Source organism: Stegostoma tigrinum, chromosome 2 (assembly GCF_030684315.1).
Source record: "Stegostoma tigrinum isolate sSteTig4 chromosome 2, sSteTig4.hap1, whole genome shotgun sequence".
NCBI classification, from domain to species: Eukaryota; Metazoa; Chordata; class Chondrichthyes; order Orectolobiformes; family Stegostomatidae; genus Stegostoma; species Stegostoma tigrinum.
The window spans coordinates 56,180,789-56,469,146 of record NC_081355.1 but is presented as its reverse complement, the minus strand read 5'-3'; the positions used below and the strand labels follow the sequence as shown (position 1 = coordinate 56,469,146).

General features: G+C 44.5%; 2 long non-coding RNA genes across 2 annotated transcripts; one reads left to right on the top strand and one right to left on the bottom strand.

Moving 5' to 3' along the window:
- Nucleotides 1-95,965: 95,965 nt before the first annotated feature.
- Nucleotides 95,966-102,379, bottom strand: LOC132210907 (uncharacterized). Its single transcript, XR_009447142.1, has 2 exons — nt 102,080-102,379; nt 95,966-97,445 (listed from the first exon to the last, which is right to left on the bottom strand). It is a non-coding gene; the product is annotated as an uncharacterized LOC132210907 (long non-coding RNA).
- Nucleotides 102,380-138,857: 36,478 nt separating this feature from the next.
- Nucleotides 138,858-281,444, top strand: LOC125460729 (uncharacterized). Its single transcript, XR_007249328.1, has 4 exons — nt 138,858-138,972; nt 139,652-139,823; nt 273,559-273,743; nt 278,966-281,444. It is a non-coding gene; the product is annotated as an uncharacterized LOC125460729 (long non-coding RNA).
- Nucleotides 281,445-288,358: the final 6,914 nt, after the last annotated feature.

Below are 288,358 nucleotides of genomic sequence, written 5' to 3'. Positions count from 1 at the left end.
GAGACAGAGTGAGGGGGGAGAGACAGAGTGAGGGGGGAGAGACAGAGTGAGGGGGGAGAGACAGAGTGAGGGGGGAGAGACAGAGTGAGGGGGGAGAGACAGAGTGAGGGGGGAGAGACAGAGTGAGGGGGGAGAGACAGAGTGAGGGGGGAGAGACAGAGTGAGGGGGGAGAGACAGAGTGAGGGGGGAGAGACAGAGTGAGGGGGGAGAGACAGAGTGAGGGGGGAGAGACAGAGTGAGGGGGGAGAGACAGAGTGAGGGGGGAGAGACAGAGTGAGGGGGGAGAGACAGAGTGAGGGGGGAGAGACAGAGTGAGGGGGGAGAGACAGAGTGAGGGGGGAGAGACAGAGTGAGGGGGGAGAGACAGAGTGAGGGGGGAGAGACAGAGTGAGGGGGGAGAGACAGAGTGAGGGGGGAGAGACAGAGTGAGGGGGGAGAGACAGAGTGAGGGGGGAGAGACAGAGTGAGGGGGGAGAGACAGAGTGAGGGGGGAGAGACAGAGTGAGGGGGGAGAGACAGAGTGAGGGGGGAGAGACAGAGTGAGGGGGGAGAGACAGAGTGAGGGGGGAGAGACAGAGTGAGGGGGGAGAGACAGAGTGAGGGGGGAGAGACAGAGTGAGGGGGGAGAGACAGAGTGAGGGGGGAGAGACAGAGTGAGGGGGGAGAGACAGAGTGAGGGGGGAGAGACAGAGTGAGGGGGGAGAGACAGAGTGAGGGGGGAGAGACAGAGTGAGGGGGGAGAGACAGAGTGAGGGGGGAGAGACAGAGTGAGGGGGGAGAGACAGAGTGAGGGGGGAGAGACAGAGTGAGGGGGGAGAGACAGAGTGAGGGGGGAGAGACAGAGTGAGGGGGGAGAGACAGAGTGAGGGGGGAGAGACAGAGTGAGGGGGGAGAGACAGAGTGAGGGGGGAGAGACAGAGTGAGGGGGGAGAGACAGAGTGAGGGGGGAGAGACAGAGTGAGGGGGGAGAGACAGAGTGAGGGGGGAGAGACAGAGTGAGGGGGGAGAGACAGAGTGAGGGGGGAGAGACAGAGTGAGGGGGGAGAGACAGAGTGAGGGGGGAGAGACAGAGTGAGGGGGGAGAGACAGAGTGAGGGGGGAGAGACAGAGTGAGGGGGGAGAGACAGAGTGAGGGGGGAGAGACAGAGTGAGGGGGGAGAGACAGAGTGAGGGGGGAGAGACAGAGTGAGGGGGGAGAGACAGAGTGAGGGGGGAGAGACAGAGTGAGGGGGGAGAGACAGAGTGAGGGGGGAGAGACAGAGTGAGGGGGGAGAGACAGAGTGAGGGGGGAGAGACAGAGTGAGGGGGGAGAGACAGAGTGAGGGGGGAGAGACAGAGTGAGGGGGGAGAGACAGAGTGAGGGGGGAGAGACAGAGTGAGGGGGGAGAGACAGAGTGAGGGGGGAGAGACAGAGTGAGGGGGGAGAGACAGAGTGAGGGGGGAGAGACAGAGTGAGGGGGGAGAGACAGAGTGAGGGGGGAGAGACAGAGTGAGGGGGGAGAGACAGAGTGAGGGGGGAGAGACAGAGTGAGGGGGGAGAGACAGAGTGAGGGGGGAGAGACAGAGTGAGGGGGGAGAGACAGAGTGAGGGGGGAGAGACAGAGTGAGGGGGGAGAGACAGAGTGAGGGGGGAGAGACAGAGTGAGGGGGGAGAGACAGAGTGAGGGGGGAGAGACAGAGTGAGGGGGGAGAGACAGAGTGAGGGGGGAGAGACAGAGTGAGGGGGGAGAGACAGAGTGAGGGGGGAGAGACAGAGTGAGGGGGGAGAGACAGAGTGAGGGGGGAGAGACAGAGTGAGGGGGGAGAGACAGAGTGAGGGGGGAGAGACAGAGTGAGGGGGGAGAGACAGAGTGAGGGGGGAGAGACAGAGTGAGGGGGGAGAGACAGAGTGAGGGGGGAGAGACAGAGTGAGGGGGGAGAGACAGAGTGAGGGGGGAGAGACAGAGTGAGGGGGGAGAGACAGAGTGAGGGGGGAGAGACAGAGTGAGGGGGGAGAGACAGAGTGAGGGGGGAGAGACAGAGTGAGGGGGGAGAGACAGAGTGAGGGGGGAGAGACAGAGTGAGGGGGGAGAGACAGAGTGAGGGGGGAGAGACAGAGTGAGGGGGAGAGACAGAGTGAGGGGGGAGAGACAGAGTGAGGGGGGAGAGACAGAGTGAGGGGGGAGAGACAGAGTGAGGGGGGAGAGACAGAGTGAGGGGGGAGAGACAGAGTGAGGGGGGAGAGACAGAGTGAGGGGGGAGAGACAGAGTGAGGGGGGAGAGACAGAGTGAGGGGGGAGAGACAGAGTGAGGGGGGAGAGACAGAGTGAGGGGGGAGAGACAGAGTGAGGGGGGAGAGACAGAGTGAGGGGGGAGAGACAGAGTGAGGGGGGAGAGACAGAGTGAGGGGGGAGAGACAGAGTGAGGGGGGAGAGACAGAGTGAGGGGGGAGAGACAGAGTGAGGGGGGAGAGACAGAGTGAGGGGGGAGAGACAGAGTGAGGGGGGAGAGACAGAGTGAGGGGGGAGAGACAGAGTGAGGGGGGAGAGACAGAGTGAGGGGGGAGAGACAGAGTGAGGGGGGAGAGACAGAGTGAGGGGGGAGAGACAGAGTGAGGGGGGAGAGACAGAGTGAGGGGGGAGAGACAGAGTGAGGGGGGAGAGACAGAGTGAGGGGGGAGAGACAGAGTGAGGGGGGAGAGACAGAGTGAGGGGGGAGAGACAGAGTGAGGGGGGAGAGACAGAGTGAGGGGGGAGAGACAGAGTGAGGGGGGAGAGACAGAGTGAGGGGGGAGAGACAGAGTGAGGGGGGAGAGACAGAGTGAGGGGGGAGAGACAGAGTGAGGGGGGAGAGACAGAGTGAGGGGGGAGAGACAGAGTGAGGGGGGAGAGACAGAGTGAGGGGGGAGAGACAGAGTGAGGGGGGAGAGACAGAGTGAGGGGGGAGAGACAGAGTGAGGGGGGAGAGACAGAGTGAGGGGGGAGAGACAGAGTGAGGGGGGAGAGACAGAGTGAGGGGGGAGAGACAGAGTGAGGGGGGAGAGACAGAGTGAGGGGGGAGAGACAGAGTGAGGGGGGAGAGACAGAGTGAGGGGGGAGAGACAGAGTGAGGGGGGAGAGACAGAGTGAGGGGGGAGAGACAGAGTGAGGGGGGAGAGACAGAGTGAGGGGGGAGAGACAGAGTGAGGGGGGAGAGACAGAGTGAGGGGGGAGAGACAGAGTGAGGGGGGAGAGACAGAGTGAGGGGGGAGAGACAGAGTGAGGGGGGAGAGACAGAGTGAGGGGGGAGAGACAGAGTGAGGGGGGAGAGACAGAGTGAGGGGGGAGAGACAGAGTGAGGGGGGAGAGACAGAGTGAGGGGGGAGAGACAGAGTGAGGGGGGAGAGACAGAGTGAGGGGGGAGAGACAGAGTGAGGGGGGAGAGACAGAGTGAGGGGGGAGAGACAGAGTGAGGGGGGAGAGACAGAGTGAGGGGGGAGAGACAGAGTGAGGGGGGAGAGACAGAGTGAGGGGGGAGAGACAGAGTGAGGGGGGAGAGACAGAGTGAGGGGGGAGAGACAGAGTGAGGGGGGAGAGACAGAGTGAGGGGGGAGAGACAGAGTGAGGGGGGAGAGACAGAGTGAGGGGGGAGAGACAGAGTGAGGGGGGAGAGACAGAGTGAGGGGGGAGAGACAGAGTGAGGGGGGAGAGACAGAGTGAGGGGGGAGAGACAGAGTGAGGGGGGAGAGACAGAGTGAGGGGGGAGAGACAGAGTGAGGGGGGAGAGACAGAGTGAGGGGGGAGAGACAGAGTGAGGGGGGAGAGACAGAGTGAGGGGGGAGAGACAGAGTGAGGGGGGAGAGACAGAGTGAGGGGGGAGAGACAGAGTGAGGGGGGAGAGACAGAGTGAGGGGGGAGAGACAGAGTGAGGGGGGAGAGACAGAGTGAGGGGGGAGAGACAGAGTGAGGGGGGAGAGACAGAGTGAGGGGGGAGAGACAGAGTGAGGGGGGAGAGACAGAGTGAGGGGGGAGAGACAGAGTGAGGGGGGAGAGACAGAGTGAGGGGGGAGAGACAGAGTGAGGGGGGAGAGACAGAGTGAGGGGGGAGAGACAGAGTGAGGGGGGAGAGACAGAGTGAGGGGGGAGAGACAGAGTGAGGGGGGAGAGACAGAGTGAGGGGGGAGAGACAGAGTGAGGGGGGAGAGACAGAGTGAGGGGGGAGAGACAGAGTGAGGGGGGAGAGACAGAGTGAGGGGGGAGAGACAGAGTGAGGGGGGAGAGACAGAGTGAGGGGGGAGAGACAGAGTGAGGGGGGAGAGACAGAGTGAGGGGGGAGAGACAGAGTGAGGGGGGAGAGACAGAGTGAGGGGGGAGAGACAGAGTGAGGGGGGAGAGACAGAGTGAGGGGGGAGAGACAGAGTGAGGGGGGAGAGACAGAGTGAGGGGGGAGAGACAGAGTGAGGGGGGAGAGACAGAGTGAGGGGGGAGAGACAGAGTGAGGGGGGAGAGACAGAGTGAGGGGGGAGAGACAGAGTGAGGGGGGGAGACAGAGTGAGGGGGGAGAGACAGAGTGAGGGGGGAGAGACAGAGTGAGGGGGGAGAGACAGAGTGAGGGGGGAGAGACAGAGTGAGGGGGGAGAGACAGAGTGAGGGGGGAGAGACAGAGTGAGGGGGGAGAGACAGAGTGAGGGGGGAGAGACAGAGTGAGGGGGGAGAGACAGAGTGAGGGGGGAGAGACAGAGTGAGGGGGGAGAGACAGAGTGAGGGGGGAGAGACAGAGTGAGGGGGGAGAGACAGAGTGAGGGGGGAGAGACAGAGTGAGGGGGGAGAGACAGAGTGAGGGGGGAGAGACAGAGTGAGGGGGGAGAGACAGAGTGAGGGGGGAGAGACAGAGTGAGGGGGGAGAGACAGAGTGAGGGGGGAGAGACAGAGTGAGGGGGGAGAGACAGAGTGAGGGGGGAGAGACAGAGTGAGGGGGGAGAGACAGAGTGAGGGGGGAGAGACAGAGTGAGGGGGGAGAGACAGAGTGAGGGGGGAGAGACAGAGTGAGGGGGGAGAGACAGAGTGAGGGGGGAGAGACAGAGTGAGGGGGGAGAGACAGAGTGAGGGGGGAGAGACAGAGTGAGGGGGGAGAGACAGAGTGAGGGGGGAGAGACAGAGTGAGGGGGGAGAGACAGAGTGAGGGGGGAGAGACAGAGTGAGGGGGGAGAGACAGAGTGAGGGGGGAGAGACAGAGTGAGGGGGGAGAGACAGAGTGAGGGGGGAGAGACAGAGTGAGGGGGGAGAGACAGAGTGAGGGGGGAGAGACAGAGTGAGGGGGGAGAGACAGAGTGAGGGGGGAGAGACAGAGTGAGGGGGGAGAGACAGAGTGAGGGGGGAGAGACAGAGTGAGGGGGGAGAGACAGAGTGAGGGGGGAGAGACAGAGTGAGGGGGGAGAGACAGAGTGAGGGGGGAGAGACAGAGTGAGGGGGGAGAGACAGAGTGAGGGGGGAGAGACAGAGTGAGGGGGGAGAGACAGAGTGAGGGGGGAGAGACAGAGTGAGGGGGGAGAGACAGAGTGAGGGGGGAGAGACAGAGTGAGGGGGGAGAGACAGAGTGAGGGGGGAGAGACAGAGTGAGGGGGGAGAGACAGAGTGAGGGGGGAGAGACAGAGTGAGGGGGGAGAGACAGAGTGAGGGGGGAGAGACAGAGTGAGGGGGGAGAGACAGAGTGAGGGGGGAGAGACAGAGTGAGGGGGGAGAGACAGAGTGAGGGGGGAGAGACAGAGTGAGGGGGGAGAGACAGAGTGAGGGGGGAGAGACAGAGTGAGGGGGGAGAGACAGAGTGAGGGGGGAGAGACAGAGTGAGGGGGGAGAGACAGAGTGAGGGGGGAGAGACAGAGTGAGGGGGGAGAGACAGAGTGAGGGGGGAGAGACAGAGTGAGGGGGGAGAGACAGAGTGAGGGGGGAGAGACAGAGTGAGGGGGGAGAGACAGAGTGAGGGGGGAGAGACAGAGTGAGGGGGGAGAGACAGAGTGAGGGGGGAGAGACAGAGTGAGGGGGGAGAGACAGAGTGAGGGGGGAGAGACAGAGTGAGGGGGGAGAGACAGAGTGAGGGGGGAGAGACAGAGTGAGGGGGGAGAGACAGAGTGAGGGGGGAGAGACAGAGTGAGGGGGGAGAGACAGAGTGAGGGGGGAGAGACAGAGTGAGGGGGGAGAGACAGAGTGAGGGGGGAGAGACAGAGTGAGGGGGGAGAGACAGAGTGAGGGGGGAGAGACAGAGTGAGGGGGGAGAGACAGAGTGAGGGGGGAGAGACAGAGTGAGGGGGGAGAGACAGAGTGAGGGGGGAGAGACAGAGTGAGGGGGGAGAGACAGAGTGAGGGGGGAGAGACAGAGTGAGGGGGGAGAGACAGAGTGAGGGGGGAGAGACAGAGTGAGGGGGGAGAGACAGAGTGAGGGGGGAGAGACAGAGTGAGGGGGGAGAGACAGAGTGAGGGGGGAGAGACAGAGTGAGGGGGGAGAGACAGAGTGAGGGGGGAGAGACAGAGTGAGGGGGGAGAGACAGAGTGAGGGGGGAGAGACAGAGTGAGGGGGGAGAGACAGAGTGAGGGGGGAGAGACAGAGTGAGGGGGGAGAGACAGAGTGAGGGGGGAGAGACAGAGTGAGGGGGGAGAGACAGAGTGAGGGGGGAGAGACAGAGTGAGGGGGGAGAGACAGAGTGAGGGGGGAGAGACAGAGTGAGGGGGGAGAGACAGAGTGAGGGGGGAGAGACAGAGTGAGGGGGGAGAGACAGAGTGAGGGGGGAGAGACAGAGTGAGGGGGGAGAGACAGAGTGAGGGGGGAGAGACAGAGTGAGGGGGGAGAGACAGAGTGAGGGGGGAGAGACAGAGTGAGGGGGGAGAGACAGAGTGAGGGGGGAGAGACAGAGTGAGGGGGGAGAGACAGAGTGAGGGGGGAGAGACAGAGTGAGGGGGGAGAGACAGAGTGAGGGGGGAGAGACAGAGTGAGGGGGGAGAGACAGAGTGAGGGGGGAGAGACAGAGTGAGGGGGGAGAGACAGAGTGAGGGGGGAGAGACAGAGTGAGGGGGGAGAGACAGAGTGAGGGGGGAGAGACAGAGTGAGGGGGGAGAGACAGAGTGAGGGGGGAGAGACAGAGTGAGGGGGGAGAGACAGAGTGAGGGGGGAGAGACAGAGTGAGGGGGGAGAGACAGAGTGAGGGGGGAGAGACAGAGTGAGGGGGGAGAGACAGAGTGAGGGGGGAGAGACAGAGTGAGGGGGGAGAGACAGAGTGAGGGGGGAGAGACAGAGTGAGGGGGGAGAGACAGAGTGAGGGGGGAGAGACAGAGTGAGGGGGGAGAGACAGAGTGAGGGGGGAGAGACAGAGTGAGGGGGGAGAGACAGAGTGAGGGGGGAGAGACAGAGTGAGGGGGGAGAGACAGAGTGAGGGGGGAGAGACAGAGTGAGGGGGGAGAGACAGAGTGAGGGGGGAGAGACAGAGTGAGGGGGGAGAGACAGAGTGAGGGGGGAGAGACAGAGTGAGGGGGGAGAGACAGAGTGAGGGGGGAGAGACAGAGTGAGGGGGGAGAGACAGAGTGAGGGGGGAGAGACAGAGTGAGGGGGGAGAGACAGAGTGAGGGGGGAGAGACAGAGTGAGGGGGGAGAGACAGAGTGAGGGGGGAGAGACAGAGTGAGGGGGGAGAGACAGAGTGAGGGGGGAGAGACAGAGTGAGGGGGGAGAGACAGAGTGAGGGGGGAGAGACAGAGTGAGGGGGGAGAGACAGAGTGAGGGGGGAGAGACAGAGTGAGGGGGGAGAGACAGAGTGAGGGGGGAGAGACAGAGTGAGGGGGGAGAGACAGAGTGAGGGGGGAGAGACAGAGTGAGGGGGGAGAGACAGAGTGAGGGGGGAGAGACAGAGTGAGGGGGGAGAGACAGAGTGAGGGGGGAGAGACAGAGTGAGGGGGGAGAGACAGAGTGAGGGGGGAGAGACAGAGTGAGGGGGGAGAGACAGAGTGAGGGGGGAGAGACAGAGTGAGGGGGGAGAGACAGAGTGAGGGGGGAGAGACAGAGTGAGGGGGGAGAGACAGAGTGAGGGGGGAGAGACAGAGTGAGGGGGGAGAGACAGAGTGAGGGGGGAGAGACAGAGTGAGGGGGGAGAGACAGAGTGAGGGGGGAGAGACAGAGTGAGGGGGGAGAGACAGAGTGAGGGGGGAGAGACAGAGTGAGGGGGGAGAGACAGAGTGAGGGGGGAGAGACAGAGTGAGGGGGGAGAGACAGAGTGAGGGGGGAGAGACAGAGTGAGGGGGGAGAGACAGAGTGAGGGGGGAGAGACAGAGTGAGGGGGGAGAGACAGAGTGAGGGGGGAGAGACAGAGTGAGGGGGGAGAGACAGAGTGAGGGGGGAGAGACAGAGTGAGGGGGGAGAGACAGAGTGAGGGGGGAGAGACAGAGTGAGGGGGGAGAGACAGAGTGAGGGGGGAGAGACAGAGTGAGGGGGGAGAGACAGAGTGAGGGGGGAGAGACAGAGTGAGGGGGGAGAGACAGAGTGAGGGGGGAGAGACAGAGTGAGGGGGGAGAGACAGAGTGAGGGGGGAGAGACAGAGTGAGGGGGGAGAGACAGAGTGAGGGGGGAGAGACAGAGTGAGGGGGGAGAGACAGAGTGAGGGGGGAGAGACAGAGTGAGGGGGGAGAGACAGAGTGAGGGGGGAGAGACAGAGTGAGGGGGGAGAGACAGAGTGAGGGGGGAGAGACAGAGTGAGGGGGGAGAGACAGAGTGAGGGGGGAGAGACAGAGTGAGGGGGGAGAGACAGAGTGAGGGGGGAGAGACAGAGTGAGGGGGGAGAGACAGAGTGAGGGGGGAGAGACAGAGTGAGGGGGGAGAGACAGAGTGAGGGGGGAGAGACAGAGTGAGGGGGGAGAGACAGAGTGAGGGGGGAGAGACAGAGTGAGGGGGGAGAGACAGAGTGAGGGGGGAGAGACAGAGTGAGGGGGGAGAGACAGAGTGAGGGGGGAGAGACAGAGTGAGGGGGGAGAGACAGAGTGAGGGGGGAGAGACAGAGTGAGGGGGGAGAGACAGAGTGAGGGGGGAGAGACAGAGTGAGGGGGGAGAGACAGAGTGAGGGGGGAGAGACAGAGTGAGGGGGGAGAGACAGAGTGAGGGGGGAGAGACAGAGTGAGGGGGGAGAGACAGAGTGAGGGGGGAGAGACAGAGTGAGGGGGGAGAGACAGAGTGAGGGGGGAGAGACAGAGTGAGGGGGGAGAGACAGAGTGAGGGGGGAGAGACAGAGTGAGGGGGGAGAGACAGAGTGAGGGGGGAGAGACAGAGTGAGGGGGGAGAGACAGAGTGAGGGGGGAGAGACAGAGTGAGGGGGGAGAGACAGAGTGAGGGGGGAGAGACAGAGTGAGGGGGGAGAGACAGAGTGAGGGGGGAGAGACAGAGTGAGGGGGGAGAGACAGAGTGAGGGGGGAGAGACAGAGTGAGGGGGGAGAGACAGAGTGAGGGGGGAGAGACAGAGTGAGGGGGGAGAGACAGAGTGAGGGGGGAGAGACAGAGTGAGGGGGGAGAGACAGAGTGAGGGGGGAGAGACAGAGTGAGGGGGGAGAGACAGAGTGAGGGGGGAGAGACAGAGTGAGGGGGGAGAGACAGAGTGAGGGGGGAGAGACAGAGTGAGGGGGGAGAGACAGAGTGAGGGGGGAGAGACAGAGTGAGGGGGGAGAGACAGAGTGAGGGGGGAGAGACAGAGTGAGGGGGGAGAGACAGAGTGAGGGGGGAGAGACAGAGTGAGGGGGGAGAGACAGAGTGAGGGGGGAGAGACAGAGTGAGGGGGGAGAGACAGAGTGAGGGGGGAGAGACAGAGTGAGGGGGGAGAGACAGAGTGAGGGGGGAGAGACAGAGTGAGGGGGGAGAGACAGAGTGAGGGGGGAGAGACAGAGTGAGGGGGGAGAGACAGAGTGAGGGGGGAGAGACAGAGTGAGGGGGGAGAGACAGAGTGAGGGGGGAGAGACAGAGTGAGGGGGGAGAGACAGAGTGAGGGGGGAGAGACAGAGTGAGGGGGGAGAGACAGAGTGAGGGGGGAGAGACAGAGTGAGGGGGGAGAGACAGAGTGAGGGGGGAGAGACAGAGTGAGGGGGGAGAGACAGAGTGAGGGGGGAGAGACAGAGTGAGGGGGGAGAGACAGAGTGAGGGGGGAGAGACAGAGTGAGGGGGGAGAGACAGAGTGAGGGGGGAGAGACAGAGTGAGGGGGGAGAGACAGAGTGAGGGGGGAGAGACAGAGTGAGGGGGGAGAGACAGAGTGAGGGGGGAGAGACAGAGTGAGGGGGGAGAGACAGAGTGAGGGGGGAGAGACAGAGTGAGGGGGGAGAGACAGAGTGAGGGGGGAGAGACAGAGTGAGGGGGGAGAGACAGAGTGAGGGGGGAGAGACAGAGTGAGGGGGGAGAGACAGAGTGAGGGGGGAGAGACAGAGTGAGGGGGGAGAGACAGAGTGAGGGGGGAGAGACAGAGTGAGGGGGGAGAGACAGAGTGAGGGGGGAGAGACAGAGTGAGGGGGGAGAGACAGAGTGAGGGGGGAGAGACAGAGTGAGGGGGGAGAGACAGAGTGAGGGGGGAGAGACAGAGTGAGGGGGGAGAGACAGAGTGAGGGGGGAGAGACAGAGTGAGGGGGGAGAGACAGAGTGAGGGGGGAGAGACAGAGTGAGGGGGGAGAGACAGAGTGAGGGGGGAGAGACAGAGTGAGGGGGGAGAGACAGAGTGAGGGGGGAGAGACAGAGTGAGGGGGGAGAGACAGAGTGAGGGGGGAGAGACAGAGTGAGGGGGGAGAGACAGAGTGAGGGGGGAGAGACAGAGTGAGGGGGGAGAGACAGAGTGAGGGGGGAGAGACAGAGTGAGGGGGGAGAGACAGAGTGAGGGGGGAGAGACAGAGTGAGGGGGGAGAGACAGAGTGAGGGGGGAGAGACAGAGTGAGGGGGGAGAGACAGAGTGAGGGGGGAGAGACAGAGTGAGGGGGGAGAGACAGAGTGAGGGGGGAGAGACAGAGTGAGGGGGGAGAGACAGAGTGAGGGGGGAGAGACAGAGTGAGGGGGGAGAGACAGAGTGAGGGGGGAGAGACAGAGTGAGGGGGGAGAGACAGAGTGAGGGGGGAGAGACAGAGTGAGGGGGGAGAGACAGAGTGAGGGGGGAGAGACAGAGTGAGGGGGGAGAGACAGAGTGAGGGGGGAGAGACAGAGTGAGGGGGGAGAGACAGAGTGAGGGGGGAGAGACAGAGTGAGGGGGGAGAGACAGAGTGAGGGGGGAGAGACAGAGTGAGGGGGGAGAGACAGAGTGAGGGGGGAGAGACAGAGTGAGGGGGGAGAGACAGAGTGAGGGGGGAGAGACAGAGTGAGGGGGGAGAGACAGAGTGAGGGGGGAGAGACAGAGTGAGGGGGGAGAGACAGAGTGAGGGGGGAGAGACAGAGTGAGGGGGGAGAGACAGAGTGAGGGGGGAGAGACAGAGTGAGGGGGGAGAGACAGAGTGAGGGGGGAGAGACAGAGTGAGGGGGGAGAGACAGAGTGAGGGGGGAGAGACAGAGTGAGGGGGGAGAGACAGAGTGAGGGGGGAGAGACAGAGTGAGGGGGGAGAGACAGAGTGAGGGGGGAGAGACAGAGTGAGGGGGGAGAGACAGAGTGAGGGGGGAGAGACAGAGTGAGGGGGGAGAGACAGAGTGAGGGGGGAGAGACAGAGTGAGGGGGGAGAGACAGAGTGAGGGGGGAGAGACAGAGTGAGGGGGGAGAGACAGAGTGAGGGGGGAGAGACAGAGTGAGGGGGGAGAGACAGAGTGAGGGGGGAGAGACAGAGTGAGGGGGGAGAGACAGAGTGAGGGGGGAGAGACAGAGTGAGGGGGGAGAGACAGAGTGAGGGGGGAGAGACAGAGTGAGGGGGGAGAGACAGAGTGAGGGGGGAGAGACAGAGTGAGGGGGGAGAGACAGAGTGAGGGGGGAGAGACAGAGTGAGGGGGGAGAGACAGAGTGAGGGGGGAGAGACAGAGTGAGGGGGGAGAGACAGAGTGAGGGGGGAGAGACAGAGTGAGGGGGGAGAGACAGAGTGAGGGGGGAGAGACAGAGTGAGGGGGGAGAGACAGAGTGAGGGGGGAGAGACAGAGTGAGGGGGGAGAGACAGAGTGAGGGGGGAGAGACAGAGTGAGGGGGGAGAGACAGAGTGAGGGGGGAGAGACAGAGTGAGGGGGGAGAGACAGAGTGAGGGGGGAGAGACAGAGTGAGGGGGGAGAGACAGAGTGAGGGGGGAGAGACAGAGTGAGGGGGGAGAGACAGAGTGAGGGGGGAGAGACAGAGTGAGGGGGGAGAGACAGAGTGAGGGGGGAGAGACAGAGTGAGGGGGGAGAGACAGAGTGAGGGGGGAGAGACAGAGTGAGGGGGGAGAGACAGAGTGAGGGGGGAGAGACAGAGTGAGGGGGGAGAGACAGAGTGAGGGGGGAGAGACAGAGTGAGGGGGGAGAGACAGAGTGAGGGGGGAGAGACAGAGTGAGGGGGGAGAGACAGAGTGAGGGGGGAGAGACAGAGTGAGGGGGGAGAGACAGAGTGAGGGGGGAGAGACAGAGTGAGGGGGGAGAGACAGAGTGAGGGGGGAGAGACAGAGTGAGGGGGGAGAGACAGAGTGAGGGGGGAGAGACAGAGTGAGGGGGGAGAGACAGAGTGAGGGGGGAGAGACAGAGTGAGGGGGGAGAGACAGAGTGAGGGGGGAGAGACAGAGTGAGGGGGGAGAGACAGAGTGAGGGGGGAGAGACAGAGTGAGGGGGGAGAGACAGAGTGAGGGGGGAGAGACAGAGTGAGGGGGGAGAGACAGAGTGAGGGGGGAGAGACAGAGTGAGGGGGGAGAGACAGAGTGAGGGGGGAGAGACAGAGTGAGGGGGGAGAGACAGAGTGAGGGGGGAGAGACAGAGTGAGGGGGGAGAGACAGAGTGAGGGGGGAGAGACAGAGTGAGGGGGGAGAGACAGAGTGAGGGGGGAGAGACAGAGTGAGGGGGGAGAGACAGAGTGAGGGGGGAGAGACAGAGTGAGGGGGGAGAGACAGAGTGAGGGGGGAGAGACAGAGTGAGGGGGGAGAGACAGAGTGAGGGGGGAGAGACAGAGTGAGGGGGGAGAGACAGAGTGAGGGGGGAGAGACAGAGTGAGGGGGGAGAGACAGAGTGAGGGGGGAGAGACAGAGTGAGGGGGGAGAGACAGAGTGAGGGGGGAGAGACAGAGTGAGGGGGGAGAGACAGAGTGAGGGGGGAGAGACAGAGTGAGGGGGGAGAGACAGAGTGAGGGGGGAGAGACAGAGTGAGGGGGGAGAGACAGAGTGAGGGGGGAGAGACAGAGTGAGGGGGGAGAGACAGAGTGAGGGGGGAGAGACAGAGTGAGGGGGGAGAGACAGAGTGAGGGGGGAGAGACAGAGTGAGGGGGGAGAGACAGAGTGAGGGGGGAGAGACAGAGTGAGGGGGGAGAGACAGAGTGAGGGGGGAGAGACAGAGTGAGGGGGGAGAGACAGAGTGAGGGGGGAGAGACAGAGTGAGGGGGGAGAGACAGAGTGAGGGGGGAGAGACAGAGTGAGGGGGGAGAGACAGAGTGAGGGGGGAGAGACAGAGTGAGGGGGGAGAGACAGAGTGAGGGGGGAGAGACAGAGTGAGGGGGGAGAGACAGAGTGAGGGGGGAGAGACAGAGTGAGGGGGGAGAGACAGAGTGAGGGGGGAGAGACAGAGTGAGGGGGGAGAGACAGAGTGAGGGGGGAGAGACAGAGTGAGGGGGGAGAGACAGAGTGAGGGGGGAGAGACAGAGTGAGGGGGGAGAGACAGAGTGAGGGGGGAGAGACAGAGTGAGGGGGGAGAGACAGAGTGAGGGGGGAGAGACAGAGTGAGGGGGGAGAGACAGAGTGAGGGGGGAGAGACAGAGTGAGGGGGGAGAGACAGAGTGAGGGGGGAGAGACAGAGTGAGGGGGGAGAGACAGAGTGAGGGGGGAGAGACAGAGTGAGGGGGGAGAGACAGAGTGAGGGGGGAGAGACAGAGTGAGGGGGGAGAGACAGAGTGAGGGGGGAGAGACAGAGTGAGGGGGGAGAGACAGAGTGAGGGGGGAGAGACAGAGTGAGGGGGGAGAGACAGAGTGAGGGGGGAGAGACAGAGTGAGGGGGGAGAGACAGAGTGAGGGGGGAGAGACAGAGTGAGGGGGGAGAGACAGAGTGAGGGGGGAGAGACAGAGTGAGGGGGGAGAGACAGAGTGAGGGGGGAGAGACAGAGTGAGGGGGGAGAGACAGAGTGAGGGGGGAGAGACAGAGTGAGGGGGGAGAGACAGAGTGAGGGGGGAGAGACAGAGTGAGGGGGGAGAGACAGAGTGAGGGGGGAGAGACAGAGTGAGGGGGGAGAGACAGAGTGAGGGGGGAGAGACAGAGTGAGGGGGGAGAGACAGAGTGAGGGGGGAGAGACAGAGTGAGGGGGGAGAGACAGAGTGAGGGGGGAGAGACAGAGTGAGGGGGGAGAGACAGAGTGAGGGGGGAGAGACAGAGTGAGGGGGGAGAGACAGAGTGAGGGGGGAGAGACAGAGTGAGGGGGGAGAGACAGAGTGAGGGGGGAGAGACAGAGTGAGGGGGGAGAGACAGAGTGAGGGGGGAGAGACAGAGTGAGGGGGGAGAGACAGAGTGAGGGGGGAGAGACAGAGTGAGGGGGGAGAGACAGAGTGAGGGGGGAGAGACAGAGTGAGGGGGGAGAGACAGAGTGAGGGGGGAGAGACAGAGTGAGGGGGGAGAGACAGAGTGAGGGGGGAGAGACAGAGTGAGGGGGGAGAGACAGAGTGAGGGGGGAGAGACAGAGTGAGGGGGGAGAGACAGAGTGAGGGGGGAGAGACAGAGTGAGGGGGGAGAGACAGAGTGAGGGGGGAGAGACAGAGTGAGGGGGGAGAGACAGAGTGAGGGGGGAGAGACAGAGTGAGGGGGGAGAGACAGAGTGAGGGGGGAGAGACAGAGTGAGGGGGGAGAGACAGAGTGAGGGGGGAGAGACAGAGTGAGGGGGGAGAGACAGAGTGAGGGGGGAGAGACAGAGTGAGGGGGGAGAGACAGAGTGAGGGGGGAGAGACAGAGTGAGGGGGGAGAGACAGAGTGAGGGGGGAGAGACAGAGTGAGGGGGGAGAGACAGAGTGAGGGGGGAGAGACAGAGTGAGGGGGGAGAGACAGAGTGAGGGGGGAGAGACAGAGTGAGGGGGGAGAGACAGAGTGAGGGGGGAGAGACAGAGTGAGGGGGGAGAGACAGAGTGAGGGGGGAGAGACAGAGTGAGGGGGGAGAGACAGAGTGAGGGGGGAGAGACAGAGTGAGGGGGGAGAGACAGAGTGAGGGGGGAGAGACAGAGTGAGGGGGGAGAGACAGAGTGAGGGGGGAGAGACAGAGTGAGGGGGGAGAGACAGAGTGAGGGGGGAGAGACAGAGTGAGGGGGGAGAGACAGAGTGAGGGGGGAGAGACAGAGTGAGGGGGGAGAGACAGAGTGAGGGGGGAGAGACAGAGTGAGGGGGGAGAGACAGAGTGAGGGGGGAGAGACAGAGTGAGGGGGGAGAGACAGAGTGAGGGGGGAGAGACAGAGTGAGGGGGGAGAGACAGAGTGAGGGGGGAGAGACAGAGTGAGGGGGGAGAGACAGAGTGAGGGGGGAGAGACAGAGTGAGGGGGGAGAGACAGAGTGAGGGGGGAGAGACAGAGTGAGGGGGGAGAGACAGAGTGAGGGGGGAGAGACAGAGTGAGGGGGGAGAGACAGAGTGAGGGGGGAGAGACAGAGTGAGGGGGGAGAGACAGAGTGAGGGGGGAGAGACAGAGTGAGGGGGGAGAGACAGAGTGAGGGGGGAGAGACAGAGTGAGGGGGGAGAGACAGAGTGAGGGGGGAGAGACAGAGTGAGGGGGGAGAGACAGAGTGAGGGGGGAGAGACAGAGTGAGGGGGGAGAGACAGAGTGAGGGGGGAGAGACAGAGTGAGGGGGGAGAGACAGAGTGAGGGGGGAGAGACAGAGTGAGGGGGGAGAGACAGAGTGAGGGGGGAGAGACAGAGTGAGGGGGGAGAGACAGAGTGAGGGGGGAGAGACAGAGTGAGGGGGGAGAGACAGAGTGAGGGGGGAGAGACAGAGTGAGGGGGGAGAGACAGAGTGAGGGGGGAGAGACAGAGTGAGGGGGGAGAGACAGAGTGAGGGGGGAGAGACAGAGTGAGGGGGGAGAGACAGAGTGAGGGGGGAGAGACAGAGTGAGGGGGGAGAGACAGAGTGAGGGGGGAGAGACAGAGTGAGGGGGGAGAGACAGAGTGAGGGGGGAGAGACAGAGTGAGGGGGGAGAGACAGAGTGAGGGGGGAGAGACAGAGTGAGGGGGGAGAGACAGAGTGAGGGGGGAGAGACAGAGTGAGGGGGGAGAGACAGAGTGAGGGGGGAGAGACAGAGTGAGGGGGGAGAGACAGAGTGAGGGGGGAGAGACAGAGTGAGGGGGGAGAGACAGAGTGAGGGGGGAGAGACAGAGTGAGGGGGGAGAGACAGAGTGAGGGGGGAGAGACAGAGTGAGGGGGGAGAGACAGAGTGAGGGGGGAGAGACAGAGTGAGGGGGGAGAGACAGAGTGAGGGGGGAGAGACAGAGTGAGGGGGGAGAGACAGAGTGAGGGGGGAGAGACAGAGTGAGGGGGGAGAGACAGAGTGAGGGGGGAGAGACAGAGTGAGGGGGGAGAGACAGAGTGAGGGGGGAGAGACAGAGTGAGGGGGGAGAGACAGAGTGAGGGGGGAGAGACAGAGTGAGGGGGGAGAGACAGAGTGAGGGGGGAGAGACAGAGTGAGGGGGGAGAGACAGAGTGAGGGGGGAGAGACAGAGTGAGGGGGGAGAGACAGAGTGAGGGGGGAGAGACAGAGTGAGGGGGGAGAGACAGAGTGAGGGGGGAGAGACAGAGTGAGGGGGGAGAGACAGAGTGAGGGGGGAGAGACAGAGTGAGGGGGGAGAGACAGAGTGAGGGGGGAGAGACAGAGTGAGGGGGGAGAGACAGAGTGAGGGGGGAGAGACAGAGTGAGGGGGGAGAGACAGAGTGAGGGGGGAGAGACAGAGTGAGGGGGGAGAGACAGAGTGAGGGGGGAGAGACAGAGTGAGGGGGGAGAGACAGAGTGAGGGGGGAGAGACAGAGTGAGGGGGGAGAGACAGAGTGAGGGGGGAGAGACAGAGTGAGGGGGGAGAGACAGAGTGAGGGGGGAGAGACAGAGTGAGGGGGGAGAGACAGAGTGAGGGGGGAGAGACAGAGTGAGGGGGGAGAGACAGAGTGAGGGGGGAGAGACAGAGTGAGGGGGGAGAGACAGAGTGAGGGGGGAGAGACAGAGTGAGGGGGGAGAGACAGAGTGAGGGGGGAGAGACAGAGTGAGGGGGGAGAGACAGAGTGAGGGGGGAGAGACAGAGTGAGGGGGGAGAGACAGAGTGAGGGGGGAGAGACAGAGTGAGGGGGGAGAGACAGAGTGAGGGGGGAGAGACAGAGTGAGGGGGGAGAGACAGAGTGAGGGGGGAGAGACAGAGTGAGGGGGGAGAGACAGAGTGAGGGGGGAGAGACAGAGTGAGGGGGGAGAGACAGAGTGAGGGGGGAGAGACAGAGTGAGGGGGGAGAGACAGAGTGAGGGGGGAGAGACAGAGTGAGGGGGGAGAGACAGAGTGAGGGGGGAGAGACAGAGTGAGGGGGGAGAGACAGAGTGAGGGGGGAGAGACAGAGTGAGGGGGGAGAGACAGAGTGAGGGGGGAGAGACAGAGTGAGGGGGGAGAGACAGAGTGAGGGGGGAGAGACAGAGTGAGGGGGGAGAGACAGAGTGAGGGGGGAGAGACAGAGTGAGGGGGGAGAGACAGAGTGAGGGGGGAGAGACAGAGTGAGGGGGGAGAGACAGAGTGAGGGGGGAGAGACAGAGTGAGGGGGGAGAGACAGAGTGAGGGGGGAGAGACAGAGTGAGGGGGGAGAGACAGAGTGAGGGGGGAGAGACAGAGTGAGGGGGGAGAGACAGAGTGAGGGGGGAGAGACAGAGTGAGGGGGGAGAGACAGAGTGAGGGGGGAGAGACAGAGTGAGGGGGGAGAGACAGAGTGAGGGGGGAGAGACAGAGTGAGGGGGGAGAGACAGAGTGAGGGGGGAGAGACAGAGTGAGGGGGGAGAGACAGAGTGAGGGGGGAGAGACAGAGTGAGGGGGGAGAGACAGAGTGAGGGGGGAGAGACAGAGTGAGGGGGGAGAGACAGAGTGAGGGGGGAGAGACAGAGTGAGGGGGGAGAGACAGAGTGAGGGGGGAGAGACAGAGTGAGGGGGGAGAGACAGAGTGAGGGGGGAGAGACAGAGTGAGGGGGGAGAGACAGAGTGAGGGGGGAGAGACAGAGTGAGGGGGGAGAGACAGAGTGAGGGGGGAGAGACAGAGTGAGGGGGGAGAGACAGAGTGAGGGGGGAGAGACAGAGTGAGGGGGGAGAGACAGAGTGAGGGGGGAGAGACAGAGTGAGGGGGGAGAGACAGAGTGAGGGGGGAGAGACAGAGTGAGGGGGGAGAGACAGAGTGAGGGGGGAGAGACAGAGTGAGGGGGGAGAGACAGAGTGAGGGGGGAGAGACAGAGTGAGGGGGGAGAGACAGAGTGAGGGGGGAGAGACAGAGTGAGGGGGGAGAGACAGAGTGAGGGGGGAGAGACAGAGTGAGGGGGGAGAGACAGAGTGAGGGGGGAGAGACAGAGTGAGGGGGGAGAGACAGAGTGAGGGGGGAGAGACAGAGTGAGGGGGGAGAGACAGAGTGAGGGGGGAGAGACAGAGTGAGGGGGGAGAGACAGAGTGAGGGGGGAGAGACAGAGTGAGGGGGGAGAGACAGAGTGAGGGGGGAGAGACAGAGTGAGGGGGGAGAGACAGAGTGAGGGGGGAGAGACAGAGTGAGGGGGGAGAGACAGAGTGAGGGGGGAGAGACAGAGTGAGGGGGGAGAGACAGAGTGAGGGGGGAGAGACAGAGTGAGGGGGGAGAGACAGAGTGAGGGGGGAGAGACAGAGTGAGGGGGGAGAGACAGAGTGAGGGGGGAGAGACAGAGTGAGGGGGGAGAGACAGAGTGAGGGGGGAGAGACAGAGTGAGGGGGGAGAGACAGAGTGAGGGGGGAGAGACAGAGTGAGGGGGGAGAGACAGAGTGAGGGGGGAGAGACAGAGTGAGGGGGGAGAGACAGAGTGAGGGGGGAGAGACAGAGTGAGGGGGGAGAGACAGAGTGAGGGGGGAGAGACAGAGTGAGGGGGGAGAGACAGAGTGAGGGGGGAGAGACAGAGTGAGGGGGGAGAGACAGAGTGAGGGGGGAGAGACAGAGTGAGGGGGGAGAGACAGAGTGAGGGGGGAGAGACAGAGTGAGGGGGGAGAGACAGAGTGAGGGGGGAGAGACAGAGTGAGGGGGGAGAGACAGAGTGAGGGGGGAGAGACAGAGTGAGGGGGGAGAGACAGAGTGAGGGGGGAGAGACAGAGTGAGGGGGGAGAGACAGAGTGAGGGGGGAGAGACAGAGTGAGGGGGGAGAGACAGAGTGAGGGGGGAGAGACAGAGTGAGGGGGGAGAGACAGAGTGAGGGGGGAGAGACAGAGTGAGGGGGGAGAGACAGAGTGAGGGGGGAGAGACAGAGTGAGGGGGGAGAGACAGAGTGAGGGGGGAGAGACAGAGTGAGGGGGGAGAGACAGAGTGAGGGGGGAGAGACAGAGTGAGGGGGGAGAGACAGAGTGAGGGGGGAGAGACAGAGTGAGGGGGGAGAGACAGAGTGAGGGGGGAGAGACAGAGTGAGGGGGGAGAGACAGAGTGAGGGGGGAGAGACAGAGTGAGGGGGGAGAGACAGAGTGAGGGGGGAGAGACAGAGTGAGGGGGAGAGACAGAGTGAGGGGGGAGAGACAGAGTGAGGGGGGAGAGACAGAGTGAGGGGGGAGAGACAGAGTGAGGGGGGAGAGACAGAGTGAGGGGGGAGAGACAGAGTGAGGGGGGAGAGACAGAGTGAGGGGGGAGAGACAGAGTGAGGGGGGAGAGACAGAGTGAGGGGGGAGAGACAGAGTGAGGGGGGAGAGACAGAGTGAGGGGGGAGAGACAGAGTGAGGGGGGAGAGACAGAGTGAGGGGGGAGAGACAGAGTGAGGGGGGAGAGACAGAGTGAGGGGGGAGAGACAGAGTGAGGGGGGAGAGACAGAGTGAGGGGGGAGAGACAGAGTGAGGGGGGAGAGACAGAGTGAGGGGGGAGAGACAGAGTGAGGGGGGAGAGACAGAGTGAGGGGGGAGAGACAGAGTGAGGGGGGAGAGACAGAGTGAGGGGGGAGAGACAGAGTGAGGGGGGAGAGACAGAGTGAGGGGGGAGAGACAGAGTGAGGGGGGAGAGACAGAGTGAGGGGGGAGAGACAGAGTGAGGGGGGAGAGACAGAGTGAGGGGGGAGAGACAGAGTGAGGGGGGAGAGACAGAGTGAGGGGGGAGAGACAGAGTGAGGGGGGAGAGACAGAGTGAGGGGGGAGAGACAGAGTGAGGGGGGAGAGACAGAGTGAGGGGGGAGAGACAGAGTGAGGGGGGAGAGACAGAGTGAGGGGGGAGAGACAGAGTGAGGGGGGAGAGACAGAGTGAGGGGGGAGAGACAGAGTGAGGGGGGAGAGACAGAGTGAGGGGGGAGAGACAGAGTGAGGGGGGAGAGACAGAGTGAGGGGGGAGAGACAGAGTGAGGGGGGAGAGACAGAGTGAGGGGGGAGAGACAGAGTGAGGGGGGAGAGACAGAGTGAGGGGGGAGAGACAGAGTGAGGGGGGAGAGACAGAGTGAGGGGGGAGAGACAGAGTGAGGGGGGAGAGACAGAGTGAGGGGGGAGAGACAGAGTGAGGGGGGAGAGACAGAGTGAGGGGGGAGAGACAGAGTGAGGGGGGAGAGACAGAGTGAGGGGGGAGAGACAGAGTGAGGGGGGAGAGACAGAGTGAGGGGGGAGAGACAGAGTGAGGGGGGAGAGACAGAGTGAGGGGGGAGAGACAGAGTGAGGGGGGAGAGACAGAGTGAGGGGGGAGAGACAGAGTGAGGGGGGAGAGACAGAGTGAGGGGGGAGAGACAGAGTGAGGGGGGAGAGACAGAGTGAGGGGGGAGAGACAGAGTGAGGGGGGAGAGACAGAGTGAGGGGGGAGAGACAGAGTGAGGGGGGAGAGACAGAGTGAGGGGGGAGAGACAGAGTGAGGGGGGAGAGACAGAGTGAGGGGGGAGAGACAGAGTGAGGGGGGAGAGACAGAGTGAGGGGGGAGAGACAGAGTGAGGGGGGAGAGACAGAGTGAGGGGGGAGAGACAGAGTGGGGGGGAGAGACAGAGTGAGGGGGGAGAGACAGAGTGAGGGGGGAGAGACAGAGTGAGGGGGGAGAGACAGAGTGAGGGGGGAGAGACAGAGTGAGGGGGGAGAGACAGAGTGAGGGGGGAGAGACAGAGTGAGGGGGGAGAGACAGAGTGAGGGGGGAGAGACAGAGTGAGGGGGGAGAGACAGAGTGAGGGGGGAGAGACAGAGTGAGGGGGGAGAGACAGAGTGAGGGGGGAGAGACAGAGTGAGGGGGGAGAGACAGAGTGAGGGGGGAGAGACAGAGTGAGGGGGGAGAGACAGAGTGAGGGGGGAGAGACAGAGTGAGGGGGGAGAGACAGAGTGAGGGGGGAGAGACAGAGTGAGGGGGGAGAGACAGAGTGAGGGGGGAGAGACAGAGTGAGGGGGGAGAGACAGAGTGAGGGGGGAGAGACAGAGTGAGGGGGGAGAGACAGAGTGAGGGGGGAGAGACAGAGTGAGGGGGGAGAGACAGAGTGAGGGGGGAGAGACAGAGTGAGGGGGGAGAGACAGAGTGAGGGGGGAGAGACAGAGTGAGGGGGGAGAGACAGAGTGAGGGGGGAGAGACAGAGTGAGGGGGGAGAGACAGAGTGAGGGGGGAGAGACAGAGTGAGGGGGGAGAGACAGAGTGAGGGGGGAGAGACAGAGTGAGGGGGGAGAGACAGAGTGAGGGGGGAGAGACAGAGTGAGGGGGGAGAGACAGAGTGAGGGGGGAGAGACAGAGTGAGGGGGGAGAGACAGAGTGAGGGGGGAGAGACAGAGTGAGGGGGGAGAGACAGAGTGAGGGGGGAGAGACAGAGTGAGGGGGGAGAGACAGAGTGAGGGGGGAGAGACAGAGTGAGGGGGGAGAGACAGAGTGAGGGGGGAGAGACAGAGTGAGGGGGGAGAGACAGAGTGAGGGGGGAGAGACAGAGTGAGGGGGGAGAGACAGAGTGAGGGGGGAGAGACAGAGTGAGGGGGGAGAGACAGAGTGAGGGGGGAGAGACAGAGTGAGGGGGGAGAGACAGAGTGAGGGGGGAGAGACAGAGTGAGGGGGGAGAGACAGAGTGAGGGGGGAGAGACAGAGTGAGGGGGGAGAGACAGAGTGAGGGGGGAGAGACAGAGTGAGGGGGGAGAGACAGAGTGAGGGGGGAGAGACAGAGTGAGGGGGGAGAGACAGAGTGAGGGGGGAGAGACAGAGTGAGGGGGGAGAGACAGAGTGAGGGGGGAGAGACAGAGTGAGGGGGGAGAGACAGAGTGAGGGGGGAGAGACAGAGTGAGGGGGGAGAGACAGAGTGAGGGGGGAGAGACAGAGTGAGGGGGGAGAGACAGAGTGAGGGGGGAGAGACAGAGTGAGGGGGGAGAGACAGAGTGAGGGGGGAGAGACAGAGTGAGGGGGGAGAGACAGAGTGAGGGGGGAGAGACAGAGTGAGGGGGGAGAGACAGAGTGAGGGGGGAGAGACAGAGTGAGGGGGGAGAGACAGAGTGAGGGGGGAGAGACAGAGTGAGGGGGGAGAGACAGAGTGAGGGGGGAGAGACAGAGTGAGGGGGGAGAGACAGAGTGAGGGGGGAGAGACAGAGTGAGGGGGGAGAGACAGAGTGAGGGGGAGAGAGACAGAGTGAGGGGGGAGAGACAGAGTGAGGGGGGAGAGACAGAGTGAGGGGGGAGAGACAGAGTGAGGGGGGAGAGACAGAGTGAGGGGGGAGAGACAGAGTGAGGGGGGAGAGACAGAGTGAGGGGGGAGAGACAGAGTGAGGGGGGAGAGACAGAGTGAGGGGGGAGAGACAGAGTGAGGGGGGAGAGACAGAGTGAGGGGGGAGAGACAGAGTGAGGGGGGAGAGACAGAGTGAGGGGGGAGAGACAGAGTGAGGGGGGAGAGACAGAGTGAGGGGGGAGAGACAGAGTGAGGGGGGAGAGACAGAGTGAGGGGGGAGAGACAGAGTGAGGGGGGAGAGACAGAGTGAGGGGGGAGAGACAGAGTGAGGGGGGAGAGACAGAGTGAGGGGGGAGAGACAGAGTGAGGGGGGAGAGACAGAGTGAGGGGGGAGAGACAGAGTGAGGGGGGAGAGACAGAGTGAGGGGGGAGAGACAGAGTGAGGGGGGAGAGACAGAGTGAGGGGGGAGAGACAGAGTGAGGGGGGAGAGACAGAGTGAGGGGGGAGAGACAGAGTGAGGGGGGAGAGACAGAGTGAGGGGGGAGAGACAGAGTGAGGGGGGAGAGACAGAGTGAGGGGGGAGAGACAGAGTGAGGGGGGAGAGACAGAGTGAGGGGGGAGAGACAGAGTGAGGGGGGAGAGACAGAGTGAGGGGGGAGAGACAGAGTGAGGGGGGAGAGACAGAGTGAGGGGGGAGAGACAGAGTGAGGGGGGAGAGACAGAGTGAGGGGGGAGAGACAGAGTGAGGGGGGAGAGACAGAGTGAGGGGGGAGAGACAGAGTGAGGGGGGAGAGACAGAGTGAGGGGGGAGAGACAGAGTGAGGGGGGAGAGACAGAGTGAGGGGGGAGAGACAGAGTGAGGGGGGAGAGACAGAGTGAGGGGGGAGAGACAGAGTGAGGGGGGAGAGACAGAGTGAGGGGGGAGAGACAGAGTGAGGGGGGAGAGACAGAGTGAGGGGGGAGAGACAGAGTGAGGGGGGAGAGACAGAGTGAGGGGGGAGAGACAGAGTGAGGGGGGAGAGACAGAGTGAGGGGGGAGAGACAGAGTGAGGGGGGAGAGACAGAGTGAGGGGGGAGAGACAGAGTGAGGGGGGAGAGACAGAGTGAGGGGGGAGAGACAGAGTGAGGGGGGAGAGACAGAGTGAGGGGGGAGAGACAGAGTGAGGGGGGAGAGACAGAGTGAGGGGGGAGAGACAGAGTGAGGGGGGAGAGACAGAGTGAGGGGGGAGAGACAGAGTGAGGGGGGAGAGACAGAGTGAGGGGGGAGAGACAGAGTGAGGGGGGAGAGACAGAGTGAGGGGGGAGAGACAGAGTGAGGGGGGAGAGACAGAGTGAGGGGGGAGAGACAGAGTGAGGGGGGAGAGACAGAGTGAGGGGGGAGAGACAGAGTGAGGGGGGAGAGACAGAGTGAGGGGGGAGAGACAGAGTGAGGGGGGAGAGACAGAGTGAGGGGGGAGAGACAGAGTGAGGGGGGAGAGACAGAGTGAGGGGGGAGAGACAGAGTGAGGGGGGAGAGACAGAGTGAGGGGGGAGAGACAGAGTGAGGGGGGAGAGACAGAGTGAGGGGGGAGAGACAGAGTGAGGGGGGAGAGACAGAGTGAGGGGGGAGAGACAGAGTGAGGGGGGAGAGACAGAGTGAGGGGGGAGAGACAGAGTGAGGGGGGAGAGACAGAGTGAGGGGGGAGAGACAGAGTGAGGGGGGAGAGACAGAGTGAGGGGGGAGAGACAGAGTGAGGGGGGAGAGACAGAGTGAGGGGGGAGAGACAGAGTGAGGGGGGAGAGACAGAGTGAGGGGGGAGAGACAGAGTGAGGGGGGAGAGACAGAGTGAGGGGGGAGAGACAGAGTGAGGGGGGAGAGACAGAGTGAGGGGGGAGAGACAGAGTGAGGGGGGAGAGACAGAGTGAGGGGGGAGAGACAGAGTGAGGGGGGAGAGACAGAGTGAGGGGGGAGAGACAGAGTGAGGGGGGAGAGACAGAGTGAGGGGGGAGAGACAGAGTGAGGGGGGAGAGACAGAGTGAGGGGGGAGAGACAGAGTGAGGGGGGAGAGACAGAGTGAGGGGGGAGAGACAGAGTGAGGGGGGAGAGACAGAGTGAGGGGGGAGAGACAGAGTGAGGGGGGAGAGACAGAGTGAGGGGGGAGAGACAGAGTGAGGGGGGAGAGACAGAGTGAGGGGGGAGAGACAGAGTGAGGGGGGAGAGACAGAGTGAGGGGGGAGAGACAGAGTGAGGGGGGAGAGACAGAGTGAGGGGGGAGAGACAGAGTGAGGGGGGGAGAGACAGAGTGAGGGGGGAGAGACAGAGTGAGGGGGGAGAGACAGAGTGAGGGGGGGAGAGACAGAGTGAGGGGGGAGAGACTAGAGTGAGGGGGGAGAGACAGAGTGAGGGGGAGAGATAGAGTGAGGGGGAGAGATAGAGTGAGGGGGGAGAGATAGAGTGAGGGGGGAGAGATAGAGTGAGGGGGGAGAGATAGAGTGAGGGGGGAGAGATAGAGTGAGGGGGGAGAGATAGAGTGAGGGGGGAGAGATAGAGTGAGGGGGGAGAGATAGAGTGAGGGGGGAGAGATAGAGTGAGGGGGGAGAGATAGAGTGAGGGGGGAGAGATAGAGTGAGGGGGGAGAGATAGAGTGAGGGGGGAGAGATAGAGTGAGGGGGGAGAGATAGAGTGAGGGGGGGAGAGATAGAGTGAGGGGGAGAGATAGAGTGAGGGGGGAGAGATAGAGTGAGGGGGGAGAGATAGAGTGAGGGGGGAGAGATAGAGTGAGGGGGGAGAGATAGAGTGAGGGGGAGAGATAGAGTGAGGGGGGAGAGATAGAGTGAGGGGGAGAGATAGAGTGAGGGGGGAGAGATAGAGTGAGGGGGGAGAGATAGAGTGAGGGGGGAGAGATAGAGTGAGGGGGGAGAGATAGAGTGAGGGGGGAGAGATAGAGTGAGGGGGGAGAGATAGAGTGAGGGGGGAGAGATAGAGTGAGGGGGGAGAGATAGAGTGAGGGGGGAGAGATAGAGTGAGGGGGGAGAGATAGAGTGAGGGGGGAGAGATAGAGTGAGGGGGGAGAGATAGAGTGAGGGGGAGAGATAGAGTGAGGGGGGAGAGATAGAGTGAGGGGGGAGAGATAGAGTGAGGGAGGGGGAGAGATAGAGTGAGGGGGGAGAGATAGAGTGAGGGGGGGAGAGATAGAGTGAGGGGGGAGAGATAGAGTGAGGGGGGAGAGATAGAGTGAGGGGGGAGAGATAGAGTGAGGGGGGAGAGATAGAGTGAGGGGGGAGAGATAGAGTGAGGGGGGAGAGATAGAGTGAGGGGGGAGAGATAGAGTGAGGGGGAGAGATAGAGTGAGGGGGGAGAGATAGAGTGAGGGGGGAGAGATAGAGTGAGGGGGGAGAGATAGAGTGAGGGGGGAGAGATAGAGTGAGGGGGGAGAGATAGAGTGAGGGGGGGAGAGATAGAGTGAGGGGGGAGAGAGTGAGAGATAGAGTGAGGGGGGAGAGAGAAGAGGAGAGATAGAGTGAGGGGGGAGAGATAGAGTGAGGGGGGAGAGATAGAGTGAGGGGGGAGAGATAGAGTGAGGGGAGAGATAGAGTGGGGGGAGAGATAGAGTGAGGGGGGGAGAGATAGAGTGAGGGGGGAGAGATAGAGTGAGGGGGGAGAGATAGAGTGAGGGGGAGAGATAGAGTGAGGGGGGAGAGATAGAGTGAGGGGGAGAGATAGAGTGAGGGGGGAGAGATAGAGTGAGGGGGGAGAGATAGAGTGAGGGGGGAGAGATAGAGTGAGGGGGGAGAGATAGAGTGAGGGGGGAGAGATAGAGTGAGGGGGGAGAGATAGAGTGAGGGGGAGAGATAGAGTGAGGGGGGAGAGATAGAGTGAGGGGGGAGAGATAGAGTGAGGGGGGAGAGATAGAGTGAGGGGGGAGAGATAGAGTGAGGGGGGAGAGATAGAGTGAGGGGGGAGAGATAGAGTGAGGGGGGAGAGATAGAGTGAGGGGGGAGAGATAGAGTGAGGGGGGAGAGATAGAGTGAGGGGGGAGAGATAGAGTGAGGGGGGAGAGATAGAGTGAGGGGGGAGAGATAGAGTGAGGGGGGAGAGATAGAGTGAGGGGGGAGAGATAGAGTGAGGGGGGAGAGATAGAGTGAGGGGGGAGAGATAGAGTGAGGGGGGAGAGATAGAGTGAGGGGGGAGAGATAGAGTGAGGGGGGAGAGATAGAGTGAGGGGGGAGAGATAGAGTGAGGGGGGAGAGATAGAGTGAGGGGGGAGAGATAGAGTGAGGGGGGAGAGATAGAGTGAGGGGGGAGAGATAGAGTGAGGGGGGAGAGATAGAGTGAGGGGGGAGAGATAGAGTGAGGGGGGAGAGATAGAGTGAGGGGGGAGAGATAGAGTGAGGGGGGAGAGATAGAGTGAGGGGGGAGAGATAGAGTGAGGGGGGAGAGATAGAGTGAGGGGGGAGAGATAGAGTGAGGGGGGAGAGATAGAGTGAGGGGGAGAGATAGAGTGAGGGGGAGAGATAGAGTGAGGGGGAGAGATAGAGTGAGGGGGAGAGATAGAGTGAGGGGGAGAGATAGAGTGAGGGGGAGAGATAGAGTGAGGGGGAGAGATAGAGTGAGGGGGAGAGATAGAGTGAGGGGGAGAGATAGAGTGAGGGGGAGAGATAGAGTGAGGGGGAGAGATAGAGTGAGGGGGAGAGATAGAGTGAGGGGGAGAGATAGAGTGAGGGGGAGAGATAGAGTGAGGGGGAGAGATAGAGTGAGGGGGAGAGATAGAAGTGGGGATAGAGAGATAGAGAGATAGAGAGACAGAAAGTATGGCAGAGAGAAAGAGAATTAGAGGGAGGGAGAAAGAGGGATAGTGAGTTAGGGAGAGGGTTAGAAAGACAGGAATAGAGAGAGCGACACAGAATTAGAGATTGAATGATAGAAGGCGAGACAAAAAGATAGAGGGAGGGATAGAGAGAGAGAGGAATAGAGAAAAGAGAGGGAGGGGAGGACAAAAAGTGATATGGAGGGAGCGATAGAGGCAGGAAAAGAGGGATTGAGGGAGAATAGAATGAGGGAGGAATAGAGATGGAATAGAGGAAGAGAGAGAAGAATAGAGGGAGAGGTATATATAGAGAGATAGAGGTAAAGAGAGATAGGAGAGAGAGTTAGGAACAGATGGAGGGAGAAAGGGGTGGATGGTGTAGAGGGAGAGGAATAGAAGGAAAGGGGAGATGCAGAGTGTGAGGAGTGGTAGAGGGAAAGAAAGGGAAAGGAATAATTACGAGATGGGGGATAAAGAGAGGCAGGGATAGATGTAAAGAAAGGAAGAGATGATAAAGGGAAAGAGAAGAGGAGAGAGAGTGTGTGATAGAGGGGAAAAGAGGGAGTGAGAGAAATGGGGGAGAAAGAAGGATAGAGAACGATAAAAGGAGGAACATAGAACAGTACAGCACAGAACAGGCCCTTCAGCCCACAATGTTGTGCCGACCATTGATCCTCATGGATGCACCCTCAAATTTCTGTGACCATATGCATGTCCAGCAGTCTCTTAAATGACCCCAATGACCTTGCTTCCACAACTGCTGCTGGCAACACATTCCATGCTCTCACAACTCTCTGCGTAAAGAACCTGCCTCTGACATCCCCTCTATACTTTCCACCAACCAGCTTAAAACTATGACCCCTCGTGCTAGCCATTTCTGCCCTGGGAAATAGTCTCTGGCTATCGACTCTATCTATGCCTCTCATTATCTTGTATACCTCAATTAGGTCCCCTCTCCTCCTCCTTTTCTCCAATGAAAAGAGACCGAGCTCAGTCAACCTCTCTTCATAAGATAAGCCCTCCAGTCCAGGCAGCATCCTGGTAAACCTCCTCTGAACCCTCTCCAAAGCATCCACATCTTTCCTATAATAGGGCGCCCAGAACTGGACGCAGTATTCCAAGTGCGGTCTAACCAAAGTTTTATAGAGCTGCAACAAGATCTCACGACTCTTAAACTCAATCCCCCTGTTAATGAAAGCCAAAACACCATATGCTTTCTTAACAACCCTGTCCACTTGGGTGGCCATTTTAAGGGATCTATGTATCTGCACACCAAGATCCCTCTGTTCCTCCACGCTGCCAAGAATCCTATCCTTAATCCTGTACTCAGCTTTCAAATTCGACCTTCCAAAATGCATCACCTCGCATTTATCCAGGTTGAACTCCATCTGCCACCTCTCAGCCCATCTCTGCATCCTGTCAATGTCCCGCTGCAGCCTACAACAGCCCTCTACACTGTCAACGACACCTCCGACCTTTGTGTCGTCTGCAAACTTGCTGACCCATCCTTCAATTCCCTCGTCCAAGTCATTAATAAAAATTACAAACAGTAGAGGCCCAAGGACAGAGCCCTGTGGAACCCCACTCACCACTGACTTCCAGGCAGAATATTTTCCTTCTACTACCACTCGCTGTCTTCTGTTGGCCAGCCAATTCTGTATCCAAGCAGCTAAGTTCCCCTGTATCCCATTCCTCCTGACCTTCTGAATGAGCCTTCCATGGGGAACCTTATCAAATGCCTTACTGAAGTCCATATACACCACATCCACAGCTTGACCCTCATCAACCTTACTAGTCACATCCTCAAAAAACTCGATAAGGTTTGTAAGGCATGACCTACCCCTCACAAAGCCGTGTTGACTGTATTTGATCAAGCCATGCTCTTCCAGATGGTCATAAATCTTAGCCCTCAGAATCCTTTCTAACACCTTGCAGACGACAGACGTGAGACTTACCGGTCTATAATTGCCGGGGATTTCCCTATTTCCTTTCTTGAAGAGAGGAATTACATTTGCCTCTCTCCAGTCCTCAGGTACGACTCCAGTGGAGAGCGAGGATGCAAAGATCTTCGCAAGTGGCGAAGCAATTGCATTTCTCGCTTCCCAAAGCAGCCGAGGACAAATCTGATCCGGGCCTGGCGACTTGTCAATCTTAATGTTTGACAAAATTTTCAGCACATCAGCTTCCTCTATCTCTATCCATTCCAGCATGCACACCTGCTCTTCAAAGGTTTCATTCACTACACAGGTCGTTTCTTTCGTAAAGACAGAAGCAAAAAACTCATTTAGGGCTTCCCCTACCTCCTCAGGCTCCACACACAAGTTCCCTATGCTATCCCTGATCGGCCCTACTCTTTCTTTGACCATTCTCTTATTCCTCACGTAAGTGTAAAATGCCTTTGTGTTTTCCCGGATTCCTTCTGCCAAGCCTTTCTCGTGCCCCCTCCTGGCTCTCCTCAGACCATTTTTGAGCTCCTTCCTTGCCTGCATGTAATCCTCTCTAGCTGAACTTGACCCTAGCTTCCTCCACCTTATGTAAGCTACCTTCTTCCTTTTCACTAGAAGCTCCACCGCTCTCGTCATCCAAGGTTCCTTTATCTTACCCCGTCTTGCCTGTCTCAGGGGGACATATTTACTCATCACTCCCAACAACTGTTCCTTAAACCATCTCCACATGTCTATAGTTCCCTTACCATGGAACAACTGCTCCCAGTCCATGCTTCCTAACTCGTGTCTAATCGCATCATAGTTTCCTCTTCCCCAATTAAATATCCTCCCATTCTGCCTAATCCTCTCCTTCTCCATAGCTATGTAGAATGAGAGAGTGTTATGGTCACTATCACCAAAATGCTCTCCCACCACAAGATCTGATACCTGCCCCGGCTCGTTTCCGAGCACCAAGTCTAGAATGGCCTCTCCCCTCGTCGGCCTGTCAACGTACTGCGTTAGGAAACCCTCCTGAACACACCTTACAAAAACAGCTCCATTCAAATCTTCTGCTCGAAGGAGGTTCCAATCAATATTAGGAAAGTTAAAGTCACCCATTACAACAACCCTACTGCGTCCACACTTTTCCAAAATCTGTCGACCTATGCTTTCTACAATCTCCCTGCTGCTATTGGGGGGCCTGTAGTAAACCCCTAACGAGGTGACTACTCCCTTGCTGTTCCTAATTTCCACCCATACTGACTCAGTAGGCAGATCTTCCTCGACAATGGAAGCTTCTGTAGCTGTGATACCCTCTGATTAGTAGTGCTACACCCCCTCCTCTTTTTGCCCCCTCCCTATTCTTTTTAAATGTTCTAAACCCTGGAACATCCAGCAACCATTCCAGCCCATGAGAAACCCATGTCTCTGTTATGGCCACAACATCATAGCACCAGGTACTGATCCATGCTCTAAGTTCATCACTTTTATTCCTGATACTCCTTGCATTAAAGCAAACACACTTTAACCGATCCCTTGGTTCCTTCCCAGGAAAATCCTTCCCACTAGCTGGTCTACCTCTTGCTACTGCCTCACCTGCATCAACGCTCACCTCTGGTATACAGCTCAGGTTCCCACCCCCCTGCCATACTAGTTTAAACCCTCTCGAACTACTCGAGCAAACCTTCCACCCAGGACATTGGTCCCCTTCCAGTTCAGATGCAACCCGTCCTTCTTGTACAGGTCCCACCTTCCCCAGAAGGCATCCCAATTATCAACATATCTGAAACCCTCCCTCCTACACCAGCTGCGTAGCCACGTGTTCAGCTGCGCCCGCTCCCTGTTCCTCACCTCGCTATCTCGTGGCACCGGTAGTAAACCAGAGAACACTACTCTGTTCGTCCTGCTCTGCAGCTTCCATCCTAACTCCCTGAAATCACTTTTTATATCCCCAAACCTATTTCTGGCTATATCATTTGTGCCAATATGTAACACGATTTCTGGCTGTTCACCCTCCCCTTTCAGAACTTTATACACCCGATCGGAGACGTCCCGGACCCTGGCACCAGGGAGGCAACATACCTTCCGGGAATCCCGATCTTGCCCACAAAATCTCCTGTCGATTCCCCTAACTATCGAGTCCCCTACCACGAGTACTTTTCTATTCTGCCCCCTTCCCTTCTTTGCCACAGTGTCAGGCTCAGTGCCAGAGAACTGACTACTATGGCTTTCCTCTGGTAGGTCAACCCCCCCAGCAGTATCCAAAACGGTATACTTATTGCTGAGGGGAATGCCCACAGGGGATCTCTGCACTGTCTGTCTGTCCCCTTTCCTCCCCCTAACTGTAACCCATCTATCCTCGTCCTGAGCCTTAGGAGTGACCAACTCCCGATAACTCCTCTCAATTACCCCCTCTGCCTCCCGAATGATCCGTAGTTCATCCAGCTCCAGCTCCATTTCCCTAACACGGTTTTCAAGGAGCTGTAGCTGGGTGCACTTCCCGCAGATGTAGCCAGCGGAGACGTGTGCCACATCTCCCAACTGCCACATTCTGCAGGAGGAGCAAGCAACTGCCCTAGCATCCATACCCCACTTATCTGAACACCCACTCAATACTAAAGCAGAAAGCTCACTTCAAGTAATAATAACAAATTAATAACAAACTTATGTTCAATAGAGAAAGTTTAGAATGAACCTTACCTTATTAACTAGGTTAGAGGAGGAGGGCGGGTGGGAGACACTACAGTTGTAGAGTCTCGGGTTAAGCCGCCTTGCTGATATATATGGTCACTGCTTTCCTTCCCGGCTGCCCCTCTGGTCCTCGTCACTTCCTCTGATGCTCCCGCTCCTTCTCTGAAAGAGGAAAAAAAAACACCGCTGCCCACTACCGGTAAGTAATTTTAAAAATAAACTGCTTTACCTTAGCTGCAGTCTTCCGGGTCCGTCTTGCCTCCGCTGCTGCTCGCACTCAAAAAGGCCGTTGGCGTCGAAGGGTGAGTATTTATACTCACTGCTTTCCTTCCCGGCTGCCCCTCTGGTCCTCGTCACTTCCTCTGATGCTCCCGCTCCTTCTCTGAAAGAGGAAAAAAAAACACCGCTGCCCACTACCGGTAAGTAATTTTAAAAATAAACTGCTTTACCTTAGCTGCAGTCTTCCGGGTCCGTCTTGCCTCCGCTGCTGCTCGCACTCAAAAAGGCCGTTGGCGTCGAAGGGTGAGTATTTATACTCACTGCTTTCCTTCCCGGCTGCCCCTCTGGTCCTCGTCACTTCCTCTGATGCTCCCGCTCCTTCTCTTAGCTGCAGTCTTCCGGGTCCGTCTTGCCTCCGCTGCTGCTCGCACTCAAAAAAGGAAGAGAGGGATAGAGGCAGATAGAAAAATAGAGACAGAAAATGACAGAGGGAGAGGCAGAGAGGGATAGAGGGAGAGTGAGATATATAAAAATGGAGACAGATAGAGGGAGAAAAGGAGAGATTAACAGAAAGATGGGATAGAGAAAGGTAGGGGGGAGAGGAATACAGAGAGAAGGTGAGAAGAAGGAGAGGAATAGAAAGAGGTAAGGAGTGCAGAATAGAAGGAGAGGGACAGAGAGAGAGATATATAAGGATAGAGAGGAGACGGATAGAGACAGGGGTGTGGAGAGAGGGATAGAGGGGGTTAGATAAAGGGAGAGATGGGAGTTTGCTCGCTGAGCTGGAAGGTTAGTTTTCAGACGTTTCGTCACCTTTTTTAAATTTGAAAAAATATACTTTATTCATAGAATGTACAAAAAATAAAACATTTATACACCTACCCAGTCATGCAAGCCACTCTGGGTTACCCAGGGGGTATGTACACCAACTAAAGAAGAAAAAAAACAAAGCAAAGAAACCGCCCCGGCAGTCGTCTCCCAGCACAGTCCCCTTTGGCCCCCTGACCAGTTGGGGAAGGCGCCAGCTGGGCCCAGTTACCAGATAGGGCCCGTTTTTCTATTCTGGACGAGGGGTTTCATACGGTGGTCTTTCCCCACCGCGCCTTGGCGGCGGCTGCCCCAAGCTTTAGCGCGTCCCTCAGCATGTAGTCCTGGACATTGGAGTGCGCCAGTCTGCAACACTCGGTCGGGGTCACTTCTTTCAGCTGGCAGACCAGCAAATTGTGGGCAGACCAAAGAGCGTCTTTCACCATATTGATGATCCTCCAGGCGCAGTTGATGTTGGTCTCGGTGTGCGTCCCGGGAAACAGCCCGTAGAGCATGGAGTCCCGCGTCACGGAGCTGCTCGGGACGAACCTCGACAAATACCACTGCATCCCCCTCCAGACCTCCTGCGCATAGGCACACTCCAGAAGGAGGTGATAGACAGTCTCGTCCCCCCCGCACACGCCTCGAGGGCAGCGTGTGGTGGCACAGACTTTCCGGGCGTGCAGAAAGGATTTCACTGGCAGAGCCCCTCTCACCGCCAGTCAAACAATGTCCTTGTGCTTGTTTGAAAGTTCTGACGATGAGGCATTCTGCGAAACGACTATGGCAGTCTGCGTGGGGAACCACATGACGGGATCCACCCTGTCCTTTTCCCGAAGTGTCTCGAGGATACTATGTGCTGACCACTGCCTGACGGCCTTGTGGTCAAAGGTGTTTCCTTTCAAAAATTTCTCCACGAAGGACAGGTGGTATGGAACGGTCCAACTACTCGGAGCGTTCTGCGGCAACGAGGCCAGGCCCATCCTTCGCAACACCGGGGACAGTTAGAACCTCAGTATGTAGTGACACTTGTGTTTGCGTACTGAGGATCTACGCACAGCTTGATGCAGCTGCACACAAAGTTGTCATCAGGGCGAGCGTGGCGTTCGGTACGCCCTTTCCCCTATTTTCCAGGTCTTTGTACATGGTGTCCCTGCGGACCCGGTCCATCCTCGACCCCCAAATGAAGTGGAAGATGGCCCGGGTGACCGCAGCGGCGCAGGTCCAGGGAATAGGCCAGGCCTGCGCCACATACAACAGTACCGAAAGCCCCTCGCACCTGACAACCAGGTTCTTACCCGCAATGGAGAGGGACCGGAGCGCCCACCTGCACAGCTTCTGCTTCAGTTTGGTGATATGGTCCTCCCAAGTCTTAGTGCATGCCCCAGCTCCACCGAACCAAACACCCAGCACCTTCAGGTAGTCTGTCCTGATGGTGAAGGGGATGAAGGAGCGGTCGTCCCAGTTCCCGAAGAACATGGCCTCGCTCTTACCCCTGTTGACTTTGGCACCCAAAGCCAGTTCAAACTGGCCACAGATGTCCAACAGCCTACTCACCGACCAACGATCGGTGCAGAAGACAGCGACGTCGTCCATGTACAGGGAGGTCTTGACCTGAAGGCCTCCGCTGCCTGGGATAGTCATGCCCTTCAGGCTCACGTCCTTCCTGATGGATGCAGCGAAGGGCTCCACACAGCACATGAACAATGCAGGAGAGAGCGGGCAGCCCTGCCTGACTCCAGATCTGACGGGAAAACTGTCCGATTCCCACTTGTTGATCGAGACTGCTCTAACGACGTTGGTGTAGAGCAGCCGGATCCAATTGCGGATGCCCTCCCCGAACCCCAATTTGGAGAGGACGCCCTCATGTAAGCATGAGAGACCCTGTCGAGGCCTTCTCCTGGTCCAAGCTGACGATGCAGGTGTCCACCCTCCTGTCCTGCACGTAGGCGATCGTATCCCTGATGAGCGCGAGGCTCTCAGCGATCTTCCTGCCCGGCACAGCACAGGTTTGGTCAGGGTGAATCACCGACTCCAGGACAGACCTGACCCGGTTGGCTATGACCTTGGCCAAGATTTTGTAGTCCACGTTCAATAATGAAATGGGACACCAATTCTTAATTTCTTCCCTCTCCCACTTCCTCTTGTAAATGAGGGTGATGATGCCCTTCCTCATGGACTTGCACATTTCCCCTGCCCAAAGTGCACTATCGTACACCTCCAGCAGGTCCTGGCCGACCAGGTCCCACGGAGCGGAATATAGCTCGACCGGTAAGCCGTCACTATCCCGAGAGTCTTATTCCCCTCAAAGGACTTGAGGGCTCTGGTCAGCTCGTCCAGGCATATCGGCCAGTACAGCCACTCCCATATGCCATCGTCTAAGACCTCCGTGATAGACGACAGGAACGACTCGGAGGCCGTGCCGTCCGTGGGCTTCGTGTCGTACAGTCCGGCATAGAAGGATCTGCTGATCCTCAAAACGTCAGGCCGAGACGACATCACCGAGCCATTGTCCTCCTTCAGCCGGCTAAGCACAAAGCTCTCTTTATGCACCTTCTGAAAGATCAAATGCGAGCACGTCTCGTCCTGTTCCACAGAGCGGACCCTGGACCGGATGATTATCCTGGAGGCCTCCGCGGCAAAGAGCGTGGCTTGCTGGCCCCTCACCGCGCGGAGGTCCTCCGTGACATCGACCCCCATCAACTGCAGAAGGAGCAGGTTCTGCATCCTTTTCTGGAGTCGCGACAGCTTTGTCCGCCTTGCTCTCGCTTTCCGAACACTCTTGAGGACAAAGAACCTCTTGATGTTCTCCTTCACTGTCTCCCACCTGTCGCCCGGAGACTCAAAGAGGGGTTTCACAGTTCTCCAACCGGCATACTCCCTCTTAAGCTCCTCGACGTTCTCTGGAGTCAACAGAGTCGTGTTGAGCTTCCACGTGGCCTTGCCGGCCGGCTGGTCGTCCTGTAAGTGACAGTCAGCCAGCAGGAGGCAGTGGTCAGAGAAGAACACCGGCTCGATGACGATGGATCTGACCGTGAGCACCTGTGACACAAACAGGAAGTCTATCCTTGAGCGGATAGACCTGTCTGGCCGCGACCAGGTGCATCTCCGCTGCGCTCAGTCTGCAGGGGTGCTGAAGACTTCGAGCAGTTTGGCATCCTTCACCGTGCCCATCAGGAATCTAGACGTGACGTCCAGTTGACTCCCCCCACCTGCTGTCCCCACGCCGGATCTTCCGTCTGCATCGATGATGCAGTTGAAGTCTCCACCTGGGATGACCGGCCTGGATGTAACCAGCAGGGGTGGAAGCAGCTGCAGGACGGCCAACTGCTCACTCTGTACCACTGGGGCGTACACGTTGATTAGCTTCAGGGCAGCGTTCCTGTAGGCAACATCAGCCACTAGGAGGCGCCCCCCCCACCACCTCCTGAACTTGAGAGATGGTGAAGTTGCGCCCCCAAGGAGCGACAGTCGTTACCCCCCGACCAGTTCGAAGGCCCACAGGTCCAGGCGCCCAACCATTTCCCATACCTGCTGAGGTGCGGTATCCCGCACTCCTGCGGAAACAGGAGGTCTGCCTTGACGGTGGTCAGGTAGGCCAACGTGGACACACATCTTGTGGTGGACTTGACACTGCGCACATTAACGCTCGCAACTCCTACCCCCATTGTGGGCAGTGACCGCAACACCCTCCCCAAGTCCAAGGTCCAGCGCCTCCATCTGTCCCTTCATGCCCAATGCCCGGGCGAACTGCTGGACGCTCTCCGGGCTCAGGAAACCATCCGTGCTGCCTTCCAGGTGGCATCCCCCCATCGGGGATACGGAGGCAGGACAGTCCAGCTCTGGGTCAGGCTGGGGACACGCTGTTTCCTGCTTCCCGCCTGAAGGTTCAGGGGAGCCCTTCAGGGCCCCAGTCGCGCATGGCTGGGTGTCGGAGGGAGCCTCAGGACTCCTCCCGTCACCTGGAATCGGGGTGCTGCTTTCCTTCTCCCTTGAGATCTTTAGCTTCTGCTTTGGGCAGACCTCATCCAAATCCCCCTCGTCAGACAGCTCTTATAGCTCCCCTGTAGCTGCCTCTTCCCGCCTGATGGTTGCGGTGCTGGGGCCCGCGGGAGCGCCTTCCTCCTCGCCTTCGGGACCATTGTCCACTCCCCTGGGTCACCTGTTGCCTCCTCCATCGACTCCGGGTTGTCGGGAGGGAGCGGAGCCTGCAGGGGCACTTTGCTGGCCTTGGGTCTATCCTGCAGGGCTGGGCCCTCCTGCACAGCTGGGCCCTCCTGCACGATCTAGCCCTCCTGCACACTAGGGGGGTCCTCGCAGGGGCCTGGTGCCTTCCTCTCCTCCAGGGGCGGGGGGAGAGGGGGGCTTGCCCCGCATTGCCCCTGCAGGTGACCTGGGCGTAGGTGGTCCCCCGCCACAGGCATGCCCTGCAGAGTTGGCCCGCTTCCACGCAAAGGTTGCAGCTTTTTTTTTGGGCAAGTGATAGTGGGTCATGTCGTTTTGTGGCTAGTTGATGTTCATGTATCCTGGTGGCTAGCTTTCTGCCTGTTTGTCTAATGTAGTGTTTGTCACAGTTCTTGCAAGGTATTTTGTAAATGACGTTCGTTTTGCTTGTTGTCTGGTCTTTATTGTACTATCACTAACACTAGTATTCTTACACACAGATGAGGAAGGACACCACTTTGATTGGGACAACACATCCATCCTAGGACAAGCCAAACAGAGACATGCACGAGAATTCCTGGAAGCATGGCATTCCAACCAGAACTCCATCAACAAACACATTGATTTGGAGCCCATCTACCACCCTCTGAGAAAAAGAACAGGAAATAAAATCACCAACACAGGAAATGACATCACCAACCCAAGGAAACCAAACCAGATAAATAGAAAGCGGGACAGAACACCAGCGCTTCACCACAGGCTCACTGATGATTTACCTAGAATGGTGACGAAACCTCTGAAAACTAACCTTCCAGCTGAGTGAACCAGCTTACATCCAGAACAAAATAAAGACCCACTCTTTTCTAGACCGAGAGGAGGAGAGTGCTGTGTTGGAGGTGGAAGGAAGACGTCGGGTTGGCTGTGCACCCTTGCAACCGGTGGATCTTAATGCTAGCTTCAGCCTAACGCTGGTTCAGGGGAGCAGCCAACCTGCAACGATGGCTGCAGTGAGTGCTCGTGTCCCGGGTCAGGGGGTCCGGAACACCATCCGCGTTTCCGTGAAGAAGGTGGGTGAAGGTGCACCTGTGGACCACACCTTCTTCGTGAAGACGGTCCTGTTGGACTATTGTGGGTTCGCTGCTGCGGATATCTCCTGCCTACAGGATTTCCCTGGTGGAAGTTTTTACGATGTAACCTTCAGGAGTGCCAAGCTTTGTGAGCGCTTCCTGGAGGTTTTCACGGAGAAAGGAGATGAGTGTCCCCTCTCCGTACTGACCACTGTCCCGCTGTTTGTGATGCCAGCGCAGAGGAGCCGTACGGTGACTGTACGCATGTACAACCCGCATGTGCCAGCAGCTGATGTCCTGACCTTCCTCGGAAGGTACGTGAAGGTGGAAGGGGACCTAACCAACATCATGGACCCCTTTGGCATCTGGACCAGTAAGAGGCAGGTCAGGGTGACGCTGAGGACGAGCACGGTCGAGAACATCGTACACCCACCATCCAGCTTCGCGATCAGTGGGAGCAAGGGCTACCTGACCTATGCAGGGCAACCCAAAGTCTGCCATGCCTGTGGTAGGTCAGGTCACGTGGCGGCCGACTGCAAAGCCACCATCTGCAGGAACTGCAGGGAGGAGGGACACCTTGCAAAGGATTGCCCACAAGAAAAAAGCTGCAACCTTTGCGGGGAAGCGGGCCACCTCTACAGGGCATGCCTGTGGCGGGGGACCACCTACGCCCAGGTCGCCGGCAGGGGCAATGCGGGGCAAGCCCCCCCGGAGGAGATGAAGGCACCTGGCTCCTGCGAGGACCCCCCCTAGTGTGCAGGAGGCCAGGTCATGCAGGAGGGCCCAGCCCTGCTGGATGGACCCGAGGCCAGCAAAGCGCCCCTGCAGGCTCCGCTCCCTCCCGACAACCCGGAGTCGATGGAGGAGGCAACAGGTGACCCAGGGGAGTGGACGACTGTCCGGAAGGCGAGGAGGAAGGTGCACTGGCAGGCCCAGGCACCACAACCATCAGGCAGGAAGAGGCAGCTACAGGGGAGCTATAAGAGCTCCTCTGACGAGGGAGATTCGGAGGAGGCCCGCCCAAAGCAGAAGCTAAAGATCTCAAGGGAGAAGGAAAGCAGCACCCCGATTCCAGGTGACGGGAGGCGTCCTGAGGCTCCCTCCAACACCCAGATATGCGCCACTGGGACCGGAGGGCCCTCTGGAACCTTCAGGTGGGAAGCAGGAAACAGCATGTCCCCAGCCTGACCCAGAGCTGGGCTCTCCTGCCTCCGTACCCCCGACGGGGGGATGCCACCTGGAAGGCAGCACGGAGGGTTTCCTGAGCCCGGAGAGCGTCCAGCAGTTCGCCCAGGCAAGGGGCATGAAGGGACAGATGGAGGGGCTGGACCTTGGACTCGGGGAGGGTACTGCGGTCACTGCCCACAATGGGTTGCGAGCGTTAATGTGCGCAGCGTCAAGTCCACCGCAAGATGTGTGTCCACGTTGGCCTACCTGACCACCGTCAATGCAGACCTCCTGTTTCTGCAGGAGTGCGGGATACCGCACCTCAGCAGGTACGGGAAACGGTCGGGCGCCTGGACATGCGGGCCTTTGATCTGGTCGTGGGGTAATGACTGTCGGTCCTTGGGCCTGGCTATTCTGCTGCGGGGGCTCAACTTCACCATCTGTCAAGTTCAGGAGGTGGTGGGGGGGGACGCCTCCTAGTGGCTGATGTCACCTACAGGAACGCTCCCCTGAGGCTGATCAACATGTATGCCCCAGCGGTATGGAGCGAACGGTTTGCCATCCTGCACCTGATTCTAACCCTGCTGGCTACGTCCAGGCCGGTCATCCCAGGTGGAGACTTCAACTGCAGCAACGATGCAGATGGAAGATCCGACTTGGGGACAGCGGGTGGGGGGAGTCAACTGGACGTCACGTCCAGATTCCTGATGGGCATGGTGTAGGATGCCAAGCTGCTCGATGTCGTCAGCACCTGTGCACACGGAGCGCAGCGGAGATACACCTATTCGAGGCCAGACGGGTCTATCTGCTCAAGGATAGACTTCCTGTTTGTGTCACGGGAGTTCTCGGTCAGGTCCACCGGCGTCGAGCCGGTGTTCTTCTCTGACCACTGCCTCCTGCTGGCCGACTGTCACTTACAGGACGACCAGCAGGCTGACAAGGGGACGTGGAAGCTCAACACGACTCTGTTGACTCCAGAGAACGTCGAGGAGTGTAAGAGGGAGTATGCCGGTTGGAGAACTGTGAAACCCCTCTTTGAGTCTCCGGGCGACTGGTGGGAGACGGTGAAGGAGAACATCAAGATGTTCTTTGTCCTCAAGGGTGTTCAGAAGGCGAGAGAGAGGCGGGGAAAGCTGTCGCGCCTCCAGAAAAGGATGCAGAACCTGCTCCTTCTGCTGTTGATGGGGGTCGATGTCACGGATGATCTCAGTGAGGTGAGGGCCAGCAAGCCTCGCTCTTCGCCGCGGACGCCTCCAGGATAATCTTCCGGTCCAGGGTCCGCTCAGTGTAACAGGACGAGACATGCTCGCATTTGTTCTTTCAGAAGCTGCACAAAGACAACTCTGTATTTAGCCGGCTGAAGGACGACGATGGCTCAGTGACGGCGTCTCGTCCCGACATTTTGAGGATCAGCAGATCCTTCTATGCCGGACTGTACGATGTGAAGCGCACGGACAGCACGGCCTCCGAGTCATTCCTCTCGTCTATCACGGAGGTCTTCGACGACGGCATGAGGAAATGGTTGGACCGGCCGATATGCCTGGACGAGCTGACCAGAGCCCTCAAGTCCTTGGAGAGGAATAAGACTCCCGGGATAGCGACGGCTTACCGGTCGAGCTATATTCCGCTCTGTGGGACCTGGTCGGCCAGGACCTGCTGGAGGTGTACGATAGTGCGCTTCGGGCAGGGGAAATGTGCAAGTCCATGAGGAAGGGCATCATCACCCTCATTTACAAGAGGAAGTGGGAGAGGGAAGAAATTAAGAATTGGTGTCCCATTTCATTATTGAACGTGGACTACAAAATCTTGGCCAAGGTCATAGCCAATCGGGTCAGGTCTGTCCTGGAGTCGGTGATTCACCCTGACCAAACCTGTGCTGTGCCGGGCAGGAAGATCGCTGAGAGCCTCACGCTCATCAGGGATACGATCGCCTACGTGCAGGACAGGAGGGTGGACACCTGCCTCGTCAGCTTGGACCAGGAGACGGCCTCGACAGGGTCTCTCATGCTTACATGAGGGATGTCCTCTCCAAATTGGGGTTCGGGGAGGGCATCTGCAATTGGATCCGGCTGCACTACACCAACGTCATTAGAGCAGTCTCGATCAATAAGTGGGAATCGGACAGTTTTCCCGTCAGATCTGGAGTCAGGCAGGGCTGCCCGCTCTCTCCTGCCTTGTTCGTGTGCTGTTTGGAGCCCTTCGCCGCATCCATCAGGAAGGACGTGAGCCTGAAGGGCGTGACTATCCCAGGCAGCAAAGGCCTTCAGGTCAAGACCGCCCTGTACATGGATGACATCACTGTCTTCTGCACCGATCGTCGGTCGGTGAGTAGGCTGTTGGACATCTGCGGCCAGTTTGAACAGGCCTCGGGTGCCAAAGTCAATATGGGTAAGAGCGAGGCAATGTTCTTCGGGAACTGGGACGACCGCTCCTTCGTCCCCTTCACTATCAGGACAGACTACCTGAAGGTGCTGGGTGTTTGGTTCGGTGGAGCTGGGGCGTGCACTAAGACTTGGGAGGAGCGTATCACCAAACTGAAGCAGAAGCTGTGCAGGTGGACGCTCCGGTCCCTCTCCATCACGGGTAAGAACCTGGTTGTCAGGTGCGAGGGGCTTTCGGTACTGTTGTATGTGGCGCAGGCCTGGCCTATTCCCTGGACCTGTGCCGCTGCGGTCACCTGGGCCATCTTCCACTTCATTTGGGCCTCAAGGATAGACCGGGTCCGCAGGGACACCATGTACAAAGACCTTGAAAATGCAGGAAAGGACGTACCGAACGCCACCCTCGCCCTGATGGCTACCTTTGTGTGTGGCTGCATCAAGCTGTGCGTAGATCCTCAGTACGCAAACACCAAGTGTCACTACTTACTGAGGTTCTAACTGTCCCCGGTGTTGCGAAGGATGGGCCTGGCCTCATTGCCGCGGAACGCTCCGAGTAGTTGGACCGTCCAGTACCACCTGTCCTTCGTGGAGAAATGAAAGGAAACACCTTTGACCACAAGGCCGTCAGGCAGGGGTCAGCACGTAGTATCCTCGAGACCCTTCGGGAAAAGGACAGGGTGGATCCCATCATGTGATTCCCCACGCAGACTGCCATAGTTGTTTGGCAGAATGCCTCATCGCCAGAACTTTCAAACAAGCACAAGGACATTGTTTGGCTGCGGTGAGAGGGGCTCTGCCAGTGAGATCCTTTCTGCACGCCGGAATCTCTGCGCCACCGCACGCTGCCCTCAAGGCGGCTGCCGGGGGGGACGAGACTGTTGATCACCTCCTTCTGGACTGTGCCTATGCGCAGGAGGTCTGGAGGGGGATGCAGTGGTATTTGTCGAGGTTCGTCCCGAGCAGCTCCATGACACGGGACTCCGTGCTCTATGGGCTGTTTCGCGGGACGCACACCGAGACCAACATCAACTGCGCCTGGAGGACCATCAATGCGGTGAAAGACACTCTTTGGTCTGCCTGCAACTTGCTGGTCTGCCAGCTGAAAGAACTGACCCTGACCGAGTGTTGCAGACTGGCGCACTCCAAGGTCCAGGCCTACGTGCTGAGGGACGCACTAAAGCTTGGGGCAGCCGCCACCAAGGCGCGGTGGGGAAAGACCACCGTATGAAACCCCTCGTCCAGAATTGAAAAAAGGGCCCTCCCTGGTAACTGGGCCCAGCTGGCGCCTTCCCCAACTGGTCAGGGGGCCAACGGGACTGTGCTGGGAGACGACTGCCGGGGTATTTTCTTTGGTTTGCTTTTTTTCTCGTTGTTTTGTTTTTTTCCTTTAGTTGGTGTATGTACCCCCTGGGTAACCTGGAGCAGCTTGCATGACTGGGCAGGTGTATAAATGTTTTACTTTTTGTACATTCTATGAATAAAGTATATTTTTTTCAAATAAAAAAAGGTGACAAAACGTCTGAAAACTAACCTTCCAGCTCAGCGAGCAAACTCACATCCAGAAACTCAACCTGAGCTACAAATCTTCTCAAAACCCACTATAAAGGGAGAGAGGTAGAGAGGGATAGAAAGTGGGGAATAAATAGAGGGAGAGGGATTGTGGGGCATAGAGAGTGGTGTAGAGAGATAGAGAGGGATAGATAGATGGGGATATAGAGATATATAGAGTGTAGAGGGGGACAGAACGAGAGGAATAGAGACAACATTGCAGACAGAGAAAATTGGAGGGAGCATCAATGGTAGAAGATGAGACGGAAGAATAGTGGGAGAGACAGAACAGGAGAGAGGGAAGAGGGAAATAGAGATGGATAAAGCAGGCGATATACAGTCGGAGAGTGAGAAGGAGAGAGAGAGATAGAGACAGGAAGAGAGGAATAACAGGGAGTTTTGAGGGGATAGACATCGGAATAAAGGGAGAGAGGAATAGAGGGAAAAAGAGATGGGGAGAGAACTGGAAATAGAGACAGAGATGGGGGGTAGGGAGAGAGGGTGGTAGAGGGAATGGGATAGGTGGAGAGAGAGGGGGAGAGAGAGATAAATAGTGTGAGGCAAAGATAGAGAGAGGGAAAGAAAGGCAGAGAGATAGGCATAGATAGAAAGAGATGAAGAGACAGGGATTGACAGAGAGCAAGGGAGATGGTGTGATAGACGGAAGGAGAGGGCATGAGAAAGATGGGAAGAAAGAGCGATAGAGAGAGGAAGGGATGAAGGGAGCAAAAGAGAGAGTGATAGAGACAGAGAATGACTGAGGAGACACAGAGAGGGATAGAGGGATGGAGGAAGAGGGACAGCAGGAGAATAGATCGAGAGAGAAACAGAGGTAGAGATGGATAGAAAGATGGGATAGAGAAAGGGAGAGAGAGGAGAAGAGGAATAGAGAAAATGGGTAAGAGTAGAGAGAGAGAGATGGGGAAGAATAGTGGGAGTGGCGAGAGGAATAGAGAGAGGGGATGGGTGAGGGAAAGAGGGAGAGGGGTAGAGAGAGAGATCATAGTAGAAATAATGTGAGGTTGTTGGAATAGAACAGCAATTTGTCATGTATATTTTAACAAAAACAGACACTGTGAAAAGTTTATAAGTTGCATTACCACAGTGCCTGTGTTAATGACATAAGTCATAGATAAAAAGAAAAAAAAATTCAGGCAAATCTCATCTCAGATCAATTTCAGTTCGGGGAAATTCAATTGAAATGGCAAAACCTGGAAGCCACTGCTGAAGAAAACCTCAAACGCCAGGACAAGATCGCACCTCCTGGACAAGGCGACTGCCAAACCAGGTCAAGTGCATCTGCCAGGCTGCTTGAATACTTGGAATTGAGAGGGAGATATGGATAGAAAGAGAGAGGGAGAGTTAGGGATAGAGAAAGAGAGATAGGGATTGAGAGAGATAGAGGTAGAGAGTGGGAGAGACAATGTGTGAGAGAGATAGATACAGAGAAAGATAGAGAGGGAGAGAGAGATATAGGGATAAGGAGAGACGTAGGGACGGAAGGAGAAAAATAGGGGTAGAGAGGGAGTTAGAGAGAGGGGTAGAGGAAGGAAGAAAGCGAGAGAGAATTTGACGGAATGAGAGAAAGAGTTAGAAGGATAGAAGGAGAAAAGATGGAGGGAAAGAGAGGGAGAGGTGGATATGAGTATCAGAGAGAGATAGGGAGGGGATGGGGGGAAATAGAGAGGAAGAGAGTGAGATAAGATGTGGGGGAGCGAGAGGTTTGAATAAAGAGAGATAAAGGGGGGAGAGAGAGAGAGAGACAGAGATAGATAGGGAGGAAATGAAAGAGAGAGATAGAGTGGAGGGAGAGGAGGAAACATCGGGAGAGAGAGTGATAGAGAAGAGAGTGAGACAGGGATGTAGAGAGATATATGTGGATACAGAGATTGGAATATACAGAGAGAGAGATGGATATACAGAAAGGCAGACAGGCAGGGAGAGAAACCGATAATGAGAGAGGAATAGATGTACAAAAAGACAGATAGGGAGAGGGAGAAAGAGATTAGGATAAAGAGGCATATGGGGATAGAAAGAGATAGGGATAGAGAAATATAGATAGATGGATAGAGAGAGAAATATAGGTAGATAGAAAGAAGGATATCCACCTTTCTCTCCCTCTATCCATCCCCCTATCTTTCTTTCTCTCCCTGTCTGTCTCCCTCTGTCACATATTCCCTGTATCTCTCGCTTCTTCCTCTATCATTCTCACTCTGTATCTATCCCTCTCTTCCTCCCTTTAGCCCTTTCTCTCTATCCCTATATCTCTGTATTCCGATGGAGAGGGATGGAAAGGGATTACCTTCTTTCTCTATCCCTACCTCTCTCTCTTCCTCTAGCCATATCCCTCTCTCTTTCCCTATCCCTCTCTATTTCTCTATTCCCAATCTCTCTATTGGAATATAGAGAGACAGGGATATAGCTAGAGAATTATAAGGGTAGGAAGAGAGAGATAGGGATATAGAGAAAGAAAGGGATAGAGACAAAGATACCTAGGGATTGAGAGAGAGGTAGTGAGGTGCTGATTGAGGGAAAGATAGTGAGAGAGACAGGAATACAGAATGAGAGAGATAGGAATACAGAATGAGAGAGATAGGGATAGAGTGAGAGATGGGGACAGAGAGACAGGAGAAGAGAAAAAGTGAGAGAGATAAAGAGGAATGAGATGAAAAGAGAAACGGTTAGGGAGAGACATAGAGGAAGGGGGAAGAGAGGGACAAATAGATGGAGGGCGGGGGACAGCAGGACAGAAAATGCCAGTATGAAGAGCTGATGGATTTAGAATATCGTTTAAAATGTGCAAAGGTCTAAATTGATCACACTGTAAATTTGTACTGCCTCATTTCTTTTTGCACCTCACTTTGTACAGTGCCAGAATGACATTTTGCACTCATAGTCTTCCTTCTCATTTGCGCATATGTGAGAATTTGGTCTTTCAAGACTAAGTTCTCTAACACTTTGATTCTGAGTAAATTGAAGTCAGTGCACTACAGAACTATGTTTTGGGAGCCTGCTGTAGACTTCACGTTTCATTAAACATGCCAAATGAGTGTGAAACAGTGTCGTCTGGGGTAATATATATTGTCAGCAATGCTGAGTAAAATTTTAAAATTTAAACATATCATGTGATCAGCCATTGCATCAATTGAGGCTGTCCTTCATCATTTTTAGTGTAATATTATAGCATTTAAAGTCAGTCATAGAACATAGAACACAGAAAAATACAGTACAGTACAGGGCCTTCGGCCCACGATGTTGTGCCATGGAATAACCCTAATCCAAAAATAAAATAAACTAACCTACATTCCCCTCAATTCACTGCTGTCCATGTGCACGTCCAGCAGTCGCTTAAATGTCACTAATGACTCTGCTTCCACGACTTCCACTGGCAAAGTATTCCATGTGCTCACAACTCTCTGGGTGAAGAACCTCCCTCTGACATCTCCTCTATACCTTCCTCCTGACACCTGAAAACTATGGCCCCTCATGGCAGTCAATCCTGCCCTGGAGAAAAGTCTCTGGCTATCGACTCTATCCATGCCTCTCATTACCTTGTACACCTTGATCAGGTCACCTCTCTTCCTCCTTCTCTCCAGAGAGAAAAGTCCAAGCTCAGTCAACCTCTCCTCATAAGACAAGCCCTCCAGTCCAGGCAGCATCCCGGTAAACCTCCTTTGCACCCTCTCCAAAGCCTCCACATCTTTCCTATAATAGGGTGACCAGAACCGAACACAATATTCCAAGTGTGGTCTCACCCGTGTTTTGTAGAGCTGCAGCATAACCTCGCGGCTCTTAAACTCGATCCCCCTGTTAATGAATGCCAAAACACCATATGCTTTCTTAACAACCTTATCCACTTGGGTGGCAACTTTGAGGGAGCTATGCACTTGAACACCAAGATCCCGGTGTTCCTCCACACTGCCAAGAATCCTGCCTTTAATCTTATATTCAGCCTTTAAGTTCAACCTTCCAAAATGCATCACTTCGCATTTATCTGGGTTGATCTCCATCTGCCATTTCTCAGCCCAGATCTGCATACTGTCAATGTCTCGCTGAAGCCTGCAATAACCCTTGATACTATCAACGGCACCTCCAACCTTTGTGTCATCAGCAAACATACTAACCCACCCCTCAACCTCCTCATCCAAGTCATTTATAAAAACTACAAAGAGCAGAGGCCCAAGAACAGAGCCCTGCGGGGCGCCAATCAGCACTGACCTCCAGGCAGAATACTTACCATCTACAACCACTCTCTGCCTCCTGTCAGCCAACCAATTCTGAATCCAGACAGCCAAATCACCCTGTATCCCATACCTCCTGACTTTATGAATGAGCCTGCCGTGGGGAACCTTATCAAATGCCTTCTGAAGTCCATGTACAGCACATCCACTGCTTGACCCTCGTCAACCTGTCTCGTGACTTCCTCAAAGAACTCAATAAGATTTGTAAGGCATAACCTGCTCCTCACAAAGCCACGCTGACTCCCTTTAATGATGCTATGCTTTTCCAAATAGTCATAAATCCTATCCCTCAGAATTCTTTCCAAAACCTTGCTGACCACAAACGTAAGACTGACTGGTCTGTAATTTCCAGGGATTTCCCTATTACCTTTCTTGAAAAGAGGAACAACACTTGCCTCCCTCCAATCTTCTGGTATGACTCCCGTGGAGGGTGAGGAGGCAAAGATCTTCACCAGCGGCTTAGCAACCTTCTTTCTCGCTTCCCGGAGCAACCTAGGATAAATTTGGTCTGGCCCTGGGGACTTGTCAATCTTAATGTTTGCCAAAATTTCCAGCACATCAACTTCCTCAATCTTGATCTGTTCAAGCCTGTTTTCCTGCTCCTCAAAGTTCTCATTCACAACAAGGTCCCTTTCCTTAGTGAAAACCGAAGCAAAAAACTCATTTAGGGCTTCCCCTACCTGTTCAGACTCCACGCAGAAGTTCCCTATGCTATCCCTGATCGGCCCTACCTTCTCCCTGATCATTCTCTTATTCCTCACATATGAGTAAAATGCCTTCGGGTTCTCCCTAATCCTTCCTGCCAAGCCTTTTTCATGCCCCCTCCTGGACCTCTTCAGTCCACTTCTGAGCTCCTTCCGAGCAAGGCTGTAATCCTCTAAAGCTGTGCGAGACCGTTGCTTCCCCCACCTTACGTAAGCTGCAGTTTTCTTTTTGATGAGAAGCACCTCTGTTCCTGTCATCCAAGGCTCCTTAATCTTACCCTTTCTTACCTTTCTCAGAGGAACAAATTTATGCATCACTCGCAACAACTGCTCCTTAAACAGTCTCCACATGTCTGTCGTGCCCTTTCTGTGGAACAATTGCTCGCAATCTGCACTTCCCAACTCCTGCCTGATAGCGTCAGAGTTTCCTTTTCCCCAGTTAAATATCTTCCCTTGGTAACTGCTCCTTTCCCTCTCCATGGCTATGGTAAATGTGAGGCTGTTGTGGTCACTGTCGCCAAAGTGTTCTCCCACCGCGACATTTGACACCTGTCCTGGCTCATTGCCGAGCACCAAATCCATACTGAGTAAGGAAATCCTCCTGAACACACCTGACAAAAATGTCTCCATCCAAACCATCTGCGCTAAGGAGGTTCCAATCAATATTGGGAAAGTTGAAGTCACCCATAAAAACAACCCTGCTACGTTTGCACTTTTCAACAATCTGCCGGCCTATGATTTCTTCGTTCTCCCTACTGCTATTCGGGGGTCTGTAGAAAACCCCCAATGAGGTGACTGCTCCCTTGCTGTTCCTAACTTCCACCCATACTGACTCAGTCAACAAACCTTCCTCGGCAACCTCAGCCCATACCACCTCAGTAGACGAGTCCTCATCAAAAGTTCTTTCAGCCACCGTTATACTGTCCTTGACTAACAAAGCCACACCTCCCCCTCTTTTACCAAATTCCCTGACCTTAATGAAAGATCTAAACCCTGGAACCTGCAACATCCATTCCTGACCCTGCTCTATCCATGCCTCCGAAATGGCCACAACATCCAAGTCCCAGGTACCTATCCAAGCTGCAAGCTCACCTACCTTATTCCGGATACTCCTGGCGTTAAAGTAGACACACTTCAATCCAGCTTGCTGTCTGCCAGCACACTCCTGTGACAGTGATGTACTGTCCATGTCCTCCCTACGCTCATCCTCCTGTGAACTGGAACTACACCTCAGTTTCCCATCCCCCTTCTGAGCTAGTTTAAATCCACCCAAATAGCACTAGCAAATTTCCCATCCAGGATATTAGTGCCCCTCTGGTTCAAGTGGAGACCGTCCGGTTTGTAGAGGTCCCACCTTCCCCAGAATGAGCCCCAATTGTCCATGTACCTGAAGCCCTCCCTCCTGCACCATCCCTGCAGCCACGTGTTCAGCTGAAATCTCTCCCTGTTCTTTGCCTTGCTATCACGTGGCATGGGTAACAAACCAGAGATAACCACTCTGTTTGTTCTAGCTCTCAGCTTCCAACCTAGCTCCCTGAAATCCTGCCTGACATCCCTATGCCTCTTTCTACCTATGTCGTTGGTACCTATGTGGACCACGACTTGGGGCTGGTCACCATCTCCCTTCAGGACCCCAAAGACACGACCCGAGACATCACGGGACCTGGCTCCTGGGAGGCAACACACCAACCGAGAGTTTCTTTCGTTCCTGGCAAACCTACTATCAGTCCCTCTAACTATTGAGTCCCCAATGACTAACACTCTCTTCCTATCCCCCCTTCCCTTCTGTGCAAGAGGGACAGACTCTGTGCCAGAGACCTGCACACTACTGCATGTCCCTGGTATGTCGTTGCCCCCCAACAGTATCCAAAACAGTATACCTGTTGTTCAGGGTAATGACCACAGGGAATCCCTGCACTGACTGCTTTTTCCCCCTTCTAACAGTTACCCAGCTTTCTTCACGCTTAGGAGTAACTACTTACCTGTAACTCTTGTCTATCACTGACTCTGCCTCCCGAATGATCCGAAGTTCATCCAGCTCCCACTCCAGTTCCCTAACGCGGTCTGGGAGGAGCAAGAGTTGGGTGCACTTCCTGCAGACGTATTTGGATGGGATACTAATGGCGTCCCTCACCTCATACATCATGCAGGAGGAACATTCCTCTACCTGCACTGCTATCCCTGCTAATCCCCTAAACAGAAAGTAAACAAAAAGAAGCTTACCTTGATTTGTCCCTGGTGTATAAGGTTAGAGGAGGTGGATGGGTGGTCATAATATGTCAATGATTTGTTCAAAAACAAATGTGTACAATCTTCTCAGCATTCTTGCTTAGTTTGTACTGAAAAATTATTTGAATCTATATATCCTCATCAAAATGCTTTATCCATGCATTAATGTACTTAAATGTTTCTTTACTGAGTGTCACTGCTTCTAAATATTTGATTAGTAAAACTAGTTTAGTGGTGACCCAAAATTAAATAAAAAAGTCTAATGAATCTAATTTTACTTACAGAGTGCAAGTCTTATTTGATTGCAATAAAAGAAATGTTGGGGATGTCAGGATTGGCATCAAATTCTCCAGGGAGCCTTGAAGGTACTCATTCTAGATTGAGTACTTTAAAAAAAAATTCTTCCCTGATCTTTCCGTGATTCCAGTCACATTCACAGCCTCAACTGACTTGGAGTCAGGCCACTGCCACCAGTACTCTGAAAGTAGCCATGGATGAAATGTTTGTGATGCCGTCATTAGACTTGAACTTCTTTCACTGAACTGCCTTATCTTTGTTCATGAAAGCTCCAGTGAATAGTTTGGAATGGAAACCTGGCATATGAGAATGAGAGGCTAATATCTTGCATATTGACAGCGAATAGCATTGCAAGAAACTCTCAGTGTGTTATGATACCACGTACTTACACTCACAAAATGCAATTTGACACAAACTACATGTATCTTATCAATTTATCATTAGAGTAAGGTCATCCTAAACCTCTAAATATGTATCTTAATACTGTTAGTAAAATGTGCATTATTGAAGTTTTGAAAAAGACTTTGGATTTTGGATAAATTGTCTTCCAGACTTGCTTGCAGACTAAGATAACAAAGTGTGGAGCTGGATGAACACAGCAGGCCAAGCAGCATCTTAGGAGCACAGCTTCTTTTTGTTTAGCTGTGATGCCTACTTTGACCAAGTTGTTTTCTTAAATAGCAGTCCAAGCTGACACTTCTGCAAGAACTAATTGTTTTCAGTTTCTGTGGATCTGAATGCCTTGAGAGCAAATTAACAAAATTGAAGAACTGGCAGAGAAGAATTTCTCAACACAACAACTGACTAAAAGCATGAGGTTTTGCACTCTGATTTATGACCTCGGATTTGACCTAACTTTTATTATTTTGTAACCGAGTTAGATTTGCTTGATTGTGTATTTTTTAAAGAACAGATTGAATGCAGAAAAGGACAGATTTGAAAGTGGTTCTTAGGTTCTTACAACAATGACTTGCATATATAAAGAACATTTAATAAAATGTTCTCAAGTACTTTACTAGTTTCCAAAGAAAATAGTATTGAGTCACAAGTGGGATAGAGGTAAGTTTTACTGTGTAAATATACCTAAGTGTTTTCATCCAGTAAAGGAGAAGGAAGAAGAAATGTTTCTTGGACAACTAACTTCGTGACCTGTATTCCAATACATTTTGTTTTATAATCCTTTCTCCCCCCACAAAGAATCAACAAAATTGTTATTTCTTAATGCGGTCAGTTTGTAAAGTAGTCAGCCAAAGGCCAGCTTGTGAGCAGAGGGTAATATATATCATTAGTTTATATTTTGATACTTTTGTTTCTGACTGGAGACATCCCAATTAGTTACAACCCATTCGCAATTAGGAACGTGCTAATGTAATCTTGAATCTTTCAGGTTAGCATAGTAAATCATTCTCAATACTGATTCTGAAATATGTTGCAATAAGGCAGTGTTATTTTTAAGGAATTGACTTGGAGAGGGTTTTGTTGTCATTTAATTGCTTCTTGAAATCTCTTGAGGATTAAAGAAGAATCTGCACATTGCAGCACAAGGTACATCTTCAATGATCTGACTGTGTTCAGTCACATGGAATATTTCATGCTGTCTGGCAACCTTTGACATTAATAAGAAAATGCATTGTCTATACTATAAGAGCAAAATACAGCTGATGGTATTGTATGCATCCAGTTAGCAGAATCTAGAAGCATATTGACAGGATGTCTGAACTAAATGGCATCCCTTCATTGGGTGAATGGTCAATAGTTTTAACAGTTTTCTTCTCCCAGCTTTTATTAGTCCTTCTTGAAGTTCTACTTCTCTAACTGAAAAGAATGGGCAAGCTGCTCCTACACAGCCACCGGTGACATTTCTGTCAACCACAAAGTGTGAATGACATGGTTGAAGACTTTTTTTTCAATCTTTCCCAACTGCAGCCAATAATTGCGAAAAGATTTTGTTTTTCTCCTGATATCCTGCTTAAATCAAGAGTAATGGAGTGGGCATCTTCACGAAAGGACTCATGCAGGTTTCTTTTTAAACTGCATCTAGTCAGACTGGCTCTTTTTTGGCCTTGGGCTGCATCACAGAGAATTTCTGTTTGAATGAAAAACCAGCCGTAATCCTTCAAGGACAAGCCAAAACCGAACTATTTGGCTACAGTGACTAACATCTAACATATTTTGCGAGTTAATTGATGGGATGATTTATTACCCATCGGTAATGGCCTTTCTGAAGGTGGTGGTGACCCACCTTCTCAAGCCTCTGGAGTTCATGGGGATACTGTGCTGTTAGGAAGGGACTTCCAGTGATGATGAACGAATGATGACAATGTTCCAAGTCAGGATGGTGTGTGGATTGGAGGAGAATTTGCAGGTTCTCATACTCCCACATGTCTGCTGCCCTTTTCCCTCTAGATTGTAGAACTTGCAGGCTTGGAAGGTACTGTTGAGGAAGCCTCAGTGAGTTGTGCTAAGCTTCTGGTAGATAGTGTACACTGTTGCTGTTGTGTGTTAGTGGTGAAGGGAATGAATGTTGATATCTGACAAGTCAGGTTGCTTTGGCCTGGATGGTGTCAGACATCTTGAATGTTGTTTCTTTCTGGCAAGTGGAGAATATTCTATCACACTCCTGACTAGATGGTGGACAGTCTGTGGGGAGCCAGGAGGTGAGTTTTTCACTGCAAAATTGCTAGCCTCTGACCTGCTCTTGGTGCCTGAATGTTTATATGGTGTTTTAGTCTGGTTCAGTTATTTCAATTTGTGATTGAAAGTTTGAATTATAGTGGGCAAAAAGGAGTGATTAAGGGCAAAGTGTAGGGGTGCCGGCAGTTAGCTGATGGTGCAGCACTTCAACCTGTCAATGTCCTGGCACTAGACAGTCTGGAACAGGCATTGTTTCTGATCTGTTTGATGGGCCGAATGGCCTTACTTTCACTCCAATGTCTTATGGTCTTTTATAATCCTAGTGTAAAAGATGAGTTCATTCATATACCTTAATTGTCCAAGGATTCAAGCCAAGATAGTTTTGGACAAGGTACTAATGGAAGTGTGAGAAGTGTCTTCCAATTCGGTGTTCTGCATCACACATTTTGGCCTCTGTGGCAATTTTTTTTAAGTCACCCTGTACATTTTAAAGGTAAGCTGTGGAAACAAGAAATTATGATGTCGAAGAGTAACTGAAGTTTCTTTAAAAAAACTTGGTTGGAAATAACAATTTTGGCTAAATTGAAAATTTATAAAGGTGATATCAATGTCATGATTCTATTTATTTCCCTTCAGAATTTTAATTTCTAAAGTTACAAATTGTCAAATGTCACGTGGTACAAATCGTTAGAAAATGTTCTTATGTGGCTGGCATAATAAATTCAACACTGAATAGAATCACAAAAAAACAGAAAATATTCTGTGGTTTTGTCATCAGTGTAGCAGAAAGGCAAATAGGGAACCGCAAACCACAGCTTCTCTGGATTAAACTTTATTGCTAGTGCTGGAACAGCATCAGTGTGCAAAACAGAACGTAGGATGTTTGAAGAAGCTCAACCATTAAAGTCCTGAATACTGAATTCCTGCAGATCTTAGTCATATTCCTTTGTAAGTAGACTAATAAAATGCAGATGAAGCATGTGAGTTGCTGTTAATTGACTAATTTTGAACTATACCATTAGATAGACCAAGAGAAACTATGTTGTTTTGTTTTAAAATTCTCTTGTAGGGTGAACAATGAATCATTCTGTTGAATGTAATGAAAAACGCTTTTAAAAGATGATTTAGGAAGATTTGAAAACCACAAAATGGAAACTTTTGCAAAGTGCTTTATAAATTCTGAATAATCTGATCCAGATAGCTACTACTAAAACTCAATAATTGTTCTTAAAAAGGAAGGAAAACTTGCACTTAATTTATGTAAGACTTGCATTAATATAACACTTTAAAGGACCACAGGTGTTCAAAGCAATTTTCAGCCAATGAAATACTTCTGAAGTGTAAACATTGTTATCATATAGGAAACAGGTACTTTTAAAATATTGATGGGGAATGGAATAGTTCATGGTTTTTTTTTTAGTTTTGCTGTTCCAACTATGTCATGAATGTGACTGCTTTTCCCCTCTGCTGGTAAAGCATCAACTTTCGTTGCAAACATAGTACCTGGAAAAGAAGCTTTTCATATAGCTTAACAGACATGGGGAGTTGTGATTGCTTGCATGAACTTGATTATGGTAGTCATAGTGTCATACGGAAACAGACCCTTCAGTCCAACCAGTACATACTGACAACAATCCCAAACTAAATTAGTCCTGCGCGCCTTCTCGTGGCTCATAGTCCTCCAAACCTTTCCTATTCATGTACTTAACCAATCATCTTTTAAACATTGTAATTGTGCCTGCATCCATCACTTCCTGAGGAATTCATTCCACAGGTGAACCCACCCTCCGTGTAAAAGATTTGCCACTTATGTCTTTTTCAAACGTCTCTCCTGTCACTTTAAAAATGAGCCCCCTAGTCTTGAAATCCCCCATTTTAAGGAAAAGACAACGTCCATTAACTATATCTGTACCTCTCATTATTTTATGAACTTCTATCTGGATGAAAGTCCCAGCCTATCCAGCCTTTCTTTATAATTCAAACCTTCCATGCCCAGCGACATCCTGGTAAAGCTCTTCTGAACCCTCTCCAGCTTGATGATATCCTTCCCATAAGTGAGCGACCAGAACTGGATGCAGTATTCCAGAAGAAGCCTCACCAATATCCTATACAACCTGTACATGACTCCCGACTCCAATACTGAAAGGACTGAGCAATGAAGGCAAGTGTGCTAAACACCTTTTTAACCATCCTGTCGACATGTGACATAAACTTCAAAGAATTATGTATCTGCACCCCTAGCTCCCTCTGTTCTACAACACTACTCAAGGCCCCACCATTAATTGTATAAGCCCTAAGCTTGTTTGTTCTACCAAAATGCAATACCTCACATTTATCCAGACTGAACTCCATCTGCCATTTTTCAGCCCATTGACCTATTTGATCAAGATCCCTCTGTAATCTAAGAAAACCTTCTTCACTGCCTACTATGGCACTAATTTTGATGTCATTTGCAAACCATGCCCTCTATGTTTTTATCCAAATCATTCATATAAATGACAAGCAAAAGAGGACCCAGAACAGACCCCTATGGAACACCACTGATCACAGGTCTCCAGTCCAAAAAGCAATCTTCCACCAATACTCTCTATCTCCTGCCATCAAGCCAATTTCAATCCAATTGGCAAGCTCACCATGAATTCCATGTGACCTAAATCTTCTAATTCGTCTACCATGCCAACCTTATCAAAGTCTTTACTAAAATCCAAATATACATCATCTACAGCTCTGCCATCATCAATTTGTTTGGTAACTTCCACAAAAAACTCAATCCGGTTTGTGAGACACAGTTTTCCCTGCACAAAACCATGCTAGCTCTCATCAATTTTTGTCACTTGAAATGTCCATAAATCCTATCTTTCATAACAACCTCCAACAATTTACCCATAACCCAAGTCAGACTCACAGGTCTATAGTTTCCCGGCTTCTCCTTACAACTTTCTTAAACAAAGATACAACATTAGCCATCTTCCAGTCATCAGGCAGTTCATCTATAGTTACAGATGATGAAAATATTTCTCCAAGGGGTCTCATAATGTTCTACCTTACTTCCCACAACATTCTGGGATACATTAGATCTGCTTCCTGAGATATATCCATCTTTGTATTCTCTACAAACTTCTGAACTTCCTCTTCTGTAACGTGAATTGTTTTTAAAACATCAAAGTTAATTTTTCTGCATTCTCTAGACTCCATTTCTTTTTCCACAGTAAAATCTGATGTGAAATATTCATTTAGTATTTCTCCCATCTCCTGGAGTTCAATACAAAGATAACCTCCTTGATCTTCAAGAGGCCCTATCCTCTCTCTAGTTACCCTTTGCTTTTAATATATTTGTAGAATTATTAATATATTATTAAAATTATTATTATATTAAAATATTATTACATTACATTATTATTTATTTGGATTTTAGTAATTATTATTATTAAATTCTTATTATTAATGTATTTGGATTATCCTGAACCTTATTTGCCAATGCTGTCTCATATACCCTCTTTGCCTTCCTGATTTCCCTCTTAAGAATGCCCCTACACTCTTAATGTTGATTAAGAGATTCAATTGAACCACGTTGTCTATATCTAAAATAAGATTCTCTTTTTTCTTGACTAGAACCTCATTATCTTTATTCCTGCATTGTTTCTTAATCTTACCAGCCTTATCCATCACTCTAATAGGAACAAGATGCCTCTAAACTCTCACCATCACACTCTCAAATTCCTCCCACTTGTCAGACATCCTTTAACTGCGAACAGTCTACTCCAGTCAACTTTTGAAAGTTTTGTGCTAGACTCAAAGTGTTCCCGCACTTTTACTTCAGTAACCTGCCCTGCCTTATTCCCCAAAAGAAGGTTTAGTTTTGCTCCTTCTCTAGTAGGAGCATCCAAATATTGATAAAGAAAATTTTCTTGAACACATTTGACAAATTCTTCACCATCCAAACCTTAAACACTATGATAGCCCCAGTCAATGTTTGGAAAATTAAAATCCCCCATTATTACAACCTTATTATGCTCACATACATCTGAACTTTTCCTACATATTTGTCAATTTTTCTCTTACTACTAGGGTGCCTATGGTACACTCTCAAAAAGTGATATTTCCTTTCTAATTTGTACCCATATATTTTCACCGGACAATTTTTCAGAAATATCTTCCCTAGTTACAGCAGTAATGTATTCCTTAATCAAAAACCCCCATTCCCCGCCCTTTCTTGCCACCTTTTCTATTCTTCCTATAGCATCTAAAACTGGAACACTGAGCTGCCAGTCTTGTCCACCTCTCAGCCAAGTAATAGCTATGACCTCCCAATCCCATGTTCTTAAACATGCCCGAGTCCATCAGCCTTACCTATAAGACCCTTTGCATTGAAATAAAAGCAATTCAGAGATCTTCAGTTACTACCGACTGACTCGCTCCTGTCTTTCTTTTCCAATTGACGTGCTCTCCTCACAGTCAGAACCTTCCGCTTCAATCCTTTGGTTTACACTACTACTTAGAATTCCTGCATCCCTCCTCTCTATCAGTATAAAATCTCTCTTAATGGAATAAGCAAATCTCCTTGACAAGATATTGGTCGCTTTCCAGTTTAGCTTTGACCCATTGTTTTTGAACAGGTCTTTTCTATTCCAAAAGACATCCCAATTGTCTAAAAACCTGAATCCCTGAACAATACACCAGCTTTTCAGTCATTAATTTATCTCCTAACCTTTTGTTTCTTCCCTTGTTTGAGCTGGCATTGGGAGTAAACCAGAAATAACTACTTTTAAGATTCTATTTTTGAATCTTCTACCTAACCTCTTAAATTCACTCTGTACTACTTTAATCTTTTCCCTATAAGTGTCATTCCTGCCAATGTGTACAATAATTTCTGGCTTCTCAATCTCATCTTTAACAATATGCTTGAAACGTTTAGAGATGTCCTTATGCCGAGCATCAGAAAAGCAAATCCTAAATTTATGCTCACTGCCACAGAATCTCCTGTCTGTGCCCCTGACAGTAGAGTCCCCTATAACAATAATTCTATTAAATCTTATCAAACGTTGCCAAACATAAGAATAATTCCAAATGTCCAATAACTGACTGGACCTTTCATTTTTCTTGGAGAAACTATCCCCTGCTACAGTTTCAAAAACTGAACATCTGTTTGATAGCCGAATAGCCACCAGAGACTTTTGAACTACCTTCTTACCTTTCCCGACAGTCATCCAACTATCTGACTGATCCCGCTGGGTAATAATTTTTCTTAATCTGCTAGCCATCTCACTCTGTACCTCATATATGCTCTTAATAACATTAAGCCTAAAAAAAGTTTCAATAACACCTTATATATAAAATAAACTACCTTTCATTACCTACAGAAAATAAAGTAAAATGGAAGAAAATTAAAAAGATATGCATATCAAACATATCTTTAAGTTGTTTTTTAATACTTCTGATTCTGAAATGCTGGATAAGCTGCACTTAATGAGGTTGACACAATTAAATTTTACAAATAAAATTTAGTGATTAAAATAAATCTTTGATTATGTTATGAATTACAGACACTTGACACCAATCAGTCAAATTCAATCTTAAAAGCCCCTTGGTTTTATATACCCAAGGCAATGAGGACCTAACTGGAATTAATGTCTAGTACAAATTAGGTCAAAGTCCTGGAATATTCTTTTCTGTAGTGTGAAGAGAAACAAAGACACTTTTGCACCTAGCACAGCTGTTATGAGAAGTTGTAAAATTTTTGCATTGGTTTCCACACATTATGTATACAGGTTACCAACCACTTTCACTCCTGATTTATTCCTATCTTTGGCTCATCACCCAGGACTTGATGCCAGAAGCTTTGTGTGTCGTGCTATTCTGTTGTAAGAATTTGAAGAATTTGTTCTGAACATTGAAAATAATGTGAAATTAATCCTTGGTTGAAAAAATAGAGACTAAACATTGTGCAGCTCACTACTTCTGTTTATTTACTAAAATACTGTTGAGCTTTGAGTTAAGACTAGTTCCTTCAAAGTTCAGATGTTTCCTTCCCACATTTTAGAAATGCACATTTTTCAAAAATTGAAGAGAATCAGTAATTTATTCACCATGGCTTGAAATAATTCTCTCAAGGATTGATCATAGCCATTCTGCATTGTTTTGTTAATTCACTTATCATCGAAAATGGCTTTTGAAGTGTTTAGCTGTATCCATCTGTTCATGCTCCATCAAGCTCCTTAATTGTAGTTTGAATGGTGGAAAGCCTTGGAGAAGTTAGGAGGAGAATTATAGATTGCAGAATTCTCAGACTGACATGTTCTTAGTACCTTTTCCTAATCCAAACACTGGTTTTGAAAGGAGCCAAATTAACGAGGCTTACTTAAGTTAAAGAAAGAATGAGTTTATGAGCTACTAAATGTGAAGAAAGATAAAGTGCAACATGTACAGACAGTAGAAACGTGAAATAAATACAAAGGTAACCATAAAAATGATAAATGAATCTGTCTCTAGATTCCCTGAAAAATTGGCATTGGAAGGCTGAAGTTGTTAAATTGGAGGATACCTCTAATTCTGGTGTTCGTAGTGAAACATTTGATTTCAAGATTCTTGGCAATGCACTTGGAACCAGGATAAAAGCTAGTCAGCTCTCTTAGTGGTGACTTCACAGGTTTGCTTGGCTTCCAGCAATCAGAGTGAGAGTATCTCTAATTGCAGTGCAGTGTTATCTAATGACTGTCTGGATGTCAGTTTGCTTGCTGAGCTGGAAGGTTAGTTTTCAGACGTTTCGTCACCTTTCTTTTATTTGAAAAAATATACTTTATTCATAGAATGTACAAAAAATAAAACATTTATACACCTACCCAGTCATGCAAGCCGCTCTGGGTTACCCAGGGGGTACGTATACCAAAAGGAAAAAACAAAACAACGAAAAAAAAAGAAAATACCCCGGCAGTCGTCTCCCCGCACAGTCCCCGTTGGCCCCCTGACCAGTTGGGGAAGGTGACAGCTGGGCCCAGTTACCAGATAGGGCCCTTGTTTCTATTCTGGACGAGGGGTTTCATACGGTGGTCTTTCCCCACCGCGCCTTGGCGGCGGCTGCCCCAAGCTTTAGCGCATCCCTCAGCACGTAGTCCTGGACCTTGGAGTGTGCCAGTCTGCAACACTCGGTCGGGGTCAGTTCTTTCAGCTGGCAGACCAGCAAGTTGCAGGCAGACCAAAGAGCGTCTTTCACTGCATTGATGGTCCTCCAGGCACAGTTGATGTTGGTCTCGGTGTGCGTCCCGGGAAACAGCCCGTAGAGCATGGAGTCCCGCGTCACGGAGCTGCTTGGGACGAACCTCGACAAATACCACTGCAACCCCCTCCAGACCTCCTGCGCATAGGCACACTCCAGAAGGAGGTGATAGACAGTCTCGTCCCCCCAGCAGCCGCCTCGGGGGCAGGGTGCGGTGGCGCAGAGATTCCGGCGTGCAGAAAGGATCTCACTGGCAGAGCCCCTCTCACCGCCAGCTAAACAATGTCCTTGTGCTTGTTTGAAAGTTCTGGCGATGAGGCATTCTGCCAAACGACTATGGCAGTCTGCGTGGGGAACCACATGATGGGATCCACCCTGTCCTTTTCCCGAAGGGTCTCGAGGATACTACGTGCTGACCGCTGCCTGACGGCCTTGTGGTCAAAGGTGTTTCCTTTCAAAAATTTCTCCACGAAGGACAGGTGGTACGGGACGGTCCAACTACTCGGAGCGTTCTGCGGCAACGAGGCCAGACCCATCCTTCGCAACACCGGGGACAGGTAGAACCTCAGTAAGTAGTGACACTTGGTGTTTGCATACTGAGGATCTACGCACAGCTTGATGCAGCCACACACAAAGGTAGTCATCAGGGTGAGGGTGGCGTTCGATACGTCCTTTCCTGCGTTTTCAAGGTCTTTGTACATGGTGTCCCTGCGGACCAGGTCTATCCTTGACGCCCAAATGAAGTGGAAGATGGCCCAGGTGACCGCAGCGGCACAGGTCCAGGGAATAGGCCAGGCCTGCGCCACATACAACAGTACCGAAAGCCCCTCGCACCTGACAACCAGGTTCTTACCCGCGATGGAGAGGGACCGGAGCGTCCACCTGCACAGCTTCTGCTTCAGTTTGGTGATACGCTCCTCCCAAGTCTTAGTGCATGCCCCAGCTCCACCGAACCAAACACCCAGCACCTTCAGGTAGTCTGTCCTGATAGTGAAGGGGACGAAGGAGCGGTCGTCCCAGTTCCCGAAGAACATGGCCTCGCTCTTACCCATATTGACTTTGGCACCCGAGGCCTGTTCAAACTGGCCGCAGATGTCCAACAGCCTACTCACTGACTGACGATCGGTGCAGAAGACAGCGACGTTGTCCATGTACAGGGAGGTCTTGACCTGAAGGCCTCCGCTGCCTGGGATAGTCATGCCCTTCAGGCTCACGTCCTTCCTGATGGATGCGGCGAAGGGCTCCACACAGCACACGAACAAGGCAGGAGAGAGTGGGCAGTCCTGCCTGATTCCAGATCTAACAGGACAACTGTCCGATGGCCACCCGTTGATCGAGACTGCGCTAACGAGGTTGGTGTAGAGCAGCCGGATCCAACTGCAGATGCCCTCCCCGAACCCCAATTTGGAGAGGACATCCCTCATGTAAGCATGAGAGACCCTGTCAAAGGCCTTCTCCTGGTCCAAGCTGACGATGCAGGTGTCCACCCTCCTGTCCTGCACGTAGACGATCGTATCCCTGATGAGCGCGAGGCTCTCAGCGATCTTCCTGCCCGGCACAGCACAGGTTTAGTCAGGGTGAATCACCGACTCCAGGACAGACCTGACCCGGTTGGCTATGACCCTGGCCAGGATTTTGTAGTCCACATTCAATAGTGAAATGCGACACCAATTGTTAATTTCTTCCCTCTCCCACTTCCTCTTGTAAATGAGGGTGATGATGCCCTTCCTCATGGACTTGCACATTTCCTCTGCCTGAAGCGCACTATCGTACATCTCCAGCAGGTACCGGCCAACCAGGTCCCACGGAGCGGAATACAGCTCGACCGGTAAGCTATCGCTCCCGGCAGTCTTATTCCTCTCCAAGGACTTGAGGGCTCTGCTCAGCTCATCCAGGGATATCGGCCGGTCCAGCCACTCCCTTGTACCATCGTCTAAGACCTCCGTGATAGACGACAGGTACGACTCGGAGGCCTTGATGTCCATTGGCTTCACGTTGTACAGTCCGGCATAGAAGGATCTGCTGATCCTGAAAATGTCGGGCCGAGACGACGTCACCGAGCCATCATCCTCCTTCAGCCGGCTAAGCACAGAGCTCTCTTGGTGCACCTTCTGAAAGAAGAAATGCGAGCACATCTCGTCCTGCTCCACTGAGATTATCCTGGAGGCCTCTGCGGCAAAGAGCGAGCCTTGCTGGCCCCTCACCTCACGGAGGTCCTCCGTGACATCGACCCCCATCGACAGCAAAAGGAGCAGGTTCTGCACCCTTTTCTGGAGTTGCGACAGCTTTCCCCTCCTCTCTCTCGCCTTCCGAACACCCTTGAGGACAAAGAACCTCTTGATGTTCTCCTTCACCGTCTCCCACCAGTCGCACGGAGACTCAAAGAGGGGTTTCACGGTTCTCCAACCGGCGTACTCCCTCTTACACCCCTCGACGTTCTCTGGAGTCAACAGAGTCGTGTTGAGCTTCCACGTCCCCTTGCAGGCCAGCTGGTCGTCCTGTAAGTGACAGTCGGCCAGCAGGAGGCAGTGGTCAGAGAAGAACACCGGCTCGATGCCGGTGGACCTGACCGAGAACGCCCATGACACAAACAGGAAGTCTATCCTTGAGCGGATAAACCAATCTGGCCGCGACCAGGTGTATCTCCGCTGCGGTCCATCTGCACGGGTGCTGAAGACGTCGAGCAGCTTGGCATCCTTCACCGTGCCCATCAGGAATCTGGACGTGACGTCAGGTAGACTCCCCCCACCCGCTGTCCCCACGCCGGATCTTCCATCTGCATCGATGATGCAGTTGAAGTCTCCGTCTAGGATGCCCGGCCTGGACGTAGCCAGCAGGGGTGGAAGCCACTGCAGGACGGCCAACCGCTCACTCCGTACCGCTGGGGCGTACACGTTGATCAGCCTCAGGGGAGCGTTCGTGTAGGTGACATCAGCCACTAGGAGGCGACCCCCCACCACCTCCTGAACTTGAGAGATGTGAAGTTGCGCCCGCCCGAGGAGCGACAGTCGTTACCCCCCGACCAGATTGAAGGCCCACAGGTCCAGGCGCCCGACCATTTCCCGTACCTGCTGAGGTGCGGTATCCCACACTCCTGCGGAAACGGGAGGACTGCCTTGATGGTGGTCAGGTAGGCCAACGTGGACACACATCTTGCGGTGGACTTGACGCTGCGCACATTAACGCTCGCAACTCGTACCCCCATTGTGGGCAGTGACCGCAGTACCCTCCCCAAGTCCAAGATCCAGCCCCTCCATCTGTCCCTTCATGCCCATTGCCCGGGCGAACTGCTGGACGCTCTCCGGGCTCAGGAAACCGTCCATGCTGCCTTCTGGGTGGCATCCCCCGTCGGGGGTACGGAGGCAGGAGAGTCCGGCTCTGGGTCAGGTTGGGGGCATGTTTTTCCTGCTTCCCACCTGCAGGTTCCAGGGGGCCCTCCAGGGCCCCAGTGGCGCGTGGCTGGGTGTCGGAGGGAGCCTCAGGACACCTCCAGTCACCTGGAGTTGGGGTGCTGCTTTCCTTCTCCCTTGAGATCTTTAGCTTCTGCTTGGGGCGGGCCTCCTCTGAATCTCCCTCGTCAGAGGAGCTCTTATAGCTCCCCTGTAGCTGCCTCTTCCTGCCTGATGGTTGTGGTGCCTGGCCCCACCAGTGCGCCTTCCTCCTCGCTTTCTGGACAGTCGTCCACTCCCCTGGGTCACCTGTCACTTCCTCCATCGACTCCGGGTTTTCGGGGGGGGGAGTGGAGCCTGCAGAGGCGCTTTGTTGGCCTCGGGTCCGTCCTGCAGGGCTGGGCCCTCCTGCACAGCCTGGCCGTCCTGCCCATTAGGGGAGTCCTTGCAGGACCCTGGTGCCTTCCTCTCCTCCGGGGGGGCTTGCCCCGCATTGCCCCTGCGGGCGACCCGGGCGTAGGTGGTCCCCCGCCACAGGCATGCCCTATAGAGGTGACCCGCTTCTCCGTAAAGGTTGCAGCTTTTTTCTTGTGGGCAATCCTTTGCAAGGTGTCCGTCCGCCCTGCAGTTCCTGCAGATGGTGACTTTGCAGTCGGCCGCCACGCGACCTGACCAACCACAGGCATGGCAGACTTTAGGTTGCCCTGCGTAGGTCAGATAGCCCTTGCTCCCATCGATCGCGAAGCTGGACGGTGGGTGTACAATGTTCCTGTCCACGCCCATCCTCAGTGTCACCTTGACCTGCCTCTTACTGGTCCAGATGCCAAAGGGGTCCATGATGTCAGTTAGGTCCCCTTCCACCTTCACGTACCTTCCAAGGAAGGTCAGGACATCAACTGCTGGCAAATGCGGATTGTACATGTGTACAGTCACCATATGGCTCCTCTGCACCAGCATCATGAACAGCGGGACAGCGGTCAATACAGAGAGGCGGCCCTCACCTCCTTTCTCCTTGAAAACCTCCAGGAAGCGCTCGCAAAGCTTGGCACTCCTGGAGGTTACATCGTAAAAACTTCCTCCGGGGAAATCCTGCAGGCAGTAAATGTCCGCAGCAGCGAACCCACAACAGTCCAACAGGACCCTTTTCACGAAGAAGGTGCGGTCCACAGGTGCACCTTCATCCACCTTCTTCACGGAAACACGGATGGTGTTCCGGACCCCCTGACCCGGGGCATGAGCACTCGCCACAGCCATCGTTGCAGGTTGGCTGCTCCCCTGAACCAGCGTTAGGCCGAAGCCAGCATTAAAATCCACCGGTTGCAAGGGTGCACAGCCAACCCGACGTCTTCCTTCAACCTCCAACACAGTCACGCTCGCCTCCTCTCGGTCCAGAAAAGAGTGGGTCTTTATTTTGTTCCGGATGTAAGCTGGTTCACTGAGCTGGAAGGTTTGTTCCCAAATAATCAGTCACCATTCTAGGTAACATCATCAGTGAGCCTCCGATGAAGCGCTGGTATTTTGTCCCGCTTTCTCTTTATCTGTTTAGGTTTCCTTGGGTTGGTGATGTCATATCCTGTATTGGTGATGTCATTTCCTGTTCATTTTCTCAGAGGATGGTAGATCGGCTCCAAATCAATGTGTTTGTTGATGGAGTTCCAGTTGGAATGCCATGCTTCCAGGAATTCTCATGCGTGTCTTTGTTTGGCTTGTCCTAGGATGGATGTGTTGTCCCAATCAAAGTGGTGTCCTTCCTCATCTGTATGTAAGGATACGAGTGATAGTGGGTCATGTCGTTTTGTGGCTAGTTGATGTTCGTGTATCCTGGTGGCTAGCTTTCTGCCTGTTTGTCCAATGTAGTGTTTGTCAGAGTTCTTGCAAGGTATTTTGTAGATGACGTTCGTTTTGCTTGTTGTCTGTATAGGGTCTACCATCCTCTGAGAAAAAGAACAGGAAATGACATCACCAACGCACGAAACGACCTTTATGCATGCCCGGAATCTCTGCGCCACCGCACGCTGCCCTCGAGGCGGCTGCGGGGGGTGGGGGGGGGGGGGCGGTGGGGAAGCGAGACTGTCAATCACCTCCTTCTGGAGTGTGCCTATGCGCAGGAGGTCTGGAGGGGGATGCAGTGGTATTTGTCGAGGTTCATCCCAAGCAGCTCCATGACACGGGAGTCCGTGCTCTACGGGCTTTTTCCCAGGACGCACACCGAGACCAACATCAACTGCGCCTGGAGGACTATCAATGCAGTGAAAGACGCTCTTTGGTCTGCCCGCAACTTGCTGGTCTGTCAGCTGAAAGAACTGACCCCGACTGAATGTTGCAGAATGGCGCACTCCAAGGTCCAGGACTACGTGCTGAGGGACGCGCTAAAGCTTGGGGCAGCCACCACCAAGGCGTGGTGGGAAAAGACCACCGTATGAAACCCCTCATCCAGAATAGAAAAAAAGGACCCATCTGGTAACTGGGCCCAGCTGTCACCTTCCCCAACTGGTCAGGGGGCCAACTGGGACTGTGCGGGGTGACGACTGCCGGGGTATTTTCTTTGCTTTGTTTTTTTTTCTTCTTTGTTTTGTTTTTTTCCTTTAGTTGGTGTACATACCCTCTGGGTAACCCGGAGCGGCTTGCATGACTGGGTAGGTGTATTAATATGTTTTATTTTTTGTACGTCTTATGAATAAAGTATATTTTTTCAAATAAAAAAAAACTGATGAAACGTCTGAAAACTAATCTTCCAGCTCAGCGAGCAAACTCACATCCAGAGCCTCAACCTGAGCTACAAATCTTCTCAAAGCTCTAATGACTGTTCTTAAACTGTGACCTTCAGAGCACACTAGTTGACATTTGCACATCAGCCCAATGATGTACACAACCTACAGCATGCAGTTGGTTTTTTTAACTCCATTTGTCTATTCCTGGAAGGGAAAAGCATAACCATGTCCACAGTTTTGATTATAATTCATAGGACATGCCTTTCTGCTGAGAGTGGTAGTCAGTCACTTATTATCTTTTCCCTTTTTAATATCGCTGTAGCCTTTAACATTCGACAGGTCTGACATTTTGCACATGGTTTTGCCAAATAGCCAGTAAAATAACATGGACACATATTTTGGCTGCATATCCTTTCTGAAAAAACAAATTCGTAACCAAATGTTTCAAACAATCCATAAATAATTCCAGGTTCTGATCTGTTGTTATGGCAATATCCTTACCTTCGTACTGACTGAGTAGGTAGTGCTGGAAATAGAACATGGAACATTTCAGCACAGTACAGGCCCTTCAGCCCACGATGTTGTGCCGTGGAATAACCCTAATCCAAAAATAAAATAAACTAACCTACATTCCCCTCAATTCACTGCTGTCCACGTGCATGTCCAGCGGTCGCTTAAATGTCACTAATGACTCAGCTTCCACGACTACCACTGGCAAACTATTCCATGCGCTCACAACTCTCTGGGTGAAGAACCTCCCTCTGACGTCTCCTCTATACCTTCCTCCTGACACCTTAAAACTATGACCCCTCGTGGCAGTCAATCCTGCCCTGGGGAAAAGTCTCTGGCTATCGACTCTATCCATGATTCATATTGGCATGCCTGGCCAACAGAGATGGAATTCTCTTAGCTAACTGATAATAGGGCTAAATATCAGTCACTGGTATACATAATTAATAATCAGAGAAAGATGATCATGATAGCTAACACCCTCTTGCCTGGACACTAAATTGTGTCTTCCATTATCCATTGCCCATCTCATTATCCTGAAGGCGGTACAGCAGGAGGAAGACGGTGATGATCTCTAGGGTGAAGTTACTCCTCTGAGTATGTACCCTCATATGATATGTGCACCATCCAACAGTTCTCTAAGTGTAATTGGTCTCAATTTTAAAAACGAAGGCTTGACTGCGAGATAAGCTGTAATTTTTTATTATTCTGTAGATATGGAAATACTAAAATACTTTATCCTGCCTCTTTCAAAATTGGCTCTCCTTTTAAGGATTGACTCCCTGCTGAAACAAAGTTGTGATTTTAAAATTAATATCAATTTATTTGTGTTTGTTTTCATTTTTTAATTTAATGAGAAGCAAGCATTGTTGGAAGGCAAATATTTTATTGCCCGATCCTAATTGTTCTTGAGAAGGGCATGGTGAGCCACCTTGAAGCGCTGCAGTCCATCTGCTAGAAACACACTCACAGCTCTATTTGGTAGGGAGTTCCAGGAATTTGACTTAACAACAGTGAAGGAATGGCAATATAGTCCCAAGTCCAGATGGTACATGACTTGGAGGGGAACTTGCAAATGGTGTTCCAATACATTTAGTGCCACCTCCTTTTATGTGACTGGGGTCTTCCATTTGGAAGATGGTTTCAAAGAAGGGTTGATAAAGTGATATCATCTATCTTGTGAGACTTTGAATGTTTGACTATTTTCATGTCAGCCTCTTGTCAGTAACAGTACTTTGATTTGAAATCATGTTTCTGGAATACTAGTCCAACATAACCATTGACACACCATTTTCTCCTTTAATTATTGTCCCTAATCATCCATATGGAGAGAACCTCAACTATTCTTGCTGATTTAATGTAACCTTGTGATTCTAGCTCCATAGTAATGAACACCTGGTTGGTTCTCATATGTCACAATTGAAGAAAACATCCAATTTGCCTCAATGCTATATATAGCATTTTGAACATTTTTGCCTGATATGAAATATATTGGCATATACACTACATATTTTGCTGATTAGGGCATGAGATCTTCAGATAATAAAACCAAACAAGTGAACTGAAAATGATGAAACTTCAACTTAGCTTTAATGTCCCCTTTTAAAGTAGTAAAGCATATCAAAGCTTCATATAGGCATAATCAGAGAAAATTGTTCCCCAATCTAAACGATATATCGGAGGCATTATCAATGTTGGCTATAAGTGAATTTTAAGGAGTAAGTGAGAGGATAGAGGAGAATGTTTCAGAATGTGGGAGTCAGATGCTGGAAAGCACAGTTTATGATGAGGCAAGATTGGAGGAGTGTTCTTGTTGGTGTAGGACTGGAGGAAGTTACAAAAATGAGAGGGTACAATGTGTTAAAAACCAAGTGGATTAAAAGTTGAAGATATTGGGAAACCAAATGTCTGCATACATTAGCAAGAACCAGGATGATTGGTGAGTGTGCTTAATACTATGTTAATTAATGCGTTTGGTCACCACACAGCTTCTGGGTCCACCTTACTTAAAATTAACAGATGGTTTAAAATGTTTATACTGCAGTAACTTATGTTAGTTCAATCACCAAGCCGTTGAGAGTTCCTGAGACAAGGGTGAAGTTGCAATGATTTTATCAGTCTCCTAGAGGAAAATGAAACTAAATACAGTTCATTTCAAAAATCCCTGAATTATTTGTAGAAAAATGAGAAATTACTGCTCTGACCAGTCAGTGACATTTCTGTAATGTTTCAGTTAACATTAATAAACTTCTCCTCAAAAGCATAGCTAAGATTGTTTTTTTTTTATTGTTTTAATCTCTGTCTGTCTCACAGAGAATTGGATTTGTGGTTAGACTTTAAAATCATAGCATTATAAGGAAGAGAAAGAACGAAGAAGCAAGTCATTGGTATTGAGCACAACTGAAAGGAGACTGTTATTTGTTGAAGCAGAGTTTTCTTTCTCTTATGCATGGCTATTAATTTTGAAATTAAATATGATTTAAATTTTTTGGATAATTACCTCACGGGCAAGGGTGACCTGGCTAGCAGACATTATTCATTACAAACATAATGGAGCTGCATAACTTTGCCACTGTCTCTGTTAATTTCATTTGGAAAAACTGTTGCATAGGTGAATTAATTCCCTCACTCTACCTCTGTTCTGATGGAACCTGGTCAGTTTATACAGTGTGCTGTTCTGGTCCTCTTAGTGTAGACTTGCTATAAACAGATTGCAGTGAAAATTCACCAGATGGATTCCTGGGCTTGTGGGACTGTCTGAGAAAGAAAGATTGAGGAAACCTTTCTATTCTCCAGAGTTTGGAGGTACGAGAAGTGATCTCACAAAAATATAAAACTTTTAAATAAGTGCCAGAAAAGGTAGATTAGAAAGGATATTTTGCCTGGCTATCACCTCTAAAAGCAGGGACACAGTCTCAAAATAGCTGGCAACCAGTTAAGAACTGAGCTAAGGAGGATTTTCTTTCATTCAGAGGGGAGTCAATCTTTGGAATCCTCTATCAAGGAGATTATATAAAGTCAATTATCGAGTATGTTGAAGATAAAGATTGAAAATTCCTAGATACTAATAAGATTATGGATATAGGGATATCACAGGCAGTGAGAATCAGTCAAATGTATCGCAGGTTCCAGAAGCTGAGTGACCTGGCCTGTTCCCATGTTACCAACTTTTGACTAATGGAATTAGGTTCCAACAACAGTTTCCGAAGAGGAGGGTGGCACCCAACTTAGTGAAGTACAAACAGGCAGTTTCCACATTTGCTCAGTTCCACTCCAGATGATTCTGTCAGTGTGTGCTGATGGAAGTTACAGGAATATGAGTGTACAAAGTTTTAAAAAACAAGTGCATTAAAAGTTTTAAGACTAGTTGTGACTGATTTTAAATTTATTAACAATTTGCAGATTGGTCTGCTTGGATTTCAGCAAGGCTTTTGATAAGCTCTTGCATGGGACACTGACAGTGAAGGTAAGAGCCTGTTGGGATCCAAGGAAATTTGGCAAATTGGAGCCAGTATTGGCTGAGTGGCAGGAAAAGGAAGCTGATGGTCGAGGGGTGTTTTTGAGACTGGAAGTTTGTGTCCAGTGGGGTTTCACAGGGATTAGTGTTGGGGCCTTCGCTGTTTTTGGTACTGTCATTCTTTTGTATCCGCAAAATCAATTTTCATGAGTTTGTCTATCTATGCCAAAAGTAATCAATCAATCAACACCTCTGAGCAAAAATTGTGTATTCGTGACCACCTTCACAGCCAGGGTGCTAGGGTAGATTATGCTATGTTGCATTAGTTATCATCTGGTTAGGCTATTGACTGTACTGATAATGTATACATTTTTCATCCTGATTTTCATGTTATATTGCAATATATTTCATTATTATATTGATTTACATTTATTGTTTTAACAAAGAAAACAAGCAAAATGTCATAATCTTTTGGTTCGGGAATTCATCATTCACGAGGGTTTTCAAGGACAGAACCGTCGCAGGCATGAAGGAACGATTGAGTGTGCGTGTATACGGATGCTGGAAAAATTGATGGGTTGTAAGAAGTGAGGAGGATAGCCTTAGATTATAGAAAGGCATAGATGGGCTGGTCAAATAGGCTGATCAGTGGCAAAAGGAAATCAATCAGGATAAGGGTGAGATGATGTACTTGAGCAGAACAAACAAGATAAGGGAAGAAATGATGAACAGTAAGGACCATGGGAAATACCAAAAATCAGAGGTGTCTTGATGTGCACGTTGGCCGGTCCCTGACAGAAGTAGCTATGACTCTGTTTGTGGTGGGTTCTCCTGTGTAAGTTTTGCATGCATAGTAACTGCTGTGATAGTTTGACACATTTTTTTGTCAATCGCAATGATAGATTGAACCTCCTTATTGGTTCCAATGGAAATAGCAACAGTTTCAGCTATCAGTTTCTGTATCTCAACACCAACATCGAGGTAGACTTGAGACCCATGAGTCAATTATTTAGTGCCTATCTGGTACCTAGATGCAGATTAAAGGCTCCAGTGCCAGTAGTTTTGACAGATGACAAAAACTGGAAAGAAGAACTTGATAGAGTCCCCTCAGGTTTTAATGATTTTATTAAAACTCAAGTCTTCTATAATAGTATGAACAAACAATATCCAGGAACAACAGGATGAGGAGACCTCTGATAATGTACCCAATGCAGAACCAATAATTACTCCTCCAACATAAGATAAAATTTTCACTAATGAAATTGTAATACAATATCCTATAGATGTTTTATTTTCACCCTAAGTAATTCCTTTCTTCCAACAATGGGTACTTTTGACTGTGGGACAGATTATGACTATTTAGAGTACTCCAAAGGACTGTTATCCCAAAGACTCCTATACAATTAATTACAGATCTGTACACAAATTCAATCAATATCAAGAAAGGTGTTAAACAAGGTGACTCCTTTTCTCCAATTTTATTCAGTAAAGCATGAGACCCTCTGATATGCACTATTGAGGATAAAATTAGGGTGTTTTTATGTCTTTTAATGGAGAAAAGATTAATTTCTCAGCTTTGGCTTTTGCCGATGACAACACATTTGTTTATGACTCATACACTTAGGGATGGCTGAAAACTTTAAAACTGTCCAGCGCTTCCATGATAGTACAGGTTTAATACACAGTAATAAACATCAAAGAGACCAAAAGACTCCAGTTTTCTTATGAAAGGCAAGTCTTTTTACAGAATCATGAGAACAACTGGTCATTTAGTGGAAGCGATATTGTACATGTCCCCCCGGAGACATAGGAAAATACGTGGGAAACCGAGTCGATCTGTGGCTGGGTGTTAAGGAAGCCGAGTGGGAGGACAAATTGAAGATCTGGGTGACGAATCTTGACTCAACTGCCCTCCGTCCTATGCCGAAGATCGAAAGTTTAAAAACCTAAAATTATACTCCGAGTGTATTATCATTTGATTTTTAAGAAACCTCTCAAAACAAAGTACAAAAGCTGGATCAAGTCATTCCTGGTTTTCCTAAAAAAAATCCTACATCTTCCCACTATATGACCAATGGAGTCATCTATGCAAAGAATAGGGATGGAGGTTTGGGAATGCCCTAAAGTGAGGCCATAGAATCATTAGCTGATAGGGTAATTCAAGCTTCCTTTCAACACTGTAAAGAGAACAATTTGGGCATGCCAGAGTCATTACCTCAATTAAAAATCTTGAAAGAGATAGGGAATTTTTTAGAGCAGAAGACCCAACGTACTCCTATGGCAGAAGTCAAGGAACCCATGAATTCCCAAATTTGGAACTAGATAAAATAAAATTAGATAAAAATTGAGTACCAAGCACAAGGCCTGGAGGGAATGGGAGTTAGCCAAGTGCATAGAGCTCAAGAGTCAGGGTCTTGGTATGAAATACTACAAAGGTGATAACATTTCCAACTCATGAATTAAACCATGCTTTAACATCAAATCATTTAAATTAATTAATAATTTGCTACAGAGGTGCAACTTCTATTCAAAGAAGAATTACCTTGACTGGAGGTAGATCCCTTTTTGAAGAAAGAATAACCCAAGTGTGAGGCGCCCATGGGAAACCCTACCACACATTTCAGGTTATTGTTTTTAAAAATTAAAAATACATTAAAAATGCAAGAATTAAACAACACAGTGAAATAGTAGAGAAGCTACAAGGGTATATTGGGTAATGTGGATGGTCTATTTATGTAGTAACACATTTGTAGGACAAGGAAAGAACCTGCTGGAAGCCCAACCTGATATTTAAGCAAGATCTAAAAATTATCAGGGTTGATGTCACAGTTCATTTTGAAAACAATAACAAATCATTGGAAAAAATCTGGGCTGAAAAAGGACAGAAACATAGACACCATTGTCAAGAAATAATCAAATTAATGGGAGGCTCAGAGCTTGCACACTTTGGCTTTGTAATGGGTGCTAGAGGAAAATGGTTAGAATTGAATAAAGATCTCATGAGACATCCAAAGATACTGATCATTTGCTCAGGACTTTTTGAGATTAACAATATCTCTAATGCTAGAACTTTTGCAGGTTTTTAGCAATTACTGAATGACTTTATCTGCCCAGTCAATATCTGGATCCTACTTTTGTTCATGGAAATTAATATCACTATTTTTAAGAGTTTAAATATTTTATGAATTTGCTTCTACTAATTTTAGATATTTGTTTTAAGTTCAATTTTAATGACTGGTTTCAACATATCTTTTACAATCTCATTAATTTTAGTTAATAAATGTTAGTGTTTTAGTCGATTATCTAATGGTAGTAGGTAATAAAACATTATAAATTAAATGTTGGGTTGTAAAAAATAACACATCAAACGGTGTTAATGTCCTTGGACAGATAATCTAACCCGAATGGTGCTATCCAAACTTGCATTCCCCTTATTTAAACAATGCCACCTTTGATGAACCTGTTTTAGCCCTGAAATTTCCCTTGTCCATTCTCTTTTACATCCAAAGTGGTGGTGGGCTATATATATAGATACAGATGTGCATCGACAAGCAATGAGAACTTGGAAAATGTATTCCCATGTTTGAGTGTTTTAAAGAGCAGAACAGGCAAATAAAGTGATTAAGCTATGGGATACATGCCTTTATTAGCAAAGGCATAGAAATTAAAAGCAGGGAGCTTATGCTGGAAATGTATAAAAATTTGGTTAGGCCTCTGCTACAGCATTATGCGCAATTCTGGGATTTACCGTATTGGAAGGATGTGATTTCACTGGAAAGGGTGCAGAGGAGATTTTATCAAGACGTTGCCTGGGCTGCAGAGTTTTAGTACTGGTGAGAGTTTGGACAAACTAGGGTTGTTTTCTTCAGAACAGAGCAGACTGAGGAGGGATATGATTGCGATGTACAAAATTTATGAGGGGTAGAATTGGGGTAGACAAGAAGGAATTTTTTTTCCTTGGTAGATGGATTAATGACCAGGGACAGGAGGTTTAAAGGGAATTTGAGGAAAAGAAAAATCACTGTGTGTGGTGGGAATCAAGAAATCACTGCATATCAGGGTGGTAGAGGCAAAAATAATGAACATTTAAGATGTTGCCAAGGCATACAAGACTATGGGCCAAGTGTCTGAAATGGATTTAGAATAGTTAGATGGTTGTTTTTGACTGGTACACATTCAACGGGTCAAAAGGCCTTTATCTGCGTTGTTGTGCTCTGACTCTATGACCTGATGGAAAATCAGCTACAGGTTAGTAGTATGACATTTGCCAGGAATGGTTAGACAGAATCACCTTCCTGAGACTTGCAAAAAGCAGTGAGGAAATTGTGGAGAATCATTGAAACTTTAGAAGTGCTTAGGAGTGTGCAGGAAATTGGATCCCAGACTAGTTGGGCCTATTAAGAAAAAGAGAAGGGACGTCACCTGAATCACAGGTGGACACACATAAATCAGAATATATCATGTACCAGTTATAGAAAGGCCAGATGAGGGTCGTTAATATGGTTGTCTCCAGCAGGTAGAAATTAACAAGACAAGGAACAGAACTGATACTAAAGGAGGTTCTACAGTCTTCTCTGTTCAGGGTGTACAAGTATAGCTGAAGTTGTGGCAGCTGGAAAATCACCCTTTGGCCAATTCCGGTTAGAGTTAATTAAGATGAGCAAGAGATTCTGGGAATGAGATGATCATTCAGGATAGATCAGGAGGAAGCCCACAGTGACTGGAAGATTACTACAGAGTATTTACTGATTGTGGGCTAACCTCAGGGTGGGCTGGGTGTGTTGGGGGTGGAAATGTATGGCCAACAATCCAGCTGTTTATTTGGTCTACAAGCAGTTTTGGAAAAGTCCTCAGCTGCTAGGTTGGGCATTTGCCCCACCCGCCCCACTCCTTTAACTGTCGTCTCTCCTTAATCTTGGGACACTGGGCTGGCAGTCATTAAATTCAAAGTTCACAATCACAAGAGGGCTGTTGTGGTGCAGTGTTAGTGTGCCTGCCTCATGGGCAGAAAATTTTGGTTCAAGTCCTGCCTGCCCAAGATGTGCTTCAACAGGTTGATACAAAAATATCCATTATCACAGGAATGGAGTCTCAATTATATATTAATTATGGTCCATTTCTTCAGAGTGTGAACTCAATGCCTCCAAACCTGCTGCCATCAAACTGAAGCATTGTTTGTGACAGTTTGGGATTGTTTTACATTTTTACCAATTTACACTCTCCCTCCCAAATAGGGTGGGAAGTTACAACCTCTCCAAATGCTTCTGGGAGTCTCAGAAATCCATCTTCTCCAAATCACATGTGCCTTCTTCCAGCCTTTTGATGCCAGAACATTTTCAGTGGAACTGAATACACCACAAGCTGTACTGTCTGCGTAGGAGGTTACTGAAGCCTTTTTGCTAAAAGCTCTCTGCTTTTTCCTTCCTTGATTGTTTTCAGTATCTGCAATTATTTTGCAGGCAAGTTTTGAATGCAATGCTGTACAAAGCTGCTTGAATCCAATATTACATAGTTACTCTATGCTGTTCTATTTTGAGAGCAAGATTGTTCATTAAATAAACCACTTAATAATTTAATGACTTTGTTTTAAGATTGAATCTGAAATGTACACAACGTTTTATAAAATAAATGTCAGTCTGATGGTTGTTGCTCTTTTGTACTAAGTGAATACTGTGATCCTGGTTTCAAGAATCTATTTCTTCTTTTGTATTTATATATCTTGATGCCTGAGGTCATTCTAGTATATAAATGGCACATCATTTAACTTACTTTGTTTATATTAGTAATATGCTTGGCGATAAATTAATATTTTTAATGAATTAAAAGAGGAAATATTTGTGTGTGGGGTATTCAGGCTACTTTAATTTACTTGCTGAAAAGTATAATCAGTGGTTTTATTTCTCCCACTCCCCTACACGAGCCCAGGGCTACATAAAATCAGTCATTGAGTGTACTATGCAGGTAATATTGGTGTTAGCAGTGGTGCAAAGTGTATTAAATATAAGACAAACAAAGAGGGAAAATAAACAAAAGTTTTAAAGCTACTTAACTGTTTTTTGAAAAAAGATATTTTTCTGTTTTACTAAAGAAAGAATAACTCAACCTGAAGTGTTCTCACAAAAGTGCCAAAGTCTTCAAACTACTGAGAGGAAATTTAAGGCAAGTTAGCAGAACTTCCACAGACAATGAAATGTTTTACAAAGAGGCTATGTTATGAACTAGCTATCAAGGAAATTATCACAGCGGGTATGTGAAACACCGAAAGTGATCTAGTCTATTGAGAATGAGGTCAGAAATCACACGTTACCAGGTTATAGTCCAACAGGTCTACTTGAAATCTCAAGCTTTTAGGGCCTTACACCTTCTTCAGGCATTAGTGAAAGAGATAGTAGCAGACACAGAATTTAAAAGTAAAAGATCAAACAGTCACACCATTGATGCAGATGTACTAAACAAACCTAAGAAGCTATTAAATCTTTCATCAGTTAGAAGGTTTTAGTTGATTAATATATATATATGCGTAAATCCCTGAATTCCTTTCAAGTCACTGAATTAAAAGTTTTATCAGTGTAAAGAAGAGGTGACATTTTAGGTCAGACAATGCATGTTAGGTGAGAGGCCTTGTTTAGATTGTGTTTTAGTTTGGAATAACACTGATTTTATTTCTAAAGAAGGAATTTATAAAACACCACATTGACTGTGTATAAATTGTGTCCTTTTTGAACAAAATAGAATGTATGTGCAAATGCAAATCTACCCCATAGATTCATGTGTGTGTGTATGTGTGAGAGTGAGTGAGGGGGGCACAGACAATGTGTCTGGTGTGTGTGGGAGAGAGTATGGGAGAGAGTGTGTGTTTGTGTACATGCGCTTGAAAGACAGTGTGTTTATGAGAGAGGACCTCTGTGTGTGAGTGGGAGAGACAATGTGTGTATGAGCGAGGATCCGTGCGTGTGTGTGTGAGTGCGTGTGTGAAGCTGGATAGTGTGGTTGTGTTACCTGTAGTGTGACATGAACCCAAGACCCGGTTGAGGTCAGGATGTTGAGTTCATGTCACACTACAGGCAACGGCATTACACTATATACTCACACAAACATACACACACACACAAACACTCTCTCTCTCTCGTGCGCACGCACACATACACTCTCTCTCCCGCACACACACTTTCTCCCACACATGCACAAACACTCTCTTCCCCACACGTACACACTCTCCCACACACACATACTTTCTATCTCTCTCTCTCACACACACACATACACACACACTCCCCACTTCACACACAAACGCACTCATTCTCCTTCACTCACACAAACTCTCCTACCCACACACAGACACACAGACACACACAGACACACACACACACACACATGTCAATCTATGGGTGAATTTGTATTTGCAGATACATTCTATTCAAAAAGCACACAATTTATAGACAGTCAATCAATGTGGGATTTTATAAATCCCTACTTTAGAAATAAAACCAGTCTCACTCCAAACCAAAACACAAACAGATTCTAAACAAGGCTTCACACCTAACATGCATTGTCTGTCCTAAAATGTCACCTCTTCTTTACACTGCTAAAACCTTTAGTTCGCTCAGGGCACTGACTTGAAAGAAATTTGAAATTTACATATACATATTAATAAATTAAAACCTTCTAACTGATTAAAGATTTAATAATATCTTATGCTTGTTTAATACATCCACATCTGTGGTGTGACCATTTGATCTTTTACTTATAAATTCTGTGTCTGATACCATGTCTCTCTCAAACATCTAAAGGAGCAAGGCTCCAAAAGCTTGTGCTTTCAATTAAACCTGCTGGAGTATAAGCTGGTGTTGTGTGATTTCTGACCTTGTCCACCCCAGTCCAACACTGACACCTCCACATTATTGTGAATGGATTATTGAAATAGAAAAGATGGGAATTTGGAATATATTAAGCAATCATGTATAATAATGCTAGCAGTAACTTCAACCTGAAATCCTACTGTGGGAATCAAAAATGTGTTAAATTTTTTAAAAGATATTTTAAGTTTGAGCTGCCACACCAATGACAGTATGGCCTACCTATGTTTCTATTTTTTTCTGTTACATTCATTCTTGCTAAACAGCACAGCTTTTTTTTCGACCAGGTAGCCACCATGGTGAAATTCTTTAGTCAATATAAAGGACCCTGAGCAACTTATTATCCCATCTTTCGCTTTTAGAAACTGGTCCACATGTTCTATGTTTCTAGCACTCCCTATTTTATTTCATATTCTAAACATGTGCAGTTTTTTAAAACCCTTTGAGCCATCTGTTTTTACAGTAGCTGCCAATTATTTGGTTTTACCACATGATTTGAAAGCAGTTGGGACTACTGCCCATTCTATGAGAATGTGGTTTGGATGTGTTTGCCTATTCCTCTTAGCAATTCCCCTGTGAGATAAATTCCCCTAAGTTGCTTTCAATCTGTGTTCAAACAGTAGATATTTCATGGCTGAGTAAGTCTGTTTCGCTGCTTGATTTACAGTCAGTATAGCGCAAAGGGAAATTTGTGTGTCAGTATCATTTTGTCTCATTATCCGTTCTACAAAATGTGTGGTGACCTTTAAAATGAAACACCAATCTAAGTTACAAATGGCAAACTTCATATTCTGAAAGATAATGGATTCCTCGTAGGGGTAATAATATTCAATAAGTTAATAATCCTGAATATATCTTTAGTTTTATTGACCGAAATATACTTTTCTTTTCTATCACAGATGGATCCATTAATAATGTCATGGGTTGGTACAGCTATATTTTCTCATCTTTTCAACTAGTTCATTGTCTAATAATTCTTTATTGGGTTTGAAAGCAAACACATGGACAGTGGCGCGTTAAGTGAAACATTGAGATCAAGGTGCCAACCAAATAACTTTTCTCCTCCTCATCTTTTCCAATCTGTTGCCACCTTTATCACTTCTGAATATTGCTGTTGAGGTTTAGGCCTGTGCTTCCAGGTAGGAGCTACTTTTTGGGGAAAAGAGCTTCTTTTATCTAAATTAGGGGTTGTCAGGCCAATTGAAACAATTCAAACGCTGTCCTGAAATGGATTAGATAACACAGTGATGAAGTCAAAACTTCACATGTAAGTGAAAATCAATATTCTGGATTTTCTCAGAAGTTACTTTTTTAAAAATAACTAAGTTTTGCTCTTACATACTAAAGCGAACAAGATTATAGATTGGATCAAGGAATTTTCTTTTCTGAGTGTCACTTTCATATGCTTATAGAAAATTATGCAGCATTCTGTTGTCAGCTGTGCTTTGCCAGTTTGACTGACATTCCTGTTTGGATACACATATCATCCCATTGTAACCCAGCATTTTTCTATCATGATCACCTTACCCAAGTTATTTTCACCTTCTTTGGTGACAATAGCACAATTAATATTGCTGACAAAGGGCACTTTTTCAAAAAAAGTTTCATCTTGCACTCATCAGGACAATTCATAGGAACTTCCTAAGTAAATAGAGCAGAAATTTTTTTTTATAGAAGTGATTGCTGGGGATATTGCCATGGATAATGCACCAGTTAATGATACCTGACTATTATCTGCCAAGCTTTGTTTACATTTTCACCGAGGCAGGTTGACCATGATTTCTTTTCCCTTTATTCATTCACGGATGAGGGCATCGCTGGCTAGGCAGCATTTATTGTCCATCCCTAATTGCCCAGAGGGCAGTTAAGAGTGAACCACATTGCTGTGGGTCTGGAGTCACATGTTGGCCAGACCAGGTAAGGATTGAGTTTCCTTCCCTAAAGGACATTAGTGAAGCAGCTGGGTTTTTCCATCAACTGACAATGGATACGGTCACCATTAGACTGTCATTTGCAGCAAGAAAGACTTAGAAAATTGGGTGTTCACTTTTGGACCGACTGTACTCAACTCCGCCAAAATCTACTGGTCATATAACTGTTTTGAGCAAGCATCAATTATTTCCCAGAATGCATATGACTTTTTTCTGTCCATATTTTGCTGGGGTGCGCTTCTAATGAGTTTACTTTGTGTTCTGTGTACCTGAAGCCAAAAAATCTGATCAGTTCAATTATTTGTTCCCATGTATATGTATATTAATCTTTCGTTTGCTCAGTGGTCATCTTGGGCAGACAGCAGCTGCTAACAATGATCACCATTTTGACTGCCAGTTCCTGCAATCCATTTTCCTTTTCAATAATGCCATGTTATGTTATGTTAAGTGGTATGTTTTCAGCTGGCTGGACCCAAATCCAAAATAACACTCAAATGTCAACCACAGGTCTCTTCCCACCCCCTATCAATTGGTTCTTCATGCCCTTTTACATTGATGCCAGATTAAAATAGGAGCAAACCATTAACTGTCCCCAGCTACAGAAGAAGATTGAGTCAATCTAACCACATAAAAGTATGGGAGTGTCTTTGAGTTGTTTGTGCCTGGGTGTTTAATTTCCAGCTGCAGCCACCCTCACTGCAGTGTCTAAAAAAGTGATTGAACTAGGCACAGCTGTATTTTTAACAAAAGCCTGGACTTGAAATGTTAACTCTGCTTTCTTTCCACAGATGCTGACAGGTCTGCTGAGTTTCTCCAGCAATTCCAGTTTTTCTGGTTTCCAATATTTGCAGTTCTTTTATTCTTTATTTACCCTGCTGCAATTATTAGTTTAAGAAAATTTATCAAAACAACACTAATATTTAAAATAGTGTAAAATCTTCCAGTTAAAAACCTCATAGTTTATACCTTTTTAGATCATCAATTATTACGGTTGTGTGGAGTTTGCACATTCTCCCCGTGTCTGCGTGGGTTTCTTCCGGGTGCTCCGGTTTCCTCCCACAGTCCAAAGATGTGCAGACTAGGTGATTTGGCCATGCTAAATTACCCGTAGTGTTCAGGGGTGTATGGGTTATAGGGGGATGGGTCTGGATGGGATTTTTCAAGGTGCGGGTAGACTTGTTGGGCCGAAGGGCCTGTTTCCACACTGTAGGTAATCTAATCTAATCTAAATGATTGACTGCTTTCTTCTTTTGATTTGTATGTATAAAATTGATTAAAATTAAGACTATACTTTTCTATTTCTTTCTAGCTTTATGTCTTTTTGGTTATTGGTATTTAGAACTGATTTTCCCCTAACTGTTACTGTGGATGTTATTGATCTTTAAGCAAATTTTGCTTGCTCTTCCTTATTTGTTTGCCTGGAATTAATATACATATCTGGGACTTTGTTTGATGTATCCATGTAAAATGCAGCTCTGACTTTTGTTTGGTGACAGCAGATCTATCCCCTTTTCTGCTTCATTTTGCTGTAAACTTTTCAGAGTTTTATTATAACGAGAACAAAAATATCTCCTATCCTCGGTCATTCTGGTTTACATCGCTTTGCGTCCTTCACGTCTTCCTTTTTGTTTCTTATTGAACTCTGCTTGTTTCCTTGTATTACAATTTGATTTCTTCAGGTTAGCCTTGTCTAAGTTTGAATTTCAGTTATTGTTGTGATTTCATAATATTTTACAGGCCTTGGCTACAATTTCCAAAATTTAACTCACCTTAAAATCCTTCATGCATTAATAATGACACCTAAATCGTCCTGTTACCTTTTTAAATATTCACTCAAAGGACATAGGGTTGTGTTACTCATCTCCAGTTGCCCCGAAGAAGATGGTCACAAGCTGCCTTATTGAACTGCTGCAGTCCATGTAGTGTAGGCAGACCTATGGTGCCATTAGAGAGGAGTACCAGCATTTTGACACAGCAAAACAACGTGAGAGAACAGTTCTCTGAAACCGGTAATGAGTGTGTGAATCGCCTTATACGTATCATTTTACATTTATACTTAAACAGGCTGTATTATTTTGAGATTGACAGCACATTGATTTCCTTTACAATATTTAATTAAATGTAAATACATTGTACAGGCTGTTTGTGTCTGCACTGTAATTAATGAAAGGTTTTCAAATCTTTATAATATTTATTTTGAACCCTGGTACTTAAAAATAATTTGTAAATTTCTGATAAATGATATTTGAGGCTGAAGTGACAGAATGACAGAACTTTATCTTGGCTCATGGGAATTTGACAAATGGTGCTTGATCACTAGTTGAATTCGTTCACGTGGATTACTGGATTGTCCTTAAACTGCTGATAGCTGCAAGTTCAACTTCAAAATAACGCAGATAATTCCACTGATAAAATAGTGATTTTTCAGAGAGCTCTGTTGTATGATTTCAGTCACCATCTAATAATAAGCTGCATATTCTACTTATGAATCAACTGAAATTTAAGAAAGGTGAAAATAATAAAATTCATATATCATAGTTATGACCTGTTAGAGAATGATTTCAGATTAGACAAACCATATCCGCTTCTGAGTAATGAGTCAGTCTCCTTTATTCCTTGTGTGCTGGGATTTCACAAGGGTCCTGGATTTCAGTATTGTACACTATGCAGGTAATCTGACTGAATCTTCCATATTGAAATCACAAAGATCTTGTTACTTTCAATTGTCCATTTTGACAGCACTCTTTTGAAGATAGATTCTTTTAAATATGAGATCCTATAGCACAATGTGTTGCTTGTGCTAAAACATGGGAGCTTGATAAAGTGCAATTTTGACATTTGATAAGCCTAAATAATATTCCTAATGACAACTGTATTAGCAAAGACGAACAAAACTGAGTTGACACGTTGCATAAAGGGAGACAGTAAAACCGCTGGTGAGCCAATTTTTCAGTCTTCTAGTGATCAAAGAGATTTGAAATGATTGTGGATATGTTCTCTTCCAGGTAAATGGGGGAGAGAGGGGAGTAATGCACAGAAATGCTCATTGAGCATTAAAGAAATCTATTCATATTAAAATATGGTACAAATCCTTTTATTTATATACTGAATACTTGTCAGGTTATTTTGAAATTAAATGTTTCTAATTTTAAAGAAGTGAAAGTAAAAATCAGTTCAATAAAATTATTGTGGATACTAGAAAGCCAAAATAAACGCAGGGCCTGCTCGAAATATTCAGCAGATCAGACAGCATTTATCGAGAGGGGAAAAGAGTTCAGTTTTCACTTCAATAGGCTTTGAAAGGTTATTCACCTGAACCAATTTTTTTCTTTTGAGCGACATTTCAATCTTGGGGCATTTGTTTATTTGCTATAGGGTGCCTGTTGATTCTGAGTTGCGACTTGAATATCAATTACTTATTCTGTAAGAACTGGTTGTCTCCTTAGCCTGTACAAGTTCCTCAAGTTTTTTAGGAGGAACTTACCAGTCCCTTCAGAATGACATTGTCAATGTGGAGAAAGTTTGGTAAATACTGTAAGGATGAAACTATTAGGTACCTGATGTTGAATAATATTCCCTTTTTTCTCTTCAAATGCTGAATGTTCACTAGTAAGTAGCAACTGCCTTATCTGCACTTCAATACTTATTTGCATCTCATTAATGGCTGTTGTCTCATGTTTAAGGAGCTCCCAAATTTTCCCACCTTCCCTGACAAACTAGACCTCACCAATTCCCAACATGAAAGTCAGATGGTTACCTGGCAGCAGTAGCTCAAGCTTTCATCCAATGCTACCATCACCACCATATTCCTGCATGCTTCACGGATACAATTCCATTTCAGCCTTTTCCCACTTCAGGCCAAGTCTCTCACCACATCAGCCCATCAGGACTTTGCACTGGAGCTCAGGGACAAGCCTTATGTACTTCTGCCAGTTTGATTTGGCTGCAGTGAGATGAATTTCTGGAGTGCAACAGGGATTGCCTCTTTAGAGCAAAAAACAGAATTTACTGGAAAAGCTCAGCAGGTCTGGCAGCATCTGAGTAGAAAATAAAATCAGAGTTAACGTTTTGGGTCCAGTGACCCTTCCTTAGAACTGATGGTAGCTGGGAAAATTTCAGCTCATATGTACAAAATAAGGAGGGGGTAGAATGGAAGTAAATAATAGGATAGAGCCTAAAGAGAGAGAAAAGCAGTTGGACAAAGGAGTTGACACGTACTGCCTAGGAGGATCAGGAGTTGTTCATGGGGACTATTAGGGATGAACAATAGGTAGTGTATAATGGCAGGCAATGTGATAACAAAGGCTGGTGTGTGAGGTGGGAGGCTAGGACATAGGACAGTTTAGGCCCTAAAATTAGTAAACTCGATATTGAGTCCGGAGGGCTACAGAGTGTCCAAGTGGAAAGTGAGATATTGTTCTTCCAACTGGAACACTGCAGCAGGCAGGAGACAGAAGTTGGCCAGGGAACAGGGTGGTGTGATGAAGTGGCAAGCAACAGGTAGCTCAGGGTCTTTTCTGCAAGCAGAACATAGATGTTCTGCAAAATGGTCACCCAGTCTATGTTTTGTTTCCCCAATGTGGAGGAGACCACATTGTGAGCAGTGAATGCAGTGATTAGATTCTGAGAAGTACAGGAGAAATGTAGTTTCACCTAGCTCTTTTCTTTCTTTAGGCTGTATCCTATCGTTTCCTCCCTATCCCATCATCCCTCCCTATTTTCTGCATAAACTGATGTTCTGCAAACTGATGTTTTCCCAGCTACCATCAATTCTGAGGAAATGTCACCAGACCTAAAACATTAACACTGGCTTTTTCTTTGCAGATGCTGCCAGACCTGCTGAGCTTTTCCAGCAACTTCCATTTTTGCTCCTGATTTACAGCATCCACAGTTCTTTTGGTTTTTACTTCTTTAGAATATTATTTTACAGGATCTACCTGAGAATATGCTATTGTACATCGAGTAAGGTGTAATTTGTTTCTTCTCTTTATAATTCACATGATGAGAACACCACTGGCTAGGCAGCATTTATTGCCCATCCCCAATTAGCAAGAGAACAGTTAAGAGTCAACCACATCAGCGATCTGAAGTCACATATAGGCCAGATCATGTAAGGAAGGCAGTTTCCTCCCCTAATTAACATTAGTGAACCAGATGGGTTTTTCCTGACCAACGACAATGGATTCATTGTCATCACTAGATTCTTAATTCCAGATATTTATTGAATTCAAATTCCACCATCTACCACAGTGGGATTCGAACCCAGGTCCCCAGAAAATTGTCTGGGTCTCTGGGTTAACAGTCCAGTGATAATACCATGAGGCCATCACCTCCCCAGTCTTAATGAGCTAGGATTAATAAGAGGTCTTATAGTTAAAAGATCCTCTAAGGGGCTACAGGCACATCATAGTAAAATTTCAATTTCAGTTTCAGGGTCAGCAACATGGGTTTCAAATCAGTGGCTTCAACTCAAATAATGGCAATTACAAAGGTAGGAAGAAAGAATTTTCTAAAACAAGCTGGGTATATAGACAAAGGGGCAAGACAGTGTATGAGAAGTGGCAACCATTTAAACAGATATTTCAAAATTCTCAACAAAAACTTCATATTTAGAAAAGACGATTCAATGCAAAAAATAAACCGCAGGAAACGAGAGTGTCCAATCAAAACCTAAGGCATGCAAAGTCTTGAAAACTAGTGATAGGTCAGAGAATTGGGATCTCTTTTGGAACCAGCAGCTAAAAATCTGACAGAGGGAGTAATTGATTTTAAAACAATCATAATAAATATGATTATTTATAAATAATAAATATAAAAGTAAACACCAAGAGCTTCTACATTATATAAAAAAAGAATAACTAAAGTAAGTGTGGGACACTAGGAGGATGTAACTAGGGAATTGATAACAAGGAAAAGGGAAATGGCAGATAGCTTAAACCAATTCTTTGCATCATTCTTTATAATGGGACTACTGTGAATATCCCAAAGTTAAGCAAGATGCTGATGGGAGGAAAGGTCTTGTAATATCATGAGAAGAAAAGTATTTGGCAAAGTAATGAAACTAAAGGCAGAAACATCACTAGGGTCTGAGAACCTGTATCTAAGAGTTTTAAAGAAAACAGTTGCAGAGATAGTGAAGGCATTGTTTGAAATATTTCAGAATTTACTGGATTCTGGGAGGGCCCAGCAGACTGGAAGGGGAGGAGACAGAAAGCAAGAAAGATTAGGCCAGTTAGCCTAACATCTGCTATTGGGAAAATGTTAGTGTACGTTATTAAGAGAGGAGTGGAACATGTAGAAAAACTTAATACAATCAAAAAGTCAACATGGATTTGCGAACCAGAAATCATGTTTGATAAATGTGCTAAAGAGTTCTTTGAGGATATAACAAGCAGAATTGATAAAGGTTTGACTTTTCAGAAGGCATTCACTAAGCTGCCACATAAAAGGTGACTGCATTAGATATGAGCTGACAATATTGGGGCTAATGTATCAGCACGGAGTGAGGGATAACACAGAAGAAAGAATTGGGATCAAATAGGTCTTTTTCAGGTTGGAAGGATGAAACTAGTACAGTTCCACTAAGATCAGCCCTACAGCCTCAGTTATTTACTAACTATATTAATGGCTTGGAAGAGATGCAATCTATCCAAATGTGCTGATAATACAGAATAGATAGGAAGGCATGTTATGATTAAAATACACGGAATATACAAGGGTGTAGAGATAGATTGAGTGGGTGAGTAATGATGTAGCAGATGGAGTTTAATGTACATAAGTGAGTCATGCACTTTGGTATGAAGAGTTAAAATTGAACAGAGAGAGACTCGAAGTAACTGTGGCGCAGTGTAATCTGGATGGTCATGTGCATGTAAGACAAAAATTTGGGACATGGGTGCAGCAAATAATTAAGAAAGCAAATAGAATTTTGACCTTTATTACTGGGAAGTTGGAGTTTAAAAACAGGGAAGTCTTATCACAACTGTATAGGGCGTAGGTGAAGTTCTACCTGTATCTGTGCTTTTTACAGATTTTGACCCTTTATTTTAAAAAATGTATATACTGGCATTTGGTGATGTCCAGATCAGATTCCCTAGGCTGATTCCATGATCCAGGGGTGATATACGCCTTTATTCATTATATTCATTTAGAAGAATGAGGGGTGGGGAATCTTAAACTATGGATAATGGTTCAATGAGGGACTTTCATTTAAAACTGAAATGTGAAAGAATTTCTTCCAGAGGACAGTGAATGTCTGGAATGTTCTACTTGAGAAAATTGGTTCACTGAAAGGATATAAAGAGAAGGAGGTAGATTTTAGGAATATTAGGGAGGTGACTGCTGTATAGAATTGGCAGTAAAGAGGAGTGGAGGGCTCACACGTCAGCCCTGACGTTTTTTTGAATAGGGCAACAGAATGAGGAGCTAAAGGTCTAGTCCTGCTACTATTTCTTATGTTTTCATATTTCCTGGGGGTTGATTTACATCTTTCCCAAGTCTTTCACCTTGCATGCTACTGTGATCTCATGTAGCTTTCATTTGGTGAGTTTCAGGAAATACATTGACGTTATTAATAGTGTTATCCATCTAACGGTACGAGTAATAAATGTTGACTGACAATCCTCTCTCCAGAAGATTTTTACTGCATGTGGCCTAACAGCTAGAGTAAACCCCAGAAATCATGTGCTTGTAAATTCATTGCGCCCACCAAGCTCATGTGCATCCCCATGTTAACACTTCCCCTATAACTTCAATGAAACTGTTGTACTAAGGTGATGGATGAATGACAGTCCTGCTTTGGCTACAGTTCAATGGTCCAAAAATAGTCCAACTCGGGAAGGGGCCATACTGGACATGGTATTGGGGAATGAGCCTGGCCAGGTGGTGAAGTTTCAGTAGGGGATTACTTTGGGAACAGTGATCACAATTCCCTAAGTTTTAGAATACTGATAGACAAAGATGAGAGAAGTCCTAAAGGAAGAGTGCTAAATTGGGGGAATGCCAATTATAGCAAAATTCGACAGGAGCAGGGGAACGTGGATTGGCAGTAGCTGTTTGAGGGTAAATTCACATTTGATATGTGAGAGGCTTTTAAAGAGAGGTTGATTAGAGTGCAGGACAGACATGAACCTGAGGGATAGAAAGGGCAAGATTAGGGACAAATGGATGGCAGATGAAATTGTCAGACTAGCATTAAGGAAAAAGAAAGCATACGTAAGGTCTAGGCCACTGAAAACAGACAAAACTTTGGAAGAATATCGGGAAAGTAGGATCAATGTGAAATGAGGCATTAAGAGGGCTAAAAGGGGTCATGAAATATCTTTAGCAAACAGGGTTAAGGAAACGGCATGGTGGCTCAGTGGTTAGCACTGTAGTCTCACAGCACCAGGAACCTGGGTTCAATTCCAACCTTGGGTGACTGACTGTGTGGAGTTTGCACATTCTCCCTGTGTCTGCGTGGGTTTCCTCCCACAGTCCAGAGGCACAGGCTAGGTGGATTGGCCATGCTGAATTGCCCGTAGTGTTCAGGGGTGTGTGGGTTATAGGGGGATAGGTCTGGGTGGGATGCTTCAAGGGGTGGTGTGGACTTGTTGGGGCAAAGGGCCTGTTTCCACAGTGGAGGGAATCTAATCTAAAAATCCCAAAGCCTTTTGTTCATACATAAGGAGCAAGAGGGTAACTAGAGAAAGGGTTGGCCCACTCAAGGGCAAAGAAGGGGAGCTTTGCGAGGAGTTAGAGAAAAGTGAGAGAGATTCTTAATGAGTACTTTACGTTCATACTCACTAAGGAGAGACATGACAGATGTTGAAGTTAGGGATATATGTTTGACTACTCTAGGTCAAGTCAGCATTGCGGCGGCGGTGGGGGGGGCGCGGGAGAGCAGAAAGTATTGGGTATTCTAAAAGACATTAGGATGGACAAGTCCCCAGGTCCAAATGGGATCCCAGGTTCTGAGGGAAGCGAGAGGAGAAACAGATGGGGCCTCAACAGATATCTTTGCAGCATCCTTCAGCACGGGTGAGGTCCCAGAGGACTGGGGAACTGCTAATGTTGTCCCCTTGTTTAAGAAGGGTTGCAAGGCTAATCCAGGAAATTATGAATCAGTGAGCCTGACGTCAGTGGTGGAGAAGCTGCTGGAGAAGATACTGAGGGATAGGATCCATTTACATTTGGAAGAAAATGGGCTTATTAGTGATAGGCAGCATGGTTTTGTGCAGGGAAGGTCAAGTCTTACCAACTTGATAGAATTCTTTGTGAATGACAAAGTTGATAGATGAGGGAAGGGCTGTAGATGTCATATACATGGACTTCAGTAAGGCATTTGATAAGGTTCCCCATGGTAAGTTAATGGAGAAAGTGAAGTCGCATGGGATCCAGGGTGTACTGGCTAGATGGATAGAGAACTGGCTGGGCAGCAGGAGACAGAGAGTTGTAATAGAAGGGAGTTTCTCAAAATGGAGAGCTGTGACCAGTGGTGTTCCACAAGGATTTGTGTTGGGGCCACTGTTGTTCGTGGTATACATAAATGATCTGGAGGAAGGTATAGATGATCTGATTGGCAAGTTTTGAGATGACACTATGATTGGTGGAGTTAGCGAGTTTTGAGAAGATTTGTAGCTCAGGTTGAGGTTCTGGATGTAAGTTTGCTCGCTGAGCTAGAAGGTTCATTTTCAGATGTTTCATCACCATTCTAGGTAACATCATCAGTGAGCCTCCAGTGAAGCACTGGTGTTATGTCCCGCTTTCTATTTATGTGTTTAGGTTTCCTTGGGTTGGTGATGTCATTTCCTGTTCTTTTTCTCAGAGGGTGATAGATGGGTTCCAAATCAATGTGTTTGTTGATGGCGTTCCGGTTGGAATGCCATGCTTCTAGGAATTCTCGTGCGTGTCTCTGTTTGGCTTGTCCTAGGATGGATTTGTTGTCCCAATCAAAGTGGTGTCCTTCCTCATCCGTGTGTAAGGATACTAGTGATAGTGGATCATGTCTTTTTGTGGCTTGTTGATGTTCATGTATCCTGGTGGCTAGGTTCCTGCCTGTTTGTCCAATGTAGTGTTTGTCATAGTTCTTGCAAGGTATTTTGTAAATGACGTTTGTTTTGCTTGTTGTCTGGTCTTTACTGTACAGACAACAAGCAAAACGAATGTCATTTACAAAATACCTTGCAAGAACTGTGACAAACACTATATTGGACAAACAGGCAGAAAGCTAGCCACCAGGATACATGAACATCAACTAACCACAAAAAGACATGACCCACTATCACTAGTATCCTTACACACGGATGAGGAAGGACACCACTTTGATTGGGACAACAAATCCATCCTAGGACAAGCCAAACAGAGACACGCACGAGAATTCCTAGAAGCATGGCATTCCAACCGGAACTCCATCAACAAACACATTGATTTGGAGCCCAGCTACCACCCTCTGAGAAAATGAACAGGAAATGACATCACCAACACAGGAAATGACATCACCAACCCAAGGAAACCTAAACACATAAATAGAAAGCGGGACATAACACCAGCGCTTCACTGGAGGCTCACTGATGATGTTACCTAGAATTGGTGGAGTAGCAAATAGTGAAGAGGACTGTCGGAGAAGACAGCAGAATATAGATAGATTGGAGAGTTGGGCAGAGAAATGGCAGATGGAGTTCAATTCAGGCAAATGCGAGGTGATGCATTTTGGAAGATCCAATTCAAGAATGAACTATACAGTAAATGGAAAAGCCCTGGGGAAATTTGATGCACAGAGAGTTCAAGACCATTGTACCCTGAAGGTGGCAACACAGGTCGATAGAGTGGTCAAGAAGGCATACAACATGCTTTCATTCATCAGGCGGGGTACTGAGCACAAGAGTTGGCAGGTCATGTTACAGTTGTATTGGGCTTTGGTTCGACCACATTTGGAATACTGTGTACAGTTCTGGTCGCCACATTACCAAAAAGATGGGGATGCTTTGGAGAGGGTGCAGAGGAGTTCACCAGGATGTTGCCTGGTATGGAGGGTGCTAGCTATGAAGAGAGGTTGAATAGATTAGGATTATTTACATTAGAAAAATGGAGGTGGGGGGGGGACCTGATTGAGGTCTACAAAATCATGAGCGGTATAGACAGGGTGGATAGCAAGAAGCATTTTACCCGCCAGAGTGGGGGACTCAATTACTGGGGGTCATGACTTCAAAGTGAGAGGGGAAATGTTTAAGGGAGATATTCGTGGAAAGTTCTTTACACAGAGGGTGGTGGGTGCCTGGAACGTGTTGCCAGCGGAGGTGGTAGAGGTGGGCACAATAGTGTCATTTAAGATTTATCTAGACAAACACATGAATTGGCAGGGAGCAGTGGGATACAGATCCTTGGAAAACAGGTGACAGGTTTAGGTAAAGGATCTGGATCCGCACAGGCTTGGTGGGCCGAAGGGCCTCTTCCTTTGCTGTAATTTTCTTCGTTCTTTGACAAGACACACGCACACACACACACACACACACACACACACACACACACACACACACACACACACCAGAGTAGGCATTGATAGCAGATTCCCTTTCCTCAGGAGGCAATTATGTTTTCATAATAAACTTATCTTTTTATTTGTTCACTGGAAATAGGAGGCAAATGTTTTGTGCTTCTGGTGAGTCATCAACCACGTACAAACTTGCATTCTTGGAGCGCACATCTTTGGAATAAAGCCTCCCTGCTGGGTTGCAAAATATGATGAGTTGATATGTTTAGTTCCAACTGGAGCCTAGTAACTGCCCAGTACAGAATAGTGAGCTGTCTTCTTGGACCTCTGCAGTCTTTGGGGGTTGGGCCAACCACAGTGCTGTTGGGAAGGAAGTTCCCAGTGTTTGAACCAATGACAGTGAAGGAAGGGTGATAGAGATCCAAGTTAGGATGTTTTGTGGTTTGAAGAGGGACTTGCAACTCGTGGTGGTATTCCCATATATCTGTTGACCTTTATCAAAAAGACAAAGACAAGAGTCTGAAAGGTGCTATTGGAAGAGTCTTGGTGAAGTACTGCAGTGCATCTTGTAGATGGTATATACTGTTGTCAATATGTTAACTTATGATGGGAGTGAATGTTGAAAGCAGTAGATATGAAGGTGAGCTGCCTTGTCTTGGATGGTCTCAAGATTCTCAAGTGTTGTTGGAGCTTCACTTGCCCAGGGCAGTGGAGAGCATCCTATCAGAACCTTGACTTGCATCTTGTAGGGAGAAAGCAGTTGTTATTCACCGCAAGATTCCTACCCTCTGACCTGGTCTTGTAGCACTGTATTTATATGTCTGGTCCAGTTCAGATTCTGGTCAATGGTAATCCTTAGAATGTTGATTGGGGCGGCGGGGAAGAAGGTCAGTGATGAATGTCAAGGGCCAGATTCTCCTATTCTGGAATTATCATTGCCTGGTACTTGTGCTATGCAAATTGTATTTCCAACTTATTAGCCCAAAGCCTGAACATTGTCCAGGTCTTGCTACACTTGGGCATGCACTGTTTCAAAGTCTGAAGAGTCATGAATGGTGCTGAACATTGATGATTGCACAATGAATATCCCCACTTCTGACCTTATTTTAGTGATGAAGCAACTGAAGATGGTTGACCTAGGCCATTTACCTTCTGCAGAGATATCCTGAGACTGAAATGACTGACCTCCCATTAACCATAAATGTCTTTCTTTGTGCAAGGTATGACTTCAACCATTGGGTTTATTAAGGTTGGTTTTCTATTGACTCCAGTTTTGCTATTTCTCTGTAACGCCACACTCAGTCAATTGCTGCTTTGATATCAGGAGCAGTTATTCTTTCCACACCTCTTGCAATCAGCTCTTTTTTCTTTGATCTAAATGTAGACAAAAATGAGATCAGGATCGGAGTCATCCTAATGGAACCCCTAAGTGAGCATCAGTGGACAATTTACACTTTTGCAAGTGCTGCCTGAAAGCCCTTTCGAAGGCCTTTTCTATCACATTGATAATGGAGAGTAGACCAGTGGGGCAGTGCTTGGCTGGATTAGATTTGCCCTGTTTTTAGTGCACAGGACTTACTTCAACATTATGACATATTCATAGCTTTAGTGAATGCTGGGGGTCATGGCAAGTTATGGAACTCAAGTCCCCTCAGTACTGTCACCAGGATATTGTTATAGCTCAAAGCCTTTGTGTGATCTAGAACTTTTAGATGATTCTCAATGTTGTAGTATGAACTGAGTGGTTTGCAGACTAGCATGAGATACTGGGGACCTCCAGAGAAGTCTGAAATGGATCATTCACTTAGCACTTCTGGGAGATGGTTGTTGCAAATACTTCAGCCTTGTCTTTTGTATTCACGTGCTGAGCTCCCCATTCATAGAGAATGGGAATAGTTTTGGCAACACTACCTCTTGTTCATTGTTCACTGCCATCCTTGACTTGATCTGCCAGGACTGGAGAGGTTACATTTGATTTGTGGGTTGTGAAATCTCAGTCTTGTGTTGTTATAATCTATTGCTGCTGTTTGACATGCAAATAATCCTTCGAAGCTTTCAGGTTGACATTTCATTTTTAGGTATGGCGGGTGCTGCTCCTGGCACATCCTCCTGCACTCTTCATTGAATCACTGTCGTGATGATAAGGTATTGTCTCCCGAGAGGTGAAGGATGCAGTAAGCGTGGGCAGTGCTGTTGTGAAAGAGGGTACACAATAACGGGGAGAGAAGGCAAGGGGAAAAAAAAAAAGTGCTTCCTCACACTTACAGACTGTCTACATCATTGCATGTGTATGATGTTATCAGAATTGCAAGGCCACCATGCAAGTGCAAAAAAAAAATCACAACAGAGAAGTGAGATGGTAGTGAAGATGCAGGAGGGAAGCCCTTCCTTCACTCTCCACTAGCCCTCACCCCATTCCCCTCTTACAGAATGTGGTTAAATACAATTCTTCAGCTGTGGATTGTCCATTAGTACCTCATGAATGCCTGGTTTTGAGTTGCTAGATTTATTTGAGGTTTAACCCCTTTAACACGTTGGTAGTACCACATAAACAAAATTAAGGGTAGCTGAACAGTATGATCCATACCATAAAGCAAAATAACCAAACTGTCTCAGAGATAGTAAGAACTGCAGATGCTGGAGAATCTGAGATAACAAGGTGTACAGCTGGATGAACACAGTAGGCCAAGCAGCATCAGAGGAGAAGGAAAGTTGGCGTTTCGGGCCATCCTGCCCTACCCTACCAAAAAAAACAGAACAGTATAATTGGAACCATATAGCTACACAGTACCACATGCCTAAAGGGAGTAATGCAAATGTTTGTGGTAGTATTATATATTTCTTTATAACTATTGAAAGTGGAAGGTACCTTTTATTAAAATTCAAAGCGTCTTGTATCATTTATGGAGCTTCTGCTTCACGCTAATGTAAAAGCTACAGAGAATGGAATCTTGTTGGTATCTCTATTTACAGCTCATTACATAGTTTGGTTAACAAGGTGTAGGGTTGGATGAACACAGCTGGCCAAGTAGAATCATAGGAGCAGGAAAGCTTAACCAAACTGTCCAGAGATACTAACAAGATTCCATTCTCTGTGTAGCATTTACATTAGCGTGAAGCAGAAGCGACATAAATGATACAAGATGCTTTGAATTTTAAAAAAGATATATTCCACTTTCAATAGTTGTTATAAAGAAATATGTAATACTACCACAAACATTTACATTACTCCCCTTAGGCATGAAACACTGTGTAGCTAAATGGTTCCACATTATACTGTTTTTTAATTTTGTAGGGTAGGGCAGGATTCCCATCGAGCAGTTTTCACCTTCATCTTTCACAGGTATGATTATTGTCAACAAGTTCTACACCGGCAACCAAGCCCAGCTACTCCCAGAGAAGTTAAACATTTGTGTCAAAGTAGTCAAAGTTCCTACATGTGTGTTGTATCAGCCCAGGCTACAATCAATGTGTTAATGCTCGGATGCACGCACAAAAGCAGCTCAGTGGCACCAGTCTTTAGAATTTGATCGAAAGTTCCTTTCTCTTTCCCAAATCCTCAACTTTTTTTTTTTGATTTCTTCCTATGGATTTTCTCATTCATCACACAAGGCACAGGTGATTGGTACGCTTCCTGCAAAATATCTTAGTTACTGGTTAAAAGGATAAAAAACTTGTAGCCACTGATGTGAGAAAATAAACAGACTTTATTCAGGTTTTATTATCTACTGGAGAACAAGGCACATTATGTGTCCTTTAAGCAGTCTGAAGACTTCAGCTACTGTTGTCCACACCTTCAAACTGTTCAGCTACCAGGAGCAAAATCAGATTGTTGTTAGCCTGATGCCTTTGGCATTCCCCACTGGTCACAGCTCCACAAACCAGTAACCTTTTGCTTGTTGCATCTTACCTTGTATACAAACCCCCAGAGCTGGACTGGCTCCTCTTACCTATTTCCCAATGGTTTGCATTGCAGCTGTGTAAATGCAACTTAGTGAGTTCCAGTAACATTCCTTTTAAAAGCACTGTAGTACCTTCTTCTGTCCTTCGTTGTAAACAGCATTTTTTTTTTTCCAGAGATAGTAGGAACTGTAGATGCTGGAGAATCTGAGATAACAAGGTGTAGAGCTGGATGAATACAACAGGCCAAGCAGCATCAGAACAGCAAGAAAGCTGACATTTCGGCCTAGACCATTCTTCAGAAATGGGGGGAGGGAAAAGGGGTTCTGAAATAAATAGGAAGAGTGAGGGAGGTGGATCGAAGATAGCTGGAGAGGAGACAGAGAAGTCAAAGAGGCAGGGATGGAGCCAGTGAAGGAGAGTGTAGGTGGGGAGGTAGGGAGGAGATAGGTCAGTCCAGGGAGGACAGAGGCGCCAAGGGGGCAGGATGAGGTTAGTAGATAGGAGATGGGGGTGGGGCTTGAGGTGGGAGGAGGGGATCAGTGGGAAGAAGGACAGGTTAGGGAGGTGGGGATGAGCTGGGATGGTTTGGGATGTGGTAGAGGGAGGGGAGATTTTGAAGCTTGTTCACAAATCAAAAATAAATGTAAAAATATAAAAGATAGTCCTTGGGCAGATACAAAGTGCTTCACTTCAAATCATGACAGTCCTGATGGTGTGGCTTTCCACAGATAATTTTCTATTGATGAAGCATGGTTCAATGTTTGGTTACTTCAGGAAACCACTTAGTTATTTAGTATTTCTGAGCCATTTAGAGTTTTGAAGTCTTAGACCTTTTTAAATGTGCTGTACACACGCAAGAGCTCCTTGTCTCATCTTCCAAAGAAAAACACTGGCTTTCTCCTAAGAATAAACTGCTCTCTCTTCTCACGAGAATGTGTTCCTCTTTTTGTTTCAATCTGGATTTCTCTTTGAATCTCCATCTATGTAATGATCACTTTTAATGATTCCTCTACTTGTAGTTGCTCTCCTTTGTCTCTCCAGCAATATGGCTTCACCATCAGTTCTGTGGAAGGGTCATTGGACCAAAATGTTAACTATGATTTTTTCCTTCACAGATGCTGCTGGATCTGCTGAGCTTTTCCAGAAGCTTCTGTTCTTATTCCCGATTTACAGCATCCGCAGCGCTTTTGGTTTTTCTTTCTTAGCATCTTTGCTTGGAACTGCTTCCTGGTGAAGTATTATCAAGTCACATGACCATTGCTTCCTATTCAAGGAAATTACAATTGAATCTTTGTCAATAGATGTTTAAGTTCTTTTCAAACATTCTTAAAGCAATTACAGATTTCACAGACCTTTTAAAGAAATTATAAACTTTCCTTACTGTCCTTACGTCTATATGAAAAGACTGTGGAATATGGAATAATTGACACTTCTGGGTCAATTTAACTCTATGATTTAAAACAATGAATTCAAATTCTCAAATCATGCATGGTGGCATTGACCTCGTCCTCTGAATTACTAGTTACCATGTCATGATACTGGCATACCCTCTGTCTTTACCATTTAATGAAATAAAATTTCTAACACTGCAGTTTGTCTCATTCGACATACTCATTACATGTCCATCATGAAGTCCCACTTAGGAACTTTTGCACTCTATTCAATGTCATTTTAACTGATTTTCCTGGAATGTAATGGGTTCATTTAATATCCTCCAAAGTGAGAGAGTCTATCTTAAGTGACTAATTTGACTTGGTTTCTTGATGTCAATAAACGAACTGCAGAAATTTCATGTTGATGGTTTGTAACCATCCGCTAAGTCCACAATGCTACACTGCCTTATTCCACAAATTTTGAACTCCCCATTATCATATATTTAGATAATGTTTGATAGCTTTGTAAACTAACAAGAAGCCACGTTCTTGAGCAGGAAAGAACACTTTTTGTGGTATTGCTGCAACAGTTCTCAAACCAACTACTCTTCACAACCTTAAAGCAACATAATTACTTTTAGTATTTCATCACATTTAACCCCTTTTCTGCTGGTTTTCAGCTTTTTAGTTTGCATTTTGCATCACCTTACATGTAGTTCCAAGTCTGCATGATGTAATTGCAATTTTCTGTGGAGGTCAGGATTGAATTAAACTGTTACTTATATTAATTACCTCATTAATCAATCCTCAGTTTCATGTTACCATTTGTTTCAGAGTTTTAAAAATCATTTTGTTGACATTGCATGAGTGTTGAAATAGACACGGCACTTACTGTAATGTTGTAGACCAACACCGCAGCATTTTGTAAATCTATGGCACGAGGCAATAATCTGGGATATCTTGAGTAGAATTACTGTCATCTATTCTTTTTAATAGTCACAAGCAACTGGTCATACACAGGGAGGGATGTCCACACAATGCCTTAGGCAGACAATGGGCTCTGAGTTGATGAAACAGTAAAGATTACCTATTCCTTATTAAGAGGTGTATTACTTTTAAGATTGGTAGCTCACCTTAAGAATAAATGCACTTTAGCTACGTATTGCTAACACTTAGAACAATCACTTGGGTATTCTGTGTTACTCTGCTAAAGTTTTAGGACACGTGAGCAACTCTTGATTTTTCCTGTCAGGAACAGTCGTTTATAGCCTGATGGGCGAAGCTTATTGCATGTTGTCAGTGAACCCTTTTACATTCACATAGAGTGCAGTCAGGTTTATTTGATTGGAGAGAAATCATTGGCATACGAGTTTTAAGCCATATCTGGTACCTTGCTCTACAGGCTAGAATGCTGTAGAAATCAAGGAAGTCTTGCCACTGAGATCAAAATGGGTCCTTAGCTCTGGGGATGAATGACGGGATTGTAAGATGGATGTACAAGGCTGATGTGGGACTTTCTTCCCATTAAGGATGGTGCCCTGCCTCTCTGAACCACCACCTTGATCAAAGGCATAGCCCACAACTACCACTGATAGACATGATCTCTTTTGAGGCTGCAGGAAGGACAGCGTACCTCCATACTGAGGTACCCTCAAAGGCTGGCTACATTTTTATTTTTAATTCTTCTGGGGACAGGGAAGGTGATCATGGTCTCTGGGACGGGATGCAAAATTGGCAATCAACCCCAATCAGAGCCATGGGGCTGGCATTGCTGAAAGGCACAATCCACACCACCCACATTGACTGTGGAGAGACTAAGAAAGGCTCTCATTCTCCCCAAGAAGCAGCTATTGGCACTATTCTGTGATATAACTGTCGGCCTCCCAATGTGACGACATTATGTCAACACTGGTTAGACGTCGAGGTCCATAAAGTGGCTGCTGGACTCTGAATTGAATTAATAGGCTGCCCAACTCAGTCAGCAGACAATTTTTGCACAGGCTTTTTCCTCCTTCATGGCGTAGACTCTGTCAAGAAAAAAAGTCACCAGAATTCCTGTCCAAAATTTCTCTTAGCCATTTTACAATCCCTCCTTCAACTTACAACCCGTATCCACAGCAATGATAAAATTCAACCCTAATTTTCTACCCAGGACCACAGGAGAATATTCAAGTAGTTCCCCCCAACCCTCACCTCAACTGGTGGCTGGTGATATAAATGGAGCACCTTCTTTAATTGCACTTATGTCAATATCAACTCATTCATAACAGGCACCATGGATTAGAGAAAGCTGTTAAATAAATTCAGAGCTGTTGGAATTTAGGGTTAAATTTTGAGAATGGGAAAGTAAACTGGCTGGTGATTGGAAAACAATGAGTTCTCATTTGGGGAGCTCAGTCAGAATTTGGTGGGTGACTATTCAGTTAGGTGCCTCAGTGACGGAACCACTACTGTTCCTTAATTTCCCCTATGCCCTCTAATTTTGGGCTTAAGGTGAGAGGGGGAAAAAGATTTAAAAGGGAGTTGCAGCCAAATTTTTCACAGAGTGGTGTGTGTATGGAACAAACTGCCGGAGGAAGTGGTAGATGTGCATACAATTCAATTAAAAAGGTATCTGGACAGGTACACAAATAGCAAAGGTTTAGAGGCACATGGGTCAAATGGCATTAGTTCAGTTTAGGAAACCAGGTCGGCATGGACAAGTTGGACCACAGGATCTGTTTCCATGCTGTATGACTCCATGAATCCATAAATGACCTGGATTCAGAATTTTGCAGGTCAAAGCAAACTACAATGCCACCAAACGCTATAGCAGGTGGAAGCAAACTTTATACCCATACAAACAAAGCCTCCTGTTCTTGTTACCAACCACCAAAAAGGGATGTCAAAACAGTGATAAAATATGAATGACTGATTTCTAATTCCATCATCTGATTTTAACAACTGGGACTCCTCTGGATTAAAATAGATTTAAAAAGGAAAAGGTGTTAATTTAAGATGGCCACAGCAATATGCCAATCACACAAGCTGGACAAGCTTTGTGAAACCAATGTTGAATAAACAAAATCATCTGAACTAAAAATTACCATTTACAGAAGATGCTAAAATTAGTTCACCAAGTCAGCTGTGAAGAAACCCTCAACTCCAAATCTGATATACACTTGTACACTAAGTTTCACGTATTGCCTGCACTTGTGAATCTGGGAAACAATGAACTCAGACATTGGAATACACAAACCAGCTCTATTTCAGGAGCTGCTTTTGGTAGAACTTGAGATAGATTTGTGGCTGGAGAAAGTACTGTCCTGATCGCAGGAAGGAAATGTGCCAGTGACAGAACTAACTAAAAAGAAATACTGAAACTCAAATACCAAGAACTCAAAAGACAACTGAAGTATTTGCTGCTATTGCGGATACAACACAATAACTAATCAACTGCGGTCTCAGGTTAAAACTGTGCAGCTCATGTAGACCCTAAAGATTATAAACTGCAATTCTTTCATCTCTTTCTTGTGCTGGTAGGTGGGCTAAAAATCCCCATCGGTTGTTGGACATACGCTAGATTTAAAAACCCTCTCAAGGGAAAAGTTATGAGAATTATAGTATATTGGATTAAAGTCACAGGAGCGCGAGGAGGCAAGAGCTGCAACCGAGCCAGAAGGCTGGCTGGAACAGACTGGGGAATATATAAGCCCTGGGGCAATGTCTGGGACAGGGGTAGGTAAGTGAAACCAAAAAGAAAAACCTCCCATTCATGCCTCAGCTAAAACAATGCAAGCCAGTCTACAGGAAATAAACAACCTCAACAATTCCAGGCCCTCTGGAGCCTACACAGATATCAATCCATTGCCACACCATCGTGTTACATGCAAACTTGTTTCAACTTGGAACCTCTCTGATGAAGGGTCTAGGCCCGAAACGTCAGCTTTTGTGCTCCTGAGATGCTGCTGGGCCTGCTGTGTTCATCCAGCCTCACATTTTATTATCTTGGAATCTCCAGCATCTGCAGTTCCCATTATCTCTCTCTCTCAACTTGGAACCTTCACACCACTATGCTAACAGAATAGATACGCATCCAAAGGAAATGCCGGACATTACAAACCCATCCTTTCCAATCTAAAAAATGAGAATCACCCACTCCAGTACTCAGGAAACCCTTTCAGCCCTGAGAAGAGGAACAAGTGATCACAGATTCGGCGGGTAATGGGGCGGGGGGACTACAGTGGGGTATAACTGGACACCCAGAGCCCAGCACATGAGAGAAAGTGAAGTGGAAGGTGCAGCAAAAAGCAAAGGAAAAGAGAGAGAAGCCAGAAAAGAGAGTGATAATACTACACGGTGAGTGGGACACCGCGGAACCTGCACATCGAGACCAACTACTGAAAACTAACTGTGAACCTCCACTCGACGTCCGGAGACAACCGAAGGTATCCTCAGATACAACACACTAACCGGGCAACACCACCCGCAACAACAACCCACTCACAAAACTACCAGGAGGAGGAGAAAAACCCAGGGAACTCACCAGGCGCCTCCCAAACGCATCGACAGACACCACCCGATCGACTGTGATCGGGACCTGCGGCCCTTCGCGGAGTCCCAGCTACGGCAAGTGACCACGGCCAGAGGCTGTCAAAATCGCGGTTTTCATACCGGGGGGAGAGCCTAAGGTCATTGAGACCTCTAACCCAGCTGGGCCAGTCATAGACGAGGGCTTTGGTGTTTTAGGTGTAGGGCACCTCTGAGGAAGGGAAGTGGATTAGAACAAGTAATTCACTCTCTCTTTTCCTCTATTAATATAGTAACCGTCACCCATCGTATTTATTTTACCCACTGTATCTAATTAACTGGGAGACAGTCTCAGTCGGGGGGGGGGGGCGGTTCAATTTGACAGTCACCTGCTTGTTTTGTAAATGTATCAGTTTTGCTTCTTTGTTTAATAAAATGAGAGTTTTCTTGGCCTCTGAAGCATCTGCCTCCAGTGTTTTTCCAAAAAACCACATCACATACATAAGCTCACTGTCAGAACTAGGGAACACTTCCTACATGCTGGACATCATTCCTTTATACTTTTTTTGTGCCTGTGTGTATGTATACTCGATGTTGCAGCTTTATTATTTTTCTTGCTATTGACATCATAAAATTGATTTATTTCACTGAAGAAAAATTTGTAATTGGCCCCTTACAACAAAATGTTTAATCAAGACAGGTATAACTTTGTGCTAAAAAGATCATAATTCTTCATTGTGGCCAAACAAGGAAGATCAAAACAACCTTTGTCCCTTCCTTACCTCATCATGACAGGGACAATTTTGCACAGAGTTGAGAAGACCAACAAGGCCTATCTCTCATGTCAAGGGCATGAATAATGAGGTAAATGTGGGGAAATTTTAATATTTCAGGCTAGTGGGGAGACAATTGCAAGACGACATGTTAGACTTTATTATAACATGTGCCATTACTGTGGTAAAAGATCCAACAGTACTTCCCAAAATGATACAATGACATATGACAGCAGTCCACATAGGAAAATATTGGATCGGGTTTTGTTGTCAAATTAATGGTGAGGCTAATGTTTGCTCAGTGTTAGTTAGACATGATACAGTGGTTTCAAACAAAGGAGGATGTGAGATTAAATACCCTGATCTAAAAGTTGTCTCCAATGCACAGTACATTTCATCAAACATAGATTCTCATTTCTGCAGGCATTAATTGTTGTTAGAGATTTTAAAAATGTCAAATATAAATTTATTAAGAAGTTTCTAGAGCGTTTTTCCCCCCTGTCCTCTAAATCAATCCTTTCATTTTCTTCATATGTTTTGTACCTGAATAGATTGAAATCACAGTCCAATTCCTGGTCAATTCTTGCGTTGTTCATTTGTAAATCCTACAATTAGTCAGGCTAAGGAGATTGCCCTGATCTCTCAGGCCCAAGATGTCCTGTCCTCCCACCCCTGTTATGACATCACCAACTTGCACTTCAATAACTTTGCTGACAAAATGTCTTTGACCTGAATGGTGCAAGGACAAATCTAATTAAGAATGAAAGTCATTAGAAACCATACCGTACCAGACATGGCATAGTAAGTTCTAATGCATCAGAAAAGATGGTCAAGGTGGTAGATGTGGAAGAGCATCTTAAAAGGAGGACCAGGCAGTTGTGAGGCTGATAATTCACACATGAATTTCAAGATCATAGGGCCTGGGCAGCTGATGGTATGAGATTACCAATGAAATCAGCACATGCAAGAGGCATGAATTGGAGGAGCATTGAAATTTCAGATAGTGATGGGACTGGAAGAGGTTACGTAGATAGAAAATGGCAATGCCGTGTCAACAAAGCTAAGGGTTTTAAACTAAGATAACAAAGTGTGAGGCTGGATGAACACAGCAGGCCAAACAGCATCTCAGGAGCACAAAAGCTGACATTTCAGGCCTAGACCCTTCAGATGATGAGATGCTGCTTGGCCTGCTGTGTTCATCCAGCTCCACACTTTGTTATCTTGGATTCTCCAGCATCTGCAGTTCCCATTATCACTAAGGGTTTTAAACTGTTCGCCAGTCAGGCAGTCAATGAAGATCGGTGAGCACAGAGGTGAGAGGATGAACTAAACTTGGTGCAAGTCAGGATGTTAGATGCAGAGGTTTGGATTAATCTGGCTTCATGGAGGATGTCCTAGGTGCACACAAGATTATGTATTAAGGTCATAGAAATAGTGAATTTGGAATATTACTTTAAGAATGTAAGTGTTGAATGAGGGGAGTCCAAGATCAAACTACTACAAGGTGAAATAAAAAACAAAGAGCTGGAAAATCTCAACAGTTCTGGCAAACTGTGGAGAGAGAAACAGTTAACATTTCAAGTCTGATAGGACTGCTCTTTGGAAATACAAGATGGTTTTATTATTGATATCTGCAAATTGTTCAAATAAGGAATGATCAATATGTAAAATAATCCTCCAGGTGGATAGAGGCAAATAATTGCCTGAATTCAATTAAGAAACAATTGGTAACTATAATGGACTCTTAGTATCTCATTGGCTAGCTTAATTAATATGGGCTGATTAGCCTTACAAATCTGTAATCAACTTATTTTCTTCTTTATGACCCATTTGAATACCATCAGTAAATTTATCAATTGATACATGGGTGATTGCAAGTAACTTGTTGTCATCTGAATCTGTACCAAGACATTGAGACTTGTGCATCGGCAAAGTTGTCAATTTTTTATTTGTATTTAAACTGAACCCTTTGCCAAAAGCCTAGAACTGCATAAACTGAAATCATCATCCTAGAGTGTTCTGCATAGATTTAATTGGTCTGTCCAGACATGCTATGCTATGTTATGATCAGAGATATTGGGAACTGCAGATGCTGGAGAATCCAAGATAACAAGGTGCAAAGCTGGATGAATACAACAGGCCAAGCAGCATCTCATCATCTGAAGGGTCTAGGCCTGAAACGTCAGCTTTTGTACTCCTGAGATGCTGCTTGGCCTGTTGTGTTCATCCAGCTTCACACCTTGTTAGCTATGCTATGTTATGACATGCCTTTAGAATAGGCGAGACTTAAACTCAAGCCTTTTAGCTCAGAGACAGGAACACTACCATTGCACATAAAGACCCCCTCGAAGAGCATTATAGGCTGAATTAAAGCCTGTTTTTTTTTCAAGAATTGTCATGCAAGAATTATCCAAAATTAATTTGAACATGTGATTTCTGAAAGCAAATTTTGGGTTTAACCATGGAGCCAGAGAAAACAATACATTTCATAAAACAGGATATAAATATACTTTGTAGTTGCAATGAGCATTGTTACTTTAATTAAATGTTATTCAAGTTCCTTCCAATAGTGTTTGCTATTTCAATTAAAATATGGCTCTTTATTGCAAGAATTGGACACTAATTTATATGATCATAAAAGTAGAACTTTAAAAGGAGTGTGGCATGATACTTGTATTGTGGGCATTAAATCAATCTTCAAAAAAAACATTGCATGAGTAGTTTGAATCAGGCTAATTTTCATCTTCCTTAGTTTTATCTCGAATCCCACAACTTTTTTTTAATTCACCCACCTCTTTAGATTAATTTCTCCTAAGTCTTGTATTACAAACTCCATGACGCAGAAGGACAAATCCCTGAACGAAGCATTCATTTCAACAATCTAATGGAGTCCACATTCTATCACTTCTCAGCTTCACCCAACAGTGTGATACATTCCTAACTCGCAGACACGATCTGAGGAAATACTCTGTTTCCCCTCCCCCATCAAAGACAGAATCCTCGTGTACAGAGTGCCATCTACTGGCTGGCTTTAGTATCAGCAAAACATGACCCATATAGCTTTGTGCAAACGGTAATCATTGACTGGGATTACACGATTTTTTGAAATGCTTGTCACCTTATGGCAAATTTCTATAAATGACAGGATTTCTTTGGGATGGTAAGTGTAATCACTGAAATAAAAACCCTACGCCAATTGTTACCAGTTCAATTCCATTAAAAGGAGTGACTTCCAAACTGCTTGGACATGATTCTAAACTAACACCTTAAATGTTAAAAATCCAGATATATTTGTTGCTGGCAATTTATAAGGGAAAAGAGTTAATGTCATAATCTTACTCAGTAAAATGCCGGGGTTTGAGTCTCTCAACCAGCAGTTATTAATTCAGGTAAAGGTTCTCGGTTGAAGTATAAATTCTACATTTTTAGATTCAACTTAACACTAAAAAAGTTTGAACAAATACTGCATGTTGAAATTTTTTGTATAATTATCTACCTAAGGTCTACAATGAAACAAATAAAACAATGGTTTTATCATTCCATTCCTGTAACACAGCGCTGTACAGTGTGCACTAACATAATCCTCTTTCCTGAGAAAAAGTTAGTTTTAACACCTGTCATCAATGAATCTTGAAAGTTAGCTTATTGCAGTGGAAGCAGTCTCTTTTTGAACCAGTGATGCCCTCATCCTGTGAAGGATTTGAAAGAAAATAATCTCCACTCCAGAACAAATTCAAAATTGACTCTTCTGTACAGTAAAAAGGGGATACCACAATGCAGAAGGGACAGTCTTTTAGGTGTGACATTTTGCAAACCTGTTCAAGTGGATGAAAAGAAGATCCAGGGGTATTTTTCAGCAGTCTATTAGTACTAGCAGAAACAGTTTAACTAGACATTAACCTTACTTGCTGTTTGCAGGATATAGTTATCTGTTAGTCATTGATTACCTGACATGAGAACAATGATTATACTGCTCTGAGAATATAATGAGATGCCTTTCTGAATCTTTTATCTTAAATTATTTTCCAATGGCATACTTGAAAACTAATAGTATCGTCTACAAATTGATGTTCAACATTCTTATTTCCATTTTGAGGAAGAAAGTACCTGAGATTTCCCTTGTTAGGTAGCCCGATATCAGTGATGTAACAAAAGCAATAAGTATGATAAAGTTATTCATATCATTAATAATATTTTTGTAATCCTCCAGTTTTCAGATGTCCCAGTAAATGGCTCACTGAGTTAAATTTCTATCCTGTTTCTGTACTAAGTTTGAAATGGTTAAGCCAAAGGTAGAAATAACATGTATTTAATTGATATTTTCCACAATCTACTTGTGCATACCCCAGGTGTACTATTAAGATGATTGCACGGAAATGCATCAATGATTTTTTTTAAAAAAGGCCTTATTTTATGCAAAATGATTTTAAACTTATTTTGTTTATTTAAATGGTTTTACAGGAGGCTTTTCCTCTGGCTAGACATTTGCAGGTGCTAAATAGTGGATCATTAATTGACTTATTTATTTGCTTAGTTAACACACTAACATTCACAAAGCTATGAATGAGGCAATCAAGCAACCTGCTGCTTAAGTATGCATTGTGTTTATGGACTGCAAAACTATACACTGACATAAATTATCATTATCATACCCTTAAACAGAATGAGTTTCCATATAAATTAATGGGGTTGAAAATGGTTCTTAAAAAACTATATACTTAATTGGTTCGACTGTTTTTCCTAATGAAGATTGAAACTGGGGACCACTCTAGGTAGTGATAAAAATCTGGTAGTCTTTAATAAATGTTTCTTAACAAAGGATACCAACACCAAATGATGTCAGTATCTCCTACTCCACCAAAGAATCTTGTTAGTAATATGTGTTAAATAGTTTGCAGTATGCTAATTTTAACAGACCATTCAAATCAAAATATTGATCCATGCTATCACACTGCAGACTAATCAGATCATCCCATTTTCAAATCTTTTTGGAATCCATGATGATTGTGCATTCCAGTTATTCTCTCCCTTCTGGGTCAGTGTTCCTGTCACCAATGTGGCATTGACTCCTGCCATATTATTCTGACAATTTGGAACATAGAAACATAGAAAATTAGCGCAGGAGTAGGCTACTCAGCCCTTTGATCTTGCTCTGCCATTGAATACAACAATGACTGATCATCCAACCCAGTACCCTGTTCCTGCTTTCTCTTGTGTTATTTGATCTTTTTAGCCACAAGAACTACATCTAACTCTTTCCTGAGAATGTTCAATGTTTGGTCTCAACCACTTTTAATGACAGAAAATTCCACAGACTCACTGCTCTCTGCGTGAAGACATTTCTCCATATTTCAGTCTTAAATGGACTAATCCGTATCCATAACTCTGATTCTGAACTGCCAGTTATTGGGAACACCCTTCCTACATTTACCCTGTCTAGACCTGTTAGAATTTTATAGGTTTCCAAGAGATTCCCCCCTTGTTCTCCTGAACTCCAGTGAATAAAGCCCTATAAAATCCAGTTTCTCTTCAAACATCAGTCCTGCCATCCCAGAAATCAATCTGGTATACAGCTGCTGCGCTCCCTCCACGGCGAGGACATTCTTCCTCATATAAGGAGAGCAAAAGTGCAGACAGTATACCAGGTGAGGCCTCAACAAAGCCCTGTATAATTATAGCTCTGTTACCCCTGCTGAAGTTCTACTCAGGGACAGTACCCTCCTAGGTCAGGCTTCAATGTGTCCTTTATTCCAGCCTTGCATGTTCCCCATGATACCTTGTCCCTGTACCTGTTGCAGCCAGACACAAAATTATGTTGGAGATGTGACTGTACACTATGTAAAAGAGGGGATGGGGGCCTGTAGATTTTAGTGTGTACTATATTAATGTGTGAAAAGTAACACAAACAAAAATAAAACTGATTGAAATATTTAATTAAAGTAATTATTAATTGGACATGAAACTGAATAATTCATAATGGATGATTAAAAAGTAATTTACAACTTTGCCAGGATCCCTTTTGTTTTATTAATAGATCAAGAGGGCGGTTGAGCCCAGAAAAGTATCACTGACTTGAGTTACACTTCTGGGTATGCAGTATTGTTATTTATCCGTAATTATACCCAAGGTGAAACATTAGTGAAACAAATTGTAAGTAAAGAGGTGTATGAGTGATATCAATTCACCAATGTTTAAAGTTTAAGCATGCAATGTGACTCAAGTGAAGCAATGATATTTTAAATCAAAGCTCAATACCAGGAAGAAACAAATCTTGGATTTATCAGACACAAATGTTGTTCAACACAGTCTATGAATCAAACATAGTCCTTTCTAGGCCACCAATTGACCCTGGGTTCTGTGCAAGTGTCATGTTGTGAATTTACCTTTTATCTAATTGGGAGAAGTTGGCACCAAATTTGAAATCTTATAAAACATAATAGGCACAATATTAAAATGATTTCCTGAGATTTTATTATACTGTCTTACATATGACCTAGTTATTCAGTTCTCAGCTTTGGCTGTTCAATGCAGAAATTCAATGTGCTTTTGCACATTGTTTTTCCATAATGGGCAGGATTTTTCTCTTAGTGAAGGACAATTGGCGCCAGCTGTTTGATTCACTTAAACACCCCAACAAGCTTAGATATCTGACTTTGAAGGTGAACTTGCAATAATTAGGAGAAGCACCCTCTGCAGGGATCTGGGAGCTGTATGAACACAGCAAACAAATGCATTTCTCCTTTTGCCAATCAGGCTGCACAATCATTTAAAACAATACTGCGCAGAGTTGGAGTCAGAATGTGTCAGCTAGAGCAATCAATTCAATCTTTTTGGGTGCAGAAAGTGAAATAAGAAGGATAGCAACAAATTAAAATGAAATGAAAAAAGTATCTCATTTGAAGATTGATGAAAAAGGCATGTTTAATTCGCAGATATTTTAAACAATGTGTTTGGATGTGCTATGATACACCTTCACCACAGGTCCATGTTTTGTGAAAGGGTTGCTGTCTAGTCAGAGGTTTCATCTGAAATCAACATAGCCAGTCAGCTATTCAGGGTGGTCATGGTCAGGATCCTGTCCTCAAAGGAAGTGAGGATTCAAGTGTCGATTCTCCCACCAACCAGCTTTGCACTTTCTTGCCTTGATTTGGGCTGTTGCCCTCTGGAATAAGACAAAGGGAGGGACTGAAAGAGGTGAAAGTGGCTGCTACAGCAATCAGTGCTGGAGAAGATGGGGGAGAGCTGGTAAGGTGCCTGACTAAGTAGGCAGCACAGAGTCCATGCTAGACTAGTACACTGAGGGGGTTTGGGCAGATAAGAGTAAATGAGTGAAAATGTTACTTGCGACAGTGAGAGTTGCAGTCTATGCACCTTGCTGTAGAGTGGATGCAGTGGTGGAGTGAGTGTTAGGTAGGTGGCATTTACTCTGGTGGAGCACAGAAGGTTATCAACTTTTGTGTGTCATGGTTGCACGTTTCTTCAAACAGTTGGCACCACACTGCCCTGGGTGCCCCCATTTGGTGATTCTGAGGGAAGAGGTTAGCACTCCCTGCATCAGCCCACCCACCAGGAACTTCAGATCCCTATCGGCAAAGTGGGATGCTAATTTCCCCATATCTGCCACGTCACAAACCATGCAGGTTACTTGACCTGGTACACAAAGGGCCTTGGGAGGTAGGTAACAATGAATGTTTGGGACAATGTGTTAGAAAATTCATTAAGCCTTGTAAAGAGAAATCTTCCATTAAACCTAATGCAAATGACACTTAGCCAAAATATGGGAAAATTCATCACACAGTATCTAATATGAGATGTGAGACTGCAGTAGGGCAGTCTCTAACCCTAACCCTAACCCTATCGCAGCATTTGCTAAGTGATCCTGAGTGTGTTAAAAATTACATTGATGACCAATTATCAATTGTCAATCAGGCTCACTGTATAGTTCACATGCAAGTATTGGGAGTTACATATATTAATGCTCTGGATCCTCCCCTTTAGATCACAGGACCATAAAACAAAGGAGTAGAAGCCTTTCAGACAATCAAGTCTGCTCCACCATTCAATGAAATCATGGCTGATCTGATAATCCTCAACTCCACCTTCCTTCCTTATCCCATATCCGTTGGTTCCTGTACAGATTAAAAACCAGTTGATCTCGGTCTTGAATATGTTTAATAATATGGCCTCAGAGGCTCTCTGTATTAGAGAAGTCCAGAGATTCAGTAACATGTAGACATATTTCATTTGATTCAATCTGACAAATTACTGACAGCCATTCTCTAGTTCATTCCTCAGGGTAATGTCTTGGCCAATTAGAGTCAACCTGCCTGGTTTAAGTTTAAACAAAGCTTGTGTGTTAACTGTCAGTCATCATCTAATTGGTGCATTCTCCATGGCCAAGCCTCTACTGATCAGCACTCTACTTATGCTGTACAGTCTGTTGTTCCCCTTTACAGTAGACTTCTTGCAAATGTCCTGATGATTGCAAACTAAAGAGCTTCAATAAAATGTGTCTTTTCAGCAATAAGTAGGTTCCACCCTACACAAGGACTATAGCATATTATATTTTAAATCACCAACATAATTAAAATCTGAAGGAATGAGATTCCATACTTGTATAAGTAAATTTTTAGTGTCAAAGTGTTTGTTTGAAAATAAGTAAAATATACCACACTTTGGAATAAACATGGCCTAACTTTTACTGACATGTTCACTGGGTATAATAATGGTATAAACTGTAGTTACATGTGCTCATTGGGATCAGAGTGGGTGTGTAATACAGTTATATGTCCTTCATGCATTCTGATGCTAAGTTGCTCGGTGAGGCACCAGTGTAGAAAAGCTCGTGGAGGACCAGCACAGCAACATTCACATCACTACGCTGAGTTGTGCATTTGCAGATGCTGAAAATTGCAGTCCAATTTCCTCTCTAACAACTGTGCGCATGAGAGTCTCACTGTTATTCCTACTGTTTATTTACCATTTCCTATTTTATTTATCAAAAGCGATTGAAGATTAAAACTCACATCTATTTCATTTTGCAAATGATGCAGGAAGCCATTAAATAGAACAATTTGCTTCCAGCCTGCTCTTTGTCCACAGAAGAAGTCTCAGTCTGGCTCCAGCCACAAAGATCACACAGAGATCTATGTGTTGCTTCTCTGCACTCAAGCACTAATGAATAATGCTTGTATAATGACTGTGGAATATGAGTAGCAGCTGCAATTCCAGTGAGCAACATTTCTATTTTAACAACCTTCATTGAGTTTAAATAAAAGATTTTTCTAGTCCTCCGTTATTTGCTGAACATCATAATTTCCTGAAACAAAACTGTGAAATTTAAGACAGTTGTCATGTGACTACAGTCTCCACATATCACTGACAAAAACTCAAACTGCTTTGGAATTAACAAGTAAAGCCTCAAACCCACAGGAAAATCTGGCGCTGGAAAGCATTTGAAAATTACAGTTGCTTGCTGTTACTGTAGCACAATCAATTTCCTTTAAAATATTTTATATAATTATTTAATCTGCAGGAGCCATTTTGGTGCTTCTCTTTATTAAAACATGACTGTTTCATATGGTTGTAATATCTTTAACCAGAGTTGAATCATTCTTAATTATCTCCTCCAAATCCCAGAATTATGTTTGTAAACTCAATGTATTCCTCATTGCTTTGTGTGCCTTTATGTGGCATTTATCACACAGTATTCACTATATTGTTCAGTATTGGTCGGGATTCAGTCGGTAATACTCCTGTCTCTGACTGAGATGATTGTGAGTTCAAATCCCAATCCAGAAACTTAAATACATAACTGTAGGCTGACACTGATCATGCAATGTGCTGTTGGAAATATTTAAAGGTGACCTGAGAGGCAACTTTCTCACGCAAGGGGTGTTGTGTGTATGGGACGAGCTACCAGAGGAGGTGGTGGAGGTGAATACAATTATAATGTTGAAAAGGCATCTGGATAGGTACACAAAAAGGAAGGGTTTTGAGGGATATGGACCAAAAGCTGGCAAATGGGATTAGATCAGTTTAGAATATTTGGTTGGCATGGATGAGTTGGACCTAAGGGCCTGTTTCTGTGCTGTATAACTCTATGATTGACTATGATTCTATGACTCTATGACAGGAAGCCCTATCAACCCTCACGTGGTCACAGAGAATTACTGGTATTATTTCAAAGGACAGGAAGTTATCCTTGGTCTCCTGGCTAATATTTATCTCTGTGCAAATAAATATTACTCATCTGGTAATTATGACATTTCTGTTTGCGGGAGTTTGCTGTGTGTAAGTTGACCACTCTGTTTCCTACAGTGCAATAGCGATTACATTTCAAATATACTGCATTGGCGGTCAAGTATTTCGAAACATCTTGAAGTTGTGTAAGCTGCTTGATAAGTACAAGTGTCTTTTTTTTGTGAAATCAATGAAAGCACTGTGTGCTTTTTTTAAAAATGATTTATACCTTAGTTACACAAATATGGAGAGAAAACTATCCAATTGTACCTTATTACATTGGAAAAGCTCAAATTTCAAAAACTCTCTCTCCATTCTCTATTTTGTTGCTAGATTTTATGTGGACTTTGACTTCAGAAGATTTCTTCAGTTTTGACCTAGCTGATGGTTTTCCACTGCAATTGGCAACATAGGATCTAGACTCCAGTGTAGTATACATCACTGGCAGACGGAGTGAGACCAATACTGAATGTTTAGCTTGCTCAACCTTCAGCAGCACGGCTTTAAAAAAAATCTGCATTGTTGGCAAGGTCAGCATTTGTTACCCTCTTCACAGAAGCTGATGGTGTGCTTTCGGCTTGATTTTTTTTTGTGTGTTTTGATGAAGCTGAATGCCTTATGGTGGAAAGCAATTAAATGTCAGCTATACTGGTGTGGGAGTGAATCACAGCAAGGCCAGACTGAGTAAGGACCGTAGATTTGCTTTACTAAAGGACATTATGAACTAGGAAGAATTAGAAAGGACAACTTGACAGTGCTTTATCTCCAGATTTAAAAATACGAAACTAAATTTAAATTCTGTGGTGGAAAGTGAACTGACATAGTGTGCGGCCCCTACACAAGTAGGACTCAAATAACTTTTGGACAAATGAAAATTTCTAGTGTAAGGTGATAACAATAGTTTTCATTTATTAAAATAAAGTCTGCTCCATTAATTTAAAAACGACTTTAATGTTCAATCTTACAGAAGATTTCCCCTTTAAGGGCCCCAGATGTCATATATGTGAGTGATACCTACTGCATCAAGAAGAGAATCGTGGATTATTTTTAATGAATTAGATGTTCGGAATACTTTCTGAACCACAATAAATGTAAGATAAAGTTTCTGCAAATAATACTGGACAGTCATTAAGCAGTTAGAAAGTGCCAGCATTATACGGGTTACAATTATATTCGTTTTGGAGTCGCACGATCTGTGATGTTGGAGTGCCCTCTAGTGGTTATTCAGTGTACGTAGCCCTGTGTTCACACAACCAGCCAAATCCTATTGTCTCTAATCCTGACCATAATTAGGTTTAGATTAAAAAAAACTAGTTGCTGGAATATTCATGATTTTATTTCAGAAATATAGCTTTTTTTGCATTCGAAAAAAGGTAGGAAATTGGTGATGAATCTTTATGAACAGCTATGTAGCCCGGTTTGCTGCTTTTTTTTGAACAATCGCACCAGAAAAAGACAAAAGAATGTGCAACTATTTCATGTGGTTGGAAATTTTAAGTAAAAAACATTATTGTTTGAGCTGTGATCACCTTCATATTTGACGATGCCTGGTCACGTGCTCCATACTAGACGCGGTATGGAGCTCGGTCAATGAACCGACTGCCTTCCCAACAGATGGCAGCTTGTCGATGCACTGCTGTTGGGGTTAACACGGGGCTCTATTTGTTCATGGTAATTAGAGAGGATAATGTACTCTGGCTGGAGATCCAGCTCGGGGCAAATTGCAAACCGGTATGGTTGGATTTCAAGCACACCTTCTCAAAACTGCTAATTATAGGGAGTAGACCCAGATGCAGCTTGCTTCAAAAAAAAACCTTTTATTCCCTTGTCTCTCGAAGGCAGAACAGCAGAAAATGTTGGAATTACTCAGCAGCATTTGTATAGAGAGTGAGTGTGTGGATTACTGTTTCAGGTCTGCGACCTTTCATCAGAACTGACCTGTACAGGTCATAGACCTGAAAGCATCGGCCTGAATCACCCTCCCAGCGGGTTGCGATCCGGGTGTTGATCTCTTAATTGAGAACCCAAACGTGGACGAGAGTCTGGCAGACGTCACCGTCACTGAGGTGACCAATTAGGAGGCCCGTGTTGGAAACGTTGCCAGGCTTGGCTGATGGATAGGGTCACCAGTCATCTCTGCAGTGAGAGCGTTTACTGAGGGTTACTGGCAGTAGGTGTGGCAGTAGTGTCGTGGGGACCCCTTCAGGAGTAAGGAAGTGGTTTCCATTGCAGCACAATGTAATTGGCAGAGGTACCAGCCCCTACGTTGTCATGCCATCTACGTGGGAAAGCTTGAGCACTGCAAGTTCATGGTGGCAATCTAATCAAAGACCTTAATGTTGGGCCCAAGGGCCACTTTGTTAACTATGGTACTAGGTTTTTTTATAGCCGGAAGTGAGTAGGATACAGTGCAAATCAACAAAGAATAATTGAAACTTCAGTCTGCAACTTTGTAGAAGACATTCACTGTTGGCTGAGTCATTATAGCTTTGAAAATTCCAGTACCGCTGTTATTGGAGGTGACAATGAAAATAAATTGGAAATTCTTCTAGGCTTAATGAACAGATTGATAACACTACTCTAGAGTTATAAAGGAGACCCGAACAAGTGTGAGTAACAGCCAGTGCTATCAGTGTTGGGGAAAAAGCTGCATATCACCCTAGGCCTTCCTGATGAGCAGGAGAGCTAGTTTTCTGAAGGTTTGGATGTCTTGATAACCCATTTTGAAGCCTGTAGTAATGCCACTTATGACTATTGTGTGTTTAACATAATATAAGGAGAAGAGAAGATGAAGGAATAATTTGTGACCGCACTGTGATGTCTCACTGAATTTTGTTGGGTGACTGAATTATGGCCTTATCAGAGAAAGGATTCATGTGATCAAGAGATCCTGAGAGCATATTTACTGGGAACTTAAAAAAAAACTTATTTGATAACACCATTGATGTGTGCAAAATTTCCGAAGGTGCTAATGGTCAGTTGAAAAGAATTCATGGGAGAACTGACCAGGCTTTGCAGAATGTTGAGAGGCAGGCCAAGATTTTCAACTACAAGTCAATGAGGAAAAGGAAGAACAAATTACAGAGCAGCCAGCTGAAAGATCAAGGCCAAATTAATGAATTTCAAAACGGTGGAAGAGGCTACATAAATGAAAATGAAACACGTCCAGCATGGGGCTGCTGTGCTTTAACTGCAAGATGCTGCATGCAATGAAGAAAAACAAAATATGAAGATAGTTGTTGGAGAAATGTCGGACTACACATTTGATGAATCACTCTACAACTAACAAATAGTTGCCACCTTCAGGACTTGAGGTAAACATGAGTTGTGTTTATAGCAATGATAACTGCAGCAGGACAGCATCAGGTTAATTAGATTTGATTCCCTACAGTGTGGAAACAGGCCCTTCAGCCCAACAAGCCCACACCGCCCTTTGGAGCAGCCCACCCAGACCCATCCCCCTATAACCCACACACCCCTGAACACTACAGGCAATTTAGCATGGCCAATCCACCTAGCCTGCACATCTTTGGACTGTGGGAGGAAACCAGGCCACCTGGAGGAAACCCACGCAGACATGGGGAGAATGTGCAAACTCTGCACAGACAGTTGCCTGAGGCTGGAATCGAACCCAGGTCCCTGGTGCTGTGAGGCTGCAGTGCTAACCACTGAGCCACCGTGTCGCCCTGTAAAGTGTGAGGTAAACACTGGTGCTACATGCAACAGCTTTGCAGACTTGTGTGAAGTGGGTCAATATTAAAGTGGCTGAAGATAAAATCAAAGCTTTATGAGGGCTGGATGCTCACATCGAGATAATTAACCTAGACTGAGAGCCCAATGCAGTGGGAAGAAAGAAAATCTGCAGTTCCAGATCATGTTCATAAACAAAACAAAACAGCTAAAACAAGTCAAAATCTTGGTCTGATAACACTTCATGAACCAGAGGAGATATGCAGTGGCTTCACATGACATCAAGCCTTTAATTGTTGAATAAATGCTGACAAAATCTGAAGTGTTTTTGCTGGCCTTGTATGTCTTCATGTGAACTGAAATAGATGAGAGCATGAGATTGGCTCAACATCTATTCTGCAGGCCAGCCTGAAGACAGGATAGAGGAGGTGGAAAAGAACGGTGTAATCATGAAAGCGGCAAGCCCCACAGCGTGGATTTGCAGCACGGCGCTAATGAAGAACCTAGAAAGCTGAGAATGTGCATTAGCCCAAAATACGTCAGTAAAGCTTTGAAGAGACCTCACTAACAGATGCTATCTAAAAGCAAATTCAGCTGCAGCTTGCCAAGGGAAACGTCTTCACTACTTGACATGCAAAGGAGAGATATTTGCAAGTGAATTTTGATGAAAGTAACAGTTTAGTAATTACATTCTGGATGTCATTCGGGAGCTACAGATGAGTATTTATGCTGTTTGGTAGTTTTGGATGAGTGTCAATGTTGAAAGCAGGAGGTAGCTGAAGATCTGTATGATTGAAAGTGATCTTGGGTGATCTGCTGGTCTATCATTGTGGACACACAATGGAAGAAGCCATTGCTAGAGAGAGAGTGCCAGAAGAACTTAAACTGAACAACAGAATATGATTGCAGTCAATTACATCTACTGACAGCAAAAGGACTTAGTCCTCATATTGATAAAGGGAGGACTGTAAAAGAATTGCAGCAACTGATAGATGTCAAAATGGTTCATGAGTCTGTGGGACCTGTGTAATACCAACTATCCAGCTCTTGCCTTGTCTTCTTTCTCACAGGGGTTGATTATCTCATCACTGTTGGCCACAGATCAGAATAATAAGAGTTAGATGAACTAATGTAAACCACTGCCAATGAGATTGTAGGATGCCAGAGAGCACAATTCAATTGTCATATTATTCCCAACATTTTGAGGAGCAACAGTGGCCCTCAGTTCATGAGTGAAGATTTCAGGTACTTCCTGAATAATTGGGAAATGCAGTAGCACACATCATCTCGACACTATTTCCATTCAAATGGAAAGGCTGGGTGAGCGGTAAACACTGTTGAAGGGGTCATTAAAAAAAAAATCTCATTCAGATTCAGTGCAGATGTGTACAAAGCAAAATTTAAAATGATATGCAAACTAAAATTATGAAAAGTAGTCCAACCCAGTAATTAATGTCAGATCATGTCCAAACAGCTCTCTCAACAGATAGAATAAACTACTGAAGCCAGAAGTAGAAACAGACATAAGCGACAAGATTGACATGAAACGACAAAAGCTAAAGCTGCCAAGCCAGTATCAGAGGTAAGAGTGGGAGAGAGCCTCACTGTACAAACATTCGGTGTACTCAACAAATATCAACCCACTTAGTAACTTGGGATCTTTGTAGTTGTCACTTCAATTGCAAATGATAACATGTAACAACCAGATGTATCGCTGCAATAGCTGAAGAGGCAGATTTGATTTTGAAGGTGAGAACATGTTGCGGACCCACTTGAAAACAGGTCCTTTCAATCTTCATCTTCTTCTTCTCACCCTTCCTCCAAAGCAGCCTCCTTGTGGTTAGAAACATTGAGTCCATTAGCTGTGTTTCCACTTCAATGGTTTCTACCATACCTACTGAGCAATTTTCTCTTCTTGCTTCCAATTTCCTGCGCCTTCAATAATTTGCTTTTGCTTTCAAATTTTGTTGCTTCCTTTCAAATCATCGATCAATCTGAAGATTGAACGTGAGGAAGCCGTTCCAGAGCATGATGACTAGATTGCTGGAGACGTGGCCACCATTATTTGGATGACATGAGTGGGGCATTCACATGATGGAAGAATTAGTGCAAGTCCTCTGGGTTACAGTGTGAAATAGCATGCCTGAAGGAGGTTAGAGAGCTATGAATGGATTTAAACACAAGGTAGAGGATTATAATTTGCAGACATTGGGGGGAATGGGAGCCAAAATAGATCGGCAACTGCACGACTGAGAAATGAGTCGACAGCAGAATTCTGGATGAGCTGCAGGGCAGTTTAATAAATTTTAGTTGAGGAAAGGAATGTGATGCATTCTGCGGTTATGCAGTCCTTTGACAATCAGTATTAAATTTGCTGAACATCTGTGGATCTTTAATCTTGGCAAGGAATAAACACTTTAAGAGGGGTTGGGAAGAAATTTGGCAGAAGAACAAAATAAAACCATTATTTTTCCACGAACTCATTATTCAAATAACCAAAACTAACTAACTGATAAAACCTCATAAAATTCAAGTTAGTCAGAAGTCTCTCTATCACTATTCCCCTGGTACCTTGCTCTTACCAATTTTCTACCCACACTGATTACTGAACCTGGAATGTATTGTTTGGCTAATTGGTGTAGGCAATGTAACTTTACAAGGCCTCTCTTCTAATGCTGCATTAGAGCTGCATTATTTTCTGACATTATTTCAACAATTGTTTCCTGGAAGAAAATCCTCAATTTGAATCTTGTACTTCCCAAATTCACATAAATGCATCAAGCCTGCTCTCAGGCAGAGTGTCATGGCATTGGTAAAGCTTCTTCTTTCTCAGTTTTCAGTGTAGCCTTCTAAAGGAGTGTTGAAATTTCTCAGACAAAGATCTTGCTACCAACTACTTCTGTACTTAGAACAACTGAGCAGTTTGACATAGGACTCCCCTTAGTAATTACAGCAGTATTTCTGAGCAGAGTAAGGAAGTAGAATTCCAGAGGCATAGAAATTGCATTAACTTATATCTGTTGTGTTCAGTGCTTATCTGCTGTTAACCCAGGAGCTGTGCCTACAGCTACTATTATCTGGCAATGTTACAGGCTATTTGCATTACATCAGTCACTTTGTCATGTCACCTGCCTGACCTAAATATGTCTTCTCCCGTAGGACCTGCCAAGTCTACAAAAATGAAGGTGTTCCAGCACCAATATTCAAACAGCCACTGGGAGCACTAATCTGTAATCTTGCTCAGTCAATTGTGAACAGATACATCAAACAAGTGCCAGCATTCTTTTAGTTCCCCAGGAAGAAACCTGCATCATTTGCCCCTCGAAAAGTGAAATAATCAAGGGTCCATGACCTGTAAATCTTTTAAATAGTTGGGAATTTCTCCCTTAGGTTTTCTGCCATTTTGTGTCACAGGCAAAAAACTTGCCTTGAAATACTCTGAGATGAAGGGCCACTTGTATCAAATCCAGTCTGTCAGGTGCAAGAGAGATAATGGGAACTGCAGATGCTGGAGAATCCAAGATAATAAAATGTGAGGCTGGATGAACACAGCAGGCCAAGCAGCATCTCAGGAGCACAAAAGCTGACGTTTCGGGCCTAGACCCTTCATCAGAGAGGGGGATGGGGTGAGGGTTCTGGAATAAATAGGGAGAGGGGGGAGGCGGACCGAAGATGCAGAGAAAAGAAGATAGGTGGAGAGAGTATAGGTAGGGAGGGGATAGGTCAGTCCAGGGAAGACGGACAGTTCAAGGAGGTGGGATGAGGTTAGTAGGTAGATGGGGGTGCGGCTTGGGGTGGGAGGAAGGGATGGGTGAGCGGAAGAACAGGTTAGGGAGGCAGAGACAGGTTGGACTGGTTTTGGGATGCAGTGGGTGGAGGGGACGAGCTGGGCTGGCTCTGTGGTGCAGTGGGGGGAGGGGATGAACTGGGCTGGTTTAGGGATGCGGTGGGGAAAGGGGAGATTTTCAAACTGGTGAAGTCCACATTGATACCATTAGGCTGCAGGGTTCCCAGGCGGAATATGAGTTGCTGTTCCTGCAACCTTCGGGTGGCATCATTGTGGCACTGCAGGAGGCCCATGATGGACATGTCATCTAAAGAATGGGAGGGGGAGTGGAAATGGTTTGCGACTGGGATGTGCAATTGTTTGTCGCAGACTGAGCGGAGGTGTTCTGCAAAGTGGTCCCCAAGCCTCCGCTTGGTTTCCCCAAGCCTCCGCTTGGTTTCCCCAATGTAGAGGAAGCCACACCGGGTACAGTGGATGCAGTATACCACATTGGCAGATGTGCAGGTGAACCTCTGCTTAATGTGGAAAGTCATCTTGGGGCCTGGGATAGGGGTGAGGGAGGAGGTGTGGGGGCAAGTGTAGCATTTCCTGCGGTTGCAGGGGAAGGTGCCGGGTGTGGTGGGGTTGGAGGGCAGTGTGGAGCGAACAAGGGAGTCACGGAGAGAGGGGTCTTTCCGGAAAGCAGACAGGGGTGGGGATGGCATCCCTAAACCAGCCCAGTTCGTCCCCTCCCCCCACTGCACCACACAACCAGCCCAGCTCTTCCCCTCCACCCACTGCATCCCAAAACCAGTCCAACCTGTCTCTGCCTCCCTAACCTGTTCTTCCTCTCACCCATCCCTTCCTCCCACCCCAAGCCGCACCCTCATCTACCTACTAACCTCATCCCACCTCCTTGACCTGTCCGTCTTCCCTGGACTGACCTATCCCCTCCCTACCTCCCCACCTATACTCTCTCCACCTATCTTCTTTTCTCTCCATCTTCGGTCCGCCTCCCCCTCTCTCCCGATTTATTCCAGAACCCTCACCCCATCCCCCTCTCTGATGAAGGGTGTAGGCCCGAAACGTCAGCTTTTGTGCTCCTGAGATGCTGCTTGGCCTGCTGTGTTCATCCAGCCTCACATTTTATTATCCAGTCTGTCAGGTACCTGGTCTTGTGGGTAGGCTATGCTGCAATTTTATGATGCTTGAACCATTTAAGAATTGTAAGCATCCGGAGGCTTTCAATTGTACATTTTATCTTAACTTTGTAGTGCATGTGAGGTGACAGACCATAATTTTGTGTGAGGTGTGGTATAGCAATGGAACTGATTGATGGGTAACACCTTGTAGGTGTGAACACCTGGAACATCTGCCTGGGGCAGTATAGTTCTGATGGCTGGTTTTACCATTGCCCAATTCCTTAATATGTTCTTTTACATTGCTATGCTACAAAGAAGAAACAAACAGAGTTGAACCTGACTGCCACCTTCTGTTACATGTAAGGTATTGCAACCTGCTATTGATAATGCCCTAAATTTCCGAACAGATTAAACATACCTCACAGCATTTTTCTTTTGTCAAACAAGGAATTGGTGGTAGTAACTATCAATTGATGTGACCCGGCATTACTGAGTTATATCGATTACTATACATGCTTCACATCAGGGAAATTGGTGTATGCTAATATATTCTGTGGTCATCATTGCACAGAAACTTAACTGGGCCAGAAATGTGATTTTGCTGATGACAGTGACCACAGAATTTTATAAAATTGCACAGAAGGAAGCCATTTGGCCTATCACAGCCTCTCCAGTGAAAATCTTACTTAGTTCTATGCTCCTGTCCTCTTCTGTAAACTTGCACACTATTCCTCTTGAATTTTGTACTATTGTATGTTCAATGTAATTTCCTTTTGAACCTGCTTCCACCAAATTGTCTGGCAGTATATTTCAGACCCTAACCACTCACTGCATTGAAAAGATTTATGTCTAGTCAGTTTTGCTTCTTTTGCTAATTACTGTAAGTCTGTATCTCTTTGTTCTAAATCGTTTCATGAGTGGGAACAGTTTCCCCCATCCACTCAGTCCTTACCCTTTAATATATTGAAGACCAGAGGTCAAAGACTGGATTTTTTATTGCAACTCACCATCCGACTCCCTTAAAAAGTCCAAAATGTTGTCCACCATTAATAGGCATAGTTAAGAATGGGATGGATAATTTCTACTTGATTGGTTGAGTCGAGCAACACTTGAGAAGCTTAACAGCTGTTTGGAATTCAGTATCCCAATTTGAGTCATAGATTAATACAACATGGAAACAGATCCTTTGGTTCAACCAGTCCATGCCTAACATAATCCCAAACTAAATCAGTCCCACCTGCCTGTGCTTGGCCCTTTTCCCTCCAATCATTTCTTATTCATGTACTTATCTAAATGTCTTTTAAATGCTGTAACTGTTCCCACATCCACTACTTCCTCTAAAAGTTCATACCACACATGAACTATTCTCTGTGTAAAAAAAATTAACCCTCATGCCTTTTTTAAACCTTTCTGCCCTCACTTTAAAAATATGCCCCCTAGTCTTGAAATCACCCACTGTAAGGAAAGGACACATGTCATTCACCTTATCTGTACCCCTCATGATTTTATAAACCTCTGTAAGGTCACCCTCAACTTCCTATGCTCCAGCGAAAAAGGTCCCAGCCCATCCAGCCTCTCCTTATAACTCAAACTGTCTATTCCTGGCAACATCCTGGTAAATCTCTTCTGAACCTTCTCCAGATCAGAACCAGCCATCGATCACCTTCAACATTCAGTCCCTCCTCCCTCATGGATGCACAGTGATGGCAATCTGTACTTTTACAAATGTACTGCCATCACTGACTTAGAAATCTTTAACCGCACCTCCTAAATCCCTGACCTTTACCACTTAGAAGGACAAGGGCAGTAAAAGCATGGGAGCACCACCATCTGAAAATTTCCTGTCAAGTTGTGTACTAACCAGGCTTTGGACATTTGTCACTATTTAATCATCACCAAGTCAAAATCCTGAAACTCCCTCCTTAACATCATCATGGATGGAATTTCACATTGCAGGATGCAATGGTCTGAGAAGGTAACCAACCATCTCCCTCTCAAGGGATGTCAGTCTTGCCAAAGAGAACCATAGCCTGAGATAGAATAAGAAGAATTTGTGTGGAGCTCCAATCATTGACATGTTTTCATGTTAACTAGAGTTCTCTGACTCTCCATTCACATTAAAACAGTAGTTCAGTAGCTCATCACACAACCTGGGACTGTTTTCAATTTGAAAGATGAGGTTTAAAATGATAGCACTGGCTGCAGCTCAAACATAGCTGACTAACACTCTCTATCTGGTCTCAAAGGACAAATGGTATCAGAGATAATGGGAACTGCAGATGCTGGAGAATCCAAGATAACAAAATGTGAGGCTGGATGAACACAGCAGGCCAAGCAGCATCTCAGGATGCTGCTTGGCCTGCTGTGTTCATCCAGCCTCACATTTTGTTATCAAAGGACAAATGGTTGGTTTGCTGAGAGCTGGAAAAATCCAGGGGATCATAGCAAGGCACAGCCTGAAGATCTGCATTCATAATTTGACTAAAAATTATTATCTCATTGTGGCACTTTCGTTTTTCTTGCACAGTTACATTATAATGCAGCATTTATGAATTTATAGAATTTGAATATTGTCTTATCAATTGCATTGTCATCCTTTTACTGCATTCTGCTGAGAATTTTGGAGCATAGATACTTTGCGGTAAACAAGTCACATTTGCCTCATTTTAGCTGCAGACCAGTTTGCATAGAAGTATGAGCAATTTGAAATGAGATTGGAGCTATTTCGTAAATGAACTTTGTCAACCAGTTTCTACCCTCTCTGACGGAGAAATGATGGGAAAGTGGAGGTCACCTCTTAATAGCTAAAGTGACTGCTGAGATTTTCCCTTAACAGCTTGTGACTGGGAAAGGGTAATGGAGGCAACAACCTCTAGGGGAGGCTGAAGCTTGCTTGATGGACCCAACGGCAAGAACATGTCTTCTTGCATCTCCTGGTCTAAAAGTGAAAGTCAAAGTATCATTTTGTATATCTTTTGGCCCTGATCTATTTCTCTGCTCTCTTCACACGGGAGAAAACTCCACATGGCTCTGGGCTCAGGATGAAGATCTTGTTATATGAGGAGTGGTTGAGGACTTTGGGTCTGTACTCAATGGAATGTCAATGAGGGGTAATCTCATTGAAACTTGCAGAGACACCTGGATAGAGTGAATGTGGAGAACATGTTTCCACTAGTAGGAGAGACTAGGACCCAAGGGCACAGCTTCAAAGTTAAGGAGGAATTTCTTCAGCCAGAGAGTGGTTAATCTTTGAAACTCATTGCCACAGAGGTCTGTAGAAGCAAAGGCACTGGATGTACTTAAGACAATGATTGATAGGTTCTTGATTAGTCAGGGTTGATGGGGAGAAGGCAGGAGAATGGGGGTTGAGAAGCATATCAGCCATGATCAAATGGCAGAGTAGGCTTGATGGGCTGAATGGCCTAATTCTGCTACTTTATCTCACGGTCTTATAGTCTAATAGTTTTATGGCTCGAATTAAACGCCAAGCTGAAATTTCAGTTGTGGTCCCAATACATCTGCAGAAAGTGATCCCACTGATTCGAGGCTGGTTTTGTGAAAGATCAGTTGCTGATCTCTCCCAGGCAGGGTAATTTTAACTGTCTAGTCCAGTTTCAGCCAGATGGTTTGTAATTGTATTTGCCCAGTTTGTGCCCAATGGATGGATTTGAAAAGTTTTCTTCAACCATTATAATTGTACCTGGTTTTATTTTTAAAGAGTTATGTTCAGTTTACTGAAAACAAAATACGTGGTCAATATTTGGCAAATGAATACTGCTGTAGTAATTGGAAATCCTAACTGGTCTTCTATCATATCTATTTCTATTCACCGAGAAATAGAAGATAGTTCTTGTTAACAGTTTTTGCCTTTGTGTTATGTGCTGGTTAGAACTAAATTGACCACATCATTTTATCTATAACATGCATCACCTTTTACAATTTTAAATGTGCCAATTTGCAGGAAACAAAACTATAAAAGCTGGTGAGCTCTTCTAATTTCAGTTATAATTTTTAAAAGTGACATTTTACATATATCATTTGGCCTTACTGCCAATGTAAAGTAAGTGAAAAAGATAGTTGGTGGATGGCTTACTTTGGTAAGATTGAATAAGTGAGAAGGCATTGATTTTGACCTTGTTTTGTGTTGAATTACTTGTGGTGGTTTGGAACATTTTGGAGTCTTTATGCAATGTTTCAGCATTCAGTGCATCTGTGGCTCAGGGAATAAACAGCCAAGGTTCCTTCTTCTAATTGTTATTCAGTGCCAGAGAATTCAAACGTGGACAAGATAATCATCTCAGTAATCAAATAACCTGCTGACACTCATTGTCTAGGACCACAAATCAAGTACAGGAAGTAGTGTGAGGAAAGAGTTGGAGATTTTTTTGGGATGGGGGTGTTACAGGACAGAGAACAGGAACCATCTCTGTGTGTGTATGTATGTGTGTGTGCGCGCATCATAAAATAATAGCGGTGAGTAAGCAATAGCTGTAATTTAATCTCAGAGTTCAGATGAGAGCTGCAAATCATCTTAGTGGTTTATTACCTGTGAACCCTTCAATTAAATTTTGACAGACTTAATTAAATTGCAGCAACTCCCAAAGATCCCTAATTTGATGTATTATTACTCCAGTGTGAAATATCATGAGAAGAAGATGGATTTGAAAATAATTGTTTTTGGAATAAATAACAGTAGCTTCTAGGCATGGCTGTCAACTGGTATGAAAGCAATACTTTCGGATTAGTCTGTCGAGGAAGCACTAGATCAGACCCAACAAATCCAGTGTACTGCTAGGTACTGCCTTATACATTACGAGCTAGTGTTATGTGAATTATTTTCGAATCTGACCACGTTCAGTTGAGTGATCGCTGTGAAATTAATGCATTAAGCTTTTTTATGGCATATGGAGATTCACTAAATTGGTTTAAAGACTGCAGGGTATATTTTGTGCAAGGAGTGGGTGTGGGGGGCACTGGGGGTCTGTGTCCCAAATTAATAGCTATCATTGTGTGGTATTTGTGGAATTCCTGGAGAGATGGTGGATGAGTAGGAGAATCCTCGAGGCACTCTGACCTGAAAAGGATATTTTAACATAACTCCATTTGGATAGAATAGTGTAGACAGGACTTCGTACCACATCTTCCCCCACAAGGCTGAAATCAGTCAGAGAAAGCCTGCCCTCCCCAAGGAAGGAAGCTCGGATTTAACTGCTGACTTTGTATCCCTATTAAATCAATGACACTTCCATACAATTTAAACTGCAGGTTGACAGTCTCTCGTTCGCCAAATGTAGGAGCTGGCGGCCTTCTGACCACAGGAGGTCCGGCTAAGTTTATTTCTTTTCCCTTATCGCAGTCTCCTTGTGGGCGAAGAGGAGTAGGGATGTTCCTCCTGGGTCCCACAAAGATGCGTTAGGACTTCCCCTGCCCGTGTCCAGCAGCCCACTTTGATCACCAGCGGTGCCAATTTCCTCTCTTCCCCTAACTCGCCTGCCTTGTCGGGGGATGGGGAGTGGGGCGTGTGTGATCTAACCATCCGCCTGAACTCCCCTTCCCAGCTGCCCCCTTTGACAGCAACCCGAATGGCTTCGGGCAGGAGTCACTGTGCAAGGAGCCGAACAGAGGAGAGGATCCTAAGAGTTGGAATGGGGCTAGTGGACAAGCTTCTCGTTGGAGGGAAATAACGCGCTGTTCCCTTCAAAAGCAAACACCTCCCCCTCAGCCCCAATCGACCATTGACACTTGAAATTAAAATCAGCGTTTTCATTATCGGACAGAATAACATTCTTGAACGGACGAGATCGAAAAGGAAAACCAACCCGGGCTTAAATTGGTCTAAACGAATTCTATCGATTTTACATTATTTTACCAATTCTATTTTTTGTTTGTTTTCTGTTTTCCTTGACCGAACGTTTTTAACTGAATGGGAGGCGAAGTGGTCCTCAAAAGTATATCGACAAAGTTAGACACGTTTTTAGCACCAACTTTGCAAACACGTTAAGAAGGGAAATGCATACGCCTGATGGTTATTTGTACTAAGGCAAAGATTCCACAATTGCAATCTTTCATGCAGTTAACTAGCAAAAGTACAAATACATTGTTCACGCAGGTTACCGTTCAATAAGTAGAAAACTGATTACATATGCTACACGGGGTTCTGGTTAGTTTTTGCTGATGCCTTATTAAAATCTAAATCGGAATATTTAAATTCGTTCGCACATCAAGATCGATTTGCATCATGCATCGTAATGTTTCCAAACTTGAATAAGGAATTGTAATTCCTGTCGTAATTCGACTACGTTTAATTGTGCAAACATTATGGGATAAGCTGTTTGTAATTACTTATTGTATAAAATATCATCCCTGATTTAATGCAAAACGATTTGCGTGAATCAATTGCAGAAGTAATTTGGTTAATTTTATTTGTGAGATCTAAATAATGTAACAATAAAAGGCCTCAAGCACTCATTAACGAACTCTTGTGTAATGTATGGCGGGGCATGTGTATTACATTCCACGGGTTAATTGAATGGTTGAACTAAACATAAATCTGAGAGACCAAGGGAGGAGGAGAAGTTGGTGGGGCAGGACAGCCTCCAGCAGGCGGAGCAACTTTCCATTGGCCTTTGCGGCCGTTTATTTGCATGCCGCGTCCTGATTGGTCACGGTTCGCAACGTTTGCGTCCGACCGCCTCACGGGGCGTGGTATTGTGACGCGATCGCGCAGCCGGCGGAGATGGCTGTTTCGGAATGGCTAAGGCTGCGGAACGTCACAATTGGAATGGATATTCTTATTATAATAAAGGCGCGTCACTGGGCAAGCACCGCCTTTTTTGGGCCGCCTACCCCGACACAAATGCCAAAAACGAGGCGATAAATAGCAAGCCACATCCAATAAGAGATAGGGGGCGGGATGTCTGTATAAAGGGTGGAAAATGTGGACGCGCCGAAAGTTTCATATTCATGACCTGCGGCGAGGTACAGGTTTTGATCAGCCTCATGCTAAGGAGACGCCCCTTACTAAGCGCCACACACCGTCATTTTAATAAACTCAGGTCAGGACCTTCAATACATCTTTTCAGTCTCGAGCAATTTACTCGGGGAAGAGAATTTTCCCTTTGGCAATTTTATATTTCCGGCTCCCGAGACTGGCAGTGACATGAGGTTTCGATTTAAGTTCCTCTCATATGATAAGCTGTTCATAATATTTTTCAAGCGAACAGCTCACAAAACTATGGTTTCTGCAATGTTACTGAAACGAATTAAGTTTTAAATTTCGATTTACCACTTCGGTACACGAACATTAACTATTTTACCTGCTCAGATTTAAACGCTTAAAATATTGCAAACTTATGATCATTACAATTTTTCTGCCCTATCTCAGTATATGGGGCAATCTCGATTTCGTTAAAAAGAACGCGGACACGGGATTGCAAGAACACGCTTACTAATAACATGTCCTAAACGACTTCCATTTAACGAACAGAAGTAGAAGTTGCTGGAAAAGCTCAGCAGTCTGGGAGCATCTATGAAGAAAAAAAAATCAGAATTAAAGTTTCGGGTCCGGTGACCCTCAAATCTGACTTCCATTTCGTATTTATCTTATTTAACATAATCTACCAATATAAAAAAATTGCTGTAAAGTATTATCATATACTTTCTAGCACTCAGTTTTGAAGTTTTGGACATGTAAACAAGCATTTATTCAATTTCTGTTTGTTCAAACGAAATTGAACTAATTACGCGAGAAATGTAATTGCCAACATTTAGAGGCTAGCCATCAACAATCTTATTCTTTAAACGTTTAAAAATATAGACAGAAGCTTTAACAGGTCACAAGGCCTATATGAAGTGTAATTTGTAAAATATTCCACCAGACGTTTGTTGTTCGACTTATTTCGTTACAATAAATTATAATGTGAATCAATTGATTGTCGGCTACAGTTATATTTCATACACAAATTGGCGTTGAGAGGATAGCGACCGTAGAGAAATGTATTGAGAAATGTATTAGAAATAAAACTCTAGAAGTAAACTTCACGTACGTTGTTTCGGTTTCAACAACCTAATTAATATTCATTATTAAGTACGCTTTCGCCACTTGAATGTAGAAATAGCACGAAACAGGATAGAATCGAATTCTCTACATAAACGCAAATATCCTGCGATTTTTGTTTGCTCGCAGCACTGAATGTTAGTTTGCATTTTAAACACAGATAATCCTCGATTTGTTTAGTGAAATTGGGACTGTAATTTTGAATTAGACTTTCAAATATAACTCAGTGTTAGTACCAATTTTTTAGGGCAAGTTAAACTTTGAATTTAATACCTATTGTGGGAACCTTGTTATTGAGAATCATGTTCTGATCTTCAATTGAAATTGAATACTGATTGTGAATACTTCGATTTATGTCGTAAAAATGTACCTGAATATTGCACGATGTTGTATACGGTTATACCTTATGCAGTGTTACACCCAAACTTATACGATAGTGAAAGATTATACTAAATAAGCAAAAGCACCAAACTACTGAACAGAATTCGGTGTATTCAAGGAAAGTTACACACACAATAAAGTTGACTGTTTCTGTGGAGCGTAATTTTGAAACAAGCCTAGAATTCTGCCATCAGTAACTCTGGCAAAGTTTTGGTTCATTTTAACTCGCAGCCACGGACGGGTTTTCTCCTCACCCTGAGCGTTAGAAACTCTGGCAAAGCTACATGTGTAGAATAATTGAACAGGGTTTAGCTGGGGCAATACCATACGCTGCGCACATATTCGATTTCGTATGAAAGTTAATGTAAAGTAGTTCATTAGATGACCCAAGTTTGGTTAACGGACGAACTATAATTGCCTCAGGCAGGCAACTTGAATATTTGCAGTGGGCTGATTGTACCAAAATATTAACACTATGCAGCAATTATGTTTATATTTTTATTTCTATATTTACAAGCTCTGGAGGGGAGATCCGTTGTCAGGGCTTGCACAGTCCACGATCAAAGGTAGTATTCAGAAGTCTCATCAAGGTAATTGCACGGTGATTGTTCAGCTAGAATGGTTTATTATTAATCGGTAGGGAGGCACATTCTAATAACTTGGATTCCGTATTCCTATTGATTTTTAAAATAGATATAATAGCTCCGAGCATCCCCAGTCAAGGACACGGGGCGAATCCAAATCTCCACCTACAGCTGACATTTAATGATCGCCATCGGTTTTATGTGTCACCTTCAAAAAGCAGGAATGGAAATCAAACACCATAATGTATAACTGCCGGCTTTTTTTTCTCGCGTGTGGTTTACAAAATCCATAAAAATGTTCGGATCATTAAAGGCATTGGGGTGCACCCAGGAGTTTTGTGTAACATTCATTCATGGCGGTGGAATTCGAGGATGAAAGCACAGAAGCGACCCCCCTGATGTGAAGGTGTGTGGTGTTACAGCAGCTCTCTGGTACCCACTGCCACACCGTGTTACAGCGAATCCAACTCAAAGGGCCATAATCCGAGCGAAGCGGCAGCGTGGCTCACGTTCTCGCCCTCCCGGCTGTACATCACATACCTGATAACCTTCCTCACAGTTTGGGAAATCTCATCTTGTAAGTTTTGGTGTCGTGTTTTTGTTTTGTTTTAAAAATGATACTGTTAGGAAGTGATTATCCATGGTCCTCAGAAGAAACGAAACGGATAAAATATCATTACATGCCGCGTCTTGTTCAGAGATTAATAGCGTAAACATGGTAAGGGACTTGACTGATTTATGTCGAGCGGGCGTCGTATGCTTTAGATTTGTTTGATAGATGTAAAGTATAGTTACTTTGATTAGAGCGACTTGACTCACACCGCCGCCTGAGGTAAATGTTATGCCTTTTACACAGCAGATTCAACGCTGGGGTCTCGCATTGATTTATCAGGACTGGTGGTGTTCCGGATAATGCTACTTCATTAAAAAAAATGTCCATGTGTTTATTCCTAATGATGTCGCCTTGTCCGAATTTAATATATCATCGCATGACCCAGTGAGTGTTCCATCGTTAACCTTTGTGAATGACGGTAAACCGAGCGGGATCAAATCTCATGGGTAACCTCCGGGAAACGGCCCCGTCGCCAGCCGATAGTTTACTGTTCTTCTGAGTGAAAGTGTGAAGGTGTGTTTGTTTTTCATCCGAGAGCGAGGTTGTTCGCTGCAGCAGCATCCGAACCTCCCATGCCCCCCCCCCCACCCCAAAAAGTTGGCACACTGTAAAAAATGCTGGATTCTGTTTGCATCTTCACTCTGCCAATCTGTCTGGAAATGCATCCCTTCCAAAGCAACAAATGAAAAGTTAAACTTATTGTAAAGTGACTTGTCACTATGATCTCAAGGAGACGGAGCTGGTGTGAAATTGCTGCATGACTGTGTTTTATTTTGCTGAAAATGCTGGAGTGATAGCGTGAAGTGGGTATCGATGTTTTTTTTAAAGTGGCCAATTTGAGGATTCCGATCACACAGAGCCATTTCCTTCTAATGGCCAGTGTTGAGGAGGTATTTGGCGTTCTTTTCTTGGAAAAATGACTGCAAAATAAGTTATCTCCATCCTTCTGTCTAAAATCTGGTCATTTGAAAGAAATTTGGTAGGCACTGCCGCTGATACAGCCTTAACCCAGCACTGTGAGAATCTTAAAGATTTATTACATCTTCAGCGAAGACTATTGCTTTCCGTCCGTGCACATTGAGATGCTGTAGCTGTTCTGGCAAATAAAACCTGTACAAACACAGCCCGCGCACAGGTGGGATTTGAAACAGAAGTAACAGAAATTGCTGCAAAACTCAACAGGTCTGGCAGCATCTGTGGAAAGAAGTCAGAGTTAACGTTTCGAGTCCAGTGACTCTTGACACGGGACCTCCTAATCTAGAGACGGGATATCACCACCACTACAGCACTGGGGTTCTTATTCTGGCGAATGATGCAAGCTGTGGAGCCCATGTTTATAACGTGCACGTTCCTCTGTGGCGTACCGAAAATGTCAATGTGCTGATGGATAACAAGAAAGTAAAGCTCTCTGAATACGTTCTTGCGTGATTCAGGCCCCGACTAGTTATTTTCAGAAAGTATTAGACACGGTTCGAGAGTGTACGCGAATAAAACTGACATGCCCGAATTACTACTTCTGGGCATGAGGCATTTCAATGGTTTCACCTGGAGAGAGGCTCCTCCACAGAGAATTCAGCCTCTCTGCTTGGAGTTGTCACTAGCTCTTGGGCATGCGCTTGCGGTTCATTAGGAACCGTTCATCGTTGGACAATTCCCTGAATAATGTAAATACATCACAAAGTCAACCTAACATCTATTGAAGGACACTGCCCCAGTTGGAGAATTGAAGATTTGTGATCATCACAAGCAAAGGGAGGCTGATGAATGAAGGGCTTTTGGTAGATTCTGTGACCCACACTGAGGATGTGTTTCTAACCAGGTACACACTCACCAAGCGCAGTGCCTACTGAGCTATATGATTGGTTTATCTCTTGGAGGTGTTAGCCTATTGAAAAAGTTCTAGATGACCGCTTTAGTTCCGTGTGGAGGGGTATTCTAAATTTATTTCGGACTACTGCGGCGAAAACATGACACCGAGGGTTTTTGCTGCCATGTTATGCAACAGGGACAAAGATGGGGTTCGGAGATAAACCTCAGTGTACATCTTCGTTTCTGCTCACCCACATCTCAGCTTCCTAACAGCTATATATTTAAACAAATAAAGAAATGCACAGGTCTCTCAGTAAAAGCAAATACAATAGAAGACAATTAGGATATAAATAACCCATCTTTTGTGATGGATGTGTCGTAACCTATCCTTCGGCCAGGAGACTTGGTTCAAGTCCCACCTGCTCCAGAGGTGTGCCACAAATGTCTGAACTAGCTGATTTGAAAATATTTAAAAATAACTCGTCTACTGAGAAGTAACATAGTGAAATGCAGCGTAATGGTAGGGCTATCAACAAGAATCATCCATCGGTGCTCGAAGATTGGAACACAGTCCAATGTCCCTCGTAGGTTAAACGATGTAACAATGATTGGTGAATTTTCTCTGATCTCATCAACCAATGACAAATGCTTTGCTAAATGTTCTCAGGAGCTGAGGATGTGCAAATGTAAATCACACAGGTGATGTAGCTGCCGGATGCCCCCAGCCCTCTATCAGATTCAGGGTAGCCCCGTTATTAAACTGGCACCGGCCACTCCCGCGCTTTGATAGTTTGTATCGAGGAGCTTCCATCACGGCGGATCGCTGCTGGCTACGCAACCGAGGACTGTCAGTTTAAGATTCTTTAATAGATTGCCTTGATTGCCATATAGCGGATTTGAGGTTTAATTATTGTTTTAGAATATCAGTTGCGGCAATGGCACTTTAGAGATTACGCGGAGCAATCTGTAGGATGTTGTTGGAGATGTTTCAGCGTTGACTTAATTCGGCGCCTTACGGAGACGCAAAGGACGAGCGCGGTGATAAGAATTTGCTCGGTGATGGAGAATCTGCATTATGCAAATCATGAGCGACTCATACATTGAACAAATGTGGGAGCTGTAGCCAAATCTTCGAGCTATGCTTGTCAATAAGTACATTGTCAGGTGATATATGTCTTCTTTTTATATTAACACCAACAGGCAGTGCCGTACTGTGGCTTTATCCCTATCCCATAAGGACAGGACATGCCCCGCCCACCTGTCAATTCAGCTCTGTAGTTGATTTACATGAAATAACTATTTGCAAACAAAACGTTACTGTGGAGATTATAAAGATCTGTTTAGCAGGTAATGCATATCTTTTAGTTCAAATTTTGTTTCGAAGAAGGAACACTGTGCAATGTAAAAATTAGCGCCTTTTAATCACACTGTAATCATTCTTTTCTGCATTTTAAAAACCAGCTCCATATTCCCTCCTAGGCTTAAAAGTCTGTCACTAGCTAACCAGTTTAATCCAGATAAATTTCCATTGCAAAATTTACCATGAAGTTATTAAATTAGACTCTGATTCCCCGAAGTGAGAAGGAACCAAGCTGCTGCAATTTCTATTTCTACGTTTTGCACCCTCCTCCACTGATCCTTCACGTTTCCCAACGTCACAGGCGGAAGTGGACCCGAGATCACGTGTTCGGACGCCCCACCTCCTTGTTAAACGACCAGCCACTCGCAAAGTTCAACGTCACCACCCTATCCGGATTGGTCAACCAAAACAACGTCACAGTCAGGGGCGCGGTTTCTTCCACCTTGCACCGCCCCCCGGCACGCAGACGTGCTGGTGAACTCGAGCGCCACTCAGCGTCCAAAACCAGTTTTGCAGAAAGCCTTGCGTTGTTTGGTCGAACCGCGAGGAGCGCTTCAGCGAAAGAGCAAGCCGCGGTTCTTACCCGAGTGCAGAGGAAATCACAGACTTAATCGATGCGCAACAACCGTAATCGCTTATTGCATAAAATAATCTTAAAGTAATTTGCGGTCCGTTTTTAAATCTTAAAATATGAGAATTATTCAGGAAACTTTAAAAATGACAGGAAGACGCTTGAAGCATCAACTTATTATTTTTAAAGGTCAGAATAAGAGGCTGCTTTGCAAAATACTGTAGATCAGTTAAATTGGGGCATTGAAAAGCCTGCGTTGGATTAAGTTTTTCTGGCCTTTCCGCTTCCATGAACCGCAATAGACAATGAGTTCCCCAGACTAATATTCCAATACATGAGAAATAAATTTATAGCTTCATAAAACTTATGTAAAAAAAAACCTGACATTTTAAAAAGTCGCATTGCTGTGTTGTAATATTGTTCCTTTCTATTATTTAGCCAAATAACTTGGCTTCACAAATTAAAAAGTCCCCGGAGAATATATTTCATTCCACCCACAGGCTATGAAATGCAGAACAGAGTACATATCTGTTTTATTTTTTAAACTCAATTATGTTTATTGCAAATCCTATTGAACATCAATTTTTTGAAGAAGTCTGACATTTCCGTTTGCTGTTGCTGACTTCACTGCCAAAATATAACCAACACCTTTTGTTTGCCTTTCAGATGTTTTAATCTTTCTCCAGTGATTCTAACTCTATCAGCTGTAACGTGTTGATTCTACAAAACTCCACAAGGGTGTTTTTTCCCCATATATTACAAAACAATCGTCAGTAACAGAATTGAATGATTCGTCCACTTTTTTTCTTATTACTACATTTGCCAGCGATCCCCTCGAATTGAATGGAGGTTTCGGTGGCTACAGATTTATAGATGCCTATTCGCTCATTTTTCATTGACCAGTTAATTTTATAAAGAGGACACTAGCATGTGTCCACATGTAACAATTTCTTCCCTGCAGGCGAATTTTTTGTTCACTTTCTGTTGCAGTGTTGAATGTTGCCGTTTGGATTTATGGCCATTCTTGTCAGATTGCGCTCATGAGAAATTCATTGGGAGTGTTTCTTATTTTAGAGGCGCTTTTATAAACTTTTGTTTATTATATGTGGTAGGACGCGAGACAAAGTTTGTTCGAGGACCACAATGTGATATCCCAGCTCAATGCATGTTCAGTTTTGTAGGCCGCGCAGCCCAGAATATTACCATTCATTTCGACTGTCACACTCTTCTGTACACTTCATTATTTTTGCCTCGTGGTATATCACATTTTGCACCAGTTCAATGATATTTTGCTTTTCAGTATTTAGGTTCTTGCATTAGTATGAGCACTTCATTTTTAACGAGAGTCCATTGGATAAAGTGAGGTATGCTGTGTAAAGATTTTAAACAAATAATAAACGAACCTTGTTGAAATATAGCTGTACACAGTATAACTGGTTACATTTATAGCAAATATGTCAAACAACGTACTTTATTCTGCACTCTTCACCTTCACACACTTATGTGCTGAGACTGGGTTGTCTTGAATAAACCAATTTACATTTGTGAATCGAGTGACATTCAGATTAAGCTCCCATTTAACAGTTGATTTGAAGTGTTGCTGCATATTATTTGCTTCCCAGTTGAGTGTCTAAGTGACAAGATGCAGACAAAGATTTCTTCGCCTGTTCTAGCTTTAGATGTTTCAGTCACTAGGACTAAAGAAATGCCAAAGACCCCACATGTAAGTTATAGTGCAAATGCACATAGAAGGATCTTTGAAGTTTTGCCAGACTGCACTTGGTGTTGCAGTAGCATTATGTTGAGTGCGTTTTGTTCAGTAGCTGCCGAGAGATGAAGACCAGCTCTCCTGGTGTCTGCTGATTGACACACACACAATCGAGGGAAGTGCACTTCTTACCTACAGAACCGAGCTGAGCAAACTTTTAACACGATTTTGTGTACCGCTTTAAAAAATGTTTAAGCTATATATGATACATTATAGAATAGCAAATAATTGCAATATCTAGATTATTTCAGTGAGTGAAAACATATAATAAATAGACCGTCCATCAAATTCGAAGGTTCAGTCACCACTGAAATATCTTTTAAACTTTTGAAAATGTTGAGATGCAGTCTTAGTGAGAATACTCATTTAATGGCATTTTAGAGCTTTCTAATGACCACTGTAATCGAAGCTATGGTACTTTAAGATAAACAACTCCAATTTTAACTTAGATTTTATTCTAGACCTATATGAAAGTTGTGGTTTTAAAAATAGCTAAATTATAGTTTTCCAGCTACCGTATCTTAAGAGTCATTCGAGAGTAGCCGAATCTACATGTCGCGTATGTTGCCATTTCAACGGTGATCGTTCATGAAAACAGAAACCATTCACTCGGACAGGCCAAGATTTATGTTGACACATTCCGTATTGGAAAACTAGCAATCTCTTCCCTCAACTCACACGCACGCATTTTAGAACATTTATTTTTCTCTAACAAAACACGTTAAGTGAACGTCTGGATCGAGAGGTTTAACAACTTTTAAGAGGCAGCGATGGACTTTCCAGATAAATATTGTCGAATAACAAAGAGTGGCAAAGACATTTTCCTCACTTCCACCAGGAGGCGCCAGACACCAGGGCAACTCGAGCCCTGTCCTGAGCTTGATATCTGAACACCTTTGTAGAAAGAGAGATAGCGAAACCTGGTTCGAAGTGATAGACTTCTAAGCTGTGCTGTCAGCTAAAGGAGTTTTAGGTCAGGAACTTTATGTCGGCTGTCGAAATAAAATGTCCTGTGTAAGATTATAAGCAAGAATAAAGAATAGAGTGTCCTGTTTAAAAGAACAGTAGAAACATCCGCGGGAGCTGGGCTGTATACGAAATGAATTTCTCATCATTGCCTATTTGCTGATTCTGTCTTGAGTCTCTTTTAGTTCATTTGGAATTGCATGAGAAATTAAGTCGACATACCGCTTCTCTGGAAAGGTATAATTTTACCACCCTTAGTATTATTAATGTGAAAGAAAATAAGATTGTTTGAATAACTTTTGATGCAATGTTTTTGCTCAAGACAGTACCACTAAAGTCCAGAAGATGTGGCAGGACAAAAGCGTCCTTAGAAACGCCTGCTTTGATAGGATTGCCACCATGTGAAATATGAGACGATTAACTGAAATCTGCACTCACAATTGATACAGCACGAGGTTGTGGGAACGATATAATCTCACAGAAATGTGGCTGCTCAAACAGCATTTAAAACAAAAGGTGCAATCTTGCAGGATTCCGAGGGCAGCAGTTTGGTGGGACCCGTCACGCAACTTTGCTTTTTTGTTCTAACCTGAGAAGAAGCCAGTGTAAAATTCCAAAACAAAGCAGCAATTGGCTAGAGTTCAGGGCTGATAGCTTAGTGCGCTTGTGAGAACTTATTTAACATGGAAAATGTTAAAACGTCCTCGATGTGACATTGAAAATTTCACATTATTATCGTTTAAGATCTGCAGTTGTTGACACTTCCTTTCCCCCGTGCCGAACAGATGTCCCGCTGATAAACCAAAGCAACGTGTAAAATCTAAAACAAAAAGATTGAATAAATAACTCGAAGCGCATGCCAATAAAGCTGCAAATGGGAGGGAGAGAGAATATTCCAGCAGAGTGGTCTACAAAACCTGGAAATAAAGAGTGAAATATATGCAAAAAAAAGTGTGCTGTTGCTGTATGTGATTAATAGCTGATCACTAGGTAATGACAGGCGCTGGGAGAGTGCAGTGTATATAAAATCGCCTACTCATGTCTGTCTCCGCATTTGTTCATAAGCGAGCAGTATGATATCTATATTGTGCTGATCCACATTAAAAATCTATGCAAACCTCCCCGCTTTCTGACGGTCTGTTGTACATCCAGGTCTTTTCAGTGTTCGCCGTGCACCTTACATTTCATGTGAGTTGTAAAGATGTTGATTGTCAGTGCGCGGGGTGAATGTATTTTGCCAAGCCTGACAAGTTATTGGGACCCGTTCGGATCATTCTCGATCGCACCACTGCTACTAATAACATTCTCTGCTACAGCCCAAGTGTTTTAGCAGGAGAGTAAAATCAAGGGGTCAAAGATGTGTTTTTTTTTCAACAATTTTGATTTGCATTTTCAGATGCAAAGATGGTTTTAAAAAAGCAAATCTCAGGCTTGCTTTTAACTTCTTTCGAGCCTGTAGTTCTTGGCCAGGGATCAATTTCTCTGTAATTCCAATGTACACTGTTACAACAGGCCTGGCAGCGCTTCCATCAACAAGAAGTCCCTCTGAAAGCCTGTCGACAGAATGCTCTTAAGAGTACAGGAAGGCCCCAGATTTGATCTCAGTCTTTTAAAAGATACACATCTAAATAAACATGTCTGTCCCCGAAAGTGGCAACAATGTTGGAAAAGAATAGAGGGAAAACAAAAGTTACCGAAACAAGTGAAATGGTTAATGACATGGGGTCTTAAAGGCGTGTCTTCGCTCCTTTCTAAACAATTTTCCTCTGACTACATTGTATAAGTTAGTTTAAATTTGCTTCATCGCAGGTTGTTTAACAAAGGAAATATTTAAAGGCGTCCCCTTTCTTGTCCTTTACTCTTGCAGCATTCGTCTCTCCACCGCCATACCCCTCCCCCCTCTGCAAAAAGAAGCAAAACCTTTTCTCAGATTGCGGTGAGGGTTTGGAATGCACTGATCGAGAATGTAGTGGAGGCAAGGTAAATCGGGACTTTCCATAGGCAATTACACTTCTCTAACAAGGGGAGAATGGCACTTGGTGAGTTGCTCATTTGGCAGGTCACTGCGAACGGGTTGGGCCAAACCGCCTTCTCTTGCACTGCAACAATTCTGTGATAATGTATTCAATAAGAGTTGCTAAACCTTGGATATTCTTGGCTCTAGTTAACCCATATAAACCCACATTTAAACTAGCACATTGCAAACAATAATTTGAATTGTAAAGCAGAAAGATTAACCAGGCTGTGTTTCCTGACATTATTTAAATACTTGACCTCGTTACATTTACGTGAAACAAATGATAACCACACAAAAAAAATCAAGCTGTGAATATGAGAAGCAGCTATTTAATAGCATTTCTCCTGGTGAAGCCCTGTCATATAATGATAGCAGTAACACAGCCAGTGATACACAATTTTGCAGGAGGATTAGCATTTTAAAGAAAAATGCTTGTATTTGTATATTCCAAAGGACTTCACAGTGAACAAAGTAGCTGAGCAATGTAATTACAATTACATTGTAGCAGTCAATTTATGCACAGCAACTTCACCAAAGTAGCAGGCATTTTAAAATTGTATCAGTGATAATGGGAACTGCAGATGCTGGAGAATCCAAGATAATGAAATGTGAGGCTGGATGAACATAGCAGGCCCAGCAGCATCTCAGGAGCACAAAAGCTGACGTTTCGGGCCTACACCCTTCATCAGAGAGGGGGAGGGGGTGAGGGTTCTGGAATAAATAGGGAGAGAGGGGGATGCGGACCGAAGATGGAGAGAAAAGAAGATAGGTGGAGAGGAGAGTATAGGTGGGGAGGTAGGGAGGGGATAGGTCAGTCCAGGGAAGACGGACGGGTCAAGGAGGTGGGATGAGGTTAGTAGGTAGGAGATGGAGGTGCGGCTTGGGGTGGGAGGAAGGGATGGGTGAGAGGAAGAACGGGTTAGGGAAGCAGAGACAGGTTGGACTGGTTTTGGGATGCAGTGGGGGGAGGGGACGAACTGGGCTGGTTTTGGGATGTGGTGGGGGAAGGTGAGATTTTGAAGCTGGTGAAGTCCACATTGATACCATTGGGCTGCAGGGTTCCCAAGCGGAATATGAGTTGCTGTTCCTGCAACCTTCGGGTGGCATCATTGTTGCACTGCAGGAGGCCCATGATGGACATGTCATCTAAAGAATGGGAGGGGGAGTGGAAATGGTTTGCGACTGGGAGGTGCAGTTGTTTATTGCGAACTGAGCGGAGGTGTTCTGCAAAGCGGTCCCCAAGCCTCCGCTTGGTTTCCCCAATGTAGAGGAAGCCACACCGGGTACAGTGGATGCAGTATACCACATTGGCAGATGTGCAGGTGAAAAATTGACTTTAGCTGGAGTACTAACATTAGGATACAGGGACAAACACAATGGCAGTGTTGATATTGGTATCAGAGGGCAGATAGGGCACTTGGAGTCACAGAGTCATAGAGATGTACAGCATGGAATTTCCTAGTTTATGATCTGATCTTAACCAGCACACCTCTGAAAGTGCTGTACACCCCCAGTACTGCTATGAAGTGTTAGTTAACATATAAACATCACTGGAGTGAAGCTTAAACTCACAACTTCCTGATTGGGAGCCAAGTTAATTCCCACCAAATTCCAGCTCAAAGCTGACAACAATCCTGTTGCTTTAAGTGAGCATAGACTGCTGCCATTCAGTTTAAAATTTTGTTGGGGATACTATTACAGGCTGTATTGGATTGTCAGTTTCACTTTATAGCTCAGAAGCTGCAGGCAGCATATTGTTACGCTGCAACTGAAGCAAAGTGCAATACCTGACTGATTCATAACATTAATGTCTGCTTGAGCTGAGGGACGCTTTTGAATAGATCAGTAGCAGTAGCGCAGTGACAATGTTGGCAGTAAATCAGATGATCTGCTGTAATGACATTACACAATGTAATTCGGAATTTGTACTCTGCCATTTAAACTAAGCAATATCTATTTAAACCACAACTTTGCTTGCTGTGAAATAAATTGTGGGTAAATAGACAATTCCAGAGGAGAGATCAGAGTGCCTGCTCTTGATATCAAAGTAACATTTGATCCGGTATAATCTGAAATAGCCCTTAAAAAAACTGAGGTCAATGGAGGTCAAAGGGATAACCTTCCAGTGGAAGATACAAAGGAAAATGGTTATGGTTATCAGAGGTGAATCATCGTGGAGCCAGGCCATTGCTGTAGGAATTCCTCAAGTTAATGTCTCGAAAACTACTCTTCACCCCATCATTAGTGATCATCTTTTCAGAGAGTGGCAGTAGTGGCCTGTTTGCTGACAATCTCACGACGCTCAGGCTCATTCATAGCTCTTTTCAATAACAAGTCAGTCCATGCCAACCAACAGGATAAAGAGAAAAGCGATATTGTTTTTTGTAACATTTCACACCACTGAATGTCTCAAAAAGGACATACAGCTCAGGGAGTCACTGTTGCGATGCAGCAAGTGTAACAGCCTATCCATAGCGAACAGCAGCGTGAGAACAATCACGTTGACTGTGTAATGAGGGGCAAATGCTGGGTAAGACTTCCCTGCTCTGCTTTTAAATGGTTTGTTTTATACCCACCTGAGCAGGCAGCTTTTCAAGCAGCCTTGACTTAACAGTTCATATGCAAGACAGTAACTCCAAAAATGCAGCACTCCTTCATTGCTGCACTATCAGCTGAGAATCTCATACCCAAACACTAGAATGAGATTTGAACCTGTACATCATAGTTTAGAGATAAAAAGAGTTGACCTTGACTGAGTGATGCATACTGGCACTTTCCAAGGTATAGCACGATGTGCTGAGGGATGCCATAAAGCCTGGGGCAGCTGCTGCAAAGGTCCAGTGGGGAAAGGTCATTGTCTGAGGTCCTCCTGCTGAAGTTAAACTGGAGTACATTCAGTTTTTGGACCCTTAAAGGGCCTCAAATGCATGCAGATGTAGTCTTGTTCAAGGAGGAGATGCCTTTGGTTTGTTTGCTTAGATTCTGACCCTGGCGCTTGTTTGTTTCCTTGCTATGCTACTGTACAGAACTGAACTGCATTTATGTATGTATTATGTATAAAAAAAGACATTTTCATGAATAGGGTATGTTTTTGAAATAAACAAAGTGCTATAAACTGAGCCACAGGGATTGAGCGTGAGAGATGGTTATTTTGCCAAATGAATGCCAGATAGTAAACATTCCCATCAAGAAGTTCAATGGATTTCTATTGCTGAATCATCAAAATCACCATCAACAAAAAGCTAACAGGACCAGTCACATTGAATACACATACAAGCTTAGGAGCAATGATGTGGGCATCATTGTGAGAGATTGGGATTAATGTTTTCTTGAAGGTGAGTGGCCTTGCAGCAACTCAAAAGTCTCCATGAAGACCAAGCAGAAGTCTGCTTCTTTTAAGAGGGCTAAGAGAAGACATGAGGTATAGCTGGCAAACATGGTTAAGGAAAATCCCAAAGCCTTTTATTCATATATAAAGAGCAAGAGGATAACTAGAGAAAGGATTGGCCCACTTAAGGACGAAGAAGGAAAGTTATGCGCTGAGTCAGAGAAAATAGGTGACATTCTTAATGAGTACTTTGCATCGGTATTCACCAAGGAGAGGGGCATGACAGATGTTGAGGTTAGGAATAGATGTTTGCTTACTCTAGGTCAAGTTGACATAAGGAAGGAGGAAGTGTTGGGTATCCTAAAAGACATTAAGGTGGACAAGTCCCCTGGTCCGGATGGGATCTATCCTAGGTTATTGAGGGAAGAGAGAGAGGAAATAGCCGGGGCCTTAACAGATATCTTTGCAGATCCTTAGACACGGGTGAGGTCCCGGAGGACTGGAGACTTGCTAATGTTGTCCCCTTGTTTAAGAAGGGTAGCAAGGATAATCCAGGTAATTATTGACTGGTGAGCCTGACGTCAGTGGTTGGGAAGCTACAGAAGAAGATACTGAGGGATAGGATCTATTCCCATTTGAAAGAAAATAGGTTTATCAGTGATACGCAACATGGTTTTGTGCAGGGAACGTCATGTCTTACCAACTTAATAGAATTCTTTGAGGATGTGACAAAGTTGATTGATGAGGGAAAGGCTGTAGATGTCGTATACATGGACTTCAGTAAGGTGTTTGATCCGGTTCCCCGTGGCAAGCTGATGGAGAAAGTGAAGTCACATGGGGTCCAGGATGTGCTAGCTAGATGAATAAAAAACTGGCTAGGCTACAGGAGACAGAGAGTAGTAGTAGAAGGGAGTTTCTCAATTGGAGACCTGTGACTAATGGTGTCCCACAGGGATCAGTGCTGGGACCACTGTTGTTTGTGATATACGTAAATGATTTGGAGGAAGGTGTAGGTGGTCTGTTCAGCAAGTTTGCAGATGACACGAAGATTGGTGGAGTAGCAGATAGTGAAGGGGACTGTCAGAGATTACAGCAGAATATAGATAGACTGGAGGGTTGGGCAGATAAATGGCAGATGGAGTACAATCCGGGCAAATGTGAGGTGATGCATTTTGGAAGATCTAATTCAAGGGTGAATTATACAGTGAGTGGAAAAGTCCTAGGGAAAATTGATGAATAGAGAGATCTGGGTGTTCAGGTCCATTGTTCCCTGGAAGTGTCAACGCAGGTCAATAGGGTGGTCAAGAAGGCATATGGCATGCTTTCCTTCATCGGATGGGATATTGAGTACAAGAGTTGGCAGGTCATATTACAGTTGTATAAGACTTTGGTTCGGCCACATTTAGAGTACTGTGTACAGTTCTGGTCACCACATTACCAAAAGGATGTGGATGCTTTGGAGAGGGTGCAGAGGAGGTTCGTCAGGATGTTGCCTGGTATGGAGGGTGCTAGCTATGAAGAAAGGTTGAGGAGATTAGGATTATTTTCATTAGAAAGATGGAGATTGAGGGGGGACCTGATTGAGGTCTACAAAGTCATGAGGGGTATAGACAGGGTGGATAGCAAAAAGCTTTTTCTCAGAGTGGGGGACTCAATTACTAGGGGGTCATGAGTTCAAAGTGAGAGGAGGAAAGTTTAAGGGAGATATGCGTGGAAAGTTCTTTACGCAGAGGGTGGTGGGTGCCTGGAACGCGTTGCCAGCGGAGGTGGTAGACGCAGACACGTTAGCGTCGTTTAAGATATATTTGGACAGATACACAGATGGGCAGGGAGCAAATGGACACAGACCTTTAGAAAATAGATGACAGGTTAGACAGAGGATCTCGATCGGCGCAGGCTTGGAGAGCTGAAGGGCCTGTTCCTGTGCTGTAGGTTTCTTTGTTCTTTGTTCTTTAAAATATTGCGTGTAGGTAGCTGGAAACCTCGTATAACAAAAAAAAATGTTTGGGGTGATGACAATGTAAAAACGTAGAATGACAAACAGGACTGATGGAGAAGGAATTGGATGAAATCTGCCTTCACAATGCAAACATGCAAAATCTCCCACCCCTTTGGGGCCTTCTTATAAAATAATAATAAAACAATAATATTGTATTTTCTGAAAACAGGCAATAAGGAGTTAGGAGAGAGAGGATTGAATGTATGGCGATTGTGCAGGGATGACTATGCGAATCGTGGGAGGTTATTAGAGAAAATGAGTGGATGTTATGAATAACTTTGGTTAATAGCTGACAACTCCACATTTTCCTAACACAAACTACTTGTACATTCCCCTTGTACATTCCCCTTTCCTCCATCCCGCTCTTTGCTCCACGTTTGTCCCCAGTATCACTTCACAGAACCCCTTCCACTCATGATTACCTTTGTGTTGTGTACCTACTTCTACACTCTCCTTTATTATCACATCTCAGTACTTGCAATCATTCTGAGAGACGCAGGTTATCCGATCACTATCCCTTTGCTGTTTGCCAGACCTTGTTCTGTGTGTATTGGCGGTTGCATTTCCTAGATTAATCCTGTGACAGCATTGGGTATAAAATGCTGTGAGAAGTTCTAATGTTTTTAAGGGTGCTACACAAATACAAGTTATTTCTTTCTTGTTGTTTTCTCTCTCCACAAGACCTCTTGAGTAACTCCAAAATTTTCAATATCCAGTATCTGCAGTATTTTGCTTTGGCATTTGTAGTTGACACACTAGCTTCCAGTCAGGCAGGAGCACTGTATAGCAGGCTGTAGGAGCAGCTCATTCACCTGCTGCTGTTGCTAGTGTAGCATGAGTTTCCATTCAGGCTGGTGGTCCGGTCCACAAAGCTAGGATGGGAAGTTCTGATCTCTGATCGAGGATGTGGGCTAATCCTGCTCCAGTCCTACTGGAGGTGGTCCACAACGGAGCGAGTAATCTGCTGGGGATTCAATCTAAGGAGTTGGCAGAAGGTCTTACTTTCCTCTTCAAGAGGTTCTCCTCCATTCAGCTGCTAGGTCTCCTGAGAATTGGAGGTAAAACCAGTCAGCTTGATGCAAAGCAGAGGCAGCCAGTTTCATTCATGCATTTAATAGGCCAGGTCCTCTATTGGGAATGGGTGGGTTGATCACACCAGCATCCAATTCTGCCTCCAGCAAAACAGATGAGTTTGAGATTTTATAAATTTTAATATCTTAATCAACCTTCAACCCACTGGGAGGCACAGTGGTCATTGTATTGGATTAGCAATCCAGAGGCTGTATAATTAATTACTCAAAAATATCCTTATCCGACTTTGAATACAGTGGCTAATAATGACATCTGAAGTCATCCAACAATTTAACACTTAACACGTTGTAATGTTTAAAAGCCCCTCAGCAATTTTCTGCCAAGATTTCCAAATTGTTAAACATGACGAGAGTTCAGCACGTTTCCCAATCTCTCCCAATATGATGCAAGTAATTTGGGGAAAATTAGTCCCAGCACCATCAAAATATGCGATGATGAGGAAAGTGCCAGTGTTGGACTCGAGTGGACAAGTTCAGAAGCCACACCACACCAGGTTATAGTCCAACAGGTTTATCTGAAATCACAAGCTTTCAAAGCACTGCCTCTTCATGAGGTTAAGTCATGAGAAAGAGCAGTGCTCCGAAAGCTTGTCATTTCAAATAAACTCGTTATACTATAACCTGGAGTCATGTGTCTTCTGACCTTATTAATGGATTATCAATGCATGAGGGGTCATGACCTGAGCATCACTGAATCCTCCCTGCCTGCAGAAAGATTGCAGTAATTCTCTGTGAGCTGACCAAAGTTCTGGTGATTCCTGACTCCAGGAGTTTGCAAAATTCTTGCCTGTGAGCTTAGTGCCATAAAACAATATGACTGTTTCCTCAGAATGGAGCTGATTGATCACTGCAGCCTGGAGATTGAACTGTTGTTAGTAACTGGGATGGATTTTACAGATATCTCTTGTATTATGTAACTATCTTCTATTCACTGTCTTTGTTAGAGAAATAATCAATTGGTGTTATCTAGCAATCCTACACACACGGCATCTTGCTGGAGAAATCATTTTCCTTTTATTGTGGGAGCTTGCTCAGATCTTCGCTACAGTTTGTGGAAACTCTTTTTAAATGGGTTTTGTAAATCAATTTGGTTTGGTGAGTAAATGCTTTAAGGTCATGTCATAAATCTACATTGTTTCTCCTGTCTCATTGGCTGATACAAAGGTATGATAAGCAATTGCTATAAAGTTTAAAATCCCAGTTTACATTAATTTGCACGAATCTCGAGTGGCCAATACTGACATATCTTGGCATTCTAATTTTAGATTTATTCACTGTTGATGCAAGATATTTGAAAATGTGCAAACTTCCAACCCAACTAAATTCAAATCTAACGTCGCTGAATTATAGTGTAAACACTATTTATCCATATAAGTCTAAAACCTGCTGCACTTCTGAAGAAGTCGTGGCAAAGGATTAGGAGAAGCTTTGAGGAAGTTCCTGGGCAGTAGAAATGGAGCAATAATGCCATATGAATGTAGCGCTGCAGTAGTTTGGCCAGCAAGCTCTTTTGATATTCACATTGGGTTACACAAGGATCTCACTGCCATCAACATCTGCTACTAGCACAGAATATGTTCCTTGAAGCCCTACGCTGTGGAAAGAGGCCATTCAACCCATTGAGTCTGCACCAACCCTCTGAAGAGCATCCCATCCATTCCCAGTCCCTTACCCTGTCCATGTAACCCAGCTAATCCAGCCAACCAACACATCGTTGAACTATGGGAGGAAACCAGATACCCAGCAGAAATAAAGAGAATCCACAAACTCCACACACATAACCAAAGCTGGAATTGAATCTGCATCCCTGGCATTGTGAGGCAGCAGTGCTAACCACTGTGCCAGCAGGCTCAGTGAGACCACTCAATGCCAGCTGACTGCCTTGCCAAAGAGCAGACCACAAGTAAGCCTTGGTTTAGTTTTGTGGGACTAGGAGGAGCACAAATGCTCCTCTGGGATCTATAAAACCAACCAGAGATGCTATCATAGTAGACCCCTTCCCTCCTACTTTCTTCTTGATCAACTGCGGATGCTGTTTTTTTCCATGGACCAAACATTAATAAGACCTGGCCCTCAAAATGGACCAAGCCTTCCACTAGGCTAATAAGTCAACAATGTGGAATAATTTACATCTACACCACTGGATCTCGTTTGGAATCCACTGCTTCTGTGTAATCATTTGTTTTATAACAAAATTAACTCCAACTTAGTCTAATTCTGGTGTCTAATGGCAGAACCTTCTGCATTCTTTTAACTTGCCAGGAGGGTTTGTTGGTACTTGTTTTATCTGAAATCAGAGAACAAGATTTGGATTTTAATAGCCTTCCAGAACGGGCCAACGCGCTGGAGAGTTGATCAGTATGTGTTGGAGGGCTTTAGGAAGACAGCCTGATTTGTTCCCTCTACTGCAGTGGCAGAAACTTTACCGGCAGCTGCTATGCCAATTCAGTGCCCATTTAAGGGTCATGTCCTGCCTACATTTTACCAATGCTGGCAACAATGGCAGGTAAATGCTGATGGCATTCCGACAGGGAATGGGGTGAAAGGCCTGCTCCATGGAGGGCCTCTGTGGTGGCAATCACCATCCCTCTGATCAGGGAGCTGTGATTAGAAAGTGCTCAGCGCCTGATTGCCAGACCTTTGGAAACCTGCAAAAGTCCTGAAATGTAGATCGGTGCAACGATTGCCCGGACAGTTAGAACTAGGACAATATCTCTGACCCTCCAGGACCCTTTGCAACATTCTCTTACCCTGAGTTTTGGGTAGTTCCAATGTACCTACCTGGCTAGTTACCAAGAAAATGTTACGCTGAAAAATCCTATTCTTACTGGATGCTATACACCGAGAGACCTTGATACCTATCCACAACTACCTCTTGAGAACCCTGACCTGATTACTTCCTTGACCAAACTGACTGACCCCCACCTCCCAACTGCCCTCCACCACCTAACCAGATTTGCCCCCTACTGCCACCTACCCATTCTGACCTGACATGTCCACCCACACCATTGGCCCACACTCCTTCCAGGCAGCCAGCGCCTCCTGACTACCCCCTTACACCACCCCTAACACCTGCCCACCCACTTAATCATCCTCACTCACCCACTTACTCACCCTCGTCACTCATCCACTGACCTCATCCACCATCCTCACCCATGTTCCTCACTCACCTGCTCACCTCACCCACCTTCCTCACTTACCCCACTTCACTCACTCACTCACCGCACCCTCCTCACTTACCCAATCACCTCACCCATGCTCCTCACTTACCTGCCCACTAATCCACCCTGTCATGTGTCCATTCACTCAGTCGTTTACTTCCTAATTCACAAAACATTACCCAGGAGACCTGACTTCAAGGCCCACCTGTTCTCGGGATAAGTAATAAACATCCCCTGAACAGGTTGGTGCAAAAATATTTCGTCCATCTGTTCACCCACTCACTGACGTGCACTGAACAAATGAGACATTCCATTGTGCAGCTTGTGCCGTAAAAAGTGACGTTTGGTTTATGTGTAATTCTCTTTGGTATTCTCTGAGGGGATTGCTATGCTGGAGGTGATCTCCTGGCTGCTGCATCGCAGTCTGACCATTTAACAGAACCAGGTAAACAGACTGCATTTCTCCCTCTACCAGCAGCCTCACTCATGGCTACCTTTAACAGGGTCACGGTCAAGATTACAGTGTTTCTTTGACTAGACTAGCAGTTCTGGGAAGCAGGTCATCATTGTCAATTGGATGGTGCTGCTGATGGTGGCGTCTTGATCAGTTGCCACCAGTAAAGGTCCAGGGCCTTGCATCTTGTCCATAGAAGCTCTGGCCCCCACTCTCACCCCAGGTAATGGGATTCCTTGTTTTACAATTCAGTCCTAATTGTCAGTTCCAATAGAGGCAACCCCCCAACTTATGGGACTGTCTCTGTTTTATGAGAAGGCAAGAGGACCCACACTGTTACAAGCATCCCATCGATTTATGAATTCCAGCAGAATCACCAGAATGAACTGCAGTGAATTAAATATGAAGGAACAACTACAAATAGTAGTGATCTGAAATTAAAAGTTGAAGTACTGAAATACACAGAACAAACTGTGTTTGTGTGAGAGAAAACACAAATTTTCACAATAATATACCTAAAGCACTTTAACTTTTCGTCTTTGGAGATGCCAAGCATGTGTCTTCAGCATTTCCAGCCTCTATATTCATGGTATTTTGTATAATTAAGGGATGCATGACCAAAGTTATAGAGTTTCCAAACGAATTAATGGCTTGGTCATGTTGACTAAACAGTGTGGTTGTGGGCTTGAGCATTTTCATTTATGAGCAGTTTGGTTTCAAGACACTGATCTGTTTCTTGTTCTAATTGTGTACCTTTGAAACACAGAGTTTTGTTTGAACATAGCTAAAAAGCCAATATTTGCTTAACTGGTTTGCTGATCTGGAGTTGCATGGATGGCTGGCACACTGATTGGCAAATTAGTTAAGGATATTAGGAAGAGTGATGAATAACCTGAGATAACCTAAGGCCACTCAGTAATGGAGGCTCACAGACTGTTTTTGAAAGTTTTACTTTTCACTTTGGAGTGAGGCTTCTGTATGCTTATGTATGTGAGCTCTCAGATATAAGCAAGCTGTAAAAGAAAATAAAGTTTAAAGAATTGGTATTCATACAGTGCCTTATGGCATCTCTTAAAGCACTTCCTATGGAATGAATCAACGTCCAGTTTGCTACATGGATAAAATTTGGCAGCTATTTTGAATACATCAAGGTGTCCACAACAGTGAAAAGGTGAATGATCAGTTAATTTCTTTTACCCCAGTGTTAGGCTTAGGGACGAATCCTGATTTGATACCTTAGCATAGTCCTGGACTTCCAGTTGCTGAGGTTGTTGGCGGGGAGGCAGCTTTGTGTGATGGCACGCTGGCAGGCAATTGTGGGTGCTGTGGGGGACATTCTGTTTCTTATGGTGCCAAAGGAAGGGTGGTGCCTTCTGGAGAAACTGGAGAAATTGCACCAAAACCTTGGTCAAGCAAAGGACCTAACATTTGTTAAATGCTGTGAAGTTACTAAAGGATGGAGCCAAACTATATTTGTCAATGTTATCCCCACTTGCCATCCAGAAAGCAGGTGTAACCCAAGGATGAAATTTTGATAGGTGCTTTTACTTCCTGATACTGTACATGATTTACATGATATTTTGTAATGCATGCCATCATCAGTTTTTATATTAGTTCCACCATACCTAGAGATGGTTAGAATTCAGACAATAAAGCCTGCAACATCTCATGCCACTGGATAGACTTTGCATGAAGGCAACACATAGTGAAACATTATTGGCATACAGTCTGTAATTTCCTATCCATGAATTTCAATTTAGTCTCCATTGTAAATTCTTTATTTGGAATTTAAACGTGTTTATATTTGGTTTGCTGTTGCATTTTGAAGCATTAATATTTGTTCTTAATTATTAGTTTTCACCCAAGATTGCTCAGAAATAGTCATGTTTTCTGTTCATTTTGCTCTGTCTCTCTGGCTCATGCCCCACCCTGGCCATAAAACCATTATTTGACTGGTGAATGAATGTCAGGTTATGAGTATATTTGAATTTTGTCTAACTTTGATTTCCCTATTTGCAATAAAACTGAAACAAAGCAATCTTCTATACTCAACATTGAATGGTATTGGAATCTGTACCGTCTGAATTACAGGAGATACCAGGGACACCATATATCTATATCATGTTTAGCTCATTGAAAACACTTATCCCCACAGACCAAATGCTGCTCACCTGTCAGTTTTCACCTTGCTGATTTACACTGGTTTTAGATTCCCTAATGCTACTAATTTATAACTTATGTTTTTAATAAAATTGCTTCAAATCCATCATGTTCTCCCCGCCATCTTTTTTTTGTCACCCCATAACAATCCAAAAATCTCTGAATGTGGCCTTTCATGAATCCACCCCCCCGCTTTCCCTTTACCCTGTTGTTGGTCATTTTCCATTAATTAACAAGACCTTGCTTACTGAAATTGTTTCCCCAAGCTTCTTTGCTTTTTCATTATTCTCTTTCTTCCTAATAGCACCTTCTTTGGCTCAGTGTCCACTGATTTCAGATTTGAATTTCTTCCTTGTTAGCATTCTACTCCACTGTTGATTTTTCATCCACTGCTGTCTCTAAGTAAGGCAGCAATCTTAAGAAATTAGCTGCATGCACCCAGGACTCCAGCTGGAATTTAACTAAGAATAAAACTACAACTTTAAGGAGTCTGAGAGACTTAGAGATGACAGTGGGATATCATTTCCATTTTCTACATTGTTTAATCTAAGCACATTGTTCATTGCAATTTGGCCAGCTTTGAGTGTAACTGCTTGACTTTTTCTTTTGTTCATTTCCTTCCTCTCTTTGCCTCTCTTCATTTAGCAATTGCAGAATGTCTGAAATTCTGTGGTGGTGAAATGGTTGGTGGTGTATGTTTGAGTACAGTACTTGGCCTATGATGCTCTGAGCACACGAGTTAGAGGCTGATTTGAGCCTGTCACTTTTTGTCATCTGCGTGATGAGTTATTTTTCAAGTGCTCAGCTGCTTGTTTGATGGGGTGGCCCCTGGTGATAAGCTGACAAAGCTGACTTGGCAGCCAAAGAAAGGGGAATCCTCTCACTTATGTTAGCGTAGCAGGCTGTGCGTATTCCCTTGTGACCAAAAGGTCAGGATGGTCAAGGTGTTATAGCAGGCTGTGCTGCTGACTGCATCTCCATCTGGAGTGGGACTGATAGGAATACTTGGATGTCTTTTTAAAACCTAGTGATCTGAGATTGATCTTGTCTGGAACCAATGAGGACTTGCCTCTGATCAGCAACATGTTTTTAAGCTACTTTACAGCGGCTTAAAATCACAATGCTTCAGAATTCAAGCTTTGAAGGTTTAGAAGTTTAAAATTAAATTGGATGGAGATTAGTTACCACTTACAACCTAGATTCACGTGCCACAATACAGGTATTACTGTGTATCTAATGAAGTTGAGTCACATGGCTCTTTGTGAACATGAAAATTAAAGATACCATTCCAATTACACCATTTTCTCCTGTGAGGAAACAAGACAAACCTGGCTGTGTAAGTCCATGCTGGAAACAGCACAACAGTATTCAATGTACAGCGCACTGATGATCTTGGTCTGTTGTTATGTTACAGGACCTGTTTAAAACTGTGGGCAAGGCAGATCAGAAACTACACAGGTTGTAATTACCTCCAATGCACAACCAAAGCAATGGAATTCAATTTGATTTGACATGTGGGTTGAAAGCTCCAGAATAACTAGTTTACTAAGGAAATGTGTGAACCCTGAAAACGTACTGGATGCATTAGACGCGGACAATTGTGTTAAATTGGTGATAATGAATGGGCAGCCCATCTCACACATCATAAATGGAATTAAAAACATAAAGAGATGTAAACTCAGCAACAGACTCACTCTCACTTGTTCAGACTAAAATACCAAGTCAGATTTAGCAACATCTTTTCTCCACCAGCACTCTACACCCATCGCCTCCACCACGACCCCCATGCTATTGCATAAATGCTGTCCCCTCCACACTTGACTTCAGCTCTGATGAAGAGTCATCTAGACTCAAAATTATCTTGTTCTCGCTCCATGGAAGCTGTCTGACCCTTTGTGATCTCAAGCATTGATTGTTTTCAGTGTGGAGTCAGTGTCTGCAGTAATTTTCTCCTCTGAAAATTACTTCCAGGTTGTGTCCAAATGGAACTTTACAAATTTACAATACTGGTTTGTACTAGAGCTGGAATTTTTTACAGAATGTCATACAGAATGAAAACAAGTTAAATTGATAATGTAATTGTAGCTTTGATGGTCTTAATAGTCCCGTTAACACCAGTCCATGGACTGAGAAGTACAACGCAGAAAGGTTTGGACAATCAAGGATCTGCTGTTCATTTTGCAAAGTGAAACTTTATTTTAACTGAGATAATGGGAACTGCAGATGCTGGAGATTCCAAGATAATAAAATGTGAGGCTGGATGAACACAGCAGGCCAAGCAGCATCTCAGGAGCACAAAAGCTGACGTTTCGGGCCTAGACCCTTCTGATGAAGGGTCTAGGCCCGAAACGTCAGCTTTTGTGCTCCTGAGATGCTGCTTGGCCTGCTGTGTTCATCCAGCCTCACATTTTATTATCTTTATTTTAACTAGTCTGTTTCATTATTAGGTTTCTTTATTTTTGTTAGATATTTTCTTTGAGTATAGTTAAACTGACTGGTTCCATATGTGAGAAATTCAACTTTCAACCAACGTAGGCGCAAAATTAATGAGGAAACATCTTTGATAAGTGTCATGTGCCATCACCATGACAGCATCTAATTCAGACTTGGGCCTCATTGAAAATGCTGCTAGTGAGCTCTGGACGCTCAAATGGCTGCCATACTCTTTTTCTCATAGCTGAACTTTGAAATCAGCAACCTGATTTGAATATTTAAGCAACGTGTGTGCCTGTTTCAAATGGATGGCCAGTTAAACCATTTAAAAAAGAATTCAGAATTCTGCTGGAGAAATTCTGCACAACTGTGAAGAGAAAATAGAATTAACATTTCGATACTGGAACAATTACGTTCTCTTTACAGATGCTGTTAGACTTGCTGAGTGTCTCGACTGATTTCTGTTTTTGCTCCAGATTTCCAGCAGCTGTTGTCCTTTGTTTTATTTTGTAATGTATAAAAAATAAATAGTGCCTTGTGAGTCAAAGGACCAACTAAGACTATTTTTAACTGCCGACTGCAGTTATCAGGTACAAATTAATTGGGCATTTATTTATATTTTATATTATGTGATTTATTTACATAATTTATACTACAATGTTAATGCAGTCTAGGTCAGGGCTAAGAGTACATGCCAATAGATGAATTTATTAACATTAAACAGGCAAGTTTAATTCACCCAGTATACTGTCAGTGCACCTTCATTATTCTCCTCCCATTGACAAGTCAATATCAATGTTGATCCTCTGCTACCTCAAAACTTAAAATTGATTCTTGAATGATTACCATTAAATTCTAACATCCATACACAACTATTGCCAAGTAGATTGAACAAATAGTGATCGGGAAAGGGAAGCCTCACAGATGTTTCTCATTACTTCTGCAGAGACAATGAGCAAAACTGTTCTACTGCAAATGCTAATACAGCTAATTGCAAGCACAAAGTAAGAACTAAGGTGGGGCTACCAGACTATTGGTTATGCTCAATTCTAATAATTAATTATTTTTCATGGTTTATTGATTCATGTTATATGTGTTCTTTCTTTTTCTGATGTACACTTACCGAAACACACGTATCCACTTACATTCATTCAGTCTTATGGACAAGGGAGAGATGGAAGATAGTTTCTCCCTATTGCCACTGCTTGCTGTGACTGATGTATTTTGGAGTAGAATGCTTTTTCCTGTTTAGGATGCTATGAATTTGAAGTCCCTGAAAGATTAAGGATTTTCACACACTCGCAAGAAAAAAAAAATTTCCAAAACTGTGCCATGACTTAGATTACTTAAAGCCCCAGGAGTAAATATTACTCTTTCTCCAAGAAGGCTATTGAGAACTTTTCAGGTCTGAAAATTCTCTTTCACTTAATTGAAGAAGAAGAAAAAAGCCTGAGATTTCTCATAATGATCTCACAATGATAGTCCAAACAATAGTGAATTCCTGGCTTTTCAAAGTTGTGGTTGAGCATTTACAGTGAAGCAGTATGTTCTTGCAGAACGAACGAGTTCAAGCAGGATCTTTGCTTATGCTGGGCAAAATAATTTCCCTCTGATTTTCACATCCCAGTCTGAGTTGTGAACTTGTGACCAGTTGATGCTTTGAGTCCAGTAGTTCTGAAGAAAGGTCAAACTGGACTTGAAAAGTTAAGAGATAATGGGAACTGCAGATGCTGGAGATTCCAAGATAATAAAATGTGAGGCTGGATGAACACAGCAGGCCAAGCAGCATCTCAGGAGCACAAAAGCTGACGTTTCGGGCCTAGACCCTTCATCAGAGAGGGGGATGGGGGGAGGGAACTGGAATAAATAGGGAGAGAGGGGGAGGCGGACCGAAGATGGAGAGTAAAGAAGATAGGTGGAGAGGGTGTAGGTGGGGAGGTAGGGAGGGGATAGGTCAGTCCAGGGAAGACGGACAGGTCAAGGAGGTGGGATGAGGTTAGTAGGTAGCTGGGGGTGCGGCTTGGGGTGGGAGGAAGGGATGGGTGAGAGGAAGAACCGGTTAGGGAGGCAGAGACAGGTTGGACTGGTTTTGGGATGCAGTGGGTGGGGGGGAAGAGCTGGGCTGGTTGTGTGGTGCAGTGGGGGGAGGGGATGAACTGGGCTGGTTTAGGGATGCAGTGGGGGAAGGGGAGATTTTGAAACTGGTGAAGTCCATATTGATACCATATGGCTGCAGGGTTCCCAGGCGGAATATGAGTTGCTGTTCCTGCAACCTTCGGGTGGCATCATTGTGGCAGTGCAGGAGGCCCATGATGGACATGTCATCAAGAGAATGGGAGGGGGAGTGGAAATGGTTTGCGACTGGGAGGTGCAGTTGTTTGTTGCGAACTGAGCGGAGGTGTTCTGCAAAGCGGTCCCCAAGCCTCCGCTTGGTTTCCCCAATGTAGAGGAAGCTGCACCGGGTACAGTGGATGCAGTATACCACATTGGCAGATGTGCAGGTGAACCTCTGCTTAATGTGGAATGTCATCTTGGGGCCTGGGATGGGGGTGAGGGAGGAGGTGTGGGGACAAGTGAAAAGTTAACTCCATTTCTCTCCCCGCAGTTGCTGCCAGACCTGCTGAGTTTCTCCAATGTTTTCTGTACTTGTTTCAGTTGGTTACATATACTGTCTAGGAAGTTATACTATTACAATGTGAGGTTTTATGAGATCATTGTATTTTGGAATTATGTCTTTAATGAATGGTAAAATAAAGGGGGTCATATGAAGTCTGCCTGACAACAGGTGTGTGAGAGTGTTCAATAAAGCTTAATAGTAAGTCTAGATTGTTTTTGTGGGAAGAAAGTAGAAAGTCTTTACTTTCAATACAAACTTAGCATCATTTGTATTAATAATGATTGGACCCAATAGTCTCAGAGAGGTATTGAGAATGTTGAATTATAAACAGTTTTATTTGAAACTGTTCATTGTTCACTTACTTCCAAGATAAAGGAGAATTGGTCTCCAGGAGAGCTAATCCACGGGATTCTTACTATTACGGCAATGGATTTTATGAAGGAAAGTGTTTTTAAAGTATCTGTGGAAATGCACAGCTACAGGCAGACGGCCAGAATCCAGTAGAGATACAGTGAAAGAGACCGACAAATTGTGGATGTTAAACATCCCTGTAGGTTACTGCAGAGGAATACAGATGTGACCTGATGCTAGGATTGAACAGACTCAATTCATGACAATTTGAAATGAGACTGCATGGTTTTTCCTGGATTACATGTGAAATGGGGGTAATTTCCAGAATACTTCTGCCATACAAGGAAGTTCTGGTGTTAAAACCTATCAGGCTGTGGAAGGAAGGGTACAGAAGTAAACCCTCGGAAGTTGAGTATCACTTTGGACTGGTTCCGGAAAATACAAATAACCATGGATAGTGTAAAGTCTAACTGTGAAGCGGGTTATCCAGCTGTTTTAAATGTGAAAAAGAAAAATTACCTTCTGCAGTTTGAATTATCCGTTGTGGCACAGACAAAGGGGGAATGACAATGAATTTAAGTGACGATTGCTTTCCCCATCATAAACCTGAGACAGCAATGTGTAGTTTGATTTTACTCCTTTCCCTTTTTATTCCCATTCCTTACTGAGGAAAGCCACAGTTTGGCCTGAATTTTGCTTCTGATTTTGAAATGAAATCTTTTAAGATGAATTCAAAGGTATTTGATTTGATTTGATTCATTGTTGTCCCATGTAGCAAGATACTGTGAAAAATATTGTTCTGAGTGTTATTCAGTCGGGTCATACCATACAAAGTATATCTGGGTAATGCAATGAAGCAATTCCAAAAGTGGCAGAATTGCCTTGCTCCTCCCTATACTTTCACAAGGCCTCAGGAAATTAAGTAAGGTAGGGCTGGAGAGAAGATAGTTCTATAAATGACAAGTTTGTTAAATCTAGAGGTATTAAAAATGAACTCAGGTAAGTTACAATGCTTTGGAGGTCAGTTTGAATATTTGTCCAGCTGGGCCCATTGGGTTTTCTTTCTTGAGAGTGAAATATAAGTCTATTTCCGACCAGAAATGCAGAGACAGAAATGGAGTGTCTGAGGCAGATTTCTTTCACAGTCTGGGGTCCTGCTTTCTTTCCAAAAAACAGTTGAATTAAACTCTTAGAATTGTATATTTACACAATTCAATCTGCTATGAATTTAATCATGTGAGAAAGATGGACATTTCAGGTGCTAATGGACCTCTTCAAATTGGAAGTTTGTCAAGCGAACAATGTAGCTTTATCCCCTACTTTAGAGGTGATGAGGAAACTATAAATGCATTAGTGCTCATCTTAGCATACTGATCTTGATGTGTTTTCTTGTCCAGAGCTTGTAAAAACAGACAAATTGTCTCCAAGTCCTTTGTGTCAACTTGGAATGTTGATACATGCTGAAGGTTCAGAACCTTTTGGAAATATGATCATGTGATTCGCTTCAGCCATCTTATGTGTCCAGAAAGTTTGTCCATTTTTAAAGCAAACAATTTAAAGACAAAAATAGAGAAGAGAATGCAGTTGTCTTTTGGATTTCTCTTTACGTCCTCTGACAGTTGCCTACAAAAGTAGTATTTAGACAAAAGTGCTTTTATTCTGGCGTTGCAGTAAGAATCTTAAAAGATGAAATCTAGTGGTGCCATCTTTCCAGCTATCAACTGGACGTTCAAGTTTCTTTTCGTAAAGTTATTGTCCTCTATGGGGATTATATTGCATATAAGCTGTTAGCTCAACATTATATATATGTGCAATAGCAAAACATGTTCACACTTTTGAAGGCTGTGTACACTGTGGAGGGTTTATATTTTCCCTGTTGTTTGATATTTTTATAATGTGGGGTTACATATACACGGTAGGAAGTATCATATATTCAGCATAGGAAGATATATATTGTACTCTAGGTGCATATTCATACAGTGAAACTTTAGGAGGGCATAAAATATACATTCCAGGAGGTTATACGCACAATGTAGGTGGCATAGGTAATTTGTATACGGTTTTATCTAAGCTGTTGAAGTTATAGATACACTGCGCAGAGATATAAATAAACTGCAGGGATTTATGAATACACTGCTAGGGTTTATTTATACAACATTGTACCAGGTTGTGTACATATTACAGGGGGTTATACAAACACAGTCATGTTATTATTCGTTTTAAGTGTCATATGTGCACTGTAGGTGTTTTTATACAAACATTGTAGGGGATTGTGTGTATGTTGTAGGGTTTTTATTTAAATAGTGTAAGAAATTATATGTTAAATGTAAGTCATTTCAAAAAAGCCATTAATTATTTCTATTGTTTGAAGTGGTATTTATTGCTATAGGAAAATATATACATTCTAATGTGCATTATATTTTACATGCAATGTAGCAAGTTCACCCAGGACAATGGGAGTGTTCAGTCATACTGTAAGCTCAATTATGCACATACATCTGATTTCTCATGCAAAATTTGACTTTTGCAATGGCAATCTGGATCTTACGCAAAATTACTTGATCGTATCAGAAATGGTGTTATTGGACCTACCTCTTCCCACAGACCGCTAGATACATCACAAAGCAGTAAAAGCAGAACCTTTGTATGTTAATTTATGAAGATTTGATTATTATTATATGTGTAGTAGAATCTTGACAACAGAGGTAAACAAACGAAATAAGTTTCCGCTGGAAATGAACTTAGCAGTTTGATGAGGATACTGGTCAGGTCACATTTTTCTTCAGACATTGTAGTCTGCTTCCCCAGAGGATCTTGACTGAGCAGGAGTGCTCCAGAAAATGGCATTGTAGTATGGCTTTTCACTGGCATTTGATGGCTTTGCAAACTCAATAAATCTCCTGAGAGCTGATTAAAGTGTTTTGTTCCTGAGGTATTACTATTGGTTTGTGAGAAGATTAATGCAACGCTGATTATAGTTGCTGTATACTTGTACAGACACCAAAGCTGCAGGCACGCATGCTAAGCTTCAAGTGGCATACTGTTTCCTAATCAATGCAGGTTCACCTAGGCTAGCAGCTGATTAAGTACTATTACTATTCATTGTGTCTTTTGGTAGTGTACCAGTGACAGCCAGTGAGTCGCCAATACTTGTTAATGTGTCTTATTATCGACAGCAAACCTCTTTCAGTGGATGACGCAGTATGAATATGTTATTGACTGTGTTCTGCCCAATGAAAAAATAGAGCTTCAAAGTTAAGAAAGGTCATTGTGACAAGTCTACAGATAGCTCATGTAACAAGTTGCATAAAATTCGCTTGCTCTTTAAAACAAAGTGAAAATTATGCAGTCATCATTTTGCACAAATAAAGCACTTTTAAGACGCCCAGAAAGATAAACAGCTTGAAATTGAAATTGTTCTCATACTGACTGTAGCGCTGGAGGAGATACCTAAGGTATGTGGAGGATATTTGTACAGTCCAATGGGCAGTTGGACAGAGGGTATGTGTGCACTTACGTTGGCAGTTAGATGAAGTCTGCTGACCATGAGGAGATCTACTTGTACTGTGGACCGCTCTGTACAGAGGTATGAGAGGCTAGTAACAGAAACTAAGTTTATTCATCATGAAAGCACTTTGGATGCTTAGCATTGAAGGTAAGAACCATCAGACACCATTGGAAAGGGAAAGAAGAACAAAACCTGAAGTCGAGGGCGGAAAAGAAAGTGGCGAGATTATGTTACAAAGAAATGCAAAGTGAGCAGTAATGGTTGTAATGAGGTAGACAAAGTATTTGTTCACTGTGTTACAATTGGCCGAATAATGAACAGCTCAGTCCCTGTGAGTGAGACAAGTTAAGGGATAAATTATTCAATGAGTGAATAAATTCAAGCAAAAATAAAATCATCGGTGGGGGGGGGAATGTGGTGTGGGGTGTTGGTTCTTTTATTCACTTGTGGGACCTGGGTATCACTGGCTGGCCAGCATTTATTGCCCATCCCTAGTTGCCCTTGAGAAGGTGGTGGTGAGCTGCCTCTTGAACCTCTGCAGTCGATGTGCTGTAGGTTGACCAACAATACCGTTAGGGACAGAATTCCAGGATTTTGACTCAGCCACAGTGAAAAACAGCAATATATTTCCAAGTTAGGAGAGTGAGTGGCTTGGAGGGCAACTTGCAGGTGATGGTGTTCCCATGTATCTGTGGACCTCTGTTCAAGGAAGAGGCAGAAAGCCCCCAGACTATCCTACTGGGTAATGGTTATGCAGAGAATTAGACACCCATACGGAAGAGGAAACAATTAGGGCCAGGAAGTAGGAATTGGTTGCAATGACAGAAGGTATCAGAAGACTTGTGGATTTAGGTGTGAAGAGATTAGACCAAGAAAGAAAAAAAGACAGAATAGAAGCGGGCAAAAACAGGCAAAAGTGGTTGACTTACCAGGAGTGTCCTTCTTATGGATTGTGTAAATAAGGTAGAAGTGGGCTGATTAAGTTTAGGTTCTATGAGGTAGAAAGCACATTTAGCTTATATTTCAGGTTTCTTGCAAGCCAGTAGTTTGCTTTTATTATTTGGATATAAAAATGTAGTGAAAGATTGTACAGATCTAATATAATTTAAAAAGATTTTAGAATATGATTCTTCCAATGTTGAAGTTTCCTGCTCACCTGCGAAGGAGATCGAATTGTGCGGAGCATGCAGAAATGCTTCAGTGTGATTAGGGCACATTGAGTGAGTGGGCAAATACATGGCAGATGAATTATAATGTGGACAAATGTGAGGTTCTCCACTCTGGCTGCAAAAACAGGAAGGCAGGTTATTATCCAAATGGTGATAGATTGGGAAAAGTGAGAGGTGCAGCAAGATCTGAGACAAAAGTAGAAATTGAAGCTCAGCATGTCTGGCAGCATCTGCAGAGAGAAATCAGAGTTAATGTTTCGGATTGAGTGACTCTTCCTAAGAACGGAGGAAGACCTGGGCGTCCTTGTACACCGGTCACTGAAAGTAAGCATGTAGGTGTAGCAGGGGGATGATGAAGGCAAATGGTATGTTGGCCTTCATAGCAAGAGGATTCAAGTACTGGAGAACATTGTCTTGCTGCAATAATACAGGAATTTGGTTTGACAATACCTACAATATTGTGTACCACTTTGAGGTCTCCTTTTTTGTGTAAGGATTTTCTGGCTATGGAGGGAATACAAAAAAGATTTACCAGACTGATTCTGCAGATGGTAGCACTGATACTTGATGAGAAATTGATTAGCACTCTATTTATTGGAGTTCAGAAGAATGAGGAGGGATCTCATAGAAGTTCTAACAGCCCTACACGGATTAAATGCCCCAAGCATCCACGCACTTCCCACCCACAGCCTGATCAGAATCACTTTTTAGGCTTTTCCATCCTGATCTCTTGCAGTCAGCCTGAAAATGTAGCCTGACTGGGAAGTAGCTATGAAACAATGAATCTTCTTAAGGGCCGTGGGTAAGGCAGGAGTGGGAAAGCCAGCTTAGGCCTCGATCGGCCCACCATAAAATTGTGAAGAGGTCAAGTCAGGTGGAACCCACTGGGAATGTTACAGATTCCTACCTGTCCCTTCCTGCAAAGCAGTTGATGGGGAAAGGTAAAATTTTGTCTGTGATACTTGGGCCAACAATTTAAAAGCAACATTCAGTTCTAAGAAGCTTACTGCTACAAGCCAGACCATCTACATATGCTACATAAATGGAATTATCTCCAATGGATTGACAGCTGTTCTGACAAATATTGCTATTTCCTGCATACTGTTTTGAAACTGCATTGTGGTGTGTGTCAGTCCCTTGGATAATTTTCCACATTTAGACATCTGGGCTCAAAATATGACCTACATTGGGAGAGTACTTGAAACTAATACCTTTGTAGAAACCCTTTGGATTCTCCTTAATCCTATTTACCAAAGTTATCCTGAGTCCCCTTTTATACTTTCTGATTTCTTCTCAAGTATGCTCCTAACTGCCCTGACATTCCTTCAGTGACCCACTAGATCCCTGCTGTCTATACCTGATATATGCTTACTTATTTTTCTTGACCAGAACCTCAATTTCTCTAGTCATTCAGCATTCCCTACACCCACCTGCTTTATTCCTCATCCTAACAGGAACATATAGTCTCTGGACTCTTGTTATCTTATTTTTGAAAGCTTCTCACTTTCCAACTGTCCCTTTAGCTGTGAATATCCATCTCCAGTCAAATTTTGAAAGTTTTTGCGTAACACCCTTGATTTTAGCCTTCCTCCAATTTAGAACTTTCACTTTTAGATCAGGACTATCCTTTGCCATGGCTATTTTAAAACTAATGAACTGAAGAGTGGCAGATGAAGTTTACTCTAGCTGAATGTGATATGTTACATTTTGGTAGGGCAAATCAGGGCAGGATTTATATAATTAATGGTAAGGACCTGGGGAGTGTTGTGGAACAAAGAAACCTTGGAAGGCAGGTTCATAGTTCCTTGAAAATAGAGTCACAGGTAGGCAGGATAGCGAAGAAGGCATTCGGTATGTTTGCCTTTATTGGTCAGTACAATGAGTATAGGAGTTGGGAGGTCATGTTGTGGAAAGATTTTGTGAAACTTGAAAGGGTTCAAAAAAGATTTACGAGGATGTTGCCAGAGTTGGAGGGTTTGAACTAGAGGGAGAGGCTGAATAGGTTGGGGCTATTTTCCCTGGAGCATCGGAGGCTGAGGGGTGATGTTATAGAAGCTTATAAAATCATGAGGGGCATGGATAGAGTGCAGAGTCAAGGTCTTTTCCCAGGATGGGCGAGCCCAGAACTAGAGGACATAGGTTTAAGGTGAGAGGGTAAAGATTTAAAAGGGACCTAACGGGCAACCTTTTCATACAGAGGGTGGTGCGTGAATGGAATAAGTTGCCAGAGGAAGTGGTGGAGGTATGGACAACAACAGAATTTAAAAGGCGTCCAGATGGGTACATGAATAGGAAGGGTTTAGAGGGATTGGGCCAAATGCTGGCAATGCGACTATATTAATATATCTGGTCTGAATTGATGAGTTGGTCTCTATGAGTAAGCCTTTTCCTTTAATGAGGCTGTGCATCATCAGCAGCAGAGCCTTGTAAAACCATTACTTTTATTTATTGTCATTGTTTCATATTTTCAACTCACAGGAAGTAATTTTCAGTGTTCCCCCTTTCCATGCATGTAATAAAAGGTTATAAAGGAGAACAAAAGAGGAATGATCAAGAATGTTCGATGTCAAGCAAGTTAGTCTGACCTTCAGCACCATTTTGTCATCAATTACAATGACGAGTTCAGGTAGAATTCTTGACAGTGACCAACGAGAATTGCTTCTGCAGGTTCTGGTCCAACAGAGAAGGAGTTACAGAGCTCAACTTTATGAAGAGCAGTAACTAAAAATGGAGATAGTGCAGTCAGTGCCATTGCAATTATATCTATATCTCTTGGTCTTTATGTAGCGCAAGGAATGCCAGCAGTTTATATTTACCAAGTATTAAACAAGTATCTGATCATTTGTTCAATTTTCTTTCTCATTGACTGGCAACTGGTCAGGATGGACCTGTCAATGTTATCTGAATGTCCAAAAGCATCAAAGATCATTGAAAGTTCTAGTGACCTCTCTGGTCTGTCAAGGCAATAGCCAAAAATGGAGTTTTATTTAATGTACGGTCTTAATGCATAACCTTACTTTGACTCGATCAAAATCAATTTAAAAAGTCATAATTTTGTACTTATATAGCACATTTAATGTAGGAAATGTCACAGAGGCAGAATCAGATCAAACAAACACCAAGCCCAGAGAAGGTGTTATTAGATGGGATGACCAAAAGCTTGGTGAAAGAGTTGGGTTTTAGGTAGACTTTAAAAGAGTAGAAAAAGATACAGCGCTAGAAATAGATGGAATGACGAGGAAGATGGGGAGATGGCAGGGTTCAGGAGGGGAATTCTTGAGTTGAGGCCCAAATGGATAAGATCATCACCTGTGCCAGGCTTATTTAAAGGCAAACTTAGACTGGAAGGATGGCTCCTTTGAGACCAAAGCTACCTTTGCAACACTTGTAGGGAAGCACAGAATTTAAAACAAGCCCAATGCATTTCCAACAATAATTCTGGAACATATCATATTTTGGGGTGGCACGGTGGCTCGGTGGTTGGCACTGCTGCCTCACAGCACCAGGAGCCTGGGTTTGATTCCACCCTCAGGTGACTGTCTGTGTGGAGTTTGCACGTTCTCCCTGCATCTGCGTGGGTTTCCCCTGGGTGCTCCAATTTCCTCCCATAATCCAAAGATATGCAGGCTAGGTTGATTGGCCATGCAAAATTGCCCGTAGTGGCCAGGGGTGTGTAGATGAGGTGGGCTATAGGGAGATGGGTCTGGATAGGAAGCTCTGAGGGTTGGTATGGACTTGTTGGGCTGAAGGGCCTGTTTCCACACTGTAGGGATTCTAAGTACTGTGATAATATGCTGCAGAAACTGTCATGCAGAAAATGTCTTTTAAGAAAACTTAGTAAATATGATGAGATTGCTCTCCATGGAAAAGAAAGGGTTGAGATAAAATTTGAGAGATATTATCAAAATCATGAGCGATCTGACCTTAGTAGATAAAGGGAAACTGTTCCCATTAGTGAAAGAATTGAGAACTGGGAGGATTTCAGTTTAAATCGAATGGCAAAGAGCTGAATGTAACATAGAAAAATCAATTATGTAGCAAGTTGATGCAATCTGGAATACATTGCCTGACAATGTAGTGGATGCAGACTGAATCATGGATTTTTTAAAAAAGTGAATTGGTTGGCTATCTATAGAGAATAAACTTGCAGTGCCTCAGCAGGGTGGGAGTGGCTGAGTTGCTGTCATGCAGCAAACCAGACACAACAGGCCCATAAATGTGAATGCTCTTACTCCCTGCCTAGACTGCAAAATTGTGCTGGGGATATTTCACATCCACCTTAAAAGGCACATAGGCCCCTTGAGACAGAAGACGTGAGCCTATAATCTTCTTACTCAGAGGCAGGAATGCCGTTTTCAATCCTCCTTAAATCCATGAGTTTCTTTTGGATCCCCATTTAGTGCTCAGAGCTCAGCACATAGCACCATGTTGACGACCACTTTCCGTGCTTCTGACTCTAGCCTCTTAGAATGTGTGTAGGACATTCTGTGCCCAGATTCACACATGATTGACCTTTTATGTCCAAATGATTAAATGTGACAGTCGTTATTAGTCAAAACAGAAGTAGTTATGATGGTGACTGTATCAGAATGAGAGAATGAAAGCTCCTCAAATTTAAACAATTCCATTTTCTACTCATCATATGGAGGAGGTTGGTGCTAAAAAATGAGTCACTTTTAAAGAATCCCATGCCAGCTTTACAACTGAGAGAATGCAGACCAGATTACAGCATAAAGCTTCAACCAGATTGTCCCAATATTATACCTCAGACCCATTTTCAAAAGCCCAACTACCAATCCCACGAGTACATTAGTTTCATTTCTCACATCATTCTAACATGCTATCAGAATGATTGTCAATCTAGTGTCAAATAAAGGATGCAGTAAGTTCACATCAATTGACAACTGGGTTTGAGCCTGCCCAACCTCACTGCACATGACAAATTGGATCAAACAGTATGTACCTTCAGCTGCTCACAATTGACTGTACTCAGCCGAATTGCGCTGGCAAATCTCAGTATATAATGACAAACAATAGACGTGACGCTCTATTTCCATGGAATTCCTATAGTTCGGAAGAAGGTCATTTGGCCCATCAAGTTCACACTGATCCAACTGCCCAGACCCACTCCATCCCTGTAACACTGAATTTCCCATGGCAAATCCACCTAGCCTCCACATCCCTTGACACTATAAACAATTTAGTATGGCCAATATGCTTAACCTGCAAAACTTGGGACTGTGGGGGAAAATTGGACACCCAGAGAAAGCTCATGCCGACATGGGGGAGAATTAAAAACTCCACACAGGTAGTCATCTAACGATGGAGTCGAACCCAGGTCTCTGGCACGATCCCAGAACTACTGCAATGTGATTAACACTTAACTGACCTCTGGGATGGACAATAAATGCTGGCCTAGCCAGTGACACCCTCATCCCGTGAATGAATGAAAAAAGCTGATACTCTCTAAATAGAGCCGCTTTAATTCTGTTCTGTACGTTGTTAATGTCAGGCAGCATTCCTAACCACTGAGCCACAGTGCTGCCCAGAAATATTTTACTCAACTTCTCCTCAAAACCTGTGACTGATCCCTCAGCAAAGAGGACGTAGAATGAAGCTCCCTTCCTGTCTGCCCTCAGGTGCTGACCAAAGCTGTACTTGGCAGGACTTGAATCTATGCAGGGATGCCCCAATAGATTTTGAGTTCTTCACCTTAACCACTCTGTCATGACTGCACAATGACTGCCTACAGCTGCAAATGGAACAATTTGGAAGGATTTACTGAATAGCAACTGATTTTAGACTATCAGTTATGTTTGCAATGTAGGTCCCTTATTTTGTAGAAGCTGCATATATTCATATATCTGTGCATATTCATGTGCAGGGATCTGCTGTCTGCAGGCAAAAAGAATATGCTCTGGCTTTGCAGATATTTTGAATAATCAAAAGTATGGGAACAACAGCTCCTTTCTGCAGTTGGCAAGGCAGTGTCTTGACTAATCAGAGCCGACTGGAGTATCAATCATCACCCTGTTTCTTGTGCAGCACAAATTGTTTTTCTCTTTGAAATATGGTATTCTTGTATCTGTCCTGTTGAGTGCAAGATGAAAAGCTTCAACAGCATGTCTCTTCTTTCAGTGACAATGAAATTCTGTATGACCAGAAAACTGCTACTGAACATATTCAAGTAACAGTAACAGGGAAGTTATTTCCTTTGCTGCCTTGCAGATGATGAGACAATCATATTATGTTTAGCGTTAGAAAGGTTATAAAGCATAATTGTACCTTCTTTCAGCATGCTTGCTTTGACCTTCCTTTATCCTTGACATGTTTGAAATCTAAGCATCATAATGGTTGCTGTCAGTCAGACTGCGATAATTAATGAGATGAGTGCAGCTTGATGGCTTGTAAAGAGTGAAGGGCAGTGCTCCATGTCCTCTTTGGCCTCAGTTTAAACCATGGAACCACTGGTTTCCTGAGTCAATAGTGAACCCACAATGCTAACAACAGCCCTCTATTGATCACTGTCCCATACTAATTAGTGGTGGAGCCCGCATGAGGTATGACCTCATGGAATATAACACTTGCCTTACAGGCAAATTCTGACAATCACTTCATCTTTTAAAGATATTATTCCAGAAAGGAATTGTTTTCTAGCCCTGAATAATCCCCCATTTCCAATATATGTTCATTTTCAGGAAACATAATTGTAGTCTAATGACCTCAGCTGAAATGTTTGTGTATGTAGTCATCAAAGGAGGACGGAATTGAATTAGGTCAGGATGATATTGCCATTACCAAAAAAAAGTCCATACTCACTAGTTAGAAGTACATATAAACAATGGTGATTTGGGCAGACACCAAGTCTTCCGGTGATGGATTGTATTCCAATTATAAATGATGCATTTGTATGAAAAGAGGAGGAAATTGAATGGAAATAAATTAAGCTTGTGTTTCTTTATATTTTCCAACATAGCATACAATTGAAATATAAATTGTAAATCATTTGATGGAAAAATTGCCATTCACATTTTTTCCACAAGTTCAAATAGATGTATGTTTTGTTTAAAGTGGTGAACGTTCAGATAAAGTTTACAATTTGTGCTGTCTGTTATGAGCTGTTTAAATGTTTAAAAAACTCAATCCTATAAAATGTCACCGGATGTTGATGAAGGAAATAGAAGCTCACCTGTTAAGTATTGGTGTGCATTGGTAATAAGATAATATAGTGAGGTTATCATTGTATCAATACAGTCCTGTGAATAAAATTTTCATAACCAAAGAAGACTCCGAAACTCTAGCCTCTTGATTTTTAGCTCTGGAGTTTTGGTACCTTAAGGCACAGATTACATTAATTACATCTTTACTTCACTTGAGGTTGCTTTGGAACATTGCCACATGAGTTGACACAATTGGGAGTGCAGAGCGTGATGAGCTCTGAATACAATGAGATATACATGCTAACCTGGAAATTTAGTGCAAGTGGGGAATTTACTGGAAAGGAAAGGAAATGCTGCTACTTATGGTTTTTTTTAGCCTTGAGAAATTGGAGAATGTTCAACATTTTAATTAGTGAGCAGGTTGGTGATTATTCAATAAGTTTTTAAGATTGTATGCCTTTAAAAAACAGGCAGTTGTTTAAACTGGTATTGAGGAGATGCAGGTATTGCATTGAATTTGCAGTTTAATTGATTAAACTCTTTGGTATAAATACAGATAATAGTTGAGTGAAATTTCAAAACTAGAAAACTAATTAGTCATATTAAATACAGTAAAGATAGCAGGACAGGTGATGCATTGCTGCTGTAGCATACAGGATATAGTAGACATCAGTATGGTGTATGGCAATGACATCTATTGTAAACGTCTGTCATTCAAGGAACTTCAGCTTCAGGTTGATGAGGTGGAGTCTGAGCTACAAACATTCCAATGCTTCAAGGTGGCAAAAAGTTACTTGAACATTATGTTCCAGGAGGCAATCCCACCTCTTTGGTTAGGTACATCAGATTTGTTCTGTGATTGGGGAGAGCAGGATGTGACTGCAGCTCAGTCAGATAAAGGAATCTACAAGGTAGCACTTGAGGAGCCTGAGCCTTTGCAATTGGTCAGCGTGCTTGAGTTTCTTGCATCCCATGATGAAAGCGAGGACTACAGGGAAGATGAGTAAACTGACTGTTGGGACCATCTTCATTTGAACTGTTCTGGTGTGTGCCTAATAGCTAGTATTTTATAGACGGTTTAGAATTACATAGCAGAAGGAAGAGGGTTCTGAGAAAATTTGAGATTCACTTTGGCATGAAGAATAGAGGAGCTGAGTACGATTTAAATGGAGAAAGACCGGGGAAAACTACTGAACAGCTGAACTTGGGAGTCCTCGTCCAAGAATCACAAAACACTAGCTTCCAGGTTCAGTGGGTGATAGGGAAGACAGATGGAATGTTAACTTTTATTTCAAAAGGAATGGAGTAGAAAAGGAGGTGGGTTTTGTTAAAACTAGAGAAGCACTAGTCAGATCATAACTGGAATGTGGCAAACAGTTTTGATTCCCGTATCTAATGAAAGATTCTGGCGTTAGAGGCAGTCCAGAGCAGGCTCACTTGGTTGAATCCGTGTATGGGTGGACTGTGTTATGAACTAGATTGGGCCTGTCCTCATTGGAATATAGAAGATTGAATTGTGACCTTATTGAAATATGCAAGATTCTAAGGAGACTTGGCAGACTAGATGTTAGGAAGTTGTTTCTCCTTATACAAGAGGACATAATCTTGGGATAAGAGGTCTCATGTTTAAGAAAGAGATGTGGAGGAATTTCTTCTCTCAGAGGGTAGTGAATCCAAGGACTTCTTTATTTCAGAGGGCTTTGATGCTTGGTCATTAGTTATATTCAAGGCTGAGGTAGACAGATTTTTAATCAGTAAGGGAATCAATGGTTATATGGAAAAGGTACGAAAGTGCTGTTGAAGCTGATCAGTTCAGCCATGATCTTATTTATTGGTGGAGCAGATTCAATGGACGAAATGACCTACTTCTGCTCCTATGTTTAGTGGTCTTCCCTAAAAGGCCATTGCTGAAGTTAAGAAGTTCATTTGGGCTGATGCATTTTTATGTATAGAGGTAATTAACAGGAAACAGACTGTCGGGATAATTAGGTCCTTTACAGTTCGGCGAACTATAATTAATGAATTGCCACAGGGTTCCCAGCAGCACTGAGACCACAAGCTTTTATGATCCATATTAATGACTTGGATGAAGAGCGTGACTGTGTCGTCGCCAAATTTGCTGATGATACAAAGGTAGGTAGGAAAGCAAGTTGTGAGGAGGATAAAAAGAGTTTGCAAGGAGTATTGATTGGTCAAATTAATAGACCCAAAACAAAAGGTAGATGGAGCATAATGTGGCAATAAGTGAGGTTGTTCACTTTGAAAGATTGGAAAGCAGGATGTTTCTTACATGATGAGAATGCTGTAGTACAGAAGAACCAGGGTGATTTTGTACATGAATCTCAAAAAGCAAGTGTGCGCATAGAATCAGTAATTAGGAAGGGAAATCGAATATTGTTCTTGATTTGAAGGGAGATACAGTAAATAGTAGAGAAGGCATGCTACAACATCACTGCAGAATAGGTGACCGCCAGATAGTCAAAGAGAAAAGGTCAGATAGTTCAGGAGTCTCCTGAATGCATCTCATTTTCTAACCAGTAATCATAGGACCATAAAAATTAGCAGCATGAGTAGGACATGCAGCTTCCTAAGGCTGCTGTGCCATTCAATAACATCATGGTTGACCTGATTGTAGCGTTAACTCAAAATTCCTACCTACCTCTAATAATCTTTATTGCCTTGTTAGTCAAATTCCATTCTGAATGCTAAATAAATTGACCTGGGGAGTATAGCCAGAGCTAAATCAACGAGAATGGATGGCTCAGTTGCCCTGGAGGGCAGGAAGAAGACTGGAACAGCAATAATACTTGGCCATTCAATAGTTACATAGAAGGCAGAGGTTTTTGTGAGTGAAGACACGAATCTAAGAAGGTATGTAGTCTCCCTGCTCTCATAAATGTAGCTGAATGGCTGCAGAACACCCTGACGAAGGAGGATGAAAAGCAAGTTGTCACAGTTCTAATGAATGCCAACAACGTAGTCAGAAAGACAGGTTTGGTCCTGCAGTCAGATTTTAGGGAACCAGGTAGGATATTATCAAGCAGCATCCCAAAAGTAGTAATCTCCAGATTGCTCCCAGTACCATGTGCCAATGTGTTTAGAAATAGAAGGACAGAACAGATGTACGTGTGGCTGTAGGAATGGTGTGAGAAGGTGGACTTTAAATTCTTGGCATATTTTGGGACTGGTTTTAGTGGAGATTAGATCTGTACAGGCTGGACAGTTGGGAGATTTGTGATAGCAGAGGTGAGTTACTAACGTTGTTGAGGAGGGTTTAAATTAACTTGGCAGCAGTATGGGAACCAGAAGGTAATATCAGAGATGATACCAAAGTATGCAGAATAATGGGAGAAACAGAAAACACTATATTAGCAAATAGCACATTGTTACGTGGATTCAGAGTAAAGGAGAAAGTATTTAAGTCTAGCATAGGGTTATTGTACAAGTATGTGAATGTGTGGAGTGTGGTGAATAAGATTGGTGATTTACAGGCAAATTGCCTTTTGAAAATATGATGTAGCCTAGTTCATATAAGAATTGTTGTTAAATAACAAATAATAGACATATGTTAAACTGCCTGTTAAATATTCCTGGATACAAGGTGTAAAGGAAGGATAGGAATGGAGGATGGGGTGGAGGAAGAATGGGAGTACTGAGTTTGAATAACGTTGTCGTGCAGGAGAGTGTAGATATCTCTGATGTGTAAAGAGAGCGTGCAGAAAAGATTGATAAGAATGGTTGCAGGAATGACAAACTCTAGTCATGAAGATAGATCGGGAAGTTGAAACATCTTCGTTTCTGCCCAGTTTCAACCAGGGACCTTTCACCCATGAGGTGAACATGATAACCACTACACCCCAGATACACAGTAAAAGGATTTTCAGAAGCCACATGTGGTGATATTGGGAACATGTAAATAACAGAGGATGGTGAACTGCTTCCCTTGCAGTTGTGGAGTTTTAATGGGAGTTTCAACACGAAAAGGCTAGACAGATTAAATAGGGAAAGTTTGTTCCCATTGGTGAGGGACCAATAACAAGAGGGCAAACATTTAAGCAATGATGACTTGAGGAAAATCTTTTCCGCTCAACAAGTGATTGGGACCCAGAATGCACTCCCTGATAATGTGGTGGAGACATGTTCAATCAAGATACTCACAAGGGAATTGGATAATTATCTGGGAAAGAAGAATGTACAGAACTATGGGGAAATAACTTTAGATAAATTGTGCCTTTGGAGAGCCAGCAGAAAGATAATGGATCGAGTAACCCCCTTTTGTGCTGTAACTGTTTCTCTGAACTGTACAAGGCATTGTTGAGACCGCACCTGGAATAGACAGTTTTGGTCTCCATGTTTAAGAGAGTATATACTTGCATTGGAAGCAATTCAGAGAAGGATCACTCAGCCACTCCCTGCAGTGAAGGAGGGTTTCCATTGAGAAAGTGTTAAATAGGTTGCGCTTATGCACATTGTAGTTGAGAAGAGTGAGAGGTAATTTTATGGAAATGTATAAGTTTCTAAGGGGACCCGAAAGCCCTGAGGGAAAATAATTCAGCTTTGTGAATGACATACAGTAGCTCACCTTGTTGTCTATATTTCAAAATGAGCACCAATATGCCCAGTGTTTCCTTTTCACAGATTACATTTTTTTTAAACAGGATTTGCCTCCGGGAGGGTAGGTGCCAGGAGATGTTTGTTTTAAGAGTCTCAGAACTGGACATGTAGTTCAATAATGTGGGGACCTCTCATTTAAGACAGAGATGAGGAAGAATTTCTTCTCTTGGAGGTGATTAGCTTTTGAAATTCTCTTTTCTGGAGAGCAATGGAAGTTGGGTCATTGAATATGTTCGGAGAGAATTTTTGATTCACTTGGCAATGAAGGATTATGTGGTAATGGCAGGAAAATAGAACTAAGACTGTAGTCAGGTCTGCCGTGATTGTCCTGAGTGGTAGAGCTGGTTTGATGGCTTGACCCAAAGAAAGGTTAACTGTCATTTAAGACAGATATGAGGGGAAACTTTTTCTCTTAGAGAGTGGTGTGGTTCTGTGGAATTTTTCACAGCAGAACACTGCTAAAGCTGGGTAATTAAATATATTTAAGGTATATTTAATCAATAAACAAGTCACGGATTATGGGAAAATGCAAGAAAGTAGAGTTGAGGATTATCAGATCAACCAATGTCTCATTGTATGATGGACTCAATGGGCTGAATGGTTTACTTAGAATTAGAATATCCTTTATTGTCACATGTTTTTAAGTGTACAGAAGTACAGGAAGAATTTACAATGTTGCCCCATATAGTACCATCTTGGATACAAAGTACCTAGGTACAGATCTAAGATTCAAAATAGAGAAATAAAGGGAAAAAGAACAGAATTAAAAACTTACATTACTTACAGTTGTTCATAATATAAGTTACAAAAAAAGAATAAATTTAAAGAGATAAGCATTACAGTTTTTCCACAAAGGGCCTGCAGTAGATCAGTTTCAGGGGGTTTCCACACGTGGTCTGATCGGGCTCGCAAGCTGATGATTGCCCACACTGGACCCCAGTCCAACAACTGACCCCCTCCGCTCGAGCCTCCAACCCACTGACTGTCCTTACTCTGCTCGGGCCTCCAGCCCACTGACCATCCCTGCTCTGCTCGGGCCTCCAGCCCACTGCCTGTCCCCGCTCCACTTGGGCCTCCAGCCCACTGCCCTTCCCCACTCCACTTGAGCCTTCAGCCCACACCCTTTCCCCAGTCTGCTTTAGCCTCCCGCCCATTGCCCATCCACGCTCCACTCGGGCCTCCAGCCTGCTCTGCTCCATGCCTCCAGCCTGCTGTGCACGAGGGGAAGACATCAAAAAGTGGAAAAAAATGGGAAAAAGGGGAAGAAAATGGGAAATTAACGGAAGAAGCAGAAGAGCTGCGGTTGGAGCATACTGCTTTGCTGCCATCTTGACCACCACTGCTACTCCTACTTCTGCTTCTATTTCTAATGATCTTAGAATAAGGGAAACTATTCTCTGGTATATAATAGGCTCAAATCTGGTAATAAATTGCCAGGCCTCTAAATGTTACATTTTGCTTTTCTAGTCTTGAATACCTCCCAAACTGCAAGCATCTTTCTGTGTCCAGTGCAAGCTTCCAGATATTGTTCATGAACAGTCAGTCTTCAAGATTCAATGTCTAGTCTCCCTGCAGCCCTTTTCTCAAGGCTTAAATCCATAACTTGATGTCTGATATATTTTTAACCTACCCGATCAGACATGTCATGGCTCTGCTCTGGGGCAGATCGGACTTGAAACCAGATCTTCTACATTAGAAGTATGGACAGTACCACTGTACCATCAGAAACCCACCCGACTCTGTCTTTGAGGCTTCAAGGTCACAGAAAATTCAATGTGACCTGAAAATGCCAATTTATCTTAAATTATTTTGGCTGGTTCACTGGCTCTTCCACAAACTCACAACTTCAACAACAACCTGTTACATTTATATAGCGTTGTTACTATCATTAAAAAGTCCCAAAGTGCTTCGCAGAGGTTTTATACACCAATATTTGACATTGACCTACAGAAGCCAATATTAAGGTAAATGGCCAAATATTTGTGATAAAGGAAAGTTTTAAAGAGTGACTTCAGCAATTTGTGCAATCTTTTTGCAATGGTGGAGGGTGTGGGGTAACACATTTCCATTTTTCTCTCACTGGAGGTGATGGCAATCAAATTTCAGAAAGGTTAGGTTCAGGGCAACAGCAAAAGTGAATTTCAGAAAAAAAACCAAAGCAATAAGTTGATACTTTAAATGAGTACCAAAGAGCCACTAAAAATTGCCAAATAATAGAACTAAATAATAAAACTATTGTTTTGCTGTTTATGTTTATGCACAGCACAGGAGAGACAGACTAGGCCCTAGATACAGATCACCAGGGAAGCGAGTAGGGACTTGGGGTGGGCTAAGGAGCATGTGAGGACCTGGGGGAGGAGGGGGAGGGGGAGAGAGAGAGAGAGAGAGAGAGAGAGTCTGAGAGTGAGGAAGAACGTATGTGAGAGGGAGTTTGTGTGGAAGAGAAAGGGAATGAGTATATGCAGGGTGAGAGAGTGAATGTGAGGGAGCAAGAATGCATGTGAGAGAGAAAGTGTTTGAGCATGAGAGAGAGATGTCATTGTGTGAGGGAGGGAGACAGAAATTATATGTGCGGGAGAAAGGAAGAGAAATAATATGTGATGGAGAGAAAGGGTGTGTGTGAGAGAGGGAAAGTATGATGGACACTGAGCTTCCCCAAAGCCTTGTATAGCCTAACATCTTTTTATTGTTCAAAGTGAGAGTGTCACATTAAGGATGCCCTTCAAATGGTTGAAAACCTTTGTTTTTATTCAACAACAGCAAAGTGTGCTAAAAATAAACAAACAAAAACTGCATTTGCCTCTGGGAACAGACAGAATCTGCTCAATTTTCAAGTACCAAGAAATTTATAATCAATGAGTGAGAACTGCCCACAGCTCCCATCTGTTGGAACCAGCTGTCAATTACATCTCAGATAACAAGGTGTAGAGCTGGATGAACACAGCAGGCCAAGTAGCATCAGAGGAGCAGGAAGGCTGACGTTTCGGGCCTGGACCCTTCTTCAGAAATGGGGGAGGGGAAGAGGGTTCTGAAATAAATAGGGAGAGAGAGGGAGGAGGATAGAAGATGGATAGAGGAGAAGAAAGGGGAGGGGAGACAGACTGGTCAAAGAGGCGGGTCAAAGATGTCAATTACATTCTGTTTGACTTGTTGTGCCAGATGCTGTAGTGCTCTATCAGGCTGGAAGTAATATTCTTCCTGCTCAATGTCTTCATCATCTGACTTTGAAGACTGCTGCAGCTTTCCCAAATCTTCATCATCCTGCCCATCCTCTTTTTGTCTGCTCCTGTTGTGTAGGGCACAGCTAGCAATCTATACAGACACCCCTACCCCAACCAATCCAACTCTATTTTCGGCAGGCCTACTGTCTGCTCCGTCATGGCCCTGGTTGAAGAATGATCTACAAATTGTTCATGCTGAGGATCAGACATAATGAAATCACCAGCCATGAGTCAGAGAGAGTAACAATCCTAATAAGCTCTCCGCCTGTTGAAACGAGGCAGGAACATGGGACTTCATGAAAATATGAGTGTCATGGTGGCTCCATAATGGTGCAGACTTCTAAAATGTGATACCGATGATGAGATGAAAACCGGCTGCCACCACACACCCAGACCGGGCAGACTATATGTCTCATTCTGAGAAGAAAAAGACAAGCAATCGTTTGTGGTCTGGAAACATTCACCCTTATTTCCATAAGAAAATTACTTCCCAACATTCCACAGCCTGCACAAGCAGGAGCTGCTCAGTTTGCATCTGAGCCACAGATAACCTGCACCGTTATCTTATATGCAATAATGTCTTCTGTGCTGTGAGGTTGAGGGTGTGGGGAGATGTACCTGTTATTACTGCCATACATACAACTATTACTGGAGGAATTGGGAGATGGGTTTTGGAGAATAGGTAGACAGGCTGTATATGGTTGTATAACCCCAAAGGGGAGGGGTGTGCCTTTGATATGTGAAGTAAGTCATGCCATCCACCCTCAAAGGTAGTATCCTTTACCTTCCCAACCCTTTAAAAAAAACTAAAGAAAAATGTTGCTTACTCATGCTTGGTTGCCTATGCCAACTGATTATAGCACCACATTATCAGTTTCACTTGAGCTGTTGAGAGCTTGATTGATGTTTAAACATTTATTTATATATGGTCGGCAGATTGATGATTTCAGCACTCGCCCACCCTCTGTATTATTGGGGTGAGCTCAGGGTTGGGCAGGAAGATCGTGGGCAGAGCATTCACACTTATTGTACATACCCATCACCCCCAAAAACAAACCTTGCAGGGGTAGGTAAAATCCAGCCCAAGATGATCCAAAGTTTAGTCAAAGAGAACCTTAAAGGCAGAAAAGGAGCTGTAAGGAGGCAAGGAGGGTTAGAGAGGAAATTTGAGAGCACAGGCTTAAACAGCTGGAGGAAAAGTCAACAATGTAAGACAAAGAGGCAAAAAGACCATATTGAGAGGAACGAAGAATTCCAACTGAGGCAACTGTATTGCTGCAGGAAATTACAGCAAGGGTAAGTAGCAAGGCCGAAAAAGGGATTTGATCACCAGGGTGAGAATTAAAGATTTGAGGCAAGAAGGAATTATTAGGTAATGTTTACAGCAAGAATAGGAGTGAACTGTTGATGCAAGCGATCACTTCAATCAGTCAGTTCATGTTGAGATTTAAGCATGGACTTTTTTCAGCTTATCTAAGCCCCTGTTAAATATTCCTGAGCAGAGATCACAAAAGGAAGAACACTGACCCCTTTTCACCTCTAGCCTGTTGAAGGAGGAGACTCAGACAGACTTTGGATCTGGCACAAAATTATTCTGGTGAAGAAATGTGGAATTTGGAAAGCTGTTGCCCCAGAGAAGAACTTTGCCACAATTTGGCAACAATCCAATTTAAAGCAACCATATTTCAAGGAAAATTATAGTCGCTCATTTAGAGTTCGACCACAGAAATTCAAGACATGGGTCACAGGAGAAAGTCAATATGTGAAAGTGACAAGTGGCTGCTTGAGGTGAGTGCAGTATTTCTTGGTCTTGTTTCCTGAAGGTTGAGGTATATGGGTAAATCAATACTTGTGGATTTGTTATATTCAAGTATTTTCCTGCTGTTTGGTGGCAGGGATTAAGGGAAGAGATTGGTGGAGCATGCCTTATCATTATTTTAATGAACAGCTATTAAATTCATTAGGAAATTCAGGCAGCACTGCAAGAAAGTCAGACCTTTAATCCCTTCGTGAACTATCAGGAAAGTCATATATTAACTGTACTATGGGACTTCGATCATTCCCCGTCACCCACACCTGCAGGACTACAAGGGAAGTTCAGTTCTCAGGGAAATAACAAAGAAATTTTGCATGTAACCTCTCTCCCTCAGATCAACTTGAAGGTCAACACTCCACTCTAAGCTACAGTATTATCAGCATGACTCCTTTGTTGAGAGAACCATCACCACTCCTTACAAACATTTTTGAGTAAGAATGTAGTGCTTGCAAATCGGCGATTCAGACTGGACACCAGGCCTTTAAACTTAAGTAAACTATTTTTAAAATAATAATCAAAAAGCTGCATATGTGATATCTGTTGTTGTCGACAAATTATACTGGAAAAGGAAACTGGCCCCATTGACAGCTTTAAATGTTGTTATTATAACTTTTTGAAGGCATAGATGTCAACTGAATTAAAGGGTGCTTTGAGGGAAATGAATCAACCACAGGAATCTACTGAGTCCACATGTCACATAGCTCAGGACTGTGTTCACATTTGAAGGAATCTTCTGTGTTTCATGCGACTTTACCTGAAAGTGCCTCTTTTTTTCAATCTTTTATACTCACTGCCAGTTTCAACCTTAGCTTATATGAAATTACACAACGATGCATGACTACACAGTGTTGTGATTAAAAATAAACTGAGCTGAAACTTCAAACCATTGATGGAAAACCTACATTAGATCTGTTTAGCTTTCCCCGCTTGGTCTTTTTAGAGTTACGTTAAAAGAAACATTCAGACTTCAAAAAAATGTTTGGCTTAAAACTTGGATTGTTTCTGCAAAATCAAGTGCACAACTCATCCTGCTACATGCTCCAGGAAAACCTATCAGTTCTTTCAGATTTAACCTACCTGTCATAAACTTGTGATAACATGGTGTGAAGCTGGATGAACACAGCAGGCCAGGCAGCATCAGATGAGCAGAAAAGCTTGATGTTTCGGGTCAGGACCCTTCTTCAGAAAATCAACTTATGTTTGTTTGGGATTATTGCAATTCTTCTGATTATATCTTTGCAGAAGGCTTTATTTACTGTGATTTTCCGATCATGAGCAAGATAATGGTTCCTGAAAGCATTTATTGGATTCACTCTTTTGCTGCAAAACAGGGGGGACACAGCTTTGAACAGCCACCTCCATTGAGTTGCTCATTCAATGCTGGTGTCCTTGGAGAGACAAGTTGTTAGGTTTCCCCTAGCGGACCATTTGTGGCTGACCTTATTTGCTTATTTGCTCATGGGATTTGGGTATTGTTAGCTAGGACAGTACTTATTGCCCAGCTCTTGAGACAGAGATAGTGAACTGTTATTTGAACTACTGGAGTCCATGAGAAATGGGGTGCAGGTGTCACAATGCCTAGTGTGATGCCAGCTGGTCCAGTCAGCTTATTTCATTTTTTTTAGACTTTGTTGGTGTTGGATACAATGGAATACCTTGTTAGAATTTCAGAGGGCTGTTAAATGCCAACTATATTGCTATGTGGCTGGAGTCACATATAGGTCAGACTCCCTTCTCTAAAGGACATCAATTGTCCAATGAGTTTTTAACAACAGCTTATGATTGTTTCATAACCCACCATCATGTTAGCTCAGATTTATGAAATTAAGTTATACTCTGCCAATTGCTGTGGTGGGATTTGAACCCCTATGCCAAAGCAACAGCCCAGGCCTCAGGATTCCAAGCCTATTGACATTATCTATACACCAGCACTTCGTAGTAGCATAGTAACATGAGTATGACGTAGATAGAAAGACCAGGTGTCACCATGGCATCACAAATCACATAACATAAATGGAAATGTCAGTTTTTAAAAATTTTTGGTGGTTTGATTGTTGAAATCAACTTCATGAAAACGAGATAACCCACAAATAAATAATTAGGTGGAGCAGCTTAGCTGTTATGTTACTGGATCGGGTAAACCATACATCCCACAATTTGAAATTGAATCTTATTTTAAAAAAATCTGAACATAAAGAACTGGATCATTAGAAGTAATTATGAAAGAGTAGCAATGAAATCTGGTATCATTACTCAGCCCGGTCAATAAATGATTCCAGTCCCATGCCAACGTAGGTCTCTCTTAAAGGCTGTCTGAAAAAAATAACAGGACCTTCACTACACAGACTGCATTGGTTTCTGGTAAAAGGCCACCACCACCATCTCAGGGCAAGTAGGGATGTGAAATAAATGTTGACCTTCCCAGTAACATTTGAAGTCTGAGAATGATTTTAAAAAATCCCTTAGCTCAACAATTTTGTAAACCTCAAAACTAAGTATAATAGTTGAAACTCTTTTGTTAATTCTAAATAAAATAGGTTATCAATAAGTGCTGGTATAAGAATTAATAAAGCATTAGCATAATGATAATAGAAGATGGAAGAAGTCAGGAAATTTCTATCATTTTTGTTAATTAAGCAACAAAGTCTCTGGGAAATAAAATGGGGTCACCATTTTGTTAATTTTAGCAAAGATGGAATCTCATCCTAATGTTATCACCCAGGAATGTGCTGGCTTTAAAGTGTCATCCTTTGGTTTGTGTTCTAAGATTTAGTTGGGGGTAGGGTGGGGAAAAGAAACTGGAGGAGGGTTGGAATAAGAGACCAAAAGAGAGGACGTGCATGTGTGTGTTCACTCAGCTCCTTTCTCACAGAGGAAGTGGAGCTTTTAAAAACTTGCCTGAGGTCCATACCATCAGAATGGCGTGGTTTCAATTGGTGCTGTTGGCTGCAGGGGATACAGGTGTGAAAGATTAAGTCCGAAGACGCCCAGTTAACTAAAGGTAGTCCCAGTGAAAATAAATATGAAGGAAAGACAAAACTGAATCAAAGTATGGAAACTTAAAGACGGGAAATTTTTTTAAAGATTATTTATCATTGTGCATAACTTAAAGATTTAATTCCTCATGAAAGGGATACCACATTCAAAAAAAAGGATTTTTTTTTGTGTGTATATAGGCATGCACAGTAAATCGCACAAAAACATGAACCATCATTTTTCATGATCATCTCATGGACTGTTTTGCATATTTTTGGCAAATATTATCTTTTCATAAAGATGGTGTCTTTGATGTAACAAATGAATAGCACCAATTTGGAGTTAGTTTAGTCCATTTGGCTATAGGTGGTAAAAGTAAAAAAAGCACTCAGAAACAATAAAACCTGTGATGCCTTGTAGCATCTACAATTTTGACTTCTGGTTTGAAAGTATTTACTCACTGAAGTCCTCAAGAGTTCAGCATTTGTCAGTTGTGCCTTTAATTCGAAATGCCTACTATGTTGGTATGCTTGACATCTGTGTGAGATGACCCATGTTGATAAGGTTTGTATCTTACAATCTGTGAACAAAACACAGAGTCCAGCTGGCAAAAAAATGCTTTCTCAGTCTTTGTGAAGCCATTCAAAATCAGCATTAGAGAAAAAAAAACACGAAAAGCAACAAAAAAAAGCGATGACCAGTGCTGAAAGCCATAGGCAACAAAAGAGCTGTCACAGATTTGTGTCCTTTTCAGTCACTGCCAGCTTGGCTGCTTCTCTTCTGATGCTTTCTCAGCTGGTTCCAGCCCCTTTGCCTGAGGCAGGAGGTTGCTGACGGACAGGCCCTGGAGTGTTTGATATGAGCAGAGCAATTGCTCCCAGCACCTCAAGCCCACAGCAGAGAAGTGGAACTAGCTTCAGATTTGCAGCTGTGACAGCTGAGAAGTACAGTTTCAGTCTAATATGACACAACATGCTGTTTGGCACGGTTACAGACAAAAAGAAATGACAGTGTACTGTACACAACCTACAGCTATTACAGTATATTACATGGGTGTTGACAGATTTCATGAAAGAGACAGTTATGGCATATCGAGGAGAAAATATTACAACACAAAGGACCATCTAATTTCTTCCATTGCTATCACAAAAGAGTTCCACACGGCCCTTTGCTAATTACTTCCTCTTCAAAAACTCTACAAAATAGAGCCTAGGCCTGGGATTGCTTTATGGGTCATAGTAGATGCCTCAGGGCCTAACATGGCACCTGAACTCTCTGTGCTGGAAATGCAGGGTGTCAGGGTGTGGAATGAATACAGGCATTTGGCCCTCTGCTTCTGCAAATAGGGGCCTCATGCTTATTTTGCAAAATTTGAACATACCTGCTACACCAGATGGTATGAATGCTGTAATCATTTTCTTCAGATGCTTAGCAGTCAAGATAATGATTCATAAATCGCTGTTACCAGAAAGGTAAATTTCAACTTTTAAAACTTATTGTCAGTCAATTCTTTCTCCTACTCCCTCTTTTTAAACCCTAAGGACGTCAGCTTACATCTGAACAGTGCCAACCCAACTGCACCACTGTGACTGGTAAGTGCTTCTAGAGCCAAGATTGGCATATGAAACTCACTGGCGGGCCGATTAGCCTATAGTGATGCCACCAGTCTGTTGCACAAGATCTTTGGTTTGGGCGGAATCCAATTTGTAGGCTAAAATATAATTGCTCAAGATTATGTATAAGTGTAGGAGTTTTGTTTTGTAAAGAATAGTTTTTCTGCTGTTTCGGAGTTTAAGCTGAAAAGAAACAGAACAGTGAACTACTCAAAAGATTTCATCGATTGAGCATCTGTCTAACCCAATGATTGCCATTAATTTACAAAGCATTTTGAGCACATGAAACGGAAAGTAAATCCCAGGGCTGTTGGTGTGTAGCTGTGAAAGGAGCATCGCCATCAAACATTCTTGGTTTGAAAGGTGGAAAAATCTACTTTGGAATAGAATATTATCAGAATTTGTGGGACATATGCAAGCCACATTCAGTTTTTTGGCAAAGGTTGATTTTATGAACAATGTAGCCATTGAATCTGTCAAAAGACTAGATTGTAAAATTTGTTCTTCATGGCCACCATCAATCTCAACTTCTAGGGAATTCAAAATTCTGCTTGTATAGAGAAATTCCTGGCTTGCAGGATTTTTAAATTCATCTCTGATTGAAACAACAAACAAAAAAAACTCAGGATGCAAATTGATCTATCATTTTATGCAAACCGAGAGGTCATTTTAGATACAGGGTTCTTAATGTGTTTCAAAAATGTTTATAATCTTCCATCAACAGCTAATCTTCCTTTTAAACACAAATGTATTTAGTTGTGTTTTACAATCTTTAGTACAGTCACAATATGTGAATATTAAAATTCAGCATGAAATGGAATGGTATCCATTGCTGATTTTATTTATATTCGTTCATGGGATGTGTCTGTTCTTAGCTCAGCCAGCATTTATTTCCCATTCCTAATTGCCCTGGGGGAGGTGATGATGAGCTACTTTCTTGAACCACTGAAGCCCTTGGGTATATTGATGTCCAAAGTGATGTTAGGGCAAGGGTTCCTGGATTTTGATCGCGTGAGAGTGAAGGAATGGCAATGTATTTCCAAGTCAGGATGGCGTTTGCACTGGAAGAAAACTTGCAGGTGATGGTTTTCCCATGCATCTGTTGCCCTTGCCCTTCTTGGTGGTAGATGATGCAGATATGGAAGGTCCTGTCAAAGGATCTTATGAGTTGCGCCAGTGAATCTTGCCAATGCTGTTGCCAAAGATTGTTTGGCATTTTTTAATCTGTCCTGCAGTCTACGGTGTTAGATTCTTATCTGATAATTCTAAGTTGCCACTTAGAACCGTAGCACATAATAATTTTCAGTGTAACCTCAAAATGAGCACTTTTAAAACTGTTATAATAATTGAACTTTTTGAATTAACATGCAAAAGTAATAATAGTCACTTCTGGAATATCTGAGGTTGATTTTAAAGAAAGGACACAACTCAAATCTTAAGAATGTTTTTCATGATCGCAGGATGTCCCAAGGTGTTTGTCAGCCAGTCAATTATGTATTGAGATGCACAGCAGAATTTTAACTGCTGGGAGGAGAACAGGTTTGAATGCAGGCAGGGGTTCATAACTCCAAAAAGCACTGTTGTGTTGGAAACATGACAAGAAACCATTCCCTTCCAGTTTTAGCAGAAAATGTTTGGAAGTGTGCAGGAAACTCCTATGGAGATGGTGGGTCTCTATATTGAAAACGCAAAATACCCAAACACCCTACCCAATTCTGCCTTTAACCTTGCATTTTGGCTTTAACAATTAAATAATGAGTTTCCTGAGCTGAACTCATCATGGATAACCAAGCAAGGGCACACAATGGAGACACTGTTGTGGAATATACAAACTGGAAATAATTCTCTATATGCTCTCTGCCTACGTGGACTTTGAGTTGATAACAATACTTATATCCCTGGATTTGTAATGTAGAGGCCCCAGTTAATGCCCTGGAGATACAAGTTTGAATCTCACCACAAAGACTTGTGGAGTGTGGAACAGCAATATTGCCATTAAACTATTATTGATTAGGTTTACTGGTGCAGTAATTTCCTTTAGACAATACTGCCATAAGACATCAGAGCAAAGCAGGCCATTAAGCCCATCAAGTCTGCTCTACCTTTTGATGAGATCATGACTGATCTGAAAATCCTCAACTCCACTTTCCTGCCTTCTCCCCAGAACCCTTGATTCCCTCATTATTTTCTGAGCGGAGTTGTTTGTTCTCATCTCTGTCTTAGGATAGTGACCCCTTATCCTGGGATTATGTCCTCTGGTTCTACACTCTCACAAAAGGTGTCAAGTTCCCTAAGAATCTTGCATGTTTCAATAGGTTGTCTTTCATTCCTCTATATTCCAAAAGTATGTGCCCAACCTAATCAACCTCTCCTCATAAGACAGTCCGAATATTCCAAGTGTTAAGCTTAGTGACACTTCTCTGGCTTGTCTCCAATGCCAGTATATTTCATTAGACAAGGTGCCCAAAACTGTTCACAGTACTCCAGCTGTGGTCTGACTGGTGCCTGATACTGTTTTAGCAAAACCTCCCCACTTATATGCTCCATTCTCTTTGAAATAAAAGCCAGAATTCCATTTCCCCTTCTTTTTGCCCACTGAACTTGGATGCTGGCTTTTTTGATTGATACACTTGGTCTTCAAAGCCCCCTGCCTGTAGTCTTAGTTACTGGATTTGCCAGGAGGCTGGTGATAGCATGTTTCTAGTGAAAACCATCCTAAAGGAGCAGTTCCCTTCTACTCCTGTACTCGTGCCAATTCCCAGTGTTTCCCACAGTTTTCCATTCCACCCATCTTAATCTTTGAGCCATGCATTTAAATCCTTGACTTTATTTACCCTATGCCAATTTGGCTGTGGCTTAGGTAGTAATGCTTCTGAACCAAGTTTCTGTGGTCAGTTCATTCATCTTCCCCACAGTCCACACAGCTTGTAAGAACCATATAAATATTGGACAATAGTAGGAGTTGTGTCTCCTTAAATGCATCCCATGGGCCCTCAAACCTGCCTCACCTGCAATCACACCATCCTATCTCTGATCATGGGCTAGTTTTGAATTACCTTGTCTGAGACATGTGACTGCCCTCTGGAACCAAGTGTGCTGGTAATGTTCCCATTCTCTGATGTAGTGCTCCTCAACTTGGATTCAAGCTTCATCAAGCTGCAAACACTCATTCCAGACGTTTTTGCTTTGGGTCATATTGGTATGTGGCAGTTTCGCAACAACAGCAACAGGATTGGAAAGGAATCCACCTCCTTTGACCTCGTCTGGCCCAAATGTGACTCCAGGCAATCAGCAACGTCGCTGACTCTTACAAGCCACTCAGCTGTACCAAAAAAACTGCAGCAGAAACATGTCTCAGAAGGCAGCTCACCATCACCTTCTCGAGAGCAATTAGACATTGGCAGCAACTGCTGGCCGCGCCAGTGACACCCATATGCCACGAAAGGATTGAAAAGAAGAAATGCTAGCACTTGCTATTTGTGCTTCACCTCTGCCTTTAGATGATTCATAACCTTCAGTCATTTCATCGATGCTGAACCAGTTGTCGGCCCACCAGCTGAAACATGCTCCCTATATTGATCCTGAACTTTTTGTCAGGATTGGACCTGATGAAAATGCTGTCAGACCTGTTGAGTCTCTTGAGCAATTTCTGGTTTTGTTACTTTCCCACAGATATCTTGTGTCATTAGCAAATTTGACAACCAGGCTTTTGGTCCCATTATCCAAGTAATTTACATAAGTTATTCAACAGTTGAGGTCCCAGCACTCATCCTGATGGCATACCGCTTGATATGCCTGGTCAACCAGATAATTACCCATTTATGCCTATTCTCTGTTGTCAAGCCAATTTCCTATTCTTTTCCTATATTTTAGCTCCTATACCACAAGCTCTTCTTTTCTACAGAACCCTTTGACAGGCACCTTACCAAAGACCTTTTGAAAATCTAAATGCAGTACATCAACTGCTTCCCCTTTGTCCAGTATATATGTTACCTCATCAAAGAGCTCCAAGAAATTTATTAAGCATAATGTCTCTTTTGTTAAAAAGATTAGCTGCTTTCCTGTCTAATGGTACCTTCTCTGAATCTAGTGAATATGGAAAACTTAATAGCAATATATCAAATATCTCACTGGTCACTTTTAAGACACTACCATACAAATCTCCAGGACCTGGGTACTTGTCAACATTCAGTTTCAATGATTTGTAAAGTGTGACTCAGTTTTCTTGACTTTCTATCTCCCTTCCAATTCTTGATTGACAGCTAGTTCTGGAATATCACTCGTATCCACTGAAATGAAGATTGATGTAACATAATAGTTAAATTCACCTGCTTTCTTCTTATTCTGTGTCATAAATTCCTCAGATGCATGGATGCTCTTTGTGTTAATTTTTATATAAATAAATATATATAAATAGTTGTAGAAACCTTTATTACCTGTCTTTACATCTTAGCAAATTTTCTGTCATACTTTAATTTTCCCCTTTTATTCATTTTTTTCAGTCTTTGCTGACTTTTGTTTTCTGTCTAATGTTTTGACCCATTCTATTTTGCACAATTATATACCAAGTTGTCAAATTTAATATTATCTTTAACACTTTTCATTAACCCTGGATGGTGTCCAAAGTTCTCTTCTTGGGGTTTTTCTTTTTCATCAGAATGTGTGTTCTGTACATTCTCAAATTAGCCCCTTAAATATCTGGCACTATGTCTCTTTTGCTCTGTACTTAATGTAAATTACCGATTCACTTTCTCAAGACTGGCTTCCATGCCATCGTAATTACCCTCAGTTAAGTTTAAAAAATTAGTTATAAATCCACTATTCTCTCCCTTAGCTGCATGTGATGTTCAATATTTTTATGATCACTGCCGACCAGGAGTGTGTTCACTTTGAGGTCATTAACATGTTAGTTCAAAAATAGCCTGTTTTCTGTCTTGTGCCAGGATGTGTTGTAGTAAGAAATAATTCTGAAAGTATTCTACGAATTCCTCCCCAAGAACAATAATATGATTTTTCAAGCCCATATGCAAATGAAAACCCCTTATAATAATATCTTCCCTGATACCCCATTCTACCAGTTAGCTACCGTTAATTGTCCTGTACACCATTCCTGAAGTGACTTCTTGCATTCTTCAATCATTGTTTCTATTCAAACTGTCCTGGCTTCCTGAACTTAGGTAATTTCCTCTCTTTTATGCTAATATCGTCTTAACTCAACACAGCCATTTCATCAGTTTGTCCTCACTTCTTGCCCTTTTTATTTTTAACATTCCCTCCAATATTCAGGTCCCAATAAATGCCATCCTCCAGCCATGTCTCTGTCAGAACATGCTCACTTATCTCAGTCGGCATTAATAGTTTGTCAGTTCTGTTTTGAATACTTCATGCATTCAGACGCAGAGCTTAAATATTGTTGCTTTAATTTTTTTATACCTTCTAGTACCATCTGCTTATTTACTATAAGATCTGCACTCTCTATTCCATCCTTTCCTGTTCATTTACTCATTTCTGACATTAATACCTTTCTCTCTTGCATGGTCTCGACTCTTTGCTTTCCTGCATCTTCCTGAATTTAATCTCTATTCCCCAATACTTAGATAAAGAATCCTCTTTACTTTCCTAGTTATGTGATCAACAAGAACATCAGCCCCAGCACAGTTCAGATAGAAACAGTTCCAATGATACAGATCCCACTTGTTCCAGTGCTGATTCCAGTGGCCCCACAAAAAGGAACACACTTCTCCAATGCAAGTCTTTCAGCCACACGTTCACTTCCCCAAGCTGCTTTCCCCCATGTCAAATTGCACTTGGCCACGTAATAAAAGGGAAAGGTATAGTTGTCATGGTCCTGCAGGACTACTTTCATTAGGGAGAGACAGCTAGTGGTGTTTAACTTGAGGGTCATCATGCCTCAGGCAAGGGGAGAGATTGAGAGTCCTTCATGGTAAGTTCAGCCAGTGTAGGAATTGAACCCATGCTGTTGGCATCGCTTTGCATTGCAAACTGGCCATCCAAGCCAACTGAGCTAACTGACCTCAAGAAATAATCTGGAGATTATTATCGTTGAGGTTCTGCTTCTTAACTTGGTGCCTGGCTCCTCATACTCTCAATGCAGATTCTCATTTCTAGTTCTACCAAGTGGTTGGTGGCTACATGGACCATGATCACTGGATTTTCCTTCTCCCACTGCAAATTCCTTTCTAGCCCTGAGCAGTTGTCCTGAACTGTAGTTCTGAGTAGGAAACACAGGCATCTGCTTTACTGCAGAGGATAGTGCCAATCCTGATCACTACTCTGTCCCCTATCAATACTACATTCATTTTTACTCTCTCCTCCCTCCTTCCTGAGGAACCATATTATTGATACCCAGTCATAAGATCACAAGGATAAGAATTGGATTGCTGGTGATGTTATTCGGGTGCCTGGACAGTTCTGGGGACACTTCAGAATCAATTGGCAAGGCTCTCAGGGGCATTAGTAATCAGCTTGGTTTGAACAGCATCAGTCCATTGAGGGAAATTGTGTTCCAGGAGGAATGGCTGCATCCCATGTCTCACTTCCAGAACTGGAGCTTTCAGAGACGATGGATTGGATTTTAGGGGATATTATACTCCTGCTTCCAAGACTAAACTATTGGTGGGGAGTCCACCCAGGCATGGGCTGGCTGCCCTGAAGCCATTTAATGTGCAAGTGATGGTTAGTAGACTGGAGATAAGACTCCTGCTGCTCAGGAGAGGCCCTGTCCTCTAGAATTGGCAGCCATGCAGGGACCAGCAGCTGTCCAGTACCAGGAGCAGTAGCTAATGTTGGCACTGCACTTGGGGCTTGGGAAGGCAGGCTGTGCTGGATTGTGAGTGTGGAAGTGTTTTGTTTGTTTGGGAGCCAAGCTAAGAGGTTAACAGCCATGAGAGGAGGGAAACTTGAGGAGTGCAACATCAGTCCATGGAGGAAATTTGTGTTTCGGAAGGAAGCTTTGTCCAATATCAAGCTTTATCCGTGACTAAAATGCCTGAAGAAGGCATTAAACCAGAACTGATGAAGCTGAAATCTGAAGTGCTGGCACAGAATAACAGTTTTATTAATTAAATTATTTCAGGGTCTACAACTTCTGCATAAGCTCATTGTTTTAAGTTAACTTCATAAAATATCCAGGTATACAGTTTTAAATGTAATAGGCAGAAAGTTTTGTGATTAGGGGAGTGCAGCTGGAGCAAAAGCATTTAAATTGAATCCCACCCAAGTTATATGGCAAGTCATGGGAAATCAGATTAAAATTTTTGTCTTTCTTTCATACAGTTACAACACTGTATGTTGTGGTTTAGTGGTTAGCACTGCTGCCTCACAGTGCAAGGCACCTAGGTTCAATTCCACCCTCAGGTGACTGTCTGTGTGGAGTTTGCATATTCTCTCTGTGTCTGTGTGGGTTTCCTTGCACAGTCAAAAGGTGTACAGGTTCGGTGGATTGGCCATGAGAAATTCCCATAGTGCCCAGGATAGGCCAGCTAGTGGATTAGCCATGGCAAATGCAAGCTTACAGGGAATAGTAGGGATGCTCTTTGGATAGTCAGCATTGACCCGATGGGCCAAATGGTCTACTTCCACACTGTAGGGATTCAGTGAGTATAGAGTTTGACTCTACTCTGGTACTATGATAAGACATAATTTTTTTTGTTTATTCATTCATGGGATGAGGATATTGCTGGTTGGGCCAAACCTAGTTGTCTGGAGGGTAGTTCAGAATCAACCATATTGATATGGGTCTGGAGTCACATGTAAGCCAGACCATGAAAGGATGGCAGTTGCTTTTGCTAAAGTGAACCATATTCTTTTTTCCCCAACAATGGATTCATGATCATCATTAGACACTTAATTCCAGATTTTTTATTGAATTCAAATTCTACCCTCAGTCAAGGCAGGATTCGAACCTGGTTTCTTGTGCCATTTGGACCAGAATATGTGCAATAATTCCACTATAACCTCAGGCTGTCTGAACCATTCAAATCGGTCACTCATTCTTGCAGTCAATGGATGACTGAACAAAAATTTTTAAAAATTAGAATGCTAAAGTTATTTTTAAACAGTACCATGTAATAAAAGTCAGTCTTTCCTCTCTTTTGTGTTGGTGCCAAAGAAATCTTTGTTTATCAGTGGCATGGTCAATGTAGAAATAGAGAGTATTTCATGATTGACAGTTGCTTCTTGACTGATCATGTTTCAGTGTTTCCACTTGCGGTGAAATACCTGAATAGCTCTATGCACCTACTTCATGCCTCTGCTCAGAAGAAAAGATCTTCTTGTTCTACACAGTGCTAACATTCTGAGTCTCTTCTTCCTTCTGGCTTTCACATGATGCACTCTAACAAGGGAAAAAGCAAACAAACTGTAACACAATGCAAATCAGGAAATAAATGGGTGCCACAAAATATAAGCACCACTGCATTGGTAACCGTGATAGGGATATCATGAAGAATACTCTCAGGAGTAAAAGACAGGGAGGAACATTACGCTTCAGTGTTTCTGCTAAATGATGTCGGCCTTGTTAATGTTTTTGGACATCGCCCAAATTAGCATGAAAAATAGAGCAACTTTTGATGGAAAATGCATCAAGTTAAATTGAGTTGCCAAGATCTTTAACACCAGTTTGAAAGCGTTATTTTAAATATAGGACCTTGTCACAAAACTAGCCATGCCTCCAGATTCATTTAATAATGATGAGCTTACATTAATTGCATCTGATTGTGGCTCTTTGAAGAAGTTCCAAAACTTGAACTGATTTTTCAATGCAAAGGCACAAGTAAGCACTTTTTGCAAAAGAGATTAATGTGCAGCAATGAAAATAGTAAGTAGCTTTTAGTGATTGGCCGTCAAGTTGGTTGCATGGACTGGACTGAATATTTTTATGACAAATGTTTATTTTCTGTGATACGTAAGCCCATTTTTCACCATATTAATAAAACTGTTCAAGTTATTGCTCTTAAATATTTTGCACTCCAAGGGTAAGAAGCATGATGAATTCATTTTCATACAGTATGTAATGTGCTGGTTTATTGTTGAATATGAAGTAAGCATGAGCAAAATCTTGAACTGAATCATTACGCTAGATCGCCTGCATATTTTCTGGATCAATAAGACCCCAGATTAGTAATTTGCACCCAAACCAGAGACTCTAGCATTTAAATTAATTTTCTGCCTTGTACAATTACTGCTTATTACTTCCTCATTCCTGATATCATTCTGCAAATCTGAACTAAACCCTCTCACAAATATTTAATCTCCCGCACTTTCCTGAACCGCGTTGCACAATTCTCCTGCTGAGACTTATCCAAAGGTTTGCAAAGCTTTAGCTTTAAGTCCTGTTTAAATCCTGTAAAAAATAAATTGAAATATCTATTAAATTCATGTATAGGCTACATTTATGTGAGAGTGCTATTCTTAATGCATGAAGAACAATAACACAATCCAGGAATGTTGTAGAATAGTCATTCAGTCTTATGTGCCTAATTATAACTGAACGTGCACGCTGATATTCTCAATTTCATAGCAAACTAGAGTTTTGCTTCACCAGGCTACACACTTTATACCAAGCATCTTGACTGGCTGAGCTGTTATAAAGAGGGTTGGCATTACTTATCTAGAGTCATGGAGTCATAGAGTATTATAATACTTTGTCCCATTGTGTCCACAACAGCCATTAAGCATCTATCTACTCTAGATCCATTATCCAGTGATTGGCCCATAACCTTGTATGCAATGACACCTCAGGTGATCATCTAAATACTTATTAAATGTTGTGATGGTTCCTGTCTCCGCCACCCATTTAGGCAGTAAGGTCTCAACAGGCACTGCCTTCTGGGTGAAAAAAAAATAGTAAATCCCTCTAATCCACTGGCCCCTGACCTTAAACCTATGCTTCTGGTATTGAGTTTCTACTGAGGGGAAATGTTTCTTTCTATCAAGTCTGGCTTTTTAAGTTGTGACAGGTGTGTCCTTTGTCGAGAAACACTGCTGTTGAGGTTGAAGTTCTTTGTATAGACTCCTTGGTTTGTTGCCCTCAGTTCAGTTTAAGAAAGAAAGATTCCACTTTATAGGAGGTATGGAGAAGAGGACAGCTTTGCCACACTGTTCCTGGCACACTCTGCCAGCCCAAAACAAAATTTAAAAAAACTTGGTTTCGCATATGACTTAAATCTAACTGCCATATAAAGGTCAAAAATCCATTCTATATTCTAAAAGCTAGCTACGATTAACTCACATCAGCACAGCTATCTTAAAAAAAAACAAGGTCTTTTGGTCAAAGGAGTGGCCTAACTTCGAAATGGTTCATTCTTCCATGATTGAAAGCTATGAATATCTCCATTTAGATAAGGAAACATGGTATACCCTTCCAGGTGCTTATTATCTCTATGAGGGCTTCAGGACCTTATGGAGGTGCTTCAGAGTTAATAATTTTTGTGGACCTGAATTTGAAAGATTATGCAGATTTCGGATTGTTTTTATATCATAATGTCAATGTGAAGATACATTAGAGTGTTCCTTTTTCAACAATGCTTTTCTTGAAACCTCATCACTGGGCTTGTTGTTTTGAACTCATTTTAGGTAAAACACCTGACTGTTTTATGATTGAGGTTTATGATTGTTTTGTTTGAACATTGCTTGCAGGCTGGGAATTTGTGCTTTGATTTTCAGTTGGGGAAAGCCTGCTACAGAACAAGCTACTCAGCTCATGTCTCCTGGTTTTGAGATATGTTTGTTGTAAGATCAAGGTGGAACTTTTCTGTTCTTCTGGAATTTTTCGGTGGTTAGTACTGCTGCCTCACAGTGCTAGGGAGCTGGGTTCGACTTCAGCCTCGGGTGGCTGTCTATGTGGAATTTATCATTTCTCCATGTGTCTGCATGGATTTCCTCCAGGTGCTCTGGTTTTCTTCCACAGTTCAAAGATGTGAAGGTTAGGTAGATTGTCCATGCTAAATTGACTCATAGTGTCCAGGGGTGTGCAGACTAGGTGGATTAACTATGGTAAATGTCAGGTTATGGAGAAGGGATGCGGGCCTCTTCAGAGAGTTGGTATAGAATTGGTGGGCCAAATGGCCTCTTTCTACACTATGGGGATTCTATGAAGACTGACTGAAAGAACGTCTGTAATTCCTAAGCAAGCTGTGTCTGCCAAGACCGCAGAGACAAATATGTGTGATTAGCAAATTGACCATTTGTGCATGAATACCATATCAACAGACTTCAGAATGTTCTGCAAATTATCATTTTTCACCTACGACCAACCACTGTTGGTCAGAAAGTTTTCTTTTATATATTGAATTGCTGCAGATAGTAGCGGTTTTGCCTGAAGCATTTTTTTGTGTCTTGGCTTGGTTAGAGGGGTAACCATTTATGCTTTCATTTTACAAATTGCGTGGATTAATCAATTCTGCACCTTCATTGTAAGCTTTTTGTTCTATAATAAAAACAATAAGTTTATGGCTATTGAAGAAAATTGGTTGAAGGATCTTTTCATTTGAAGTCGAGCTTTGAGAAAGCATATGATTCAATTTATCAGGACATGTTCACATCTTTTCTTTGTTTCATGTGGAAATCTGTAGAATAGTGGAAATGCACTGACAGTGCTCTCTGTTCATCTCAGTTTTAACAGTAGAGACTCTGTGATTCCACTCAATGATATGCAATGTGAACAACTTAGTAGTGCAGTTGGCATCCACTTTTAATTTTAGTCAATGTTCTTGGCTCTTTAAAAAACACTGTATCTTTTAAACTGCCCAACATCTATAACTAGCCATTGAATTCAAACTTAATATTTGACATCAACATGTCTTTGTAACTCCTAGCTGGATTGACAACTCAATGTACACCATGATGTTGTGAAATAAACTGGTTTCTTATGCTAACTGTGACATTGGAAGTGACATTGTAATGTAATGCCCTTAGAAACCTTGTTAGTTGTGTGGGTAGTGGTGGTGTTGGCAAAGATCACGAATTACAGTGATTTTCAGGTGGGTTTTGTATAGAATATAATCAAAATGCCATCTGTAATGGGCGTAGAAGCTATGGGTGTATGTTTGTATCTTCCTTAAGTAATCTTAATGCTGACTTTATAAGATTGTACATTCTTCTCACAGAACACAATGAAATTATTAAAGTGTGCAAATATTAATGTCCAAATTCTTCATGCAATACTTTAAGATAGGAATTAACTTGCTTTCTACAATGGACAAGACAACTTCACATAGTGTACTTTAAGGCTTTATTTCTGTGTGCTTAATAACTCATTTATTAATTCATAAATGCTGATTATATTTGTGAGGAATTCCTATTTGCTTCCCAGTGCAAAGCTGAAAGTCTTTCATTCTTTTGCCCTGGGAAAATCACTAGCCCCAGCAAAATATAAATATGAGAAAATAATCGAGACATGACCCAGAACCCCGCTGCAAAGTTATTAATATTGAATTACATTTGTGGTGTTTCTTTCTACACACTAATCTTTTATGCTTGATTTTGCTATAATAACAAATTGAGTTTAAAAGTAATTACTGCAGTAAATTCCTGTAGTGATTATACTCTTAATAAGTAAAGTTGGTTTCATGGGAAACAGGTCAAAGTTTATTGAGCCCCAATGCTTCTGGTTTGCTGAGGGTAATGCATGATGTATAGGTTTAGTTTTTACACTGCAGAGGTTGCTGAGGTTACAGAGGTATTCAAGTGTGAAACTGTTACCAGCAACAGCACCTTGTATTTGTAAAATATGTTCATGCAGTAAAAAGCCACAAGGTTCATCACAGGAATGTTCCCAATGAAAATTGAACACCAAGCCCTATAAGGAAACATTAGGACAATTAAATGAAAGATTGGTCAAAGGTATAGGTTTCAAGGAGCATCTTAAAGAGACAGACAGATAGAGAGGTGGTGTCGTTTAGGCTACAAATTTCAGAACTTAGGACGAAGGTAACTGAAGCCAATGGTGTGGTCAAAACTGTAAGATCTCTGAATTTCAACTAAAGTATAGATCAAGGTTTCTTGTAACCCAGCATATTGAAACATACCTTGCTGGTTCTCTGAGAAATATAAACTGGAGATAATATTCCCAGTTTGTGCAGTATTCCGCTATTCTCAGCCAGCCTAACAGTGGAGAAATGCCATTAACCTCAGAGACACATCAGGCTGATCTTGCACTCCATCCCAAATTTTTGCTACCAAGATTGATAGTTTGAGGTAGCACATCTCCTGGCTTGCTGCGCCCCCCTCAGAAGAAAAGACTCCCAAATGTCTGCACTCGGTGCTGGTGGCTGAGAAGGACGTGAGATGGAAGCAGAGGAAAATAGCCACACGGGTGGCCAAGTGCCAAGGATGCTAGTTAGAGAACCAGCCTCCAGTCTCTGGGACTTTATTCCAATACATTTTTAAAGATTTTGACCCCCCTAGCCCTTAACCCTCACACCTTCCCATCCCCACCCAATGCACATGACCCTTAAATCCCGAGAACAAATCATGTCAGCCAGTATCCACCCTGGGCAGAAATGGATAAAATATTGTTCTAAAACTTTACTCCAGGTTTGACTGTATAGACTTAATATTTAAAAAACATCTAATTATACAATCAATTCAAAGCTGTTAAATCTCCTTGTGGTTAACCTCTCAAAAAGGCATACTATTTTCTATTCGGGAAATCAACTATTCTAGCCTGCCACAGCATTGAAATCAACTAGCCTGCCATTACACATTACCTATTGTTAGTCCCACACAGTCTGAAGGGTCTAGGCCCGAAACGTCAGCTTTTGTGCTCCTATGATGCTGCTTGGCCTTCTGTGTTCATCCAGCTCCACACTTCATTGTCTCTGCCATTACACAATACCTATTGTTAGTCTCACACAGCCTGCCATTACACATTACCTTCTGTTAGTCACTCGTAGTCCCCGTTAACAACTGTTCACCCTCCTAGCCAGATTGTTATCAACTCTGAGATAGTAAGAACTGCCAATGCTGGAGTCAGAGATAACACAGTTGGAGCTGGAGGAACACGGCAGGCCGGGCAACATCAGAGGAGCAGGAAAGTTGACATTTCGGGTCGGGTCGGGACCCTTCTTCAGAGGACCTTACTTCAGAAATTCCTGTAGTAGAGTCCCGACCCAAAACGTCAACTTTCCTGCTCCTCTGATGCTGCCTGGCCTGCTATATTCCTCCAGCTCCACACTATGTTATATTGTTATCAACTCCTTTGTCTATCCAACTGCTCTTCACTTTGTTCGGGCTCTACCTTATTGTTTGCTCCCTACCCCATCTTTTCTCCTTATTTTCTGCATATAAACTGACGTTTTCCCAGCTACCATCAGTTCTGAGCAAGGGTCACCAGACCCGAAATGTTAACTCTGTTTTTATTTTTCACAGATGCTGCCAGATCTGCTGAGCTTTTGCAGAAACTTCTGTTTTTGTGCATTACAATCAACTAATTCTTTAATAGCTTTGTTGATACACCTTTTAAACTCTAGACTCAGTACCCCACTGCTGAGATAATTGTAGTTTTTGGAAATCAGTCAAGCAAACTGAGGAAGATGTCAAGAAACAATTAGTGAAATTTCTGAAACAGCATTTTGTGAAAAAAAGAGCTGTAACTGACACCTGCAGCCTGTTTCTTTCTTCTTCATTTTTATGAGTTGGGAATTCAAATGAATTCACATCATAACTATTTAAATAGACCTGTCTCTCCTACAAAAGGCTAAATTTTACTTATTTATGACTCCTATGCTTTAGATTAAGTTGTTGGAGCAGCCAAAATGGGGTCAGTTTGAACTTAACACTTGCCAATGGCTTGATGAGTTGAAATTGTTTTCTGTGTGAGTAACATCTTGCCCCAGGATCTAATGGTCTGCATCCTAGGGGCTTAAAAGAAGTGGCTGCAGAGATAGTCAAGACATTGTTGGGCAGCACGGTGACTCAGTGGTTAGCATTGCAGCCTCACAGCACCAGGGACCCGGGTTCGATTCCCGCCTTGGGTGACTGTCTGTGTGGAGTTTGCACATTCTCCCCATGTCTGCGTGGTTTTCCTCCAGGTGCTCCGGTTTCCTCCCACAGTCCAAAGAGGTGCAGGCTAGGTGGATTGGCCATTCTAAATTGCCCGTAGTGCTCAGGGGTATGTGGGTTATAGGGGGATGGGTCTGGGTGGGACTCTTCAAGGGGTGGTGTGGACTTGTTGGGCCAAAGGGCCTGTTTCCACATTGTAGGGAATCTAATCATATTATTTATAATATTCAGATATTCCTTAAATTCTGTAAGGATTCCATATGTTGGAAAATAACAAATGTAACGTCTTTATTCAAGAATGGAGTGAAACGGGAAGAAGGTAACTATAGCCCAGTTAGCTTTACATCTGTCATTGGGAAATTATTTGAATCCAGTATGAAGGATGTTATAATAGGATGCTTAGAAAATTATATCATCAGTTAGAATCAACGTGGTTTTGTGAAAGGGGAATATAATTAATCTATTCTTTTTTTTACATGAAGTGGCAAACAAGGTGGCTAAAGGGGGAGATTGTAGGGTTTCCAAAATGTATTTGAAAAGGTGTCACATCATAGGTTACCAAACAAAATAAGAGTTTATGACGTAGAGGGTAACACATGAGTATCTATAAAGGAGTGGTTGCCTAACAGGAAGCAGCCACTGAGGATAAATGTATCTTCTTTGAGTTGGCAAGATGTAACTAGTAGAATGCCAAAGAGATCAGTGCTGGGACTCAGCAATTTGTAATCTGAATTACTTGGATAAACAGATCAAATTTATGGAAGCTACATTTGCTGATGGCACCAATGTGAACTTGTTTCGTTCAGCAGCAAGAGTAATAAAACAATATACTTTTCAAATGGAGAGAGATTGCAGAACTCAGTGATATAGAGAAGTCTTTGAGTCCTGATACATTAATTTTGAAAGGTTAGTATCCAGGCACAGTAAATGTTTGGGAAGGCAAACAGAATGTTGTATTTCATGGCAAGGGGACGGGAATGTAAAAGTAGTTAAGTTTTATTGTGGCTTTATGGAGTCGTGACGTGACACCATCTAGTGTACAGTATATAGATTTGGCCTTCTTATTTAAGGAAGGGTGTAGTTGCATTAGAAACCATTCAGAGAAAGTTCCCTTGACTTATTCCTGGGCTGACGGCATTACCTGTGAAGAAAGATTGAACAGGTTGAGCATATATCCATTGCAATTTTGGACGATAAGAGATATAAGATCTTTTTGAAGCATATAAAGAGCCTGAGGAGATTCAAGACAGTAGTTAACTAGGAAGGAAGTGTTCTCTTTTGGCAGAAACTAGAACAATGTGATTCAGTGTAAAATAAGACGTTTCCAAATCAAGATGGGGTTTGGGAAATTATTGTTTTCTCGGAGGGTCATTAGCCTATGAAATTCCCATTCTCCGAAACCAGTGTAGGCTGGGTCATTGAGTCTATTTTAGTTGGAGTTAGGCAGATTTTTGATAGACAAGGCAGTCAATGATTATGAGTTGCAGGCACGAAGCAGAACTGTGATCACTTGCAGCTCAACCATGTTTTGAGGAAGTTCATTCGAAGGATTAAATTGTCTACTCCTGTTCCAATGGTTTATGTTCCTACTATATCCCTTTTCCATAGCTACAAAATTTGGATTTGTCAGAACCTCCACATCTGGGTCCCATCCCACTAAATATATGCTCTAAGTGCTTACATGTGGATGTGGACTGAGCTTAGGATTAGGTTATGTTATTTTGGCCCACAGTCAAGCAGTCATGGAGTCATACAGCATGCATTGTCCATTCTGACCAGATTTCCCAAACTAAACTAGTTTTATTTGCCTGCATTTGATCCATATCCTTCTAAACCATTCCTATTCAAGTACAGAGATAGTAAGAACTGCTGATACTGGAGTCAGAGATAACACAGTGTGGAGCTGGAGGAACACAGCAGGCCAGGTAGCATCAGATGAGCAGGAAAGTTGATGTTTCGGGTTGGGATCATTCTTCAGAAATTCCTGAAGAAGGGTCCTGACCCGAAGCGTCAACTTGCCTGCTCCTCTGATGCTGCCTGACCTGTGTTTCTCCAGCTCCACACTGTGTTAACTCTATTCATATCCAAGTGTTTCTTAACTGTTGTAATTATACCTCCCTCTACCATTTCCCCTAGCCTCCTAAAACCTATTGTGGTGGCCCCTCTGAAATCTGCTGTCCAGGCAGTTAACTGGATTGGTGAATTACTTGTTAAGGTCCCAATCAATTTTTGGTTCAAACTTGGAAGGAATGATGATAGAGCTATCCATCTGCAAATAATAATAGAGGAAATTGACCTTGTTCAGGTCTTCCGGGGCCTACGGTCAGACGCTGACTTAAACTTTGCAGTTGGCTCCCAGCTTCTTAGAAGAGTCATGGAACAGTTGAGCTGTCTGGAGGCAGCATTGCTAGATGTAGACGAGGCCACATCAGGAACAACGGATACAATAAACCACAATAGGGGATGTGCAGGTGAACATCTGTTTAATGTGGAATGTTTTTATGGAACATTTGTTTCATGTTAAGTATTACAATAATGTTAATATTACACTAGTCGGAATAAGTTCTTTGTCATAAACATCCCTGTAGAGTCATTCTATGGCCCATTTGTCAGTTCATACATGTCTCACAGTACTGAGAGCTTTGCTTAATCAATATTTATGAGTGACATGAGTGCTGACTGCTCGCATTACTACCAATAGATTTAGCCACGGTAGTGGGGTCATCATCCCTATGGCCAAGATGAAATGAAGGTACAGAGTAATGGAAGAGGACCAAGTACACCTACAAGCTTAGGATCAGCAGCAACCTCGAGCAGCTGTTGAATGGTCTCCATATGAAGAAGTGGCAGCTGAAGGTCCCCTCAGGAGGCAGAGGAGGTACAGGAGGTCTAAAGTCTATTTACCTTGATGGTCATTAACTCCAATTGAATGAGGTACAGTGATGCCACAGACTGAGGATGCCCGGGACACTGACAAAAGAATACCAACTGATGGAGAGAGAGAACTGTGACCTGAAAGTGTGGGTGTCCATTCTGCACTAAACATTAATACAACTTGCTGCTTCCTAGGGTCCACTGGGGACCTCTGTGGGATCATTCATTCGTCACCCCACAAAATGAACAAGGCTATTGTCAGTGTCATGTCTGCGAGATCACAGTGCTTCAATTTATTTCCCTGTTATAGGGTCAGTTCTGCAGCCCAGAAAGTGCTCTTTGTCTACTTAGCCAGTTCCTTGAGTACAGGGCACCTAGACTGTATGCCATGTTGAGAGAGTTATATTGTAACGCAACTGACTTCATGATACCACACCTCACTGGTGTCACCTGCTGTGAATCATGCTGTGCTGTTCTTGGAATCATTACAGAAATTAAATTTTTTTTAAAAAGTACATAGAATTTTCTGTCTTTCAGAGCCAGTAGATAGAATACACGGATCAGTTTTTTGTACTTAACAAAAATTATGACTTTTTTTAAGCAATTAGAGCTTAGGCTCAGGTGAATAATTATGAACCATTGGGATATAACTCTACTAATTAAAGCTCTCATCCCTTTATAAATTTTCCCTTACATATACACATATACTCAAGAAAAAAGTAATAGATATTATGGATGGGGGAGTAAACTCAGAATAGTTCAGTGATTTCTGTTCACAGGATCTACTGAGATGGTTCTTATGATGCTTTTTCTGGTCAGAACACTGCTTCTCTTGTCTTCTTTCTTCAGAGATTTTACATGGTTTGCAGGAGGAATAGGAGCTGCCGCAAACTTCTAAAAGGTCTCTGATTTATTAATCAATAAATCTTGGCTTACAGTAACTGCTGATGACCTGGAACAGTAAATGACCTGGTTTTCTTTGGGTTTGAAGGAGTTCTTAATGCAGAGAACAGAGAGAGTTTTTGAGCTGATGAAGGTCTGAAGACTTGCCACTATCCTGTTTGTAACTCCAAGCTGTTCAGTTACCTGTGGGCCAATAAAATAGTTGTTAGCAAGCAGAAGGCCTTTGCTATCGATAATTGGTCACTGGCCCATGGATCAATCAGCTTTTTGTTGCCAGCCAAATTTCAATTTGCACAAGACTCTTCCGCTCCAGCCATGCATCAGCTGTATAAACAGAGTTCATAATAAGTATCGGGCTACTTGTTTTCAAAACATGCAGTAATTCACGACTTTAAAATTATTTCTTTTCTCATTTCAGTCCATAATCAAAAATATCAACTATTAAAAAAAGACACGATCTTTATAAAGAACAGAAAAAAATCCTGCAGCTTCAATGAGATCTGTCTTCAGTGATCATTGATGCCAGGTCTTTGAAGTCTACGCTATATGTAGGAAGGATGCTTGTGAAACTTGAAAAAGTTCAGAAAAGATTTACAAGGATGTTGCCAGGGTTGGAGGGTTTGAGAGACAGGGAGAAGCTGAATAAGCTGGGGCTATTTCCCCTGGAGCTTGAGGCTGAGGAGTGACCTTATAGAGGTTTATAAAATTTTGAGAGGCATGGATAGGATAAATAGACATAGTCTTTGCCCTGGGAGGGGCTGCAGGAGTCCAAAGCTAGAGGGCACGGGTTTAAGGTGAGAGGGAAAAGATATAAAAGGAATCTAAGGTTCAACTTTTTCAAGCAGAGGATGGTGCGTGTGTGGAATGAGCTGCCAGAGAAAGTGGTGGAGGCTGGTACAATTGTAACATTTAAAAGGTGTCTGGATGGTATATGAATAGGGAGGGTTTAGACATATATGGGCCAAATGCTGGCAAATGGGACTAGATTTATATGGGACTAGATTTATATTGGCATGGACGAGTTAAATTGAAGGGTCTGTTTCCATGCTGTAAATCTCTATGACTCTATGACTCTATGTATCCAGGAAGCTGTTGTGATGCCTATATCCTTGAGAACTCATTCCTACTTCATTTCAAGGTCCAAACACCTTAAAAGGATGGTTAGTAGGAAACAAAGACTATGTTCTGCACTCATGGCTGATGACTGCATTGTGCACCCCCTAACTGATGCTGACTGTAGATACAGTGTTGCCAATTCTTCAACCACAGCCATCATGGAGCAGAAGATAGTCCTGCTGAAAATGCTTGGATTAGACTGGGATGGGACTTACATTCTACATTAGTCAATCTGTGCCTTATCATCCTAGCATGCTGTGCTCTGCAGAACTGGAACAGTGCTGGACTCTGAAGAACTTGGAGATTGGTGACAATCTTTCAAGGAGACAGATGAGGACATTGAGCAGGAAAAACATAATCTTCTGGATGACAGAATGCTGCAGCATTAGTTTAAACAAGCTAGATAGTATGTATAAACACTCGGTTCCAGTCAGTGTAAACTGGGTGCAGTTGTCACTCATTGACTGTAACTTTGCTGTTCAAAGAACAAGTGGTCCGTGGTATTTCCTCAAAAGCAAATGCGATTATTGTTTGTTAATTCTTCAATTTTGCTGAATAAACATAAATGCTTTCAACCGTTCAAGTCTTTCCAGCATTTGATGCTTCCTAATTGAACAATGAGTAGATGTTCGTCTACATTGGGCACCGTGGAGGCCCTCAGACAGGATTCTAAAATGGGATAATGCTAACGTTAGTTAACCTGTGTAGTTTGGCTTTTAAAGGGCAATACATATACAAATGTGCACTTGTATTTTCAGTGAAGCGCAGCTTCATGTGCCTTCAGAGCCATTTCTCTCTGATTCCCTGCCACTATATGCACTGGAAAGGATAGCACCCAGCTCATAGCGCTTGACCTGGTGCACTGCTGGGTTTTAAAAATGAAATCCTAGGAGTTCGCAGCAGTGGCAAGTCGTTCTGCTGCTAGTGAGAATGACAATAACAAAAGCAGAGTGCCATTGAGGTGCAGTGCAGAACTAATGAAGTAACTTGTGGGGAATAGGATGAGGAAACTTGCTAGGATTGACTGAGAGAAAGATATCCATGTAACTCGCTAAAGTTGCCAATTTCTTGTAAAATTCAGCCCCTTATTTTTCTGATTCTTGCTATATTTTCCCATGTTGATCACCCGCATCATGCAGGTGCTGAAAAAATTTCTGCCCGACATTTATCTTCAAAATTATGCTTCTAAATTTCAGTCTGCACCATTCTGTAAAAGTTTAAGATTTATTTAAGAAGCTCAACTGCGATTTGGACTGTAACATAAATGTTTTATCTGCTTCATATCCATGAAACTTTATTGTTTTCTGTTGTCCAATGCTTGCAATAACTGTCAGAATTGAAAATATTTGATGTTAGAAGTTTAGTTTAGAAATTTATCATTAAAGAGTTCCACAATAAACACATAAGGAGACAAATGACAAGTGGTTTGTGACAAGGTAAATTCCTGGGTGAATTTGGGAAATCGGGTCTGTTCCTGTGCTGTGCTGTTCTATGTTTTATGTAAGCTCCAAATCTTCAACAAAAGTAGCTCACTCACTGGGAATTGGTTTAGTTTGGCTTAATCCAGCAATCATAGTTCGTTTTTTCTGATTTATATTGCATGTTCTTTGGTAGGGAGAAATGAATTGCTCATGAAACAGTAGCAATACGCATGTTTCCTAATGACTTGCAAGGAAAATGAAATGATCTAAGTTTTTGCCTGCCAATCTATTAATAAATCATTTACTGATGTTTAGTCTGAATTGATCACTTAGGTCAGGAATTTGCATCCCTTTTGCAAAATGTGTAAAATCTGATTTTGAGAACCATTTATCTCTAACTTACTTTTTCCATTATTCTAATTACTTGTTAGAGGGCTGGCACTTCAGTCAGGAGAATTGCTTTTTGATTGCAATCATGAAACTACATCAAAATACAACGTGTGCCTAAAATCAAATTTATAACAGATGATAATCTTACCTTTGCAAAAACACAATTGCACGCACATGCATTCAGACATGCATTTAGCTAGTGCAACACGCAAACACAAGTGAGCAAGGACACATACAAATACACATTGATATGACAGGTAAAAAGTCCAAATTCAAAGTTTACAAGCTATTGACAAACCAGCAAAAGAGAATAATGTTGATCTCCAGGTCTTTTTAATTACCTTTCAGCGTTCTACGGTCAATCAGGAATCACAGAAATTTCCTTACCTTGAAAAAAAACAGCTACAAATAAAATTGTAGCTCACAAAACAGTGCAGTGTAATTGGGACAGTGTGTTTAGATGTGAACATTTCACCATTGCAATGAATACAAGCAAGTTGCAACCTCATGGGAAGCACATTACAACAAAAAACTCATTCATCATTTACTTGTTTTCAGTTTGTCATGAAGCAAATTGCATTATTAGCAAATTAGCATTATTTTCTCTAGTGTTTTTAACAATGTGATTATAATTCATTTCAGCAGTCACTTCCTACTTTTCTCCAAATATCTGCAGTTTTAAGTGGCATAACTATTTTGTAAAGGATTTGATGGATGGAAATACAGCATTTTGGTATATTTATGAGGCAGATTGCGTAACAGACAGAAGAGATTACGGAGATAATGGGAACTGCAGATGCTGGAGAATTCCAAGATAATAAAATGTGAGGCTGGATGAACACAGCAGGCCAAGCAGCATCTCAGGAGCACAAATGATGAAGGGTCTAGGCCCGAAACGTCAGCTTTTGTGCTCCTGAGATGCTGCTTGGCCTGCTGTGTTCATCCAGACTCACATTTTATTATTATAGAAGAGATTACGGGGTGCTTTGATAGAAGTGATTAAAATTAAGAAGGATTGGAATAAGATAGATATGAGCAGTGCCTAGCAAATAAGTTGCCAGAAGCAAGGCCATTTTATTTTTAAGGTTAGAAGTAAATGACTTAAGATGAGAGTAGGGACAACTGCAAACTGAGGACTATGGAATGCACCTCCAGAGTTAGTGATTGAAGTAGAGACCGAGATAACATTTTGGAATCAGTTAGATAGGTGACTGAAGGACAGGGAGAAAGGAGACTGGTAACAGAACCAACCCCTAGAATTTGAACTGCTAGCTCTGTGGAATATAAATACAAAAAACAGATTGGCTGAAGTGAACAGCTTACTGCTGTATAGCAGATTGTATGCAGTTGTGTGTAGCTCTGCAATGGTTTGTATTTTAAAACAGAGCTTAGATAATTTAAATTAGTTCAGTTTGGTTTAGCTTGTCTAAGTTAACCCCTTCAGTCAATATATTTTAGATGTTTCAAGTTTAAAAGATAGATGCCATTAGGCAAGTCTGCGACTCTGAGTTAATGAATAATATCAATAAAATTAAACAAATAATATGTTCATTCAACAACTGAAGACAACTTAGTTAGCCAACAAAATAAACTAAAAAGTTGTACTTAGCAGAAGTGTTAGGCAGACTTTAAACTTGATATCCAAACCCAGCTCATATCTTTTCCTTCCCTGAGGCAAAACACCCCAAAGTTTTCACAATGATAAAAAAAATCCCTGTTTAACTGTCCCTAAAAAGCATCACCTCACTGAGGCAAATCTAAATCGTGGCCTGAGGCAGGACCACACTTTAGCTACTAAAGATTACTTGAAGAACTCAAAAACATGGTGTTTGAAACCCTGTTTTCATACCCACTTAATGATTAACTCCCCCCTTTAATTAAAAGCAATTAAAATCTAATTTGCTAATAATGTGGCAATAGTAAATTTGATTGAGTGAATGTGTATACATTACCTCATCCTCAGATTGTTAAGTGTGTCATAATTGAAACAGGTTCTGCTTTGGTACAAGTTATAGCTTGGATTTGTTAGACTAGCAGTATATATGTTTTTCTACAAAGCTTCTAAAAATGGTCAGGTCATACAAACTAAATCTAAAAATAAAACTGAAAAACCGAGATCTTCTTAAGGTGTGAAGAGATGCTAAGGGATGGTGAGTCTTCCATGCATTCCTTAAACAATTACCTTTGTACCAAGAAAATGCAGAAAAAAATGTTACACCTATTGCTTAGTTGAGGAAATTCTACTACCTTATGTTGAAGTAGAGACACAGAAAGCAATTGGCACAGAAGGATGGAAGAAAGAAAAAAAATCTAAAAATGGGAAACAGAAATTTAAATAACTTCTTAATAGATATAGCTTCTTGAAAGTATTCTTTCAGTAAACTGAGCTTTATTAAGTCACCCAGTGGCAGTGTTTTAAATAATTTCATACAAATTAGCCTTTCTACTGAGAACACTTGAACAGTCAGTGTTCTGAAATGCATTACTAAACACCTCATAACATCTTTCAAGGAGATCAGGTATTTAATGTTTATCACATGAAGGAATCCCAGTCTGAACACATTTATCATTTTAGCCTGAACCCTTAAAGCAAGGGTTGCACTCGCAAGGAGTGAGTTAGTGTGGTGAATTAAAACAATGAAAAAGCATTTACATTGCCTAACCTCTTAGGAAGGGGTGGAGAATAGGATGGGGTGGGTGTGGTGGAAAGAAAAATAATGTGATCAATTTTCATGGTCAGGCGATAAAGGAGCAAACAGTATACGATCAAAAACAAAACCTCACGGCTGTATGAAAACGATCACTCAGACCACAGACTGTTGCAAAATTTTCTATGATCCGGTATTACTTTCAGCTGATCTTGTGTAATCTCTGGCAATGGAAATGTGTTGAAGTGCTTCCTTCTTAATAAGTTCTAACCTTCACTTCAAACAATGACATGTGATAGGGACAGAGGTGAAATGATATTTCTCTCACTCCTGTTCAAAGGTAGATCACTACAAAGTGTTCAGAGACCTGTCCAGAAAGTAGAATTACAGTGGCAGTTAATTTATAGCATGGCAAATAACAGCAGGACAGGAACTAAAAAGTTTCACATTGCGAGTTTAAGAAACTGTGCATAATTCATTTAATGGAGAGCTAATCCATTTCCCATCTGTCTTTGTAGCCTGACGCACATTGTCACTTTTTCTACGGAATAAAAAGGATTATAAAAGCGACTCAATCTATTTTCCCTTAACATTTATCTGAAAATAAAAGGTCTAATTTCACTTCAGTAACTTTGCTCCCTGGACTAATCAATTGAATTGAATAATTGAATTGAAGTTGTATGCCTAAGTGGTGTTGGTAATACATAGTAAGACAAAGCAGTAGATTTATGAAAAACAATGGAAAAACAATATGTGTTTATCCATACACATGTCCATGTATTGCCAAAAGGTTAGACTGTGTTCCCATTTCTTTTTTGAAGGTACTTCTAATTGTGTGACAGCTTAGAGATGTATGTTTTGGATGTAATAGAAATTGAATGGCTCTGAATTTTTCGGAACCAACTTGACATGGCAATATATCTCCAATCTATCATCAACAAAGTGCTTGGAACCTCAAGTTGTAAGTTGCTAGTTGTCTAGTAATTGAGATGTCTGCCCCATCCATGGTGGAGTGTTCCATTGGCACTGCTAAGCTTTCATGAATATTTCCTGACTTTTAGCAATCTGTATAATTTTTGGTAAAATTGGAGGCCTTCCTCTGGAGGATGCCTTTTTGTTATGAATTGTATCTTCCATGACTTAATATTAGCACTCTGATTGTGAAGTAATGAGGATTGAATGAAGGTGTTGGGCCAGAATTTATCAACGGTATAACAGTGAGGCTAATTGTTTTTGCTGCTAGATATGTGTAAGTTCAAAAGGTGTGTGTACAAACATCTGAAAGGTGCTGTTAGGTGTCCAGCTGCAGCAAATGATAGCCCAATACTTGTGTGAAAATCAGCCAGTAGTTTAAAGAAGGAGAAATTAAAGGCTTAGGGTGGGGTTATTTCAGGGCATATTAAATATACCTTGAGATATTAAGTATTAAGCACGAGTGAAACTCAACTGCAGCAGGCTGCCACACAGATGGCAGTGAATTGGCTGCCTATTATGCTTCTAATTTGCATTTCCAGTAAAATAAATGGGCACTGTTTGCAGGCCTGTTTTTAGGAACACAGATCAGGAAGCTTCTGTGTTCTTTCAAACGCAGTTAACCAGTGGTGAGGGGAGAGAATGACGGTCATCGGAGGGTTGCACAAGGGAGTATATAGAACTGCAGAGATGTCTCCTTTTGAAATGAGCACAGTTTTTAATCCTGCCTCAAATTTCGGAGTGTGACCTTGAAAGAAATGCTCCTTTGTCCTTGAAAGAAATGACACTAAATTCAACTCATGAATAATTTACATTTTGTCTCAAGTTTATTGATGGAAAAGAATGAGTCAGACATGCCACTTTGAATGTGAACATCTCCTCATATTGTAATAACAAGGTGTAGAACACAGCAGGCCAAGCAGCATCAGAGGAGCAGGAAAGCTGACGTTTTGGGTCTGGACCCTTCTTTGGAATATCTTCTCAAATTGTGAGATATAATAGCATTTCAGTCACAAATGGTTAGGTGCTGAATCACTACCATTACGGTAACTTTAGGCAGGTTACTTTCAGCATGTTATCAATGACGATCCCTCATCCCCCTCATTGATGCCAGATCAATTCTTAATTTTAAATCTAAGACTGATGTAATATTGGTAACCATTGATACTAATGGACCTGGGACTGAGTTGGTTGTGTGGAATGAATTTACAGAACAACCATGATCCCACTGAATGAAGAAACAGTTTTGTGGGGCTAAATGGCCACTTCCTATATGTATGTTGTGGTGAGTGGTTTGACATCTGTTAAAGAATTTCAGTTGAATTCTGCACAAACCACTCATTCCCAGAAACGGGTGCAGTAGTGTGCCTCCACCTTGGAATAAGCAATGCAGAGACAATCATAGAATCCTTACTGCATTGAAGTAGGCCATTCAGCTCATCAAGTCCATACCAACCCTCTGAAGAGCATTCCACCCAGATCTATCCTCTTACCTTATCCCTGTAACCCTGCATTTCCCATGACTAACCCACATGGCATGCATATCCCTAGACACAATGGACATTCCATTTAACCTGGACATTTTTAGGTTGTGGGAGGAAACTGGAGCACCCAGGGGAAATCCTCACAAACGTGGGGAGAATGTGTAAACTCTCCCCTGAGCGGAGAATTGAACCTATGTCCCTGACGCCGTGAGGCAGCAGTGCTAACCGCTGACCCACCGTGCCATCCCAATACTGAAGATGTTGGCGAAAAAATAAGTCTCGTGGCTAGGATTGGATGATATTCTGATGAAGGTTCTAGGCCTGAAATATCAGCTTTTCTGCTCCTAAGATGCTGCTTGGCCTGCAGTGTTCATCCAGCACCACACTTTGTTATTTGGACCAGGTTGTTTATGGGCGAAACAGGACAGGCCATGTTGTTTCACTGGGGAGCAGGCAGAGGGAGTGGAGCCGTCACAGCAGGACATCATGACCAACTTTCCTTGTCAACCAGAAGGAGCAACAAGGGAGGTGGAAGTGGGGAGGGTCTCTGCTGACTTGTAGCCCTGACATTTTATCGAGGTTAGACAAGCATCCATCAGCAAAATGGGATGGACATCAACCTGCTGTTGGAAAGGGCAGCTCTTCAACCCATCGGGCTTTGAGGGTGAAAACCCTGGTGGGGAGGAGGTCAGGTTGTGAATGGGAAGTTGGCCATGGCACCCATCTTAAAGAAATATTGGCATCAGTTTGGTGATAGTTTGAGAAGTGTTTTTTTATTCATTCACGGGATAAGGGCATCCCTGGCTAGGCCTGCATTTATTGCCCATCCCAGTGGGCAGTTAAGAGTCAACAACATTGCTATGGGTCTGGAATGACATGTAGTCCAGACCAGGTAAGGAAAGAACTTTCTTTCCCTAAAGTTTATTAGTGAACCAGATAGTTTTACTGATGACTGATAATGGTTTCATGGTCACCATTAGACTCTTAATTCCAAATTTTTGTTGAATTCAATTTCTACCATCTGCTATGTGTGATGATACTTTAAGAGGTGCATTTTGTCCTTTTTTCTTTGGAGAAATTTTAAGACAGAAGTGAAAATCTGTCTATTTAAATCGAATAAAGTAAACAGCTTGTGAGGCCTTTACTTTTCAAAGTTGGAACAATAGAAGCAGCCTGAATGGGTGGGGTCAAGCTCCCCCAGAGCCAAGATTTTTAGTTTTAGTTTCTCAATAGCAGCTGCTGGGGTCTTGAGGCTGGGTTTGGAAGCCGCAGTACATCTCTCACTGCTACTCTCTCTCTCGGAGAATTCTCTTGATGTTTTTCGTCCTGGACTAGACAATTGCCTGTGTATGGTAAATGAATGGTAGGACCCTGGGAAGCACCAAGGATCAGAGGGACCTTCATGTGTCAGTACCTGAAGGTAGCAGGACAGGTAGATAAAATGAATAAGAAGGCATATGGGATACTAGTCTTTATTAAACAAACTATTAATTTCAAGTGCAGAGAGATCATGCTGGAGCTGTATAAAACCATTGTTTAGACCATAGTGAGAGTATTGTATACAGCCTGGAATTTACATTATAGGAGGGTGTGATTACACAGAGGAGTGTGCAGAGGAGATTTACCAGGATATTGCCTGGGCTGGCAAGCTTTACTTATGAAGAGAGATTGGATAAACTGGGTTTTTTCCCTTGAAGCAGCAGACACTGGGTGGGGACATGACTGAGCTGTACAAAATTATGAGAGGCATAGGTAGAGTATATAGGAAGGAACATTTCCCATTGGCAGAGGCATCAGTGACCAGGGGCATGGATTTAAGGTAAGGGACACAAGATTTAGGGGCATAAGAAGATTTTCTTTTCAATCAGATGATGCTGGGGAGCTGGGACTCACTGTCTACAAAGGTGGTGGAGGCAAAAACCCTCACAACATTGAAGAGGTGTTTAGATTTTCACTTGTAATGCCAAGGCATACCAGTCTTCACCAAACTTGATTTATTCCATGTGACATCAAGAAACGGTTGGAAGCACTGGATACTTCAAAAGCTATGGGTTCTAATAACATTCTGGTGATTAAACTGAAGACTTGTGCTCTGGAACTTGCCACTCCCCGAGTCCAGCTGTTCCAGTAAAGTTACAACACAAACACCTACCTAGCAATGTGCAGAATTGCTCAGATATGTCCTGTACACAAAAGCAGGACAAATCCAAACCGGACAATTACAGCCCCATCAGTCTACTCTTGATCATCGATAAAGTGATAGAAAGTGTCAGTCAACACCATTCCAAATCACAAGGTTGGAAACTAGATAGTAAGCTCATTGGTCTTTTAGGATTCTGGCAGATCAGTCTGAAGAGAGAGAGCCCACCAGGTGACACAGGAGAGCCAGCAGGGACCCTAATAACCCTCTTCGTGCTCACGCGTGATGACCCTGGTGAGTTACTGCTCCCCAGACCTAGAATATCTAACACTGAAGTGCCATCCCTACTGCCTACCATGGGAGTTTACTTCTGCTATCCTGATAGTAAAGTGTGCATTGATGAAATATACACTGTCACAAATAGCCTTGAGACAGAATACCCCGAGGCCTTGTTCAGCATAACCGGTGACTTCAACCAAGCTAGGGATCCTGCTGCATTATCTATGTCTCCTAAACACTTCTTTTTCTGAGTGGAAAAGCCTATTTCTTTAATTTGACCAACTTCTATCTGCTTTAATTGTCTTGGTCCGCAATTTCCCTTGCTTTCCACTCCTGCAATGTACGAATTCTCTTTTGTTGCTTTCTTGGTTGCATTCCCCAGCCCGACCTTGTGGGAACTGTGCACTGTGGCAGGGACTCTTGTTTGGAGCTTTAACTCAATTTCTAACTTACTGACCTTTCAGCCCCAATTACTGCATTGTTTAATGACTCCTTCAGACTACCACCTCGCAAAGCAGCTTGTACCTTGGCCTTGAAGCTGCAGATTTCTTCTGTTCTGCTGTATCAACAATCGGGTCTGAAATGCTTTTGCTGTTGAACTCGGAAATATTATAGAGCCACGCAGTCATAGAGATGTACAGCACAGAAATGGACATTTGGTGCAACTCGTCCATGCCCAACCAGATATCCTAAATTAATCTTGTCTCATTTGCCAGCATTTGGCCCATATCCCTCTGAATCCTTTTAAATGTTGTAATTGTACCAGCCTCCACCACTTCCTTTAGCAGCTTATTCCATACATGCACCACCCTTGTTTGAAAAAGTTGCCCCAATGGTCCCTTTTAAATATTTCCTCTCCTACCTTAAACCTATGCTTTCTAGTTTTTGACTCCTTCGTCCCAGGGAAAAGATCTTGTTCTTTTATCCTATCCATGCCCCTCATGATTTTATAAACCTGTATAAGGCCACCCTTCAGCCTTATTCAGCTTCTCCTTACAGCTTAAACTCTCCAACTCTGGCAACATGTTTGTAAATCTTTTCTGAACCCTTTTGACTTTCACAACTACCTTCCTATCGCGGGGTGGAGAGAACAGCACACAATATTCCAAAAGTGGCCGAACCAATATCCTGTACAGCCATGACACGACCTCCCAAATCCTATACTCAATGCACTGTGTTTCATACTAAATAAAAACCAAAAGAACTGTGGATGCTGTAAATCAGGAAAAAATACAAAGTCGCTGGAAAAGCTCAGCAGGTCTGAGAGCATCTGTGGGGGAGAAAACAGAGTTAATGTTTCGGGTCCAGTGACCCCTTCCAGGGTCACTGGGCCTGAAAGGTTAACTCTGCTTTCTCCTCCACAGATGCTGCCAGACCTGCTGAGCTTTTCCAGCGACTTTCTATTTGTGCACTGGGTTTCATATTGCCATGAGGTGTGCAAAGTTTACTGTCTTCAGCAACCAGTCCAATCTTGAAGCTTTGAAGTTTTGTGGATCACCGGCATGTTTTAACCTGGCTTTCATTTGCTTTAAAAGTTGAAAGGCTACAATCTCTTTGTTGGCACCACTTAGAAATAGCGATAATCAGCACAGATCACAAAGTTTTGCTTTATATAGAATGCCTACAGCATGGAAGCAGGCCATTCAGCTCCTCAAGTCCATGCCAACCTTCTGAAGGATATCCCACCCAGACCCACTCCTGTCCAAGTAACCCTGCATTCCCCATGGCCAGTCCACCTAACCTGCACACCTTTGGACTGTGGGAGGAAACCAGACCACACGGAGGAAATCCACCCAGACAGATGCCCATGGGTGGAATCAAACCCAGGTCCCTGGCATTGTGAAGCAGAGTGCTAACCACTGAGCCACTCTGCTGCCCTAGTTGTGACAGGGCTCACTGTTATGACTGTACAGTTACTCACCACACATTGCTCAGCAAACCACTGCTCATCATGTTGTGTATGCAGGTGCTCTCGAGCTTGGAGCAGTATAGTGTGGATGAGAATAGCCACCTGTTTGATCTAACTGAATGTGCCTTGTTGAGTAAATAATAGAGGTTTATTGCATTATTTATTTATTTACAGTTTATATGAACATGACCTACTTTACTGCAGAGGTTGTTAGCAGTATAACAGCCTCAGGCCTGTCTTCTACCTGCTGTTTCTTTAATCTGACCAGTCCCATGTGGCAACATCACAGTAAGTGATGCTTACCACACCTAGTCAAGTTCATCCTTTCATGTTCTTTCAGACCTCTATAGAACAAGCAAGGCTTTAAATGAACTGTATGCAGAAATCCCATTTATCTTATAATTTTCAAAATTGTGAAAAATATGCAGTAGTCTGTGGCAGTTTCTCGTCTCCGATGAGAGTAGAGAGAATGTTGTTTGACTCCAGTGCTGGTTATACGGCCTGTGTACAATTTTATTGCAGCAGTGACATGTTGTCAGAAGATGCAAAGCAAAATGCAAAATCAACAGTAACAATTTAGACAAAGATTTATATATTTTAATTCATTTGGCACCAAAATTTGAATAGTGATAAGTGTAAACGTGTAGGTGTAAATGTTTTTTTTATTTAACCTGTGCACATTTTGAATTTGGAATATGACTTAGTTACAAATACATGAATGCACCTTGTAGGGCAAAATCTTGGCCAAAAGAAACAGTCCAGGCAAATTTCTGAAAACAACAGCAGCCAACAGACTGAGATGAATTAGCAAAGGTTTCCAGACAGCTTACGAGTTGGATGGTATCCTGCAGTGAGATTCTTCCAACAAAAGGAATGCATATAGTATGGAAAAAGTGCCCTAACCTCTTAAGAAATCAAACTCAGAATGTGGGCTTCACTGGCGAGGCTTGCATATGTTGACTATCTCCAGTTGAGAAGTTCGTCATGTGCCTTCTTCTTCAAACACTGCAGTACCTGTGGTGAAGACACTCTGATAATGCCTTTGGATAAGAAATTTCGCAATTTTGCCCAGTGATCATGATGAAATGACAAGACATGTCCAAGTCAGGTTGGCGTGTGAAGTAGACTACACAAAACATTTCAAAGGAAAGGAAATCATCTCAAATTGTAAGACTTCAGGTGAAATAGTTAATCAAGGGAGATTTGGTGTGCAAACACAAAGACCACTGTCGGTGTTGGTGGAAACAGATAAGGCCCAAAAACGAAAAATATAATTTCTGGCTTTACATTTAGCAACATAGAATGCAAAAGTAGTGATTATGTTGAACTTGTACAATATCTTAGTTATCTCATTTTTGGAAATTAGAAATGATTTTTCAGAGTCACCCAACCATGGGCAAGGACTTAGATTAAAATAAAGCCTAGTATTTACTTAGCAGATTTCATAAACACTGAATGTTGTAAAGTACTTTTAGAAAATTAATTATATCTGAAGTGAAATTATTGCTGCAGTGTGGGCAATGTGTCAGCCTGCTTGCACGCAGCAACATCCCATTGACACGTAATATTTTTGTAACACTGATTGATGGATAAATATTAGCCAGGACATCAATGAAAACTCACTTCCTCTTCTTCAAAGTAATACCATGGGATGTTTTAGTGCGAGGTCACACATCAGCTTAACATCCCATATGAAAAACAGTACCTCTGTCAATCTTCTGTCAAGGTCGCAGTATTTGTTTCTATTCATTTGTGGGATGTGGGCATTGCTGGCTGACCTGCATTTCCTGACCATTGCTAGTTGCCCTTGAGAAGGTGGTAGTGAGCTGCCTTCTTGAACCAGTGCAGTCCACCTGCTGTGAGTTGACCCACAATGCCATTAGGGATGGAATTCCAGGATTTTGACCGAGCAACAGTGAAGGAACAGTGATACATTTCCAAGTCAGGATGGTGAGTGGCTTGGAGGGGAACTTGGAGGTGGTGGTGTTCCCATATATCTGCTGCTCTTGTCCTTCTAGATGGAAGTGGTCATGGGTTTGGAAGGTACTGTCTGAGGATCTTTGGTGAATTTCTGAAGTGCATCTTGTAGATAGTACACTCTGCTGCTACTATGCGTCGGTGGTGGAGGGAGTGAGTGCTTGTGGATGTGGTGCCAATCAAGCGGGCTGCTTTGTCCTGGATGGAGTCAATCTTCTTGAGAGTTGTTGTGGCTGCACTCATCCAGGCAAGTGGGGAGTATTCCATCACACTCCTGACTTGTGCCTTGTACATGGTGGATAGGCTTTGAGGAATCAGGAGGTGAGTTACTCACCGCAGTATTCCTAGCTTCTGACCTGCTCTTGTAGCCGCTGTGTTGATGTGGTGAGTCCAGTTGAGTTTCTGGTCACTGATAACCCCCAGGATGTTGATGGTGGGGGAGTCAGTGATGGTAACGCAATTGAATGTCAAGGGTTGGTGTTTAAATTGCCTTTTATTGGTGATAGTCATAGCTTGGCATTTGTGTGGTGTGAATGTCACTTGCACTTGTCAACCCAAGCCTGGATATTGTCCAGATCTTGTTACATGAAGTATCCTGGCTGCTTCAGTATCTGAGGAGTTGTGAATGGTGCTGACATTGTGCAATCATTGGCAAACATCCCCACTTCTGACCTTATGATGGAAGGAAGGTCATTGATGAATCAGCTGAAGATGGTTGGGCCTAGGACACTACCCTGAAGAAATCCTGCAGAGGTGTCCTGGAGCTGAGATAATTGACCTCCAACAATCATGATGATCTTCCAATATGTCAGGTATGGCTCCAACCAAAGGAGAATTTTTCCCCTATACCCACTGAATCCAGTTTTGCAAGGGCTCCTTGATACCACACTTAGTCAAATGCAACCTTGATGTCAAGAGCTGTCACTCTCACCTCACCTCTGGAATTCTGCTCTTTTGTCCATGTTGAACCAAGGCCATAATGACATCAGGAGCTGAGTGGCCCTGGCTGAACCCAAACTGGGCGTTACTGAGCAGGTTATTGCTGAGCAGATGCTGCTTGATAGCACTGTTGATGACACCTTCCATCACTTTACCAATGATGGAGAGGAGACTGATGGGCTGATAATTGGCCGGGTTGGATTTGTCCTGCTGTTTGTGTACAGGACATACTTGGGCAGATACCAATGTTGTAACTCTACTGGTACAGCTTTGCTCGTGGAGTGGCAAGTTCTTGAGCAGAAGCCTTCAGCACTATTGCTGGAATGTTGTCAGGGCCCGTAGCCTTTGCAGCATCCAGTGTCTCCAACCATTTCTTGATATCATGAAGAGTGAATCAAATCGGCTGAAGATTGGTATCTGTAATGCTGGGGACCACTGGAGGTGGCTGAGATGGATCATCCACTCAGCACTTCTTGTTGAAGATTGCTGCGAATGCTTCAGCCTTATCTTTTGAACTGATGTGCCAGGTTCTTCCATCATTGAGGATGGGGATATTTGTGGAGCCTCCTCCTCCAGTGAGTTGTTTAATTTTTCATCACCATTCACGACTGGATTTGGCAGGACTGCAGACCGTGGATCTGATCTATTGGTTGTGGGATCGCTTAGCTCTGTCTATCACTTGCTGCTTTCACTATGTGCCATGCAGGTAGTCCTGTTTGGTGGCTTCCCCAGGTTGATACCTCATCTTCAGGTATGCCTGATGCTGCACCTGGCATGCCGTCCTCAGTCTCCATTGAACCAGGGTTGATCCCCTAGCTTGACGGTAATGATTAAGTAGGGGTTATGACAGGCCATGAGGCTACAGATTGTGCTGGAGTACAAATCTGGTGCTGTTGATGGTCCACAGCACCTCATGGATGCCCAGCCTTGAGTTGCTAGATCTGTGTGAAGCCTGTCCCATTTAGCACGGTGATAGTGCCACACAACACGATGGAGGTTGTTCTCAATGTGAAGGCAGGAAGTTGTCTCCACAGGGACTGTGCAATGGTCACTTATCAATACTGTCATGGACAGATGCAACTGTAGCTGGCAGATTGGTGAGGATGAGGTCAAGTATGTTTATCCCTCTTGTTGGTTCCCTCACCATCTGCTGCAGACCCAGTCCAGCAGCTATGTCCTTTAGGACTCAACCAGCTCGAGCAGTAGTACTGCTGCTGAGCCACTCTTGGTGGGGGACATTGAAATCCCCCCACCCAGAGTACATTTTGTGCCCTTGCCACCCTCAGCGCTTCCTCTAAGTGTTGTTCAACATTGCGGAGTACCGATTCATCAGCTGAGGGAGGATGGTATGTGGTAATCAACAGGAGGTTTCCTTGCCCACATTTAACTTGAAGCTATGAGACTTCATGGGGTCTGGAGTCAGAAACACCCTGGCTTTGAGGGGAAGACACTGTCTGACTACAAATGGCATGGACACCTCAGATGTGGGTAGTGCAGCCCCACGCTGGATCAGCTGGGAACCTGAGGCCTCTACAGGGTTTGTAGGATGGGTCATTAGGGAGGGGTTCTGGGTTTTTGGGACCTCATACACAACAGCAGAGGCTGGAAACCTCCACATGTAGGGAGCTCTCCATCACTTTTCCATGTGCAGGAAATCCAAACAGCATAGTTGGAAAGAAAACAGCAGTGTCCACACCAGGAGTGGACGGGGTGAGTGCCTCAATCTGTGAGGGACTGGGATGTATGTAAGGCTGTTTGGAAGGTGAGAACATCACACACAGGCCCACGCACTGTACAGGACCCATATTGGTGGATCCTGTAATCGCGGAGAGACAAGCAGATAAGCATAAATGATTCCCATTGACTGGTGGCTTAGAACTAAAAGGTACAGTCTAAAAATCAGGGCCAGACATTTCTGAGGAGAGATGTTGGGCAGAGATGTCGGAAGCCTAAACTGTTGGGAATAAACAGTCATTGGCTGAAAAGGAGAAATAAAAAGGCCTGTCAGCTTGGATTATTAAACAGCCCATGAGTAATAAATTTGTGGGTGTTATGGAGTGAGCAACTAAAGTAACATTATTAGATCAGGTGGATGTTGAAAAACCCATGCCATGGTTTGAAGAGCTGCCCGTTATCTTGCTGTGTTAACCAATGTTTCTCCTTCAACCAACATCACCCCAAGTTAATTCTGGGGTTGTACATGTTGGTTTGTGGAATAGCATGTGTATAAAATGTCTGCTTCATTTCCCTATGCAGCCATTACTGCATTTCAATGTCCTGTCATTTTTTTTTTGTAATTCAAATATTGCTTCTAATTTAAAGCAGTGTTTTCTGAAATTTAAAAATAAGGTGAATGAGCTGATTTTACTTTCTTTGGACCTTTGCTGAATAGAATCTGGGAGAGTTTCAGTGTCTGTGATCTGGGCAAATTAATGCCAGAGAACTGGAAAGAAGAGAAAGCCAGTTACAACAAAATCTGCTCACTCCCTCCATCCATGGAAAAAAAAGAAGTTGGATAGCTTCCTTTAAGAATTTATGGTTTTGTGCGTTCTGTCCAGGAAATATTGTGCCCATGGGCACTGATCCAGCACTGTAAAGCTGTTAACAGTTTGGTTGACTGTTAAGTGCACTAATGGTTGTTTTTGCTGGAGGTTTTATTATACACTTTTGGTCCTAATATGTGCTGTAGCAGGATTTTGGAGTGGGGAGTTACAGTTCTAATCTGAAAATAATGAGAGTGGGGGTTTCTCTGAATGCCTTGGAGTTTTAATTCCAGGGAATGTGTTGTATTTTGCGCTCCTCAGAGTTGCCATTCTTAAATCCAGCCAGACTGATAGGTTCGGTTATCTGTTGGATGGAGTCATCTGTGGAAGTAGGGCTCAGCCTGGGAGCAAGTAGGTTCAGTAGGGTTGGTGGGTGGTGGGATGGTGGGCAGTAGACTGTGGGCTGGGCAGCAGCAGATGTGGAGGAGTTGGTGCAGTAACAAGAACATTAGGTTGATATGAGTTCAATGATGTGGAATGTAGAAGGGAGACTGTGGAGGTTGTAGTGTAGAGGTTTCTGAGCAGAATGTAAACATTTTTACTCTTTCTGGCCCACAAGCAGTGCTGTAAATGTTCCGATCCTATGGGTGCATTTCCTTTTGCCTGCTACTTTCTCAAGGCATGGTTAAAGTAGACACCTTACTAAACTGGGTCCACATGGCATCTGTAAAAGATTTCAATGACTGATGCACCTTTGGAGAGCTTATTTATTGCCTGCCGTTAATTGGTGCCTTTATGGTATGGAATGGAATTAGATTGAAGTAGATAGGATTCATGTTAAAAACCTTTTGGATTTATATTTTCCAGTTGACAAAAAAAACCCATGAGCTCTCTCTCTTTTCTTCCTGCCCTCACTCAAATCTAATATTAAGAGACAATAAACCACTTGATGAGGAGTAGATGTATACTACCTTCTAAGCATTCTGTAAATAGACGTTTCCTCATAGAGAGTGGTGACTCTAATCTTACACCTTTGTAATTCAAATGGAATCGGAAGTTTTTTTCCATATTTTGAGATGTAGAACGAGATGTCATAAATATATCTACACAGAATTCAAGGTATTGTGATCTCACAGTATTTTTGATAGCGCATAATGTGTTGAATCTTATTTTTCTGTCACTGTGACTTATGATGTATTTCATATTGAGAAGACGCCATTTAGAGAAATAAAAGAATTCCCTGTTAAAATGGTCTCATCAACTCAAAGCTGTTCAGAACAGCTCCTGAATGACACTTTGGTTTAAAAGTGTTCATTTCTTCCTGATTTCATCCCTGAATGTTATGACTGCTTTATGAAGACAGCTGGTCTCTTACATGTCTTTAAAGTGCCTGAAGGTGGTGTGACTTTATTGTGCCTTGTTCTCAGGAACCCTGTCATAAGGGAAATCCACTGCACACAAGTGCAGTTTGCTGGATATTATTGGGGAAATGGCTGGCCCGTTGGACAGCTTAAGAGGTAACATTTCTATCATTGTACAAACTAGCCTTTTAAGTACATTTCAAATCTTGTGTGAATACATTTCCTTTGGCAGCATATAATAGTGGTCCAAGTGTGCTTTTGCTATTTCCCTGACCTATGGTCACCCCTGCTTTATACACCCTGTCAGCTGAAAATAACCAAATTGAGGAGTTTGCATTTTCGTTTTGGGCAACATTGTCATGAATGAGCTAAAATCAGTTGATGTCACAAAGGTTCAGTGAAAGGCAGCAAAAGAACTCGAGCATCATTGTGGAAAATATCAAATAGGCAATGGACCCCTAGCTGAGTGAACGTGGAAGGAAAAAAAGTCTGTTCACAAAGAGGTCCTGTCAATTTACTGCAGGCATTTGGTTCATTCCAGCAGAAAATTGGTTGTTTTGTCAATGATCTGATTCCACAATTACTGGTATTTAAATTATTTTGACATTATACCTCAGAAAATCATAGTGTGCTTTAGAAGTAAATGTTCCTTCATACTTTAAATGATCATTGTTGGGCACTGACTGTATAGAGGTATGCCAATAGGATACTGATGTCGTACCCAGAACTCCCAGAACAAGATCACCCTAATCTTATAGATTTAGAAGTTACCGCTGCTGTTATTATAATGATACATTTGTGTCATTCTACTCAATGCAGTGACTGGAGAATGTTCTCTAAATGCATTGAACTGTTGTCTGCCAATATTACTAGCAACAATTTTTGAGCCTTATTTCCCATCAACTGCTTGGCACATCAGGAAATGCTATCACTGCCAGTGTGACATTCAAAGGTAATTTTTTGATTTAGTCAGCAGAGAAATTCACATGAAATGAATGCATATTGGAAATTTAGGAGCATGTTACACACAAAGTTCTATTCTTATCACATGCATGGTTTTCCCAATTCCCTACTCCCTGTGCTTGGGGCTCCCAGCGAACAGCACCGAGTTAGATTTAGTAAGAAACAATCAGCAAGTTTGGTGTCATCTGGATAGATTAATGCTCTTGAAAGAATCACAAACAAAGAATTTAATTTCTTTCAGTATTTGTAGGTGAAATTTTAGAATAATTTCTTTCCTTATATTTAGATTAAAAATAATGTAGGTGTTAATATCTAACATACATCAGCTACAGTTGAATCACAAATACGACATGACATTTTCAAAAAAAGTTGTCATGGTGTGCAAAGTTTTATAAGCCTGTCCTTGGGTGCATTGATGTAGGTTGTGTTTCAAAGTTAGCAATGTTAGGGCTTACTGAGTAAGAGCCTCACCGGTAGAGGAGGCTTCACAAACATTACCATCCTCAAGCAGCCTGGCGTGGTGATCACCCAGCTCAGCTTGGTGGTCTCTTGGTGGCACATGGCAGTATCTCGGCAGCCCATGACAGTTTTTTGGCCCGGCATGGCCTTAGAGTGGACTTCCGGCCCAAGGTGATTCCAGAGCAGTCTCACGGTCTCAAGAACCGCGCGGTGATGTCCGGTGAGGTTTGGAGTCAAAGCCCACTGCAGACTGGAGGCTAGGTGCCAGCGTGGATTGGGGTGGAATGACAATTATTCTGAATGTCTTATTTCTCTATTTTATAATTTGTTTCTACAATCTACAATGCTGGACTTTATATTTCTTTATTTTTCTAATTTTTTTCTTCCTAAGAAATTATACTGAAAAACCTGCACCTGGGCACCTTTGTAACTAAGATGGTGCCATAACTGGCAACTTGTAAGTGTTTCACTGTACTCATTTAAATACACATAACAATAAAGCTAATTCAATTCAATTCAATTCAATAAGGGAGCCCAGCACGTCAGGGCAAAAGTTGGCAGAAGCATTTTCCACAACCTTCAGCCAGAAGTGATCCATCTTGGCGTCCTCCAGAGCTCTTCAGCATCCCACATGCCAGTATCCAACCAATTCATTTTGCTCCATGTGATACCAATAAACAGCTGGAGATGCTGGATACTGCAAAGTCTATGACCCTTGACAACGTTCTAGTAACAGTACTAAAGTCTTGTGCTCCAGAACCTGCGGCTCACTTAGCCACGCTGTTCAAGTCAAACTGTTTCAGCACAGCTAAAACATGATCCCAAAATGTGGAAAATTGTCTCGGAATGGCAAGACACATCCAACCTTGACAATTACTCACCTTCACTCTCCTCTTCATCAGCATTGAAGTGATGGAAGGAGTAGCACTTGCTTAGCAATAACCTGCTCAGCAATGCCACGTTTGTGTTCCACCAGGACCACTCAGCCCCTGACCTCACTATAGCCTAGATTCAAACATGGACAAGAATGCTGAATTCTAGAGGTGAGGTGAACATGACAACACTTGACGTCAAGGCCGCATTTCACCAAATATGGCATCAAAGAGCTCGTTGAAAACTGATTTAGGAGAAACTCTCTATTGGTACAGACGGTTGTGGTGTTTGGAGGTCAGTCATCTCAGCTCCAGGTCATCTCTGCAGGACTTCCTCCAGGTAGATTTTTTGTAATGATCATGCATCAGAGATGTTACCAGAGATGGAGTAGGTGGGACTTGAAGCCAGGCCTCTTTGTTCAGAGGCAGGCACACTACCACAGTACACAAGAAACCCTGAGTTCCTCATGGTGGAATCCTAGACCAAAGCGTCTTCAGCTGTTTCATCAATGACCTTCCCTCTATCGTAAGGTTAGAAGGCTGGAACTTTTATCACTGGTGTACAGGAGGTTGAGAGGCAACCTGTTAGGAGGTTATAACATAATGCGAGGTATAGGTAGAGTTAATGGTAGCTGTCTTTTCACTAGTATGAGAGAATTCAACACTAGGAGGCACATTTTTAAGGTGAGAGAAGAGAGATTTTAGACATGAGGGACAAATGTTTTCTCACAGAGGGTGGTTCATGTACGGAATAAAATTCCTGAGGAAGTGGTAGATGTGGGTACAATTAAAAGACCTTTGGGTAATTACATGAATAGCGAGTTTTGAGAAGATTTGTAGCTCAGGTTGAGGTTCTGGATGTGAGTTTGCTCGCTGAGCTGGAAAGTTAGTTTTCAGACGTTTCGTCACCTTTTTTTTAATTTGAAAAAATATACTTTATTCATAAGATGGACAAAAAATAAAACATATTTATACACCTACCCAGTCATGCAAGCTGCTCTGGGTTACCCAGGGGGTACGTACACCAACTAAAAGGAAAAAAAAAAGAAAAAAACAAAGCAAAGAAAAGACCCCGGCAGTCGTCACCCCACACAGTCCCAGTTGGCCCCCTGACCAGTTGGGGAAGGCGCCAGCTGGGCCCAGTTACCAGATAGGGCCCTTTCTTCTATTCTGGACGAGGGGTTTCATACCGTGGTCTTGCCCCACTGCGCCTTGGCGGCGGCTGCCCCAAGCTTTAGCGCGTCCCTCAGCACGTAGTCCTGGACCTTGGAGTGCGCCAGTCTGCGACACTCAGTCGGGGTCGGTTCTTTCAGCTGGCAGACCAGCAAGTTGCGGGCAGACCAAAGAGTGTCTTTCACTGCATTGATGGTCCTCCAGGCGCAGTTGATGCTGGTCTCAGTGTGCGTCCCGGGAAACAGCCCGTAGAGCATGGAGTCCCACGTCACGGAGCTGCTCGGGACGAACCTCGACAAATACCACTGCATCCCCCTCCAGACCTCCTGCGCATAGGCACACTCCAGAAGGAGGTGATCAACAGTCTCGTCCCACCGTAGCCACCTCGAGGGCAGCGTGCGGTGACGCAGAGATTCCGGGCGTGCATAAAGGATCTCACTGGCAAAGCCCCTCTCACCGCCAGCCAAACAATGTCCTTGTGCTTGTTTGAAAGTTCTGGCGATGAGGCATTCTGCCAAACAACTTTGGCAGTCTGCGTGGGGAACCACACGACGGGATCCACCCTCTCCTTTTCCCGAAGGGTCTCGAGGATACTACGTGCTGACCACTGCCTGACGGCCTTGTGGTCAAAGGTGTTTCCTTTCAAAAATTTCTCCACGAAGGACAGGTGGTACGGAACGGTCCAACCACTCGGAGCGTTCCGCGGCAACAAGGCCAGGCCCATCCTTCGCAACATCAGGGACAGTTAGAACCTCAGTAAGTAGTGACACTTGGTGTTTGCATACTGAGGATCTACGCACAGCTTGATGCAGCCGCACACAAAGGTAGCCGTCAGGGCGAGGGTGGCGTTCGGTACGCCCTTTCCCCCATTTTCCAGGTCTTCGTACATGGTGTCCCTGCGGACCCGGTCCATCCTCGACCCCCAAATGAAGTGGAAGATGGCCCGGGTGACCGCAGCGGCGCAGGTCCAGGGAATAGGCCAGGCCTGCGCCACACACAACAGTACCGAAAGCCCCTCGCACCTGACATCCAGGTTCTTACCCACGATGGAGAGGGACCGGAGCATCCACCTGCACAGCTTCTGCTTCAGTTTGGTGATACGCTCCTCCCAAGTCTTAGTGCACACCCCAGCTCCACCGAACCAAACACCCAGCACCTTCAGGTAGTCTGTCCTGACGGTGAAGAGGATGAAGGAGCATTCGTTCCAGTTCCCGATGAACATGGCCTCGCTCTTACCCCTGTTGACTTTGGCACCCGAGGCCAGTTCAAACTGGCCGCAGATGTCCAACAGCCTACTCACCAACCGACGATCGGTGCAGAAGACGGCGACATCGTCCATGTACAGGGAGGTCTTGACCTGAAGGCCTCCGCTGCCTGGGATAGTCATGCCCTTCAGGCTCACGTCCTTCCTGATGGATGCGGCGAAGGGCTCCACACAGCACACGAACAAGGCAGGAGAGAGCGCGGGCAGCCCTGCCTGACTCTAGATCTGACGGGAAAACTGCCCGATTCCCACCCGTTGATCGAGATGCGCTAACGATGTTGGTGTAGAGCAGCCGGATCCAATTGCAGAGGCCCTCCCTGAACCCCAATTTGGAGAGGACATCCCTCATGTAAGCATGAGAGACCCTGTTGAAGGCCTTCTCCTGGTCCAGGCTGACGAGGCAGGTGTCCACCCTCCAGTCCTGCATGTAGGCGATCGTATCCCTGATGAGCGCGAGGCACTCAGCGATCTTCCTGCCCAGCACAGCACAGGTTTGGTCAGGGTGAATCACCGACTCCAGGACAGACCTGGCCCAGTTGGCTCTGACCTTGGCCAGGATTTTGTAGTCCACGTTCAATAGTGAAATGGGACGCCAATTCTTAATTTCTTCCCTCTCCCCCTTCCTCTTGTAAATGAGGGTGATGATGCCCTTCCTCACGGACTTGCATATTTCCCCTGCCCGAAGCGCACTATCGTACACCTCCAGCAGGTGCTGGCCGACCAGGTCCCACGGAGCGGAATACAGCTCAACCGGTAAGCCGTCGCTCCCGGGAGTCTTATTCCTCTCGAAGGACTTGAGGGCTCTGGTCACCTCCAACAGGGATATCGGCCAGTCCAGCCACTCCCTCGTGCCATCGTCTAAGACCTCCGTGATAGACGACAGGAACGACTCGGAGGCTGTGCTGTCCGTGGGCTTCATGTCGTAGAGTCCGGCATAGAAGAATCTGCTGATCCTCAAAATGTCGGGCCAAGACGACGTCACCAAGCTGTCGTCCTCCTTCAGCCGGCTAAGCACAGAGCTCTCTTTGTGCGCCTTCTGAAAGAAGAAACGCGAGCACGTCTCGTCCTGCTCCACGGAGCGGACCCTGGACCGGAAGATTATCCTGGAGGCCTCTGTGGTGAAAAGCGAGGTTTGCTGGCCCCTCACCTCGCGGAGGTCCTCCATGACATCGGCCTCCATTAACTGCAGAAGGAGCAGGTTCTGCACCCATTTTTTTGTCGCGACAGCTTTCCCCGCCTCTCTCTCGCCTTCTGAACACGCTTGAGGACAAAGAACCTCTTGATGTTCTCCTTCACCGTCTTCCACCAGGCGCCCAGAGACTCAAAGAGGGGTTTCACAGTTCTCCAACTGGCGTACTCCCTCTTAAGCTCCTCGACGTTCTCCGGGGTCAACAGAGTTGTATTGAGCTTCCAAGTCCCCTTGCCGGCCTGCTGGTCGTCCTGTAAGTGACAGTCGGCCAGCAGGAGGCAGTGGTCAGAGAAGAACACCTGCTCGACGCCGGTAGACCGGACCGAGAACATCCGTGACACAAACAGGAAGTCTATCCTTGAGCGAATAGACCCGTCTGGCCGCGACCAGGTGTACCTCCGCTGCAGACCGTCTGCAGGGGTGCTGAAGACGTCGAACAGCTTGGCGTCCTTCACCGTGCCCATCAGGAATCTGGACGTGACGTCCAGTTGACTCCCCCCACCCACTGTCCCCACGCCGGATCTTCCATCTGCATCGATGATGTAGTTGAAGTCTCTGCCTAGGATGACCAGCCTGGACGTAGCCAGCAGGGGTGGAAGCAGTTGCAGGACGACCAACCGCTCACTCCGTACCACTGGGGCGTACACGTTGATCAGCCTCAGGGGAGCGTTCCTGCAGGTGACATCAGCCACTCGGAGGTGCCCCCACACTATCACCTGAACTTGAGATCGTGAAGTCGCGCCCCCGCAGCAGGATAGCCAGGCCCGAGGAGCGACAGTCGCTACCCCCCGACCAAATCGAAGGCCCACAGGTCCAGGCACCGGACCATTTCCCATACCTGCTGAGGTGCGGTATCCCGCACTCCTGCAGAAACAGGAGGTCCGCCTTGACAGTGGTCAGGTGGGCCAACGTGGACACACATCTTGCGGTGGACTTGACGCTGCGCACATTAATGCTCGCAACCCGTATCCCCATTGTGGGCAGTGACCGCAGTACCCTCCCCAAGTCAAAGTCCAGCCCCTCCATCTGTCCCTTCATGCCCATTGCCCGGGTGAACTGCTGGACGCTGTCTGGGCTCAGAAAACTGTCCGTGCTGCCTTCCGGGTGGCATCTTCCCGTCGGGGGTACGGAGGCAGGAGAGTCCGGCTCTGGGTGAGGCTGGGGACACGCTGTTTTCTCCTTCCCACCTGGAAGTTCCGGGGGTGCCCTCCAGGGCCCCAGTGGCACGTGACTGGGTGTTGGAGGGAGCCTCAGGACGCCTCCCGTCACCTGGAAGTGGGGTGCTGCTTTCCTTCCTCCTCGAGATCTTTAACTTCTGCTTCGGGTGGGCCCTCTCCGAATTCCCCTTGTCAGAGGAGCTCTTACAGCCCCCCTGGAGCTGCCTCTTCCCGCCTGATGGTTGAGGCTCCTGGGCCCGCCGACGCGCCTTCCTCCTCACTTTCCAGACTGTCGTCTTCTCCCCTGGGTCGCCTGTCACCGCCACCGTCGACTCCGGGTTGTCGGGGGGGGGGAGCGGAGCCTGGAGGGGTGCTTTGCTGGCCTCGGGCCCATCCTGCAGGGCTGGGCCCTACTGCACGACCTGGCCCTCCTGCACATTAGTGGGGTCCTTACAGGGCCCTGGTGCCTTCCTCTCCTCCGTGAGGGCTGGCCCTGCATTGCCCCTACCGGGGACCTGGGCGTAGGTGGTCCCCCGCCACAGGCATGCCCTGTAGAGGTGGCCCGCTTCCCCGCAAAGGTTGCAGCTTTTTTCTTGTCGGCAATCCTTTGCAAGGTGTCCCTCCTCCCTGCAGATGGTGGCTTTGCAGTCGGCCGACACGTGACCTGACCTACCACAGGCATGGCAGACTTTAGGTTGCCCTGCGTAGGTCAGGTAGCCCCTGCTCCCGCCGATCGCGAAGCTCGACGGTGGGTGTACAATGTTCCCGTCCGCGCCCATCCTCAGCGTCACCTTGACCTGCCTCTTACTCGTCCAGATGCCAAAGGGTTCCATGATGTCAGTTAGGTCCCCTTCCACCTTCACATACCTTCCAAGGAAAGTCAGGACATCACCTGCTGGCACATGCGGGTTGTACATGTGTACAGTCACCATACGGCTCCTCTGTGCTGGCATCACGAACAGCGGGACAGCAGTCAATACAGAGAGGGGGCCCTCACCTCCTTCTCCTTGAAAACCTCCAGGAAGCGCTCGCAAAGCTTGGCACTCCTGAAGGTTACATCGTAAAACCTCCTCCGGGGAAATCCTGCAGGCAGTAAACGTCCGCAGCAGCGAACCCGCAACAGTCCAACAGGACCCTCTTCACGAAGAAGGTGCGGTTCACAGGTGCACCTTCATCCACCTTCTTCACGGAAACACGGATGGTGTTCCGGACCCCCTGACCTGGGGCACGAGCACTTGCCGCAGCCATCGTTGCAGGTTGGCTGCTCCCCTGAACCAGCGTCAGGCCGACGCCAGCATTAAGATCCACCGGTCGCAAGGGTGCACAGCCAACCCGACGTCTTCCTTCCACCTCCAACACAGCACTCTCCTCCTCTCGGTCCACAAGAGAGTGGGTCTTTATTTTGTTCCGGATGTAAGCTGTTTCACTGAGCTGTAAGGTTTGTTCCCAGACGTTTCGTCACCATTCTAGGTAACATCAACAGTGAGCCTCCAAAGCGCTAGTGTTATGTCCCGCTTTCTATTTATCTGTTTAGGTTTCCTTGGGTTGGTGATGTCATTTCCTGCATTGGTGATGTCATTTCCTGTTCTTTTTCTCAGAGGATGGTAGATTGGCTCCAAATCAATGTGTTTGTTGATGGTCAAACACATTGATTTGGAGCCAATCTACCATCCTCTGAGAAAAAGAACAGGAAATGACATCACCAATGCAGGAAATGACATCACCAACCCAAGGAATCCTAAACAGATAAATTGAAAGCGGGACATAACACCAGTGCTTTGTCAGAGGCTCACTGATGATGTTACCTAGAATGGTGACGAAACGTCTGGGAACAAACCGGCAAACTCAGTGAACTAGCTTACATCCGGAACACAATAAAGACCCACTCTCTTGTGGACCGAGAGGAGGAGAGTGCTGTGTTGGAGGTGGAAGGAAGACGTCGGGTTGGCTGTGCACCCTTGCGACCGGTGGATCTTAATGCTGGCGTCGGCCTGACGCTGGTTCAGGGGAGCAGCCAACCTGCAACGATGGCTGCGGCAAGTGCTCGTGCCCCGGGTCAGGGGGTCCGGAACACCATCCGTGTTTCCGTAAAGAAAGTGGATGAAGGTGCACCTGTGGACCGCACCTTCTTCGTGAAGAGGGTCCTGTTGGACTGTTGTGGGTTCGCTGATGCGGACGTTTACTGCCTGCAGGATTTCCCCGGGGGAGGTTTTTAACGACCTGACCTTCAGGAGTGCCAAGCTTTGCGAGCGCTTCCTGGAGGTCTTCAAGGAGAAAGGAGGTGAGGGCCCCCTCTCTGTATTGACCGCTGTCCCGCTGTTTGTGATGCCAGCACAGAGGAGCTGTATGGTGACTGTACATATGTACAAACCGCATGTGACAGCAGTGCATGTCCTGACCTTCCTTGGAAGGTATGTGAAGGTGGAAGGGGACCTAACTGACATCGTGGACCCCTTAGGCATCTGGACGAGTAAGAGGCAGGTCAAGGTGACGCTGAGGATGGGCGCGGACGGGAATGTCGTACACCCACCGTCCAGCTTCGCGATTGGCGGGGGCAGGGGCTACCTGACCTATGCAGGGTAACCTAAAGTCTGCCATGCCTGTGGTAGGTCAGGTCACGTGGCGGCCGACTGCAAAGCCACCATCTGCAGGAACTGCAGGGAGGAGGGACACCTTGCAAAGGATTGCCCACGAGAGAGAAGCTGCAACCTTTGCGGGGAAGCGGGCCATCTCTATAGGGCATGCCCGCAGTGGGGGACCACCTACGCCCAGGTCGCCGGCAGGGGCAATGCGGGGCCAGCCCCCCCGGAGGAGAGGAAGGCACCAGGGCCCAGCAAGGACCCCACTAATGTGCAGGAGGGTCAGGCCATGCAGGAGGGCCCAGCCCTGCAGGATGGGCCCGAGGCCAGCAAAGCACCCCTGCAGGCTCCGATTTTCCCCCCCCCCCCACCCAACAACCCGGAGTCGATGGAGGCGGCGACAGGCGACCCAGGGGAGTGGACAACAGTCCGGAAAGCGAGGGGGAAGGTGCGTCGACGGGCCCAGGAACCGCAACCATCAGGCGGGAAGAGGCAGCTACAGGGGGGCTATAAGAGCTCCTCTGACGAGGGGGATTCGGAGAGGGCCCACCCGAAGCAGAAGTTAAAGATCTCGAGGGGGGAGGAAAGCAGCACCCCGCTTCCAGGTGACGGGAGGCGTCCTGAGGCTCCCTCCGACACCCAGTCAAGTGCCGCTGGAGCACTGGAGGGCCCCCCCGGAACTTCCAGGCGGGAAGGAGGAAACAGCGCGTCCCCAGCCTGACCCGGAGCCGGACCCTCCTGCCTCCGCACCCCTGACGTGGGGATGCCACCCGGAAGGCAGCACGGACGGTTTCCTGAGCCCGGAGAGCATCCAGCAGTTAGCCCGGGCAATGGGCATGACAGGACAGATGGAGGGGCTGGACCTTGGACTTGGGGAGGGTACTGCGGTCACTGCCCACAATGGGCAGTGCGAGCATTAATGTGCGCAGCGTTAAGTCAACCGCAAGATGTGTGTCCACGTTGGCCTACCTGACCACCATCAAGGCGACCTCCTGTTTCTGCAGGAGTGCGGGATACCGCACCTCAGCAGGTACGGGAAATGGTCCGGCGCCTGGACCTGTGGGCCTTCGATCTAGTCGGGGGGTAACGACTGTCGCTCCTCGGGCCTGGCTATTCTGCTGCGGGGGCGCAACTTCACCATCTCTCAAGTTCAGGAGGTGGTTGGGGGGGCGCCTCCTAGTGGCTGACATCACCTATAGGAACGCTCCCCTGAGGCTGATCAACGTGTACGCCCCAGCGGTAGGGAATGAGCGGTTGGCCGTCCTGCAGCGGCTTCCACCCCTGCTGGCTACGTCCAGGCCGGTCATCCTAGACGGAGACTTCAACTGCATCATTGATGCAGATGGAAGCTCCGGCGTGGGGACAGCGGGTGGGGGAGGTCAACTGGACGTCACGTCCAGATTCCTGATGGGCACGGTGAAGGACGCCAAGCTGCTCGACGTCTTCAGCACCCCTGCAGACGGAGCGCAGCAGAGGTACACCTGGTCGCGGCCAGACGGGTCAATCCGCTCGAGGATAGACTTCCTGTTTGTGTCACGGACGTTCTCGGTCAGGTCTACCGGCGTCGAGCCGGTGTTCTTCTCTGACCACTGCCTCCTGCTGGCCGACTGTCACTTACAGGACGACCAGCAGGCTGGCAAGGGGACGTGGAAGCTCAACATGACTCTGTTAACCCCAGAGAATGTTGAGGAGCTTAAGAGGGAGTACGTCGGTTGGAGAACCGTGAAACCTCTCTTTGAGTCTCCAGGCGACAGGTGGGAGACGGTGAAGGAGAACATCAAGAGGTTCTTTGTCCTCAAGGATGTTCAGAAGGCAAGAGAGAGGCGGGGAAAGCTGTCGCGACTCCAGAAAAGGATGCAGAACCTGCTCCTTCTGCAGTTGATGTGGGTCAATGTCACGGAGGACCTCCGCGAGGTGAGGGGCCAGCAAGCCTCGCTTTTCGCCGCGGAGGCCTCCCGGATAATCTTCCAGTCCAGGGTCCGCTCCGTGGAGCAGGACGAGATGTGCTCGCGTTTCTTCTTTCAGAAGGTGCACAAAGAGAGCTCTGTGCTTAGCCGGCTGAAGGAGGATGATGGCTCGGTGACGACGTCTTGGCCCGACATTTTGAGGATCAGCAGATCCTTCTATGCCGGACTGTACGACACCAAGCCCACGGACGGCACGGCCTCCGAGTCGTTCCTGTCGTCTATCACGGAGGTCTTAGACGACGGCACGAGGGAGTGGCTGGACCGGCCGTTATCCCTGGACGAGCTGACCAGAGCCCTCAAGTCCTTGGAGAGGAATAGGACTCCCGGAAGCGACGGCTTACCAGTCGAGCTGTATTCCGCTCTGTGGGGCCTGGTCGGCCAGGACCTGCTGGAGGTGTATGATAGTGCACTTCGGGCAGGGGAAATATGCAAGTCCATGAGGAAGGGCATCATCACCCTCATTTACAAGAGGAAGGGGGGGAGGGAAGAAATTAAGAATTGGCGTCCCATTTCACTTTTGAACGTGGACTACAAAATCCTGGCCAAGGTCATAGCCAACCGGGTCAGGTCTGTCCTGGAGTCAGTGATTCACCCTGACCAAACCTGTGCTGTGCCGGGCAGGAAGATCGCTGAGAGCCTCGCGCTCAACAGGGATACGATCGCCTACGTACAGGACAGGCGGCTGGACACCTGCCTCGTCAGCCTGGACCAGGAGAAGGCCTTCGACAGGGTCTCTCATGCTTACATGAGGGACGTCCTCCAAATTGGGGTTCGGGGAGGGCATCCGCAATTGGATCCCGCTGCTCTACGCCAACATCGTTAGCACAGTCTCGATCAACGGGTGGGAATCAGACAGTTTACCTGTTAGATCTGGAGTCAGGCAGGTCTGCCCGCTCACTCCTGCCTTGTTCGTGTGCTGTGTGGAGCCCTTCGCCGCATCCATCAGGAAGGACGTGAGCCTGAAGGGCATGACTATCCCAGGCAGCGGAGGCCTTCAGGTCAAGACCACCGTATGAACCCCCTCATCCAGAATCGGAAAAAGAACCCTATCTGGTAACTGGGCCCAGCTGGCGCCTTCCCCAACTGGTCAGGGGGCCAACTGGGACTGTGCGGGGTGACGACTCCCGGGGTGGTTTCTTTGCTTTGTTTTTTTTTTCCTCTGTTTTGTTTTTTCCTTTAGTTGGTGTACGTACCCCCTGGGTAACCCGGAGTGGCTTGCATGACTGGGTAGGTGTATAAATGTTTTATTTTTTGTACATTCTATGAATAAAGTATATTTTTTCAAATAAAAAAAAGGTGATGAAATGTCTGAAAACTAACCTTCCAGCTCAGCGAGCAAACTCACATCCAAATTACATGAATACGAAGTGTTGGAGGGATATGGACCAGAAGCAGGCAAATGGGACTGATTTAGTTTGGGATTATGTTCAGCATGGACTTGTTGGACTGATGGGTCTACTTCTGTACTGTATGACTGGATTACTCTATGACTTGAAGTGGGGATATTTGCTGATGATGCACACCATTCCACACCATTTGCAACACGATCTCTTCAGTCCTGCTGTCTTAAAATGCATTAATGTGGATAACCGCTGGGATTTGATCAGTTGTACCCTCAAACACTATGGGAAGCTAAGGTAACGATTGATGGGGCCCTTGCTGAGACATTTTGTATCATAAATAGCCACAGGTGAGGAGCCAGAAGACTGGAAGTTGGCTAATGTGGTGCCACTAATTAAGAAACATGGTAAGGACAAGGCAGGAACTGCAAGCCGGTGAGTCTGACAGCAGTGGTGGGCAAGTAGTTGGAGGGGATCCTGATGGACAGGATTTACGTGTATTTGGAAAGGCAGGGAGTGATTAGAGATAGTCAACATAGCTTTGTTACATGAGAGATCATGTCTCAGTGACTTGATTGAGTTTTTGAAGAAGTAACAAAGAAAATTGATGAAGGCAGAGCAATGGACATAATCTATACGGACTTCAGTAAGGTGTTCGATAAGGCTCCTCATGGTAGACTAGTTAGCAAGGTTTGATCACATGGATTACAGGGTGAAATAACCATTTGGATACAGAACTGGCTGGAAGGGAGAAGACAGAGGGTGGCGGTACAGGATTGCTCTTCAAACTGGAGGCCTGTGACCACAAGGGTCGGTGCTGGGTGTACTGCTTTTCATCAGTTATATAAGTTATTTGGATGTGAACATTGGAGGTATGGTTAGTAAGTTTCCAGATGGCCCCAAAATTGGACGTGTGGTGGATAGTGAAGAAGGTTACCTCAGGGTACAACAGGATCTTGATCAGATGGGCCAATGGACTGAGGAATGGCAGATAGAGTTTAATTTAGATAAATTGAGATGCTGCATTTGGAAAGGCAAATCAGGGCAGACTTGTACTCTTGATGGTAATGTCTAGGGAGTGTTGTTGAACAAAGAGACCTTGGAGTGCAGGTTCATAGTTCCTTGTAAGTAAAGTTCCAGGCAGACAGGATAGTGAAGAAGGTGTTTGGTATGCTTGCCTTTATTTGTCAGTGCATTGAATAATAGAGTTGGGACTTCGGTTAGGCCACTGGAGTAATATTAGTATCTGGAATACTGCATGCAATTCTGGTCTCCCTGTTATAAAAAGGATGTTGTGAAACTTGAAAGAGTTCAGAGAAGATTTATAAGGATGTTGCCAAGGTAGGAGGGTTTGAGCTATAGGGAGAGGCTGAATAGGCTGGGACTGTTTTCTCTGGAGCATCAGAGGATGAGGGGTGACCATGTAGAGGTTTAGAAAGTCATGAGGGTCACTGGAATAGGCAAGGTCTTTTCCCTGGGTGTGTAACTCCAAAACTAGAGGCCATTGGTTTAAGGTAAGAGGGGAAGGATATAAAAGGGACCTAAGGGACAACTATTTTGTACAGGGGGTGTTCCGTGCATAGCATGAGCAGCCAGAGGAAGTGATGGAGTCTGGTACAATTACAACATTTAAACGGCATCTGCTTGGGTATATGAATAGAGAGAGTTTAGAGTGATATGGGCAAAATGCTGGCAAATGGGACTAGATTCATTTGAATATCTGGTCAGCATGGACAAGTTGAACTGAACGGTCTGTTCCCAACCTATACAGTTCAATGACTTTATGACTCTTTATTGAAGCAGTATTTATCAAAATGCAGCACAACCTGTGAAATTTTGAGGTTTGGGCTGACAAGTGGCTCGTAACATTCATGCCACACAAGCGCTCGGCAATTACCACCTCCAACAAGGGAGAATCTAACAACTGCAAGTTTCTTCATGCCCATTACCAGCTAGAAGGACAAGGGCAGCAGATAAATGGGAACACCACCACCTGCAAGACTTCCCCAAGCCACTCACCATCCTGAGTTGGAAATATATCGCCATTCCTTCACAGTCACTGACCAAAATCCTGGAACCCTTCCCTAAAGGCATGTGGGTTTACCTACACCAAACGAACTGCAGCAGTTCAGGAAGACAGCTCACCAACTTCTTATGGGCAATAGGGATGGGCGGCATGGTGGCACAGTGGATCGCCCTGCTCCCTCATACCACCAGGGACCCAGTTTCAATTCCAGCCTTGGGTGACTGCCTGTGTGGAGTTTGCATGTTCTCCCTGTGTCTGCATGGGTTACCTCCAGGTGATCTGGTTTCCTCCCACGACTTAAAGATATGCAGGTTAGGTGGATTGGCCATGTTAAATTGCCCAATAATTTCCAGGGATGTGCAGGCTAGATGGTTAGCTATGGGAAATGCAGGGTTAAGGGTTTTAGGGAGTGGTGAAAGGGGTGTGTGACTCTGGATAGGATAGGAGTCCAGACATGATGGACTGAGTGGCCTCCATCTACACTGTAGATATTCTATGATTCTAATAATTGATGAGCCGGACAACAATGCCCACATCCCATGAATGAATAAAAAGAAAAGTCTGTGACAGTTTGTGAATTTGACCATAGTTTAATAACTGGGATAACGCAGAGGGTGGTGTGTGTATGGAATGCGCTGCCAGAGGAAGTGGTGGAGGCTTGTTCAATTAGATCATTTAAAAGGCTTCTGAGTTGGAATATGAATAGAGGGACATGAGTCAAATGATGGCAAATGGGACTAGATTAATTTAGGATATCTGGTCAGCATAGATGACTTGGACCAAAGGGCCTGATCCTATGCTATATATCTCTGTGACTCTAAATGCTGATGTCAGTTATGGTGACCATAAAGTTCACAGATTTATATAGAATCATAGAGTGATACAGCATAGAAACAGACCCTTCAGTCCCAGTAGTCCATGCAGACCATATTCCCAATTCAAATTAGTCCCAACAGTCATTGTTTACATTTAGGGGAGAAAAACTGCAACCCATACTTAACTGAGTTTTGGGCCTTATAATAAGGTGATTGACTTTTAAATATCAACTAAGGTGGTCAGAACGAGGACTTAGCTATGATTGTTTGCATTGCCACAAAGCTACAATCTGAGTATTAGTCAAAGAATGTACCAATATATATTCATTTCACATTTGTTCATTTAATTTAAGTAATGTGAAAGTTGCAAACTTGCAATAATTACATTAAAAACTGGATCTTTTACATTCAGAGAGTGTAGTATGGCTGGTCAGCTGAAATCTCAGCTGACTCATTGCAGCTTGAAAATGGACATTACTCTAGGCCAGTGATAATGGGAACTGCAGATGCTGGAGAATCCAAGATAATAAAGTGTGAAGCTGGATGAACACAGCAGGCCAAGCAGCAACTCAGGAGCACAAAAGCTGACGTTTCGGGCCTAGACCCTTCATCAATAAATGCCTCAATTGAACCTACCTCTACTATACTTCTTTATCTTAATTACTTGCTGGGTGAAAACTTTTTTTTTCTGAAATCACCCGTACCCATTTTGTAAGTAACTTTCAAACTATATCTGCTCTTCCTTGCTCTTTATGTGAGCAGGAACACCTTCTCCCTATCTACTTTTATCTATCCTGCATTATAACAGAGACAGAGGGCCCTTCACTGCTTGTAATTTGTGTCAAGATGTCTGATGGTCAGATCAAGTGCTATCTAGACATAAGTTTTTCTTTAAAAGTCCAGCATGCATATTCCAGAAATCCACATCTCAGGATGTCAATTTGCACCTTCCAGATTGTAGCGACTCTTTGCTGGAGCCAGATGGATGGGCTTTTTGTCCATGGATGCCTGTCTAAACATGGCATCATTCAGGTCTTAGATCTCAACGGTGTGACTCATGAATCTATTCTTAAAAGCTGACAAACTTAAACAGTTAGGAAGCCATGATAAGTCAGGAGCACCCATCATATTTGGAAGTTGCCACAGAGCTTTTTGTGGATGGGGGCTTTGGTGCTTCTTTCTTGACTTCAAGGCTAGGATTGGTGACCCACTTTCCCATCCTTTATCTAAGACTCAAGACTAAAACTTTGTGTTCAAAGCTTCTTGAAAACAAATCTGTTTTGAGCACAACACAATTATTGTTAAACCTATTCTGAAAGGGGAACAAAAAAAAGTTTGGAGAAAATGTATTACAGGCACTCAGAATCTGCTTCTATTTATAAATCTTTCTGAGCGGAATAGAAAAGGCAAATCTTAGATGTGGTGCTGAAATATTACTGCCACTCTCAAAGGGATAATTGACAAATTATATTTTTCAAGCAAGTTATGAGAAAATAGGTAGTAGGAAACATACAGCAAAGTGAATATACTTTACAATAAACAATGAGCCTGAGCTCTACTTGCTGCACTGTCACTTTTCATTATCTTTTTGTGTTGTACTTGACTTTAAATCAGATTGCCAGTTATTAACTGTTTTATGAGCCAGATGCTGGAAAAAAGCTCTTAGTTTCTTGAATTAAGTTTTAGATTATTTTCCTTTTTGCTTTCTCTAAATACTAAGGTTAGTCACTACAGTGCCATAGGACTGCTGTCTCATTAGAGATGTACAACAGGTGGTGGTTTAACCTGAGGATCACCGTGCCTCAGGTGAGGGGAAAAGCTGAGAAGGGGAGTCCTTCATGGTAATCACAGCGGGTGTGGGAATCGAACCCACACCCTTGACCTCATCCTGCATCAGAAACCAGCATCCGAGCCAACTGACTCCTTTCTTGATGTTCAACCCTTTGATGACTTCGTAGGGTACTATACTGAACTTGTTGAAGTGGAGTAGATGACAGACATGCATTTAGACATACTGGCCCAGATCTTCTGAGCAGGATTGAAAGCCTGTACCAACATTGATAAGTGAAGAATTACTTGCTTGCCTCTTTTCTTTTCCTGAGCAATCTTCCAAAAAAAAATCCTTCGCCTCTAACTGAATGCAAAAATCCATACAGGGAGCAGCACAGCAAATCTGAACAGAAGCCGTTACTTTTCTGTGGTGCAAGCTGTTGCAGTCTGATAAGTAAAGTCTAAACATCGTGGAACTGGGGAATATTGTGTAAATGTGAAAGCAGTAGGTAGAGTAAGTGGAAAGGGGGTAGGGTGCCAATTGACCAGGGTACGAGTGTGGAAGCTTTGTATAAGTCAGTTGACCTGAAAGGGTTAGCTCAGAAGCAATAGCTATGCCACTGAGATGTAAATGAATGCCTTTGGGAGGAGCTAGTCAGTTTTAAGCTAGTTATTTTCATTGTTAGATGTTAGTCAGTTATTCAGTTTGCAGCCATGTAGCACTGACCTAGTTACTAACTCTTTAAAGATAACAATGTCTATTACCTAGTTATAATGTAGTTAACTAGTTTTAAGGTAATGTAACCTGCTATCTTCCCATTGTGCGATAAACTGCTCCTTGTTATTCAAGTATGAGCCTCTTCTGCCGAAGGCTTAATCATGGTTAAACCTTTCCCACTTAATATTGGTAAGTCCCACAGGCTAAAATTACAAGGAGGGTTGGTGCCCTCATATCTGTCCAGTGAAGATCCTATTATAATCAGATGCTAGGTACAAGCATCTCTTACAACAAATGAGGCAGTGGCACTGTAATTCAGAATGCAGACTAATGTTCTGGAGAGAGGGGTTCGAATTATGGCAAAGGTGCAATTTGGATTTCATAAAAATCTGGCATTCAAAAAACCAGCCAAATGATAACCGTGTAACCATTTATCACAAAAAGAAAATCTGGCTCACAAATGACCTTAAGGAAAAAAAATGCTCTGTCAGCCTGGCCTCCAAATGATTCTAGACCAAGAGCAAGGTGGTTGATTCTTAACTTTCTTCTGAAAAGGCCTAGCAATCCACTTACTGCAAAAGCCAGTGGAATGGGTAAGCAATGCTGGCCTTGTCAATGATGCCCATGCTCTATAAAAGAATGAAGGGAAAAAAAGCAACATTCCTTCGCAAACTACCAGCATTAGAAAATGCATTCCTGAGAGATATTGAAGATCCATACAAAATGTTTTTATGTCAATGTACATTTGACTAATTTTAAGCTCAATACAGGGGTTGAATACCATGACTTAAGTAAGAGACTTTGTAGCCTAAAGAAACAAAGCTATTGTCTTGGTGGAAAGCATGCTACAAGCAACTCTGCAACATATAGAGTATAAGAGAGTTGAGTATGCACGCACCATTTGCAATCAATACTTGTCAATTTTTGGTCTGCGCCATGTGCTGATCTCAACATCCTTGAGTTAGCAGAAAGTGTTCACCAACCTCCAACAGGCAACAAATAGTCCTAGAGAAACCAAGTTATGCTAAATCTACTCAAAGAGAAACCAGTCAAAGAACACATAGTTCCTCCACCACTCATGCACAGTAGTAGCAAGTGTGTACCATCTACAAGATGCAATTCTTCAAGGCTCCTCAGGCAGCATCTTCCAAAACACTTGTCACTATCACTTTCAAGGACAGGTAGCTGTAGAGATATGGGAACACCTCCATTTTCATGTTTCCCTTCAAAATGCTCACCCACCTGGTTGGAAATATATCACTGTTCCTTCAGTGTGACTGGGTGAAAATCCTGGTACTCTTTCCTGAGGACCTACCTACGCTAAATGGACTGCAGTGGTTCAAGATGGCTACTCACCACTCAAAGTGAAAGCGTTCTCAAAGGAAACAAGGGAAAGGCAATAAATGCTGGCCCAATCAGCAATGCCCACATCTCATGACTGATTTTTAAAAAAAATGTTCCCCAGGAACAAACTAAAATTGTCCATCAGTCAATGTGTAAATAGTTGAAGATTTCAATGGGATTTTTGGACACATAGTGAGACTCCAAAAGAAGAATAATCTGCTAGCATTACCTATGTTGTCATAAGAAATTGTTTCAGACTGTCATCTAGAAGGAAATCTGTGACAATACACATGTGGTGGAAATGTGTTCCATTCCATCACTGAAGAACTTACAGTTGACATAAATCAATGGAATTGAGGAATTGTCAACTGAAGTTGTTAAGGCAGCAAAATGGCAGAACAAATTGTTTTTGCTGATTTTAATACCGTGTCAGATGATGATATGGCACAAGTTCAAGAGGGACATCTCAATTCTTTGCGTTCCAAAGGAGAATTATCAGTATCGAATAAGGTGAATCAAATTGACAGGTGTAGCCTGGAAGATGTGTTCACGGAGCACTTCCTTGTGAATTTCTGACAGCAGCATATTTTAGAGTCTACTAGATAGAGTATTTGAAATCTGATAATGTACAATGACTCAGTATTAATTAATGACCTCATAGTAAATGTACACCTAGCAAGCAGTCATAACAAGATATAATTTTGTATTCAGAGATAATGGGAACTACAGATGCTGGAGAATCCAAGATAACAAAGTGTGGGGCTGGATGAACACAGCAGGCCAAGCAGCATCTTAGGAGCACAAAAGCTGACGTTTTGGGCCTAGACTCTTCATCAGAAAACTTATATTCAGCAAGACTAGCAGCCAGAAGACATTCACTGAAACTTCCAATGCTTTTGAGACCTCATTAGCTCTGATGTTACTCAGAAATCCTGATCTGTAAGACCTGGCTACACCTATTCAGGCTGCATTAAAAACACCCAAGACCTCCCACGCTGTTTACTGAAGTGGATGTCAGTAGCCAGACTGTTACCTCTGTCTTACAACTTCTCTTCAAAAAAGCCAGGACAAAATGAGCTCTTAAATTAACAGCATCATCACAATTCTCAAATTAACCCCTATGAATGTCTGCCATTACATCTATATAACCTAATTTGCCTAATCTACTTTAGCCAGTCCTGCTTTTTTGCCCTCATAATTCTTACTATTTTCATCTTAAAATGAAGCCTTAGCCTCACTCCTCTCTTCCTCAAATTAAATGTAAAATCCAATTGTATTATGGTCACTATTACCCAGTGGAACTTTCATAATGAGATTAATCATTAATCCTACATTGTTGCAGAATATGTGGTCTGCTTTTGGTCTGTTCCAGAATGTGCTGTTCCAAGAAACTATCTTGAAAATATTCTATGAACTCTTCATCTAGGCTTCCTTTGATCATCTGACTTTTCTAGTCTATATGTAAATTAAAATCTCCCATGATTATAATTCTGTCTTTCTGATAGGCTCTTGTTTCTTCTTTTATGTTCCATATGGTTACTATTAGGGTGTCTGAACACAACTTTTGCCTTTATAATTTCTGATTTCTACCCGAACCGTTGCCATATCTTTATTTCCTAATCTGGGGACATCCCTCCCTATCCTGCTGATAGCATCATTAACAATACAGCCACTCCTCCGTGTTTTGCTTGTTTCCTTCAAATGTTTCTAATTAAATGTTAATCTAATTTAAATGTTTTATTTTTCTAAATATCCTGTGCCCTTCAAGTTGTAGGTCCAAATCAGTCATCTGCAGTTATGTCTCAGTAATGGCTTCCAGATTGTACTCACTCATTTCTAATTACACTTACAGTTCATCTGTTTTATTTCAAATGCTATGTACCTTCAGATATAGAGCATTTGGTTTTATCTTTTCACTCTTTTTTTTAAACTCTGTCTTATCTTTTGGTTGATTTCTAGATTTGTACTCTCTACCCCCTCCTGTTGTTTTTGTCATGATCTGTATTAACATCTATTCCTCTGGCCTGAATCTAATCATGATTTACCACATCTCCCCAAATTTAAGATGTGAAGAAATTTGATCTTGTGTCTCCTCATTTTAATTTAAAATCCTCGCTACTTCCCCAGATATACAGTTGGCAAGGACATGGATTCCAGCATATTTCAAGTGGGTATCAGCCCGTTGATACAGACCCACCTTTCCCCAGGTGCCAGTGTCCCATGAATATCAACTCTACCCACATTTTTGAAACAGAGAGAGAGAGAGAGAGAGAACTGGTGGTGGTTTAACCAGAGGGCCACCATACCTCAGGTGAGGGGAGAGGTTGAGAAGGACGGTCTTTCATGGTAACCACAGCCAGTGTAGGAATTGAACCCACATTGTTGACATCACTCGGCATTGCAAACCACTCAAGCAGCCAACTGAGTAAACCAAACTGCTCTTTAAGCCACACATTAGTATCTGCTGTCTGATTTTCTCTAAGCCAAGTGTATATGGGTCAAGTAACAAAGCAAAGATTATGCTTCTTACAATGACACAGAACTCCTTAAACTGGCAATGCAGAAAGTCCTACCTACATGGACAATGTTAACTGGATCCTTTCCATTCTACTGTAAGTTCCTCTCCAGCTCTATGTTTATGTCCCAAACCCTGGCATCAGACAGGCAACAAAGCTGTCTAGACTCACACTGTTGGCCACAGTGAATGGTACCAATTCCCCTACTAATATTAATATTGCCATAGTCCCAGAGGTCTTCTCTCACGTTAGGGGGAGACCACTGTTTGTGTTTTAACTGGAAGTTTACCGTGCCTCAGGCAAGGAAGAGGTTGAGAATGTAGGAGTTGAATCATAACCTCAGCCACTGGAGGAATTGAACCCCCGTTGCTGGTTTTATGTTGCATTGCAAGCCAGCTGTGCAACCAACTGAGCTAACCAACACTTAACTGATGCTACATTCCTTCTTATGATCCCTCTGGTACAATTTCCTTTAACAGAGCCATCGTCAGTTCGCTGTTCCACCCAAGACATCCACACAAGCTGAAAGGATCTCAACCCACTTTGACAACTACAAAGGCTGAGGTTTCTATGCCTGCATGCTTTGAGCCACTATCTGATTCATTTGCAGTCACACTGTCCTTCCCCTGAACACTGACCAATTCAGACAACCCATTCTTAAAAATCATGCGTGCTTCTTGTGTCAAAGAATCCCTGCTGCATTGTAATGTTTGTAGTTTGGCTTCCAACTCAAACTCTGAGTTGAATCTACTCAAACTTCAAACGTTTGCTGCAGAGATGTTTGTTCTCGAACAAAATATCATCCAAAAGCTCCCACATTCTGCAACTGTGATACATTACTGTCTTGCCATCCTTAAAGTGTTCAGGAACTACTTAATTATTTTGTTCAAACATATATTTTTAACTTTATAGATGTATCTTATTAAATTTACTACCAGTTACTATACTATTTACAATTTGAATATGGGAGTAAATTTGCTTCAGTTGTGCAGAGCTTTAGTGAGACTGCAACCAGAGTACTGTGTGCAGGCCACATCTGCTCATTTAGGACAGATGAAAGATATACTTACCATGAAGGAGGTTCACCAGAGTAATTCTTGATGGTGATATCATCTTATGAGGAGAGGTTGGGGAGACTTAGCTTGTATTCTTGAGAGTTTAGAAGAATAAATGGAGATTTCATTGAAACTTATAATAAAGGCATAGGTTGGGTAGATGTAGAGGGATGGTTCTTCTCACTGGAATAAAGGGTCAGTGTCTCAGAATCTGCAATAAGCAATTTATGCCTGAGATAAGGCTGTTCCTCGTTTTGAGGATAGTGCATCTTTGGAATTCTCTACCTTGGAGTGGTTTAGATGCTCAGTCATAGTGTATATCCATGATAGAGATTGATTGATTTGTAGGTACTAACAACATCAGGGGATATGGAGATCGTGAGGAAAAATGGAATGAAGATAGATGATCAGCCATGATCTAAAATGGCTGAGCAGTCTCAAGAGGCTGGATGGCCTCATCCTGCTCCTGTGTTCCTACATTTCAGAGTGAGTAGGTGGTGATAATTTAGTTAATATGGTTTTCAAAAGGTCTTCAGTAAGGTACATGGTATTAGACTATTACATCATGTCAGAGAATGTGGAATCAGGGAAAAAATGGCAGCATGAATTGCTAGCAGACTTCAAGACAGAAAGTAGAGCGTGGGAATAAAAAAATCTTTATTCAGAAAGGCAGAAGGTGGTACATACATTTCCATAAAGAAAGGTGGTGGGACCAGTGTCATTCACAATTTACATTAACAACTTGATGTTGGAAACAAAAATATCAAAATATAGGATGATCAGCCCAAATTCACCAATTTTGGGGTGCGTGTGTTACTTAGTACTGAGATTGGACACAATGCATTACAAAGAGGATGCTAGTAAACTTACAGTATGGGAAAATAGTCAGCAAATGAAGTTCACTACAGATAAAGTTGAGGGTGTACATTTTAGTAGGAAGAGTGGGCAGGTGACATATTGCTTTGTAGTTGAAAGTATAGGTGGGGTCGGAGAAAGGAATTTCAGAATACAAACATGTAGAGTGGAGGGAATTTGGAAATTGCTCCCACAGGGAGTGATTGAAGTGACTTGTATGGATGCATTTAACGGGAAGAAGAAATAGTTATGATGATAGATTAAGATGAAAGAAAGTTTGATGTGAAATATCAGCAATATTAGTGTGAAATTCTTGGGCTAAATGGCCTATTTCTGTACCATATGTCCTATGAACATTTACTCAGTAATATGATTGAATATTATAAAGGATAGACATGATTCACTGCTGAATGTGAGTTTCTGAATTACTCATTCTATGCAAATGTTATATCATGGCAATGGATATGTAACACTGTGGGTAGGTAAGTACTCTGGATTTCATTTTACCATTTAGTGAAGGGAGACACTATGCTTACTCTTTTCACAGGGAATTACATAGAACTGATTTCATAATGATTTCTTTATAATATCATCTCTACAATTCATAAAAGGAGCCCAGATAACCTTGAAGCACATTGGGATGTTGAGTGCTTTTGAATGGCAGTACACAAGACCGTTCTTCCTTCTCCTCTTCCTTCTCACTCGTTTAATCCTTTTTCCCCTCCCTCTCCCTTCCCTCCTTCTCTTCCTCACTTTGTCTCTTCCTCTCACCTCTCATTCTTTCTCCCTTCATCCATCCTCCCTTTCCTACTCTCCTTCCTCTCTCTTTCTCTCCTCACTTCCTCTTTTTCTTTCTTATTTTCTTCATCCATGTCAACCTTATACTTAACGAGTTTAATTATCAGGATGTGTACTTCCCCTGGACAGCAATAATGATTTGACATTTTCTGATGAGATTTCAGGGTTAATCCGCTTTACCCATTAAATATATTTTGATTTGAGTAAAGCCGTTTGAAATCCTTTCCTTGACTCTGTAATCTCTGAAGAGTCACAGATTCAAAATCTTGCATGCTTATTTTCTGAAAAATCTTAATGTAACTTGCTTTGATTTTTTTATTGTCACATGTACCTATGTACAGTGAAAGGTTTTGTTTTGTGTGCAGTACAGGCAGGTCATCCCGTGCAACGTGCATTAGGGCAATAGAACTGAGCGAAGAATAAAGTCTTATGGTTGCAGAGAAGATGTGCAGACAGCAAGCTCAATATCAAATTTAAAATTTCAGACATCCATTCAGAAGTTTAATGACTATGGAGAAAAAGCTGTTCTTGAATCTATTTGTACATGCATACAAACATTTGTATCTTCGGCATGACAGAAGAGGGTAGAAGAGTGTAAAACAGGGGTGCAAGGGTCTTTGGTTATGTTGGTTGCTTTCCTGAGGCAGAAGTATAGATGGAATTAATGGATGGAAGACTGGTTTGTGTGATGAACTGCGCTCTGTTCACGACTCTATGGTTCATGAGCTGGTGCAGAATGCGAGCACAAGTGTATGTGCCCAGTGACTGAAAAAAACTTTGATGAGACAGGACCCTAGTGTGCACAGTACTGAGCTTAAGGCTTTCCATGGGACATTGGAGCATTGCCATGGTCAGGAACGGCTCAATAGAGACTAAGATTCTCACATCAGAGAAAGAACATTTTTATTTGATTAACATGACAGACGTATTTTTTCTGACACACATGCTTCCCTGTTGCAATAATAAAAACAGAAAGTTCAGGAAATACTCAGTGGGGATTGGCAGCATGTGTGGAAAGAGAAACTGTTAACATTTTGAGGTGAGTATGATTTCTTCAATAACTTGCAGATGGCCTCCTTTCTTTGGCCGCAGTGGACTCTTAATGAGCCAGAATGACAATCTGCTTTGTGCAGGCAGGTAGCCCTTGAGTCCCCTAATCCACCCCATCCCACTCCACAAAAAAATAGCTCGCAGGTGGGATAGAGCCCAGGAACTGGCATTGGTTTCATTCACAGCCTTGCTTCAAAGCGCATCTCAAAAAAATCAAGGCCTGACTATAACCAATTGCTGAAACTATCCTCAGCTGTAGGTGAAGTAACTTCTACAAGATGAACGAGTACTTTCACGCCTCAATACATTTGCACTTCAAAACTTTGACTGAAGTTCTCCAATGAAAATAAGCCCAGGTTGGAGCACCGTATGGACAGTTCATATATATTTATATAAGTTGTGTATTTCATGTTAAAATTTCATTTGCCCATCCAAAGTAAGTTAACCACTAGACTTCATAACACATTGAGAGTTCTTTCTATGTTTTGTAATGCTAATGAAAGGACCACTTATACTGATTGTATTGTGGTTTGGAAGAAGTCCACATCAGGGTGCATTTTAATAGCTCATATTTCATTTTCTGTCAGCAGTGAAGACAAGCACTCAGATTGAATGTAAATCAAACAGCCAAAGCCGGAAGTGCATGATAATTTTGAAAAACATGCTACATTATGTCACAGATTTATTATACATGAAAACAGGACCACAAAATAAAGTCCATGCAAAGGAAGATGAGATTGTAATAAACTTGTACCTCATCATAGTCGAAACACATATAATGTAATCTCCTAGGAGTGGGAGATGAGGCAGCTGAGTGAATATAACTGTTGAAGTGAAAAGTTGGTTTCCCAATGCCAGGATTGAGGTTGTGAATTAAACTGGTGTCTGGACTGAAGGTGATTTGGATTCCTGACAGCAAGCAGTGGGGACGTTTTTGTAATTATTTAGCATGTCATGCATGAGCATTGAAATACATCCTCACCAGATTAATAAGTATCTTTACAATTAAGTCAGCGGCAAATGAGAGACATGTGCCTTCAGATTCAACTGGTGAAAGCTGGCACACAGAGTTTAGTGGTCTTTGTGTTTAATTTGGACTGAGTAGCTTTTCTTGTCTACGGACTGCTATTGATCCACGGCAGAGGAGATTGAGCTTTAGCGTTGAGCTTGGTTGGTAGCTGCCCAGGAAGGTTGGCTCATGGGTGTCTGAGGCAGGGAGATTGTGTCATGACAGCCTTCAGATGGCTCACATGTGTCAGAAGGAGGGAGTTATACAGCACAAGAAACAGAAGATCATTCTCTACTGAAAACATTTCAAGCATTATTAAAGGGAGATCACAGGGAGGTGGTGATCCAGAGCCTCAGCCTAATGTTCTGAGGACGTGGATTTGAATCCTGCTAATGACAGCTGGTGAAAGTTGAATTCAATAAAACCTGGAATTTAAACCCAGTCTATTAGCAACCATGTAAACCATTGTTTTTTGTGGTTAAAAACTCATTTGGTTGATCAATGCCCTTCCGGGAAAGAAATCTGCTATCATACCTGGTCTGTCCTGTCTGCAATTCTAGACTCACAGAAAAATTGTTGACTATTAATTGCTGCTGAAATTGTTTAGAGAGTCAATCAGTTCAAGGACTATTATTGTGATGAAAGGTGGTTGATATATATGTAGAAAAATATATGTGGGGTGCATTTATTTAGGCGTGGATTTTAAACTAATGGCATTTAACTTTGGTCCACTTGTGTGAAAGTGTTTAATAATTTAACTCAGTTCGTTTTTTTCAGAACAATGATTTTAAACCAGTATTAGTCAGACAGGAGATGATTGAAAGCCTCCTGGAAGATTGTTTATATTGTGGGGCTTAATGACAGGGAATATAAAATGGCCAATAGCATAGGAGAAGCTAGGATGAACAAAGCTTGTTTTAAAATTTATTTTAAAAGTTTTTGGGCAGTTTACAGAAGACCTGATGAGAGTCAATTGATCTGAAAAGCAGCAGTTATAGAATCATAAAATCCTTACAGTGTGGAAACAGGCCATTCGGCCCTCTGGAAGCTATCAATGGTATTTCACACAGACAGTTTCAGATGGGGAGATGGTCATATGGGAATCAAGGTGAGAATTGGTGGAATAGAAACATGTGTGGATAAACAGGTACTGATTTTAAGCAAAAAACAGTTATTAAAACCAACTGGCAGTAAAAAGAGAGCACGTCTCCTTGAATATACTTTAAAGGGAACAATGAGAGCTGCAGCAAGGTGGCTCAGTGGTTTGCACTGCTGCCTCACTACACCAGGAACCTAGGTTCTATTCCACCCTCATTTGACAATCTGTGTGCAGTTCCCCTCATGTCTGTTTGTCAGGTTTCCTCCCACAGTTCAAAGATGTGTAGGTTAGATGGATTGGTCATGCTAAATTGCCCATAGTATGCAGGCTAAGTGGATTAACAATGGGAAATGCAGGGTTAAAGGGATGGGGTGGGTCTGGGTGAGATGCATTTTGGAGGGCTGGTGTGAACTTGATAGGCTGAATGACCAGCTTCCACATTGCAGGGATTCTATGACTTTAGACAGTCATAACAATTCTTCTTTGAATATTGACAAAGAGAATCTGGAGGTTTTGAATTTTTTTTTCTCAAACGGGGAGGCATTTCTTATGCTTCAAGTCCAGACCAATGAAGATACTGAGAGACACTGGGGCAAGTCAGTCATTAATGATGTTATTTGTCTTCCAGAAGGATTGATGGAGGAGAAAATGCTAATTGAATGTACATGTAGAGGTTGCAAACATGTCCTGCACACAACGTTGAACTAAAGAATTACTTAATAATTGGAAAAGGTATAATTAGAATGGAGAAATGGTAGGAGGAATTGATTTTATCTTGGGTAATTACCTGTCTGATTCAAAAATATTAGCCTCATCATTGACAGTGGAATGACTAGTGGAGGTAAAAGAAACTGATGTAAAGGGAACATCTTGGATTGTTTCCTGACTGAGTTGTGACTAGATCTCAAGCTCATAAAATTAGTCAGAAAGAAGAATCTTACAGTGAGACGATTTGGACAAAGAGATATATGTCACAGTGTTTGGATATTTAATTGAAAATGTCACAGCAGAGGAAAATGGGGCCAATGATCCTGAATCGAATGAATTATATCAAAAGGTTTTTCAGAAATCAAGTCAGGACCAGTGTCTGAGTTTTATTACTTGATGTATGAAGTATTAATGAGAAAATGGTGACCGCCTCAAATACTGTCTGACAAAGAATGGGCAGTGACCCATCAGGTTCCACCTGAATATAGCAACATTTTATGAGTGGCTCAGAAAATTCCAATGACAGGTCATTTAGTTATTTGGGAAACACAGCCTAACATATTAAATCATTTTTATTGGCTACAGTTACACAAAAAAGTGGTCAAATTTTGCTGGAAATTCCACTCATGTTAGGCAGTGGAGAAGTCTTGATCATCAGTAAAATCAACATGTTTATTCTGATACCAACTTTCAAAGAATTGCTTAACAGAGTGTTAATATATTGCATCAGAGATAATAGGAACTGCTGGAGAATCCAAGATAACAAAGTGTGAAGCTGGATGAACACAGCAGGCCAAGTAGCATCTTAGGAGCAGAAAAGCTGATGTTCCAGGCCTAGACCCTTAATCAGAGAGCCTCTCTGATGAAGGGCCTAGGCCCGAAACGTCAGCTTTTGTGCTCCTAAGATGCTACTTGGCCTGCTGTGTTCATCCAGCTCCACACCTTGTTAATATATTGTGTCTGCTGGCTGCTGAGGCTGAAAGCTTGAGTTCTGTGCTGCTAGAGTGGAGTCTTAGACTGCGAGGCTTCCTCTTAAAAAACTAGAGGCGAAAATTGTTTCTTTCTTCTAGACTGGAGAGAGGCTGAACATGAAAATTATAACTATTTAACTAAAAATCAAAAGAACTGCAGAAGCTGCAAATCAGGAACAAAAACAGAAGTTGCTGGAAGCTCAGCAGGTCGGGCAGCAACTGTGAAGAAAAGAATCGGAGTTAACATTTCGGGTCTGGGGACCATTCCTCAGAACTGTTGCCAAGTAGAAGGCAACAGAGAGGTGGGTTAACGTAGGTGCACTTGGATGGTGATGCCTCGCAGTGGGTGCAGACAAGCTCCAGTGGATATGTGAGGGTGTCACAAGACAGATGAATGTGGCATACGCAAGAAAAAGTGAATAAAGACGAAGAGAAATTCCACTCCAACCTTGATCAATTATGAAGGAGACAATCTGATCGCGTTGGTGACTTCAGTGTCAGAGTTGGGAAGGACTCAAACCTTTGGAAAGGAGAGATTTGTAAGGAGGGTGTGCGGAAAGCAAATACTCAAAGACTCTTGTTAAGAAAGAAACAAGTCAGAGTTTATTTCATAGCCACCCTGCCTATGCTCATTGAATAGGAACTACAAAATGTCCACACCACCTGGTCTACCCTTATATTCATATAAACAGCATTTGTGGGAACACCTTAGGTTTCTCCATGAGGAAGCATCAGATTGGTTTGACCAGAGTGACGAGGAGCTACTAAGTTACAAGTGGAAGGGATTCCTAGACAGGAAGCCCCACCAAAACCTGAAGGAAAGAAAGCAAGTCTACAGACACATGAAGGCCAAGATTCAACAAAAAGCAGCTCATGACCTGAAGAACAGATGGTGGATAGAAAGAACAGAAGAAATTCAGCAACTCACTGACAGCCAAGACATGTGTGGATTGTTCAACACCAGCAAGAGCTCAAGCATGCAAGGCCCAAACCCACTGAGAGCTAAGAGTAGAGTGAAGCTCATTAAGGGCAGTTTGCTCTCATTGGAAGGAGAACCTCTACGATCACTTCAGCTGAGATTCTGCCCATGATGTAGGTGCCTCTGGAAGACATCCCATAGCATATTACCAGCCACCACCTCAGCACAACCCCAGCACAACACCAGACAAACTTAAGGTTGAAAAGGCTATCAGACATTTGAGAACCAACAAGGCCTCTGGTACAGATTGAACCTCTACTGAAATAATGTGGAGAAGCACTCTTGGTTTGAACATATGGCCTGCACTCCCCCATCTGAGAGGTGAAGATCTGGTCAATGGATCTCCGAGACATCATAATGGTGTCCTTCTTCAAGAAAGGGGGAAAGGCTGATTGTGATAACTGTAGAGGGTTCTCGCTGCTGTCTGTGACAGGGAAGGACAATGCAAAAAATCCTCCTCAATCAACTCCTTCCAATGGTTGAAGAGCTCCTCCTGGTGTCACAAAGCAGATTCTGTCCATCTAAAGGCACTAAGAGCTTTCTGTTTGCAACTAGGCATGTAAAAGAGAAGTGCAGAGACCATATATGGCCATCCGCATTCGTACAAAGGCCTCCGATTCTGTCATCTTGGGAGGATTCATGAAGTGTGGTTCTCACATTTGGCGGTGCACAAAATCTCTTCACCATCCTCTGCCTTCTTAAAGTAACATGAAAGCTGTGATTGTTGCAAATAGATCCAACATAGACTCAATATGTCTACAAACTGGATTTAAGCGAGCTAGTGTCATCATGACAGCACTCTTCTTCATTTTCCTCACTACTACACTCAATCCCATATTCATGAAGCTTCTCACAAGGGAAGAGCTGCGCTGCTCAACCTGCATCTCTTCGAGCCTAGAAACAAGACAACCCCAATCTCTGTCATTCAGCAGCAATGTATAAATGATGCTTTTAGCACACATTCAGAACCAAACTATTGTAGTCACATTCACAGCAGTGTATGAAACAATGAACCTTAGGGTAAGCATCTGGAAATTAATGTTCCATTGTTAGACTGCTGCTGCCACAAACGTTCCCTGACTACTAAGATCAGTGGAGTGTCCCTGGACAATGTGGATCAATTTTCATAACTTAGGAGCTTCCTTTCAGCAATAGCAAATATTGATGATGAAATTCAACATTGCCTCCAGTGTGTGACTGCAGGTTTTGCTCATCTGAGATACAAACCAGTAGATGACAAAGGACCTCAAACCCAACACCAAACTCATGGCTGGTAGCATTAGCTGCAATTCTGAGTGTGAATTAGAAACATGGACAACGTACAGCAGACATCTCAAATCCTCACAGAAATATCGTCAGTGATGCTTCTATAAATCCAGTGGCAAGATGGATGCTCCAATATTATTGTCCTCTCTCAGGCCAGTGTGCCCAGCACACTGGTTATGGTCAATCAGCTGCATTGTGTGGGTCACATTATTTGGATAGCTAAAACAAGACCCCAAAAACTAGCTCTGTACCATTGGCTCTGTCACAGCAAGCAGTTATAAAGGGCTCAGAGAAAACACCTCAAGGGCGTCCTCAAAGGCTCACTAGAAAAACTACAATAGCCTCACTTACTGGTAGGATTTGCCAAGCTAGAGAAGAAGTATCTGTGAAGGTACTGACCATCTCCTGCACCTCCCTCAGGTCCAGGTGGAGGCTAAGGGCAAACAGGAGCAGAAACATCTCACCCACCCATCTCCTCAAACGGCAACTGCCCTACCTGCAGCAGGCTTTGTAGATCCAGTATTGGCCTGTTTAGTCACCTCAGTGTCCACAACAACCAGAGTAGAAGAAAGTCATCCTCAATCAAAGCACGACGAACAGAGTAGTGTTCTCTAGTTTACTACCGGTGCCAAGAGATAGCGAGGCGAGGAACAGGGAGCGGGCGCAGCTTAACATGTGGCTGCGCAGCTGGTGTAGGAGGGAGGGCTTCAGATATGTAGATAATTGGGATGCCTTCTGGGGTAGGTGGGACCTGTACAAGAAGGACGGGTTGCATCTGAACTGGAAGGGGACCAATGTCCTGGGTGGAAGGTTTGCTTGAGTAGTTCGAGAGGGTTTAAACTAGTATGGCAGGGGGGTGGGAACCTGAGCTGTATACCGGAGGTGAGAGTTGATGCAGGTGAGGCAATAGCAAGAGGTAGACCAGCTAGTGGGAAGGAACCAAGGGATCGGTTAAAGTGTGTTTGCTTTAATGCAAGGAGTATCAGGAATAAAAGTGATGAACTTAGAGCATGGATCAGTACCTGGTGCTATGATGTTGTGGCCATAACAGAGACATGGGTTTCTCAGGGGCAGGAATGGTTGCTGGATCTTCCAGGGTTTAGAGCATTTAAAAAGAATATGGAGGGGGGGGGAAAAGTGGAGGGGGTGTAGCAGAACTAATCAGAGAGGGTATCACAGCTACAGAAGCTTCCATTGTTGAGGAAGATCTGCCTACTGAGTCAGTATGGGTGGAAATTAGGAACAGCAAGGGAGTAGACACCTCGTTAGGGGTTTACTACAGGCCCCCCAATAGCAGCAGGGAGACTGAAGAAAGCATAGGTCGACAGATTTTGGAAAAGTGTGGACGTAGTAGGGTTGTTGTAATGGGTGACTTTAACTTTCCTGATATTGATTGGAACCTGCTTCGAGCAGAAGATTTGAATGGAGCTGTTTTTGTAAGGTGTTTTCAGGAGGGATTCCTAACGCAGTACGTTGACAGGCCGACGAGGGGAGAGGCCATTCTAGACTTGGTGCTCGGAAATGAGCCGGGGCAGGTATCAGATCTTGTGGTAGGAGAGCATTTTGGTGATAGTGACCATAACTGCCTCACATTCTACATAGCTATGGAGAAGGAGAGGATTAGGCAAAATGGGAGGATATTTAAATTGGGGAAGAGGAAACTATGATGCGATTAGACATGAGTTAGGAAGCTTGGACTGGGAGCAATTGTTCCATGGTAAAGGCACTATAGACATGTGGAGACTGTTTAAGGAACAGTTGTCGTGAGTGATGAATAAATATGTCCCTCTGAGACAGGCAAGAAGGGGTAAGATAAAGGAACCTTGGATGACGAGAGCGGTGGAACTTCTCACCAAAAGGAAGAAAGTAGCTTACATAAGGTGGAGGAAGCTAGGGTCAAGCTCAGCTAGAGGATTACAGACAGGCGAGGAAGGAGCTCAGAAATGGTCTGAGGAGAGCCAAGAGGGGGCACGAGAAAGGCTTGGCAGAACGGATTAGGGAGAACACAAAGGCATTTTACACTTATGTGAGGAATAAGAGAACGGTCAAAGAAAGAGTAGGGCCGATTAGGGATAGCATAGGGATCTTGTGTGTGAAGTCTGAGGAGGTAGGGGAAGCCCAAAATGAGTTTTTTTGCTTCTGTCTTTATGAAAGAAACAAACTTTGTAGTGAATGAAACCTTTGAAGATCAGGTGTGCATGCTGGAATGGATAGAGATAGAGGAAGCTGATGTGCTGAAAGTTTTGTCAAACATTAAGATTGACAAGTCGCCAGGCCCGGACCAGATTTGTCCTCGGCTGCTTTGGGAAACGAGAAATGCAATTGCTTCGCCACTTGAGAAGATCTTTGCATCCTCGCTCTCCACTGGAGTCGTACCTGAGGACTGGAGAGAGACAAATGTAATTCCTCTCTTCAAGAAAGGAAATAGGGAAATCCCCGGCAATTACAGACCAGTAAGTCTCACGTCTGTCGTCTGCAAGGTGTTAGAAAGGATTCTGAGGGATAGGATTTATGACCATCTGGAAGAGCATGGCTTGATTAAATGCAGTCAACACGGCTTTGTGAGGGGCAGGTCATGCCTTACAAACCTTATCGGGTTCTTTGAGGATGTGACTAGAAAAGTTGATGAGGGTCGAGCTGTGGATGTGGTGTATATGAACTTCAACAAGGCATTTGATAAGGTGGTTGATAAACTTCCATCAAAACAACATCTTCAGTATTTTACTTTTATTTTAGCTAAACCTTTTCTTAGTGAGACAATGTTCCTTTAAAACAGTCAGATATGGATTTGTCACTGATTTTGTTAATGAATGGAACTTTCTTACTGCATAAACACAACAGAACAAAAATAGGCTGAAGGAAAATATGGACTGTCAAGTAGATTCTGTATTGTTCTTTTGCCCCTCAGTTTGTGGATCTGTGCACATGAAAATGTTTGCACCCTGTGCTGTTTCATTGAGAAGCTAAAAGGAGAGGCTGTTTGTCATCTGATCTTGACAGGCTAACAGCTCAAAAAGATGATGAGCCCATGCTTACACAGGCAAAATTACCCCACGCTGATATTTGTACAGAGACCACCATATGGGTGAGCATATGTCACTCTCTGGGAAACAGGCCGAGTCACTTCAGAGACTTGATGTGTCAGCTATTCAGGACCAGAGAGCTGTCAAACTTGATTTTTGAGTCTTGAAACTACAGAGTCTCATTGTCACTTTTAAAATTCTGTTTTGTAAGACACGTCATAAGTTTCTAAGTAGAATTTATCTTTCACTGGTGGGCACACACCTGGCAGGAATGGATCAGCCTAACATTATAAATTAGTGGAAGTGAAATCTAACGGTGCATAAAGGACGCTGTCAACCTGTCATGTCAAGGTTACTGTCAATTGCCAGAAGTTAAGACCTACTTTTAGACTCATTTACATGATTAGGACATTGAGAACTTGGAGAGTAATAGAAGTCTGTTCAAATTTTGCATTCACATGATCTTAAATATATCACGTAAATAAGCTCATTCCTCTCCCTACGTATTTTCTCAAAATCTTAAGCCAGGGAATTTAACTGTTTGTAATTTGGAAGTGATAAAGATAAATTTAAACAGATTTTTGGTGTGTGTATGATTAAAATGTTTACATTGTTTGCCTTCATGAGTACAGTCAAAAATCCTGAAGTAATATAGTCATGAAGTGTCACTGAAATGCTGCACATTTGCTAATCCAAGTTTTTTTCTTGATCATTCTTACGTAGATAAGTGAATTGGAACAAATCCCCAGCAGTTGAATTGATAGGATCTGATGCTCAGTCACTGTGATACCATGTGATATACAGCAGATTAGAATGGCATGGTAGAAGTCCATCACAACAGGAGGCAGGCATCCTGCTTAATAGAGAGATCCTACTTTTGCATTCCTGGGCATTTATCTGAATATTTTTGAAATGTGGTGGGAAAACTGCATGGATCTTTTCCTTCTTTCTGATATTTAGGATTGTATTTTGGATCTTCATAAATTAAAGAGCATAGGGATATTTGATTCACATTTGATATGTTCTGATTCTTTTCTCCCTTTTCTTCCCTGAAATGTTGCTTTCTGTTAGAATATGAACCTGGGTTTGGAAATAAATAACTTACCAAGTCTGTGAAAGGGGAATTGTACTTGAACCAAACGATGTTTCCAACATCACCGTTAATGCACATTTTTGCAGGCAGGACACATGACTGTTTCAGTAACAGCTTGAGCAGGACTGATAGTGAGAATTCAGGAAATGACTCTTGTTCCTCCAATGCCAATTTCTCCCTTTATTACAGACAATTATTATTACATCAGTAATTATCGTTTTAGAATGTAGGGTTGTATCAGTTGGAGTTCCCTTCTGTCAGGTGAAGCACTGGGTCATTTTAGCTGCAAGACCCCACCATCAGAGTTTCCATCATCACAGGCAGATAGGTAACTCATAATCTGGATGCCCCCTGTTTAGAGATAAGCTGCTAGGGTAGGGAAAGAGTATTCAGCAGGGGAGGCCTATATTTGCCTGTTGTAACATTTTTGCTTCTGACTTCACAAGGGGAGTCAGAATTTAGATTTTAAAAGTTGTCTAGACCTGATTCGCTAGATTGGCCGGGTGGAAGACTCACTGCTGCTTTGCATTCAGGCCACCAACTTATAATTACCATGGACAACTGACAATGCGTTTGGGACCCATCATATCTACCCCTAAAATTGATCCAACCATTTTCAGCTTTCTTCTCTCTTGGTGCTTACCAATGGTGGCAACATTTAGAGAAAAGGGGATCAAAGTGAGCCAGAAAACTACAGAAAGGTACCTCTCGCCAGCATTACTTGAATTACCCCAAAACAGCTTTCATTTTTGTGCCAAAAAGCACTTTGCAGCTCCCAGTATCCAAAGGAAGTCAGCTGGGTGTTTGTTCATAAAGATCTCCTGATGGTTTCAGTCAATGCTGCCTGATTAGTTGAGCAATTGAAACTGATGCTCACAGACAGGAAGGAACTCGGGTGATTTTTAAATGCTTACCATTTGAGTTTACAAAGGGTTGAACTCTCATCCCTCCTATTTCTGCCAGTTTAGTTCTCCATCCTCATGCATTTTTGTCCTCCTGGATCAGTTGGACAATGGGTATTTTTCTCACAATTAAGCCTGACTACATAAATAAGATCTGCTTACCCAGTGCATAAATTGGTAACCAGGGCTCCATAATAGAAATGTAGACATGCCACCACATCAAGTGCTACAAGAAATAAAATATCCCTAAATTATCCAACTCCACTCCTTCAGAAAAAATAACATGTAAAAACACAAATCTTAATTTTACTTCATGCTCAAGGTGGTTATTTTAATGAAATCCAATTTTTGTTCAAGGCAATTTAGAGTTAAGAGAATTACGAGTGAGATGAGGAGAAACTTCATTTCTCAGAGAGCTGTTAGGATTTGGAATGCACTGCCCAGAAGACTGGTGGAGGAAAATTCCAAAGGAGAGAGCTGGATATGTACTGAAAGTGATGAATTTAGAGGGCTATGGGGATATGGCTGGAGATTAGGACTAGCTACGTTTCTGTTTCAGGAGCTGGTGCAGACACGACGGGTTGAATGAACTCCTTCTGTACAGTAAAGTTCTATGATTCTAAGATAATGATGTAATAGCACTATCACAAACCCTTTTCGTCAGTAAAACTAAAGCTGATTTTCCTGTCTGGAAAATAAAACATGCTAGAAATATTCAATATGCCTGACAGCACCTGTGGACAAAGAAGCAGAGGATTGAATGTTTCCTCCGGAGTTGGCAGCATAGAAAATTCCCGATTCCGATTTGACTCAGGAGAAAGTGCCTGAAATCTTCAGGTTTTGGTGTGGGGCTGTTGTGGGAGCAAGTACTGAGAAGAGTCAGACCAATCGATCCCAAAAACAGTACAAAGGCAGCCAAAACAGCTGCCTACTGTTGAGACAATACTGTTGAAAGGCCTGCTTCTGTGTGTTGTGGAACTTATTTCCCATGACTGTGAAAACAATAAAGCATAAAACTGTCCTCTGGCCTTCACCCCTCTCAGCCTTGACCTTCCCCATATTAACAGTACCCAGTCCATTCCAGCTCATGCCACTTCATGGTCCCCCACCTTTACCCTTTGTCCCCCTATCTATAACCTTTGGCCCCTCATTTTCCCCCATGCCAACCTTTTGCCCATCTGCATGGCTGTTTATAGCTTATGTGCCAACTTTGTACCAATCCATGGTCTTAGCTGCCACCACTTGCCTTCATATCATCCATGACAACACTCAAAATTTACCATAGGCAAACCTGCCGTGATGGGATAAAATAATATTTGCGCCTGTTGCAGATTTTTTATATTTGAATAAAACGCTCATTGATAACATTTAAATTCCCAATCCTTAATCCCTTTTGAAAACAAACATTTGTATTCATAGCCTCATGTTAAAAGCAGCTAGTTTTTCTATTAACCACTTGGAGCTGTCCCACTTACAGCTCCTTGCTATGGATTGATTGTGGACCCAGTCACTCAGCACTAATCTTACAATGATAACCCTAAGTTTTTCAACAACAAACAGTGAAATAGCAAGCATTGTCTTTTTTTCAACAGCAGGGTTTTAAAAACAAATTAAAGGACTTCAGATGTTAAATAGCTTGACTGTTAATGGCTATTCACAGTGTACAGTATTCACCTTTTACACACACTGATGCCATGTCTTAACATATCTCTCCCAAAGGTATACTTTACAACTGAGAAAGGATACCTATCTCCCCAAATAATTCTAGCAGCTTTAGACTTTCTCCTCAAAGGTCTAAAATCTATGTGTCATGATTTGGAAATGTGGTGACAAGTGTTGCTCTGTTTGAAGGCAGTTGCATTTTTACATATGCAGCTGCCTCTGGGAACAGCAGATGTGCAAAGTATAACCCATGGCCATTTGTCCCTCTTGCTGCCCACCCCCATCCCGTGTGAAAATGGTTGGTATCGGATTCAGAGTGTGGGCTTCAGGAGATGAGACTCTGGTGCACTTTGGTATGGCATGGAGCCCTTCTGATGTGATCAACATTTAGACCTTAGTTTGGTTTATTGTACTTTGTAAAGTTAACACCCACTTTGATTTCTCAGTCTCAATAGTTAGGAAAGATAATTAATGTGTAGTTTACCCTCCTGCCTGACTAACAACCAATTTCAGGGAAAATTTGCCTGTAGCTGAGCCCTTCCTCCCTTCTGCACTGTTAAGCAAAAGTGTCAAGAAGGAAAAGCAATGGGAAGCAGAAACTACATCTAAAAAGACAGATCATCTTGTGTATTTGAAAGAGCATCACTTTCCTTTGAGATCATGGGCTGATGCTCAAAGGCACATTGCTTTTCTGTGAACCTGTGGGATTTTTAAACCAAACTTCCAGGATTGACCAATAAGTTCTATAACAGAATTTAAATATTTCTGTGACAAAATTTTGCCATAAAATTCTTTGAAGAGCAAATATCCATGAATTCAAAATTTGAGTTATCATTTAAACACAAATCCTATTTAATAGCATTTGAGATTTAACATAGGCCTACTCTTCCTTTCCTATCACTACTTTTTAAAAAGTTTGGGTTATTTTCTCCTAATGACTTTGAACCTGCACAGGCTTTTGGAATATTCATTCTGAACTACAATGTTTTGAGGAAATCCACATTTGCCCTTCAGGTTAGTTCCATAAGCGTTTAACTGAGGGGATGAAAAGGTGAGGCTTTAAAAGGTGAGGTGAGGTGATAAAGGGGTTTCATTTGAGAGTTGGTCACCTATCAGCTGTGCCGACAGAAAAACCACGAAAGCTGGAACACTTTTCAACCAGAGAAGATGCAGCAAATGTGAAATGTTAATTAGATGGATGGCTTGACTAAATGATAAAAGCTGACTACGTTGTCTATTCTCAACCCTTCCTTGACATACGCTGTCTACGCTGTCATGTGCACAGCTTAAAACGCTTACTTTTGTAATGATTTACTTCAGGCAGTGGCAGACATTCTCCTGACATGGAATTATTTATCTTCATGCTGCAGACAGTTTGGAACATATTTTCTTTTTTCGAAAAGTTAGGGTCAGCCGAAAGGAAAATATTAACACGGACTCAACTACAGTTCTGGGATTTAGCTATTTTTTTCTCTGCTGAAGCGTTCCCAGAAAAAACACAGCAGATGATGTCATAGCAGCTGCTGATTACCTGACAGACAGCTTCCGTAGCACAACATGAGGCCCTTTGGTGTTCATGCCAGGCTGATTGACACATGAATGACACCAATAAGAACTGATCTATGTACCCTCTGGGAATGCCAGCTTAATTGATAGACAGAACGCAATGAGAAATAGTGTCTTTGAACCTGAAAAGAATTTGCTTTTTTTTTGCTTCGAGCTCACGCCCCCACTCTCTGCTGCCTTTTTTTTCGACTCTTTTAGGTGTTTTGTTCTGCAGGATTTATTGAGCTTAATGGAACTGAATGACTTTTTTTTTCCACAGACTGTCAGTCAAGTAGCACAACGTCAGGGCTTGTAAATGAACTCCTTTCAGAGGCTGACAGAAGAGGAATGTGTCACTCATCCAACAGACCCTGTTGTGTTTCAAAATGCCACAGGGGTGATCGGGAAAAGCATTTGGGCTTGCCTGGGGCACATTCCCAGTGGTGGCTAAGAGGCCCTGCAACAGCCAGGTGGCAGAACCAGAGCTGTCCGATCACAGAGATCTTAATGGTGCAGAGGACTGACCCCAAGGCACTGATGCTGGGCTTTGAAATAACTGCAACACAGGCTCAGTCACTATCCTATCAATCTCCCTAGCTGCAAGTATATCAGAGCAATTTTATTTAACTTATGCTTTGCTTTTGCTTGTAATTGGTTGTCCTCTGAGAAGGTACTTTTGTCTCACTAAGATCGCTTATAGATCACTTTTAACTTCCATGTATTTATTTGTAGAATATTAGTGGGAAAGCCTCTTTGAGTCAGGAGCCATGCTGTGCAAAAATCAAACTGCACTTTCAAACAACGTGGGGCAAGATTCCAAATGGGCATCAGGCTTACAGGGATGTTTGAAACTTCTCATTTTCACAGCCGTGCCAGTTTTGGAGTTTTACTTTTTATCTCATAATATGTATATTTACAGAGATTCCGGGGAAAGTGATTTCCCTCTTCTTTCTCCTGCAGTCAGCTTGCTGCAAATCTATCACGTACAAGTTGCGTTGACAGTGCATTTCCCTGCAATTGATGAGAACATGTGAAGATGACTTATGATTAGTTCCGGCTTCTCCTGGACCATGTGTGTGGTATATATAGAATAGAAATCGACCGATCGATGTGAAAGACCAATTGGATCTGTCAATTTAAGAAGTTTTAAAATTACACGATTAAATGGACACATAAACACACGTGTAGTGAAGTAAGCAAAGAGGGTGCAACATTAACATTTGGTAAAGATCACTTACTTGGAAGCCCCAATATGTGTGTGGAGATTTTAGTTTTGAAAGCAGAGGTTTGTGAGGAAATGTCAGTTGTATACAGAGCCTGTGAAACACAAAATGAGAGCTTTTTACTTCCTTTGTGAAGGTATGAATATGAAACTTCACTTCAAAATCACAACCTATTTAAAATCAAAAATAAAAGGTTGACAAGGGAAACTTTATGAATAAATAAGTAGCACTGGCACTGAGAGAAAACTTGCAAGTCTGATTCCCTTCTGATTTATTTTGTTAATCTACTATAGCCCAAAAGTTAGTCCCTATGAGAAATAGCCAGACCCAGAAGAATGGACAATAAATTAATACAAAATTGTAATGAAGTCTTATTTTAAAGTATATGTCTTGAATACAATGAAAATTAATAGGTTTCTTTTGATTTTTGAGGGAATATATATGAAATGTTATATATTTCAGATTCAATTGAAAACTGCATAGAAAACAATGGTATAAATATGCCTAAGTGAAAAGATAATGAATAGCTGTTACATAAAAATTATTTATGACACAGCAGTTTCAAGTTCCACAACAATATTAGATTTATGAACTGGTAACAGTGCGTACTTTTAACATTCAAATAATTTTATGAAGTGTTTTAAAGATTTTTCTGATGATATAACAATTTTATGAGCTAGGGTATTGACAACTTTGTTAATAATCATGTACTAATTCTGGAGCTTACTTATTTTATCTATTTATTGACTCTAGCTTTGAGGTTGCAATTTTGTCAACAACACTGATTTATTTTATTCATTCAACAGTATGTGGATCAGATTTGAAAATTAAAGTGCATTTCTCCCTAATGAATGTAGAATGGCTCTTTTGTCTTTTTAATTAATATATATATATCATTTTTATTTATTTCAGGTTCAATTGCAAAGAGAAACATTCACCAATATAAACACGGGCTTCTATTCAGCCCAATATTTACAAAATCAGCATGACAAAGTGTTGACATTTATTTCCTTTCTACCGGAACTATATCATCTGGGGTGAGTGACAATTGTGCTGCTGTGGTTCACTGCCTCCACCTTGGGACCAACAGCTAGCACATGCTGAACTACAGATACAAACCTACATCTTATTGCCACTGTTGATGGAGCAAAATTTGAACCAGACTCTCTGCGCTGCTTGTTCAGCATATATACATTGTGTTAAAGTAAACCACGCTTGTGTTTTAATCTCAATAGTTTGTGAATCAGATGTGACCACTGATACAATATTATTTTGTTTCTTAAACAAAGAAGATAGTAAAGCATAAAGAAGGTTTGAAAGTAAGTCCAGAATTCCTGCATTGGGACTATTTTTGCATTCTTACAATGCTTGTGATGCTTCAACTCTATAAAACAAGACTAAGTTTTACTTGCCAACATTTGATTTTTACTATCAACTCTTGGCAGATGGGGTATATGCCATCAATTTTGCTTAAACATTTCAGCCGTGAAAATCCACAACTCATTGTACCAAGATATGTCCAGCCAAAGTTTGTGGAGTCAGGGAACAGTGATGCTTTCGATAGACTACCAACAATGAGTGCCCGTACTGTCAGTGATACACCTCAGGTGCCCATTATTGCTGGAAAGTCTTGTGCATTTGATCTTGTTGGGATGGGGGAGGGAATGGTGATAAGCCTCCTAAAAATGCAAAGCTTCGTTGTTGAGCCTTGAATGGTCTCTTTATTAATTACTAAATCATGTCTAAGTCCAGGCTCATGGGGTATCGGGCCATGTTGCTGACCTGGATGAAGTGACATCCTGATTAATCAATCCGTGTGGTGACTATAGCTAAGTGTCGTTGAAGGCTCCAAAGCAAGGGAACTCATGACATAGGAATGGTTACAGCTTCCTTACAATGAAGGCCATCCTGGATTCAGATCAGAATCCAGCTTATACAGAGCACAACCAAGTTCTTGGCAGTCACATGCCTTTACCAAATTTCTGCTGGTAGTATGCTGTAAGGGCCATGCATTCTCACTAGTTGCAACAATTATTTGATTTTACACATGTTTTGTCTGAATTCATTTCTGTAAAGTAACAGATATTAATGCCAGAGAATGGAATTGTTCCTAGTTGTGACATCTCATGTTCACACCATCAGGTCCCAGGTCAAGTTTAGCGTGGCAGTGTCTTGCCTACTGATCTACCTCGTTATTTCATGTTGCATTTCTTTGAGAATGACAGTAAATTGAGTTGGAAGTCAGGTCACAATTATAGCAGGTGTGTCGAAACTGGTGACTGATGTATCCACTGTGTGCTTTCTTGTCCATCAGGTCAAAGAGTGTAGACTTTAGGAATATGTGCTGTTTTAAGATCGCCGACCACGAGGTGGCACTGCCTCACATTAAAGCAGGTCACCTGCTTTTGACGATTACAAATCAAATCCCGGGAGGGCAGGCTGCAAGTCCAGTGTTATTTTCCTAACTCCCATCCTTCCCTTCAAAAACTGATCATTTATACAGTGTGTAAACTGCACTGCAGTATTGAAATATACCATCTATTTCATACGACCTCTTTTATTCCCTTCCATTTCTGCTGCCATTGCACGTTGCCATGGGAATAGCCATGCCAGAAAGCTAAAACTTCTATTTATGACTGCAGAAATTGCAGAACAAGAGCTATTGAAAAATACCACAAAAGCACCAGCATGGAACCCCTGAGATTTTAATTTGTCTTCAGTGAATCACACAGATGTTTATCTCTCAAATGAACACAAATAAACCAACTTCTTGCAATCTAAACTCAAGCATGCAGGAACTCTCTACTCTATTGTTAATCTCCACTGTTTACATCCATATCCTTTGAAACTTTTTGCTCTGTAAACATACTCAAGAAAGTTTCCTGTGGGTTTTGTTTGATTGGCAGGCATTTAACCACAATGTTGTGAATGCTTGTTTAAATAGAGACAGGATCCCTGTGCAGAGTATATTTTATGATGATTAATGGTAGATTACAGGGCTTTTTCATATCAGTTTCAGTTTCTTTAAAAATTATATTTGCAATACACAGCCCAGATTTTTATTTCTATCTATAGTTTGAACTGGTCAATAATGGCAATTCCTGTCAGCCAAGTTCCCTGTTAGTTGTCCATGAAGTAATGAGGTCCATATTTGTAGAAAAAATGTGTCCAAGTCCTTTTACTTCTTAGATGCAGTTTTACTGTTTAGATACAATGGGTAACATACAAATCAGGATGCTCTGCACCTACCTGGATGAGTGCAGTCCAACACTCATGCAATCCGATATCATCCATGACAAATCAGCTTGCATGTTTGGCACCACTTCCACTGCCTTAAACATCCACTCTCTCCACCACCAACACATAATGACAGTCATGCATACCAACAATATTGTGCACTGCAGTTACTCCCCGAGACTCCAGACCTGTACGACTTTTAAGCACAAGGGCAGCAGATGCATGGGAGCATCATCACTTATAAACTCCTCTCCAAGTTCACACCTTCATGAAGGTGTACTTTGCTGTTTCAGAGGATCAAAAACCTGGAACTCCCTTTCTAATAGAACTGTTTGTGTGCCTACAAATGTAGCACTTGCATATCACGCACACATGAAAGGGAACTGGATTGCAGCTAAAGTACATAGTCTTCCAAAATTGCATCAGGGAAATAGAAATGAAAGAAGGAATAAAGAGATTTGACAGTGGTTTGAATGATCCTGTCCTAAGCCTTAACACTGAGAGACAGTACCGGATTATTAAATCCACACCTGAGCTTTAGTGGAACTTGTCTTCCTTCTCCTGTGTCATCATGGGCAAATTTCAACTTTACATAAAGCAGCAGACAAAAAGAAGGGAGTGGCAGGAGGTATTTGGTAGATAACATGGGAAGATGTGGTTGATGCAATCACAACTATTAGGCTATACTGAAATGCATCCAAATAAATACTGGTGTGAAACTACCCGGAAGATGCATTGAGGCTGTACTGACATTGATAGTTTGGAACAGATAACAGGCCCTGAATATGTTGTATGGTGGAGATCAGATTTCAAGCATATTTGAATGTTTAACATAGTCTAACCATGCCATTACTCTCCCAGTTCCATTGCTGCCTAGCCCTATTTCCCGCTACAATCTGTGACATTCTCATTCTCCCTATTTTTGCCCTACCACTTCCCATCTTTTATTGCCACCTTTTGCGAGCTTTCACATCTTTGCACAATGTAATATGTGTGCACTTTAAAGTCAGTGGAAGGGCCCTTCCATTGTCCAAAAAACTCTAACATTTCCAACCTTCTTCAATCTGAGGGAAGATCATTGACCTAAACATTGGGTAGAATCAGCCCAGCCACTCACTGATGCGGACGCAGTGAGAAAGTTGGGAGAAACGTGTGAAATCAAAGGCAAGGATATTCCTGACGTTGAAAGCAAAAATGTAGCACCCAAGTATTGAATGATGAGGCAAGATTCTCACTGGCAGCCAGCAAAAACCCCATTTGCATACAGGGGCATTCATTAACATAGTTTTTACTATATCATCGCGAATCACTGACATGCGATTTCTCTATTCTGCAACCTGCCAGATAGAAGCTGGGTGGTGAGAATTCCTGACAGAAAGTCAGAGAAATGAGCTAGTGATTCCAGCTTGCTCCTTCAGGCTCCCCAGCTTTGAAACCTGGCAGCTACATGTCAGAGTGTGAACACAGCCATTTGCCATGAGCTGCAGGTGTCTGTTGGCAAAGTGGGATGCTAATTTCTCTTTGCCTGATGTGTCTGGCGTATTTGACAAGTATGATGCAGGGCTGTTGTGAACTGCCAGACATGAACTGGTGCATGGCTGGCCTTTAAAATGGTGCTGGCATGAGGAAACTTTAAAGTTTCCAGCAAGTGGCTAGTATTCCACCTAAGGCAAGTGAGAGAGTGCTGTGTAGTAGACACTGTAGGGGCAGAGTGCACAGGTAGTGAGGTGAGTTTTGGAATTGGTGTGAGGAATTTCACTAGGGCTTACAGAAAGAAAGTCATCATTCACCTAAATTAATGCTTAGCTCAATTTTCTGGTAAAATTCAGTCTATATCTGTGTATTGTCCACACATATGCTGCTTGGCCCACTAAACTTCTCCATTTTGTCTTGCACTTTTTCCATTGTTTTTATTCACTTAGGGGTTATGGGTGTCGCTGGCTGGTCAGCATTTATTGCCTGCCCCTAGCTGCCCTTGAGATGGTGGTGTTGATCTATCTTCTTAAACTGCTGCAGTCCACATGCTGTAGGTTGACCCACAATGCCCTTAGGGTGGGAATTCCAGGATTTTGACACAGCGACAGTTAAAAGTGGTGATATATTTCCAATGCAGGATGGTGAATAGCTTGGAGAGAAACTTGGTGGTGGTGTTCATTGGTAACACCATTCAATATCAAGGGACAGTAGTTAGATTGTTGCTTATTGGAGATGGCCATTGCCTGGCATTTGTGTCATGTGAATGTTAATTGTCATTTGTCAGCTGAAGCCTGGATATTGTCCAGATCTTGCTGCATTTGAAAATGGACTGTTTTAGTATCTGAGGAATCACGAATGATGTTGGATATTATGCAATCATCAGTGAACATTTCTACTTCTGACCTTACGATGGAGAGAAGGTCATTGATGAAGTAGTAGAAGATAGTTTGGCCTAGGACTCTTTTCTGGCTAACTCTGAGTCACATGTTAGCCACATCAGGTAAGGACAGCAGATTTCCTTCACTAAGGCGCACGAGTGAACTTGCAGGGAGTTTATGATAATCAAATGTCACTGTCTGCCACGGTGAGATTCTAACTCATGTCCTCAGCACATTAACCTGTGCTTCTGCATTATTAGTCCAGTGAAGTTACTATTACACCCCTTAAACAATTCTGCAGTGTAGGTAAAGAAAGGGAGACACTTTACACTCTGAATGCTGCCAGCTAGCCACCTTCAAAAAGAACCAAGGCAAACAACTTCAATCAACCTACAGAGCCAACGACTGCAAAATCTGCTGGATACCCGCCAATGTCATGCTTTCAATACAATTCCAATGTAACAGCTATAACATTTTGGGCAGCATGGTGGCTCAATGGTTAGCACTGCTACCTCACAGCGCTAGGGACCCAGGCTCATTTCCACCCTCAGGCAGTTGTCTCTGTGGAGTTTGTACCTTCACCCTGTGTTTGTGTGGGTTTCCTCTGGGTACTCCAGTTTTCTCCCACAGCCCAAAGATGTGCATGCCAGGAGGATTGGCTGTGCCAAGTTGTCCAGAGTGTTCAGGGATGTGTACGTTAGTGGGGTTGGTCTAGGTGGGATGCTGTGAGGTTCAGCATGTACTTGTTGGGCCAAGGGGCCTGTTTCCACACTGTAGGGATTCTATGATCTATGAGCATTCTGTTTGCTAAGTTTCAGGCACCGATTTCTTTATTTTTAAAACTTTCATCTTGTTTTGAACTCAGCATTGGTTCCTAATTTGTATGTGTGTCATGTTATTATTTTTTCTCATGTTTAGTGATTAAAAAGAACTCACTCTGCTGTTAACTCAAGAAAATTAGGTTAAATTGGCTCCTTTGAAAATGTAAATTCATTTGGTCTGGGAGAAAGGTGTCCTCAAAGAAAAGGATTCTTTTCAAATTTACCTTTTTGCAATCAGCTGAGGGGGAGGAGAGATTGAATAAATAATAGAATCTAGTCCATCCTCTCATATCCTGGAGCTTAACATTTGAGGGACCTTTCTGGGAATAGGTCATAATGTTATCCTCAGACAAACTGGACATATCGTTCTTTCTAGGACTTCAAAGTTTAAAGCAAAGCTGAACAGAAAGCTTTTCTGTCTTCATGAGGTTTTAGAACATTAAAGAATGTTAGATATCATGAGATAAATAAGAATCCATGTAGATTGCTCAAGACTGATACTGTTTGTCCCGGTGCAAGCAGTGTTTTAAATAAATTGTGGATATTAGGGATGGTGGTCAAATCCGGAAGATCACATCACTAGTGAGTCATTCCAGGAATGGCGAGCCATAAAAATGGGGTTGGAATCAGATGAGAAAGATGCCATATGAGCAGGGTAGGTAATTAACGAGGTGCATTGAGTGAGATTCAGAGAGAAAACTTGATAGGCCTAATGATGGAAACCTCCCAAAAACTTGATGCAACTGGCACTCAGCCAAAAAAACATAAGATTCAGCCCACAATTCAGAAGTGAACTCTATTGCTGTCCCTTCCTGCTTGCCATCATTCTTCAACCATTGAACTGAAAGTGACACCGAACAGGAAACTGGTGCAATGTGCAATCCTTGTCAGTCTGCTCAAATATTGCAGCACAGTCTAACATTTTTATGTGATAACTATGTGGTCAAATTTGTTTATCTTTAATACTGCAGCTTATGTGTTATTTTCATTCAAGTATTAATGAGAATTCCAGCTCTGGATCTATTTAGTATTCAGCAGTTTCCTCAGAAAAGGTTTGAAGCTTTCGTTTGGAAGTTTAGCTATGTTTCAACATCAGAAGTACGAATTATGAGAAGTAAGTGGTATTACAGGTGTTATTCATCAGATTATGCAACAGGGAAAATCTTGAACTGAGAGAAAATGCCTTCCATTTTGATAAATGCTAAATTTGCCAAAAAACTGGAGTTTTGTCAAAAATATTCTTGTGACTTTACTTAAAAGAACTGACAGTCTTTAACAGGTCAGCGAAAGAATATCAATGGATAGCCAAAGACCAAAAAATTATTGGGATTTTGTCGGGAGCTAGAGAAATTATGTAATTCGAGGATATGTTGGGGGCAGTTCAATATCAATCTGATAGTCCAGTAACGTTTGGGAAATTCAGAAGTATGGGCAGTACTACTGCCAATAAGTTTTTAATCCAGTCACCGAATACACATCTGTCCTCCAGGATTTCCAAAGAATTACTTTGAGTGCTGGACGGATATTTAAAAGGACATCGAAATGAAGATAGCTGATTGATTCTGGAAATGGGAGGAGTTAAAAAGAAATGAACTGTTGAGAAAGGCATGCTAGTGTTCAAGTCTGTACAGCATTTTGTTTTCATGTTGAACACTGATTGCATTTCTGGGAGCTGCAAGGGTGCGCCGGACGATGTAGTTCCTTACTGAAGGCAGAAAAAAATACTCTGTTCGTGAAAACAAGAAGGTGTGTGTCTGGAGGTGTGCTGCATAGGAACGGTGCCACACTCCTGGTTTAGGTGCTGAATGCATGTTAATGACTGAACAGGGCAAGGAAGATGAGTTACAGCGGAATATTGAATTACGTCCTGATACAGATGTCATCACTGCAGGAGAAGGTGGTCCAGAATACAAGGGAAAGTCAGAGAAACTGGAGGTGCTGTTCACCAGGCAGCAGCGCCAGCCCAGAGAGCAGTGACACTGAGTAAATGATGAAGGAGAAAGCCTCGGGTGGCATTGGCAGCAGAGCCCGGACGAGGTGGACACGGTTCCACCCTGGCCTGAGGTCTCCAAGCGGGGAGCAGACCTCAGGCTTAATCCCCCGGTCCAGACACGCAAGCTGAGCCAAGGCTCCAGGTTCATGACTAGGCCCAGGCACCTCTGACCGTAGAGGTGGTGATGGTGGCGAGGTCGGCCCAGGGTGAACTCATGGTGGCATTGGTGGACACGAGATGATGCTGGAGAGCGGTGACTCTTTGTTCCAGTGGCAGTGGCATGGTGAAACACTTACAGCATTGTCATCAGTTTTAGCCACGTGCACCGGAGACTTCGGGGTGGAGGAGCCTGGATCCATGCTCATGGCTGAGCTAGAGGCGCGTGCCATTCCAAAAACCACCAAACTTTATTGAGATAACATGAACTTTATTATTTTATTTTTCTGGCTTTAAATTCTGTGTTTTGGTTTGTTTTCTATGTTTCAAGATGGTGCCAGAGAGTGACGACACTAAACAACACTTTTCACTGTATTTGTAATAAATGCATGCGTCGCTAAATCAAATCAAATCAATGTTATGCTTCATATTTGCAAGGAAGGAGACTTTAGAGTTTACCAGATCCTATGTGTTCTTCACCTCCAGAAATGGGGAAGTGGAGATATTGGAGCGAGGTGGTAATGTAATTAAAGAGGAGGCAATTACATGTCAAGGAGAAACAGTCATGGTGCTTTGATATCATCACCCAGTGAAATTTGATATTGTACATAATGATCAAACATTCCTACCTTGACAGTTCTAATTCAATCTCCTTTAATCTCCACTGAGACATTCAAGCATCTTGCAGCGTGTTACAACCAGGTGAAAAGGGGTGAATTAGTTCCCCGCTTTTTGATTGCATTGGTTGGCTATAACAAAGGTCTTTAATTCTTTTTAGTATGCAGCACTGTCACACTTCAATTAAAACATCATCCGTTAGTGTAAAAAAAACGAAAGAGCCTAATTTTGGTTTCGTTGAGTGAAAGAGATTTAATTGCTTAATTACCAGCCTGCAGAAAAATGATCAAATTTGACAACAAGTACACACGGAAAAATAGGTATAAAGTTTTAAAAGGCATAAGCACCTGGGAGCAAAAAGAAAATCAATAATATACAGTTTAAATAAAAATTCTTTAGAGGCCTAGAGTTGTTAGTTTTAACCTGAGACCTATGGCTGTTTTAACAATGACTGATTTGCTCAATGGCAGTGAATATTGTGAATAATCTTTGCATTCTCAATGAATGAATGTTTCTCAATTTGGTTTTCACCTCATGTTGTCATCAAGAAATAAGAGAAAACAGGGGGACAGAGAGACAGAGAGTCTTCCTTTTCTGTTACAGCTCAATTTTTCCTCCTCTCTGGTCTCACTCCAAAAGTAGTTACCTGAAGAGCTTATTATTTGAGTATTCTCTTGTCTGGCTTCATTATTTTACCAAGGTGGAGAATCTGCAGACCAGCCTTTCATCCCAATATCTTCCAGAAAGGAATAAATCAAACAGGAAATACAGATATGAAAGACTAGTTCTAGTCATTTCGATGACATATTAATTTTTGATTCTTGTTTATTGATAATTTCATGAGCAGACTCAACTGTGGTGAGGTCATTACTTTAAGTGAGGTTTCTAAAACCATTTATGAAAGGTCCCATGCATTAAAATTGGATGGTTGGAGTTGAAAATTGGTAGTATATTTTAACCACTATTATAATAGTGCATGCAAAGAGATTGTAGAACAGAAGGTTGAGTGATATAATGTCACAGGCCTTTACAATGACATATTCAAACATAGAAAGAGCATACAGCATTGAAGATAGCAATAAAATGAATACATTCATGCAGTTACTAATGACTTACACACTGTATTGCCACCTAGCATTAATGATTCATTGCCCCACTGATTTGCAAGGAAGTGGTCTTCAGCCCACTGCTAGTAGGGAAGTAGGGAAGACTACGAGAGGAATGATGGTAAAAAGGGAAATGGGAGTTTAAAGTTTTGGCAAAGATCTGTAGCTCAGGTCGTGGATGAGGTTATTGACTTGCGCGCTGAGCTGGCTTGTTCTCATTCAGATGTTTCATCACCAGGCCAGGTAACACCATCAGTGGAGCCTTTGATGAAGCAATGTTATTTTACTCAGCTTGGAGTTTATACTGGCTGGTCCATTATGGTGAGTAGTGTCATTTCCGGTTTTGATCTGTATAGGTTTGTAAATGGGGTCCAATTCTATATGTTATTAACGCAACAAATTAGAAGAGACCCACCACCTCATCAACAGCATATTCACAGGAATTAAATTCACCAGGGAAGAAGAAAATAACAATCAACTTCTGTTTCCAGATGTTAAAGTTGAGCGTAAGACCATCGGGGAGTTGCAGACCTCAGGACACAGAGAAGCAACCCACATTGACCAAATCCTCAACTTCCACAGCAACCAACCCAACGTCCACAAAGAAAGCTGCATTAGGACACTATTTAAACGGGCCAGGACTCACTGCAACGCTCCAGAACTACATAAGAAAGAGGTAGAGCACCTATACAAAATCCTTTCCATTGCTGTTACCAATTAATTTTCTTTCCCTGTCTCTGAAGTACTGCCAAGCAGCTTCTAAAATCTCAATCATTTGTGTATTCTTGAGACTCATTCCATTGTCTTTCTAAGCTGGATAGTTGCAGACAATTGTTTCATGTCTTTATGTCTTATCTTTGCAACTTCTGTTTTACGTGTAAGTAAAAGTTTGAGATTGATTTTCTTGATGCCTGATGTTACTGACTAGTTTTAATATCTTCAGATAAAATGGCATTTTCAGTTCAAACAATTTCACTCATCCCACATTAGAATCATATAATCCCTACAGGGTGGAAGCAGACCACACTGTCCTTCAAGTCCACACTGACTCTTCAAAGACATTCCACCCAGATCTACACCTCCTACCCTATCGCTGTAACCCTGCATTTCCCATGGCTAATCTACCTAGCCTGCACATCCCTGGACAGTACTGCTGTGACAGCACTTCACTATGAGGAACGATCATGAGCAGTATTTCTCCATGTGTTTATGGCACGTTCCATTACAAAGTCAATATGAACTAACAATACAAAAATTGAAACAAAAACACATTCACAATCCACATTCACCACCTTCACCCTAACCTAGGTTCAACAATTTGCTTTGGTGTTGGCAACTGAACTTAATCCTTGAGCTAAATCATCTCTCTGAGTTGTAATATTTTCTTTCTATAATCCATGTACCATATTCAGATATTTTTACAAATTTGATTTCTAAGAGGTCAATGATGTTTAACTCCTGTAGGCTGTCTGGACTTGCATCCTACACATCAATCTCATTGAACTTTACATCAACACAACTGGACTGGTTGAAGATTGAGACTGGACTTCGTTCCTTTGATTTCCCAGTCATCAATTTTAGTTTTTCTCTCACTGATAAATCCCTGATGGTCTCCACTAGCGGTGCTTACTTTGGTCTTCCTTTCCTTTTAGAGTAGGATTTTTCCTAACCTATTCCACCTTCCCTGGAAAGTCTCTGCCATCAGTTGGCTGTTCAATTTCTGCCATATTTTTCTTCCACTAAATGAGCTTTCACTTGTACTTTCTCCTGGACTGACCAAGAATCCTCAGGTACTCCTTTAAAAACTTACCATGCACCGTAACTGTTAACCAGATCTTCTAGTTCTGATTTGTCATCTTTTGCCACGTTCCTTGGCTCTCTGTAGCCTTTGTTTAGGCCTAAATCCTTTGATTTCTGTCCTGATCTATTTTTATATTGCTGCCCAATCTTCAGCCTGCTTTAATTCAAGGAACTCCCTAAGCCAACTCCCTGAGTTTTATTGTCCCCTGTGGTGTGGCTGAACCTCTTTCAGGAGTTCCCAGTATTCCTGCTATTTGTTTTCTTTGGCCTGGCTAGTCTCTCTGGACCCTCCTTTACTGTTTGACTGAAATATCTTGTTGTGTGCCAAATTGGTTCCTAGAAAAAACATATCACTTTTATCAGCAGGCTTGGGATTGTTGCAGGGTCTGTTAGGAATTCACTCTGCAGGTAAGCTTTAACTGACGGCACCTCTTTTCTCTCCCACATGAACGATTTTATTCAGCATGCTGGAATTTGTTTTTTCAGTGGAAAATCTTTCATTCTTCCCCACCAGTAAGGTCTATGAGCACCCTATATTTCAGTGAATGCTGATTTCTCTTTCTGGCAGTTTAAAACCATCAGTGGTCACCTTTTTATATCCAACAGTTCTCCTGTTCAACAATCATTATTCAAACAGATACTGACAACATTTAATGATACAGGCACAGGTTTGCAGTTTGAGTTTTTGTGGGATCCAAAATATAACAATTTTCCTTTATATCTTTTCACAAGTCGAAACACTTATTGGGATTCCCACCTGTCTCGCCTCCAGATCTCTTCTTTTGATGGCCAGAGCCAGTCCCACTTCCCTGGCCTGCTTCCCTTTTCTCTCCAAATTGTCTCTGGTGTATTACCTTATCTCTCTCCAGTCTGTGACAATATCCAGATCCCAGTCTTCTGGAGTTAATAGATCTGCGTGCTAACTCAGAGTTGTCAGACAGAATGGTGGCCTGCCTGGGCCCTGTTACACTCTATTCATCTATTTACATCCAGATTGGAAAGGATATTGAGATTTTGAACTCCTCAAGAAGAATTATCGCATCGCGGTTTTTGTTGGTCAGCTCAATTTTCAGTGCCTAACTAACCCTGCTGATCACATGCAGGCTCTTTAAGCCGTTCAAATTCCAGCTATGTCTAGTCAGATCATTTCTAAAAGATTTAGTCTATGTGTCTCTGGCATGAACTGATATGCACCTAAAATATCCCCTATTGCTTCCTTACGATGAAATAAACTTTGTGAGCTATCCCTTTGGCCTGCTCGACAATGGCAATGTAACAGCTGGCTTTATAGATATTGAGAAGGAAACAGGGAAAGAGTGAGTTTATCAGTCCATGCTATTGCCAAATGATTCTCTTTCCCTCTGTTTGCTGCTCTGCCAAGCAGGTACAGAAATTTAGTTCATTTGTATATTTATGAGTCTGTTTCCAATGTTTTTCAAAGCCGGATGTTTTTAGGTAATCCTTTCAAAGCCAATATGTAAAAGTTGAGCATTATTATCCATATCTTACCATTATCTTTACAGAGTAAAGATTTGTAGTTTCACAAAAATATACACATGGCTGTGTTAGACAATTTTAGATTGGTAAGTCTGCACCATTTTTGATCGACAAAAATATTACTTCTTGTACCACTTCTCCCTCTTGTCCAGTTTTGATTATTGCTTAGCAACTGTCCTTTTGCTTGTGTTAAATGGTAAAACAGATTTAAAAGCAAGCAATGGTTGCTTTTGACAGGGATACTTTGTGGATTGAAGATTGCTTTTGTTGAGAAGCTGTGGAGGGAAATGAAATAAGTCTGGTATCCCATCATTAAGTTATCCTCTATTTACACGTGGGAAGTACTTGACACTGATCCAGCTTTGTTAGTGCCTGTTATTGGGGTGAACAGAACCTCTGAAATTCCTGTTTATATCTGTCAGTCAGGGCTCCCTGATTGGACCAGATTAACAGCCTCAATCAGGGAATCAGGTTTATAAGGTCCACCTAGCTGATCGCTTTATAATCACTATAGGAAAGGCCAAGTGAATTTACCTTATGGCTAACAGTTTGGTGGACTGGAGAAACCTAATGGGATCTCATCCCTTAGCGAGGGCATCTTGAACTATAATCTTCACTGCTGCTGGTGCTTTGGCTGAATCACTTTCCTCCTCTTCCTGCTCTTCTGAAGAGTCTTCGCATTCAAAGCCTCCCTCTGCCAGAAGGTCGAAGCTTTGCTGCTAGGTAATATTGTGCAGAGTGCAGCCATTCTGGAGATCCTGGTTGGTCCATCGACACATAATAATTGGTGAAAGAATGATAAATCTGGTTGTTGAATGGCTTTTGTTGTTGGCTTCCTGGGCTTTGGGTTCCTCCTGAGCTTTTTTAGTGGGTGCTCCTTGCCTAGGTGTAACGCTTTCAGCGAGGGTAAACCACCGCTGGACGAAAGTATGATGGTAGTTGCCTGACTACACCCATTGGCTGGACAGTGATGGAGTGGAAGTCTTTATGGTAGATGAATAATTCTGACTTGGAAGAGATTGTTGATGCCCTGTAGAGTGGTAAGCTAGTTGGAATGTAAGTGTGAAAGCTCATTTCTTTTGGTTCAGTATCACCAGTGGTAAAACAGGTATTATGGTCTGCCTTGGCAAACATGGCACCAGCTACTGTGGGATACCTTTTGAAGTGACTGAAAGCACTGTTACAGCACAGTCACAGGTCCAATTGGTAGTCCAATTGCAGCACTGCCTGGAAGGGTAGTAGTGACAGAAACCCTCAGTGCATTTACGAAGTTTCTGGATGTGCACCCTAGGTATTGTAACCTGCAGGGCTATGGACCAAGTGTTGGAAGGTGGGATTAGGCAGGGTGACCCATTTCTGAGCTGGCACAGCCACAATGGTCTCTTGCTGTACCACAAACATTTTACGAATCTGTGAGAAAAATATCTGCCATGAGCTCACATCGGATTCCAAGCCAGCTAAGACATTAGTGGTCAGGCAAGTCCAAGAAGCTGATCCTGTACCCCTTATATTGCAGGTATTTCCTCCTATAAGCTACAGCTCTCTGCTTGTCCTCTGTCTCGTATTGAATCCTTGACTGTGAAGTCGAAGCTACTGTCACTCCTGCTGCTGATGCTCTGGTCTTTCTGCTGGTGCTCGCTGTCTTCGGCTGTATTGGAGACCCAGCAGAAGCAGGACCTGAACTGCTCTGATAGATCTACTTTGCAATGTGAAACACTCATCTCCAAAGTAGTGCAAGTAAGGATAGGCAGATTAGGGATTGGCAACTGAAGCAGTAGTCTGGTGGAAGCAAATGTGAACTGATTGGTGTCTCTTCTCTCATTCTCTGCTTTGAACGGGTTAGTTCGGTTGAGGAGTAAACAGTGACAAATCTCAGATAACAAGGTGTAGAGCTGGATGAACACAGCAGGCCAAGCATCATCAGAGGAGCAGGAAGGCTGACATTTTGGGCCAACGAGATGTTATTGAGATAACATCTAATTGATTTCTATATTCTCTATAATTTAATGCTCTTTATCTGCTTACACAGAGGTATGTAGACACTGCCTTAAAACTTCCTGCCTGTCTAGAATTAGGTATAAACTTTGTAAATTTTTATCTTCCTGCACAGGGGTATGTGGAAACTGTCTCAAATTAGATTAGGTGGGAAGTGTTTGTAAAGGTGTGAGACTTCTGAAATCCTGTAAAGTATGTAACTTCTGTTACTGCTAAAGGGGCCAGGGCACTGACTTTTGTTCAAGCCAGACACTTTGGCGGCTTGAAATTACTTTCTGCCACTTCGACAACTTGAAATCGCCTCCTGTCATTAGCAGTCACTTTGTGAACGATCAATACGGTATTCTGCTCTCTTTATGTTTTCGATGTACTAGTTGTTTTTGTATCATGTCATTGTCCGATGTAGTGATTGTTTCACGTATCATGCCATTGTGAGATGTAAAATTGCTTTATGTATTATGCACTCGATAAGGTATAAAAGTGGGGACCGTCCGCTACTCAGGGAGAATTGCTTATGAGTCTCTACATTCTGTGCCGGGTTGAGAACAGTGATCCTCCACAGCTTGTACTTGCTTGGTAATAAAGGATTTGTGTTTTTCTAAACAGGCCAGTGTTTTGTTATTGCATCAAGTCCGTGAGGGTCTCCGAAAATGAACCTAACATTTGGTGTTGCGAGCAGGGTTCCAACATGTCCAGCAGTCTTACATGGAGAACCAAATAAGTGATCGTTCGAGTGTCGATGGAGCAAGACTGAGGGGGCCCGCAAGATACGATTCACCTTGGTCTCTCTCACTAACCTGCCACCCATGTGACCCCTCATCCCTGCATGACTCTGTACTGATGGAACCCTGAGATGACTCACGGTCTTGAACACTGCTAAATCCTAATGCCTGGAGGTTTGAGCCCCCAGGTTAGCAAAGAAGAATCCAGGAGGTTAGAGTCCCCTGGTGGCCGGAGTTAGAGTCCCTAGGTCAGATAAAATTGACTAACTAAATCGGGGTGGGGGGTTTGGTGGTGGTTGGGGGGGTTAGTATAAGAATGGTAAAGTAGAATAAGTGTTCAGACGTAAGGTATAGGATAAGTACAGTGTCTGTCTGTCTCAACCACCCTGCCTCAGACTGCTTGTTACGTGGAGAGATCCCCCATGCGAAGGTCAGGTCCCTGAAGTGGGTGTTGAGACTAAGGATACTGTTGTCTATATATAGAAATAAGTAAAAAGTAAAAGTGCTAAAAATGGGACAAACGTTAGCTAAGTCGGGTGTGGGAACCCCTTTACATTGGTTATGCTGGGATGACCCCAAAAATGAAGTACAGTTCAGACATCTGTCGGCATGCCTAAACAAAAAATTGGGAAATGAGAATTGGCCATTAGGGGGAATGTGGGATATAGATGTATGTATTAAAGCTGGGGAGGCATTGTGGACACGTAATGCAGGAAGCAAATGGAAAGGGTTAATGTCGTCCTGGAGAAAGAGAGCTGAGGACCTGACTGAGAAATCAAAACTGGCCAGTTGGGTGGATAATGAACGTAGGAGAGGAATTAGTGCATGTGGTAGTGAGGGAAAACCTCAACCTTGGGAGGTGTTAAAGCTGCAGTGTGAGGATCATGAGATGAATGGACAGGAAAGGGTTAAACAAGAAATGCTGGAAAGGGAAAGACGAGACAAAGAACGGGGATTATAGTGGCAGGCCGCGTTGACAGAAAATAAAATATCGGAGGTACCGCCTGACATATCCAGCATGCTGATGTTGCTCCAAAATAATGGTACAGATGAGCAAGATGAGGAGGACAGAACCCTCTGCTCCATCTGGACCACTACCCCCTCCCCAAATCTACCTGTCTTTGGCCAACCTACATCTGCAGGCATCCCAACACTGCCATCAGTCCCAGCAATCGCCCGTAGCCCTATCACCGCCACCGTATGCTGACCAAACCAAACCTCTTGCTGTAGAATCTCCAAGCCCTTCAGTATTCAGCCCACATGAATCTCCTGAAAAACCCACAGCTTGTACAGACCCTATCTCCTGTCGTACTAGGTCTAAAACTAAACAGACAAACAGGAAACAGGATACGGAACAGACTGCTTGTGGACGAAGGGATGGACGTCAGGATTCTTTTAAAACTCACAGGGGAAGCCTGATAAAACGTCCTCAGGAAGATGCATCCAGAATTCCCTGTATGTTAAAAACCTACTCCAGGCAATCCTCCTCCCTAAACAATTGGCCATTATCAAATGCGCTGCCCATGCCTCCTGCAGTTACTCAGGGCAACACGGGCTGATCAGGCTTCCAAACAGGTTGCTGCAGATCAAACTTTTATTGTGCCCTCTATGAACAAGCAGGCCTTTGGGTCACCCCAGTCGGCCAAGTGTGTATATTGTTACCTATGCTTGTCGACTGTCTGCATTCTGATACCCACCTTGGCAAGGATGGAATGAGTGGTATCATGCTCTGCATCTGGTGGCTGAAGCAGCCCAGTCTCGTATAGCATCATGTTTGACATGCCAGCAAAACAATGTTGGTCAGGGGGTGAGATGTTCACCAGGAAAAACATCCTTGCCAGGTGGACCGGTTGAATGCATTCAGCTGGATTTTATTGAATTACTGTGTGTAAACTGTTATAAATATTGTCTTGTCATTGCAGATGCATTCAGTAGGTGGATAGAGGCTTTTCCAACAACAAATAACAAAGCCTTAACAGTAGTAAAATTATTATTAACTGAAAGCCATTCACTTCAGCAGCTTGAAATTACATTCTGCCACTTCAGCAACTTGAAATTGCCTCCTGTCGTTAGCTGTCACTTCGCGAACGATCAATACAGTATCCTGCTCTCTTTGTATTTTCGATGTAGTAATTGTTTTTGATTCATGTTATTGTCCGATGTGGTGATTGTTTCATGTAACATACCCTTGTGAGATTCAAAATTGCTTTATGTATAATGCACTCGATAAGGTATGAAAAGTGGGGACTGTCCACTGCTCAAGGAGAATCGCTTATGAGACTCTGCATTCTGTGCCGGCTTGAGTGCAGTGATCCTCCACGGCTTGTGCTTGCTTAATAATAAAGGATTTGTGTTTTTCTAAACAGGTCAGTGTCTTGTTATTGCATCAAGTCTGTGAGGGTGTCAAAAAACGAACCTAACACCTAGACCCAATCTACACCTTGTTATCTCAGATTCCCCAGTATCTGTAGTTCCGACTGTCAGTGACAAATCCCAGTTGTCTTCCTTTGACTTGTGGGGTCACATCACTTGGATCATGAAGAATGATTGGACTCTGGAGCCCAGGAAAGAGGCTCCCATCAAGGAGGTGAGTGGGAAAGACACCTCAGGCTGAAAAAGCAGGCAGGACAGTTTGCTGTCCTAGCTCCACAATGAGCCCTGAGTCCGATCGTACTCAAGGGATGCTCCGAAAAGGTGGAATTGTGACAGATATGGGCACTTCAAACAACACTGTCCTTGATGGTCACTGTCACCACTGCTGCCAGACACAGTGACCCCATGCAGTGCACCAGCGTCCCCTTCTCACCAGACCTTAAACCCGTTCAGCCTCTCTCCAAAAGCTACATGAGGGCCCCAAGGATGGAAAGTTTCTGACAAGAAGAGGCTTCTAGAGTGACAGCGACTTGCCCTACTGTGAGTGGGAAATTTGACAAGGCAGAAACATTGTGCCTAATGAACACAGGAACCCAGATGTAAGCCATTACCAGTTTTCCCATCAGCACCTTGCTGTGAACTGATTGGTGACTGTTCCCTGATCCAGGTCTCCGCTTTCAACAGGTCAATCATACCTCCTCATGGCTACTTCCGGCCCTCCATATATGTTCTCAGTCATGCTTTTCAAAGCCTGGAGGGTCTGGTAGTTTGTGACCCCATTAATACTCCAGTGGAAATAAGGAAGTGGAGACTATCCAATCTGTATTACAAGATATCTGTGTGCACTTGGAAACCGTGTATGTGATGCTGTGAGCAGTACATTATAGAGTTGACAGATGGGACTCAGGAATCTTTGGCCTTGGTCCATGCACTGAAGGTGTATCAGCCTGTCCGGGTGCCTAAGACTATTCAAATAGTAGCGAATCTGTATGTTTCTTTTCTCCCCTGCACAACCACTGTGTCCTTAACAGCTCATGCCAACCGTCTCTAACTGGTTGACATCAGGTTTTATCACATGGAGTAGATCTTGCACTTGGTGTAACTCTGGGAGCTGTCCTCATCACTCTGGGAGGGAAAGCTGGGTGCCCACCCAGATTATCAATTTTAGCAACAAAGATTTACCTCTAACCAACAATACCCAAAAGTGTCCTTAACTCTGCCACTGTTGTGAGCAATGTACCGATTGGAGGAGGTATCTCTAATGTTATTCCAAAAGATGGACACTGGTGAGTTGAAGGAGACCCAGAGGAAGCAGTTTGATTTTATTCTCACCAAGTGTGGGACAACTTTCAGTAAAGGTGATGATGACATTGGGCACATAACATGGTAAGCCACAGGATCATGGCTAAAGATGAGCGTCCAGTAAGGATTCCTTACAGCCAAATCCTAACCCATCACTGGGAGCATGTCTGGGAATACCTGCAGAACTCTTTGGAGCAAGGTGTCATTCGAGAGTGATTAAGACCGTGTGCCTCCCCCTCATCATGAGGAAGAGAAATGGAAATCTGGGGATTCGTGTTGTTTATCGCACACTCAATATAAAGGTTGTTGGCCCTTTACTTAGGATTTAGGAACAAGTTCTTAAAGGTGCAAAATATTTGTGCAGTCTCAATTTGGTCCACATTTATCAACAGCTACCCGTCACTGAACAAGACACTAAAAAGATGGCTTTCCAAATGGGCGTGAAGGAACTTTATAAATATGTGAGAATGCCATTTGCGTTCTGTTATGCCCCTGCCATCTTTACGCCTATGATGGATTAAACTTTAGGTGAGACTTAATTTCCAGTCCTTCCTGAGGTATCCGGACAAAATATTCATTTTTGTATTTGAGGACAATATTGCAGATCTAGACACTGTTCTGGTCCAATCGTCACTGTTTAACCTGAAAGTCAAACCAGGAATGTGACAACCTTACCAGACAAATGTACAGAACCTCAGCCCCTATGTTACCAGGGAAGGCAATCGTTCTGACGATGAGAAAATCTGAATGATAGAGGGGTAGTTCTGGCTTGAGGTGGAGAGGCAGTTGGTTTTTCTGTGAGATTTTCTGAAAGGCTTTGCACAGATGGGCAATCCACTCAATGATTTGCTGATAAAATCAGACAGTACCAAAGGAATGGTTGGAAATGGATGTACGAGATATGTGGAGTGTCACAGTGAGCCGGACCCGAGCATGTGAACATTCCTTCTGCAGCCTCAGGCAGAAGTTTGTCTCATATTCCATCCTTAACTTCCCAGATTCCCATCTCCCCACCCCCATACTGGACACCAACACCAGTGTCCTTGGCCTAGGAGTGGTGCTGTCACGGGTTTAAGGGCAAGGAGGAGTAGTTATCCCTTATGTCATTTGGAGTCGCAAGCTAAACGAGAGGAATACGGAGAATTATCAAGAATGAAACCAACACTGCTAGTTTTGAGGTGGGTTACTTCCCAGATGTTCTGTGACATTCTGAACGGTGTAGAGTTTGAAATGTTTACAGACAAAAACACACCCAGATACTTTCGATACTTTCAAATGGGACCCAATGGGATGCTGACCTCACTCAGTTTTGGTTTTGGACCTGGTACTGGTCAGGGAAAAGTAATGCAAATGCTGATAGCCATCATCAAAAGACTGAGCGTGAGGAGGGAATCCACCACTGCCTGACTAAGGGGGCTGTGGCCAGTGCCATATCCATTCCTCCAAGTCAAAGGCAGTATTTTCACCCTGATTCGGACTAGGATTCAGTATTGTGTCACCAGCGCATTTATGAGTGAGACCCAAACCAGGTCAAGACCAGGGAGAGCTCGCAGTGGTTTCATCTTGGCCATCAATCTTGAAAGAGGATGTCAGGCAGCTTCAGCTGACTGACACAGAAAGCAGCAGCAAACTGTGCAATTACGGCATGGCCCTATATCCACTAACCCAATGTCAGCCGATCAGGGAATGTCAACTGGCACAGGAATTGTCGAGGGGCTGGGAGAGGATCATGGAGGAGGATGATAGTCTTCTATCAGCAGTTTCATGGCACAGAGAGAGGTGAAACAAATCTGCTTTCCCGACAGCCTCAAGTGTCAAGTGTCATGATTCAAGACCAAACAGGACACCAAGTGATGCTAATGGTGACTGCCCTGACCAGAGAGCAATGTTACTGGGTCAGGGTGGCAGCTGATATTGGTTACTACTGTGATCATGCTCTCACACTCACAAATATCTTCACTAACTTAATGCAGATCATTCCCAAGCATGACCAAAAGCCCTCAACTATAGCCAGAGTTAGCTGCAAGACTGTTCTGCCTGATTGACTTGTCCCTTTTGGTGTTCCATTTAAATTGATCAGGACACAGTTTTGGGAGGAAGATACTTCAGGAACTTTGCGAGTTCTGTGACATCACTAGGAACTCACCAACCTTTTTCCAGAGTGTAACACATAGTGTGAACAATTCAATCACACTGCACATGACTTCTGCACACCTTACCTACTGAAAGTATATGGAAGTTGCTTGAGTACCTTCCAGATTTGGGTTTATGCTTATAAAAGCATCCCGCACTCATCATAAGCTATTCTTCACACTGTCTCTTTTTTGGATGAGATCCAGCCCTTCCTGTGGACCATCTCCTTGGGCTCAACACACGGTCTTATGGAGATGGCCAGGTCAATGAGTGGATAGTCATACATCACATAAGGCTAAGCCAGGCATTTGAGATGGTCTCCAAGAGGACTAAGAGAGAAGTGTGAGAAGAATGACATTGAGCAATGACAAGACTAACAGATCTGACCTTCTGATTAGCACAATTATATTCCCAAAATTAGAATATCATGGGTCAGATTAAGATATGGGACCCTGAAGCCCATGGACACAACAAACAGCTGGATACTGGGAGCCACACAAATGTTGTTGAACCAATTTCTTTAAAAAACAGTTCACAAAGGGAGAGGTATTGTTTGAGGCTGGGAGTCTGATGGATGATGTGGACATAAGCAGCTCACTTGGAGTGGCACGGCGGTCCAGTGGTTAGCTCTTCTGCCTCTTAGCGCTAGGGCCTGGGTTCAATTCTAGCTTGCGTGACTGTCTGAGTGGAGATTACACATTCTCCCTGTGTCTGTGTGGGTTTCTCTGGGTGTTTTGGTTTACTCCCACAATCCAAAGGTGTGCAAGTTAGGTGGATTGGCCAGACTAAATTGTCCAAAGTGTCCAGGTATGTGTAGGTAACTGGACTAGCCAGGGTAAAGGGAGGCTATGTCTAGGTGTGATGTTCTCTGGAGGGACAGTGTGGACTTAATTGGCTGAATGGCCTCTTTCTGCACTGTAGGGATTCTAAGATTCTACCCAGTAGTACTTTGGAACTTGGCAATTTTGGTGTTCAAGGGTCACATGAAGTCAGATGAAGATGAGGAAATCCTGGAGTGGTCTGTGTGTTGCTAATCTACATCGTGTATCCAGTGTGGGAATACCTACTCCTGTCCAGGAAAATGGTGCAATGATAATCTGCTGGAAGATGGAAACTGAAACAACGAGTGCTGCCAATCATGTGACTCGAAGAGACCCACCTGACATAGCCACCATGTAGGTGGTTTGCCACAAAGCCTGGATTCCTTTGAAGGTACCAGTACAGATCAGAGGCTGAGAAGGCCATCCTAAGCAGATGCTGGATACCACCTCAACCCTTAGCATTTGCCCTAATTAGTGATGGAAGAAGGGAATGATGCTAAGAAAATAGATTCACACATTCTAACCCATCATGATAGAATTGAAACTGCTGATCACACAACTGTTTCATAAACAGTCACTAGTGCTTTGAGTAGTTGCTGGGATAGAAAGTCTAAAGCAGAGAATCGTGTGATGGGACCTCCAGTAGCAGTTGGCAATGATGATAGACGGCAGCAAGTGGAGTAGCTGGAACAATTGTGCTACGACTTCCAGCAGACGGTGGCAGTGAGGGAGGACACTGAGCAGGTCATTTGCAGCAGTTGAAAACATTCGCCTTGGTGGGAATTTGTGGGAAGAAGGCACCTCACGGTGGGAAGAATTAAAAAGAACAAAGTATTCCCCAAAATAGTGTAAACCACAGGCTTAAATCCATGTACACATCATGTCTTCCGTGTTTAACCTTAATTTCCTTTCAGTGTTGTTATGAACCAATAACAATGCAACAAAAAAATCTCTGCTTCATGATCTTTGGACCCTCTGTGTCTTCACATCTCATGTCACATGCGATTAATCATTTTCTCAGTCCCCACAAACTCTGCTTTGTTTACAAGTTAAATTCCATATCCATGATAAAAGTTCTCTCTGTGAACAAACAACATGTTGAAATTAACTACAGAGCTCACTGTATTATAGTTAAATGCATAAATCTGCAGGTGGGAACCAGTTTTTCAAAGTGCCATTAGTTTCAACGTATTCAATGCCAACCCCTCCCTCCAATCCACTCTGAAACTGATTCGCTCCAGCAACTTGAATTTCCTTGCAAGATATTAGCAACTGAATCCTGTATCCATCCACATGGTATTTCTCTGTTTGTGCTTGTGTTAGTCCACTGAGATGAATGGAAACATGCCTTTATAAAGATACCCAGCAGAAAAATGTTGCATGAATACTTTAGGCTTTCATTGCCAACACTGGTTTCTAGGTTTTGTTGCAAATTTATGATGAAGTAATCTTCTTTACTCACTTTATTTCAATCATATATGGATAGCTGAAATGTGTTATGAAGATAAACAATAATGAGCAACTGTTTACACTGTACCATGGAGAATTAAGCATAGACTTGACAGCCTGATTGATGATCCTGCAGTTATATTGATGTTATTCAATCACAAGTCCAAATGTTGTCTGAGACTCACTACAGTACTTGCATTCTTTCTGGTCATTTGTGGCTCTGTGAACTTAAACAATAACACATTGCTGACATGCTGAAAAGCTTGTTTAATTTACATTCAATCATATGTTAGAGTATCTAGTGACGATTTCCTCTATTGGGCCTGACTGTCCGCAACTGGGTTTGAATGAACAGAGTTCAACCAACTGAGCAGCAGTAATGCACAAGCAGTCATATTGCATTGGGAAATTGCAGATTGGCAGGTCAGCTGAAGGCTAAATTCTCAATTGCCTTCTATTGCACAGGCAGGCATCCATTATGCCCACTTATTACGATGTACAAGATTAGTGGAAATACATGTTCTTTCAAAACTTTTTCCACCATTAGTGTCAGCATTATGGGTTGGAGGGAACACTGCATATCACCAAAGGCATGATTTCAGATTGAGGTAAAACACAAAATAAGTTGCTTGGAAGTGTACAGAATACGCATTTTTCATTTCTTACCAGAAGAGTCCCATCTGCATAATCTACATGAGGGCAAAATAGAGCCCCCTTCTGCTCAGAACTCATGTGTGAGTTTGTGATTGTGCATGATCACTGCTGGCCAAAAGGTGTTTTGTGAGATATCATGCTCAGACATACAAAGCCACCCTCAGTTGGGTGTGAAAATGAAGTATTCGCTCAAACCAAAAACCATATGCTGCACAAGGAAGCTGACGTTTTAGGCCTAGACCCTTCTTCATTTTCTGAAGAAGAGTCTAGGCCCGAAACGTCAGTTTTCCTGCTCCTCTGATGCTGTTTGGCCTGCTGTGTTCATCCAGCTCTACACCTTGTTATCTTAGATTCTCCAGTTCCTGCTATCATTGCTGCACAAGGAGGATTGAATTGTTTGTTTAGAATAGGCAAACCCATTGAGGATATCTTGTGGATGACAAGATGATGTGAATATAATCTTAAAGGGCAAGGGACCAGGGAGCTGCATAACTATCTTTGTATTTCATAGGAAAGAGGAAAACAGCAGCTGGAACTGAAACATT